The 279914-nt window shown below is 35.9% G+C and overlaps 1 protein-coding gene across 1 annotated transcript; it reads left to right on the plus strand.

Annotated features, from left to right (window-relative positions):
* The first annotated feature begins 71687 nt into the window (after positions 1-71687).
* LUZP2 (leucine zipper protein 2) lies at positions 71688-243120 on the plus strand. Its single transcript, XM_062000202.1, has 12 exons — positions 71688-71851; positions 146459-146576; positions 147932-148002; positions 150982-151063; positions 156437-156499; positions 182829-182891; positions 186271-186333; positions 196939-197013; positions 200556-200720; positions 230891-230977; positions 242182-242259; positions 242940-243120. The coding sequence occupies exons 1-12, from the start codon at positions 71790-71792 to the stop codon at positions 243045-243047; spliced, it is 1035 nt and encodes a 344-aa protein (XP_061856186.1). The 5' UTR covers positions 71688-71789; the 3' UTR covers positions 243048-243120.
* The last annotated feature ends 36794 nt before the right edge of the window (positions 243121-279914 follow it).

A 279914-nucleotide genomic window follows, 5' to 3' on the forward strand; every position in this document is an offset into this window, starting at 1 on the left:
GTTGCCTCTTGAAGGCAGGAATAGCAGCTTACACTTTCCTGAGGGGAATCAACAGAAATTTTCTAATAGGAACTGAAAGAATATACTGTGTAATTGAAGACAGACCTACTACAACTTCCTACTGTCAAGAAATTGGTTTTGCTTTTCCCCATCCTGAGTTATTTCCAGATGACCTATTCCTGTAGCTTAAGCAAGAAGCTGATATGCAAGGCAAACCCAGGGGAATGAGAGTGGAAGGGAAAAGGTGCATTTTTATAGTGCTATTTCTATAATGCTAGGGGTAGTGTAGGATACTTTCACAGTTGTCATTGGAACCTGTGAAATTTCCCACTGGAAATGACTAGTCCCTAATTTAGTGGGAAGAGGCTTGCATCGAAGCCAAGAGTAAAGGCCGTGAGATCTCATGAAAGAATTACTGTTTCACAGTTTCAATTGATTCAATCTACAACTCTATCATTTTGAACACATGTGCTCAGATACATTACATATGTTAATCACAAGTATGAAGTAATTTGGGGTCATTTTTTGATTAATTCCTAATTTTTTATTTCAGGACCTTTGAGACCAGGTACTTCTGTAAGAGCTCCTCTCTATTGAATAGTGCATGAAGGAAATCAATCTCCATTCTTCTTAGATTCTTGCTTTCATAAGCAATACTTAATCATGTTAAAGTACTGATATAAAAGTAGATGATGTGTAAAATAATTTCTTAATTTCCCAATAGACCCGTCTCTGCTTTTCATGGAATTTAACTTAATTTTCTGTTAGGGGAAATTTGCTCTATAAACTGATGTCGTCATTTCCCCCACAACAACATCTCAGAGATTTTGAATAATTTAATAGTTTTTGCTGAGCACCCTCTCTTGTGAAGTACTTGCAGCCTTTTATTCCTTCAGCGATCTACTCAGTCTATTGTAAGGCCCAATCTCTTCCTTCTCAGTGATGCAGATTGTCCACATAAGTACGGATTTTAGGATTCATCTCACCCAGATCTTCAGGTTATGTTCTCCACCACAGTGGAGTTTCAAATGTTGCTGCTCTTTTAATTTAGAGTTTAACCCAGTGTTAAATAAGATGCCTCTTCATAATTTAGATTCATAATCACCGTCTTTAATCATACTCAGAACTGGATATTTTGGTCTCTGATCACCTGATTGGACGATGTTTTTTCACAATGATTTTTTTATGACTGGATGAGACTGTATTACTTATGGGCACATGCTTCATGAGTGTGAAATTTCTTCTCATTTTAATGTTATTGACTCATACTGAAACACCTTTTTAGTATTCCATAGCAAGTGATAAAAGGATCGCTCAAAGAATAACTCCCTCTTTTCACAAGCTGTATATTGCTGAATGATTCCAGGAAATCCATAATCTCTTTTAATTTTCCCTCATTTACATTTCTATGAAGGACTGATGAGCAGCCACAAGTCAATTGTTATCCTAGTCAGATTATTAAGTTGGCAGAGAAGTGTTTTCTGCAGTTATTACCAGTTGTTATCAATACCCTGAAGTGGTAGGACTGAAAGGCATTGCCACCACCCAAAGTGGTACTACAAACCTAGTAAGACAATGACTTCTACCAGATGTTACTTTTCTGTTTGTCCAGTATACAGACAACATCTACGTTTCTTACATATATGTATACACACACACACACACACACACACACACACACACCCCCCCCCCCCACATACTTACACAGATGTGTCCACACACAGGGACAAGCATTATAAGCTTCATGTAACATTTGGTTTCAGATTCTTTTCACCATTTATAACTGTCTTGGAGTCTATCTATGATACTATGATATTGGACAGAGATTTCTTTTAGTGCATATATCAGTCAGCCCAGGAATTCTCTCCCTTTTTTTTGTTTTGGCTTTGAGGATGGGGTGCAGTGTTTTCCGTTGTTTGGGGTTTGTTTGGTTTTTTACTTTCTGAGAATTATGACAGCTTATTAGGCTATAACATATTTTTATGAAAATTCTTTTATATCTCTTGGTCATTACAGATGTGTAACACACTTATGTTGCAGTCACATCTTTTCTGTCATATTTATATTGTAAATGTAAGATGAAGTCTGGAGTAGATCTATCCTTCTTATAGTGTGGCTTTGACCATGCTCATTTTCTGCAGGTCAAATCACTATTTTTCCATTGTTATATTTACAAGTTGTATCTTTTCCTAACATCAGAAATATTTCATCTAAAAACTGTTACCATTTTCTACTTGTTGTTTATGCAGGGTGGTTTTGTTCACTGATACTATGACGTTATAAACTAAGTGGTAGGACAGTTATGCTGAATTAAGGACTAATAGTTTTTGCTTATCTCATTTGTTGAAATGATGTCATCAATATAGGTGGGGGTTTTTTTGTGGTGTTAATAGCAGTAACTCTGTGCTCTATGGCATGTACTGAAATAATACCATTTCAGTTACTTGTTTCATTATCTACATAAAAATCAACATTATTCATTACAAAATGAAATGCTGAAATACCAAATCATAATAATATTCTATTTCATAAATAATACTAAGTTAGGGCTGCACCAAGATTTTCTTAAAGGAAATTATAGGAATTTGTGTTTCTCTTCTGTGTTTTCAGCTTCACAAGGACCAGATAGAAATATGATTTTCAATACTGAAATACTGAGGACTTTGAGTTACAACAGGAAAAGGTTTCATGGGAGTTACTTCCAGATCACAACAAACTCCTGTAGCTAAGGAGCACAGCCTAACTTGAGCCCACTCTTCCATTTCCTGTGGTGCATGGCAGTTCCCCTGGTTCCCTTCTACTACTGCATTCTGTCAGAAGTTACTAAATGGCTTCTACCATGTAGTATCTGACAAGACAGAAGACGTACATAATTCATCAAGTCATCCCTTCTGAAAATGAATAAAACATGCATATCCAAGTATGCATCAGAAAGCTGCTTATTCTCTTCTAAAGCCAACAATTACTACTCTGAAGAGGTCTGTGTACCAGTATTGGATGGTGAAATTCCCATTTTGTACATTTTTTCAGCTAAAGGACTCTCTTCTTCCACCTCTTATTAAGATATAAAAGAATTCCATCAAACAGAACCTTTTTTTTTTCTGTGGAGGCTGTTTACAGAACAGCAAGATAGAAAATACAGAGTACTCTGCAAAAATGCATTACAACTACATTTGGTATGACAGATGAACACTGTTGGTTTTCCTACAGTGCCTGTCATAAAGAGAACCCATATATAGAAGGAGTCAATTAAATGAGGAAGACAATAGAAAGGTTTAAAGCTGTTACTTAAATTGGCATATTTCAGACGAAACACACTGAGAAAGCAACTCAGGATTAACTGCATCCCTTCCCATCTAAAAAGACTGTTGTAGAAGTTTTAAAAATAGGAGAAATGTAAAGAATTATAACAAGGATCAAACAGTCAAGAGAGCTGATTGATAAGAAGTCAGCAATTGAAACTCTGAAGCCCCCAGGGTCTGAAAAAGCTCAGGGCCATTTTATTCAAGTTCAATAACAGGGAAGAAGTTCAAAGGAACAGAGAAATATTGAGTAATATTCCTTTGTGAAACTTTGAGAGGATGTTTTAACCTTTTCAGTTGCAAAGAGATGGGAAAAATGATGGTAAGCAACATGAGTTTACTCATATAATTCTGTTAAATAAATACATTTTCAGCCTATTACAACAAACTATCACAGATAGAAACAACAGAGATTAAGAACCTTTATATACTGTTGCTACTATAGTTCTTCTAAATGAATACTTTATAAGAACGTATTCCAGAACTGAAAAGTACTTATTAATTTAATGAAATGGATTCTACAGTGACTATCAGAAATACAGCACTATCATTTTCTCAATGAGCAAGGAGTGCACCTCTTTTTAGGGAGTGAAGTCTTCAGGTATTGCTTTATGCTGAGTCACAGTGACTAAGCCATTTAAGAGCTTTCATTATATTTCCAGAAATAGCTTAGATGCTTTGAAGTTTAGGATTCATTTCTACTTAGGATTTTGCTTATGTTATTTGGAAAGTGAAGCACAGGTTAATATTAACCTTATCTGTCTTCAACTAGTCTAATCTTGCTTTTAAGACTCTTCTGTAATGAAGATAGACATACAGAGAGGGATCTTTTTATCTCACTTGTTATAAGCCACTTCCATCATTGAGATCTCCTTTTTTTCTGCCCATCTAGAGTAATACTTTATAATAGGGTTATTATTTCTGTCATGTTTTATAGTGATTGTATAATAATGCTTTATGTGTCAGTCCAACAGCGTGCACTGTGTGGTTTGGATTTTATGGGGACATGAAGACTCTGAAATCATATAGATTTGCAAATGGTTTCAACATCCAGTCTCTGATGGACTCTGGTGAAAATTAGAGACCTTTTCAGTATTTTATATCTTTGAACTACTACATTTAGAAAATGAGAGTGAAGTATGTTCCTGCTTCTGTACTTACATTAACTTCAGTAAATACATATAATTTCAGAAGGAATAGAAATCAAGCACTAAGTGATATGACTTAGTAAAAAGCTTATCCAAGGGAGAAAAACTTCCAATATTCATCTTTTTTGGTACATTCACCTCAGAAGAGACTTTCATCTGACTTGGTATATATGGCAATGACTATATCTCCTGCAATAATTTGATGGTAATCACCAGGGTTTTCATGTACATTAAATAACCTTCTTTTGATAATTAGGAGGGGATCTCATAAATATTCCTAACCTATTCATGAATTATTCCATTTTTCTCCCTTCCTATTAGCATACAATGTTTCAAAATTTTCAGGTATCTAGTTAGTTAAGTGCTAATGCTCTGATTCAAGTTTTCTAGGAGGTACTTTGTAAATTTAATGTTTTTTCTTCCATATCCTTATAATCTTACATACAAATATTAACATATATTAAGTCTCTAGAATCAATTGGTTTTTGTAGTAGAAGGTAAAGTTTTCATTTACGTTGCTTTCTGATTGTAAACAACCTCTGGAAGTCTGAGTACTGTTATACATATCATCCAATTATTTTTTCATGTAGCTTAAGAAAAGAAAGGTGCTGTGTCCAATTCTGGGCCTGTCATGGTTTAGCAAGGAGCAGCTTTTACTTGGTAACAGGGGGAGGGGGTTGCAGTGAAGACCCGGTAAAGAGTTTGGCTTCTGGGTTCAGACCTACCTCCGGCCTGGCTCTGTCAATCTGGTGCCTCTGTGATCACTATTTAGGGATGGGAATTTGAAGTGCTGGCAGGAGGTGTCTGAGTGATACAAGATGGGGGCAACCACGCGGACCCTTCAGCCAGAGAAGGAGGAAGGAGCAGCAGACCAGAGACCCCTCTGCAAGCCATGACGAGAATGCAGGCTGTACCCCTGCAACCCATGCAGGGCCATGGCAGGACGGAGAGCCACCAGCAGCTCCATGTGAGTACACTTGGACGGGTGAGAGACTGTGTGGGGAGATGGCCATGGCGCAGGCTGTGCTGGAGCCTGCACACTGCAGAATACCCCCACACGAGAGGCAGAGAGGAGCTGCAACCTTTGGGATAAATGCGCGTTGGAGCAGCCTGTGTAGGGCTGCCGTGTGTGTGAGGTACTACATGGACCTGCAGAGAGGACTGGTGTGGAGTCTATCTGCCCTGAGGAGAGACAAATGGTAGAAGCTATCAGGAATAGACTGACTGAAACCCCCACTCCCTGCCCCACTGAGCTGTTCAGAGGAGGAGGAGGTAAAGACACTGGAATCAGGACTCTGAGCCCAGGAAGAGGGGAGGAGTGGGGAGAAAGAAGTCTTAAAGGGCTAGTTGGACTCTTCATTGTTGTACCACTCTGTGTTGTTCTATTTTGGTTATGTTTTGGGCTTTGGGGGTATGTTTTAGTTGATATTGCATTAATTCTTTTCTGTTTCCTTCCCCAAGCCCAGTAGCCTGGTCTGTTTTTTCCAGATCCTAAGGGACAATTAAACTCTCCCTGCCCTTTGGCAATCCTCAGGTCTTTGGTACTTGAGACTAATCCTGGTCTTTTGTTCCCTGATGGACCTAAACCAGGACAGGGCCTCTCAGTTCAAGAAGGACAGGGAGTTGCTGGAGACAGTTCCATACAGAGTCACAAAGATGATGGAGTGGAGCATCTCCCTTATGATGAAAGGCTGAGGGAGCTGGAGCTCTTTAGCTTGGAGAAGAGGAGGCTGAGGGGTGACCTCATTAATGTTTACAAATACTTAAAAGGTTGGGTGTCAGAAACAGGCTGCTTAGATGGGTTGTGGAGTCTCCTTCTCTGTGGTCATTCAAAACCCACCTGGATGAGTTCCAGTGGGACTTACTCTAGGTAGTCCTGCTCTAGCAGAGGAGGTGGACTAGATGATCTTTCAAGTTCTCTTTAAACCCTTAATGTGCTGTGATTCTGTGATTTAATTCTTACTAAGAGAATCACAGATAATAGCCATAGATTACCAAGAAGTAACTTGCAGTTAATGATTGATGGAATAAATTCACTGACATGGAAATGAGAAATTCAGGTATAACCCTGTCACAAACTTCACGTCCACTATATCTTCAAAATCTGCAGCTTATAACACAGTACAATTCTTACATTTCACTTCAACTTTGGAATAGTATTGGCTAGGATGTTTTATGGCAAAACTTTTTCAATAATGGCACTTGTAAGACTTTCCAATTTGATTGGGATATTTGCTGTTTCTCTATAAGCAGGCATAACTTAATAGCAGTATAACCTTGGTTGTCAATATTTTGTAATCATTCAGCATTCAAATACTAAAATTAAAAGAAAGCAATGATAAAAAAAAACCACATACCAACTTCCATATTCTTTTCATCTTAGCTCCCTGCTGAGAGTAGATGTTGCACTAATGGCAGCATTTTTTTACGTGATCAGAAGAATAGTAACTCATAATGAGATAACTGCTATTGCACAGAGCTGTCATTTAATTTTTTTCCTCAATCATTTAACTTATTCTTAGTCAGTGATGCAGTTTGGCCAGACTTAGAGCTTATTTGAGCAGCTGAGGTGATGTATCTGCCCAGTCTCTCTCCTTTAATACAACCAGACTTCATGTGCATGCTCAGTACAGTCGGTTATCAAATATCCAGTGCTTTCTGAGAAGTGTTGGGTGTATTGTGCAGGCAGACACTCTATTGTATGAGGTGCCATACGCAGAAAGGATGTGGCTGTCATGTCCTGTACTGCCCTGGGGAAAGTAAACAACTTGAAAATGGTCTAAAACTACCAGGTGAGCTTCTGTCAGAACAAGTTATTATGGCTTATGCCAAGCAATTCTACAGTAGTCACAGAAGTCTTCTAGACATGATTGCTTGTTCTGGCAGTAGCAACTTTTCCAGCTGTCATCATTCCTTGACATTCAGAGTTATGTTTCTGTTCTGTGGCTGGGTATACTTGGGCAAATATTAATGTGGATCAGAGAAACTGGTCTCAGATGGAAACTGCAGGAAAAAAAGCTTCCAGAAATAGTCTCTAGGGAAGGGTTCTCATGGGCTGAGAATCTCTACTTAAGAGACTTTTTGGAAAAGAAGATGGGGATAGCTTCTCTGCCATATACATTATCGCAGTAGGAGTTCATACTGTAGAGCATTTGAAATGAGGTGAACTTCAAACAAAGCCTCAGGACTGTACTCTTCAAAAGATGTACTTTTCTACATTATTAGATGGTTTACCAAGCTGGAAAATGTAAAAGGTCAGTTGCCTTGTCTGATAACTTTCTGGTATTACTTTTTTCTCATCAAATAAAAAGGGATATTAACTTTATTCATTTTAAGCATCAGATTTCCAGATCTGACTACAATCTGAAAAGACAATATTTATTGATGATTATTTTGCTTCTTAAAGTTGGTGAAAGGGACATTTACAAGTGCTTGGGATTATTTTCTTTAAATTTTTTCCAGGGTGTTCTCATTCATCCTGTTATAAAACTTTTTTTTGGTGCGAACATCTTGTAATTCATAAAATTTTATCTACTCTCTATTCTATATTAAAAAAAGATTCCTTTATCAAATCACTCATTTTTCAGCTGGAGTGACATTCAAGAATTTTTATTTCAAATGCTAACAGATTTTTTAATAAAATCTGAGGTTGCATGGCCTCTTTTTCTATTGTTTGAATACCAGAGTTGCAATAGATTTTACCCTTTGTATACCCCCCATTTTGCCAAGCAAACCATAGTTTCCATAATCTCATTTACCTAATTAAGTTTTCCTTGCTTTTTTCCATCATGATGCAATCATAAAGAGGAAAGAGTTAACAAAAATCTTTCTTTCCTTCCACTTAGCCCAGAAGCCTAAGCTCAGTTATAGCACTTTTTACTGTGTTGTATTCTGCAAGATCTGAACTTCTTAGTCTTTCTTTCTTTGAAATTCATAGAATCATAGAATACTAGGGGTTGGAAGGGACCTTTAGAGTTCATCTAGTCCAACCCCCCTGCAGAAGCATCTAGATCAGGTCACATAGGAACATGTCCAGGTGGGTCTTGAAGACCTCCGAGGAAGGAGACTTCACAACCCCTCTGGGCAGCCTGTGCCACTGCTCCCTCACCCTCACAGTGAAATAATTACTGCATGGAAGACTGCAGAAATCAAGATCCTAATAATGCAACCAGGACTTAATCATAATTGGATTGGTATTTAAAATCTAGACCCTATGGCACTCATATGTATACTTTAAATGTATAAGTTGTGTTCGTAACATCTAGCCAAAATATATGGTATTTCCATTTACAAGCTATTCTGTTAATAACAGTTGAGTATCTGTGCCTTCTATATTCAGCTATCATTGACAGTAATCAATACTTACAGTAGAGCAATTTCAATAGGATCATAGCTCTGCTGAACAATGGCACTGTGACTTGGTGTTGCACTTTATTGGAAGCAGATAGCTATGGGTTAATAACATTAAGAATAAATATGAAGGCTAGTAGCTTATTCAATTGTGTGCTTGTTTGCTGTTCAATGGGAAAAGATGACACTTAAAATCTTAGTTGAAAGCAAATGCTGGGTTTATTTTCCTTCCTGGGAAAAAAGTGCATCTATTTCTTCATACTATCAGTTTACAATTGTTTGTTCACAGTGATCATATCTGTATTATGTGTGCTGTGTTGGTAAGGTTCAGAAAATATTAAGAGTTCACAGATCATATGATGATATTTGGAGGAACATGATCTTTCTTCCTATGCTGATACCTTAGGTAGAAGTTTACTCTAGAAGCAGTAATAAGATGTACTTTTAAGTAGTGCTATTGCAATTCTCAGTGGATCCTGTTGTACATGATAGCAATTTAGCTGCACATTCTAGTTAGTTTTACCAGATACAGAGTTACCAGAGATGTCAGAGAAATGGTATGCATGATGGCATCTCAAAACATCTGGAAACTGCTCTGTCTGCTCAGATCCCTCACCAGGGAGTGAGATTCTGTATGGATACTGTTTTCAAAGCCTGCTTTCTGTCTCTCTCTCTCTCTCTCTCTCTCTCTATATATATATATATAAAATTTCCCTTACCTCTTTCACATATTTAAATGTATTGTGAACAACAACTTTTTATAACTTCCCATCACAAACATAGTTTGTTTATTTCTTTTAAACATCAAGGACATGACTAGTTTCAAAAGTCTTCAGTCTTGTCCATTGGGAACAATATCACTGTTCTCTTAAATTTTCTAAATTAGCCAGCAAAACTAATCTTGAGGGCAAGGGATCAGTCCTGTGAAGACACAACACCCTTTTGTTTCTAAAATCTACACTACATTTTCATAGAATCATAGAATGGTAGGGCTTGGAAGAGACTTTTAGAGATCATCTAGTCCAACTCCCCTGCAGAAGCAGGTTCACCTGGATCAGGTCACATAGGAACATGCTCAGGTGGGTCTTGAAGACCTCCAAAGAAGGAGACTTCACAACCCCTCTGGGCATCGTGTTCTGCTGCTCCCTCACCCTCACAGTGAAATAGTTTTCTCTTATGTTTAAGTGGAATGTTTTGTGTTCCAGCTTCATCCCATTACCCCTTGTCCTGTTGCTAGCTACTATAGAAAAAAGAGATGTCCCAACCTCCTGACACCCACCTTTTAGATATTTGTAAATGTTACTTTTGATACCAGAAGAACACAAAAAATATTACAAAGACCTATAAAATATAATTGTAGAATTCTTAGAGAGGAAAAAACATACATTCATTAACAGAATCCAAAAATTCTTTATAAATTTGTATCAAGAAAACTTTATTTACATTTTGTGATATCAGAGCAGTTTATGTAAATTATATCTTTCAAGGACGTTGTTATATTCTTACAAAAAATGTATACCATTTTCTTCTTTCAAATGCAGTCTGTGTAGTCAGGCAAGGAATTAAATTAGTCTGTAAATGTAGACTGAATTTTTTTTCTTCCATTAGACTGATTTTTTTATTATCATTGAATTCACTTTTCTAATATTTATTTAAATGAAGACTAAAACTGGCCAAGATAAATAACATAAGTTGACAACTGCATCTTCAAAAGGATATCTAAGAAAGAAAACATGTTAGTAGTGCCTGTTTTATAATTTATTAATTATTTAAATATATTTAAGATTTTTTTCAGCAGTATCTTCCTTCTAGAGATCAATGGCTTCTCTTTTCTTAAGAAATGTTTAAAAATTTCCATTTTCATGGATACAAATTCATGCCATTTTAAATTAGGGGCAGTTTGAGATGTCTGTGCAGTTTTAATGAGAATCCACCAGATGGCATAGGAAAAGGAACCTTTGTGAATAGTGGTATTTTTGCCTTGCTGGTTTATTTAGCCAAAAGGCCTTGTTGTAAGGCAAAAAAATTTCTTCCTTCTGATATTAAAATCTTTAGAAATCAATTAAATATTTTCTCCATTCTTAGAGAGGAAAGGGGGCAGAGACAGGAAAACATAAAATATGTAATATCCAAAAATGTATTTCTCTTCCTTTGTCCTTTTTCAAAATGTCTCCCTTTTTCTTTTCTCACTATAAGAATTTAAAGGAATTTCTCATCACCACAAAATCCTGACCAAACAAAGCATTTAAACATGTTCCTAACTTTAAGTAATGAGTGCCTCCAGCATGAAGATTATGCTTAAGAGCACTGTTGAACTATGGACCCAAAATGACAGGTTCTTTAGGAAGCCAGTAAATATTGTCTTAGATGATGGTCAGAAAAGGGTTGTGGTGTGCTCTGCATGTCATTAACATTTGAGATTATCGTATTAACTTCAAGACAGATGTAGAGGATTAATATTGAGCTGACATCCTTCCAATATAAGTACAGAAAAATCTCGACAAAATTCTCTCTAGAAACACTCCTGTTGAACTCCCATCACTGTATTCAGTAAGTGCAGAAAGAAGTGCAAGTGAATAAAATCCCTACTCTTTTTTTTTATTCATTTTTAATAACTTTTTTAACAAGTTGGTGGTTTGGGGTTTTTTGGCTGGAGCTAAGAAAGGCTTATGAAATTGAACTGCAGTGAGCTAAATAGTACAGTAGCCTGAGGATCATATTAATTTTTAATATATAAATTTATCCTTATAGAGGTAAAATTTAATTGTTCCCAAGTTCAGTCTGCATCATTTTATTGAAGATAAAATAAGGTCAAGATTTAAATGCATCACTTCAGGTTCATCTGTAATTAACCCTGAATATTATTAGTCATGACCACATCTTGGAGTTGTTACTCAAAGCTTCATCTTCCTAACCTAAAGTCTTAAAAAACTCCTTCTGAGTTGACATGAAATACTATCCAATGTCAATGCTTAGACAAAATATCTTGGAATTCAATGAGACAAAATTGACTGTTCAGGCCATGTCTACATTAGCAAATATAGAAGCACAATGGCAGGATATCTGCAGAGCAAAACAATTAATGCTGATGTTAGGTGAATGCTATGTTCTCTGGATGATTTCTGAGTCTGAAATAAGTCGCTGGGTTCAAACAGGGCACTCATCTGATTTCTTCTGCTTGCTTCTACACTTGCTGAGTACCAGCATACTTGAAAATCCCATTAATCATTTCATAATTCTCTGTTTCTTTTGTTTTCAATCTTTTAGGAGCAGCAGTTATCAGCATGTGCTCACTAAAGTGTCCTCAAGAATTCTCTCTTTTCCATATAAAGGAAGCAAAACTTCAGTTTGAAGAATAACTTGTCTTGTAAATGAATGACTTTTGTTTGAGTAAATGTCATCTTAATTCTAGTTTTATTCTAGCTTAAATGCTTCTTGCAGCATTAGAATTTTCAGCTTTCTACTGTAGTTGTCAGTAGTCTTTCATTTCTGAGGTTTTACTGTATTATATTACAATTGTATTTGTAAAATATTTGTATACATATAAGAAGGGTGTTCTGAATACTTAGTTATAAACATGAAAACTTTTCTAGAAACAGAGTTGACAGGAGCATAAGAAACTGTGAACATGAAAAGTAGGGACATACATGAAACATTAGAAGTACTTCTAAGATGTCTCCAAGATCGGTTACCACTTTGTAACCTGAAGAAGTAAACAGGGGTATCACTGGATCTGGAGACCTCAGCACATTCCAGAGAGCCTTGGCACCAAAGCATGGTGTATTTTCTTTGCTAATACTCCTGTACAGCGTAGGTTACACACAGATAGCCAACAATGTATCATGCAGAGCCAGTTAGTTTAAGAAACATCATGTTATCAAGACTATATTTTGATTATATGCTCTAAATTGATTAAAATACTACTTTTCCTGAAGTCTATAGTAAGGTCCCACTGACTTCACAAGATCACTTTTCTTCCTTCCTTGTACTGCAAAGCCTAGCACAAAATCAATAGCATCAGGACGCAGCAGTAGAGGATTGTGCTCTTGTAAGTAGAGATCTACCTGCATCCCTATGGTGTTTTGAAGGTTGGTTTGCTTTTTTTTTTTTCCACTCTGATCAATGGCAGCACTGAGTTCATGTCAAAAGTAGTAAGAATTATTGTTTGCATTTGACAACAACTGTTTTATTATTAAATAAAGAACTCTGTGACTGCCTATGTTACCATAGTTTTCAGTAACTACTGGGAAAAAAAAAATCTATACTCTTAATGTGTTGCATCATGTAATCAGATGATCCTGGGTAATTATTTTAATGATCCAGTGGTTTAATTTTTATGGTGACATCCACTTTCAACAATGACAAATAATTCTTCTAATAAATGCAGAGAATTTCTGAAGGATTTAGTCCGAGATCTCAGTTTTGGTAGAATGCAAAACTGCAAGGCACTAATGACCCTAGTCATCACTCTGTGTAGACAATTTCTTAATTTCTATAGATGCATACCTCTGGCAATTTGCCTCTGACTTCCAAAAAACATACTTTAGGTTTAAAGGTAAAAATATTGTCTTTTAAAAGAGCTCTTTTATTTATGAGGTTAAGTAATATGTAAATGTTAAAATTAAAAATGTAAGTCTGTTATGTATAAACAGATCTGGTACCTAACGAGAACAAGCGCTTCTCTGTGATATTCTCATTTGCCATAAGAGCTCATAAAAAGAATACAATTACCTACTAATAGATAAAAACATACATCCACACATTTGAAGCATACCTGGCCTCTTTCTCTGACAAACATTCCTCTTACAACAATCTGTAGACATGATGTCTCCAGCATCAGTTCAGTTTTTGGCACAGTCCCCAGAGAGAGAAAGATATTGAGAGATGCTATATGCTTGGAATTCATTCATTTTGTATCATTTGAGCAGTGCAAAGTAGGCAGATAGAACAATTCATCCTTTCCTTAACACACACAAAAAAGGACAGCAACTGTTAAAGAACATACTATATTTCTTACAGTTTGAATACTGTGCTCTGACACCCTGATAGCTAATAACTTACATTAAAAGTCAGCGTTGATTCTCTGTTTAGTTTGTTGTTAATGAACTAATAGAAATATAATTTCGACAGAAATCAATAGAGATTGTATAACTGTGCCTCAGTAACAGTTGGATGGTATGCCTGGCTGTTCCAGTAAAAAGAATCATTGCTTGCTTATGAAAACCACAGCATTCTCTCAAAATAAAAAAAACAAAATGCCACAATTCAAGATGATGGAGTGTAAGAGAACCTTTTCTTGAATGAGAAATTCATAAACATTAGCTGGATGCAAAATCTTTGTGCTGTCATGCTGCAGAATATATAAATTTTGGTATCAGTTTCATAATGAAAGTACTGCACAGCTTATGATTGAGATGAATTATGAACTCCATTTCTTTTATTATTTTAGCATGTTATTTAAGAAAAGGATAAGAAAATAAAATGAGGATGAAGATAGTTATTTTGAATAGAAAATATGAAGTGTGATATCATGGGAAACATGATACTAAATATATTACTCGAAATTTCAACATCAAGGTCAACTTCCAGTTTTCAAGGTCAATAAGATAAAACTATACTTCCTCAAATCCCTGCTTATATTCATTCTTTTTCTTAGTTAATTATTCAAGAATATTTTTGCAATAATTAATGGTTTGGTTTTGGCAAACAGTTGTTTTTGAATACATAGAGTTTTTGTAAATTGCTTATTTTTGAATTACTATCAAAATCCTCACCCACAGAATTATTAAACTGTTAATTGGGGTTATGTTTATTCTCTATATCGTTGTCCATCAGATAAAAAGAAAACCCAAATGGATCAACATGTTGTTCATCTAATCCATTAGTTAGTCTCCAGCAGTGGAAATAGGAGATGCTCTCTAGACAGAGGATATTTAACATGCAAGCTAGGTCACCTTGTGTGATCCATTCTCCTCATGCTTTCACAGCATTCCCAGTTTCTACATGTTCCCTCAAAAATCCATACTCAGGTTTCTTTTTAACATCTATTTTGGAAGCCATTGCCCAAGAATTTGTTTAATCTGTTTTTACAATTCCTTGACACTATCTGTTTCTGCGTCCTCCCATGATAGCAAGATCCAGATATATCGTACTTGCTGGTAAAATAATCATGCTTTTATCTTAAACCAAAATATCTAATGAAGCACACGTGAGCGTGAGCACAGTGTGCTCTATATTTTTCATCAAAGTGGCTCATGCTGCTATTGAGAACCAAAGCTTTTTAATCAATCTGGTCCACTGTGCCCCACCAATGGTCACTATTTTCTTCTCATCATTATAGAGATAACCACAGGCTCAAAACCAATATGTGCTGAGGGGAAAGATTTATTGTACCTCTGTAATATGGGAGAAGTCTGCATATGTCATCCTGTTATTCCCACACCTTTAGTAATGAGCATATAGCTAGAAGTGCCCCTTTCAGTCCACACTGCCTCTGAATTCCCAGACATGGCACAGTTTCACATTGTTTATGCAGCAAATCCTGCAGACTTGGCATTTATAATAATATGCTAAGTGGTCTTGAGAAGCTTCTTTTGCTCTATTAACTTCTCCATTTACTTTCAAGTTAGGGAAATCAGAGTTGTGCTTTGACTCTTTGACTCTTTGTCTCACTTTAGGTCCCTACATTCTTAAATCTTAGGACCTTAAATTCTTCTTAGGTCCTTCAATTCTTAAAATTTTAGCCTCTCGGCTTTTAAGAAAGTCATGAGACTGGGAGTTGACCTTATAATGCATTGATTCTTTCTGGTTTAGTTATTGCAGCAGTAGTAGCAATGCTGGATCAGAAATCATATTACAGAAACTCTGCAGAGGTGGTATTTGAGCTCAGGGTGATATCATTGTATTTATGGCTGGGGAAAAAAAGAAAAGGAAGAAAAAATGGCAGCATTCATTTAAGTTGCTATATAATCAAGCATATCTAATTACATTTACACAACTACATTTTCATTAGGAAATATATACCTGAGTTCTGTAGAATCAAATCCAAGTACTGATGAAATTAAGAATACTTTTGCTTTTGAACAGGAAGTGCATTTACTTCAAAACATGTTCACTTCATGAGATAACTAAGCTCTTGAAATTGGTTTACTGTAAGACATCTTTTGTGTTCCATAGAAGCGTTTGTTCCTCACGTTTTTTTCGCCCATATTCTCATAGAGATGCACAAGAGGACAACTGTTGCTGCAGTAGTGCTGAATTTGGTTCCAAGAAAGTAAATATTTTAACCTGACAGTACATTCTCATAGAGAAAGTGCTAGTGAATATCTATTAAATATCTAAAAGACTTTCTTTGCTTTCTTCTAAGTGAGGTCATAACTGTAATAGCTTCACTGGGTTAAGCTGGGTCTTTTAGCTTTTACTTGAGTACATATTATAGTTTATATTTATTCAGAATGCACTTTAGCAATCTTCTTATCCTGAGTCACTCTGTACTTATGCACTGTGTGAACATTACTGTAGGTCAATTTGTTTCTTATTTTGTACATAAACCATGACATTTACCTCCCTTATGGGAAGAAGTACTTTGCTACAGACAGCACAGCACGGCAGTGATGCAAACTGCACCTCTCCCATTTTTGAGAGCTCTGAAATCCTCCAGAGATTGTTTGAGAAGCCTAATTCCATCAGGAGCAGAAGAGTTCAGCTCTGGGTGACACAGGGTGCTTAAGCATGTCATTAGCTTATTTCATTTCTGTACATTTGAATAAGCTAGTGTGACTCTTCAAGTGTTTAAAGTTAAACATGTGTGAAGTACTTTGCTGCATCAGGACTAAAGTGTTAATAAAAGCCCTAATCCTTCTGGAAATGCTGTGTGCTTGAAAGGATGCACCCAAGCATGGAGATTTAAATGATACAACAGTCAGTCAACAGATTTTCCCTCCTTCCATTCACTTAAACGTTGTTCTTAGTTTCAGTATAATAATGCATCAAACTGTCTTCTCAGGAAGAGGGAATGTGTCTGCTACAGCCTGACCTGATGCAGCGAATGCTCTTATTAGAGAAAGGCAGCCAAGAAAGAGAGTGAGTAGAGAATCCCCTGCACTCAGCTGCTGTGTGAACTGCTTCTCAGATGACCATTTCTGCTGCTGCTTTGCTGATCCTATTCACCTCCACTATGTCTGCTGCCCTGGAAGCAGCATTTTCTGTTCTTGGTGACAGGAGGCATCCCCTCTGAGAGGCCAGTGCCAGAAAACCAGCTCCAAGCATGCAGCAGGGATGATTAGGGCTGAGTGACAGGCAAAAGGGGCATTTGCTGAGGGGGCAGCTGTAGGCAATAGTTTTGAGCTCTCTCCTAGGCCAAGGCCCTCAGCTGCAGGTGAGGTCTTTCCAGCCAGCAGCCCACCTGCAGCACATTTTCCCCTCAGCTTTGAATGACAGACAGGAGATTACTTGCTGTTTGCTCTCCTGAATCTAGGAGGTTTTTTGTGAGCTACTGTGTGGCTTAGGGCTGTTATTCTTCACATCAACTCCTATCCCCATTGTGACTGAGGAAGAGCATGAGCTGGTAGTGGTTTGAAGGTGTCTACAAAGTTTTACTGGGTTTCTGAAATAAGACTGGGAAGGGGAGAAATGAGGGACAGAGAAGGTGTTTTATAACAAATAAAGCGTGGGAGCCAGTCTCCTTAAGAGTAAACACCAAGGTCCCCAAAGTGCTTTCTGAGACTGAGCATCGTGAAGAGCCACGGTGCCTATTGCATGGCAGTTCTGCCTTCTCAAGTGAGTTCTCTGTCCTCTTGAGGACAAAAAGTGTTTTCCTGAGGTGTTGCTTTCATATATGGTCTAGGAAAACTGTCTGCCTCCTAGAGCTTGTCAAAAGCTGTGTAAAAGGTACGTGTATGGCTTAGAACTATTTTTGTTGAGTGGGTGAGTGGAGTCAACAAGTCTTGGCAGTGAGAAGATAGGTATTAAAACTCTTCTTAAAACTTTAAATGAAGGGATAAGGACCAGTCACAAGACATGATTTGTACTCTCCTCCAAATCTGTTATTGGCTTAGAAAACAAAGGATTTTTCATGAAAGTACTACATGGCTGCTGTTGTCTCAGACCTGCAACTATGTTGTGTTGGGAATGAGCCAGTTGTGCTTTCTCTTGAAGGTTATGTGCTTGTGTTTTTCTTCAAGAAACAACCATTCTACTAGTCCTACAAGTGGAGAGAGAAGTGTTAGTTTATTTCTTCAGAATACTGAAAATTTTCATGGAAAAGTAATTTTCATGTAATTTCACTCAAAACCATCTATACTTAACTATGTTAGAACATAAAAACATTAATATAGTTGGATGTAGATAAAGAACAGTCTTGAATGGAAGAAAAGTGCTTGTGACTAGGGTAATATACAGACATTTATGCTGACTTTCTTTCTACTTGTATGGTTATAATTCCAGATCAGGTTGGTGGAATTAAGGTGTTGCTTAAATGTCAGGAGAGTTTCATATGCTTATAGCAAAAGCAATGAGTGTTTGAGCTATGTGATGAAGCTTCATTTATAAATAGCATATGCTTTTCCATCAGCAGCTGTCTTCAGTGTCAACAACATCAGCAAGACTCGAACAATAACAATGGCATTTGAACTGTGTCAGAATAACTGGTGTTTAATTGATTTTTCAGATCTGAACATCTTCAGTATTGGGTGAGAACTGGAGGGCTCCTGTGGTATGTTCCTAGTGAAAGGAAGCTGAATTTAGCTCTGTGTGTCAGATGGTCAGATTTTACACTACGCGGGGGGAAGACTAGGAATCATAGTTAATGCAGAGGTAAATGTGGAGGGAAATTGGCCACTGTAATCACTGTTACCAGATTACAGAAACCAAACTACAAAAATGTTTGGATGTTTTCAAAGAAAGAATGCCCCAGGAACTAGACTAAGAGTAGACCCACTCCTATAGTTAGGTATCAGGCGAAAAGAGTTAGCAAGCATAGAAATTTGGGCTAATGTGTAATACCTTGCTTAATTCCACCTAAGATTAAGGAACTCCCTTTATTTGTATGACTTGCAACAGTGAACTCTTCAAGTTTTGCTGAAGGACTTGCTGAAGTTTTTCCACAGATTTTTCTTGTGCTTTGCAGCACATGTCATTACATTGTACTACAGGCAGTCCTGACTGTAGACGGAGTAAATGAAGTAGATGGTTCCAGTTTGCAGGCTTTTTTAAAAAGACAAAACCATTTTTTTGCCTCACCCTCCAAAAAACCCTCACATAACTGTAATGGAGAATGCAGAGCTTTATGCTGTGTTGTCACAAATTATTGCAGTTTCTTGTTAGTGTCCAGTGTTCAAATATTGCTCTGACATGGTAATAGCTAACACCGAGACACAAACCAAAATGCACATCAAACACCACACTTAATTTATATGAAGTAGCAAGGAAGTAAAACTGTAGTTTTGAACCAACATTTACACTGTAAACTGTAACAGTTTTGCTTAAATAAATTGAATTGTTATGGTTTTTTAACTTTTAATTGCAGAATCTTTCTAATCAAGTAAATGATGGTGTATTTTGCTAGAACGCTCCTAAAGTTGTTCTGTTGTCCCATCTTTAACCTCTGCGTGTCACATTTGGAGAACTGTTTTAGTTTCTTTCCAGGGTTCTAACTGGCTCTGTCACTCTCCATTGGTCCTGTCAGCAAGCAGGCTGCAATGCAGAACACGAAGGTTTGTTGCAGTAAAAGAAAGAAATAACTTTTTTTTTTTTAAAGTGTGAATTTATGCTCTGGGGCTTCCTGGTATTGAAATAATTGCTTTGCATTTGTGTTGTACTTGCACCTAAATTGCAGTAGTCTAATAACTAAAGAAATAACACCAATGAAGAAATTCTTTTATCAACCACTCCTACACACAGTAAATAAAGGCTTTGAAAACAAAGAATGGAGTAAAGCAGTCCTAGTTGAAGGGGCCACTGCCTCTCTCAAAGAGACCCTACAGAGAAAGCTGCTTTTACAGTATGCCTTAAGTAAAGTTTAATTGCCTCTGTTACAGTTTGCTTCTCCTTAAAATGACAAACACCTGATGTGCCTATTCCTAGTCTGGATGAATTATTAGCTGGATGGATGTTTGAAAAGGGAAGAAGCAGTTTGCCTCTTTTACTAAGCTGTTCTAGTGCCTGTTGTTTTCTTCTCTACTCTTAATGTACATTATTAAAAGAAAACCTGTCTGTAGAAGAGTGCCTGCAGGCTTCTTGCATCTTTTTATGTATTTCAAGTTAGATTTTTTTTTCCCCCCACTCTTTTTAGATTTGTCAGCAATACTGGAAATCTTGAGCCAACAAAGAGCAGGAGCTGGGGCAGGGGACGTTAAAATAATTGCTACTTCGAATGTCTACATGAGGGCATCAGAAAGACTGTTGTTATTTTTGCCTCCCAATGGGGAAAGAAATAGTTTAAATAGATTTTTCTTTTAAAGTTTGGGCATAACATGGTTAGTGTTTGTAACTGTGGTGGCCTAAAGCAATATGAGGAAGGCAATATTCAGTGGTTTACATGAATATTTTAGTCCTTTGTTTTAGTATGGTTATCTTTTTTCAAAAGGCACAGGTTGCAGAATGTGGCAAGCACGAAACAGCCCCAGGAGTTGTCCCAGCTGGCTTTAAATGTAACTCACATCTGAACATGTGAAGATTATCTACCAGTGGCCTTGAGTAGAAGATGTTGCAGTGGTATAACCTAGAGGTCACAAGTAAGGAAGTTCCAAAGTGAAGCTGTGTCACAAAATATGTTCGGAAAGACAGTCCTGAAGACTTAAATCTAGTACTTGACTGTAAAAGTGACCTCTGAAAGGAGCTGTGTGATAATACCATGGTAGATGGCTGTAGTCATTCACTGAAGCACTTCTGCATCTATGACAAAGAACATCAAAGAGCTTCTTGCTGCTTTCAAGGTCTTTGTAGAGCAGATGTGAATATTCAGACAGTCTGTTTACTTTAATAAGCCCATCTTTCACCTAATCATTCCTTGACTGGCTTTTAGCTCCACTCCGCTAAGTTAAACTGCTACAGTTTAAGGGCACAGCCTTGTAGCCTCCATTAAATAAGGCGGCTGCTAGCTGAGGATCTGGAGCTAGCAGATACATTTTCCTAATTAGTAAGTGAGTACATTTATAGAATCTAATCAACTCCATTGCATTTGCTTTTGCAGATGATCAACTCTCTATAAACAAAGAAGATATTGGCAGTTGCTGGTGGCAGAAAAGTTATCAGTGTGTGTGGAGTGTGTGCATATATAGGTAAATAACATTGGGAGGGGATTAGAAGTAAACTGTGTGCTCATTCCACTTACACTCTGGCCAAGTAGTTGATAATTATATTGCACCTTGTAGTACCTTTTTTGTTAAAAAAAAAAACCAGCTGATTTTTGAGCCATTATTTCACAGAATCTTAAGAGTTGGACAGTTCATAAGGTAACTTGCACATGAAACACAGTCATGAATGTAACTGCATCTTTTACTGGAATTGGACAGCTTCATAGTGTTGGGTCATTCATTTGGCTGCTTCTCACCAAACGTACCATATTTACTGATCATCTAGTGTGATTTTGTTTGGTTTTAATCTTGACAAAGAAAAACTCCTCCTGAGAGTAGTTGAATGTGAAATCTTAAAATCTTCTTAAATCAAATATGTTCTGGATTTTCTAGAGGTCATGCTGCTTCTGTACAGTTGCAGATGATTTTGAAGCATTTTTTTCTGTTCAAAATGTCAGAGAAGTTTTCCTAATACATGACAATTCTTTTACCCAGCCCTCAAGAACAGTAATAAGCAGAATACATGAGACAAATAAAACAAGGTCATATTCACTGGATATCTTTTTGAATATAGCTTTGGGAAGATAAAAACAGTATTACTTTAGCTCCTCTGTGAAGAGGAGCTAAAAATCTGCAGAGTAAACTTTCATTTTGGAGAAGAGCGAACAAGAGCAAGTGTGTGATTTCATTAAGGAGTGAACTCCTGTGTACATAGAATGGGATATATCAAATATTATCACAACAAATTCTGTTTGAACTGGTCCACTAATGTGGGATTTAGGTCAGTAATGTTATGGTCACAATGCAGACAGTGACAAGATCTATAGACCACTGCTGCTGTGTCCTTGAAGGTACAAGGCTTTTTTTTTTTTAGCAAGCTAAACCACAAGTTTGAAACTACAACTTAAAACATAAAGAACACCATTAGTTTATCTCATAACCAGGAGTAACAGATATATCCTGCTGCAAAGGCAGACATGCTTTAGCATTCCATAATGAATGTGTAGATCACAGAATGGTAGGGCTTGGAACGGACCTTTAGAGATCATCTAGTCCAACCCCCTGCAGAAGCAGATTCACCTAGATCAGGTCACATAGGAACATGTCCAGATGAGTCTTGAAGACCTCCAAGGCAGAAGAATCCACAACCCCTCTGGGCAGCCTGTGCCACTGCTCCCTCACCCTCACAGTGAAATAGCTTTTTCTTATGTTTAAATGGAACTTTTTGTGTTCCAGCTTCATCCTATTACCCCTTGTCCTGTTGCTAGCTACAACAGAAAAAAAAAGGATGTCCCAATCTCCTGACACCCATCAATTAGATATTTGTAAATGTTAATAAGATCTCCCCTCAGATGATATAAGTTTTCTAATATATATAATATATATTCCGATATAATTTAAAAGCTGTTGAATGATTTTATTGCTGGTGCAGGAACACTGCTAAAATACTGTTTTTAGAAGTGAGTTTTCAGTTCACAAGAGAAGTGTCTAGAGTTGACCTTTGAGCCAGCCAACCTCTCAGCTGTGATAATGCAATTTTTCACTGGTTGAGTATATAACTTCAACCTTCAATCTTTATTCAATATAATTTTTTCTTGTGTCAGACTTCTTCAAAAGAATTAACCTACAGTGATTTACACTTGAGATTACAGCTGAGGTTCTAGCCTTTGCCTTTTGACATATTCTAGGTTCTTATTAACTTATAAGGAAAAAAGTGGCTTCTGAACAGACTTACAAAGGACTATGGAATATTGTTTACTTTTTAAAAACAACAATGGAAAATATTACATATACTACCTCTGGTTTAAATATTAAAATAAAAGTCAATCAATGATTGAGGAATATTTATTGGTTTAGTATTTAAATGCTCTGTTTCAATACCATGGATAGTTTTTACAAGCCAGCATCACTGGTGACTAAATTACTCACCACATATAGGTAGTCAAAATATCCAAGAGGGAAATATTTTCTTAATTACTTTGTGTGTTTTCTTCATGGGATTTAATTTTTTTTAGCCATGTGTTAATTGCTGTTCATATCCTCTCCTTTGTGTTCAAAGTTTATCTTCAGATATGAAGTTGTGTTCCTTCAAATTGCCTGTTTTAAATGAATAATAAATGTCTCTTGTTATTGTTATGCTTAATGTACATCTTGGATTAGATTTAGTTTAATAATAGCAAATAATAAAGTAAGCAAAGTTTAGGAACTCTATTGCTGAATCGTAAAAAAGCACCACAAAACTCTGAGCTATATGGTCAAACCTTACAGCTAAATCCATTTGTGCTAGTGAAAGGTCCTGATCCTTACTTCAACAGTGATGGGAAGAGAGTTGTATTTCCTTTGTCTCATGCTTATGCCAGTACAGTTAAAAAATAATGATTAATGTTTGCATGTGTGTACATTCATTGACCAGATAATTCATGGTTCTAATTGACCCCTGCTTTGATTGGACCTCGGCAAAACAATGCCAGTTCAGCTGTATGAATCCCTTTCACATCACATAGGCCAGTTTTAGTGTGACCATGGAAGTGTATTAGCCTTACATTGTTTTCTCTTCCATCAGAGTGACTTACATTCTTGTACCATTCAAATTATAAAGGGACAGAAGCTCAACCAGTGATATTTAACTGTTAAAATTTGATCAAAGACTTGAGAAAAGTGTACTGCTCTTCCAGCTCTGTTGAGATAAAAAAACCCCAGGGCTGCTGCTGAATTGTGTTTTGCATCAAGTCTTTTGAAGTTTTTTTGCAAACGCTGGGGCTGCTGTGATAGCCAGCCCTCTATTTCTCAGCTCTCCAGACTCCTGAGCAGATGGCACCTGGGAGGAAACCTGCTAATAGAGCAGGGCTGGGACTCTAAAGGGATACCAGTGAGCTCTTACCCTTCTCCTCCTCCTTTTGAGAGCGTATCTAAACCATGATGTTTGCTTAAATCTGAGTTACTTCAGAAAAAGGTTTCTTAAATGTCAAAATACCAGCATATAAAATCAAAATGGGGATGAAAATCTTTGTACTACTTCTAATCAGGTTAGGAAATGGAACAAATACCATTTGTGGGATCTTCCTTATGATTAAGTTTCAAAATAGTTTCAGAGACATAATGTTACTTCAGTAAGAAAAAGATAATTTTGAAGATCACTATGTTTAGAAACTTTTCTTTGTAAACTCCTATAAGAAGAAAACACAAACAACAACAAACACCATCATCAGGAGGCAGTTTCTTACTTGATGTAAATCAGTAAGATGCTTTTGACATGGGAAGTCATACTGTTTCATGCCAGCAAAGAAGGCAGCTCAAGATACATTCAAATTACAGATCTATTTCATTTTAGCACCTAAATGAAATTTGCTAGGTATAGCATGCTTATAAAGATAAGTGTCTTCTGTAGTTTACAGCTTTTGCACGTATCTTCAGGTTTTTATGTCTGAAAGTTGTGTTTGCCTGTGGCATGTTTGGCAAGAAAAGATGTTCCTATGTTCCTCTGAAGCTTTAACTGTGTATAGAGTTCTTCCTCATTTCTTTTCCTGTAGGCATTTAGCAGTACAGGACAGCACTACTGGTGTCTATGTAAAAGAAACTGCTGGGACTCATTGCTGTAATTTCCATATAAATAAGATTAAGCTGTTTCTGTGGTATTTTAGTACTAAACATGTTTTGCAAGTTGTGAGGATTTTTATCTAAAGCAGAACTTAACAGAGAATGATGACATGAGACTCAGGATGGTGCTAAGCAGAGTTCTGCATATATTATGGTTTTATTTGTTGAACAATTTCTTTCTGATCATGGAAAGGAGTTAACAGGATGATTGTCATAAAGACTATATCTTTACTAGGATCTCCTCTTTTGTACTTGTTTGCAGGATGTTTGATCTGTAGCTTCTCCTTGCTCTGTAGTTGCTTGAGTAGGTAGTTTGTTATGGTCAGTAGAATAAATTGATATAATGAGAATGCTAAAGGTCATAGACTGTGATGTGATTTAAGCAGTAAAATCTTTGCTTGCATTTTTATATCTCCAATTTTAATTGTTCTTGTCCCTAAACAAAATTATAGCATCATTTTTCATTCAATAGGTGCAGTGCAATAATATTGGCAAAAAAATAAGTTTGGAGTAATCAGAAATGAGCTACACAACTTTAATATTTTTTTCTGTGCACCTCTTACACAGGTACATTACTGTAGAAACAAAGATGTTGAGTCTGAAAGGAAAGAGCACATAATCAGATAAGCTCATATCATCCACAAAGTTTATCATAAAGTTCATGTGACCACATATCCATACTGGATGGATGATGATGACTAGAGTTGTTCATATCAAGGAATAACTGAGGTCTGGAGCATTCAGGAAGGAAAGTAGAGACTGTGAGAAAAGTGGAGGAAAACCTACTGCAGTTGGAGAAGGAGTGCTAAAGAAAGTCCCAATTTTTCCTTGAGCTATGATCCTAATAGTGTTTATGAACAAAACACACCTCTTAAGTGTTGTTTTCCTTTTTTAGGAGTGGGGGTGCTGAAGGAATATATGAAATTCGCTTTGCAAGAAATTGAAGTAGCGTTTTTCTAGCTGGTGCGTTTTCACCTTGCTTTTTGTTCATATGAAAGTCCTGATGTAGGACTAGGGAGTACTCTCTGATACTGGAGAAAGCCTATGATTATACTTAATCAGAGACAAGATGTTTTCCATTCTCGTTTTCCATTGATTGAGTTATGTACAAATACTTGAATTACTTCGAGACCTGCAATTCATAAATAAAAAGAGGAGCTCTTCAGTGGCAAAAATAGGTGCTTAGGCTGGAACAGCAGGCAGCTGAATGAAAATTGCAACATGCTAATTGGACAAACTGGAAATTCCTGGGATTTTCAAGTGGACCGTTTGAGAATGCATGGGATAATAGTTGAAGGCAAATTAACAATTTGGACTCCAAATGTTCTGAAATTGATTTACAAAGGAGCAGAGATAAACATGTCTGTTCAGAAAAAAAATAGTTGGAAGTGTCAGACTACAAAATTAACACAGGTGAAAGTTACTTGTGAGGTCTTAGTCTAGAAAATTGACTCACTGTATAGAATAGTACCTGATGTTTGTCTTCTAATGGTGGTTCTAGAAGGTTTTTTATTGTTAAACTTTAGTGATAGTTGCATCTGTAGATACTATATTCTTGACCAACCTGCATATAAACTGGTTTTGATTTTAGACTATCTACTGAAGAGCTGCAAACTAGTGTGCTTTTGTCTCATCATCTAATTACATGGCTGTATACAAGGGTTGGTATGAAAGAACCTACCGAGTTATTTTTTTGCACAAAATTTCTTTCTTACTCTGATATACTTGTGTTTGAAATTTGACTCTATACTAGATGCTTCAATATCATTAGTTGTGTTTTAGTTCTAATCATTTTGATGTTCTAATCATAATCAATCTTTGACATAGCTAAAATGTTGAATTTCTTTCTGATCAAGTTCTCAAATCCTAAGATTTAACAGTCCAATTACATTTCATTTTGTATGATTCTAAACACTACTTCAGATGTTTGGGAGGAATATAAGTTTGAATAATAAAAATACTTTGTTTTTCTTGAAATGTTTGTATTTCATTCATTTCATTTTGATCTGTATAGAAGTGAAATAAAGCCAGTAGTTGTCACAAGTCTGATGGCTCCTATTTGAAGACTTCTGGTTAACTGTTTAGATGAAAAACTAAAACATACTGTTGGTTTTCCACTATTTCATAATAAGTCAGATGATTCCTGTAGCATGAAGAGTAACTGTGAGTTAGGACAAAGCATACATCTGCTAATGTGCATTGCATCACCAAAATATGTCTGGATATATACTCTGTAACGTTCATGTGATGGTGCTCACTGAATGTAAATAAAAGACAAGGAAGATGATCATCACGTGCAGCTCCTCTGGTTCTGGTGAAGCTAAAATCTTGTTTATGACAGTGACTGTCTGTCCTTTGTCTGGTTCAGTGCTCAGACTTCCACTGTTCCGTTGTTCTAATATTTATTGGTGGCATTCCATTATCACAAACCTAATGATTGACCCAGGCTGGTTTCACAGCCTGACTCTATAAATCACACACAGTTCGACTTCTTTTAAGTATCTTAACATTTTTCTCAGATTATCTATGTTAAGTGGGAACATCAATCAAGGAATGCACATTAGTATGGAATTGGCATTATCACTGAGTGTTCTTTAAAAGAAATACTTCACAGCTGAGTGTGTTTCTGAGCCATTTGTTAAATAAATTGTAAAACTAGCTCATGAGTAGGAGCCCACTTCTTTGATCAGCATAGGTACTGCTTGTTTTTGCCTGCACACTAAATTTTGGCAATTTGAAAATTTATTCAAACGTTTAAGAACACCCAAGGCAAGTCAGTTGGCAAGTCTTAAAATGATTTGAAAGCTGAGAAACAGAATCATTGATTTACTGAAATCTTTCTGGCTTTAATCTCTCTTCTTGTTTTTAAATTGGTTGTTTAGATAGATTTTTTTGGTGACATCCAGTTACTTTGTGATGAGGATCTCGTGCTTACAGCTCTTTCTCTCCCTTGCGAACTTCCAGTTTGTATTTTGGACCTGAACACCTCTTGGTTAAATCATAGGATCATAGAATGGTAGGGGATGGAAGGGACCTTTAGAGATCATCTAGTCCAACTCCCCTGCAGAAGCAGGTTCACATAGATCACGTCGTATAGGAACATGTGAAGGCGGGTCTTGAAGACCTCCAAGGAAGGAGACTCCACAACTCCTCTGAGCAGCCTGTGCCAGGACTCCCTCTCCTGAACAGTGAAATAGATTTTTCTTATGTTTAAGAGGAACTTTTTGTGTTCCAGCTTCATCCCATTACCCCTTGTCCTGTTGCTAACTACTATAGAAAAAAGGGATGTCCCAACTTCCTGACACCCACCCTTTAGATATTTGTAAATGTTAATAAGATCTCCCCTCAGTCTCCCCTTCTCCAGACTAAACAGCCCCAGTTCCCGCAGCCTTTCCTCGTATGAAAGATGTTCCAGTCCCCTGATCATCTTGGTGGCCCTGTGCTGGACTCTCTCCAGCACTTCCCTGTCCCTCTTGAGCTGAGGAGCCTAGAACTGGACACAGTACTCCAGGTAGCTCAGCTTCCAGCTTGGTCAGGAGTGACTGAAAAAATTATACAAATTGGGCATAGAGCTTCATTGCTCACAAGGAATTGCAGATTATAAAGCATGCTCTGCAGAATAGCCTAACATACTTTTAGTATAGAATAACTTATTCTATTGCAAAGGACCCTTTCCATTGAAGCCTTGGAATACTACCAACCTATTAGGAATCTCTGTGTGAGAGAAGTGGCTCAGGGATGAACAATAGAAGAATTGAAGCATATCAGGCCCAGACTTGAAGATAATTGAGAGAGTTCATTGTTTAGATGAGAGCTGGGTCTCTTCACTAAACAAAAATATTCTGGCCCTTCTGATAGTACCACATCTATACCTCTTAGTATCTGTAAAGAGATATTGCTAGAATGTGGTCATTCTATCTCAGGATACCACTTCCATATAATTTTATTCAGGTTCATTGTTAATTTTGGTCCTTTCCAGACTTCAGTATTCCAATTTTCTTTTGACTTCTAATCCTTTTTATTTTTTTTGTCCTTTAATATATCCCTTTTTTAATGTCTGTCCTCTGAGAAGTGTGGTCTCTAGTTTCCTAAGCCCAGCAATGCTCTTTCAGACAGTGCTATGTTTCTATGGATCGCTTTACACATCTTTATGCCATGTGCATCCTGTTCATCTCATGAATGCATCTTTATAACCCTTCTTTAACAGGATTTATTTCTTTAGTTCCTAGAAGTTTCACTAAACATTGTCTGTTGTTTTCTTGTCTTCAAGCTATATTTCACATTAGGCAAGCACTTCTGACTGGAAACTATGACTTAGGCAAAACTGGTCACTTTTGGATACTTTTGAGGCTTCTCTACTGTTCCATGGTCATAATAGCTGTACCCATTTGCCCATTTGTTTAGAGTAACAGATAGTTCATGGATTTGAATTATGCATTCAAGTTATTGTACATTTTTAATAGTAATTTTCATAATGTCTAAAAATTAAACTCAAAGCAACTCACTTCATTTTTAGCAGTGCTTAAAGCTGTTATGAATGAGATGCAGCTGATTTCCATGGATAATAAATAATAATAGGAGGGAAAATTAATTTGGTATTTTAATATTTCAAAGATAAATGGAGGCAAATAGGCTTCCTTCAGATGAAAAGATTGATGTGAATTGTTACTGATTTTTTTCTGTTTGATTTTTTTTACCTTTTGACTTTCTAGTATATTAGAATTAAGTCCTTTACCTGATTTTTGCATTGTTTTTTCCCAAGATCATAACTTTGCTACAGTTGTGTCATGAGGTAATATAGAGATGCTGAGAGACATGTAGAGCCTGGAGGTAATTATTTCTGAGACTCAGCATGCATTGGGGCACTAATTGGTTCTTACGTTCACAGCATGCTGAAAACTTGCTAGACTGAAACAGATATTCCTTGTTATTTCTGCTTGATTTCCAGCAGGCATTTGGCTTCTAGAGATAGAAGGGAGAGGAAAGAGACAAGGAGAAGACATGGCATAGTGGGAACTGGATTTTCACCTGCTCTAAAAACTTGTTACTAGGGGGATGATGAAGATATGGTGCAGAGAAAGTAACCCAGCTGTATAGACTGCTACAATTATTCATAGAATAAAATAAATATGTTCTGACCTATTCTTCAACTGTTACTTTAGCCTATTGTTACTGGAGTACATAATCATTTGGTTGACCTTTGTTAGAGCATCGGTCTGAAGGTGCAAATTTATCCTGTTTTCTTCAGCAAGTTTGTTTATTGTAGGCCATTAGGGATACTGTCTTTCAATTCCTCAGTTTTCTAGCCTATGATTACTTAGTATTGGAACTAGTTCTGTATAAACTGAACCAGTGATAGTGTGATGAAGAAACTGTGTCAATTAGGAAGAAGTTAGAAGCCTCTCAATAATAACCTAGAGAGAACTTTTAATGTGAACATCCATACTGTTAGGGAGTCTAAGAATGCAAACATTCTAACTCTGGCTGTGTTTTCAACCGGTTAGTTATGTGGGCATTCATGAAAGAAGGTCAAACTTTGTCCTTTCTGTTTTGAAGTCTGCATAGATCTAATTGAACAAGGCAGAATAGTATAGCATAATTTTGTCTGAGGCGTTTCAATTACAGTTTTTTCACTTTTCATCTAGCCTAAAGTTTATGTACATTTGTCTCAAAATTTTCCAGCCAGCTTTCCTTTCTGAGATCAAATATTGATGTCTTTAGCAAAGAATTTCAGGAAAAGGCATTAAATATTGCCCAGATAGCTATAGGGATTTATAAGGGAAACTTACTATGTCAAGTAATAGAGTTGGACACAAATATTCTACTACGCAACAAGGAATTGTGCATGCAAGTCTGTAAATATTGAAGTTCAATTTAAATAGCATATTTAATCTTGGGAAACTTCTTTAAGTATCTTCAACACTTATGTAATAAGTGCTTCCAAAAATGGAAACATGTTGAAATGGTCAGTTTTGCTTAGTTTGCATATTTTTCATTAGTCATAGTTAATGTGATTGAGGCATATTGGCATGTTCTCTTATTATTTTGAATTGCTTGATCTGTTTTGAGGGCCTTTAAACAAATAAAACTTTTACTTTTTGTAACAGAAATACTTATCTTCTAATGCATAAAGAATTTACCTGTCTGAAATATGTTCACCTTTGTGATTAGAGGCTTATATTTTGAAGTATCTTCATAGTGAACTTTTGATAAGTGCTCCTAACTACTGAAGTCAGCCATTTTTCTGCAGCATTGATATCATTTGCATGGAAAGTTAGCATTTTGGATCATAAAAACATATTTAAATTTTTTATCATGCCTTTAAGTTGATGAATTCTCCAACAATTTTTCAAATAATAAAAGAAATCCAGTATATAGATATTCTGAGCTCCTTGTAGCTGCAAATCATTTTTGCAGCCCAAGAAGGTGTGCTCTGTGTTTTTATCAGGTATGAGTGTCAGAGGAATCTAGCCTGCTAGCTCTGTGTATTGAGAAACTGCAGCGTTGTACTGAAGGAATTGGCTGAGTGTTGGTTTGAGTGCTGATCCATTTTGTTCTATTTAAAACACAACCCTACTCCCCAATCCTAACATCATAAACAGTAAAGCTTAGTAATAAGGTTCAGCAGCAGAGGATTGAGCTGGTTATAAAAGCAGAATGCAACATAAAACCTTTTTGTTTTAAAGGCCACACATGATTCCAGCTTGTGTAGCAGTGAAACTGTTTTGAATTCCTGCTCCTCTAGCCTGTGGTCTATCCTCTTAGGTATCATGTTACAGTTGTTTGTGCACTTGACCATATTCACCAAAATGAACTTGATTTTCCAGGATTTCTCTAAAGTGCTTTGGCTGAACTGACATAACTAATTTCTTCAAGTGCTCTATAGCTGTAACCTGTTGATTAGGGAAAGAAAGAGTTTTCTCCAGCTTTGTCAAAAAAATGATGTCATAGATCTGCTGGTGTCTGTACCTCTTAGTAATTTACAAACTATTTCCACATCATCACTAGACTGGGTAGTTCATTGGTATCCATGCCCAGTTCCAGAACAAATTGGATATATCTGACATTTTTCTCATTGTCAGATTACACTAATTTCACACGAATGGATTATCTTTGATTGCTGTATGAAGGGAAATGTTTTTGTCCCTGGATGACAACTGGGTTAACAGATGCAATTTAAATGTCATTTGCAGCCTCTAATGAGATCATTTAAATTGCGCTTGTATATATAAATTGCTCCTGTGTCTATGAGGAGAGTGGGCAAATCATGGGTGAAGCTGACTAAAAGGTTTTTTTTTTCTTAAGAAACTAACTCTTCAGTCTCTCTTCACAAGTTGGGGTAAGAAGCTACCATCTTATAGCCAAATGATGAGAAATGTAAAGTATCACACAAAAAGCCTGTTTACAGGGGAAGAAGGAAGAGTTAGAAGTGTCAAATTATTGTAAGAAATATTGTAACTGCAGAACGGCCTGGCGTATTCAGACAAGGGCCTAAAATCTAAAATCATAGAATCATAGAATGGTAGGGATTGGAAGGAACCTTTAGAGATCATGTAGTCCAATTCCCCTGGAGAAGCAGGTTCACCCAGATCAGGTCACATAGGAACATGTCCAGGCAGGTCTTGAAGACCTTCAAGGAAGGAGACTACACAAACCCCTCTGGGCAGCCTGTGCCAGGGCTCCCTCACCTGAACAGGGAAATAAGGGTTTTTTTTTTTTATATTTAAATGGAACTTTTAATCTTCCAGCTTCATCCCATTACTCCTTGTCCTGTTGTTATATACAATTAAAAAAAGGGATGCCCCAACTTCCTGACATCCACCATTTAGATATTTGTAAATATTAATAAGATCCTCCCTCAATCTTCTAATTTCTAGACTAAAGTCTCCTCTTTTCTAGATTAAAATTTCTTTTTGCTGTTTTCACTTTCCCAGAGCTATTCTGTGAAATGGGGCTTTCTGTTCTGCAGAGGAAAAGTCTCTCCTCCTTTCCCTACTCTCCAGCCTTTTTATTGTAGGAGGGGAAAGAAGGAATAGCACACTCTAAGGTACCAACTTATTGCTCTGAAAGCATACTTCAGATAAGAAACATTAAAAATAATTTATTAATACTTAGAATGTTTGGATTTACAGTATTTCATCATACTACAAATCCACCAGAAGGTGTTCTGGCTGATTAGCAATTAATCCTATGTTTATACTATTAAAATGGTTTGGTTTTCTTTTCCATTAAGTTTCTGTTGTGGGGATCACAGAAATCCATGGTCAAGATCTAGTCAAGAGTGACTAGACTCTTGATCTAGTCAAGAGTGTTTCCCAAATGGACTTGAAGTAGTATCAGTTCAGCTAGGTTTAAGTTTTACATCCATCCTGTTCTTTATAGATGACTGAGCACCTGTGACTCGCTTCTCAAAGGAGTAAAAGAATGAAGAACAAATTTCTCTGTAGTCACAGTTAAGGAGAATACTATTATGGAGACTACATGGTAAATTTGACTTCTCCTTCTGTGATTTGATTACAATTTGCCATTGTAGAATAAACATATCTTTGAGAATCAGTTGAATCTGAAGTAACATTTAAACATTTTAAAAGTGCAAGTTCCCAGTTTGAAAGAGAAGAGGTGCTGTATATATGAACTTTTAGAGTCTATTTGTACTGTGACTTATCAAGCTAACAGTTAGGCATCTGCTCAATTAGCCAGCAGACCCAGCCATGTTGTACCTAAATATATCATGTAAAATTTCAACACAGCAACGAAAGATGTCTACTATCTGCAGCCTCTTACCAAGAGTAATTTGCCAGAAAATGTAGAAACACTGCTCTATATTGTAAGTTTGTATAAATAGTTTTAAATTTTTTTATGTATTCAGTTGTAGTGCTGTGCCAAAATCTGCTTTCACTGAATAACAAATATGCTCTTCCTATATCTAGAAATATAAACATGCAGTTAGAAGCCTAGTTCTACATGCCTGCTTAAGTTGCCTTATATCATAAATTTTGTAGCTTCTTAATCTCTTTTGTTTTACAAATGATTCTGGGATTGTCCTAGGATATCTGCTTGCTTTTAAAACTTGAGTGTTTTCAGCATGTACATCAAAAATGATGCCTTGTCCACTCCTGTCTAAGTGTGGGTTTGACTGTTTTGAAGCTATGGTTAAATCCAAGCCAGAAGTTTCAACTGCTCCTGAATCAAGATGGATATCAATAACTACCCAAAGAACCTCACATTCTATTGCTGGCCTTAAGATAGAAAGCTGCTAAATGACTTCAGAGCTGTCACATATCCCCAGTAAGAAGTGATATAATAAACTTACAGTGAGTGAAGACTCCTGTGTATGCACACGGAGAATTGTGGCTCTATTAAACACAAACAAAAGCATACACATTTTTTTTCTGAAGAAGCTGTGAGCCTCTAGCTGAAGAAACATCAAGATACAGGATTCACCTGTGAGAACTTTTGAGTTTGTTAGGAGGAGTACTAAGGTAAAATGAAGTGCCCGAGTTAATTACTGGCCTGAGCTACTCATGCAGTGAGGAGTTTCACACAAAGTTAATTAAATTTTTAATAGATGTTCATTATTTTAGGAGGAATATAAAGTACATACATTGAATAGTCTCAAGACCTGGTAGATTTGAATGACGTGGAGTTCAAGAAAACTTCATCTATTTGCTGTAATTTTGAATATAATAGGCTTTTGTTATTTAACACCTGCTTAGAAAAAAAAATTACTTGCAGTGTTGATTAGATGAAGTGCAAGAAAAAGAAACTACACATGGAACATCCAATCCCATTTTTAGTGTCTTGTATAGGATCAAGAATTTGGAATAGGTGATCTTTACAGCTCTCTTGCAAGCTAAATTACTCTTTGAGACTCTTTTGGCAAATATTGAAAGTATTACTTAAAAAACCTGAGTAATTGTGGCAGCAACATTTTCTTTGCTGTTTAGGTGATTTGCAAATGCCTGTATCTGTCTTTGTGAGAAATTCCTGTAACGTTCACTGCATGTGTATTGTGCAATATGAAGTTTGCATAATTGCTTGGCTAATTTACTCATTTTTCTAATCTAATTTGGACTAGATTGCTTTGTGGTCTATTAATCTTTTTTAATTTGCTTTAAAAGACCTGAAGATACAAACATACTGGGGCAGTTTCAGAAAGCAACTCACATTGCTTGCACAAAGATATAAAGGTGGGGGTGTGCTGTGGTAATTCTTTTGGTACCTAGCTCAGAAGCAAGAGTAAACAAATAAGGACTCTGCATTGGGAGAGGAGGAGAAGCAGAGCATCCTTAGGTTTGAGGATATGACATATCCTGTTTTTAAGTCTTAATTGTTTATTTAAGGTGGGTTTTTCTGCAAGCCTTGTTAAGCAGCATTTGCATCTGACCAATGAATAGTGAATTATCATTGAATTTAATGCATGAAGCTCTTGTGCCCACTCTTGAAATTCAGTTTGTGAAGAACACTGTAAGCCTGATTTGTGCCTGTGACACTGAGTGCTCATGTATCCTAAGATTTCTACCTTTTGATTTTGTAATACTATTTAGCACTATTTGGCCATTTCTCCTTGAGTACCTGACATGAGTAGAGGAAGATGTGTGTTTCTTCCTTTTGCTTAGTTTGTGAAATGCTTCATGGTTAAAAGTTTAGCTCTTGGCTGTTGCATTTTATGTTGCCAGTAAGAAATTGCTGTTGTGGCTGAACAGCAATGCAGATTTCCTTGATAGTCGATGAGCTAATTAAGTTGGCTACTTGCATATTGACTCACCTTTCAAATATAATGTAAAGAAAGAATGGTGGTGCAGGATCTATTCAGAAATCCATGAAATTGACAGGAGTTATTGTAGTGACCAAACCTCTCCCTCTTCAAAAATAAAAGGCCTCCTCTGACTATACTTATATATTACAGCATCACTTCTTTTCATCAAGGAAGTGTTTCTGGCTTTCCTCAGCATTTGGCTTGCTTTTTGTTCAATCCATTAATTACTCAGCACTCTGCACTGGTGATTAGAGCTGCAACGACAGAGTAATGGACTATGTTTCAATAACTCTGACCTCTGATCATGGGATATCTTTTTTCATATTCCAGGTTAAAAAAATTGATGAGGTAATACAATACCAGAAAAAGTGGTATGATTAGTACTTGGTTATTCTCCCAATCAACAAAAAAAACCCCACACCCCCACACAAAACCAACAAAAACCCTGATGCAAAACAAACAAAAAACGCTGTAGTTGTGACAGGACATTTTGAGTTGTTTTCATTCCAATGCTTGAATTTTGAGTGAAGTGGGATGAAATTAAAGGTAGCAAGGGATATGCTGTTAAATCCTTTAAAAAGAATATTTCATTTAAAGTGGCTGGCTAGTTTGCTATCAAACTCACACAGTTGTAGAGATGGTGAGCTGTATTTCAGCTTTGACCCTCAACTTTACCTTCAGTGCACAAGGGGAGGATTTTAGGCTGGCAAAGCTTTCCAAAGCTCTGTGATGCAAATGGAAAAATGGGTGGAGAGCAGGTAGCAGGCTTCTCAGAAACTGTAATTAGAGGGGAGGCATATGAAATAAGATGCCCTTAGCACAGTTGGGTCTTATTTTGTTGCAACCCTTTCACTGTGTACAAGGAGAACTGCTTAACTTTCTTTTTATTCAGCAGGTTTATTCTGAGCCCTTGTAAAGGGTTCCTGGGCTCTCTCACATACTTCCTGCGTAACCATATCGAAGGTTTTCCAATTGGATGGAACTTAATGAAACGTCTAGAGTGGAGAACAACAGGGAAGAGGGTGTTTGGATTAGTACATGCTGTGTAACAGGAAATAATTGAAGACAGAGGAATGTTATGGAAGTGAATTCAGTGTGAAAACAACACTACTTTTCAGTGTTACTGAGCCCTCCTGATAAATAGGGGATTTATTTGGGGAATTATAAATAATACTAAACAGCCAATAGAATGTATTGTTTCAAGAGATGTTGGAAATGATCATCATTTGAGTATTTCCTTTGGTAATTCTTGGATTGTTTTTTGTTTTTTGGGGTTTTTTTAATTGCACTTCATTTTGACAGTTATAATTAAATTGTACTGTTGGTTTGTATACATTTAGGAAAAATGCTTACCATGGATCTCAGTAGTGCCTAATAATTAACCAGAGGGGTTATTTTGATTGGATATGTCTGATTAATATACTTGAAGTATCTGAATAATTTTTGCTGGATGGTAATTAACGTGATTAATGTACAAGGATGAATCCTGTTACATGTCTGATGCAGATCTGGTTTACCAGACCTGTAAACATACAACATATGCATAGTTATTGTGAGACATGCTCAAAGTAGACTCCTCATAAAAAGTATCATTGTTAACTTAAAGAAAGGTATGGTCTCAAGCCACACAAGATCAGTGGCATTTCAGAGATTTTAGTGAAGCTGAGGTGTAGAGAAAGATGAGCATTTTCCTCTTGACTCTGAATCCTAAGCTTTAACTCCTGTCAAGCCCTAATTCAATATGAATCAAGGAATTGGTCTTTAGCAGGCAAATAAAACCTGACTCTTTATTTCTCTGCAAACTTCTGTGAACCACAACCATGTTTACTATTGTTTTCTTGGTTTTTCAAATTCCATTATTTTCCTAGTAACTGTTCTTTTACATGACTTAAGATCTTCAAGTTAATGAAAAGAACCCAGTAAATTGATACGTGGTTGGAAAAACAAAATGAAACCCAGTAGCTTTTTAACCTTGATCAGCTCCCTTTTTTATCAGCTATCTTCATCATAGCTTTACATTTTCTGTATAAATGATGTTTATTGTGCTCTCGGTAAGCATAAGAAGTACGTAGAGCTGTGCATTTTGTTACATTATGCAAGCCCTAGTATCATCATATTAGCAAAAAATCACTTAATATGCATGAGGATTACATATTATCCCAAAGTATATACTGTAGTATAAAAAGAAAGAAATGAAAAATTCCCAGTTAAATAGTTTTTCAGTTGTTCAAACAGTCATTCTCTCTGTAGTAGCTGAATATATGTTGTTGGAATAGCTGATTCTTGACAGGGCAGCTGCCTGAGGCATGAAGGAAAAGAAAAGGAATAGTGGTTTTGGTGGGGGTGTTGGAGGAGTAGCTATTTTATTTCAATTTAAAACTAGTTTTACTGCCATTATGCTAATACACAGAGCAATGCTAAATTACAGCTTTATGCAGTTTATCTGACATATTGTGGTGTTACTCAAGTTGTTAACAAATACACACAAACAAGATTGTCTAAAATATCAGCACTGATTCATGAGATCTTGATGTAGGGTTTTATGTCTATTTGTATGAGATGTAGAAATGACTTATACTACTTGTTCTAGGTATCTGAGATTGTAATCAGGTCAGTTGCTGACTGAATTCACAGTATGGAGTTCACAGTACTGAACTCAAAGTGTATGTGCAGCAAATCAAGAGGTGGAGATTCTATTACAAAGCTTTTGTATCCGTCCCAGAATCTTCACACAGTGGGCAGCTCCTATTCAGGTGGATTGTATAAACTTATATCTACATAAATCATGAAGTTTAATGTAGTTGTTACTATCTGATTGTATGATTGTTGGGGTCTTTTTTGCTGTGAAAACACAAAACGCGCTAAGCTTCTAAACAGGCATAAAACAGGTGTTCTTTCCCTTATGGCTTAGTCAAATGTTATTTTTTTGACTATTCAATACTTTTCTCTTTATGACCACAACTATGAAAGCTATGGAGTCAGTCACTGCTTACAACCTGCACCATCTGTGAATGGAGTTTTGATTTTTATATTAAGAGTGGTGATGATGACAACCCCTTTAAGAAAAGGAAGGGGACAGGGTTGGTAAGCATGAGGTAAGACCTTTCTGTCTTTCAAGAGCTGATACTGGAAAAATTCTGATGCTTAGAATCTCTTCCCTGTATAGATAATCAGTGATTTGTATGCAAGACTAGTCTGGACTATAACAGAGCCTGAATTAAAAAATAATAATAAAAAGCAACAGTGGAACTAGCATGTGCAATCAGCACTGAGAGAAGTATGTGTCAGTAAAATGGGACTATAAGAGTAGATTTATGAGACTTACATTGTGTAGAAGATTAAATAGAACATAAAGATACATTGATAGGAAAGAAGGAATAACTGTGGAAGAAAATAATCTTGCAGAGTCATATTTTTATGACAAAAATGCATCCAAATAACACAAGACATAAACATTTACCAATGAATGAGAGAAGAGCTATGTTTTGTAAAAGTAGGTGAGTGATTGTTGCTGTAGATCTACACAACTCGGGATCAGTCTGGCTGTGGTGGCTGTCTTTTTATTTTCTTTTCCATATTTTTTAGCATGTTTTGGTCAAACATCTTACCACTACCTATGTCCAAAGGGAAATTACTTGTGTTTATTTCTGAAAAGTTAAAAGAGCTGAAAATGCCGTATTTTAAATTGTAGTGGCAGTCGCAGCCTTTGATTTAATTGAATGCACTTTGCTTGTGTAGGGAGGATGTTTAAGATGGCTAGATGGTTTTATGGATCTTTCTGAAACTTCTGGCAAGTACACAGTTGACAGAAACTGTGAGAGATTCAATGCAGTTGTAACTCAGGCCATTCTAGTTTTGTGCTTCTGTTTTTTTCTAGGTGACTACCAGTTTACAAATGGTGCTAACAGCTGTCAAGAGAAACAGTAGGCTTAGTTATCAACATCAGAACTGATATTTATTTGGAAGGCTAGTTCTGCTCTCACACTATTTCTACATTAGGACATATTTAAAATAATACTATAGTTCCTATTCCTCAGATTGTCATAAAATTTCAACTTACATATAAAACACCAATATTTATTCTTTTTTGATCATAGTTTCTGACACTAAATAATCTAGAGTTTGTTGTGTTAGGATACAACAGATTTATTGAATGTAAAAGCTCTTTTGATCAGAAACAAATTTCAGTTATGATTAAAACATATTTTGTCCTTTACTTTTGATCAGTGTGGTGCCTTGCACTGAGGTTTCAAGTTGAGCAGAGCAAGTAAAATTATATACGTGTGGCTATATATTAAAAGAAAAAAAAAGACCAAGTCAAGGGAATCAAATGGATGGTATAAAAGAGAAACTAAAGGAGACTAAAAAATGCTGCAGACTGGGAAGACTCAAATGGAGTATAAAAATACAGAAAGCAAAGGTGAAAGATGATATGAAGGTTGCAGAAAAGGTTATGGTAAATAACGAGAAATTTATAAGCAACAAAAGGTCAGTGAAGGAGACAGCCAGGCCTCTGCTCGATAGCAGTAGTAATTTATTGACAAAAGAAAGTAGACTGCTAAGAAATTAAATGAATTCTATTTCATTCCTTGCAAAGGAGGATCGGAGTGAGATGCCAGAACCAGTCATAAATTCCCCCAGAGTAAAGAGTAGTAAATAAGATAGGGGTTGTGCCAAAACAAGTGCTCTAGAAATTAGAGGGTCTGAACCAGAGAGCTGAGTAGATTGCACAGCTAATGCTCAGAGCTCTGCTTAGCACAACTAAAAGAACCTTTGTCTGTTTCTCGATTATTTATTTTTCTCTCCGCTGAAGGCATCATCACTCTGGTACTGCAGAGACCTCTCTGCTCCTTTGAGTAGGGTAGTAGGAAGGAACACTGAGCCCAGGTTACATTCAAATGCTGGTTTGCAATGCTTTTCCCTGGGTTACTAGTTATAAGTGACCGGAAAACAGAACAAGCCAAGTGCTATCAGAAAGACTAAGGGTAGTTATAGAGACAGTGATGGAAAAGGGATTATGTGGGGAAAATCTTGGCAAATGGAAAACTGAGGATGAGTCAGCATTAAGGAAAGATATCTTGAGAGAAAATTGAACAAAATTTAGGAGGTATGCTACAGCCTTTTGGGGTAAGGATGTTGAAGGATAGTCATGGGCACCGTCTGTATCCTTAGTGTTTTGCCTGGGCTTAGTTGTGACAGGAGAATATCAAATGGATTGTGGGAGTCCATTTTGCAGAAAAAAAAATAATGGTGAGTAGAGCCCTGGATTTGAAGGCAGGATGTGCAAGTCACTCTTTTAAGCAATTATTCTTAATAATGACTACATACTGGATTTGGAGAGCTTCGCAGCTGAGGGAAGGATACTTTTAGTCTATGTAGTCATTTATTCTGAGACAGAATATCTATAGTTGTAGTCTCCGCACTACTGAACAGAAAGGCTCCAATACAAGGTATTTTAGAGAAAGTTGATCATGGGTTTTGACTTGTGTGCCATGAAAGAAGATGCTGAGCAGACCATGGATACTGTTGCAATTGCTGTTTAATAAATGTAATTGTGTGCCACTCACAAATTCTTTGATTTCCTTATGGGCATCAAGAGGAGGAGTTCATTGTTCAGTATTTCCTTCCCCAAGAACAGCTGGAAGATTGCAATAATCTATTAATTTTCCCAGAACAGATGCCTAAAAGCTCCTATATTTGTGTCATTTTGGACACTATTTTCTATGTAAAAAAAAAATATTTATTCCATCTCTATTTACTGATATGTTTCTTAGTTCTGGCAACTGAGCTTGTAGCTTCAGTTTTCTTTTCACAGCATTGATTGGGAAGCTGCTGCCCCTACCACATACTAATGTCTGTCAAACACTTGATTCATTCTGCAGTCTGAAAAAGTTTGAGCTCCAGAGTCTGCCAGTGTTACCAGAGTGCCCAGGGCTCCAGTTCCAAGGAACTGTCATGCTGTGTATCACTCAGCTCTCGTACATCCAGCTGCTTCCCATGTGATCCTCTTGTATAGAAAGAGCTTCCAGTTGGCAACACCTGGTCCTTAGCACCAGAGACTCCACTGAGAGAAAGCTGGCAGGGAAACATTTGCCAAAAGTTTAAAATAAGGAAACCTTAACTGAATTGAACAGTAAAGTTATACTTGGGCATAAACTGTTTTATTCAAATGTTTTACTCCATCTGTTAATGAAAGTGATGGGTGCTACTAAACTCATTTGAAATGAAGTATGGACATGTCAGCTAAAGTAGAAGAAAGGACAGTATGGCCGGAATTTTACAGTGTTCTAAGTGATATATATTGTCTGGTACACAACCATGGTATATACTTGAGAGAGCTGAGCAATAGGAAATAAGGAATATCTTCAACAGCATCCAAAATCTGTGATATTGTGATATAAACTCTTTATCACTGGAAAAAAGAAATTGTCCATGCTGAGGTTCCTAATGTTAATATATTTAAAACCATCATAGCATAGAGAATTGTTCACATATTACATAGTTTCTGTGTTGCCAACCTCTTTCACAGGTTGTTGCATTCTCTGGTAAACAGAGTAATCCCTCTACCATTTTAATCTTTAAAGCATTTTTGTGAATTATATTAAGGCTTGATCCCTTTCACTAATTACTATTTTGCTGATTCAGGTATTGAGCATATTAGTGGATAACTTACTTAGCCTTAGAAAAGACTATCTTAATATTCTTCTCTGTAAAAACACCTCTGAAGTGTTAAAAATGTTGTTGCATAATAATGTAAATCCTAAAATTTAATCCTACATTTGAAGTATTCAGTAGTGATATTTTCTACCTATATAATAAGGGACTTCAAGTCCATTTATCTCTAAAGTTTGCATTTTAATGGCAGTAGGCAGAAGGGCAAGGAAGGAATATTAAAGAAACATCCCAACTTGGGATGACATATCCAATAAAAGAGTCTTTTAAAGCTATTGATAGCTACTCCTTTTGTTCAACGGTGCCAAACAAGAAAATTGAGGTACTGATTAACAATTTGGCAAGGTTGAACTGAGTAAGGCACTCTGCTGGAACTCTGTATGTGTGCCAGCTTATTTTTGGATCTGGTTAAAGAGCAAACCTTGATTAATGAACACTTTTCTTTTTTTCCTAATTAATTTAATAAATGGTCCTTCCCCTCTGCCCCCGTTTTCTTTAGCAGTTGTTGGCCTCAGCTCTTCTTTGATTGGCATGTTGTGAGCTAATAACGTTGACTGGCTATAGAAGAGAACTTTGCAGAAACCATACATCAAAACTGTCAACACTTTCTGTATAGTCCTTAGCTGGACTCTTTTTCCAAATTACTTCCAGTGACAAAGAGTGGTATTTTTTGTTTCCCACAATTTATTTTGCTACTATATAACTTCAGCTACAAAATTCAAAATATATAGGGCCAGGCTGTCTGGTTGTGAATATCTTTTAAAGGACTTGAAATAGGACATGTCTATTTTGCTTGACATCTTGAATAAAATAGGTCTAAAAATAGTACTTATGCTGCCAGATAATGTCTGGAAGGACATGATTTGATTTAAAAAAAAAAGTTTGCAAGGCTGTACCTGTGGTGTGGTAAATTCACTATGAGCAGAGTCAGGGAAGAATTTATGAGGTGACCTGATCTAAGAGAACGTGCTTCTGCATCTGGACTAGATGATCTTTAAAGGACCCTTCCAACCCCTAAAATTCTATGATTGATTCTATGAAATTCAAACATTTCAATGTCACTATGACAGTGCCTCTAAAGATTATCTCTTGGGAGTCGATTTGAGCTTAGGCTTTACTTAGCTTCTAAACATGGATGTGTCAAAAAGTCCATCTTCAGTTGTTATAGAACATGAGGTTCTAAATATTAATATAATAAATATCAAGTTCTGATGATTCAGAAGTAGTCCTAGATTTAAGTGGCCTAATTTTAATCTAAATCTTGCTGTTGGCATTTCTTTCTAACTAAATCTGCCTTCCCCCTATCAGACAACTACATATAATAATTGGAATTAGGCCTGTTGATTTGTTTCTTTAAATACATTTTTAATTACCTCAAGCAACTCTACAAACATCAGTTAGAGAGCTTGGTTTGATTGTCATTTGTGTTAATACTATTATTCACACTAACTGTATCAATGTGCAGCTGTCTGGTTGAGAGGCTTGTTAGCTGTATGTCTCAAACTCTTCCTCTGTCAGTAAATTCTGGGAACTGTACAATAGAGAAGTATTGGATAGTTGTTCATATTTTGTGACACAATCATTTATCAGCAGATTTATCCTAAATGGACTAGGAATACCAGTAGACATCATTTGATAAACAAACAGCTATTCCAAGTTATGCATTAGACTTCCTGCCTTTGAGACTTTCTTAATTAGCTAAATGCAAAGTTTCTCCTACCAGTGCACAGACAGATTGTGATATTTTAAAAACAAAAATATGATAAAATGGATGTTAATCATGTTCAAATAGCTTGCAAAAGGATGGCAGATTGTTCAGGGTGTTATTCCCTGAGGACTTTTTGTTCCCTACAGCTCTGCTTTTCCACATAGCTTATGTGTAAGAGGGGTTACACATGGTAGAGTGTTTGATGTACTCAAAGCATGCCCTAGAAGCCTGGTAGAAAAAATAAGGTGTACTTGAAATGCACGAGAGTGTCACAAAGATGGGACCAAATCTTAAAGCCTAAGGACAGAGAGGTGAACTTGATACTGAGTACTTAATATTATCGTGTTTTTCAATGTTGTCAATAGGGTGAAGGGAATTATAATCCACTCTAGCTGGTAGCAGCTTTTTGGGAATGATCAGGGCTTCTTTGGCAGTAGACAATTTCATTTGCTAGCTTAGTTGCATTATAAATGTCATTTCTAGTTCTTGTGAATAGAGAAAAGTAAAGTGACTTTCATTTATCTTAACTGCTCTCTGCACTTTTCACATTGAGCTTGAAAGTTAGTTCTCTTTCCATAGAAGCAAAAATCTGCAGAAATTTTTAACTGTCTCAGCATTTCTAGATTAATCTTACAGAATTCTGGTGGTAAACCAGGAGTATGTGAATAATCTATGCCAAACTGGTTTCCAGGTATTCACAAGAATGTGTGCATCTTTATGTATGTCTTTATCTGCTGGAAAAACTGTTTACCAACTCTTGTGGTTTCATATTATGAAAAGTTTTTGTTTTGAAGAATCTTTAGTTCACTGCAGCTCATATATTGCTCACTGTTCCCCTATTCCCTCTGTCACATTTCATTTTTCTAATATATCAGTTTTGAGCTCCATCAATCATCAAAGTGACATGGAAATTTCAAACATGTCCAGTATTTTAGTAGTTTCTAAAATTGATGCAAAATATGAATATTCCTCTTTAGTCAAATTAGTTTTCTGTTGTGGATGTAAGTATGCATGCCAGAAACATGAATAATGCTTCTGGTAAGCTTACCATTTATAACTGCAGTTATAAATGCTTTTCTGAAATCAAAGGCTTTGAAATCATTATCCTCAGATTTGAGAGGGAGGCATTTGCTGCTTTGCTCTTCATTAGACTGTTAATGACTTGTCACCTTGGTTTGATCTCTATTTCAAGCTGGAAGAAAGCTAAGTTGCTAGACCGTTGAGGTGTTATCCATTGCCATTCTACCAGTAATGTTGCAAACATTGTTTACATTGTAAAACATTGTTTATTCTAACAGTAAAGTTTGGCTCTTGGCATGGTTAGAAGAGGAGCAGGGAATTTCCATTTCAATTTTTTATACTACTTACATTGAAGAATATATATTCTAGAAATATTTTAACAGTCTCTAGAACAGCCGAGCAGCAGCAGAGTGAAAGAAAAGCTGGGAGGCATTCAAAATCAACCTTCAGTTTTCCATTACGAATAATAAAGAAGCCTATTGAAAGCAGCTTTAATCTGGATTAATAAAATATTACAACTGTTCAAAGTGTGTTGATAGTCGTAAACATATACTGACAAGGTTTTGCATTGTCAGCATTGGGGTTTTGGCTCCAACATATTCCTAATAAAACCAGCAGCATTGAATTTAGAGAGATTTCTGATTCAATATTTCTATTTTTATAGAGTAAGTAGTGAGATCTTTCAGCCCATGAGTGTCTATTCAAAGTATGTTCAAACTTGAATTCCTCAACTGCTTCTTAATCAGAGAGTGCCTGTTTGCTTGTTTCATAACTTTTAGATTAGGTGCTAAAAGCCTTGTCTCAGTGTATGCTCTCTGCATTTCAATACGCTGTTGATGTCTAAACTCCAAAAGGATCAAGAAACTCATGTTATGCCTTCAAATGAGGGAATAAGAGTGCACCGTTAGCAAGTTTGCCGAGGCAAACTCGAAGGATACACCAGAAGGCTGTGCTGCTCTCCAGCTACACCTGGACAGGCTGGAGGATTGGGCAGAGAGAAATGAAATTCAACAAGGGCAAGCGTAGAGTCTTGCATCTGGGAAAGAATAACCCCATGTACCAGTACAGGTTGGGAAATGATTTGTTAGAGAGTTGTACAGGGGAAAGGGACCTGGAAGTCCTCGTAGGCAGAAGGATGACCATGAGCCACAGCGTGCCCTCATGCCTAGGAAGGCCAATGGCATCCTGTGCTGTATTAGAAGGGGTGCGGGCAGTAGGCAGAGGGGTGTTCCTCCCCCTCTACTCTGCCCTTGTGAGACTGCATCTGGAATATTAGGTCCAGTTCTGGGCCCCTCAGTTCAAGAAGGACAGGGAGCTGCTGGAGAGAGTTCAGCGTAGGGCCACCAAGATGGACTGAAGCATCTCCCTTATGATGAGAGGCTGAGGGACTTGATGCTCTTCAGCTAGGAGGAGATGAGACTGAGGGGTGACCTCATTAATGTTTACAAATATGTAAAGGGTGGGTGTCAGGAGGATGGAGCCAGGCTGTTCTCAGTGATGTCCAATGATAGGAAAAGGGGCAATGGCTATGAGCTGGAACATAAGAGTTTCCAAAGAAATGTAAGGAATGACTGTTGAGTCTCCCCTGGAGATATTCAAAACCCATCTGAAGAAGTTCCTGTGTAACCTTCTCTAGGAGGCCCTGCTCTGGCAAGGGAGTTGTACGAGATGGTCTTTCCAAACCATAAGATTCTGTAATTCTGTGAAAGTGTTGGCCTGCTTTGTCTTGTATTGTATAAGAGCACTCCAACAGTGTTCAGCCTCCTATAAACTGGAGGGTGCCAAGTTGTGGAAAATATGCTTCTGAGGTGAGGAAGAACTGAACTAGAGTAATCAGCTGCCTGGTCAAGGGCTCTGACCTTTAACTTGCTTCACAGGGAGGGGGTGAAGGGGAAGCATCTACATCACTGTATCATTAAGAAAAGTTTAAGCCTGTTTGACTCCTTTAAAAAGCCCATTTCCTTAGCCAATTTGCAGTCTTTCTTGAGTGAATAGTGATGTGTCTTTTCAGGCTGAGGAAGTAGGAAGCATTTTATACCTTTCTGGTGTCTGTTGCTTTCAAAGACTGTACATTTTTTTACTTCACGAGTTTCCTTGTGTACAATGGGTACCTTTTTTAGGACTATGGAAAATACAGAATCGTACTACATTGATTGATGTACTTACCCACATGTAAAGCATCATGGAATAAATATAGTCCAGGCTTGCCTATCAGAATTTAAAGTATTGCCTATACTGGATTTTAGGGTTATTTAAATAAAAATAATATTCTTATAATAAAAAATAATAAAAATATTCTTATAATAACCAGTGAGCCTTTACCTTGGTGTTCAATCAGTCCTGAACAAAAAAAAAACCCCAAACCCAACTGTAACCTCAGAACTCTTTAGAATAAATTGTTAATTCTTATCACTATGATAATGCTAAATATGTGGTGCTGAGAGCTGCCCTTGGTGACCACTGTAACTGTCAGACAGGCTGATCAACCTGGTCTCTGGGTCTCTCTCTGTGTGAGGAAAGATGGCATGGACAACGAACTGAATTGCACCTTTCCTCTCTTGCATCATAGTATGGGTTTTGATCTGCTGTAGTTAAGAGTGTAAAGAATCTGTGTCATGTTAACCCAGAAATTCAGGAATACTTCAGGTAAATAACAGTACAACTCTCAAACATTTTTTGGTGTGTGCCCTATTTTAATAGAGAACATATGCAAAACATTTTAAATTTTTATGCCATTATGACATAATAGGGAAAGAAATGTTTAGGATGGATATTGAACTAATTTCCTACTAAAACTCTTGATTCTGATTACATGTTCCAGCTGGTAGAGAAATGAAAGAAAATCTTCCTTTTCCCAGTTTCATGCTGTATTTGCCATCTCAGTTAATAATTTCTCAGTGTTCTTAACACTATGCTGAGTAACATGACAGTTGCTCACGAGTCCTCATAAATTTTACACTGTAATGGGTACGTTACCCTCAAGTATTAAATTACCTTCAGAAACATGACAACATCTTATTTTCATTTTCCTTTGATGCAATACATTGCTAATGAATATCAGATCAGTAGTTGGATTTATAGTCCAACAGCTTTATCTCTTTAGGCCAGAAATAATTCTTTTCACTTGCTCTTCTGAAACTAGTTCTCTTTGAGCAATTTGACTATACTCAACTAACAGTAGCAGTGGAGATTTCTGGTCATCAAGCTTCTGGTTTAATTTTGGAGACTGTTAGTGAAGTAATTAAAACAGATTGATGTCAGAGAAAGCATTTCAGTGTTCCATTGCTAATAAAGCAGTTAAGTAAAATTTCTTGGTGGCATCTTTCTATAAATGTCTGACTCCTACATCTATATTTATTTTAAATGAGTTGATGATCTTGTCCAAAGCACAAAAAAAAGTTTTAGAAAATGAAGCTTCTTTTCCCCATATGTAGTTAGTCCTTAGCACATCATGAGTGACAGACCAAAATTAGTTACTGTAGCTAAATAAGTGAAGATACATGTGTTTAGGAAGACTAGATTCTGAACATGAACCCTTTAAATTCTCCATATGAAGAATCTTAGAAGAAAAAAAAAATCCTCTTACCCACTTACATATATTTGTCAGTGGAAAAGCTGAGAGTAGAGCCTCTAAGGAGTTCTACATTACTGTTCTGTGTTAGATCATTTTGGTGGGATGTTATTGAAAAGCTGCTTGTTTTAGAGGTTGTCAACAACACAAGCTAGACCAAAGTTGGTGCAATTCTGAATGAATAGCTGCATAAATTAGGCACTGATCTAGCTATGGGAAAGGATACCAGTGACATATTTTCATTGTGGATACTGATCCATGGACATCCTGGATTCATGTGCAATTATTAATGAATTTCAAGCTAGGATTTTCTTAAGTTCTCCAGCATTCAGATTAAGTTTTATATTTCTTGAAATATCACAGATATGCATGCCAAAATAAACTGTACTTAGAAATTATAGAGGAAAAGCAGGATTGAAATTAAATATATTTCACTATATAGTAATCAACGACAGTGGTTTGTGGCTTAAGTTGAGGCACTGAATTCACAACTGGATTGTTAACCCCCGTGCAGCAGGACCATGGTAATACTTTTGAAATATTGCCTTTACTACTAGTAACATATATTGCTAAAGTCTTCCACAGTCATGTATAGATAGGTTTGTGTGTTGTTAGCCATACACAGATTGAAAAAGTACCTGGTTTCCTTAATTCTGAGGAGAGTAACAACTGTTATCTAGGCTGTATGAAAGTTAAGCAGCTGGGGTTAGCTATCTGCTTTTTGCTTAACAATACATTTAAAGAAGTAAGAGCAAAATGAAGACAATTGGATGGCATGGCAATGATATTCATACAGACACATGACAAATCAGAACGTTAAGTGAATAATATAGACCTGATATGATCTCATCTGGTAAGCAGATTGCTGACTCTTTGAACACTATTCTGATCCTAATATGACTTATTATTCGCAATATATCCATAGTAATAATTCTATCCTCACCTTAAAAGTTATATAATGACCATCACAGCTGTTTAGGTTTGGTTTATTCCTACATTCTCAAAGTTATGGAATCTTAAAATGTTCATTTATTTCAAAATGCAGCTAAATTGAAAAGATATTCTAACCATCAGCATAAGGCACGTTAATGGACTCATATAATCCCATTTCTGTAAGGAAGGAAAATATTCAGCATGTTATCAGACAGAATCAAATATTAATGATAGAATTACTCTGTTAAAACTACTGCTTCTATCTAGAAAGACTCTGTATCTGAATAAAGCAAATGACTGACACTAACATCATAAGAATTCTATATCTAATCAAACATAGAACAACATGAAACCTGGATATGCCAATTTTTGCATGTAGAAGACAATGGCTTTTGTAAAAGGATTGTTACAGGATCTGAGAAAAGGTATTAAATTGCATTCTGAATGTTAAAAGTCTATTCTCTATGTGTTAAGTTATAATATCATACAATAAAGTAGCCCTACGCCTTATTCTGTCCTTTGACTCTTTATGTAATACACCAGCAAGCATTCTGGTGCTTCTTGCAAAACAATCCATGCTAAATATAGGTGCAAATTTAGGAAATAGAGCTTATTGGGTTAATTTAAGATATATAGCATTTCCTTTTATTTTAGAAGTGAAATGCTTTTTATTAGTAAATAATAAAAAATGCACAGCCCAAACACTTGAAAGGAGTTTGTGAGAACCACCATTTCACAGTGCATCTTTAATGCATGAATGTTATAAGCCAGATTAATGATGTGGTGACTAACAACAGATGACAAAGATGCTTTAGAGCACAAGGTAGAGTGATATTCCAAGCAATATCAAGTCTCGAGTTCTTCAAAAACAGTTTCATTGTTCCTCCAGTACATAAATAACTATGAACCGGAAAGGTTGAGGGAGGAAAGCAGAACTAAGTGATGTATCCACTTCACAGATGGATAGGCAGAGCACTAAAGAGGAAGTGATGTACTGGAGAACCCTGAACAAGCTGGTACCCAGACAAAGTTGGTATACTTGGATTGCCAAACATGCTGCATCTCGGAACTACTTGTTCCCAGCATAGAGTGTGGGTTGGTTCTTTACATGTTTTTTTGGTTTAAAAAGGGTATGATCTTCCATTCTAGTTGTAGCAGGATTATACCCTTTAATGTTACTTCACAGTGACTTAGTATTTGTGCTTTTCATTATAGCTAGCTGTCAGTAGACTACATCTGGAATACCACAGGAGCTCTAGATATTTTTATTTATATGCCAATACAAGATTGAACTAAAAAAAAGTTCAATAAAACCTAGCCATCTAAAAATTCCTCCTTCCTCACTGCAATACTTATCTATAAGAGAAATAAGTATTATCCTCTTGTTACATCAGCTTGTAGTGAGGTAGAACGGATTAAAACTGGAAACATCTGTGAGTGGTTTTGTCGGCTCATTTGCTGTGATGGTAGCTACTGCACTCGGTGCAAGGTACTAGAAAGAAGCAGTAAGAAATGTACTATACATTGCTATATAAGTTTGCTGTCTAAAGCACCTTGTTGCTTCGTGGGAATGGCACAACAAAAGTGGTTTCTGCCAAGAGAAATGAAGCAAAGCTGAGGAACAAAGATGGACCCAAGTAGCATGACACCAAGGTCCTGGCTATAGCTGAAAGTAGCCTAAGCTGGGCCTTCTGTCTAACTGCTGTGCTTTTGTGTAGCTAGCAGCTCCTCTTTTTCAATGGAAGGGAACTGGTATTTTTTTTTAATTATAACAAACAGTGTAATGAAGTGATTTGTAACAACTTTGCAAGAATTAATAGTTGTCATCTACTGTAATGTACATCAAAGTGTTTACTTTGTGTTTGTCCTCTATACAGTTCTTTGATGGACACAACTTAAGTTCTGGTTTTAAATGACACCATGAGCAAATCAGGCATTTCATATAGCAAAGAGCAATTTGGCTTTTATTAAGGTTGGAAAAAAACCCCTTTGTTACGAATTACAGAAGTCATAGTTAATGTATTTGTGCACTACAGAATCATCTAAAAGCACAAATTTGATCTATGTTCCCTCAGATCAACTGGCAGTGCGTGACAGGAGTTGATGAACAATACAAAGATTGATTTTTTGAGGGGTAGGGTTTTGAACTTCTTTCTTTTCTTAATATAGAATATATATGTTTCCCCATTTAACTAAATATATTTCAATTAGCTTTGAATAAAAGATACGAGTAAAACATTCACACTTTTTGAAAAACTGTCAATGGGAATTTACAAGCTGTTTCTGGTTTAGTGGAATTTTTTGTCATGGAGTGAAATGGTGAAGGAAAGACACTTAAATTCTTACTGTCATATTAGGGATGGGAAATTTGTTTCCCTGCCAGCTGTAGTGAAGTATGCCATAATAATATTTCTCAGAAGTGTGAGTAAAAGAGGATGACTGAAGTGGCAAAATTATAGCATTTTTAATGCATAGATCTCAATGTTCTTGAAAGAAATCTGTTTTGAAAGACATTAAATGTAAAGCAAGGCTTATTCAAAGATGTACAGGAAGGAAATTATCTGCTATTCTTGGTCTCAAGAAATCGTATCTAGAGTCTCTGTTAAGTCTCTAAAGGACTTGAATCCACACAGAGACTCCAACCATGGCAAGATACTGCCCAATAATTGGAATGAAGCCTGATCCTCATTCGATGCAAGTTTGCCACTTATACATCTGATGATTTATCTTCACAACATGGAGTGATGCATGTGATGATGATGCATCTGATGACTTACATCACTTGAGTGTTTCCATTACGCACTAGTAGGCTTTATGTGAATGCCTCTAGCTGTAGGATTTGGGAGCTGCAAATTCCCTTAGCATCCTAATGATGATTCATGCAGTTAATATTTGCACTCTCTTATAAGACATCATTTCTAGTGTCCAGATGACTAATGTCTATCACCAGGGGGAGGAGATAAAATTGAGATACCTTCTTTCAAGTCAAGTCTTCAAACATAAAGAACAGGTTTTTTTTCTGAAAACTGGATGTATGTGTAAGAAAAGTTTTAGAATTTTTTTATCAGCCTTGGTTGTCTCAAGGTAAACTCACCCTTGTTTTATTTATGGATTAGTCAGCAGGGATTTTTATTCAAGACTTGCCATCTACCTACATGAAATGAGATGCAAAGTGCCATGACTGAAGAAAAGGGCTACTTTTCCTTTCCTTCTCTGTGGAAATACACTGTTGAAATAATCAAGGGATTAAGACTGTGAGTTAAAGAGAACATACAGAAACTAGCAATTCCCCACCCTCTTTTTTTCTCTTGTGAAAAAGCTGATTGTGGCACCATTAAATTGTAATTTGCAGTTGTAGAAAACTCGTGAGATTTGGACAGAAATTTTGCTTTGTCACACATGGATTATACTGTTGTAAATTAGACCTCAAGTTTGTAGTCATCAATTAGTTGATCTAGTTCTCAAGGCAGGTGAAGTTCATGAGCTGAGCTTCAAAGCATTTTTGTTGTTGCTACTTCTATCTGATTCTGAATGATAACTTTACCGATAAATAAGATACCGAAACAAAAAAAACCCTTAGGAAATACCAGTTTGGAGCTAGTGCTTCCATAAGTATAGAGGCTCTTTTGAACAATTCCCTATGGCCCCCACCCTTTAAAAAACAAAATGCCATGGTAAATTTCAAAACATCTAAACTAACATTTAAGCTTCAGGTTATCTCCTGCTTTTAAAATATGAGTATTCAGAGTAACTATTGCTTCTGCAAGTCTCTAACTGCTGGTGATTTTTATTAGGCTGATTACAGCTCAATTATATTTATTTATTTTTTTTTTACCTGATGATTAGAATTGCTTCTCAGAAGACAGATGTGTAGATGGAGAAAGAGGAAAATCTTACCTGAAGCAAAGAAATTACTCTGTGGTGTTTTAGTGATAATTGAACCAGGGGTGTGTGTTTATTTTCGGGATAGTAATTCAAGTGTAATTGATCTTCCAAATATCCATCATGAATATTGGAGAACAATTCAAAGTCTGCAGTTCTCTCTGGTGACTTATTCAGCTTTTGTGTTAGCTGTTTGCAAGAGACTGATAACCACTGGAGCTTCCAAGAGCCTGTTTCTTAATTGCTCTAGACTGCACATTAGAAAAATTCATCACTAACTAGAACAAACTGCTTTTGGAAGGGAAGCTGCTTATCATGTCTCATGCAACAACATGGCTGTACTAAGAGTAATCAATAGTGAAATACACTGTTAAATAAAGACATTTAGAACCCATTAAAATATCATTTTACAAGGAAAATCCTATCAGTATTTAAGTGACAATTGGAGCTTTCTTTCTTAACTGGAGCACTATTATTCAGAAGGAACAGAAATGTATGAACATAGGTCCCCATAAAGCCTTCAACATATGCACATGCAAGAAATTCACCTCTACTGAAATGGAGGTGTAGAGTTTTATGCATTAATGTACTAAACTTTTCTATTGTACAGATATACAATAGTATCACACAAATGAACATGTAAATTAATTGACCTTCAAAGTCTTGTAGAGAACTTGAATTCTGCTGAGTGTTCAGGCTGTGTGACTTTCACTGGAGCTACACGCTGCCTGGAGATTCAGATGTCAACTAGGGGCAGTAGTTATGTTTCAGTATGGCAGATGAATACTTCATGCAGTTTGATGCAAAATAAGGAATCTACCTTAGAGACATGTGTTTCTAAGAGTGATATGTGCTCCTACAGCAAGACAGATACCTTATTGGAATCACAGTTCTCTTACACAGACTGGCCTGCAGGTGGATCTGGATAGAATCGATATTGAATTTGGGTAAAGGTGAAGCCTTTGGAGGCTGTGCAACATGTAAATTGATATGTCAGTGTATGTTCTACAAGTCAAACTTCTCACAGGCATTTGAAAAATCTCAGGCTTGAAGTGGAGTGTCTCTCCTGTGATCTGAACCTAAATGGTCTTGTCTATCAGCTCCTCAACAATTTATCACTGAGAATCTTCCATTTGCAGACAATGTGTTACCTCTTTTCTCATTGAGTTGTCTTGCAAAAATGACTCAAGGATAAAATGTACTTTAGATATTCATCCTAATACTATGATGAGACTCCAGATGGACTTGCTTACAAGCAGAGTATAAGGTCATTCTGTTCCTTAACAATCCACAAACAATAAGCAATACATGTTCTGTCACCCTTCCATGCAATCAAGCATTTTGGTATATGCAAACACTTCTATCAATAGATAAAAATGTAGACACATTAAGGAAAAATTTGGAGATATTACCCAACTATTTTTTCAAAAATAATTCCATTTTCTTAGGGTTAATAAGCAAACACTGCAACATCTCAAAGCAAAATACAAGCTAGAAAATTGTTTTAAATACCTATAACATAACGCATCAGTAAGGTTTTGAATTAAATTATCATTGCAGCATAACATACTTCAATAATCAGAGCAATTGTTATTGTTGATTAATCTTTTAATCATTGCTCCACAAAAACATTTGGTATGTTATGAATCAGCTTCAGGAGACCAGATAGATTTTTTTTTAATCTCAATTCAAGAATTTTGAAATGATAAACATTTTGCACACAAGATGCCTGAGCCCAATAAAAGTAAAAAGAAAAAAATATCTATCTGTAGAATCATAGAATCGCAATGATTGGAAATGACCTTTAAGGTCAAGTCCAACCACTAACCTCACACTGCCAAACCCATCACTAAACAAAAACATATCCCTCAGCACCTCATCTATGTGTCTTTAGGCATCTCTAGGGATGGTGACTCCACCCACCTCCCTAGGCATCAAAGTACAGAAGTTATAATGTACAGAAACTGAGACATGACAGCAAACCAGTTTATGTAGCTGTGAAAGAAATCTGGTGGCTGATAGAATCTATATTAGGATAAAAATGTGGTATGAAATATCACTACGAAGTCTGGAGTTTCTTTCTGTCTACCTTTGTGTAATCTACTTGATTTCCATATAGGAATTTAGAGGGAAAGATAACTCAGCTGTCTCAGAGGTTTTTTCTTTGTTTGACACTGTAATATTTTCCTCTATAGAAAACATGTTGGGTTCCTGAATTCTTTTTAGTTGTGTAGGTGAGTAAGGCAGACTAAGTCAATATTAATATTTACATTTGCTATGATTCTAGCTTACAACAGTTTTTCATCATTGAGTATCGGAGAAGCCAATGCAATACATCTACAGGCCACTTCAATCCTGAAAGAAAAACTGAATCAAGGATGAAGTAAATTGATGGAGTAGTATTGACAAAATGAATCTCTGCAGTGTACCAGTCTCTGCTTGAAAAACACATACCTAATCATTAAATCTAATAAAATGAATAATGGTTAGGTTTGTATTGTGTGACACAGATCAAACTAGCCTGTGAATGTGTGAGCCTTGACAGAAATAATGACCAATTAAACTCTCCATAACACCTTGTAAATGAAGCATGTTGAACTAATAATAAAAGAAAGTTAATAAAAGAAGCTTGCCTGCCTAGTTAAAAAATGTTGGGTATCGATAAGCATAAATCATTAACCTTGTAATTCCCATACCATGATTAAATGATCTTTTGTCCCTAAGAATGGGAAAATTATTGTTGTGGTTGAGAGTTACTAGAAAAATAAAGAATATACCTTTTCCCATCTCTTGATGACTTAGGGTTGACCAAGAATTAAGGTTATAGAAATGTCAGGGACATGAACACAGATGTGACTTGTATTACTGGAATCTCCTATCATGTGAAGCCAAACATCCAACACTGCTGCTAGTCACTGCAGCTTTGTCAAATCCTGATGAATGCTTTTACAAAGAAGAATGCCTTTAAACCCAAAAGCTATGTTTTGAAATAATTTTCAGGATTTTTCAGTATTAGAAAGCTAGGGATGTTTTATAATTAGGAGGTTTTGTCTTGCATTTGTAGGGAGGCATTTGCAAGTGCTGATATGATAATACATCCAGGATTCAAGGGTGAAAATTTGCATGGTGGTCAGTCTAGGGGTATTAAGTTTTATGTCACCTTTTGGGGTCTATTTTTCATGTGACTTCAGGACTCAGATTCTTGAAGGTCATCTAATAGAAAGAATAATCATCTCCAGAAGCAGCACTTTGAAGACAGGCAGATTTCTTTCTTCCTGCCAGCCCTTCTTGCAGAAGATGTGGAAAGTGTAGCCATGAGAGCCTAACTCAACCCTAGCTCTTGAATTCCATTATATTATATTCAGGATAAGTAGGTGAAGAATCCATCTTGGTGTTTTACCCCTCTCCTGGGCCATTCTGTATATTCCTCAGCCACAGCACTAAGCAAGAGTCTCTATTTAAAAAAAAGATGGAAAAGAAAGACAAATTATATCTCAATTTCTTAAAAGCATTTGGCAAAATCTCTCCAAATACCTTTAAATGGTGAAAAAAAAGGTTGCTTTTGTGTGAGTGCTAGGTAGCTTTCATGAATTCAAAACAAGCTTAAGAGAAAAAGAAATTAAGGACTCAAGCAGTTTGTTACAGCATGGGGAAAAAATGTTTTGGAATATAATTTAGAGTATAAACTAAATAATGATTTAGGAAGGTGTATTACTTGGTGGTAGAAAAATCATCATAGTAGGTGACAAACCAGCTAGAAATAAGAGGGAAGTTGTTCCACAAGAACTCAACGGATGCAGATGTTTGGCAGACTTTGGATTGGCAAATGAAGACTAAAATCTGTATGGTAAAACTTTATAAACTCATGACTGGTAGGTCTGAAACTAACTACAGGAAAAGGACTTACTGCTACTGTATCTTACCAATGCCCTCAGAAAACAAGGAACAGATACAAATGAAAAATAAATTAAAATAATTTAAATTACTTTAAAAGAATTACAGTTGGAGTACAGTTATGCTACTTCTTGACATTCTTATGAATAATAAATCAAATAAATTGAAAATTCATGACTAGGGAATGAGTTTTAATTCTTACTTAATGAGATTTTTTTTTCCTATACAACCTCTTTTAACAGAACCGATATCTGCAGAATGTTGAATTTTAAGGAATTGATTTGAAAAAAAAGTAAAGGATTTGAGCATGAATGAAGGAAGCTCTTGTTAGATTAGGCTAAAACAAAACAAATAAATAGAGGTTTTCAAGTTTGTTTTGCTTGGAGGTAACCAGAAAACCTTAGAAAGGAAATTTACTGTTAACTGAAATTAACCTGCCTAGAAATCCTGTGTGGAGATTTCTGAATATTCTTCTAAAATGATTCCAACAAATAGCTATTCTATACCAGTCTTAGCTAAATAATGTTTTTGTGTTCCTATATTAGGAACTATTGTCTTCTGCTTTCTGGCCTTGAGAACACATGTGAAAGACGAAGTTCTGCAGTGTATTGCCTCTGAGACTAGTCCATTATTTGAGGCCTAGCATGTTCTTAAATATATGCTGCAGTGATACCTACGTTTTAAAGCTCTACTATGATAGGTTATGCTCTCAACATTAGGCTTGCAACATTCTGGAATATTTGGTTCCATTTGATTTTCATTCTGCATGTGTTTATGTCTGGCCACTGTAAATTGCTGAAGTTAAGATGATATATAGCATCAGAGCATTTATATTTATATATAAATATATATATGTGGAAGTCTCATTAATGGTTACTTTTTGCTTTTTATTAAAGTAATAAGTGCTTGTTGTGCATGTTCTGAAATTATCATGGAAATGTGTTCTTTGCAAAAATCCTCCTGGCAATTATTTATCTACTGGGGAAGGGGTCAGGGATGGAATGGGATCCCCACAGACAGAATGCATGGAGGAGGAGAGAAGAATTGACAAGCAATTACATTGACATCTATCTGATGGAGCTGTATTTGTGTTAGTACAGCCTAAAAAAACTAAATCAGAGTGAAGGAGGATAAAACCTTTGTGCTATCATAATAGTCCAGTTACACTAAAACATCTGTTGCTTGCTTCAGTGCTATTTACAATGAGATTTTTGTGCAGATGACTAATTCAGAGCTACCCTCTTCTGAGGAAGTTACGTAGTACTGTTTATTCATCACCACCTGCTGTTTTGTGAGCAGCAAGACACATATCTGGTATGTGGCTGAGGAGAATAAATGTCAAAAACAGAGAATGACTAAAGAGGAAAAGGGGAAAAAAACCAAAAAGCATAAATTACATGCAGAGAATTACTTTCTGTCATCAGTAACACATCAGATGGATTTGGAAAGTCTGAGGCAAGGCTGCATGGAAAATATTAGCAGCATCACCTTCTTCACAATTAAGTTATATTAACTTCTGCAATCTGCATTTCTATAAAGAGTTGAATAAATTAAGGCAAAAAGTGCCAAGGTTTTAGTATATAATGTAACAATAGTTGCATATGGAAATAACTGGGCTTCTCCACAGGTTCTTTGGCCTTTTTGTTTCTTTAAGGCCTTACTTGAAAATTTATCCCATTCTTTAAGTCTTTTGAGCTCTTGCTTCTCCTCCCACTCCCTCAACTAGATACTTTCAGATCTTTGGAAAAGTTGATACACTCTTATTGCAAGAAAGATATCGTTAAAATTGTTCATGAGTCCGTTATGTGGCATAATCCTGCTAACAGTATGCTTGGGATTGGGACTGCTTGTTCAATGGACATCATATACTATTGTTTTTCTAAGTAAAGAACATGTAGGTATGCAACATCTAAAGCAGATGTTAGACTTTGCTCAGCCCTGTTTGCTTCCGGCAAGAGCCGTAGAGAAATGCAAATGATTGCTAGTACAGGGTACTAATCTGCATGTGATGGGAAAATAGCATTTAGATAACCTCTATTTGTAGAAGCTTGAGCAATGTGGATAGGTGATTTCAGAAAGCATTTTCAAGCTGGATAAAAGTATGAAGGGATATCAAAACTAAATTACAGCCTTCTTTACCAAGGGGCTGGGTCACTTGTCACCGCAGCTAGGCTTCAAAGTTACAGCCAAACTACTCAGGAGATCAAAAAGCTGCCTATTGGAGCTTAGTTTATTGCATTTTAACATTAGTTTATTTTTTTTCACTTACTATATAAGCAAAATTGTGAGTTTAATGTACAAAATGTCACTTTTTTGTTGGAATGGAATTAAGTGCTTCTCTAAAGTAGAAAAACATAATAGCAGGGTTGAACCATTTTGTTTGTAAGACATTGTAATTATCCTTAGAATGAGTATATTTAAACAGATAGACTGGAAAAATGAATGTGTACACTACTACTCTCTCCTGTTATATAAAAGCCACCATAGTTATCTAAGCTATCTAATTAATTTACTTGCCTTGGAGTATTTCTACAATCAGACTCAGTCAAGCCTATTGAAATTATGATTCACCCAAGGTTGGGGACAAACAATAAGACAGTATTGCATAGTGAAGGTAATCATTAACTGTAAAAATATGGTTTAAAGACTTTTGTGTTCAGTGTTATTAATGATTCTAAAACAGAGTAGTTCCTGCGAATGGGGAGCAGTATATAGTGGCTTCAAAGAGTTTAAAGGTCACTAAAGTGGTATTTGGAAGATTTAGTTAGAGGAAACCATCTTCTCCAGAGGACAGCAAACAACAAAACAGATCCTAACTACCCAAAATACTATATATTATGGGTCTCACTCATGTAGTCTGTTATCAAATTAACTTTTTGGTGAACTTCACCTTGTCACTTCCAATGCTATATCAGATCATGCAATTAGCATTTTTGTGTGACAGGCAGTTGCCAGGTAGCCGCTGGTTGTAGGAAAAGACAGGTAATTATATACCTGCTTTGTGACCTGCAAAACCTCTTTTTTTTTTTTTTCCTGTTAAAATGTGACAGAATCAAGCCCAAATTAAGGGGCTACCATAGGAAAGTCTTGAACTATCAAATATTAAGGGTCAAAAAAGTAGTACAATAGTCAGAGAAAATACAGCAAAGTTGGTTGGAGAGGCTTTAAATACTTAATGTGGAATATTATCAGCTGTGTGTTTCTGTAGGGGAATGACAAAACTAAAGAGGAACGTAAAGTGTTAATTTGCATTTTGTAGGTACCATTTTTTAAAGTTGTTCCCAGTATTTATGGAACTTTCTACAGTTAAATATTGTTTTTTTTAAAAAATAGCACATTTATACATTAGCTTTCAGTAGCTAATGAAAAGTGATTAGCTGAAGGATTGTATTAAAAAATTATTCATACACTCACATGTAATTTAATAGATTTCACAGAGCAGCCAGGGTGAAGATTTAAAATGTCATGGTTTGTTCTAGATTAATAACAAATCTCAGTAGAAATGCTCAAATAATATATTGAGTTAATCTTTCAGTCATGCCTGTTCTGTTATGGGTAAAAATCACCAAGCAAGAAAGTCTCTGTACAGTATGAATTACATGCTGGTAATTCTTTTATACTTCAGAAATGGTAAACAAACCCTTTCATCACTTCCTCTCCCTTATTGGATGAGATCAAATGCTAATATATTGCTGTATTCTTTGATTTACATGAGCTTGATAATAGACTTACTCTTTGAAGAGTCACAAACCAAAAATCAGTGTTGGTGACAACTTAGCTATAAGCTTGATATTTAAGAAGGAATACAAAGATTATACTGTTTAATTTTAACACTGTAGTAACATGATACTTCAACTTTACTCTCCAAGAATCTCAGCCATCTCCTTTTCTAACTGCTGCTTGTTTACGAATAATAATAATAAAAATCTGCAAAACATGCCCCCTGCAAAAACTAACAAAGTGCTTTATTATACATTCCAGCATAGATGGAATACAAGACTAGATGATGAGTAGAAACATGCCACAATTGGTTTGCAGACAATGTGATAGTCTACTTAAAAATGTTATTTAAAGAACCAAAAAATATGTTATTGGAATTTTTTCCTACTTTCCTTAATTTTCCAGTTCAATCTTCTTTATACAGGTCAGCCTTATGATGAGTACCATAGCTAAAAAAAAAAAAAAAACAAGCATCATTTGAAGCATGGTTCTTGCTTAACTAGTCTCTCAGCAGCTTGTGTAAAAATAAAAAACAACATGCCACCTTAAATTCAGAGGCATCTGCCTTCTGAGAGAGACACAGAATACAACTTTAGAAAGATGAAACTTGAAATGTCAGAAGAACAGTTGGTTCTTTCGATTTCTTTTTATTGAAGGTGATGGTAAAGTGAATGCAACCACACATTCAGGTGAAAATGTAGGAGCAGATGGTTCTGAATATATGATTTCATAATTATATATTATAGAGTGAGAGATTGTATATTATTTAACATGTGCAGAAGCTGAAATGCATCATTAAGTAGATCTTCAGGATGCTGAGCATCAGTGGGTTTAGCAATGTATTGAACCTTTGAAGTTCTATCTGAAAGCATTCAGTCTATTTTAGACAGAGGTTGCTTCAATGTCTAAAATGCCCTTAATGTATAGTAATCTATATCATGATAGGTACTCAGTGTTTTTTCTCAGCTTACACAGAATGAAGACTTCTCTTTTTTTCTACGGAATTAGACTGTAGAGTGCTTTTTTTCTTGAAGATTTTATTGAAATGACAGTGTACTTAGGGACAAATCATCCTACCTCATGCAGAGCTCAAATAATTGACTTTTCCACAGAACCTATTGTGGTTAAAGAATGGGATGTGAAAGCTGAATAGTTACATGTGTACATGCCATGTTGCATGCTGTGCTTGAATGCTGACCTTCTTTGCATGAGCTTTTTGTGACCCTGTTCATTGCTGTGACCAAAAAAAAAAATCATACCCCTTTTCCAACCTTCTAGCCAGTGGTTATTCAAGAAGACTGTTAGATGTATTCCCCATTGAAAGAATCTACATTTCTTGAAAGAAAAGCAGTAATGCAGTCAGCCATAAGGTGACTGAATAGACTGACTCATAGCTCTGTGTCCTGTCAGTCTCTTGTGTCATTCTTTGTTTCTCCTGTTGAATTTTCTGGCCATTAGTACCTCTATGTCTTCCTCTTACTTCTGCAGGTAGAAAACTAGACTAGTGGGGAGAGATGGGAATGAACAAAAGAGCTATAGAGATGAGTGTTGTTCCTGTACTACTGTTCAGTGATTCACTGGTGAGTGTTTCAATCGATATTAGTCTTAAAATTTCAAAAGATACCTCATGAATCAGTGGAAGCTCATATTTATGGATGGAAATTACAATTCAAAAAGTTAGTTCATGTAGAAAGAAAAGATATCTATCTAGATGACAAAAGTCGTCTATATATCTGGTTAGTTATCACAGGGTTTACATTGATGTTATTTTTGCATCGATTTAAACACAGGAATAAATTCTAACTGGAATTAATGGGATAGGGCCTTTCACAATTCAAAGTGTTTCCCTTCTGTCCTGCAGCAGTCTCCACGAGACAAGAGAGGGCTCTTCACCTTTTTCAGTATGTTTCCATGTCAGTGATACAGGTTTTTTAGCCAGTTTAAAAGCAGACTTATTAAATGACCTTTTTAATAACAGGTTTTGTATTTATGTGCATGTAATTTTGAATTCTACTCCACTTAGAAAATAATTAGGAAACATGGTTTGAAAACATGTTCAAAACTCCCATATCACTTTGGTGGCAAAGTGAGCTGGAAAAGCAGAGAGCTTAACAGTTGCAGTTTTAATCCCTGGGCTCTGTTGAAATCCTTTCATTGAGTCAAGGTCTATTTGATACTAGATCTCACAGATTATGTACTTGACCAGATTCCTAAGAATGGAGATAATGAAATGCTACATTCTATGAAATCTAGCTATGACCTGAAAAGGTTAACAGCACTAGAAATTTTATGCAACTGCTTCCAAATCCTGGTTGGTTGATTTATTTTGTTTAACGATCATAAAATCACAGAATGGTAGGGGTTGGAAGGGAAAGATGGAGAAGAAATTCTTGTAAGTTAAATAACCACACTATAACTACTGTGATTTTTTTTGATTTTGCTGCTCTTGGTAGCCAAGAACATTGGAGTAAACATCAACATTTTGTGATTATTCAAGACAATTTTAAAACTATGTTTCCTCCCCTTTGAAACAGCCTTTTGGGGTTTTTTTGGTGGTTGTGAAACATTGCACCAGTGAAAGATTCTTAAACAATATTAATAGGATTTGAAACAAAAAATAAACCCAACAACCTATTAAATAATGAAGACTGTTCTGTTTTTTACTAGTACTTTAAAAAATATGGCCAGTGTTTGTCACTTAAGTGTCTAATTTGATACACATTTTGGCTGGAATTTGAAACTTTAGAACAGTGAAGAAAATATGAGAAGTACTATGAAATATTTTAGGCCATATTTTGAGAGAATATAAAACAGTTGTTTCTCTCTGAATTCAGTGGAATCATAAGGGTCTTCATGAGCTCAGTATCTCAGCTCTCAGCTTAATTTTTTTACCATGCATTTTAGTCTTCACTATAGATAGGAGGATCACAGATGGCTGTGGAGAAGTGCAGATGCTGTCTTTGCTACTGTCCTTCCCAGCACTGTAAGAGAAGACAGAAGTAATGGGTTAACATTGAAGTGTCCCAGGAAAATGGCAAAAAAGTGTCCTGCTCCTACTTGTTTCATCTGCTTGACTGATACTGTGTTGATTACCGTGCTTTTTTGTCAACTGTGTGTTTAAGACCATTAATGAAGCATTCAATGAAAATAATTATGATTAATATTAAAAATAAGTGCAGTGACACAATTGCTTTAGAGTAGTTTTTTCTAACTACAATTATTCCCTTATAATGCAGAGATCTGCAAGATTTTTTAACTATGCAATTATAACATGCTATTAGTGTGACGATCCCACTGTTGATATAATATAGCAAATTTCACTGAGTTCCCATTAATTCTATATTAATGACATTTTGATATGATCTTGACAATATAATCCTAATGCATGTCATAGCTAAGAATTTTGAATTAGAGCTGCAGCTCTGCTAGCTTTTCAAAAATCAGATTTTTAATAGAGTATAACAGAAAACAGCTCAAAATACTAGGAAATTCTCATTATTTCATCAAGAAAATGCAATTATCAGTTAAAGCCTTACATTCCTACTTTATTAAAAAAAGTTATGAAGACTTAGTTATGAATATATATATATATTACTGATGTGAATAAGAGCACACAACATGTTCTTTTGTGGCTTTGTAAAGAAACCATGGAACACTCTCCTTTGCTTGTAATCTCTTACTGTAACCTCTATTTGTCCATAAAAACATTATTACAACTTGTATATTATAAAACAACACAATAAAGCAAACCAAATATAGAATGAAGTGGAAAACATTTTTATGGCTGTCATAAATAGCTATAGCAGTTTCAGAATGACATGATATAGGTAAGGTTTATGTGTGTATCTTCTACACTATTAGTCATTATGTTGCATGACGTTTGACTATTTTGAGGGACTATTCCTGTTGTTATTTAACATACAGGCAGAAATACTTACCATTAATGCAATATTCCTTATGAGAAGCTTATCAACAGTAGCTTGTGCGATTTCCATGCCACCTTGCCCCTCAAATGTCTCAAAGTATTTCACACTATGGGTTTTCAACAGATAAATGATGACAAATTATGTGCAGATGAATCAAAATATATAAAAAGATTTACCAAAAGGATGTATAGCAGTTCTGATATTTAGATCGTCTGGATTGGGATGTTTGTAAAGTTCAAGACTGAAATATCCTAATGACTTCATTGCACTAATTCTCTCTTGGATGGCATTCAATCTCATTATAGCTGTAGAAGACCAAATGCTTGAGAAATGATTTAATCGGATTTGATTTGTTTCTACACATGGTTCTTGTTTGTTGTGGTCAGTTTGGATCCAAATGTACTGGGAGAGATCATCAGCTCTACATTTAAGCACAAGTACCTGCCTACCTCTACTGTTTTAAATTAAGGAGGGAGGAAGAGAAGCATGATACAAAATTTAAAATTACTATTCAAACCTATTTTAAAATAAAAAATTACATAATTTTAAATGGAAACAAGTCCTTAAAGAGATTTTGAGCATACTCTGAAGTCTATTGATCACAGTACCTAGAAAAACTGTGAAGCCAAGAATGGTTACCAGATGTAACTGAGTTTTGTTGTTATTTTCTTGCTCTGTTAGAAATTTAATTAAAATACTGTTGTGGAGCCTTTTAAGTTTTGAAACCAATGAGCCACACAGAAATGGAAAAGAAATGTTTTCTGAGACTTCTAAGATTTTTCTTTGACCTGGATGTGTTATCAAGTAGCCTTTGTTTTATAGAAGTCAAACTTATCCAAATTCCACAATATTTATTAAATGATAACATTGTTTCAGAGTTAAACAATAAATAATTCTTTAATGGACCTGTATGTTGATTGTCAGCTCACTTTGGTATGCACATTGTTTTTGGCCTTCAGTTTTAAATGAATGCTGACTTCAACTGAGCTAAATTTTGGTGTGAGAAGGTAGACTTGCCCTCAGCTGTCTTCTGGCCATAAGCAAACATCAGCTCAGAAATGCTACAGAAGTAGTTTTGATGTCAATAATTGCAGACTGAAACAGTATTTCCGTGACCATAGTGAACCTGGTGGCCTGTTTGATTTAAATCCCAGTTCCTGTAGCTACAAAATGAAAGGTCTCTCTGAAACTTTGGACACAAAGTGCTTGTTACAGTGTCATCTAAACACTCCCTCATCTAACAGCATCTACAAGTTATCTGTGAGGACTTGTTTTAGACCTACAAGGAGAGACATTTGTAACAGCTGCTTATGCAGAAGCTTCTACCAAAAAAAAACTGTTTCAAGTTTCCTAATGCTAAGTAATATATCACAGGTCACTTGTAGACATTGAGATCTGATGTAGTTCTTGTACTTATGAAACCTAGGCAGTAAGAAACAGAGGATCAGATTTCCCTTGTTCTGTTTTCTTCTCTCCCCTCCTTCCATCTACCACATTCAAATTGAAATGTAAATTTATAGTTGGAGAGATTCAACACTACTGGTTCTGTGATAAATATAGAGAATTTCAGAAATTTCAAATTTACTTAGTTTTCATAGCATCACAGGATGAAAACCAACCCACTTGGGAATTTTCTGAGCTCTTAAAACTGCTTCCTATCATGTATGTATTGGTTGGATCAAGTCTTGTCACTACCAGAACTACTGCAGCTCTAACATACAAAATGTAGGTCTTAGCTTGGAGTGAGGGTCGGCAGCCCAGATATGTTACATATTAAATACTGGTTTAGACAGTGGGAAAAAAAGGTGTTTTGTAGAGTGAATAAGACTTTATTTTTTCCTGTAATCACTTGTTCATGAAATTGCTCACTTCACTGTACTTTAACAGCAAACCAATATGGGCTGCATTATATTTGCTGAAGGTTCAAATGATAAATTGAATTGCAAGTCTAGCCTGCTATAAGCAGTGTTATCATGAGGTTAAATTTACCTTTTTATTATTTTAATGAACTTGCTTCTGAAATGTCTGGTTCTTAGATTTAAAGGGGAATATCTTAAAAAATTTAAATGACCTTCAAAAGGATCTTTGCAGCAGCTTTTACTCAACTCTAATGTTCGATATAAATCCAGTATTGTGGTAGCCAGGATGGGATTTTTTAATGTTTTTTCTTGGTCTTTTAGTTATTTAGGCACCATTCTTGGGCAGTTGCTTTACTTTTTTGGCTGAATGCAAATGAAGAAGATGCACCAATGTCTTGTGAACTAGTATCCTAATGGTACTTTGTTGTGTGATATGGTATTTAAACTTACTGCTAGATATTTATTTCTAATCTTTCAAAAAGTTGAGATAATGACATATCAGACTTTCTCTGCTATGCTGTGAGGGGTACATTAGCTAACTGATTCTGAATTTTCCTATGTGCATGTTTGTAAGAGTTAATAATGCCCTGTCTCACCTAAAATATACACTTCTAAATGAATGTGAAATATACACTGCAGAAGAAGAAACTGCTAGAAACTCATCCATGCTTTTTAGACACTTCTGTCACTCAAGGATCTTTTGCCATGCAAGCAAGTCTCCGGGGCTTCATCATCTAGACCATGGGAATTCCTGCAGTGTTTATAAAAGCCTGTGTGTTGAAGACTGAGTTGGGATCTGTCACTCCAAAACCTATTATTTCAGAAAGTAGTATTGTTAATGTGTCAGATTTCAGTCAAGAGCAGTAGTAAGCTTCATGCATTAATTCTATGTATGTTTTTGTGCCGATAGTGTTTGTATAGTGCTGATGGTGTTTGTTTATGTGGATATGAAACATTGGGCCTAATATTGAAATACCTCACCCTGAGACTTATACTTTGTCTTCCTATTTTGGTAAGAACATTTTTGCCCTTCGGTAACTTAACAAATTTGTTAAGAGTTTACTTAAGGAGCATTTCCAAAGGTAGAGAAATACTTCACCAAGGAGGAGAAGGAATGAGAAGATGGAGTGGGAAAAGCAGGAGGAAAAATTGGGAAAAGAAATGCTGAATCTATGATCAAAGCTCAAGTGAAGCCTGTCTTTAAGGGAGAGAAAAATGTCAATAAGAGATGAAGTGTCTCTGTGAGTCACTTGTTCCTTCTGCTCCTGCACAACCAAAACTCTTGTCTAAGAACTCTGCTTGCATTCATCTTGCATCACTGTGGTCTACAGTGCAAACTGTCTCACAACAATTATTTTAAAGAAGAGAGTGCTGATGTCTCTGGTTTTGTACTCCCTCTGTTATTCAAGATACTATTTCTAATACTGTATTGCAGAGATTACATTATTACTTGGAACCTCAGTATATCTAGCTAGTCTTTTTAAGACATAGAAATGCAGTATGTGGTATAGAGTACAAAAATGTATCAAGTTACTGTTCTAGTTATCTAAAACGATGCTTCAGTTCAACAAAAATATACATGCATGTGCATTTGTACATGTGTAAGCACACATAAAAAATACATTCAAAACCTCACATTTTCTACACTGCAGTGGTGACACAACTACTATATAATAATGTATTCCACTTTACACAGCACTGGACATGAAATTGAGATACTTATGTTGTATCCATAGCTTTACCTCAGTTGCATTTTTCTAATCAAATAACAATGTGCCAGTTGCATTTGTAAAGAATCCTGAAATAAATTGTATTATATTTATTTCTGTTCTTCTAAAAGTCTTTTGTGCAACGTCTCATGAAGACTTCAATGTTTTAAATTTATAGCATGGTCTACTTTCAGTATATTTATAGAGATTTCTCTGTATTTTAACACTTATGCATTCAGAATAAGTGAATATAATATATGCCATCATTTCATGATTCCTTTTTTTTTTATTACTATTATTTCCAAAGAATGAAAATAAAACTAGGACCCCTGTTATAGGAGTTACTACATAAATAGATACATAAATGGCTGTCTTTCTGCTCTGGCAAGCATAAGCTTGTTTTATATTTTGTAAAGGGAGGCAGTTGATTTGTTTTCTTCTCTAAGGTAGGCAATGCCATTCTTATATGATAAGTATATTTTGACAAAGTTGCAAGAAACTGTGTGACTAGTGTTTGAAATGCCTTGGAATTTTGTAGTATTATTTCCGTTGTTTTCTCCTTATATTTTCTGTGTATGGTTATTTGTAAAGGAGTATATGTAATCACCTTCTGCTTGCTAAGCTAGGACTAATTATTTATTTAGCGAGACTGCAAATAAATTGGAGTCAAGAAATAGAGTGTCTTTAATTATAAGAGTGAAAAATAACATATTTTGTAAGAATTCCTCATGCCTAAAGTGTCTATATGCAATATTTCTATCTGAGGTCTTTGAAGTTACACATTAATATTTGATCTCGCTTTAAGTGTACACAGCACTAAACAAATGGACTATACAGTCTAAGTCTAGGAAAACCTGCAAACAATTCTCTTCCTTTATTGGTATAAATATATTGTTCTTAAGATGCATGTTACACTGTTAAAATACATCTCCTAAAAAATGCAAGAAAAAAACCCAAACCCTTCAAAACAACAGAAAGCTCCAGATCAAAGTCAGTTGGTTGAATATAAGGGGGAAAAAGGATTTTTTTTCCCCTTATGTCTTCCGGCAAACAGCTTGAGCACCATTAAGTCCTTCAATGGTAGCATTTGAGATTAAATGTCCAGTCTTTAATTATAGAAGCTTGCCCCTAAAAATGCAGGTTTTCCTTTTGTCCTACTTGTATAACTACTGCTAAGCATTTACCTTCACAGTAATACAATTTTATCTGTGTGTATCTCAGTCTTTAGGATTGCAATTGCTGCAATCCCTGCTTAGCGAATGCTGCTCTAACTGCCTGGTTCCACATTGTGTCCCACAGTGGACTGAGGGGCTCACACTCCCTTGTCCTGACCTCAGATGGGAAAGCTTGCTGCTACAAATCCATTACACTGAGCCCATGAGATGTTCACAGGCTGAAACTGAGCTATGATAGTCTGGATAGGATATTTACATCAGAGCAGGACTAAAGCAGCAGTGTGGGTAAGCATGAAAGCTTCCTATTGTTCAATCAATTCTGATCAGGATGGAGAAATTATGCAAACAATAATAATGTGATGTCTAGGTGATGGGGTATGACACTGCAGACAACCTGTGCTGAAGCCACTAAATGATTTTTGGGGATATTCTGTGCAAGCATGGTAAAACTGTTGAGATGAAACGAAGTCTTAGCAGTAGGCTTCTCTATTCCACCTCCTGCCCTCCAAAAAAAAAAAAAAAAAAAGGTCAGGGCAGTAACAGAATTAAAAAATAATTCCTCAGGTTGAAAAATTTCCCAAGCTTTCTTAAGCTCACTCAGCATCACCAGGCAAGATTTACTCTCTTGATGCACTACAAGTACCTTCCCCTCCATTCCACCTCATACGTGTGCACATAAAAAGAAGACAGAAGTATTAGCTGCTGCTAAATGACTGAGGTGTCTGGTAGCCTGAGAATGTTGGCTCTTTCTGGAAGAGAAAAATGACAGGCTGACTGCACTTTTTATGACCTTTTTACAGTTTTATCATAAGTATCCATGGTAACATGACTGTTTCTTTCATGCTGGTATGTAGCATCAAAATAACAATGATGATTTAAATTAATGTGGTTGAATAGAACCAGGTGTGCTGAAAAAAAACCCCAAACTACTAGAGTTGAGACACAAGGAAGAGGAGCCAGAACTACGTTATTCCTTTTTGGCTATGTACGTTGCCTTTTCTTTTCTCCTTTCTCTCTCTGTCCTCTTACTTTGTTACTGAAGAATGTAGTAACTAATTATTAATTTTGTTTGTATGTCATGTGAATGTCTATTAAGAGTTAATGTTAACTTCAAAAAAGTTTCCATTTATTTCAAAAGGTGAACTTCTATTTGTACTGGTAGATTGCAAAATTATTCCTGAATAAACAGTTGACTACAATGGCCCATCAGCTTTAAACTATGGAAACTTTTATATATGTGATGAACAATGTGGTTTCTGATGCCTTTCATTTGACCAGAAAAGCACATAGGTGACCAAAACTCCTTTTTGTAGTGATCACGCTTCATTCACTTGTAGACAAGTTTGGTTTTAGCTTTGGTATTGTATAGAATGGTGATGCTTGTTTAAATGTTGCACTTCCATATGATTTACCATCAGATCCATCAGATGAGCTTCACTTGTGGCAAGGTAAGCAATACTTAGATTCTGCAAACATCTATAACCAAGGGCTGATTTCAATCAAGATGAAGATCAGGTGAAATACAAACACAGAAGCAAGTAAACAGTCTTAATGTCTTTGAAGGTCTTATCAGTTGTTTGAGGTGATAAAGGGTTTCTAGAGATTACATCAGTGTTTCAAAATACCATTTTGGAAGCTATTCCTGCTCTTACCTTCAACTTGATGTGGTACTAGGGTGAAAGAATACCTAACTGCTAAACAGTAGCTGGTGAATTCTTGCTTTGCAGATATGATACCTTTCCATGTGTAGTGGCAGACTGAGCTGTGACTTGACATCTACTGGAAGCAATTCCTGCCTCTATATCGTTTTGTCTTGACTAGATATTCGCTTCATTAAAAGGTACGGATTGCAAAATATCGGTGGCGTTTTCATTATCATCTTTTTTCTTTTTGTCTTCCAGGAAGAATTTCTCTGCTATGTTCCGCCGTGCCCTCCGGGAGAAGCGCCAGGCACCGTGCGCCCATCCCTCCCGGTCCACCGCGTAGTTCGGCGGCTACCGGTGCGGCCCCGGGAGAGGGCGGGGGGCGGAGGACGCAGCCCCCGGGCCGGGAGGGGGGCTGGCACCAGCAGCTCGCCGTGAATGTGACATCACTCCCGGAGCTTCCATCCCACTCGGAGCTCCCTTCCGCGCTCGGTCTGTTGGTCAGGCAGCTCCGGCGGAGCAGGGCGAGCAGCTCTCCGGGCGAGGCGGGTCTCGGGAGCCACCGGAGCGGGGAAAAGCCTCGCTGCGAAGAGGAGAGTGAGGAACGGAACGGAACAGGCGCTCCACTATGAAATTCATCTCTGCTTATTACTTGCTGCCTCTTTTTCCTGCACTGGTCTTCAGCATTAGGTGAGTACCGAGAGCTATTTTGCTTGGAGTTCTCCTGGGTTTGTTTGCACCATTTTTTATTCAGTGCTCTCAAGAGAAATAATAGATTTCGGCTATGACTGGGGTAAGAAGTTTAGAGCAGATATCTTCTTTGATTCTTATCTTCTCCCCTCCTCCACCTGGTCCTCTGAAAGATACTGAGCCTTTTCTTGGTGTTTCTGGGCTTTTTTTAAAAGGTGTGAAAGTTGACCCACACCTTATGTGATGTAACGAGACAGTAACAAATATCAGCTTTATACATATAGCAGTAAAAACAGGTAGGCTCTATTTCATCACAAATAAGAAAGCCAAACAGCTGGAACTGAGAACATGCTAACATCTTCATTTACAGAATGCAAGAAATATCAACACTTGACCAATCTCATCTCAATGTAGGTTTCTGTATCTGAATGTAGACTTAAGGCTTACCTTTTTTTTTTTTTTTTTCTTTTTTTAACTGTGAAATGCAGGTGGGATGTTGCAGTGTTACCTCAAAGCCAGGAAACCTGTTAAAAAGTTGCTGCATTTCTTTCTTTGCAAGTATAATAAATCCCTCAGAGAATATAAACAGCTGCTTAAAAATATAACCTGTTCTCACCATGCAGTTTTCTGAGAAGATAATGTATAGTGCTGAGTTGCTCAGACAAAGTGTATTCTTTATGCTGTAGACATAACATGTTCATCAAAGAAAAGATAAAGCTGAGAGACACTATCCCATTGTCTTGATGTACACAGATGGAAAGTTAATGCTGGGTACAGAGCAGATCTGTTATAATGACACCACTCTCAGTTCAGGCTTCTTAACTTCCAGTTCCTTATTGGCAAATCAAGCCTGAATTTGACTGTGGCATTTTTCTGCTGCATTAGAAGTTTATAGGGTGCTCATTATTAATGTCTGTGAAGCATGTTATTAGGGGATATATGTGTGTACATTTACCAGGGGAATGTGTCTTTTCACTTATTTTCCATCTCTTTTAAAATCAGTATGGAAGCAGCATTTTTCAGAAGCGCTGCATGTTTTAAGCTTTAATTGTTCACTGAGAATTAAAATAATAAGTAAAGAAAAAAGAGGAAGGTGTGCCCCTGCTAAGTACTCAATGTCAGATGCAGCAGGAGCACATATCTGTGTATACTCTCACACAGGTAAATAATAACTCTGAAAATCTCTGAGTAGGAGTGATTTCTCCCCAGTGCAGGGAGAAATTAGGAATGTCAAAATATTTCAAGTACTCATTTACTTCACTCCTTTGGAGGGAGTTGTTACTGATAGGGGAGAGATACTTATTTTGTGTAACACCTCTGACTTAGGGACTTTACAGTACCAGTCCGTATGAGCCACTACTATGCTCTTTGAAATATAACACTTGGAAGAAAATTGTAATATATTGTGATTCAATAATTATCTCTCCTGGCTTCATAAGTGGTCTAAGGAAACAGTTACTAGCAGTCATGTGTGAAACTTCTTGTCAATTTGGATTAATAATTTCACACTTCTTAAAGAATGATATGGTCTTTGCTGAATTATACCAGAGTTAAAACGGGGAGAAAGAATGAAGACAGCTTTTGCAGAAGAGGGCTTGTATCTTACATGAGCTTGTGCAGATTAAACTGTAGTGAAAAGGAGTGTGAGAAACTCTTCCAAATTTTCATATTTTATTGGTTTTATGAAGTGCCTTACAAAGTATTGGAACATTCAGGAAACTAAACTGGGACAAGGTATATAATGCAAAGCTCTAAAATTTAGCAGGTTCTTGTCATCTTGAGAAAATATTGCCTGTGTGAAAAATGAACTGTAGCTTATTCTTGATAATTGTGAAAAAAATTCAGCCCTCCCTACTTTTCAAAAAGATAGTTGGAAATAACATGAAGTAGAAGTTGGCATGTGAATGCTAATTATGAACAGTATGACTCTGAGGAGTAGATGTACTTTAATAAGAGTATAATTTTGTGGCAAAAGATGACATGCTTTTAAGTAATTGAGGGATGAAAATTATCAGAGACAAATTCCAGTTAAAATTCTACCCAAGTACAGTACGTGTTGCAAAGTGAAGTTTTCCTTTTGGTAGGAGATTGGTACGAGGTGCTTAATGGTTGGCTTGACAGTATGAGGTTAGCAGTTGGACTCAATATTCTTAGAGGTCTTTTTCTAACTAAAATGATTCTCTGATTCTGTGAACCTGTTAAAAATGAGGCTGAAATTCTCTTGTAGAGTTGGAGATTTATGGAAGTCTTGGACTACTCTGCTCAGCAGTTTCTTTCAGTCACTTGATTTTTAACTAGCTGTGTAGAAGGTAGAGTAACTTTTCAATACAGAGTAATTCTTCAACAGGAAGTTTAAAAAATGATACAGTGCTATCAATATGCCATCTACTGGAAAGAGATTATGCTTTAATCTCCTTCAGCAGAAGGCAATTCTGCCTGTGACAGTTATTATTTCTTGTAAACATATGGTTAATTCATTGGTTGGGCCCAAATAGAGCAGGTATGCAGGAGTAGTGTTTGCAAAAAAAGGTAAGTTCTAATATCCTGCTGTGTGAAATTGCTTAGATAAGGCAAAGTATCAGCCTTGCAGGGCCCAAAGTTTCCCATCATGAGGATTTATGGTTTTTTAAAGTGTGTGCAGAAGTACAGTATCTCCATTTCATAGGTTTGTGGTGAAATCGGTGAGCTCAGCACTTGCTGCAGAGGTGGAGAGCTGCTGCATTTTGTTCCTTGTCATGCAGCGATGCCATCTTCCATGTATTGTGTCATGGTAATAGTTTTAGAAGACTTCAGCATGTCTTTAAGCCTAATTGTAAGCAAATATGAATTGATGAGTTAAACTGTGTTAATATATCATATCATCTTATAGTACTGTCAAAAAGAGAAAAATACAAAGCTACCACTTTTAAGGTTTTGTTCATTATTACCTTTAGATTTTCAGACCTGTGACTAACTTCTCATCATGGTCTAAAATCACATACATGAATCAAATGACTACCAAATTACACAAAAATCACATGTTTGAAACAATCTTTTCTGTATTACCCAAGATCAATTTTAGTTTGGCTTTGAGACACAATGGTGACTATTACATTTCCAGTTGGTTGTAGTCCCAAGGAGGTAACAAGGTCAAAGTGTATTTGCCTGTCCAGTTAATTTACATATATTTTGATGGAATAAGTAAAAAATATTGCTCTAATATCAGTCTCCTAAGAAGTTAAGAAGAACATTTTGAAGGTGAATTTAACTTGATAGAACTATTCTGAAGTTTGTGTTTTCCAATCCACTTTAATTTCCTTGGGCATCTTGATTTTGACAGATCTAATGTGATGGTTGTGTACATGTCATGCTTTTCATCCTCTGCTGCAGACAGCATAGGTTTCTCAGATTACTGAGTGATCAGTTAGTGCACGTATAAAAGGAGCAGAGTCTGATTCTATAGCCCCATGTGTGTTTTTGTGGCCACAGACTCCTAAACATCCTGATTGGAAAACTCTTGAGGAGGGAATGCTTGTATTAAAAGCAGAAATTGCATTATTTTAGTGGCAAAGAAGTGATTGTTGGCTTTTTTTTCCCTAAAACTGCAGTTCACTGATAACCTTACTACAGTGACGTTAAAAAACAATCTGTAATTCATTGGCTTCAGAAGAATGCCACCTTTGTAGTTAGTAGCAGGATCAAGTAGAGTGTTCATTTCTTAATGACAATATGGGTGTTGATCTGGTGTATATCTGCTGGTGGCAGTGAAAGAAGTCTAATGAATTCATGTACCTTATTAAACATGAGAACCTGACTTAAATGCTTGCTTTTTCCCTGGACATATTTTCAAAGTTGACTATTTTCTTTGTATTTGTTGGTATTAGTAGTTACTTTTTTAAGGAATATGAAAACAACAATATCTTTCTCTCCTCTCATATAAAAGTGTGTGAGGGACTCAGTGTGATGCTTGAGGAAAGATAAAGGGGAATATATTTGATGTTATATCAGGGTGGGATGGGGAGAATGTTGAAAATCCTTGTTTCTAGTTCTCGAGTGCTTTCGCATCTTAGAAACACTGTTTGTGCTATAATCAGATGTTGAAGTAACTGTTTTTTGTTTCAACTGATATGAGAACATAAGGAACTCTGCTTCTTTCTAGATTTTGAGGTGGAAGAATAAGGCTTACTGTGCACTAATGCCCTCTGCTGTAGCCACACCATTGCAAATGCTCCAGCAGGTAGCCAAAAGCTGTTCTAACTTTAGAGATCTTGAGCTGAGGTCCAGCAGCATTCTTCCTTTTCCCCACGATTGAAGGTGAACTCTTCAGGGTTACAGTAGGTTACTGCTTTAGTGGAAAAGATGACGCAATTTTGCTGTAGGTTTGAGGGATAATAGAGACTGTCTTAATATTGTGCTTTCTGGATTCTTCCAGAAATGCAGGGACATTAACTCTTCTCCTTTGTCTCCTGCTTAAAATTCCCTTCACACTTACTTTTGCTATCTGAGCTTTCTGGGCCGTGAAAGCTTTCTGATTTCTGTCAATGTGGATGATGACGCATGTTTGGTTAATGACTTGTTAAGGACTTATGTTTGAGGTACTGAAGTGGCATTTAACATACGGCTTGCAACCTTACCATACTCGAAGCACCATGTGCTTTAGTGTGGACTGTGTTTAAACATAATGGGACAGATTTACCAGTGGCACAATTCCATTATTTCAAGGAATGTGTTTAGCTTGATGGCTTTATTTTGATGATTTATAAGCAAGTGCCTCATACAGCAAGCTAAGCCTTGCAGTGAAACAAAGCCCTGCTTCTGGGAGAACAGTTTTGAGATCCAGTGATGTGTTTTAAAAAACGCAAAGCAAACAAATCCCAACTATAAAAAACCTCAAACAAAACCAAACCCAAACAAAAAAAGCCCCAACAAACAAACATACCAATGCCCCAAATCACCCAATGTGTGGGCAGGAGGAGCTACTTCTCACTTTTTTTTTTTCTAGCTGCATCTTGCACTTGTCGAGGCAGGGAATGTTTTTATTCTTAAGTTTTAAATTTCATGGGGTTTTCTGCTGTTAACGATAGGGCAAATCTTTAGTTCAGAGTGATGCCCTCGCAAGCGGTATGGTTGCTATATTACCTTATTAGCTGGGCTAAACCACTTAAAAATGCTCCTCAAATATAAACTCACCAAGCTAAATTAGAAATCCAGAATAAAAGTCTTACTCAGTGTGGCCAGAAATATTAAAAGTAGATTCTTTTGTGATGTTTTGTCATTTTATGTTTCTCATTTCTGCAATGTGAAAGGAAGAAGAAAAAAATCAAGGGAGGAGAATAAAGGATGCTGCTAAAAACTTTTGTAACAAAATCAAAGACTTATTTTACATTTGATCTGATTTACAGTTAAAACATTCTTAAATTCCTTGTGATCTCTGGTAAATCCTGAGGATCTCTAGAATTCAGCCTTAATGTAATGGAACAGTTGAAATTCTGCTTGTTATGGTATATATAATGTATTTCTGCCCAGGAGACATGCCATGGAGTTACTTTTGACATTTTAATGTATTTGTGTTTAGAGAAATTACAATGCTGACACTTTCTCAATTCTTTCTCATTTATTAATTTATAGCTTGGACAGGATGGAAGGATATCTTAACTTAAACTTGCAATCTCTCTTTCTGTGCGATTGTGTGTTCAATATTGTTTTCTATATTTAACAGAAACCTCTTCAGAGCTAGTAATTTTTGTGATGTACCATTCTTCAGACAAATAAATCTTATTTAGACAACTTGTCAAAAAACAACGTTTCTCTTTATTGTCTAGTTTTGCACAATGCTTGCACCAGCTGTCTTGTAAGGGTCAGATCTGTAAATGTTCTCTGTATGGAAGATAAGTTATGTTTTAGTCAGAAAGAAGAAAGATATTTTATGCCATCCCTCAATCTTAATGTTGAGAGAGGTTTAAGATATATATTGTTATATTTGCTATTTCAATCACACCAGAGGGGCAAGAACCTTTTGAAAATGCTGAAGAATAAATATGACATTGCATCAAGTGGCAGGTTTTGTGTGCTACGGTAGATTTTTCTCCCTTTCCTTCTTATGCTATTACATACTCATCTTAGCTCTTACCTCATATCACTCCCGTGTTTATTCACCTTACTTTTAGAGTGCATTATCTTAGCAATGCTTTTTGTAGTGTTCCTTCTGAAGTCTCTACTATATTTGTTGAAATGAATAATACTTCTGTGAATCATGAGAGAAATCAATGTGGATGACACTTAAAAGCTGAAGAAAGAAGTGTGCATGGAATTTCTCAATATCTTACTTGTCGATATTGATTGATGGCTTCTATGGAAAGGAGTAAAGTGTCAGAAGACTCTGCTGTGTTTTATCTCCACGTGCTCTCTTAGGAAGATAAGGCTAGTGTGCTGTCAGAGATTGTATTTTATCCAAATTGTTTTGAGTTTTTTTCCCAGTCATTTACATATTGTTATTATTTATGGATGGTCATATTTGGTTGATCTCAGTTCATTATTTCCTTCTAAGACATAGATAGGTTTCCTTTCATTTGCTGATTATGCAAGTGGAAGCTGGTTGAAAATCAGATTTAGCCACCATTGCACAAATTGCAGAAAACTGAGGGCATATATTGGCTGAATCCCATCTAATCACAGAATGAACTAACACCTTTCTTTTTTAGTTGGAAATGGAACTGCAACAAAACATCCTTCTAAGTTTTTCCATCTAAGCTTCTTCCGGATAACTACACTTTTATCCAATGACATGTGTTATCACTGGCTTTGCTACTGTGCTGTTGCTTAGAGAGTATCAAAACACCTTCTATGAAAAGACAAGTAAATGGATGTTTATGATGGGATACAGTCTCTGTAATTTCACAGTAGTACACATATGATGCTTAATTTCAGTAGCTGTTACGGGTCTTTACAAAACTTGGTGTGGTAGCAGAAGGGAAGACAAATTATCTGGTTCTGTAAGTGGTAAACAAAATTACTTGTTTACTAGTCCTGTTTAGTGGTTAGATTATCAGTATTTGACTGTTTTTAGGTGTTTCTGTGACAGCTCCTAGTTCTGTATTCAGTGACTTTTGTATCTCAGGATTGCGGAGTGAGACAGGCAATGATATGTGTCCAGCTTAATGTTTCATTGTCCTCATTACATCTGAATGATCTTGCAGTCATGTGTTTGTTTCAGGCTAGCCTGTGGCAATAAACAAGAGGAAAAAAAGAGAAATTTTACTGAAATGTGGAAAAGAAAAAACAAACGTGGAAAATTGAACTGACAAGACTGAACAGCAGTTGTGCTCTGGGTGCCATTAGATTGTCTGATGAGGAAGTTTTTACCTCCTGATGCAGTGTAATGAAATGTATGCTCACTGTGCAAAGAGAGAATGTCTGTCTCTTTTGAAAATGAAGAAATAAAATCAATTTTGCTACTGCCTTGCTTACAGCTTTTCTATGAAGAAATATTCGGGATGGGGAGAAGCTCAGCCAGGGTGCAAATCAAACAACTGTGTTTAGTAGGTAGCTGAACTCACTTTGAGCTGCTTTGCTGAAACCAATCAGTTGATGATTAATTCTTATTTTCTGTGCCAAAATATAGAACATGGCCATTGTACCCTTAATACTTATTAGTGACTGGCAGAGTCCATCAGTCCCATTGCAGATCTATCCCTCTATTCTACAGAGAGTACAGAAGTTCCTGGCATGTGCGTTCATGGCGTTCCTCTGAAAATAGGCACTGTGGCTTTTTTTGTTGGTTTGGTTTTGTTTTCTTCTTCCTTCTGTGAAGGAAGCCAAGGTTTGCCAAGGGATCAGACATTTTAGAAAGGCTTAATACCTATAATATGCAGTGGATTTTCTTTAAGTGAGCTGAATGAGTCTAATCTGATGCCTTTTGAATTTCAAAAAGGGACAGCATGTTGGCTGCCTAACCTTGTGAAAATCTGAACATAAGTGAGGGCTATATGCTTTGAAAATTAGACTGTTATAGCTGCTGATGCATATGGGGGATACCAAATAGCTGTGATTGTTAGTAATCCATCCTGATCTCTTTTAGAAAATCTAGCCTTGCAGCTTGCTTTGTTTCACTCTCAGTTGAGGAATAAGGTTATTTGGCTTAATGTAGTTGGTAAGGCTTGGGAAATGAATCTGTAACCATGGTGCCTAGATGACAATGGGGCAAGGGAGGTCAGAACCCACTGCAGTGTCGCTACTTCCTTTCTTTTTCCTTCATTAAGAATCTCTAACTTTGCAATCAGTGCAGCCTGTGCTATTGAATTTGGTGAAAAATAAGACTCAAATACTGCTTTCTGTGAAATCTCTGCATTCATGCACGAATGATGCACAGAAAAAAACTCCACTCCTCAAGTGCATAGATAGTGAATAGAGACTTCCCTGTAGTTGTTTTTTTTTTTTTTATTTACTTGTAAAACAACTATTTGTGGTTCAGTATACACAGATGTGCTGTATTTGGCTTGGGAAATCTTATGAAAGCATTCATTTAATTTAATATTTTTCTTTAACTTATACCTCTCTCTTTGTCCCTAGTTCCTTCCCTCATTTCTACTCAGCTGGATCTGTTTTGGCTCAAGGGAAGACTGTTATCTGTTCCTGGGAGCAGAAAGAATTAAATTGCTATAAAAACTAAATAGTAAAATCTGTTTTAAAGACTAGTCAGTTATTCAAATGGACTTGCATTTCTATCTGTTTTAATGTGGTAGTATGTGGTATTGCCTGTTTCATATGGACCTAGACTGCTGAAATAGTTAGGAAGAAATACAGAACATAGATACCAGAACTAAGTGTTTAACGAAAATATGTTGCTTTTATTCGAGATGAATCCACCATCACTGGCTTACAGAATGTAATCTGAAAGGCTTAACCTATTTCCACTAAATAGGTGATGTACAGAAGTTGATACTGCAGTCAAGGTTAAATATAGCATTCACTCTATTGTAGAGACATCATGTGTTTCTTTGCTACTTAATCTAGATGGTTGTATCACATGTTAAAATGGTACTTTTATGCCTAATGGAAAACCTTTCTGAATAATATTTAGGCATTACAGGAACATAAAGTACATACTACACTATATTAAACCTGTAGAATATTGACAAGAGTGGTTTCTACTAGGGGAAAGTGAAAAAACCTTGGAAGACACATTATGGAATAATTTCACTTGCCTTAAATATTTCTTCTTTCTAAGGAATTAAATGATCCTCAAAGTAGCTTGAGCAATATCTGTAGAAAAATATTCAGACAGAATCTGCTCTTGTGAGTATTTACAGGGACCTTTCTGGAGAAATAAATAGATATATTTTCTGTTGGTCAGTAGGTTGTAAACAAACCTACATATCTAAGCAACTCCCACAACCATCTGATTTGCAGGGTAACTGTTGGGAAGTTTCACTACGTGAAGTCAGAAGTGCAAAATTGCCATTGCCATTCCGGGACCTAATAGCACAAGGTAAGGTATCAAAGGGAAGTGATGGGAAAACAGAGTGATTTTTATATTTATTAGAAGGAGGTAGATAAAAAAAGACATACTGATATTGATACTGTTCTAGAGGTATTCTGTTTACCTGTATCTTACCAGAGGCTAGCTAAATCCAAGTGCTACTCTGTCTATGTAAAGAGGAAAAAACAACTGCTATGTGTGTAGAGTATGAGCAAATATTGGAGGGAAGAAGATTTTTCTGCTTGTTACTGCCCATGACTTAGAAGTTATGATATTGGTGTAGGCTTAATTGTTTAAAATAAAAGCTTTAAAATTTAAGGATACCTCTTAAAAGTCTCCTAATAAGAAAGCAGTAAAAAGCTAGCACTTGCATCTTAATTCTAGGGCAATGGAACAGATTACATATGTGCTGCAGATACTTATGCTCCATATACTTTAAACCTCATAAATGATGTACACCTAATGGTAACATAAAGATAAGTCTTTTAGTGTTCTACAGATAACATTGTTTTACAGGTAATGTGTATGTGAAAAGGAGAAATCTCTTTACCGTGCATTACTTACCACACATTGATGAGGATAGAGAGAATTCTTACTGGTTTCTGCTTAATTGAATGAAAAAGTGACAGTGAGGAAAATCTTGTTTGGAGTAGATGCCAAAACATCATTGTAGGTGCTGATAAAAAGAAACTATAGACTACAAAATTGTATCCAATTCCATTAGTGTATTTTTTGGATGTAAAAAGATCTCTTTTGCTCAAGGAAAAATAAATAAATATATACAGTGTATGCCTCTGTGTAAAGGATTTCTAGTTGTAGACACATAATGAAGTATGAAAAATTGATTTTTGGCTATTTTTTCTCAGTGGGTTGAATAGCTATGTTATACTTCTGCCTGTGTAGAATTAAATGCTTCAAAGCAGCAAATCCTTTTTCAACAGCTAAGGCATCAAATTTGGATATACTCTTTTCAGATGAAAATATCGAATTATTTCCACAGATAACATTGGGCTTTATTTTTTTAATATGCTGCAACTTCTGTCAAATGCAAGAAACCATACTGAAGAATTTGCATTATATCTGGTAAATCTGTTAATCTGGAATTACAGTCTTCCAACTGGACAGTCTTGTACCTCAGTGTAAAAGCAAGAACCTTGCTGTAGATTCCTGTATTTCACAGAAATATTTATGTTGATATTGCCCATTTGTGCTGCTCTTATGGCATAGGTCTAACACTACTGAAGAAGTACCTTGAGAAACAGGTGTTTTATAAATACTCACTCAGCCATCTGTTATGTTGGTGGGTTTTTCCTAGCTAGGCTGAATTTATCAGTGTCATCACCTGTTGCAACAGCATCTGAGACATTTCAGAGTTAATATATTTCAGCTTTAAATGAACCCATTTAAAGACCTTCACATTGCACCATTCCTTTGCCCAATTCTTGCTTGAATTATTATTTTTGAGATACTGTGTAAAATACTTCCTTTTGTATACAGTCACCATTTTGAACAACTAGAGCCTGAATTTATAGCATACGTAAAGCTGAGTTTGGTACCTGGTTTAAAATACTAGTGGAACAAACAATGTGGAACTTGCTCTGTTATAAGAAATAGCAACAGATTTTTACATGCCTCTTACCAATGAGGGAGGACCATGGGCTTTTAAAAAAAAAAAAGCCCTTCAACACTAAAACTTTATTGTTTTGCAGTCTCTGTGGGTAAAGGTCACAGAAGTTTGTCACGTTCAGCAGATATGTAGCCCTGGGAATATTAACTGTCTTGGCAGGATTCCACTGGAGTAAAACTCATAACAGGCTGTAGCTTTAAATCAATTATTTGATCACCTTCAGTAAGTACTAACAAAAACACCCATTTGACACCTTTCAAGTCAGTGTACTATCCATTGAGTTCAGTGAGTCACAGTAACTCTCAGAGTACTCCAAAGCTCCCTGGGGCATCTTCCTTGCACACGTGGAAAGACAGTAAGAAAGGGAATAAGAAATTGACACTCCATTCAGCAATAACAGAACCAAGACATTACTCAGATTTTTTTGGGGTGGAGGATTCTTCTCTCATTTATAAAGGGGATGGTTACAGATTATTTTTTTAATTTGTCCTTTGATATTTAGCTCTAATTTCTCTAAAATAATAAAATTCACTGGTTAAAGCTGGCTTTTTAATTCTTCTTATTTTCAATTATCTCTCGCTAGAAGAACAGAAGTATGAGAGCTTCACTTAAACTTGCTTCATGATTTAGATCCTTGAAATACTGCCATGCAGTGAATTCTAGGTTTTATTTCTTTCTTTAAAGCCTTTTGGGTTTTCTTTTGCTAATGCACACCTGAATGCTAATACTCACTTGAAAGTTTATGGAACCACAGTAAAGGTGGGAAATGTAGTATACAGTTCTGTCTCCTTTGTTCAACAAGTTTCTCATTTTACAACTTGCTAGCATATTTACTCTGCTGTTCTTGGTTGAGGACCTCTGTAAAAAGTTCATGCATCTTTTTTACTTGATTCTGTGACTATGAGGAAAAAAGGCAGACTCGATACAAATTACAGTGACTATCACTTGAGTTATGGGAGTAATCTTTTAGACTTTGCCCAATTCCTCTTTCACTTTTCATATGTTTGATATCCTGAAAGATACTATTCTTCAGCAGTTTTATAACTTTGTATTTGAATAAGAAGTACAGAAATTAATTGTGTGTCCCAACATTATGGCATCCTGCTGCCACACACACAAGAGTACTCAGGTACACTGAGCAGTTTGACTTAACTTCCTTTTATGTTTTTCTGAGACCTATCCCATTCTGTGAAATAAGGAATTTTACTTTCATGTTTGTTGGGATTTCTTATTTCCTGAACGATATTTATGACTATCTGAAATGTTTGCCCTTAATGTGTATTGAATGGGTATTATAGTAGTTGAGACATGTATGAAATCTACAGCGACCCAGATACATCTTTAACAACTCTGTTTCTTGTATATTTCAAGCCTTTAATGCTTTAAAAGTTGGTTTCCTTTTGTTTTTCTTAATATTTTATACTGAGAGTAGTTTACTGTATATTTCTAGTTCTCTGCATAACACAGGTAGTGAAAATGATGATTGAGAGAATGTTCCCCCATTAATCAAATAAATACCAATCAACTTAATGTGCCTTCTAAAGTGCAAAAGTGAAGAATACAGCCATGGCAAGGCTCTATTTAAATTCATCTTAGAATTCGACAGACAAGGGAATAAATTGTGTATCTAACCAAGTAGTTGGACATTACACATCAACAGGAAAAGTTGTGTGTGTCATAGCTGAAGGATGGCTCTGTTGAAAACTGAATCTGGACGTTTTAATATTTGAACTATGGCTGGATCTGTACCACTCAGAAGAAAACAATGCTCCCCATTTAAGAGCCGCTGAGGTCAGTGACTAGACTGCAGTGTTAAGAATCACTGTAGTTAGTCCCTTGCAATGTATAAGAAAGAAATGCAGTACTGTGTTTCAGAGAGGAATTGGCTCAGATCATCATCAGCTGGCATCTGCAATTTTATTCCAGCTATGGATCTGGCCACTAACCAGATGGAGACATCTTTTAATTGTGAGCATTGTATCTTTGCCAGTTCAGTTAGCACTTTCAACATTTTGATCCAAATCGGTATTTAAGACTCGAATCTCAGGCTGAGCTGTGTAAGAGCAGCCAATGTTTAACATCAACTATGAAAAATAATAATATGACCTCATGTTTCCAAAACGAAACTAGCCCCTTTGAGATAACTTCAGTATATAAAATGGATCTCCCTTCAGACTCCTCATGAAGGAATATATTCTCACCTGTGTGCAGTTTCCCACCCTTCCAGACTATTCACTTTGTATGATACTTATCAGTCTAGTGCCTTCCTCCCTCCTTTCTTAGTTACTTACACAGCTACTTCCAAAATGGTCCATATTTCTTCTGCAGCAGACATGGAGATGGAGAAAAGTAAGTGTTTATGTGAGATATAATGATATCCATTGCATCACTTTCTAGTTGCTCATTGTCCTTCACTAATAGAGAAAATTTGTGCTAGGGATAGGCTGTTAAACTCTAGTAGCCGAGTCCGCTTTTGTGAGTGATGCTTTTTGCTTTTCCTTTTAGCTGTTTTAAGTATTTGCAAAATCTGGAAACATGATTAGGCTGTCAGTATTATTCCCAGATGCCAAACTAGCAGTGAAGATGATGGGCAGCGCTACTTGACAACTTTAAGGTCATTGGTTGGAAAGTCATTTCTGTTTATTCCAGCAAATGGAATGAAGTTGCTGAAATTACTGTATAATCTCTTATTGCTCTTGCTATTTTTAATATATTGAGCACTAAAACATAGTCTTAAATGTGTTCTAAACTTTACATGTATGGAATGCTTAATGTTTGCTGCTAACAAAACAGTGACTAAACCAGCAGAGCTGTAGAGCTGAATTGAACACAGTTTGAAGCTAGAAGAGAGGCTCTGTTTTACCTCATACTACTCTACCCCAATTCTTTGTGTTTCTTTTCTTAAAGTGAATTCTGCATGCTTAAACTAATAGGTATTGCTATACTGGACAGAGCCATCTTTTTGTCTTTTATTTTTTGGTAATGTTGTCACTGATATTGTGCTAGTTTTCAGTCTGATGTACTTGCTAATTGTTGCCATGCCTGCCTTTTAAGTGCCAGGAAAAGGAGTGTACTCTTCTAAATAAAAACATGGCTTTGTGTTACCATGTGACAGTCTCAATTCTAATTTCCTCTAGCAGTGTCAGAATGTACACAGGTGTATCAGGGACAGTGGAATGTAGATATAAGATGCAGCGTTTGAGGTGAAATAGCAGGTAGGGTGGAGGTAGTAAGAATGCTACAGTGCAGCAGTACTGCAGTACTACATTTATGCTACCTTGCAGTCCTTGCCTATCTCTGTTCTATATTGCTCAATTCCATATGCATGCTGTTTCCTTCAGACCTAGATTTTGCTGAGAGGAAAGAGGTTTTTTAAACTCTTTTTTGTTGTCCCCCACACCTCCCTGCCATGCAGTAGGCAATATTATACACTGAAGTCTATCGTGCTTGGAAAGAACTGCGTCATTAAAGTCTCTAACATTCAGGGAACTGAGTTGAAAATATTTCTAGTTTAGCTTTCATTAGAAGATGAAAGGAATAGGGATAAAAAAATCAGTTCAGCTTCATGAAAGAGGATGAGAGAAGGCAGGTAATGGAGTGAGAGAGAGCAAGATTGAAATTCCATTTATTTCTCTAACAGTGTTAGGAGACTCAGTGATGTCATATGTATTAAGTACTAGTGTCAGGAAAGATTCACATGGTTTCACTAGCTGACTAACATATGTTAGACACACTACAGTGAGAGAGAAAAAGATGTTTTTCTATGAAGGCAAGACTGTAAATGGATTTCAATTTCTGCATGAGCAGAAGCGTGAATTGTTGAAGAACTAGGTAAACGAAGCACAACTGCAATAATAGGGATGCAAAGGAATGTGTCCTGTTTATTACTCTCTCATTTTTTAAGCTCTGAAAAGAAGCAGCACGTCTAGGACCCGTTTTGGAGATAGTCACAGTGAGTGTGAAAGATCTGTTCAAATGATGCCTGGAGAAGGAAGCAGTGCTGAAAATGTAACTTGCAGAAATACGACCGTCATCGTACAGTGGAATTGTTTCCAACACGTAACAGAGACAAAGTGCAGTAGCACTTCTGGAGGAACTGATAAGTAGTGAAGGATGAAAAGGGACATAGCTTGACAGAAGAACAGACCTGGAAACAATTGACTTTGTAAAAAGACTGAGTTGTAGTATTGGAGTTTCCTTTGAGACTGACCATAAAATTTATAGGAAGACCTGCAGAAATCAGAGGAAGAATGGAAACACCAAATAGCATGCATGTGTTTCTCCAATTCAAACAGTAAAGGAATATAAACACTTTGAGTTTTCCAGGAAATGGCAGATGAGCCAGTTTGCTGCTCTTTTTTTATACTTTACCTTACTACTATAGAAATATCAGGTCAGAAATGTACTTCTCTTAGATACAGAGCACTGTCTCGATGGATTTCAACCCAGGATCAGAGTCATGAAAATACAACTGATCCAAGGGAACAGCATCTTATACCTATGCATTTGTTTTGCTGTGTTCTAACTTGTCAAAAAGTGTAGAGATTCTCTGTCTGCCCTAGAATTCTTGTTGTCTTTATGGCATTTAATGCCATGCTGCTATTTTTCCTTCTAAAGGAATATACAGAAAAAGGTTGGAGTAGTAAGGTTTTTGATGAGCAAAGATGTGATTTAAATGATGGACTCTATCATAAAAATGCTGAGAGGGACATGCTGATGAAAAACAATCCTTATTTTTCTATTGGATTATTCTGCTGGCCTTAGGAAATGACCTTTCTAAATGTTTTTTGATAAATGCTGACAGAATCATCTGAGCAGTTTCATAAGATCTGTGCTTTGAAGAATAATGAGCAAAACTTGTAGAGTGCAAGGCATCAAAAGTTATGCTACTTAGAAGCAGACAAAAAAGAGAATTATGCCCTTGTCTTTTGAGATAAAAATGTTAGGCAGATATGACCTGCAGAAATGAACCGAGAAGCAGTGAGATGTTGCACTTTGAATCAAACCTACACAAAATAGCATTTTGGTGTAGTTGTTACTCCATGACTTCTTCAACAATTGGCAGTAATGTCCAAGCAATACTGGCCCAGGTGAAACCAGGAAGAAGCTATTTGCTTTGTTAAAGAATGTCACTCTGCATTTGCCTGTCTATTGTGTTTCTTAACATTATGCTAAAGCCAAAACCCAGAGCTTACTGTTTGTTGTAAATTACTTTCTTCTTTCATAGTAACGAAGTCAGGAGGTGCAACTATCAAACTTACATGCATATAACCTGGAAGTTTTTCAATAACGGTATAGATTTAGGCCTGTGAAACTGCTACAAGGTCAAGGTGAGAAAAGAAAGAAGTATTGCAGATCCAGTTGAACTACTACTTGTGCTGTGTGTTTAATCTGCACAAAATCCATACAGGAAGGAGGATGGGGATAAGTCTTTTCACACTAGGGAAAAATGTGCCTTTTAAACCAGGAATCCAACAGTTTTTAAATCACCTGCTCTCTTGTTTCTTAAATGCAGATATGCCCCAGCAAATTAGCCAGCAGTCAGAAAAGCTGTATTTTCAACTTCAATTACTGTTAATATTGCATACACAACAGCATGCAGCAGTGGTTTAAACCACTTCTGCTTCAACAGGTAAATAAGAAAACTGAGTGACAAAAGCAGAAATTGTGCTCTCTGAATTTTCGAGCTGCAATCATACAGAAAAGTAGCTCAGATCTGCCTTCTCAGGTTTTTGGCATTAATTAGGAGCCCTTTGGTTTTGGATTTGATGTATGGTTGCTAATCTTTGATGTTGGTAAATTAGCTGTGTATTTACTATATGTAGTATAAGTAATTAGGAATTTGTTTTAATGAGTGAAATAATTCCAGTTGTTATGATTTTAAAACCATGACGTAGGTGTCCAATGCAAATAAAAGAATGACTAAATATGAGTCATTTGTTCCCTTGTTATTTTCTAATGTTACATTAAAGTTATTTTTCATCTCTCTCTTTCAAAACGTGTCAGATTTGTATTTAAATTCAGCTTGAAAAGACCATTAAGGAAAATGTATTTGTATTTTATTGAGTAATATGCCATTAGATCAATAAGTTGTATTTATTCAGTAGAAATGTACCTTTGCTATTTAAAGGACTGTGTGAATCTTGCTGATTTTCGTCTCAGTGCAAGCATAAATGATATTGTATGATATCATACAAGTTCAAGACAAACCTATTTGGTCAGAAAGATATCCATCTGATGATTGGGCAGAGATTTGGCCATAAAATTGAGGTAAAACTCAGATAAGACTTCAGGCTAAAAGTTCTTGGCAAGGAAAATTGCTTGATTGTTGTTTCAACTTTATTTCTTGATAAAATATACACAGTATGGCAGAATATTTTGCTTTTTTTCCTTGTAGTTTTAGAAGTGTGTGCCTAAATCTAGTGTATCCACCTATGAATAGCCTAATGTGAGTGTCTAGTAAATTAGGAAATATATGACAATTAAAACTCGTATAGTTTGTTGCTATATCTTAAAAATGTATACTGTTCTTTTTAAAGAGTCTGTTGGATATAAGTACACCAGGTGACTGTTCTAAAAGGATTGTTCTTCATTGATTGCCAGGAATACTAGAAAGTAAAACAAATAGTAAGCCAAATTTCATTGTCTTTCAAACTTCTATGAAACCCTAAACTTGTAGCTTTAGAAAACAGAGAGTATGGTAACATACCCATGACATTTTGGTTGGTTTTACCTGCTAAAAAACCACTAACTTCAAAGATGACTGCTTTTAGGGAGTGATAAATGACCTTAAAAATAAACTTTCTGCTTGGGATCTAACCACAGTCTTCTGTGTCTGCTCTTTAGGAATGTAAGAGCTCATGTAAGCCTTTAATGTAAGAGCTTTAATGCCTCACACAGTTAAAGAAGAGAGGATTGCATTCTCTTTCTTTCAGTGCATTATTCTCTGTGGCCTCTTCCACTGACAGCTGAAGCATTTGAAGGTACTTTTTCTTAACTGCAATTGCAAAGTCACATGTATTGTGATCAAAGGTGTTCAAATCATGTCACCAAGACTGATTTGGCCTCACACGTTTCTGGGTGAGATTCATAACAGGCTTTGGTGAACAGTGTGAGGAAGCTCTAACTTGATTTCAGCTCCCAGTAGGAGGGCTTTCAGTGGCGCTTGTAATATATTACTAAGAATACTTCTCCTTCACATGGGTAAGAAATTCTAAATACAGATATTTGCAATATGATTTTTACTCCCTGTAGTTTCATGTATAGATGGACATAGACCCAAAAACACACACATTGTTCTGTGAATTATTAATTTATTGTTTTGGTTACAATTATTGATAATTTCCTTTGGTCACAAATATTGTGGCACTCTTGATGTTCTTCCTTGTGGCTTTTTTTTAGTATTATTTTGTAGAACTATTTTTATTAGTATTGTTGCATATGTAAAGCAAAATTCACAGAGGTAGTAACAATAAAATGCATTCTCTGTGAGCATTTGCAGCAGAAAATGAGAATTATTCTATTGTGATCAGAAGAAAAGAAGCCCTAACATGAATGGTTTTCTCTTGTCAGAACTGTAAATGCACTTGTGCATTTACTGCATGCAGACAAGTGGAATGATGTTGATGTGTTAAATAAAATGAGCCTTTCTGACCTGAGAAATAAATGGAGTTAGTGGAAACAAGGTTTCAACTCTCCCTGAGGGCCTTCTCATATGGCTGTGACTATGAAGGAGAAGGTAATAGTGAGAGTTGGAGTGTACAGGACTGTGGGAGCTCTGGACAGCGCTGGAGGAGGTTCTTACTGTGAAAGTGTGTGTTATTGGGGATCCTAAGAGATCTGAGTTAGGCTGGAAACTCCACTAGTTCATGGAAGAGGTCTAATTAGGGACAGCAGGAGTCTTTCAAATAATTTATGTGGGTAAACCCCTGTTACACTTCAGTATCAGGAATCAAATTTTATATTGCAGTCTTCAGAGTGTATACAAGCATAGAACAAAGCAAACTTTTATTGGCAACAAGAATGGTGATAATCATAAAAATTGTTGCTCTTTCAGCACCACAGTGGCTGATGCTTTCAATAATCAGTTCTGATGGGAAGTCTTCTACTTTGGAATAAAAATTTATCTTTAATTCTGCCTATGAAGGTGAAAATTTCCATATTGAAACACTTAGATTACTGTCTCCCATGAAAGGGGTTTTTTTTAATGCTGTAACATCTGTAGTGGGAGTAGGGATATTGACCTGAAAGTGAAGATACATATGAGGAAGTTTTGCATGCATTGGAAAGCATTTTTATGAATCATATTAATAAATATTAACTTTCTTTGTGTGCTTTTTTACCACAAGTAGTTAATGCAGAATATGGTTGCCATGGTGTAGAAATGTATTGGTGCTGCTTTCCTTCATTGCAAAAATGGGTCAGCTCTAATCCTTTTCCTGACAATGTTGTAGAACAGATTGACTCTTGCAAATAATGTGCATAACATTCTTCTGTTGCTCTGTTTCTTAAATAAGGAGGAAAGAGATCAAGAAAAAGGACTAGATTATCAAATTAGCTGTTTCCAGATATATGCTGTGAAGGTAATAAATGTTTAAATGAGAAGTCTGACTTAGCACAAGAGAGGCATGATGTAGATAAACAGCTTTTTTTCCAAGAAGCCTTTATCCTTTGCACTTAGTGTTTAGTCATTTGGTTGAATAAGTCTTGCTTCCTTTCACAGAAGAGTTTCCTAGTTACTTTTAAGATTTTTTTTTCTAAACCAGAGGGGAATTTTTGCTGGGTTAATGAACTTTCTTGGGATGCAAATATATTCACTTCAGAATAAACAAAACCCCAAACTTGGCAGAAGTTTATTCTCTAGTGAGTGAGTGGTGTTTTTTGGTGGGTTTGTTAATGATCAGGTTATGGGGTTTTTTTGGTTGGCTTTATCTTCTTTGGAGGAGATTGTGTTGTTTCTGGCTTTTTTGGGTTCATTTAGATGGAGCTATTTTGCTGTGTAGAGGGAGGGCTTGTTATCTGGAGGATTTTTGTTGTTAAGGAATTCTTACATAAGGTATAGCTAATAAAGATAATGATCCTTGACAGTTGCCCTTTTTTATATATCTTTCCTTTTCTTTAAAGGTATTAAGTTATTTCTGGAAGTAATATATTTATCTGAAAATATGTTAATGAGTTAGTATAAGGCCAACTACATTCAGGATGTTCACTGAAAACTTAAGTAACGCTTTTCTCAAAAAGATGAAATTATGCTAAAAATTTGAATTGAATCAGTTCAGGTACTTGTGGTGTTTTGGTACATTGGAAGTGTTCAGCAGTACATCTACTGTGAGTCTCTGGTGGCACCTGCTGTTTCTTTGGCTTTCCATTTGTCATTTTGACTTGCTTATGCCTTTCACATTAGCTTTAATTTTATTGTAAGAATACTCTATCAATGCAAAATGCACTTAGGCTTTCAAATTAATATATACGAAATAATAGAAGGCAGGCCAGGAAGCTTTGTCTTCCTCTGTTTCATTTGCTATACTCTTCTCCTGTCCTTCCTTTCAGAAAACCACCCTGGATAAAATTAACTGCATAAAGAACTGCAGGCATTTGTAATCTCTTGAGAGAATAATACAGTGCAGAAGAAAATATCACATAGTACACAAACCAAGAATTTAAACAGTGCAGGATTTATTGCAGATTCTGCCTTGTTTTCTCTTTCTGTGATCTTGGTAATGTCACTTTTGGGATTTTTTTGGTGGTATTTCTACTCTCTTCAATCCTTAGGTCTATGTTTCTGAAAAATGCTTGAGGGTTCAACAATATTAATAAACTAGCCAAAGTGCCTCACAGAGGAGAGGACATCTGTGGTAGAGAGAAAATATGAGCTTAGCAGAACTGTTGAAAATGAAGCTATAAAACTTTCTGAAAGACAGTAGGCTAATTGCAGAACTAGGATCAAGGTGCTCCTTTGGTTCAGGGTTAATCTGAAATCTCTATATTCTGCTGCAGAAAAACAGTAGGTTTTGGTTCAGAAGCCATCCCTATTTCCAAATCCATTTGGATTGAAATAATAGTGAGAACATAGTGCACTTGAACATAATGGTCAGTTGTTCCCTTCATGCAGGATTGAAGACAGAACAGTTATCACTCGCCATAAAGTTTGCAATTATGCAAGCAGTTAGATTGCAAAATAAGACCTATATTTTTTTTTGTATAGAAATATGTTTTAGAGACCTTCATAAAAATAGTTTGCTGAGTAGGTGGAATGTTATTGCTCAACATTATGTTAAGACTTAAAATTTGGACCTTATTTTATACTCAACAAACTGTTCAAAATTTAGTTTTGGAACCCAAAGTGATTTTGGTTAAACCTGAAAAGTGATTTTCTACTTCATTTTTACAATTAGTATCAGTAGAGAATTAAAGTATTTATGCTCTCTTAAGTAAGTATTCAACATCCTGAAACAGGGATTTTCCTTTGTATACGTGTTTCTGTGTGTATATATATAATGTGATGAATGTCTCCAGAAACTTACTTCATTTTACCTATAACAGCAGGGGCAATGTTTTACATTGATAGAAATATGTGGAAAATCCAAATTTAAAACCTGAAATTAGAAAGACATTGGATTTTGTTTGTTTATTTGTTTGAAAAGTGATATATTAAATACAAATTTGATAGTGGAAGCCAGTGAAGTGTTGAGTCTGGGGATAGGGGAAGGCAAGCTCTTATGCTTTACCATTATCTTAGAAGAAATCTCTTTGTCAAACTAAAAGTGTTACCAAATTGGTCATAGTTGGTGTGTGTTTGCAAGGATTTATCTCGGCACTGTCCACCTGTGTACTTGGTCAAAAAATTTGAGGCAGAATGAAGAGACATGAAGAACATCAATGCAAGTAGGAGAAGAGTAATAACTAGGTCCTAAGTCTCAAGATGAAGCATGCATTACTTTGAGCAGTAAAAAGCTATTTTGAAGCAATAAGCCAATTCTATGTCCTGGTGTCAACTTGTTGAAACTACATTGAGAAACAGTAAGAAATATTTAAAGCAGTACTGCTGTTAAAACCAATAGATACTACCAAACCATTCCATGAAATAAACACTTAGCAAGATTTCTTCTACAGTTCAACCAGCTGAAGGATATTTAGGTAGTTGATATGTTATATGAATAATGTATATTATCCATGTGCTAGAATGTATAATGTATAATGTATATTTCCGTGTGCTAGAAAAAAAAATACTACCGCATTGCAAAGCCAGTTAATTCTAAGAGACAATGCAGCAATCAAAGTGGAAGAAACTTCTTACACAGTTGTTACTGTTGACAGCAGGAAGCCTTGAAATAGAGCAGAGTGCTTTCTAAACTCTTCTTGAATAGTGTAAATTTTGTATTAGAGAGTCAAATAAGTATGTTGGAATATATAAGGTGACATATGTGGCAATATTTGGCAGTTACTCTCGATGAAGTACAAAAAACATGAAGTGTAAAGTTATGACATTGACAGTTTCAGGGAGAAGAAAGTCATCAACTATCTAAAAATCAATAATGTAATAGAATTTTTTCATTTATTAATGAGCACATCAAGCCAGATGACATGAGTAATGACTACAAATGTAAATGTATTGGTCAGAGACATGCTAAATTAGAGACATTCACCTTGAATATTTTGTTTGATTATGATTTCAAAAGATGGAAAACCAGCGGTGTTTAAAATTCAGTGTGCACTTGGGATTTTGACAAATCGACAAATGAAGCTGTAAAGTACTTAGTAAGATTAAAAATGTTGAGAACTCATACTATAGAACATAGTAATTTGTTGAATGTTTATACTTAGAAAAGTGATTAATGCAGGGGAAAAAAAAAAAACAAACCGTAGTCTTCCCAGCTTCCCAATCAATTACTTGGTTTTAATTGTTGAATTCCTACTTAGTGTTAAATTGCATCCAGAAATCTTCGTGAAACCTCTGCTAGTGCAAAGAGCTAGTTAGAAATCAGGTTCATGTAAGTGTGCAAAACCTCCTCATAACTCTGATTGTTGCTCTTTGTGCAGAAATTTTGTACCTGTATATTTCATGAACTTTTAGTGTAGCTAAAAGATTCAATTTTTACGTTCTGTAGCTAGATGCAAATTGAAAATAATTTTGAAAGCTCATTTTGACAGGTTAATCAGTGTATGTGTAAGAACTAAAAAGAATTTTGTTAGAAATATAGAGATTTGGTAAAAATTAGATTCTATATGTGGAATTGCCTGGATTTGCTCTGGTTTAAGTGCATGTGATAATGGGACCCGTAGCATTGTAAAGTGGATTTCTTTTGGCTCTTAAATAACTAAATTTAAAGCATGTTATGCACTCTAACAGTGTACTTCTACAGTGACATTGGGGCTTCAATATACATATGGATTACATTCTAAAAAATTTCCTGAAAGGCAGAAACCACTCAGTTGTTTGCTGCATGATAGCCATCTGTGGTGAACACCACTTTTTCCAGTCTCTCAAATCAGAAAATATACTTACTTGATAAACACTTTCTGTCTCTTTTTTTTTCTTTTCCTCCTTTCTTCTCAATCAGTGATTTAAAAAAGTGTATTTGTAGGTTAGATGGAGCAAGTTTCTTAGAGGAGCATGCTCTGGGTCTCAGGTCCGTTTGCCACAGAAAACATTTATTCTAGCCATTCAGTCATTTTATCTAGAAGCTGCAGACAGCCTGGAATCTGGAAAATAGCCAGGATTTTGTGATTTAGGTTGAGGTGAAACAGTAACTTTTCTTTTTTGTTGTTTTTTTTTGTTGTTGTCTAGCACAGCTTTCAGTTTGAAGTTCTGAAAAGTACAAGTTCCTTTCTGATATAGAGATGTACAGGGAGGGCATGTTTGACCCTTGAGTGATTGCTGTTTATAAACTATTGAGGATGGGGAACAGCACATGATTCAACACAACAATAACTAAGCAAAACCACACAAAAACTAGCTTATTCCCCCCTGAAATCAAGTAGAAAAATTAATTAAAATGAGATTTTTCTGTCCTGGAATACTTTGAGATGCCAACTGAACTTGTTAATTTTAAAAGATAAACTTGCTTTTCAAGCACAGTGTTAAAATAACATAGACTGACTAATGATTTAAACTATCTCATCTTTTATCTACCTTACTAAGCGTTAATTTTTAATTTTTCTTTTCCACCCAGAAGCTGTCAGATTAGCATACTGAGCAGTTACTACGTAGTTTTTTCATTATATGTACTTGTATTGGTTTCCAGCTCTCCATGGCTTCTATGGTTCATTTCACTAGTAAATTATATTGTTTGGCCAGTAAGAAGGGTTTTTATTGTGTTAAAACTTTTTCTGACAATAGAAAGTTTGCAAATAAGGATGTACTGATGGGGGAAATTGATAGAGAAATGGCACCAAGCCTGACCTACTTGTAGAATTTCCTGTTCTCATGCTTTTGCTTCCTATATGAGGGCGGAAGAGATTAGTGAATAGTGAAGATTTCAAAGTAAATGATGTGCAAATGCTTGCCTGGTGAGCCATTTTATGCCTATTTTGGGGACCAAAACGCTCAAATTGTATGACCCTGCAGAACTAAATATGGACACACAAAGTATGCACCTATGGCAGATCTTTTAGCAGAGTTATTTTATGTCTATGAAGTAGCTGTGCAGGTTTTCTCTGTCTACTGTTGTGAGTAGACATTTAAACTAAGCTGAGCACAACTTGTCAGGAAAGAAGTGGGTGTGGATGGCCTGCCACATGACTGACCAAGAAAAGCCCCACACTATCTATTTCTACAGGGAGGTAGAGGAGTACAAATAATCTTGTAACTATGCAGCTATAAAAAATTGTCTATTACAAACATGCACAAAAATCCCAGCCTGCTTGTCCACTAGCACATCTCAAATGTTCCTTTTTTTTCTTCATGCTGACAGAGGCTACTAGGGGTTACAGGAATTGTACTCTGTGTTTTAATAAAATTGCATCCTGATTCCAATGATGTTACATAGAGAAATGAAAGTGCTTTGCATTCAAATGACTCCCTAGCACTCAGGAAAGTATCACTGAAATGGGCAAGCAAATGGTAGAAGAATCCCCACAAGCAGTCTGCCTATTCAGTGCTGCTCTGTAGGAAGGAATGAATAACTCTAGTCTTTGGAATAATTGAGGAGGTTCCTAAACAGTGCTATTTGGGAAAGCAGACAAAACAAGATCTGTAGAAGAAACATATAAATTTCAACAAGAACACTAGTTGTGTGAGTCGATACCACGGGTTTTCTTTCTTTTTCTTTTTACTTTAAAGAAGTCTGCATTGGATTTGTGTGCCATTTAGTGTTCTGAAATGTGTTATTCCTTGGCAGACATTCTCAAGTAAAAGATAGTCTGTTATTTCATCAGTTGTAATGAGAAGTCTGTGTGTTGTCATTAACAAAAATGAACCTGTAATTAAATAGAAGAGACAATACTTTTCATGGTAGAATAAAGTAGGAGATTAAAAATGGTTTAACTCTACTTTTCCTTTGCTCAAGTTTGCTCTTACTGATGGCAGTAGAATTGTCCTCATCTGCAGGGTATCTGTATATCTAGTTCCTCCAATATAGACAAGAAGAACCGAATGAAGAATCATTATATTAGGACTTGGAATATTTTTATTCCAGGCTCAGTGAAGCAGGGAGAGGAATGCCTTTACAAGTACAAATCATAGCTAAGGGAATGTAATGTAAAACCCTATATATAATGTTTGCCCATCCATTTTTCATTTTGTGTTTTAACCTTTGTAGGGGGAATAGATTCACCAAGCTATACAGGTAGGTAGTGCTACAAATCAAACAACTTCTGGGAAAGAGCGTTCTCAGAAACATTTAAAATTTCACAATTTGTTTTGAGATGACTCTAAAGCAGTTGTCAGGATATCCATTACTCCTAGATTACATAGACACTACCCATAAAAGCCTCAAACCATGGTCTGCGCATTTAAATATCTGTATAGTTGAATCACACAATCTCTTTCTGGGTAGACTGAGATTTGTAAAGCTACAGCTTGCCCTAGGATAGAAATGTGTCCTTTTAAATATGAAGTTGGCTGTGTCATGCAGAAAGTACAGTTTTATGTTAATGTAGAAGATTTCTCTACCTTATATCAGTAAAACTATACTGAGAAAGCAGCTGTGCTGGCTGAGGCAAATGCCCAATTTCACCTGAATACCTTCTAATAGAAAAGCAATATAGGTAATCCAAGCTTCCAGAAAGCTTGCCCAGATTATTTTTGTCTCATTTCCCCTTATTTGTCTCAACTTTCCTGTCTCAGATAAACGTTCAGTAACTATTCATATGGATGTCAGCTTTCAGGTAGGTAGCACAACTGTGGAACTGAGGTAATTTCTTCTTCTGTTTAGCTTGTGATCTCAGTGGAGTCGCAATATTCTTAGGTACTAGCACAGCATCTGGAGAAGCCTTAATCCTGGATATAATGGCATGCCAGATTTCCATAGTAGTGTTAGTAATACACAGGATTGAGAGAAAAAAAATAGCTGCATACGAAACTTGGCTTTTATAGGCAATACATTTTTGTTCATAATTGACATGCACTCGAAAAGGACAATTTTACTTCCCTCTTTATCACTAAGATCTAGTTCATACAAACAGCAAATAAAAAAGTTGATACCCAATGGAATATTTGTTTTCCTAGCAAAACACTTTCTTTGAAGAATACTGGTAGAGAAGAGACCACTTGACGTTTTCATCACTCCCGATATTACTTCAGGATGGAACTTCAGTTGTAGCTATATGTTATGTATATTGCATAAGAAAGTATAAAGTATTTTGTAGGTTCAGATCCTCTAAGCAATTAGGTTCAACCTTTGTATAACAGGAGGGAAGTGTAAGGATGCTCTCTTTTGAGGGTGGAATATTCTCTACACTGCTGTGATGAAACCATAGCAAAATGTATACTTAGCTATAATGCAAATAAAAAATTCCAGATGTGGCTGTAAACTTGGAAGTCTCTTTAGAATCTGTCTGGTCTGATAATTTTAAATGAAAATATCCCAGTTTCTTTACATTTCATAATTTCTGACTGAGGTTTCTCGGTGGTTTCTCATGGCTGTAGTTTACAAGGATTTGGCTTATATGTTGTTGCTGGTTTGGGCATTTAGGGTTGGGTTTTGTTTTTTTAAAATAACAATAAAAATGATGGCACATTTTATGTTTTGAGTTGCTATTACAATCAGATAATATAATCTATTGAAAAGTACTAGACATGTTAGTTTACTAAAGCAGTGTGCCTTATAATACTAGCATACAGGAGGATAGAAAGCCTGAGAATTCACAGTGCCATTCACTAAGAACAAGGCATGATTTTTTTTTAGCCAGGGTTACAAAGTAGTAATCTTCCTCAATGAAACTATTTTAGAAGCCAATAACTTTTCGTATCCAAGGGAACTGTAATTTATGTACGTACTTCATGAAAGAGAAGACTTCTTATCTCGTGGAGCTGTTGTACCGTCAGCTTTCAAAGAATGGTTACTAATTGTACTGCTGAAATGTCTATCTACCTACTGATGATTTCACTGCAAAAATGACATATCCTTTTCATCACACTTGATATCAGCAGGAATAACTTGTTTATTAAAATAAACTAATCAATTCCTGTTCTTGGCTCTCCTATGGACCAACTGTCCGACCTTAAGCAAGTTATTAAACTTGTGTACGTCTCTTACCGCATTTACGATTTGTCTCTTAAGCAATATAGGACAGAAATAGTTACTTTCATAGTATTTGGAATTGTGCCTCTCACTGACCAGTGCCAGTGTTTCAGTCCTGCTGTGCTACTGTTGTACAAGTAAATAATATTCTTTAATAATAATTGAATTTTAGATGTTAAAGTAGAAAGAATATCTGAGCTATTAGTTTTTAGCATTGAATGATAATGGAGCCTTTATCTTGCTTTAACTGTGTGTATTAGAAGTAGATCTCTTCTTCCTGTTTATCTGCAAACCTTGATTACAGAAAAAAACAAAATCAAAAAATTAATAGTTTTAATCTCTAAGGCTTGGAAATAATAATGCATTTATCAGGGACACCTTATTCCATTGATGATTGTGCTACATTTGTCCAAGTAGATTCAGCTTATCTTTTGATACAATATAAACTTTGCTTATCTGAAATCATAGACCAGGCAAACTCAGCTGTAGTTATTACTGCTCTTTTTTCTCAGCTTTATGCAACATAAACTCATTAAAAGAGATTAAAACTCAGAATATGTTTTCAGTGTACACTGAATCTTTTCTTGTGATGTATGTCTGCATCAGAATGTCTTGAAAACTCTTTGACTTCTAGCAAGTTCTTGCTTTAAATGCCAACTATTTGGTTGGTAAGACCAACACAATACAGAGAAGCAGCTAACTTTGGTATTTCCTTTGTAGCTTCATTGTTTCCAAATTCTTCTTTTTGGATTTGTCCTGATAAAATCCCACTCTTATTTTCCCAGATCTAAATGTTTGAGTGTTAGTACAGCTAATGTTGTTTCTGAAATAGTAAAATAACATTCAGTCTCAGTTCTAAAATCCTATTTAGTACTACAGCTATACAATAATGTAGAATTATGTTATAAACTCCTCTTAAACTCAAGGTCTGCCTTATGGGAAAAAAAAATCAATCAGTGATTGACAGAAAGTTCTTGTCTACTCCAATATGCTGTCTGATGTGTACTGTCTCTCTCTGCAGGTTATCATTAGATACCGTCTACATGAGCACACCAAGACTGCCAGTTCTTTAGTCACTTTCTTCATAGTGTCTTCTGAGTGAGAGTAGAGGGAAACAACATGAGTAAACTGCATATAACATGGCGGTGAAGAGTCAAAGTCCACACTACCTGTCATTTGAGTGTCAGAAAACTTCAGGTAAATCCAGTTGAAGCGCAAAACATACACAACACAAAGAAACGGTTTTGTCATTCCTGGACAAGATGTTCTTAATAGATAGCTGAGACTGCTGTGTGCTATTTCTTATCCAGCATGAATTTTAAAAGGAAACAACAAATCGCAGAAAAAATTAGTGTGACATGAAAGATGTCTTTTCAAAAACCCCACATAACTAGCTCATGTTGCTGAATCATTAGTGATGCATTGTGAGTGAGATTATCTGAAACAGCAATTGTTTGCTGACACAAATAAAAGTTAGGCAACTGCGTCTGAGTGTCAGTCCTGGAATGCTCAAAACTTCAGTAACGACTGGAAGTTAAGACAAATGCTCTAAGTAGCAGAGGTGAAGAGTGAATAGAACAGATGCAGATGAGAGCTCAGGACATGCTGTTTTGATGAGCAGTGAGGAATTAATGAGCATAACACAATGATGCATCCACAACTGGACATTGCCAAAGTGACAAATGCAGGAATTTAATCTCATTAGCCATCTGAAAAAAGTGTCTAGAGATAAATTAAAACTCTTAAAATATGCCATCAACCTACTATGGAAGAGTCATGGTGTCAGTTTATTACTATAAAAGGATTAAGAAGTAAAATTCAACAATCTGATTTTAAAAGAAGATTGATTTCTATTTTTTTTTAGGTTTGACCAAAAGTTAGTTACATTAACATTATCGGTGTCTTCATTATCTCTGTTTAAAACAATTTAAAGTTAATAACATGAGGAGAGGGAAAAACAAAGTGAAAGGAGAGGTCTGTCCTGCTAATAATCACAACCTTCTGTTAACAAGGATTAGGAAAATTGATATGGAAAGAAAGAAATAAAACTGTGAGCACAAATGTGTGGCACTGTACGACTATGAGAAGCATAAATATGGCTAGCTAATTTATACCAAACTACTAAGTGTTGCAGTGAGTCTTCCTTTCATTCTGAAGACAAGGTATGTGTGGTTTTGTGGTGAGTTTTTTTTGTTGCTCTTTTGCCCTTGTGGGTTACATTCCCCTACATGGCATTTTGTCAAATTCCAAACCCTTGTGTATGTGTATACTTCTTAGTCTTTAGTGATTATTTATTACCTGATAAACTTTTAGGATTACTTCAAAGGAGAATTTTTCTCTGAATTCCCAGTAGAAGAATGATGTGTAGACAAAGTGTCAATTTTAGCTCACTTTGAAAAAGCATCAACTCATCATTTTTGCTTGAATGTTTATTAGTCCTTGAAAACCATCACTTATTGGGTGAAATCCAACAATAACATTGTAATAACTTCTGCTAATTTTAATGGTTTGTCTTATTTCTTGAAAGTGCAGCTTACAGCGAGTAAGCAAGTCAGAACTTGTGGACTATCTCTAGAAACGCTGTATCTCTTCCAAAGGTCCATTTTATGTAATTGCAAGGTACGTTTGAGGATCTCTTCTTACAGGAATGCCTTAGCATCCTCTAAAAGCTATTCTAAGAAAAGAGTTGGACACCCTGCCCAACTGTCTATGATACAAGAATTTTTTTTTTCTGTAGGTAGTAAAAAAAGATGAATAAGCTGTTTTCCTTAGTGAGGATGGCCCTAAAGTGTTGTCCAGCTGATAGCAATATTAATGAATAATTAATGCAAAGTAAATCAATTAACCAAGACAACAGTTGTAGGTATTTATAAGCCTGAAAACTAAGCCAGCAGCAGTTCATCCCTGAGTATAACAGTTTCACGAAGCTTAAATTCTCAAGTTTAGTACAATAATGTATTTTGGTTTTAATTGCAAGTCTGGTGTTCAAAAAGTCTCTGACCTTTCTTGGAAATCTATAGGGTTTTTGCTTTTGAGCTCAGCAAAGAGGGACCTGGTAGTTCTGGTTGACAGCAAACTAAACATGAGCCAGCAATGTGCCCTCATGGCCAAGAGGGCCAATGGCATCCTGGGATGCATCACTTAAAAAATAGGTGACCAGCAGGTTGAGGGCGGTTCTCCTCCCCCTCTACTCTGCCCTAGTGAGGGCAGAACTGTGTACAATTCTGGGCTCCCCAGCTGAAGAGGGACAAGGAACTGCTGGACAGAGCCCAGCACAGGGCCACCAAGATGATCAGGGGTCTTGGAGCATCTTTCTTATGAGGAAAGGCTGTGGGAACTAGGGCTATTTAGTCTAGAAAAGAGGAGATTGTGAGAGAATCTCATTAGTATTTTCTAATAGCTAAAATGGTGGATGTCAGGACGTTGGGGCATCCCCTTTTTCTGTTGTATCTAGTTGTATCTTTAAGTGTGGAACTTTATAATTGAGAATTTTGCAGGCTTTCTGTATTGGATACATATATAGATGAATAAGAACCATGAGATGACATTTGGCATTAGAATCATAAAATATAGGCAAATTTTAATGGTTCAATATCATTCATTTCAGATACATTTAGTCTTAGCTATATGATATTAATATGCTTACTAACCTTTACTGGTAACCCAAGATCACTATTGGGCTTTTACTCTCCTTTTTCTTCCAGTTATTTGGAAGGAGGGTGAGGAGAAAAAGAGATTTAATTGTAACTTAAGCATTTTTCATATAATCTAAACTGGTGGTTCTTGTTTTATCTGATTCTTGCAGTTTTTTGTTTTCTGTTTTAGTTGTGTGGTTGCTTTATTTTGGTTTGGTTGTTTTTGTTAAGAGGAAGATTTCATTTCTCAAGGGAAAAGACACCTTTCACTAGTAGCAGTTCTGTTCGAGTCAGCAATTTTGTGAGCAGCTGGCACAGTCTGCCAGCAAACCAATATTGCTGTTCTCTTGTTTTCAGATGTGCATTTGCTTACATATGCATTAGTATACTTGCTTAGGAAGTGTATCAAGGAAGTGATCTTGCTGCAACTTTATCCAAACCCTGATCCTCTCTATATGACTGACTGTACGTGATGACTGGTGCTGGCCTGAACAAGGAGAGAGGGTCATGTGGTGACAGTCTGTCTTAACTTACTACAAGGTAATAAAAAATAAAGGAGAAGATGCTGCTTGGTGTGATCTTTAATGCACTAAGTTAACCAAACCAATTTGATTTAAAGACTGTGTATGGACCTGGCAAATCCATTTGAAATATATTTCTAGTGCTGCATGTGGTGTATTTTATCTGAAGTAAAACACTTCAAGATATATTTAGCATGTTGTAGCTACTTACATTACTTTTGTGTACTATTACAGTTCTTCTTTCTGTACCTGCTGTTGTGTTTGTATGTGGGATCTCTGTGCACAGCAGCATCATGCCTGATGGTGGCTGAGTCTTACATCTGGGCAAGTGTGACTTCGATCTAAACTAGGTCTGTGCTGTTGTGGCCATAGCTGAAGGATACTGTTGGAATGATTTCCTGACGGTCAGACATTCATGAGCTTCTCTGTCTGGTGGCTCTGCTTAATTACAATAAAGGGTGTTGGCACAGATAAAGCAGTTTTACTGTCCCGGATATATCTTTACTTGAGATTTGGAGCTCCAGTGGAGAAATCTAAGTAGAATTTCTAGACCTGTATTATTAATGGACTTGATAGCTTTTCTTATTGATAACTTTGAGAGCAGAATAGTATAGGCATTTGTCAGTTCCCATAAACTATGAAAAGTTCTTTTTTAATCACTTTACACTAACTGAATACCACCATCTAGATGATGATGCCCAGATAATAACAAATCATTTACAGATAATATTTTGTTTCGATATTATAGAGCCAATTTCTTTAGCATTATTACTACTTCTCAGTCAAACATTTCTGAGTTTAAATGGATTTTACTAAGATTTCTTACTAACAGTCAGCCTATCAACACTGAAATATGTGCAGATATTTAGTACTGATATTCACATAAGCAAAGCATTAGTGAGGGATTTCATTCTTATTTCAAACTGAAAGCAACATTATTAAAATCCTTTCTTACTGTTCTGAAACCTGTAAAGCTGCAATTAGTAGTAAAAGAGCTGTGTGTCTATTACACACAATAATGTAAAGATTCATTTTTCTCCTCCATTATCTGTCAGCTCAAATTAACAGCCTGTTAGTTTATCTGTGATAAATGCACTATATTTAATGCAATGGGACAGACCCTTAATTTGAGCACCTAGCATGGTGTCAGCCTAAATCTCCTTCAGCTGATTTAATTAGCAAAACTGCATGTTAATCAATTTGCAATTAAACTTTCAGACTTGTGCTCAGGAAAAAAAGAAGAATCCCTTCACAAAACAAAAAATTAGAATGAGGCCACTGATAAAAAAAATGTAAATTACTTTTTTAGTAAATGTGCTAAACAGCTGATGAATTATTCAGCACTAGGTGTCTGTAACAGATTTACAGATTTTAATGAGCTTTCTTAATTTGACTTCCCATACTAAATTGTACTATTTCTTACATATTTATTAATTGAAAAGAGTTCATTAGGAAAATATATTAATTGATATATTATCTCTTACAAATAAGGGAACTATTTTTTTCCATATTCAATGATTTATTATCTCAGTGATGCAAGAAAACATTTTTCCCCCTATCGACTAAAATTATTTAACTGTTTGCTCATTTTGTTGTGAGAAATACAAATGGGATTATTTTGACTCCATTTTCAAAGTTTTCATCTGGATATGCCAGTTGTAAGTACTTCCTCTTGGTTGCTGCACTTCCAGCTTGAAGACATCAAGTCTTTCCTGTTGCTGCAGTGAATGATAAATTTATGAGGGGACTTGAGTCCTTTCCCAATGCAGCAGAAGCACCATAGTTTCCAAATCTGCCTTGACTTTCCAGTGGGACACTCTGGGTCCTTGTTGTAGTATGTAACATCTACGGGCTATGAAGTGTGTGTTAAGGGATGGATTTATATTCTTGAACAACTTTCAGTAGTGTTGGTGCTTTACTGTGCCCCAGGACAATTCCCTGGCAGACTGGAAATGCTATTTGGTGGCTTATCAGCTTTTTTTCCCTCTTCATTCCTATTTCTAAAGGTGAGGGTTTGTTGTTTTGGGGGATTAGTTTTTTTGGCTACCTTCAGTGACTTGAATGTCTTGGCTGAAGTGTGCAAAGGAAACTCTGATCCATGTTTTCCTACGGATTTTTTCTTTTACCTTTCAGGCATATGGTGAATAAGGCATGTATGTTCACATGCATTTCATATTAGAAAACATTCATTTAAGAATGTGAATTGTATATAATGTTGGAAAGGTTACTGTCACTTAAAATGTAAAGTAGATGTGTACTTTTAAGCTGTCAGTTACAATAGAACTAATCTGAGAAATGTGCGCCCATGACTACCTCTGAGAGAAAAGAATCTGCAAAGTCCTTGTGTTGCATGCAATTGCATTTGCTGATGGAAAAATGAATTCTCAAACTTATTTTAATACCATAGTATAGCTTTTCCAAGTCACACTTTGATGGTCCAATTTAAGTAAACATCTGAACTAAAACAGTCCATATATTTCTCACTAATTTAGATATTGTGAACACTCCAGATGTTTGTAAGTGGTGAGAAAGGAGATAAAGAAAAGAAAATAATAAAGAGACAGAAACAGAACCAGATTTCTTCCAATTGTGATAGTTACATGTCCTCTATCTGTTGTAGCCTATCTTTTTCCAGCATATGTTTTGCCAACACTAGGGAAATCATAATTACTAGGACGTGCTGTATGGGAGGTGGGAATTAAAGCAGTCTTGTTACATGTAAAGAGCCCTGATATTTGGAAAGAGCACAACTAATGATGTGCTAAACTGGGATGTTCCAACAGATTAACCATATGCTTATTATTTTGCTGAGCAGAGATTTAGTTTCACGTCTTTAATTGGGGATTTGAACATAATGTAGTTTACAGTAAAAATAAATCCAACGTAGTGTTAAAACTGCATGCACACATGTAACAGAAGAGGTCCTTTTCTTTCCATAAGGGATGACTGGATTTATCTGAAATGTGAAGAAATAGGCTAAATGTATACAGGTGTGAAGAAATAAGATAATTAGTGTAGTTCATATAGCTGTACTTTCTCAGATTTCTTTGTTTTCATTTGGTGTATGCAAAACAAAGTAGGGGATTGCTTGGGAATCTACAGTGACAATCAAAATCAAATTAAGTACTGCTCCTAAGATTTTCTGTCATCTCCCATTTTACTGCATCTGTCAGATAAACATAAGATTTATTCATTTAGGATATGTTTCTCTAGTTTGTGGTTGTTCTAAACCCAGAGTTCCCTATATGGTGAGTGATGTTTCCTCATGAGAGTTTTCTATGATCTTTGTCCCCTTCCATAGATATTTTCTTTTTAGAAATTTTTCTGTTTGGCAGGGCAGTGGAACAATAGCTCCTAGACGTATGAATATGCCGGTAATATTAAGCAATGCCTTCAAAACAACTTATTCTGTTTAAGCTTACTCTGTTAAGCTTATGAATTCAGGGAAAAAGAACAGAAGCTTAATGTTTTCTGAAGAGTAAATAGGCTCTGTTTAGAAACTCTTTTCTAGCCTTTTACAGCCAAATGGGTGTTTCAGGGCTATCTTTCCTCTCTCTGCATCACCTTCCCTTCTTTCTGCCGACTTTCATATCTTTTTATCGAGACTATAGATTTTAAAGATATGCAAACAACTTAAGATTCTTTATTTTTCTGGAACTTAATGGTTTTCCCAATAGCATGTGTAGATCGGGAAGAGAAATGGTGAGCTAAATGATGGCTTTTATTAACTGAAGTGCTGTAGGTGCAAGTTCTTTAAACACTCAATCGTGTATTCTTCCTGTATTGATTTTAATCATTATCTGAAGTTATTGTTTCTTCTTATAAATATCTTAATGCTATCAGGGCTGTTGAAATTCTTGATCTCATTTGTATGGCATAAGATTAGATGTCATCTTCATTGAACAACTTGCTTCAAGCTTTATTGTAAAATCTAATGATTTCCTGTCTCTTTTTTTTTTTTTTAATTAAAAGGTCCAAATATTTTCTGTAATACTCTCATCAGTGTAGCTTGCTTCATTCTCTTCCTAGTATCATGCCTGAAGCTCAAGAGGAGTTTTGTTCATCATAATTACAGACACTTCTGAAATACTCCCAAACCAATCCTGAATCTTGTCAGTGAAAAGATGTTATGTATTCCCCAAATTATTCACATATTTTTTTTAATATGTGAAAGTCATATTGAAATGTGAAATCATGGTCCCTGTGCTACATTTACAGTGCTCAAACTGTAATGTCTTATTAATCTGAGCACTTATGTTTTTAGGAAGTGCATCTACCTACACATTCTAAAAGGTCCTGGAAAGTTAGGACTTTGTATTTTCTTTTTGTCTTGTCCATCTTTTGCTATTTCTGTGACATTATTTAACCTGTGTGGGTTTTGTTCCCATTTTATATGGTATCTTCAAGATAAAGATTCAAATAATTAACTGTGACTAATGAATGATGCAATTTTATATATAAATTTTTGAGATAAGTGATGTTCTGTTTCAATGGCTCATTTCAGAAAACTTTAAACTTCGTTCTTCAAAAATATTTGTATCAGAAGAGGAAGTGATACAAGCTTGATGAAGAGATTAAATGTAATATCTTGAAGCAGAGTGTTAACAAAATCCTTCAAACTGTCATAGAACAGAACAGTCAAAACATATTTTGCCTTTCTTCAGCCAAATATACCCTAGTTTTCCTTTGGTTAAAATTAACTACCTCAAATGTCAAGAGCTCGGAGTCCTTATTCACAAAATAGTTACACTCTTCAAGGTCACATTTTATGATGTGATATAATATATTTTTAGACAATTTAAGCCTGTTATCCAAAGCTCAGCATGTACCAAAATATATGGTTTTTTTAAACTAATAGACAAATGAGATACTCTAACAAAAAACCTCTTTCTACAACTCAGTGAGTCCAGAAAGGAGATGGACACTCAAGCATGCTGTAGAGGAACTGCTTTCACCTTTCTTTTGGAAGTTATTGAACAATCAACTTCACAAAAGGATACAAAAGTCAATATTAAGGAGAAGACATACTTTTCCCCTTGGAATTAACTACTTGCAATAGATGAAATCCAAGCTGAATATAAAGCAGTGTCTATTTCAGCAAAACTTGAAGTTCTACTGGGTATTCTGGAACTGTAGTCATAGACTATCTCAGGCACTTTGAGATGAATACATTGAGTCAAAGTGTTGAGTGAAAATACCTCATCAGAGTTCTCTGAAATGTAAAACCATTGTCCTGTTCAGAAGGTACCATTATTGCCTTTTTCTCCTCAAATTCACACTGACTTTTTCTACATTTCACTCACTTGCGTAGCATCAGACAAACAAATGAAAGCAAAATTCGGAAACCAAGACTCCCAGAATAATGGCACTGTCCTGAGATGACACTAACTTCTGAGTAAACTTGCTCTTCTGTAAGAAAGAGGAAAAAAAAAAGAAAAAGAAAATATTAAAAATAAATACTTGTGCATCGGAACATAACTAATAATGAAAATGAGTCCTGCTCAGTTCTGAGCATGGCAGTTGTCCAGTTCTGAGCCCCTCAGTTCCAGAAGGACAGGGAGCTGCTGGAAAGAGTTCAATGGAGAGCCACCAAGATGATGGAGTGGAGCATCTCCCTTATGATGAAAGGCTGAGGGAGCTGGGGCTCTTTACACAAGAGATTCCAGAGAAACACAAGAAAGATTTTTTTTCACTGTGAGGGTAATGAAGCACTGGAACAGGCTGCCCAGATGGCTTGTGGAGTCTCCTTCTCTGGAGACATTTCAGACCCATCTGGATGAGTTCCTGTGTGACCACTTATTCTAGGTGGTTCTGCTCTGGCAGGAGGGTGATTCTGTGACTGTACAGAATTTGCATTGAGTGCAGGCAGGACACAGGGAACCTCCAGTCCTGTCTTTGTTCTCTTCAGATTTCAGAGCACATGCTGAGGCATCTCTTATTTCTAACACTCTTTAGATAGTAAGTGTATAGGAGAAGCCTGTGGATTTGCTTCAAGTCATCACAGTTTGCTGGTTAAATTTTTTTTTTTTTGCCTACATTGTGTATTACTGAAATGAGAAAATGGACAATTTAGTCATCAATGCCAGTTTTACCTTTACTTTTTTTTTTTCCCCCACACAGTTCAGATTTCTCAGGTTTTCAGAAAGGCTCACACAGAGCACTCTCTTTGTTCAGTCATGCTTAGTATGCAGCAGCTGTAGTTATGCAGGAGGAAAGCTATTGGATGCTTACAACTAAATTGGGGGGTTGGGGGGAAGTCCTAAATATTGATTCTCAAGACTCATCTTGTGGTGAGTAGGAAGGTGTGCTTTTGCCTGTGGTAGGCATGGATGCTAAACTAAAAGCATTTGACCATATTCTGTTGTTTATTCAGTTAATAACAATGGCAGTGTTTAAGTTTTCTCTCAGAACAATTTGTTGCTTGCTAATTTTTAGCTGAGATTCACTCTTAGACAGTTTCTTTTCTAATTTCAAAAAAAAAAGAAGCTCATCTAGTGTAATATATAGAACACATTACTGAAATTGCTGAAACTTTGTACTAGAGTTATCACCAAACCCAGAAGATAATGGCTGGAAGAACCATAAAAGTCTTTTTGGATCATTATCTATCATGCTTATAGTGCAGACAAGAAAGGGAAATGATGAACTAGGAAGCTCTGGTGCCATCCTTTTTTCACTGAATTGGTGATGACAGCTGGGTTGTTGTGCATACACTGACAAGTGTTAGTTACTATTAGAGTAGTTTCATAGGGTATGCTTCTATATGCAGAAACAACATTTATATCTTAGTAATAATGTTTTTACCTGCTTCCTATAATAACGATGAGAGCAAAGTTAGAATAAGGTCTTTGTGTGACCTACTGTGCAAACACAGTACCTTCATTTGTCTGTCCTAAAGAAGGAAAAGAGGCATAGCAGCTAGCAAGGTGCTAATATCATGCCCCAACAATTTTGCTGTTTTCTTGTAGCAGGGGAGCTGATTTCCTTAAGTGGTATTAGAATCCAAGTAGGCAGCGTACCACAGAAGCTGGGAGGCAGAAATGATGTTAGAAATCCAAGAATGTTTTATTTGTTCTTTTACAAATGGTTCTGGGTAACAGCAAAGGCTTCCCAGAATTGTTTATGCAAAAGAAAGTCATCACAGTTTTCATAATCAGGAAGTGGTTAACAATTTTTAGTAGGTCCAGAAAAAATTATGACATTGCTGGCATATCTTTCTGGTATGATTTTTTTTTATTTGTATTCAGTTAACAGAAAAGCGATTGGAAGTCATAACTTTGCTACTTGTGTTTAAAATAAAACCCCAAACAAACAACAAAAACTCACAAACCACAATCCATAACAGCAGACAAGAAGGGAGGAATGATAATCAACCGTTTCTCTCACTTGTCTTGCATACAATTTTCTTCTTAGATGTTTGAACTAAGGAGAAGGAAACTGAAAAACTGGTTCTGAATCAAGTTGATGCTATACGTAAGAAGCTGTAAGGAGGCAGTAAGAATATCCTGTAAAAAGCAGCTTAGGTATGCTTAGGTGTTGATTTTCAAGAGTGTGGAGAGTAATACAATCTTTCTGATCATGTTTGTATCTGGTAGATAGGACCAAATTTCAGCTACCAACTGTGTTCACATAGCTGGGCACTTACCAAATAGAAAGTTTTGACTTGACTGTTACTGTTGTAATCTGAAAAGGTTTTGATGAGACAGAAAATAGTTTTTACTGTCTGGAACTGCACCTCTGTAACATCACTGCCATTCTTTTTCTCATTTCCTAAAGCTGTAGTTTTTGAGAACTAGAATATATCCATAAAACAAGATCCACTGCAGTGTCAAAAGAAAAGACCCAAAAGGAGATATGAGGAGATCCTGAGAGAGAGTTAATGCATGAACCTGACATGTTTTTGCTATGTAATGAAACAGTGATGAGTTTTCTAGGGGAACTTTGAACTTGTTTGAGGGGCAGGGCTGCTGATGACAGTGGAGTGCTTTAGCAACCACAGTCCTTATAGCTGCATGGTGTTGCACACTGTTGCATGAGGTCTTTAATCAGACATTATTTGGCTGTAAGAATCTAGGCAAATACACACAAAAAAAGTCTTGTATATTGCATGTTACTTGCTTTGCTCCTCCCTCTAGGGACTAGTAGTCTGTTGTCTTCTCAATGGAGGACAAGTGAGTTTGTGCTGTCATTGTAGAAATATTGGCTTTGAAGGATCTCTCTCTGGGTGCCAGAGTCTAATATTCTGACCAGGTTTCTTTAGATACTCATGTGCAGAGAGTATTCTGTATTGTATCAACTTTACTTATGTGAAGATATTTGTTGTTATATAGGATCTTTGATTTGGCAGTGTGATGAAGCAATATAGAGAAATCACAAGAACAAGTTGTACTTACCAAAACACACAGGGTAATCACAATATTGATCTAGGGTCTCTTACTGCTCTCTCTGATATTCTCTATCAGAAAAACAAACTTCTGCTTTCATTTATACGGTTGACAAGAGAGGTAAGGTTGAGCTCTGTTGGTAAAATTTGGTCTGAAATTTCCTTAGACTGTAACTTCTCATTTAAATGAATCAAGTCATGAAAAGGACAACCCTTTGTTCCTCTAAATTATGTTAATGTAACTGACAAAAAGACATTAATTTGTACTTTTATTAATTCCTTTGTACTTTATGCACAATGTATTTGTTAATTATTCACATGATTTAAATTCACTTATAATTTTCAAAATTACCTAGATATTGTTTAATTATGTTATTTTTCCATCTCTTTGAAGAAGGTTATACTTGGATGATAATACAATTTTTCCTCTCTTCAGGAAAAAAAAAAATCCTTATCTTTCACTGAAATGTAGGTTAGAGTTTAAAGTTAACTTTACAACACAGTATTCAAGTTTTTCTTCTTATAGTACATGGCACTGGGGAAATATTGAAGGAGATGCATGAAGTTGTAGCCTTCATGGTGCAAAGTGTTTTAGGGACATTTTTGTGCAGAGGGAAGTAGATGTATTCCATCCAAATGGCTTCTGCAGATAAGAAGACTCTGGATCTCCTGGAGTTTCATGTATTTGGGGGAAGTTTTCTAGTAGTATCTAGAGACCAAGTACATCAAGTGAGCCAACACTACTGAGCACGTATTCCTGTTCTTATTCCCTTGTGTGCTGGTGATTGGCTTTATATGATATCATAATTAATCAGATTTTTATTATCTACACTTTTACATCAGAAACTTGGAAATGTTAATGGAAAGACATCATATTGGAGAATATGGTGGAAGTGATTGCCAGTGATAAAGCAGTTGCTATAGAACAGCAAGTTATGAAAGCAGTATAACAATAGACACACTTCTTCAGGCTTTGATCGACCTCTTTTTCTCTGTCTTCATTTTAAACCATTTTACATGAAAATTTGGGGTTTTTAAAAATAATTCTTCCATTCCTGTTTGTTTGTTTTTTTTTTTCCTGTTCCATTTGGGGTCAGTTATATTTGTACCATCATAATCTGTTTTGATAGCCAACAAAATAAAATGGCATGTGATTAGCAAGAGAGCATTGCTGCATATTCCTGACAGGAATAAAGAATAACCTTCAGTATTTTCAGGCTGCTCTGGACCTTTTTCTGAGCTACTTTTCTTCTGTGCTTCTCCTCCTTTACAGTTTTGGGGTTTTTTTTCCCCCTCACATGCTGTAGTATCTGTGACAGAAATTTGGCAACTAAAAGGTCTGCTCTTCATGCATATTTCCACTATAATTATCTAGGTAAAAGTATGAATAACTTTGCATTTGTTTTGGCTTATGCAGTAGTTTTCTTCTTCCATTCTCTTTGTAGTCTTCCTACTGTTTCATTATCTTTCAGTCTTTTCTCCAGGGACATAGAGGCCATGTTACCATTCAATACCATACTCTGTATTCTTGGCACCAGGGCTGCGTTCTAACCCAAGTACCACGTGTTCTGTGTCCAGGGAGTCCTGAGAATGTCATTACCAGTTTACAGACAGGTACCTAATCAAGCACACAGCTCATAGGTCAAAACGCTTGGACCATATGATTCTAGAGCAATATAATGAAAGTACTGTTTCTTTTATAAAGTAGTTAATAACAGGCATGTATATATTTGCATATTGATGCTTACAGGAACCATTATTATTGGTGGAGATACCCTGTCTGAGTTAAAGGACAACACTTCAATCTGAAAATGTCAGAACCTGCACATAAGAGAGATTAGGTGTGAGAGCACGAAAGAATTCAAACCTAACTTGCTTATTTTATTCATTTGACTTTAGAACATATGAACATTCATCATTCATGTATATCAAAAAGTATATTTAAAGCCCAGGGTTTGCATATACTGGGCAGCTCAGTATTTCTCTTTTATCTTTGCTACCATATCTGGAATAAAACATTAAATCAGACTAAACTAAATGAACTAAGAAGTGTCATAAAATGCTGAATCAGAAATGTCAAAACATACATCAGTATTTTTGATTAAAATGAAAAGCTGCATTCAGGTGAGATTAATATTTAATATATGTGGCTTTGATACCTTTAGGAAATGAGATTTTGTTGGTTTGTTTCTTGTAAGTTCTGTTCTCCTGTTAGTTCATTTAACTACTGAACCAGAGCTATTAATTCAGGGACAGTTGAGAGCAGCAGAGTGAATGAGATGTCTCATCTTATCTGTTGACACTGGTGTTACACTTCAGCTGTTTTTTTCTGGAAGAGACTGCAGTTATTGTTTTACTTTTAAACAAATCAGAGAAAAATGTCTGTCATCAATATCAACTCTGCTGTGTGTTGCTCCAAGGTCCTGCTTGAATTAATTAATTCTATATGAAAAGCAGAAGAACAAGAAAAGAGAACAACAAAAACTACTCCATAGGTCATGTGTGAGGTTGGTAGTTCATACATTGGAAGAAAAGCAATGTTGGTATGCTTGGACAAATGCTATTCCTTCTGTTTCTAGTCTGAGATAAAACACTAGTTAAGAGCTGTTCAGTTAAGAAATTTGAGCTGAAGATCTTATTTAGATGATAGATTATTGTAATAATGTAGATTTGGTTTGCCATTTTGTTACGCTGATGTGTGGAAGGAGTAATGCTACACACAGGTCTGTAGAAAAAGTACCAGTACTTCAGGAAAGAGTTTTTTCACGTATACAATGAAATGAGGGAAGAACACCATGAAAAGGAAACAGTTATATCTTGAGTTACTTGGATCTTTGACTTTATGCTGAATGTTTTTAGGTTTGGATTTTTTTGTGGGAGTCTGAGAGTGGTGTTTATTTTCATTGAATTCCCTTGATTAAAATGAAGGATTCAAGACAAAGTGAACCTGTGGAAGAGGGAAAGACTTAGTGGCATCTGTAACTAATGGGTTTTATATATAACAATATTGGCCACAGCTCTTGGGTTTTCTATCTGGTCAAAGGAAGTATAAATCTAGGCTGATTATAAAGCATGGAAATTCTCCTTACAAAAGTGTATAACTGATTGCCCAAAGTAGAGAACACTGGAGATTGTCTTCCTTCTCATTTATTTCATAGCAATTTGCTATGACCTTTTTAATAACCTTTTCTGTTTCCAATACAACATCCCAGTTTGATGGAAAAGATATCTATCTGCAAAAGACACTTAAGCTATTTCAGACCCACATGGAACGAGCTTTTCCCCAAGTCTCCTCAGAAAATAAAATGCACAGTGCTGTGCATTCCTACCATTTGCTTTGAAAATTATGAGCAAATGTGCCTTCTGTTAAAGTTCATGATTAGGCTATGTACATATAGAGTGAGAAAAATTATTATAAACCAAAAAACCTTTGGTGAAGCATTTAAGCAAACTTAAAATGTCTACCAATATTCAATGATACGTGCAAACAAATTCATTATGAGTGTTTACTTCTAGTATTCTGTTTTCTCTTCTTGTTCTGTGGAAAAGTTTCTCAGATGCCAGCTCAGAGATGTGACTGTTCACTGAGGGTGGAAATAAAAGTACAGCACTATGGAATATTTTCAAAGCTTTCCATTTAAATTATAAACATTGTTTCTTGAATTATTTTCTTATCGTGTTTTTCTATTTTGTGTATTTTCTGGAATGATGAAATACTAGACAGTTATTTCTGAGACAAATTCCTTTTTGTAGTCATAAAACCAAAGCTTTTAAAGTTCCAAGATATTTAATGATTAAAATCTGTTGAAGTGACTTGCAGTTCTTTTCCACTCTAGTTGATCTGTTAAGTGTTTCTCATTTCTTCTCCAAAGTCTTGTTGATCAGCATTTCCAAGCAAAACAGGAGAGCAAATTAAATATTTGTGTCATGAGGCATTACCTTCAAATATATACATCAATGAGATATATGTGCTTGCCTAGGAAAGCAGATTTCAAAGCTCCAAAAACCACAAGAACAGCTCAAACTTGTCCTCTACAATAGAGCACAATGTCTGTGTCTCTTACTCCAGCACTCTTTGACATTGCTGCACTGGTCAAGCCATGTTACCATATTGTATTAACTCACTGGCTATATTTTAAATGGCAGTCCTAATCATATAAGAGGTTGAATTTTTACAGTTTTCCAAAAGTAAAGATGTCTGGCTTTATGGAGGTGATTTCTATACTTATTTATAGACTCACCATCCTTTATACTTTATGTTTTAGTTATGGAGTCGTCAAGTGTATTAGAGCATTTAACTTCTACTTATCTGTGTGTCAAACATTCAGTACTTTACAACTCTGACCTAAATTTTTGATACTGTGTCATGGATTGTTGCTGCAGCTATGCAGCTCATGCATATGTATGATCTAAGAATAGGTGCAAGGTATTATCAATGATGTCTTTTTCTTGCACTGGAAAGAATGGCATTTCCTATATATTATTGTTGTTTATTAACTTGGATGTACAAGGTCTTTATCTGACAGATGAAGAAAGTCAAAGTTCTCTTCCCCAGGTGATAATTTGACAAGGTTTTTGTTTTCCTATATGTATATTAATTTTAAGAGGAATTTTATAAATATTGTTGTGAAGTTCTGAGATTATTATTAAAAAGTTTACCAATTAAAACCCAAGAAACCCAGGAAGCTTTTTTTTTCCTTTTTAAAAAATTAAAGCTAATCCTACTGCATAAAGATAATATTACTGCATATAAGAAGAGTAATGATGTTTTCAGTATAGTCCTAAAATGAAAAAAGACAGTATTGTTTCTGTTCTATTTATTTATTATAACCATAGATATTCTGCATCTGGTTGTTCAAAAAATACATTATTTGAACACCACTTACTACTTTATATTGCAGATGCTTCTGATGGTGCTATTGTTTTTATTATGATTAATCATATAATATATAAAAATATACTTTAATTATTTAAAAATAATATGAAAACATACAACCATCATCGTTGACTGAAGGGCATTGGTATATGTCTATCTTCATACTACAAAGTTTAATATCCAGCTTTTAATTTAAAAAGCCTTAAGAGCTCTTCACATACTGGGGTTTTCATTATTCTGCGCAAATAGCATGCAGGCACATTCCTCCTTTTGCCAATAGACTTAATTTTGTTAAGAGTAACTTCCAATTAATATTTGATATAGACATGTCACTAGAGTTGAAAACAAACAGTCTTCTGGAAGATATTCTTTTGCCCTAGTGTTCCTGAAGTTCTGTCAGGAGCAACACAAGAAGACTACGATGAGAGTAACTTGATTGTATTAATACTTCCGAAACCATATTTTGTATGATTTGACATAAATCTGTCATGACTAGATACAGAATTAGACCTAAAGTTACAGATATTCAGAGGTGTAGCCATTAATCTCAATAATTTTCTGGTACTATCACTGAGCAGCTCCCTGCAGATATTCACTGAAATGATGAGGGTAATTCCATACAGACATCTGTTGCATGTCTAGAAGTAGCAAACATATTCAGTTCATGGGATTTCATAGTAACCAAAATTTAATGTTAGCTTTTAAATAGATGCTGAGTTTGAAAATAAGGAAAACTTAAATGGAAAAAAAATTGCAATGCTTGTGGTACTCAATGATATTTTATTAAAAACTGTGCTGTTGGGAAGCTGCAGCACAATACTGTTGTGATAGCATTATCCATGTACATGAGTAAAACATCTACCTTAAGATATTTATTACTTTAGGCTGTTAAGTGTTTTAAGTTAGTAGCAGGGACACGTTCTTTTATGTGCAGTCATTTTTAGTCACTTGTTACATATAACTTTTTTTTACAACAAAGTATTAAGTAAAATCCAGAATCATTGAATTATTACTCAAGTCAGAAACTTGGAAAAATTGCATTTTGTTATCACTGAAAATCATATTAGGTATTGAGAATATATATTTGTAACTTGATGCTTTATTTCTTCATATATGATTTCTTTGCTACAATTTGTTTTTAAAGTGCTGGCAAATATGGTCTAATGATGATATTTCTGTAGTGTATATGGGACAGGTCATGTACTTTATAATCACACAAGTCCACAGCAGTGTAATCGAGGTGTTTGTGGCTTACTGGGAATGCCATTATGAAACACAAGGATTTAATTCTATTCTTCAAGTTTTGTCTGTGCCATTACTTCCATCTTTGCTCTTCCACTGACCCATTTAACTTTTATTAAAATGAGAAGAACACAATTTCAGTTGTAACACAGCCTACAGAGTCACTATTTGCTTATGCTTCTAACAGCTTTTGATGGAAATTCATCAGAGCATAACTTTATTTCCTGACAGTGTAAAATGCTTTCACTCCTCTTGTATAGTACAAATAATAGCTTGATGCCTCTCTTGAAAATAGAAGGAAATTTGGTTTTAACATTTTTGTTCTTATATAGCACTTACTGTCCTTCTTAATGACATGTCACTGTCACAGCTCTTTAAGACATGGAAAATAGGAGTCACAAGTTACAACTGCTTAGTGCTACTTTTCCAGTAGGAATTTGCTTCTTTCAACTACTAAGGAGAAGTGTTAGTTTTTCAGAAGTTTTTCATTTCCATGAATTTGTGATAGGTGAATGCACCTAACCTAAAGGGATAATGTCACAGATGTAAAAGAACCATTTTAACTATGGGGTTGTTACACAGTAATTTGATATTTTGAGGAGCAGTTTGCATGATATTCTCAAGCATTGTGACATATCCTTAACCAATAGTGTTACAAATATGTTGTACACAGAGTGGTATGTCCCAGACAGTCATAAGCTTACAAAGGTCAAAGTCTGAATGCCTGCTAAATTCAGAAAAGTAACCCACTGAGCACTGAAACTGGTTAGTCTGTTGTGTGACTTGAAGCATCATCATCATTTACAAAGACTACAGCTTAAACTCTTCTTGAGTGTTAATAGAAAAACTATCAAATCATTCTTTCTTCTGGAGATTATTTTTGCATTTGTTTTATCCAGCATGTGTACAAAAATATGTATTGCTGATTTCAGAATCATTAGGAAATGAATAATTCCAAACAGTAAATGGTGCAACTGATTTTCTGCTGTGGCAGTTCATAGTGTAGGAGTGAGGATAGGACCCAAAATGTACCGACTGCATTTGTGTAATGTAAGTAATGAATTTGCTGACTAATGGGTAAAATAGCTGCATTTTAAACAAAGTGTTAAATACAGGAAGAAATATGTCTACCTTTGACATCTATATTGCTGGAAGAATATGGATTTGTGCCTAATACACAGTACTTGTTTTCTGAATCGATGTAAAGGTGGATGTTATGATCTTTTATCTAGGAAAAATAAAAAATACTAAAATGGAAGAGTAGCAAGGTTTAAGCACTTGTTAGCAGTCCTTGCAGATGTGAAAACCACAGGGACTTGAGAAGCTCTAAAATTTACCAGCTTTATGGGCATTCAGTGTGATTCTCTTTGGAAATGTTTGTTTAAAAGCAGAAAAAAATCTTAGGTCCTTAAGACAAAAAAGGAAGTTGATGAAACTTCCGTTCTGAAGATATTCTGCTACATCTCTTCTGCATTTCTGTATTATAGTGGAAGTAGTTTAATTCTGTAGAGGAGTTAGTTATGAAAGGAATGTCATTAAGACATTGACAACCATCTGTCAGTTGACAAAAAATAGCAGAACTTTCTTGAGGAATCATCTGCGTCATATTTTTAGTGAGAGGCTATTTTTCAGAGTGAGTGGGGTAAGATTAGGAAACTAGAAACAAGCTTCCAGACTGTAGGATCTATATGTGGAAATGCATGTGTTTAGATACATACAAGCTCTAAGATAATCAGATGACTTTATCTCCGAGCCATTTAGATATTTTGTGAAATAATTGAAAGTATCCTGTCTTTGCTTGTAATATGGTTGCAGTAAGTGTTTGCCTGAATTTATACAACTCCTTAATTTGTCAGACCACACTAGATGTTTATTTGCTTTAAATCGATCATTGACTTCTAAGGTGTCAAGATGTTCTGGTTGACTTCTGTCATTTGCTGGGTAAGGAGCACCAACCAGCTCAAGTATAACCTTGGTACAATACTTGAGAGTATGGTACAGCTCACTAGTGTGCTTGATAAGCAGCTTAGGAAAGGATCATGGTTTATAAATAGCTCCAGATATAATTGGCACACCTTTGCTTCCTTGAGAGGAGGGAGTAGTAACAGCATAATGTCACTGGTTGTGTGGTGTAAGTCTTAGTCTGCTGAGGTTATCACTGGCCAAAGAAAAAATAATGGGATCAGTTAAAAGTTGTCCTATGTATTCTATCTTTTGAGACTTGTAGGGAGCATTAGGTTGGATAACTGTGTGAAGAAGTTATCTCTATTATCTCTATACCTCTAGGAAAAAAATATTTAGAGATAGTTATGTGAAGTCTTGTACACTCCCTCTTATTTAAGACCCGGTTTAAGTCTTTTGGATTAATCTCTTTATTGTTTTTCTCTCATTTCTATGTCTCTCTTGGAAAGAATTTTGTTACTCGAAAACTTAGCTTGGCTGAACCATAGTAATGTTTTTAAAAGTAATCCATAGACACTTCTCTTTGAATTGCCTTTAGTGAATCCTCCAAAACTAAGATATTAATTCCCCTCTCTGATCAAATCTGAAATGTCAAGTACATCTTCATAAATCACACTGCTAAATGACTAAAAAGGGGAGAGAAACTCGAAATGAAAGCCAATAACTCTGGTTATGTGTATCTGCAATTTTTTCTCCCTGCATACATGTTAGAATTGTTTGACGATTTATGAGACTATTATGAACAGTTGTAAATGCTCTTTGCAAGAAAATATTTCTCCCTCATAGCCACATTAGGTTTTAATTTCTATTCAAGAGAATAAGGTGTAGTATGTATCTGGAGAAAGATTGGGTCAAGCACAAAACGTCTTACTCAGAAGCAGTTATAACTTTACTGAGTTTGCTTGAAAGGTTTGAAGTGAGGACATCTTCAATGAACAACATGATTTCCTCAGTCCATTTTTCTAAGAGGCATACTGAACCAAAGCAGACCTCTATCAAAGTTGCCTTAAAGTGCTTTTATCTGGGGAGTGAGCAGTCAATTAAAACATACATGAAATATCTGACTTCTTAAAGGTCAACGATCCATTTAAATAGGTGAAAATGTAGTGCTCTAAGACATTTTTTTCTGGAGAAATCTGTAATTACAGTACTTATAGTGACTCTATTATGAAGGAAGAAAAGATATTGTCATTATTGTTTGAATAATTTGGAATAAATTTGTATATTAATTTAAAACACAGTGTGTGTGTTATAGGTGATAACTGCAGGCAATTATGTGAATACGGTTGGCTCATATTTTCAGTAAAGGCAGTCACTGATGTAAAATCACTTTCTAATGACCAAGGACTGGCATTTCTGTATATTTTTCCTTCTGCTAAATGTTTCAGGAAGACTAATGCACCCTCTAATTAACGAAAAATGTCTTATTGAAGAATGTGTTAATTTTTTTTTCTTCTCCAAATTAAGAAAATTGCCAAGGAATTTTTTGGCTCTTTCTGCAAAATTACTTTTTTTCATGTAACATCTTTGGTTGATTTTTTTTTTTTTCCAAACCTTCCTTAAGCATCTAATTACTTTCTCTGTCTGTATTTTGTGTTTCATATCCTAGTTCTTGGTGTGATTTTTTTTTTTTTTTTTTAATACAAGTAACAAAATCAAGAAATCAAGTGCAAACCTTATGTCAATAAATTCCATCAAAGTGGAAGAAACTTGTTCCCTACTGCAATGGAAGTAACATTTTAATAAAGTGTCTTAAGCCTCTTGCACTTTTCTTTTTGTGAAAGTGTATTTGTATTTGCTTAGTGAATCAGTGCATAAAAATGAAAGGAGTGTGGGATCTCTCAAAGTAAGCTTCTGGGAATTGAAATTTATGAAAGAAACCTTTTATGTGAACACTACCCTAAATTCTGCGTGTGTGCGGGGGAAAAAAAACAAAGGTGTATGGCAGTAGAAATTTCCATCAATTTGTCTGATGAGATGCTATGATGAATTCTATAAAAATCTTACAGATGCTGATGAAATCTTGTTATCTTCCTGAGAATGTTTACAGGATCACAGAGTAGATGTGTTGGTCTGTTGGTCTAGTTATGACCTCGGTCCAACCTCTTGTTCAAAGTAATGTGAGCAGAAGCAGATTTCTCAGGTCTGATTTTAATATGTTCATGGATGGAGACTTCACAATCTCTCTGGCAATCAGAACTCTACCAGTTAAAAAGCTTTTCTTTATATTCAGTTACAATTTCTTATAATTTCATCTGTTCTTTGAAAAAATAGCTGAGTGTGTTTTATAAGTTCTTGGCCTCTTCTGCACTTGCTGCAGCTGCTGCTAGGTTGTGACTGCAGTGACATTGATAATGTCTTGTGTATTGACATGTTAGGAAATGTTAATTGCTAATTTTTAATTGTCGTTTTGATTTTTAATCAGTGGAATAATTATACCTCAATCTAGAGCTTATATCATTAAATTAATATATATGTAGGAAATAAAGAACAATTATGGATCTGAACATCTGCTCAAGTGTCCCCTTGCAATGTCTTCCAAAGTTCTGGTCTGACATCCCAGATGCTTCTGAACTTATATTAATGTGAGAACATATCCTGTAGTGATACAGAGAAGAATCTTGATCTACATTGTTGTTGGTGGTTATTTCAGAGGAAATGGTGTCTGTAAAGAAAAGTGGAATAAAATAATGATAATCATCACTAATATTTTTAATTCAGGTCTTCCAATCCATTTAGCTGCATTTTTGTTATCCACTAACATTGCCACTGACTTTTAGAAGCATAAAATGAGAGAGTGGATGTGATGAAAATGAAATTTCACAAAGTTCTGAGAAAATCATCACTTTTCCACTCTGTAAAGCATTACACAGGGTTTTGAGTTTTTTTTTTTTTTATTAAAACATTCAGAACCAGCCTAAAAAGTGCTATTTTTTCAAGCTTTCATTTTAAAGTGAAATATGTAGATAAAACTGTCATTTACATGTTGTAACTATAGTAAATAAGTGAGTCAAAGATGATCTGGCAGACATGTGCTGGTGGAAAAAATAGGGGGAAGGGGTAAGGAGGAATCTTAATTTCCTTCTAAATCTAGAAGGATTTTGTCTTTTGTTGAACCTCTTCCTACCATTCTCCATGCTTCTGTCAAAAGAAGGGGAAAGAACTAGACGATTTGGGGAATTGGACTAGGTGATCTCTAGAGATGCCTTCCAACCCCTACTTCTGTGTTTCTGTGAAGGAGGAAAAAGAATGAAATAGGGAATACATATTTGATTTCGGGAGTCTCAGTCCAAGATGGACATTGAGGTGCTGGAGCTTGTCCATTGAAATGCAACAGAGCTAGTGAAGGGTCCACAGATTGAATCTGATGAGGAGTGACTGTGAGAACTGGGGTTGTTTAATCTTCACATAAGGAAAGATGAGGGGAGATATGATGAAAAGACAGTGTTTGGTGTATGATGAGTGTGGGGAAGAACAGGAAAGATTATTTACCGAAGTAGTTGTTACATATTTTTTTAATGCCTTCTTCTTTTCCCAGTACCTAAATCGGTGATCAGAAGTTGGTATTTCTTAATAATAAATTAAGTAAAAATTTTCCATGCTGAAACAGTTTTGTTCATGACAACCCCTAGCAAAAGAAACAGCAATTCTTTGATTAAGTTAATTCAGAAATGGAATTCTCAATTTGTCTGCTGAACAACCATACAGATGTTCCTGACTTATGCTTATATCTAAGCAAGAAAATTATTGATATTATGGTACCATTGAGAGCTGTAGAAATGAAAAGCTGACTTCAAGGTCAAGCTTTAAATTCAATTTCTGATTCAATTTATTTATTTAACCTGAGGAAAGCTCATGAGATGTAAACCATTTGACTTTTAATTCATTTGAATCTTGAAAGAGGGGATACATTTCTACTTGTACAAAAACATTTGATGTAAAGGGCAGCTGTCAAAAAAGTATTATATAATGAAACCAAATTTAAAAGGAAAAGTTCAATTCCAAGATCCCAGTCCAATTAAATAACTGACAAATGCCCCGAAAATCAATGGCTTTTGGGTCAGTTTACCTTTCTGAAAGTTCTTAATTTCCATGATGAAACACAAATGTGTGAAGTGTTGCTCAAAAGAACAAAAACCTTTGTAGTTTAATTTTTTTCCATTAAGTATATGCAATATTTTTACGTAATGCATGCATTTTTTTATTCTTGTTAGTGTCCTTTCAATAATGGTGGATCAATAAAAATACTGGATTGTTTTCCAAATGTTGGTTTTTAATTGAAAAGGAGGCTGTCTTCGGAATTTGTCTTTCATTTTGTAATTGCAAAGTGAACAGCTGGAAGAAGTATTTGTAGATAAAGTCAGTGAGATTCGGGTTTCAAAATATTTATTCTTTTAAAGTAAACTTTAATTGGATATATTCCATCTAGGTTCTTGTTTGATGTTTACCAGAGCTTTTATTGCAAATGTTAAGAAACGGATTTCATTGAAATAGGTAACATTGGTTGAAAAATCTGAACCATTGCTGGATTCCTTCTTCCTAGAAATTCCATCAATATGGCAATGTTTTACAAATTGTGATTTTAAGGAAGGAGGTAGTCATCAGACTTTGTTAGAGCACTTTCCCTGTGCATTAGGAGGTTCATATACGTCTGAAAAGGGAAATAGATGCACAGAAAGGACTGTTTAATGTAAGCAAATGCCAAATGGTTTATTGTCTGAAGCTGTCAATATGGTAACTTCTCTCTCTATTTTTTAAACTGTAAATATTTATAAAGGAATAATAGGATTATAGAAGCACCATTTAGCAGTACCTGATCTTCTCTGGCAGAAGGCAGGGAGCAATTTTTTCACATCTCTTCAAGCACACAGCTAAAATGTTTCCATTTTGAATTGGTTCTAGATTTGTGGTGTGCTTCTTCAAATACCGCAACATTTTTCTTCTTTTCTAAAGGCATCATTAATGTTTAAAAGCCAAGTTTTGTATTCACATCAGTAAAGTATGAACTGAGAATACTCATGTGAAGAACAGGTTAGTAACTGAAACCATCAGAACTTAAAAAAATCCTAATTTAGTAAAAATGCAAAAAACTGTGAGAAATTCTATGAAATATTAGAACAAAAATCTATCTGTTTCCTCTAAAGATTCTAGAGCAGTGCTGAGTGTGACATTTTAGTGGTGCTTGCCATTATCTTTCTGGGATCTTGCTTCATTTTGGTTTGGAAACAAATAGTTTATAACTTTGTTTTTATATTCTTGAAATAACACTGCCTACATTTCTTCCTGCTGTCACTCCAGTTTTCAAAGTTTAAAAATAAAAAGAGAGGTTGAGAGTAGTATGAATTTATATTTCATACCTCTCTCCCCGCTATAATTGTTGGATCTTAAAGCAGTCTTATAGATTAATAATTTGTATATTAGACTTCTTGATTGTGTTTCATAGGTCTCTGAAGGTATGATTCATTACCATGGAAATGACAACATAGTCTGTTTTCAAGTTCCTCAAGGTTTAAATTGCACATACAATTCATATCTGTTGTCAATCTATGTTTGCCTAGAGTACCCAGGATACTAATCATAATGGGAATAAAAATGGTTCATTCATATCTCAGGAGGCAACCAGCTTGACTACTAGGAACATTCAGACTGAGAATATCTGGAGTAGGTTTATGTACAAAATATTAAACAACTAGAGTCTGAATTAAGTGACAGATTACAGCATCAAAAATCAGCTTTTGCACCTTTTAGTATGAAGCTAATGGTAATAAATTCCTAGGTCCTTGGTAGGGTGTGCTTGTATCATCTGTTCAGCTGCTGAAACCCTGAGAACAACTAATTTCTATATGCATTCCTCGAATTCCTTGGTAGCAGGACCTACCTTCCTCAGTGGACTGTGGACAGCAGAGTGTGTGTGTGTGTGTGAACTGAGCGAGACAAAAATAAAGTGCAGAAAACCTGCTTAGCATAATACTAGATCATTTATCAGTCTTTAAATGTATCTTTGGGATTGACAGCAGTGTTGCACTCTGGGGGTGATAAAAGTAAAATAGACCATGTTTGCTAAAAAGAGAAAAGCATTGCATTGTTTTTAAAATGAGGGTTCATTTTCCTGTTTCTTCTGTGGTGTTTACATCAGGGATTTGCCTGGGTACTCACAGTTCTGCTCCACTGGTGTGTGAAGAGAGGAGCTGCAAAAAAGGTCCCCAGGCCCTAGGATTTCACTTTCTGTGTATACTGTCCTTCTGTGTACTTCAAATATGATGTCTTTCCTACCTTTTGGCAGTTTTCAGCCTTCAGAGAAAGTGTTTGAAAAGAGGAGGGTAGGAAAGCACTTATTTGGACTTATTGGCACAGGCTACTTCATTGGACCTGGAGAAATGTGGAGGGGATGTGAGTTAAATTTTGTAGGAAAAATTATTGCAAGCTTAATGAGAAGACTGCAGGACCAAGAATGAGTTCTGCCTTGAACTGGATATCTTTGTGTGACAGAGGAAGCTTGTTTTTCCAGTTAGTTTCATTACACAAAACCAATTTCTATGAAAGATACTCCATGTTAAGATTTTATCATTAAAGCCATCTGATCCAGATGCTTCTTTTTTTTTCCACTTAGCCTTGTTTGTTTAATGTAAATATTTTTCATGCTGTTCTAATTAAAAACCTACACTCTATAAGGTAAATAGACAGCTTTGCCAAAGATAGCTTAAGCATACGTTGTAAACAGGCTTCACAGAGCAAAGCTTAAATATGTAGAGGAGGGTATTGCATTTCCCAGGAATGCTTTCAGTAAACTACACAACTAGATTAGGTTTTGCTAGGTGGTAGCTCCTCACCTCCTCCCACTGTATCAGTACCATTTTTTCCTTTTCTTTCTTTCCTCTGAACTGTATTTGCTGAAGAGCCTTAGCTTTACGAATTATTTCAGACTATGCACTAGGAAATGAAGCGTGAATGATAAATTAGATATCAGTTTTTGAACACCTAGGGTCCAGTGATCACAATTTCTTCAGTTTGGCTACATTAAAAATAGTGGCATAAAAATACTTAAACTAGGCTATGTGAACTTAATACTAGACTTCAAAAATCAGGCTCCAGTTTGATAATGGATGAGAATTTAATATATCCTTGGAAACTGTCAGTAGGGAACTATTCAAAGGTCTCTCAGGGAAGTGTGTAAGCTTTCTGAATACAGCACTAAAGCAAAGGTTACAAGACTTGGAAAAAAATACATCTGAAGCTAAAATAGAGATTAATCCCTTATGACTGTCTTCCTCTTAAAAATGAAACACTCTCCCACACCCCATCTCTAATCCTTGGATGTGTGATACAAGTCAAAAGTACCTTGAAAGTATTAAGCTGGGAAAATTTGATAAAATTTTATAGTGAATCCATTTTATCTAGCTTTTATTTTAAAATGCTAACATATTGCTGAGAGCAGAGTGCTTATGACAATCACTGTCAGCCTTTCCTTCCCCAAAGAAATCAATATGCTGTATAAATTATGTTGGAGGAGCTATCTAAGAAAACACATGTTGAGGGACTTCTTCAGAAACTTTGTTAAAAAGGTGAAGATTACTATTTGAAGGTTATTATTTTTTGGAAGGTTACCATTAACACTTATAAGTATTTAAAAGATGTATGTCAAGAGGATGGGGCAACACTTTTTTCAGTTGTCTCCAGTGACAAGACTAGTGGTAGCAGGCATAAGCTGGAACATAAAAAGTTCCACTTAAATATAAGGGAAAACTCTTCTACTGTAAGGATGAGGGAGCCCTGGCACAGGCTGCCCAGGGGTGTTGTGGAATCTCCTCTGGAGGTTTCAAACCTGTTCAGATGTGTTATGGACCTAGATGATCTAGGTCCAGCTTTATCAGGGGAATTGGAATAGATGACCTCTAAAGGTCTTTTCCAACTTCTACCATTCTATTATTTTACGATTTTATGACTAATTTTCAATTATATCAAAATCCAGATTGCAGATTTTATGACAAATATCAGTTTCAAATACTGCACTTATGTAGCTGTTAATGACATAGAGCAATTTGCAGATCTGAGTATAGAATAGTGCCTTTTGAGCCTAAACACTTTCTTTCCTAATGTAGGGAGAACTATATTTCCCTAAGAAACTTAGCAGAAGCTGGAGGTACTCCACAATTGAATTCCATACATAAAGAATACTGTTTTGAATTTGGTTCATTCTTAGAATCTTTTTATCTGTTAGGGGTAAAAATGTGCCTGGAACATCTTCAGCATTGAGCTTCTTAGTGCCTCCTAAAGTTGGAAATAAAATAGTAATTAAAGAAAATTGGACAGAAAAAGAAATTTTATCAAGTTTAAATTTCCTTTTAAATTTATTATCAGTATTTGATTGTTTGACAAACATTTGTCTTAGTAACGATGGGTAGTAAGAAAGCTTTGCAAGTGACTGCATGGAAGCAGCATGGACCAAGAAATAAACTTCAGTTAAGGAAGAATTCTTGCTTCAGGCTCATGAGGAAGGACAGACATTAGTCTGGAAATAAAATAATTGACTGCTTCTGGTCCAACTGTCCTTTCTCCTGCTTAGTCTTCAACAAAGAACATTTTGTCTACTTAAGATGTGACTGTGGACTAGCAGATGAGCCGAGCACAGAACTGTGCCCTCTGATGCTTGTGGATAGCCTAGCCTTAGGGCTGATGTAAAACACCAGAACAAAATGCCAAAACTATCATTCTCCCAGCTGATATACCTGCTGAAGGTCCTGAGGAGGAATTGGTGTGACTATTAAGTGGTGTAAGCAGAGGCCCATGTACCAATATCAACTGTCATTTTAACAGATGCTCTTTTAGGGAGCTAAGGCATCTTTCTCCTTTTCTCAGAAGTATTGTGAAGGATCTTTTGTGGGTTGATTATTGATTTCATAAAACTTTTTTCCTAGTCACTTGTCTAAAGAGAGAAAGGAAATGGAGCCCAATTATTTATCAACCAACCAGTGTCATTCTTTTTCTTACCTTAAAGGGACAATGAACTCTGTCTTATCACATAGAATGAAACAAACGTATCAAAACAAAGCAAACAATCTCAAGAGCTGGAAAGGAAACTGCCTCTTCTTTAGGACTAGTATTTTTTTACAACTAGTGGTTAAATTAACATTTAGCATTTCATATTTTTAAATATAACTTTAGAATGTGAGTGAAAACTACTGAGATAGAATGTAATATTTTCTGTTCAGTTGCAAAACAACAGTAATATTTCTTTTTTTCCTAACCTCACTTTCTCCAATGTTACAAAATCCTTGAAGTGTTATCTGTGTTATACATGCTGGAGATTTGTAGAACCTATCAAGTTTAATATAGAAAATATGAAGCTTGTTCATTGCTCTGAAAGGTGAGATGAAGTACCCATCAATTACATTTATTTACAGCTCTTTCAGTTTTTATAAAATAGAGTGATACATTGATGATGGTTTTCTTTTTTTGCAATAATTATTCATAGAAGAGATGGGATGCTTGTACTTGTATCATGCCAAATACGTAATTTTATGTAAAGTGTGAACAATGTCAGCACAAACCTCCGTGTCACCTCTAAGTGCTTCAAAACTTGGTTGCTTTATGTTGTTGTCAGAGGTAAGGGCTAAAGTAATTGAAAATAAGAACTAAGCTCTCCTACATATTAGGCTGCTGGCTATGGGGGATATAGACCTTCTTCCTTTGCTTTTGTAGATTTGTTGATCACTTTTCATTCCAGCAAAAGCCACTTTGTGAATCAAATCAAATTAAAACAATTTTGAAATTACTAAAGCTGCTTTGTATGGTGCTGTCCCTCCTCTCTCATGTTTTTCCTGCTTGAAATAAAGATCTAGGTAGCTTTTGAGCCGAACCTGTAGCTGTCTTTGGAGAATTTCCAGTGGTCTGACATGACAGAATATTGCATCAGTCCCTGGTTTTGTATGCATAGGCAGCATTAATAACAACACAAATGGCTTTAGTAACAATACACATACACAATGCTTAGAAATTAATAGTTGGTTCTTTAGGAAAGGGCACTGTCGTTTAGAATAGCATGCATTAGTTTAATAGCCCGTATGAGGAAAGCAAGTGAAATGCCCTTATATTTCAAGTTCATAAAGTCAAACCTGAGTAGCTGATGAGGAAGACACATTTCTCATGACTGGTTCAGGTCATGAAGTGCCGTGAGGAAAAAAAGTGAATGATTATTAAAATTGCTACTGCTTTCTCTTCCTTTTATAAAATTCGTCACAAAAGAAGTTTTAACATAATTCCAATGTTTTGTTTGTAATATAAACAAAGATAGTAAGATAAACAGCAATCACAGAGCTGTGTGATGTCTGTGTAAACCTTGGTGAGTTTGCTACTAGGTTGATAAAGAAAACACTAAACGTTATGTTATCAAACATTTGGATCTGTTTTACTGAAGTGGATTTCAAAAGGTACTGTCTTTACAAGTCTACAGCATATGGATATCAAATTCTGTGTGTCCAATTTTGGAAGTGGAGAGTTTGTTACTGGTAAAATACAGGGGTTTATACGTAGCATAATTTGTGTAGAACTCCATTAAATGCTCTTAACAGGCCGAGAATGTCCATTGCAATGATTACCACAAAATGTTTATTGTGAGGGTGTTGTGCCCAACCAACTTTGACTTGAAAGCCTGATTTTTAGTAGAAATTAATAACCACTTTTAATATTAAGCGAGTACAAATTACTGACATGTAAGTATTCATCCAAACAAGAAGTCGTACATCTTTATATAACTCCTCATGTAGCTTCCACTGAGGTCAATGTTAACCACTCTGTTGATATAATAGCCAAGTTCACCTCTTTGCTGTAATTAGTCTGCTGCAACTCCCTGTCTCTATTTTTCACGTTTACACAGTCTTTGAAAAACTGACATATGGGTAAGGATGTGCTGTATCCAAATAATAATCATCTCTATTTGTCCAGAGAATAGTCCTGCTGGTCTTGGATGGGCTGCCACCTCTTTCTGCTACTTTTGTGCTTCAGTTGTTTGATCTTAGTAGCAGTCTCAGTAATTGAACTGCATGCCATAAATAAGCTGCTACAGACATGCACAATGATTGCTTCCTGAAAAATGTGGATATCAACCAAGTCTTTCAACAAGAACAGGGAACAAAAAATACAGGTGAAAGACTTGTTGAGCTTTGAGCAAGCCTGTAAGAACTGGATTCTTCAAGTTTTGATCTTAATAATGCTTTAGAGTTCATGCCTCCTAACTGGCATTTGTGCACATATATGAGGGCACAACTGGGCTGGGTGTTGCTTGAGGTGTAAATGAATGTGTGAAGCATGAGAGTTTGACATGTGACTCTTCCAAGTCTTTTATCAACAACATCACTTTTGATTTCTGAGGTACATAGGAATGTGTGATTTTTGGATGTACAGGCATTACTTTTTCTAAATTATCCCAACCGAGAGTGTGTAAATATATCATCAAGGCTCTGCATCAGCTCTGCTTCTCTGATGTTATAAGTATAGGAGTCGTCCTATGATAGTGAATAGTACATAAAACTAGAAAAGTGTGTTTCAGTAAGATTTCAAATGTTTTAAATTTGGTCCTCAAAAAGAAATGTAGAGTAAAATACATTCTGGTTTGGATTGGTGTATTTTTAGATATAAAAATGTACACAGGCTTTTTTTCCCTTGTGTACCGTTCCTTTCTTGCTTTCATATAAGAAATTGAACCAGGTGGAAGGAGCAATTGGTCTGAAAATGCAGGTGTTACTTTCTGAGGTGGAATTTTTTTTCAGAATAGTGAACCATACACTGGGAGAGGGAGCAAATGATACCCTGAATTTTATAGTAAACCCATATTATGAAAAGGATATGTTAAATACAACTTTCACACTGATAGCAACTAATCTTTTCTCATATCTAGTAATACCATAATTCATTATGGTTAAAATCCTTCATGCATATTTGCTTTAGTGAAACATCTGTGTATAAATAGTTCAAAAGGCAAAACACATCACTCTGAAAAAGAGTGGACTTGTCCTTGATAAGTGATCTCATATTGTAATTCCCCTTGAGAAAACCATTCTACAGTTCAGGTACAAGTGAAATCAATAAACCTTTTAAATTGCTGTTGGGTTATATAGGTTATACTCGTTTTCTAACCTTCTTGGAATGTGTAGTGGTAAATAGAAGTGTCTCTTTTACAGCCTTCTGTAAGACTGACTACTGTTCGCTTTGATTGTGGGAATTCGTAACTAATCTCTCCTAAAGCTCGGATAGTTTCTCACAGTCAGACTGCTCTTCAACACTTCCAAGTGAAATAGGAAAGGTTTTTCAAACCATGTATTTAGTCTGGGGAAATAAGATCTTCTCCAAGACTTTCTGCACTATTTGTGGTTCGGTAACAGCAAAAAAAAAAAAAAAAAACCCAAACAAAACTCGATGTTCTCAGCATTTCCAGAAAAGCAATTAACATTTTCAACTTTCTCAAGTCTAAGGCATTATTAGAGAGAAGTTGAATATAGGTTCAAACTGGTAAGATATTTAATTGACAAGAAGTATTCAAGTGCAGTTTGACCGTCAGCTATTTTCTTAATGTAGGCAAATCCTTGTACCTTTACTGCACAGGAGTATAGTTCACAGAGCAATAAGAAGACATACTTTTCAGAGAGATAAGAATAAGTTCCATAGTCTTCATTTTTCTTGAACGGTGAATTAGGAGGATTTTTAAGTGGTGGCTAGATTTGTTAAAATTTTAATTCAATTCCTAAACTTTTGCATGGTGCTCTTGAATTATTTATTGATTGTATATGTGAAAACAAAAAATCATGTAAATGGAATGAACAAATATGATACTTTGAGCAATTAGGAAAAACTAAATGATGAAGAAACATTCATGGACTGACTGTCGGACAACATACATGTATGAGTATGTTGTTAACCTGTGAAATCTGTCCAGCAGCAGATGTATGAATTTGAATGACCACAGAATTGTTACAGCCCATTCTTTCCAATTTTAATATAGCCGTTTTGGGTATTACTTGAGTGAGGATCACAAAAGGTAATGCAAAGCTTAGAAAAGTGTATGACAGTCATGCTTAGAAAAATTACAAGTGTAGACAATTTCATGAAGCTATGTCTGTCTCAGCTCTGATTTAGTAAAAATGGGCAGAAAACAGAACGAAGGAAGTTCTTTGTCAGGAGAGAGATGATACCAAATACATTAAACCATCTCCCTTGATTTTGCATGTATGGCGAATTTCAGGCATATTGATGCATCATTCTGGGAACTAAACTTCTGCTCTCACAACGTGTATTGATGGAGTTAGCTATATAGCATTTACTGTTGAATCTGTAATGAAAGTGTCATTCCAAGTAGATATGAAATGAGAGGAAGAAATGGGTATATGGGCACAGCTGTTACATATCTATTCCATATTCTCTGAGCAGATTTGGTTCACAGATTTCTTGATGCAGCTGAAGAAGTGCTTATATCACCAGGAACCTGATGAAAATTAAAACTCGTTGCATCTATAGCAGGTGCTGCCTACTGACAGAGGCATATGTTTAGCAAAGATAGTCTCTGAGAAAAGGAGTCTGTAGGAAGTTAGATGGGCATTTGTTTTCAGCATTTCCTTTCTATATCTGCTTCTTAACATAGGTGCATTTAAGCAATTCTCAACAGCAAAAACAAATTTGCATGAAACTTGATAACAGTGTTGTTCTTTAGCACTTGATTTGCATTCTATATGTGATAAATTCAGTTGTTTCTTCCCTCCTCCTGTAGTTCTCATTATGAAATATTCAGAAAATAAGTATTTTCAATGAATTAAAAAGGGATAGAAACACTTTATTCAGCCTGATAATGCTTTCTGTTATACATTATACTGTGGCCTTTGAAAATCCTTTTGGATATCTGTAGTTCTCACAGAGTCTTTAAAAAGCAAAGGGAAAAGTGGTGAGGTTAGTGATATTTTTTAGCTGTTTCAAACATTTGAAAGATGAAGCTGCTATAGAATCAGTATCCAAATAAAAGTATGGCACACACCTGTAGTTTGTCTTTTAGTTTTTCTTTCCCCTTTGTCACAGGAGCATTGTGACTTTGTCTTGATCAAGAGTTGAGTCATTGAAATACAGATGTTAACTGAAACAACTTAAGATTTCATTAAGATTCGATCCAAATCTCCCCAAAGTCCTACATACTAGTAAGATAAGTTTATGAATGGATGGATGACATAGGAGTTAATAAGTGTAATTCCTACTAACTTAAAATTTCTATTGTAAACCTAAAATTTTATACCCAAGTTTTTAGAAATACAGATTTGTCTTAGAAGAAAACATGTCATTAAACCTGATATAATAAAGGATGACTCTTCTACTGATCTCTTGTGTAACCCATTGGAGCCTAGCCATTCACAGATTACTCTGTTTTTTCAGATCTATTACTGATGAATTGTCAAGCTATAAATATCACAGATATTTTTTATTAGACAGTTTCATTTTATTACGCTTAATTGTATGAAGACTAACTTCACATAGACTTTATAAAGAGAAAAATCAATGTGGTTTTCGGCATTGGGCCAACCGGAATAGCAGCTGTTACTTATAATGTATCACTTTTTTTAACTTTTAACTTGAATTTCAGTACATTTTTTAGGGAAACAGAAAGAAACATTTCGCAAGTGTTGAAATAATATATGTATAGCTCTATATCATGGGCTGAAAGGAGACACATGGTAGATATTGTGATATGTTGCAACATTTTCTTCACAGAGTAATGTCTGGATAATTTTCTGTGTTTATATTGAGAGGTTTACATCTCTCATATGAATTTGCAACATTTTGGCAAGTGTTAGAGAAATAATTTTGCTTTTCTGTCCCTTTCATTTACTTTGCATTTCTTGTTCTTAATCTACCCAATTTTCTATTTTGTTTTCAATATTTCTCTTTAATGTTTCAGAAGTCAATGTCTTTTTGAAACTTCCAGGTCTCTTGTTTCCCAGGAACTTGCATCTGTTCCTTTTAGTTTCTATTTGTTACTCAAATTTTCCTGATGTAGATTGTGCTGAAAGCAGTATTCTATCATGATGGAGTCAGAAACACAGCAGTGGACTTCAAGTTCTTTATTTAGCCCTCTTCATCACTTACCAAGTACTTGGCAATACTTTTGTGCTCTTCAGATATTCTGAACTCTTTATTTAGATTCCTGTTTTCTCTTTAGAACTTCATATTTATTTTCTGCTGCTGGTATATCTTCTTTTCCACTTGATAATTTTTGTTCTGTTCTTATCTTTCTACACTCCACATCCTCTCTTATGGGGCCATACCTTGATCCTTAGAAGACATAGCTGCATTATTCTCTTCAACTTGCATATCTTTTCTCTAGACTTTCTTTTTTTTACTTGATGATCCTATCACATTAAGAAATATAAGTGACAGTATGACTAAAATAAAGATAACATTTTTGGTTGGTTGATCAATGTATGACCCTAACAAGCAATGCATTTTGGGGCCACTATTTAATTGAATTTAAAATAGAAACTTGGTACATCTGTACAGTTCAAGAGAAATGTCTAATTTGGTAGCAACAAAACTGAACTCAAATGTTCTCAATGGCCTGTCTGTATAAGTATAGCTTATAAGAACATAGATTTTTATTCAGAACAACACTTAAACTTATTTGGCTCCATGAGTATTTTGAGCAAGTGCTTGAAGTTCAGTGAAGACAAAGTTCATGGTGTGGAGAAAAAATTTTATGAGTGGTATAATCAGAAGTGACATCCTGAATATGCCAGAGGAGAACAGTCTCTTTATTGTGCCAATACAAACAAAAAATACCAAGGAATTACTTCAATTATATCTGAATTTATTAAAGATCCTAAAGAAACATGTTAAAGCATGCATAGTCCTGCATTTTATACAAGAGGATAATAGCATCTTCAGATAATGTATTTTCACAGTGGAGTGAGCAAAGTTAAAGGTGGTTTGATGCCATAAAGACAAATTTAATGGTAAATTGTTCAAAGTTGCCCTTTGTAATAGAAAATGAACTATACTATTGTTTCTGTCTATTCTGCTTACTGTTCTAATGCCATTATAAAGGGGTGAAGAGCAGGTGCAAGGACAGACCTGCTAACAAAATTGCTGAGCAGGTGACATGTATTATAAGGACCTTAGATTTCATTTTTCTCATTTTGTGACTGAGTAAAACAAGCATCCAGAAATCTTTCTGCTAGTTAGAACAGAATATTTCTACTGTATCTTTTAAAAAGCCTACTAGCAGGATTTGCGAGATTTTTCTTTCTTATAATTGTCTAGCAGATGGATTTAAAAAAGAAAAAGGGGAAGTTTTCTGCAGGTGAGTTACCCCTGGATAGTTTTGAGTTCACCAAGAATCCAAGACAGAGTCTGGTATTTCTTTGGATGAGACTTTAATATTCTAACACTGAGAATGCATTGTCAAAAGAATCAACTAAAACTGACAAATCTCTGTCTGGGGCCTAGGATAAGAATTTTCATATATTTCTTAAATTGTGTGGGTTTTGTAACAATATCTGTACATAAAATAAAGTTGGTTTTATTAGGTTATCGATATTGTGTCTTTCAGGCAGACACATGCTTGCTCTGCTACCACTCTAAGCTAGTCAGAAGATAATTTAATACAGTGCTGACTGTCAGGTAACGAGGTACAGTTTTCAAAAGAGCTTGAGCTCAATGGTGTGATCTTTTGATTTGGGGTTTTTTTTAATTTGCCAAAGTGTTGATAATATCTATGCTGGTGTTTTATCCCTTATTTTATCATTTTCATTTAGCAGCACTGATTACATGACTAGTTCACCTCATGCTTTTCATCTCTTTACTCTTTTTTAATTTCCTTTTTCTTTAGAGTTGCAGGGTATCCACATGATATTTTAGAGATGGTACTGATTGATTTGAGTATTGAATGAAAATTAAGGTATATTCATCTTCATAGAAAAAGATAACCAGACTTACTATTCTCTGAGTATAACCAAATACAATCAGTCATTCCACGTCAGCCAGGTTCAGTAGCAGATAGGACTCTGGTGGTGGTGATATTTCTTTAATCTCATATGGCAAAGTGCATAAACAAAAATCTAAGTATTAAATTAACCATATGACTTGTCTCAAAAACACAGTAAGAAAATAAGTTGTTTACATTCGATGCCTTTGCAGCCTTGAGGTTGTCCTTGCTATTTATGTGCCCAGCATATTTTCATCCATAGCACTGTGAAGGAGAAAAAGGAGACAGCAAAATTGAATGCGACAAATTTGTTGGCAAGTGTTTCCATGATTCCAGGGGAAAAAAATGTAAATAAGGAAAATACAGAATTTAAAGTCAGGAAATTTTACAATTTTTTTAGTATTCCAATTCAGGTAGATTATGGATATACTTACCAGAGAACAGTAAGGTCTCTGCAGGAGAAGACAATGGAACATTCAATACACTTTTTCTTCTTGACTTTCTAAATATCTGTAAGAATGTCTAGACACTTTTAATCACATGGAGGGGTTTTTTTCAATTTCTTTTTCTGTTTCTTGAAAAATAGACTTTAATGAAAAATTGACTTGAAAAATTAACTTTAAATAGCAAGGATATTTCTTTCTTCCAAGACTTAAGATATATATCTCTGTTCCTAGTAACTCATGTTGTTTATACTTGCTATCTCAGTGGTTTGGGACAAATGGATTAGAAATGGAGGTGTAGATATATCTTCTCTAAATTCTAAGATTTTGCAAATCTCCAAAGTTCTGTTAAAAAGTGATGCCTTTCTAACGAGTCACTAGGCTTTGGCAGTGGAGATGGCTCGATGTGAGTGAGCCCATGTTGGCAGCCCAGGTGTGAGTGGGCAGCCTAGCAATGTTTCTCAGGACCACTACTTTCAGTAAGGCAGCTGTGTTGGTTTATGGTTGCGATCCAAGTGTTTGTGCAATTACTACTGTACCAGCTGAACTCAGATTTTTATATTCAGCAGCTTTGTTTTGTCTTCAGACTCTCACAGAAAACATTATCCTAATAATGCTTATTGCTAGGCTTCTTCTATAGTCAGTGGTAGAGAGAACGCTTTCTACAGAGCGATTCAGTCATAAGCGTGTTCCCTCTCTGAAGGGGTTGTTCCTCTCCTTGAAATATCACAGAATGTAAGAGGATTGCTCCTTGTCAGACTGGAGTTAACTGTGGAAACGAGATGCATTGGTGTTAAAAGAGTGCAGTGGCAGGCAGTCTGGGCTGCCATGCTTGGGAATCTTTGTGGCATTCACTTAAGAAATCACAATCACTTTCTTAAAACCATTTATATTATCAATACAACTTCCAGGCCATCTCAAGTCTCTAAGTGCAGCAGAATGCTGATTCTCATGCTGCTCGTTGTTTTGGCTTTTATCCCTGCCCTAAGAAATACAAGATCAGCACTTGGATTACCCGTAACTCACATACATGCCTGATCACCAGACAATAGATTTGAGGACTCCTTGTTCTTTTCTCTGAGTGGTTTAGCCGTGGCCAGGATTTAATTTCTAGTAACACAGAAGATGCTTAGGTGCTTGTGATGCTTTGCAGCAACTGGTAAGGAATTAGGGATCCTGGTGGTAAATGGTTAGTCAAGCACATAAGTCTTAACTACCAATGTCACCCTTACCCTGACTTCTTAAGATGCTAATTTGAAAAATGATTTAGTTAGATCTATTTTAAAAATCATGATATGGCTTGTTAATGCAGCAAATCTGACTTAGTGATATTAGATTTTTGAGAAATGACACGACACAAGATGGGAAGCTTATCATCAGGACAAGTCACCATTATTTTTAAAAAATATGATAGGGGAAGTTAATTTAATATGATCTTATCATGATTATAAGATTCCAGATTGGATTTAAGAATAGCCCTGTGGCATGTATCTGTCCAGATATGCGTTAGCTGTAGGTTTATACATCTCATTTGTGTGCATGTTTATGTATGTATATATTATGTGTTTATCTGTATACACATGGTTGTGTATACAGAATCAAGTGATCTGTGACTAATTTCTCATCTTGTTGCCTCTGGCTTAATTACAAAAAGTTTTACACGTTCTGTTTCTACAACTTGATTATAGCTGATCAGTGAACTATACTAAACTATGTTAGTGAAATAGACTTGCAGAGGTTATTCATTGACAGTTTTGTCAGGCAAAGCAGAAGCATTTCAATTTTACATCAACTGAGATAATAGCTTAGAAAGAGTGAAATTTCTTATAGCTATCATGGTGTTGCTAGGTTCTTTTTCATTAAACAGCAGAATTCAATGTAAAATTCCAATCCAAGAGATTCAATTATAGAGCTAGCTGAGACAGAAGTTTTAACCTGATTGTATTGTAAGGGATGTTGGGAAAAAGCATTGCTACTTAACTAAGGAGACTAGTATAACAGTACTGTATTTCAAGGTATTAATGTTGAGTTGAACACTGCGGTCATAGTCAAAACTTTTTAAATGTGCAGTAGAAAATCAGACCAAAGGCACTATTATGAACAGAAATGATGAAGAAAATCAGAACTGAAAGGCATAATAGTAGCTGCCAGAAAAAGAATGATTTTGGTGTGAATGGATTTCCTATTAAAGACTGAATCTTTTAGAACTGATGTGAAAAGTGAACTCAACATGCAGAAGGCAAGTCCATTATTATGCAGTCTGTATCTGAATAGTTGTTTAATAACTTCCTTTTCAAACGATATCTGTTCCATATTACAACTGTATAAATCCAGTAAGGATTCATTGCTCTTTGTAAAGTGATGATACCTTCAAGTAGAAAAGACTCAATACACCTGTATGTGTGTCTAACCCAGCCAAAACCAGCACAGGGGAGGGCTTTTTGTGAGCTCCACCACAGGATTTTGTCCAGCCCTTTCTCATGATGTTAGCTCCATTTTTGTGGCCTGTGCACTTTTCAGTGGACCAATACAAGCTGTTTTCTATTTGGGATCGTTATTTTCAGTGTCACGTTATTCATGATGATTCAACTTGCTGTTTCATTTCTTGGAGCCAGGTATCTATGCCAGCTGCAAGTTTTCAGAAATCTCCTTTTGTGCTTTGACTCATAGATAGGAACTGACAGTTGCATCTTTTCCCTGATGAGTCATTGATTCTACACAGCCAAGAGTCTGTCAAAAAGATGCTAGATTGTTTCAGTTTATTTACAGTGAGTGCATTAAAAAATAAGAAGAAATAAGTGCAAAGGGCCTGATTTTCTAGCTGCTAGCTGTGTAGAAACCAAATAAAATGCTAATAAAGTTAGAACAGGTCAAGCATTTAAGTCTACTTAAGCAGTCAATCTGCTATAGTCTTAGATGTACTGACTATGTGATTTTTACTTGAGCTGTTAATAAATCATGCCTGAACCAAAATGTCATGTTATTTTCTGTAGATAGGGATGAAATATTCCAAACAAGTATTTTGAATAAATTAAGAATGTCAGGTTAATAAATTTTTTCCTTGTCTCAACCCAAATCCCCAAGTTTTCTGTTTATTTTTTTCCTCTCTGTCCCTCTTCCCAGTGTGAAACACAGTGTTTAGATAATGCCCAAATACAAAGCATAAATGTCATTTGAGTATGCAGAATGTCTCTGACAAAATCTCTTACTGAAATCCAGAGTATCTGCTGATCAATTTAATACTTATGTGATTTTGTCTAAATTGTATTATTAATGAAGAGATGACTAAAATTAGATAAAAGTAGTTGAAACTCAGATTGGATAGTATTCTACTATATTCTATATGTACACACACTATAATTATATATACTATGTATTGCATACTTCATTTAGATAACCTGATCATTCTGATGATTAATATATTACTTCCCTCCCACTGAATTTCTAGGTAAAACATGCTCATATTTAGAGAGAAAACAGAGTATTATAGTGATCTACTGTCATTATAAGTTATTTTCATCTCATTTCCTTAGCTTAATGTTTTAAAGATTCTTATGTTCAGTTTCAAAATATGTTGATTTAGAATTGTGATGATTTTTTGTCATTACACTATAAACTATGTTCATGTATACACATCTGCCACCAAGATTTTCTTCAAAATATTGCTTTAGAAACACCCTAGGCAGTCATGCACTTAGCAAGTGTACTCTGTAAGCAACATCTACTGCTTAGGAAAAAGAATACAGTATAGTTTTATCTTCACTATTGCTGCTTTAAAAAAGTAGCCAAACCCATGAGACTGTGAGCTGGTCATGATTTACAGCAGAATCCCCTAAACTGTCAATTCCAATTAAAGCAGAAAGGTTTTTGTACAAAGCATCACTTAAAGAACATAACTGGTTACAGATTTGTTGGAAGAGACATCTATTTAAGTTTGTCTGAAACTGCAGATTGTATTCCAATTTGCTCTTTTAAGGGTTATTTTTTTTTTTTTTCAGTGAAGGACATTTATGTGCCATAAATAATTGAAGTCTTTATAAAAGTTTTATTTTAAAGACAGGCTTTGTAAACCTAATGGGAAAACAAAATCAATTTTACTTTGCCCTGACACAGAGCATATTATTCAGTGAGAAATAAACTCAGTCATTATTTTGAAGACTAAAAGCTTAACTTCTAACATTTAAGGAAATAAGTCAGATGTCAACTGATCTCTGGGGTGCACATCTTTCTAGTTACCAGATGTTTGTGTCTGTTGCATACTGAAAATTAGAATCTGTTGAAATGTTTACTATGATCTTTTAAATCATGTCAGTAAGAAAAACAGAATAGTCAAAACAGCTGACTAAGCTTAAAACTATAAGTGAACATCATTCCCTTGGAAACAAACGGTACTGGAATTCACACAGTCCACCAATACATTGGTGGTGAAAGCAGAGCAACTTGCAATTAGAGTACTACAGATGATTTTTAACGTGCAGAGTATTACTAAATTGCTCTATTTCATAATGAACATTTTAAAATCACAGGCATGTGCTAAAATGATAAATATTCATTTCAATCCCAGGTGGATATACTGATAATGACACTTTATTTGGCAGCATGGTCTAACTGGTCTAACCTAATCTTCAGATTTAATCTGTGTATAATTACATAGTACGTTTCCTGCAAGTGAATTTAACTTATGCTGGCTACATATAATTATACTGCAAAATGAGTAGAGAATCTTGCCAGTTTCTATGGATCACGGGTGTTACCGTGTTTATGGCAGGGTACAGCAGTGACACATCATATTGACCAAACTGACTTCTTCCAGAATTGTCCTGTAGTAGAAAACTGTCATCAAAGTTCAGCATCAGCAAACTGTTCATTTCAGACCTTATTTTTCTGGCTGTAAGAATCCACCCTCCCTCCACACCGACACAATTTGTTATTGAGTTTAACACCTCACTGTTTTCTTACTAAAGTTTCTTCTCTTACTTTCTCCTATATGGTGAAGGATATGATTTCATCCTTCTTAAAGACTCATGAGTTTCATTCAGGCAGGTACCTATATATAGATCAGATGTTCTTTCAAATTAAGTCTTCTCTGATTTCAGAGAAATTATGCTGATTAGATTTTGTTGATATCTGGTCCAATTGCTTTATGTCTTGCAGTTTTTTTCTTAATTAGACAAATAATTTTCATGTTGATTAATCAAATTCAGAGCAGTCTGCTGATACTCATCAGGACAGAATTCTGTATATGTGATTATATATTCTGTAATCATGTTTTCAAATATGAAAAAAATGCTACTGTGTCATGGTGGATTTTTAAAAAGCTAACGTTATCTTCATAAAATACACTATATTCTACTAAATATTTCATATGATAAGAAGCTGCAGAATATAGATACGTTGATATGGAAGTTACTACTACTTCTGGAATGGATTGCCTATCCATACTTGCAATTATATTGCATATATATGTCTGAGACTTTCCAAAGAGTGCTTCTCAAATACATGGGAGACTAAAATTTGGTTATTTAGAATTCAAGAAGGAAATAGTAAGAAAACCAATTGACTGTCAATCTTTCCTTAATCCTGGTCCTGAGAATCCTGTTAATACTAAGGAAGCATAACAGTGAAGATACATTCAGTTTTGTGGGAGAATATGAGAGTTCTTTAAATGATTCATTATTAGACCGTCATGTTTGTGAATTCATCTTTTTTTACTTGGATTGTCCTTTGTTGCCCAAGATGGTGCAATTTCACAACATAGAAATTGAGGTGACTAAAACAGATGAGTTACTCTGAGGGTTTGTTGGCTATCACATGGATGCGGTGTCAAGTTTTACTGTCTTCAAATACACAGGCACCGTTCTTGAACACAATGCTAAGAGTCAAAGTTTGATATCAGAGATAATATTGTCCAGAATTAAAAAACTTTGTGGACTTAATAGATCTAATAAGTATTTCTTGTAACTTCATTCTTATTTCCCTTTTAAATAAATATGTTTATGAGGGTTTGTTTTGCTTTGTGTCTCCCTGTGGTAAGTTGGTTGTTGGCTTTTTGTCTCCTCCTGCCTGCCCAATGTGTCATAAAAAGTAATACAAAGGAAAACACAGGCACGTGCATAGTTTATATTGAATTTAATTTAAAAAATTGAGAAATGTCCTAGTTTATGCAAATTGGTACGTATCAGTATTTACAAGATAGAGTGAAACCTGTGCCAACTAAAACTCAAGGGGCGGCTTAATTGGCTGTTTGGGACTTGATGGCCTTTAAATACTCAAGCTAAACTAGAATTGGAGAGGGAGTGTTATTTTTAAGTGATCATTAAAAGAGTGTTACCATTTGCAGATCATTTTTTTTTTTAAAATGTAGGGCTTAACTTTAAACAAAAACACTACAGTTTAATGGCAAAAGGCACCATCAAGCCTAAAGTAATTTTTGTGGTGCTTAAAGAGGAACTGAAGTGATAACCTGATTACTTTAACAGGAGGAAATTCCTCCTTGACCTCTGTCCATCAGCTAATTAAAATGGGAGTATTCTCTGAAGCTTGTCAGGCTGATTACACATAATGTGGTTACTGCCAGGTGAGCCAGCTCTTCTACAATGATCTATATCTTGTTTAAAATCAAAACTAGCTGGAATAGTAAAAAAAATTAAAAGCCCCACCCTATAAGTGTTTCTATATAAAACAAAGCTAGAGATTTTATTCAAGTTCCATATAATGACCAGAATGCTAATAATTATCAGGTACTCTACCACCTCACCTGAACAGTGAAATAGTTTTTTCTTATGTTTAAGTGGAACTTTTTGTGTTCCAGCTTCATCCCACTACCCTTTGCTCTGTTGCTAGCTACAATAGAAAAAAATGGGATGTCCCAACCTCCTGACACCTACCATTTAGATATTTGCAAATATTAATGAGATCCCTTCTCAGTCTCCTCTTCTCCAGACTAAACAGCCTCACTTCCCACAGCCTTTCCTCGTAAGGAAGATACTTCAGTCAAACCATGTTGAGTTTGGCTCTAGTTATCTCAAATAAAGGTCACAATGTTACCAAAGAGAAATTATCCATATCAAGGGTAACCAGATTACTTATGAATGCTGTTTAGCTATTGGTAAGTAAGTGTAGCTGAGTCCTGGCATTATCACCCTACACTGACTTTCCCTTCACCCTGTGTCTTCTTACAATTGTCTCAGAGGTACTCGTTTTCCCACAAGATCCATGGTTTTTCCTTTCCTCTGACGGGTGAAAATAATAGAACTGGTCTGAAACCACAGTATCTTGTGATAAAGTTCATCCATATACTGAAAGAAAAAGCAAAACTTATCAGGAGAATTAAATATTTCACTGAAGTTGAGCTCTTTTATCTACCAGCTACAAGAGCATATTAGAAAGACTGTGGTTTTTATTTTACCATCCCAGAAAATCAATTTAGTTTATTTTGGGGGGTATGCTGGTGAGTGCATATGTAATGGAATCTCTCTCCTTTTTTGCCTTTAAACTTTACTCTAAAAGATATTTCTGTGAAACAATTGTGAAACAATTCACCTAGCAATTGTGCTGAAAATCTTCACTGAAAATGTTGAGTGCTACAAAATAAGAACATCTCAGTTCTTATTTTACTGCAGTAAGCAGAAAACGAGGGTGTTTTGTGTTCCATTAGAGATGCAAAATCAAAGAACTCTAAGCTTTTTAATTTGCAACGTGCCAAATATAATTATTGCTGAAACTTCAGTATAACATTAATATTCTTTGTCTAATGTGTTGATAAAAGAGGTGTTTTAACCACTTTCTTCTAAGCATCCAAAGCATCTTTTAACACAGAAGAGTTTTCTATTTTTGTGAATCTATCATATTCAGTGAACTGTCTATTGCTGATAGTAGAGAGCATATTTAATTTGCTTTAGTCATTTTCTTTGCCCAAATGTGTATTCAAAATCCATTAAAGGAGCACTGAGATTCCCGTTCAAGGTCTTGGATTGATTTAGAAAACAATTCTGATGTGTTGCAAAGTTGAGATTCCTTCCTCTTAAAATCAGAGTTACATCAAGGCTGGGGGAGGGGGAGGGAAATTAAGTTGTGGAAGGAATGGATGTTCTAATTCACTATTCAGTCTTCCTCAAAACAACAATTTAAAATGACAAAGTACAGAATTAACTGTAATGCTTGCTTTTTTTTCTGAAATTGAATATGAGAGTCAGATTTTGTTCAATCTAAGTCAATATAAGACAGTGTATTTATTTTATTGTGGATTTTGTAAAAACTTTAAAATGTGTAGTTACAGTCCAGGTTAAAATTACCATTTTCAAAAGGATAGAATATTTTGACTTATCCATTAATTAACAATTAGGTTTGATTTCTCTTAGCATATTTGTCAGATCTGCTTTATAAAGTAAGAAGGCTTCAGTGAGGAGAAATTGTGGAATGAAACAAATTTTACCAAGTTAAAATAGATCTGAATCATCCTTCACTCAAATTACTGGGTGTCACAAAACTTCATAAAGTTTCGTTCAGTTTCTTGCACAGAATATCTTTCAAAACAAGAAAAATCAGGTGCTATGTACCATTACTCATGTTAAATGCAGCCTTTCCGTCTCTTGTTCATTGCAGAACATATACCATTTGCAGTGTTTCTCTGACAATTTGCATACTCAAACACAGCACATAATTTTGACATATAAGACATCAAATAGTCTACATTAGGAGCAATTGTTTTGTAGGTGAACAGGGACACACACTCCAATTTGGAATCTATAAAGGGTGTTGGAACTTATTAAATTTGGGTGAAGACTGTTTTTAAATGCATTGAGTAATGCTTTTATTTTCTGTGTTAGACAGGGTTATGAAGAACTGGAAAGACAGTTGAAAGAAGTCTTTAAGGAAAGGAGCAATATCCTTCGTCAACTGTCGAAGACTTCTAAAGAACTTGAAGGAATTAAAGTAAACCTTCAGGTTAGGTTCTGTCTCAGTTTCTGTAAGGTTACATGTCTTGATTTTTTTTTCATGATGGTGTCTAAAAATGTGTACTTTTTTTCTTTTAATATGTGAAAAATTATTAAAGTTGTTGCTCTTGTTATTAACATAAATGTGTTATTATGGAAAACACAATCGTAATGATTTGGACCTTTGTCTACTTACACAAAAATATTAAAGAAGATCAGAGTAGAACAAGAAAAAAAAGAAAAAAGAAAATAAGCTTAGTAGAGTTAACACACGTCTGTCCTAGCAGCTGCTATAAAGGATTTCCTCTGCTCTTGCAGGTTGCACCTTTGCTGATGTGTTACATTTACCCAGCCTAGTTCAGCTGCTTACTTTACCTATCTGACATGCTATCTACACAGACTGACTCGATTTACCATAGAGTTTAGCTGATGCTAAATGAGGCTGCAGCTAGATCTGAGACATCTCTGGGTTTAACTTCTAGGTATCGCAGGCAATAGTTTAACTCTGGAGTCACATCAGGTCCTCAGAGTGGAAAGCAGATAAAGTATCCTGTTCTGGATTTGAGGTCCTGAAATCACCAGATGTTCACTTAAGACCATGCCAGTCTGTTGGTCTGGTGGAAACATTTAGACTCATGATCAATTGAGATTTGTGTGACTATTTCATGCCATTTTAAAGAACAGCATTTTTCTGACTTAACATTTTTATTTTCATGTTGATGTAAGCTAGATGGGAAAAAATATAAGGAGTAGAATCCCTGTATCTGTTCACAGAAGAATACTGTTATTGTATAATATCACTACTGTGCTATGTTATTATTTCATATTGTCTTATATTCCAGACTTCTCTGGTTCTAAATAATGTGAACTTTTGAATATTTCTTTCAATGTTTAACCATTCTTTATTATTACAGGGCTTTTCTTCTTTCTGTTTAGAGAAATGTGCTGTTGCTTGTAACAAATTATTTTAGAATGGGTTTTCTTATGCAGCACAGTTGAAGGTAGTATTTGACAAAATTATACTATGAGATATTTTAGACTCAACACTTCAGATATCGAAATATAGACAAAGAGCTATAGTATTATCTTCTGTATAGACACATTTGTTTTTGTCATAAAGTTGTAATGCTTTTAGCAATTTGTTTCTAAATCTACTGGTTTTATTTGACTAGTTCTCATTTAATATTTGAAAAACAGCTGTGTATTTAGTTGTGCTGAGCTACAGTAAAAGTCAGACTATTCCTCTGTTTCTCACAAATTAGATCTGTAATTCACCAGGAGCATTTTATGAGATGATAAAATTAATCATTTAATAGATTAATATTAAAGATTTCTCTAGTAATAGAGCTCTTCCTTTGCCTTCAGTCTTTGAAAAACGATGAAGCATCGGCCAAAAATGATGTGCAGAAACTTCTGGAACTGGGCCAAAAGCAAAGGTTAGACCCCACTGCCTCTCTTCTCTTTCCATTTCCAGACTGAAAATTGACAGACTGGAAAATTCTCTCCTTTTACTTCAACCTATAAACACTACTTTATTCCAGAGTTTGCTGATTCTAACAGTAAAGTAAGTGAGAAGATGCTATTTTGGGAAGTTTTTGAAAGAAGTGATGTATTTGCTGATATTTGATATATATTAGGAAAAGATATTAAGGTGCTATAGTGGAATCTCTGCTCAAGAAATGTATTCTGAATTTCTCAGGAAGGTTTAGTCATGATTTTTTTTTCTTAAAAATAAAACTAGAATGTTTAGAATGTTACTAGTGGATTGTAGTTAATGAAATTATTACTGTATCTCAGTCTCAGAATTTGGGGATGATGATATGTATTCTTCATTAAAAATTCATGCATGTAGACATTTAGAATCACTAGTCATTCAGTGCAACTGTAGGAACACTTGCACTGAATATCTCTGAAGAAGGCAGTTAGGAGAAGAGAGAAGTAAGCACTTGAAATTACTCACCTAGAAAATAATATTTCCACGGCAAAGAATGCAAGTTCCCAGTTCCCTAGTGCTTCATCACAAGTAACTCATTGTTCTACTTCTCTTAAGTTTTGGAATTCAGACCAGTAAATAATGACATCCAATATGATTTTAATGACATGCAAACACAAGTAGTATAAGGATCACTTTTGCAGAAACAATATTATATAAAGAATGTATTTATACACCATATTTTCCTTTAAAGAAACAATTGAAAACTTTAAGAAGTTTCAATTTTCTTTTTAGAAATGCAAAACCTAAATCCCACTTCCTATTGCTGATACTGTGTTTAGCAGAACTACGTATAAATTGCATTGCTATAGAGAGGGCTTATCATAATAAAACAACCTTCAATTCTTCAGTACACAACGAGTAAGATCCGTAATGCAGTACTCATGGAAGTTCTCATTTTTACTGTGACAAAGAAGGGTCAGATACATAAGGATCTTTTAGGTATTCCGGACTAACTCATAAAACAATGAAAGCAAGACTTCAGCTAATGTCTTATTTAAACACTTAATGTGTTATGGCTTGGGTGCAGCTGAAGAAATACTTCTCAACATCATAGCTGCCCTTGTCACAGACTCCATCTTTTATCCATGAACCTGGTTTTGCAATGGTTTGATTGTTATGCAGCTTTTGTGCAATAGAGAGATGAACAAAATATCAATGGCCGTTTAGTAAATAGATCTTAACTGCAGATAGGAAAATTAAACCTACTAAGGGAAAATTTTGCTTCGTCGTACAAGTGTTCTTCCTAATGTCCTCCTTAAATTACCCCTTAAAATCTTTCGAAGTCTACCCAAAAGTACATGTTGACTTCTGCTTCGATTTGGCTATTGAATATACTGTACAACAGCAGTTCCCAGAGATAGATCTTGGATCAGTGCAATGTGCTGCTGAGCAGCCCTCACTCTCCTTTAGAAAATAAAAGCCAACTGCAAAGTAATAATAAAAAAAAAAGCCTTGGACCTACTGTATATACTTGATGGCTATTTACAGGCTTACAGAATTTCTCTTCTACAGTGGCATGGAAGTTCAGTGTAAGAGGGTGGCTTTAGAAATGTGCAGGGGAATCTCTTTCATAAGGAAAGGTTGCAGTTTATATGATAAGACCCTCAGCCTGTGCTTACCTGGAGTAAGTGATGAACAGTGAACACAGTGTCATGCTTAACCCTATTGTATTTGAACCAAAATTCAAATTATGTCCCAGTATTAATCTTATGATCTTTCCTTGGACCAGGATGAACTATGTTTGGTCTGTGAGGACTGCTTTGATTATTCCCTGCAATATGGATGATACAGTAAAGTCTAGAGTGATAGAATTTTAGCTAGTGTAACTAGATGTAGTTCTGCTGACTTCAGATTGGATTTTTTTTTCCTTTTGTGTGAGTTCTTCAGTGGCAAGTAAAACTTGGTCACCTGCTACGATGTCTCAAGTTTTATTCTTGTGCACCATCAGTACTTTGAAATGGTTGCATCTGTTTGTACAATAATAGAGCTGTATTGTGCTGATGGTGCATTGGTTTCATGCTGCTCAATCACTGTTTCAATTAAATCTGTTCATTACTAGTGTTGCTGAAATTGCTAAAAGTTGTAGAGCTATTGACTAACAAGAAAGATGATCCAGCAGCTCTCAAGCTCTCTTGTTGTATGACCTAGATAGTTTCTACCCCAGTTTGGTTTTTACTATCTGTGTCAACCCAGTTCAGTGTTATTCTTCTTGAGGGTGTACCCATGTAAAGCACAATCCTGAAAAAGCTCTGCAGTAGCTCTGAAATATGTCACTCTTTGCCACAGCTTCCAAGTGTGTCATATCTGTGGGTACAAAGAGGTGGCCAACAGAGGATCTCAGCCTACCACAGTTTTTGCATTTTGCAGAACTTTTCTGACAGCATCAGTAATGCAAAGGATTCTTTTTGATTCAAATAAAGACTAATCCAAGCAATTATCCTCTTGGTTTTTTTATCTTGTATGCTGGGATCTTCTACTGAATGTCATATTACTTGTCTCTCTCTCCAGGTGAAGGTTGCATTTTATTAGAGTATTGTTTATTTATTTATTTTAAAGCAAATAGAAACTAGTTCTCATTGACAATAGTATGGTTCCATTGTGGTGCATTTTCACTAGCCCACTTCCCTCATTTTTTTTTTGTGCCAATGCTTTTTTTTGCCAGCAATTGTAAACTAGCAGATGTTTTGCACAGCAGGCTATTCAGTAGATGTAAGAGGTGGCCTACTTCCATCATAGATAATTTTTCTCCTGTGTTGACACTATAGTTCATGGGGTTGTTATGATTTTATTAGCAAGACTCATTGACACTACATCTGTCTGTTACTCTGAATAATTAAAACTGCCTTTTCTTGAATCTGAGGAATTATTTCTTAATGAACACTTGTCATGAGGTTTGTGTTCTGTGTTTTCAACAAACTAGGGAAGAAATGAAATCTCTCCAGGAGGCCTTTCAGAAGCAGCTTAATGAGGCAGCTGAGAAAGCAGAAAAGCAGCAGGCTACTGTGAGTGATTCCCTGTCCCTCTTTCATTATTTTTGACTGTTTCTTCTGTGTTTTTTAAGTCCTTATGCCTTGAGACTTCATCCATAGCTCAAATAACTTTGCATATAAAAGTCAGGGATTTCAGGTACATGTTAGTACTCCACAGGCTTCAGCAGCAAGGAGCCAAGATCCCCGTCTTCACAAATTTCTGTAGGATTTAGGTGTACGTTTGCAGTTTTTTGAGATTTGGGCCTGAAGACTTGTGTTTAAGTTCTTTCCCTGATCTTTATGGACCTTCATGTCTCATCTATATAAATATAGTCACACATCCATTGACTCCTTTGGAATCCCTACTGATTTTCAGCAACAGAATAATGTGTCCAATTTTGACTGTCATGGATCTAATGATCACCATAAGAAGGTATTAAGTCTCATTATAATCTAATGAAATTCTATTCCTGTATGAATGTGAGTTGTATGTGGCTTTATGTCCTTGGTGAACAAGACGTGAGAGTGTATTTTTTACATGCTGTCTTCTGATTAGAAACAATGCAGATTTTGGTCTAAAGTATTGCTTTTGCAGGTTTCTTTCATGTAATATGATTTTTGAAAACATTTTTTTTCTCTTTATTTATCAGAAATCTAAAGGGTAAAGATACTGTTTTACTTATTCTTGTATCATGACATAAGTAGTGGATTTTTTGGTAGTTAGAATTTTGTCTAGAGAACAAAAATCTTGAGAGGAGAAAAGAATACTGGATTGAACTCGAAAAAAGATAACATATTTTGAGGGTCTTTCTCAACAGCCAGAGAAGCACATATCTAGAGAAGTAAAAATCCACACTCGTTTGAAGTTGATTTTGTACTGAGGCAAGGTGCATAGTCCTAGGAACATGCTGGTTGAAAGTTGACTTTTTTCAGGCACAGGGGCACATTCCCAGTAGCTTTATCAGCACAATAAATTCTAGTCTTACAATTATATTGCATTATTTAATCTCCGTATTAGATTTTGATAGTCAAGACTAATTGAACTGTGCGTTAAATCTCAGATGTAGCGAATGGATTATTGACTCTGTTGTTCTTTGGGATATAGCACTTTTTTTTTTTTTTAAACTTGAACAACAGTGCATTGTGTAAATTCAGTCCACACCATGACACTGAGAAAGTGCACAAGATTTTTTTCTACACGAGTCAAACAAGATCTACCATTAATTGTAAGCGAAAATACTACCTAGTGCAGAAACTCTCTGAGTTGATACTAGAACTTGGCTTGGAGTGTTGTCAGCTGGTTAGAGAAATTGAATTCTTGAGCTATATTCTGAAACTTGCCAATAATAGAATATTAAATTTACCACTGATTTTAAGGAAAGCAGAGCTGTGTCCTTGGTTTGTGACATTTATTTCTTTATGCCTCAGGGCATAATGTATATAATGAAGCTCACCAATGTAGTGAGACTGAATGAATATTCAAAAAGTGCTTCAGGATCCTCAGATGAAAGCTGTAATAGGAATGGAAATAAATATTGTTACTGTTACACAGTGTTACTTTACACTTGGCTTCTCCGTGTGTTTCATGTTTTTTTTGAAAGCAGTATGAGTGCTGTGAAAGCAGGTACAGGTACTTTGAAGCAAGCCTAGCTAGAGGATGGGTGCTTGAATTTAATTCTAATTTAATGAATTGAGAGTTGTTTTTCTAATCCCATTTAAACACATTTTATTCTACAATATTTGGTGAAGTAAATCTTGATTTTTGTCAGAGTAAATAAGAATAAAATTACATGTCGCAAAATAATTAATCGAACACTGGAGGAGGGCTGGAAATACCTATTTCTTTTCTGCACTTGTCAAAAAAGCATAGTACAATGCTTACTGTATGTTAGTTGACTGTATATACTCAGCAGGGAATACCTGAAGGTGTTCTTTATTAGGCAAATGTAAAAGTGTAAGAAAGAATTTCCAAGAAGTAAGTCAAATTACAAGAAAAATAACCTGGAAAGGATTTAAGGACTCTGACCAAACCAAAAGAACAAAGGAGACACCACAGCATACGATTACACTTGTGCAGTGAAGGGCAAGACTCCTCACTGTCAGTTGCACAAATGATTTATCAGAAACAATGTTATGTTATTTAGAGTAGTTCCATGTTGCAATGTTCAAGGTCAAATACAGTCTTCCAGAAAGCCTTGGGTTGTGAGGTAGTTTATCTACAGACCATCTCACAGTAGAACTATGGTTTATTTGTATATCAAAAGCCATTTCTTAATTAGATGAAGCTTGTTAGTCAGAAGCACCATGCTAGGTTTAGTTAAGCAGCATTTGTATAAAATGCATAAGACATAATTCCAAATAACTTATTGTCCTCTTTAAAAATTGATAAATGTTGGCAGAGCAACGTGGGGAGTTTAATTCTGAGATATTCACTGACAAGAAACTTAAAAACCATCACAAACTCATGCCTGCAATATTTTTAATAAAAGGATCAGATGTTCCTCTTGATTGAAAAATGTTTATTTCGTTTAGCAACAACCCCTTATGACAGGTCCTAAAGTCCTACATGTGTGTAACAGAAATCTGGTTTATGAACTAAAATATATTTTACAGCTGAAAAGTTATGTTGATCTAAGGGATCCTGGTAGGTAAAAAAAATATTAAGCTTTGCTTTTAAAAGTATATACACTTTCTAGAACTTTTTTTTCCCAATGGACAGAATATTTCCTACTCTTAATCAGTTCTTTCTGGCTTTTGGAATCCATTCCTACACTATAACTTGAAAATTAGAGCATGAAAATGAATGTTTGTTAGGATTTCCAACATATTACTGCCAGTGTAGTTAGATATTAATGAATGTATTCCAATCCCATCTTAATTGCTCATGTCTTAGTCCTGAGCAAGATACGAGAAGTCTGGTGATAAGCAAATAAATGCACAGCTGAGCTTTGCGTCGTAATGATGTTATATTGGTATTCTTCCATCCTTCATTTGTATTGAATAACTATTGTCTGACTCTTAGAATTAGATCACTGCCATCTGCTAAAGCATTCTGTATTTTGATGGGGGAAAATTTAATTTGAACATTTCAAGGTCATAAACTGCTGTGAGTAAAGGCCACTGGATGGAAGCTGTTGCCTTTAATAAACGTAATGAGCTCTGAAACACACGAAGCTGTGAGTACCTTGTACGTCTCTGTCTCCAGGAGACAGAAGCAGTGTCCTTGGTTAACATTGCCAAGTTCAACCTTAGAACAATATATTTTCATTATGTATTTTCAGAATTACAGCTAGATAGTAATTAAAGGCAGCCAACATGTGGAAAGAGATGAATGTCAAACAAGAGAAAAGAGTGGGTAGAAAGGAGGAAGAGATGTCAAAATTGGTTTTGTTTCCTTACCTTTTAATTTACATCTGGGTATAAATGTACATTCTTGTTTACTTTGCTATCAGGATTTGGTGACTGAAAGTAGAATTTTTATGTCTCTTCTGGAAAATAGTATTATGCCTTGTCCTTAGGACTGACTAAAGTCATCGTGCAAATGGTCTAATCTAGACTCACCTGCTTTATAGCCTGAAATTATAGACATAGATGCACATGAATTGATAGATAGGGTTATCTCTATACTGGTTCCAGTAGCCAAGCCACGTAAATCTCTCCTATGTAGCTCTATAGCTGTAATTTGTGACTAAGTGCATATTTGGTTATTAGGGATTTAGTAGAAGAGCTTTTAAAATGGTGTTACACTATGAAAGAAAAAAATTAATGACATAATATTGGCATTACTTTTAAAAAAGATGGGGATGTACATTTTTTTTTGTTGTTGTTATTTGGGTAAACTAAAACCATAAGTTTTCATTATTTAAGATCTCCATATCAGAAATATCAGATGCATATGAATATGAACAGTAATTAACAAAGTTTACTGTTATTAACAAAGTTTATGTCTGACATAAATAGCTCGTTAAACCAGCACAGTCGTTTCTTAAATGTCTCTCCCCTAGAAGATCCAATCTGATACTGACGAGCTATGTGTAGAGAGCACACAGGTAATAGTTTTGGTATCATATCTTCTTAATTATTTCACATATAGTCAGACTTAGCAATTAAGTGTTTGGGAGGAATATTAATAGTCTTTGAAGGGTTAGGACTAAGAAAGGGAACACTAATGGATGTCAGTATATTGTTAGTATTTAACAGTAGCTGGTGAATCTTCTGAACAGCTGAAAACCACATAAAGCCACATGCAAATAGTTGCATTAGTTTTTTTCCTTTGTTAATCCTGATCTAATATTTAGATTATGACCTTTATTTTTTTATTGTGCAGAATTTTATTATATTATTATTTTTATTATACAGTGTGTATGGACTGCATTTCAGTATTTGTGCATGTGATTTGTAGGCAAGTGCTGAATACATTCATCTTCTGTTAAAGCATCATCCTCAGTGGCAGCTGGATGTGGAGGTAGTATTTCCACAACCAGTCTACTTAGACAAAATTTTGGAGGAGTTTGCAGAAGTAGTTCCGTTTATATATGTCAGGTGGCATTAGTCAAGAGCCTTAGCCTACTTACTTCTTGTATTCTCTGACTCCTCTTTTGATACAAGTGAGAGTGATGTCAAGTTCAGTGATAGTTTCTGAATTATTGACATATGTCTACTTGAGTATAGACATGATTCGAAGAACAGCTGTCATATCATGCAAATTCACTGTCATATTTTATCTACTCGACATCAAAGTCATTAATCTCTAGTCAATGTCTCTATGATCTAAATCTTTTTTCTTAAAGAAGTTTTGTTTCTCTTAAATCTGCTGCAATGTCAGAACAACTGTAGCTTCCCATGAATGTAGGTAGACTCTAGAATCAATGGAGGATTAGATATATAGGGTTAAATATTTTGCTAATTAAGGTATCCAAGAATATTTTCCTTCAAAGTGAAGGATTTGTGTTCTTTTAATGCTAGTTGTTAGAACTACATGCTCCTTTCTCCCATTATGTTCCATAAGCGAGGAGAAAAGCTCGGTCATTAAACAGATTTATAAAAACAATATTTTAAACTGTATTTGACTAAGCCTTAAAACTAAGTTTGGAATTTCTACTTTACAAGGCAAGCCATTGATTTAAATAGGAACTAAAGACCAGTTTTTAATGCTTTTAATTAGAATATATTTTATTCCACAAAATCAAGGGATTTTATCTCATTAGGGTCAGTGCAATAGCATTTAAATAAAATAAAATAAGTGTTAGAAACCTGCTTATATATGTGTTCTTAGAGGATATATCAGTTTGATATGTAAGAGATCCGGGATTTTGTTCCCAAAGCTGCAAGAAGAGTTAAAAATAGTTGAAGTGATGTTTATGTATATTTCTACAGCTCACATGCAACTTTTCTTTAAACTTGTAGATTAACTTTTTGAAGACTGAAATGGAAAGGAAGAGCAAAATGATACGTGACCTCCAAAATGAGGTAAGAGGAATACTTGATTGTCAACTCCACTCAGAGTTGACACTGCAAGAGATTATGATTTGGCTTATATTTAAAACATGTGTTGTTGTAGTAGAAAGATAAAACTTCAGAGAAATACTCTAGACATAAAGCAAACAAAAATGATGGTGTGCATTTAGAAATAGTATTTTATTGAATGTCACTGCTGACTTCTTTCTGCTGGTGCATAGCTCTGAAGCACATCTCTGTAGCTAAACCTGCCTTGAGAGAAATAAGACTTGAGAGCATTGATTAATCTTGTCCATCAGCTACTCTGTAGAAAAAGAACCAACGGCTTTACCTACCTAACAGCTTTCTATTAAGCTTTTGTAGTATATTGCACACTTCCCTAAAAGTAAGTCAATTAATATCAGTTTTTCTGGAACTTAAGTAATTGTGTCTGAGGTTTTCAGTAAGGAATTTGTATGTTGACAGACTTGACTAAATTTTCATGGTGTGATTTTGAAGAAACATTATATTATTTACGTCCTGCCTCCAAACACTGACTACACAATAAGCTTTTAAAATCTTGTTTCTAAGAGTGAGTTTAATAATTGACAGCCTTCTATAGGTATTTTCTAAAAGAGCTGTCTGCATGCAGATAGAGACAGATAATAAAAACTGATTTCCTTTAATAACTACTTTTGTCCTTTCAAATATTATATTCACCCTCAGTTTGTACGGGCAAATTGTGAATTTTTCAATCCCAAACTCTTCTGTGACAGTAAAAATAATTCCCTATTTAGTTCCATTCTTTCAGCATGTGACCTACTGCTATTCAGCTTTACAATTTGGAGATAGGAATAGACAACAACAGCCTTCCAACTGAATGCAGCAGCTGTGATGTAGCGAATGAGGAGAGGACGTGGTACAGAAAGGCAATTTTCTGGCTATTCAAGGCTTTGGGAAAAAACAGTTAACAACAAAAATAGTTGCTGGCATGGAGGAAAAAATCCATCAGATAGAGCACATAAGGATTATTTGTCCTAAAAATGTTTTTTTAAGAGTTCTCCGAGTGCTCCCTGCAATAGCAGAAGAAAATTATCAGACCCAGGCATAGCATCATGTGGATTGTGTTGACACGCTAATAAAGCATTGACATGTAAAACAGATAAACTCACATTTTGAGAATTTTCTCTTATTGATAAAGAAACCAAGTGGTCTGGAAATTCAGAAGCTAAGAAACATGTGAAAAATGGAGTGTGAAATAGAGTATGTATAAAATACTTGGAAAATTTTTAGTTTTGGGGATACCCTAATACAGAGCGAGTGACTCACTGCTGTCGTGTCAGTCATGTATCAATTCTGGAAAATCATGCCAAAACTGCTCTAGAAATGAAGTTAAACAGGATGCTGTGTTAACCCTTGTTTATACCAGAATGAGTCTTAACAATTGCTATTTGGCAGTCAGAACAGTCATTTTTATGCAACTCCGAATATGCACATCCATAATGGGTTCATTTCTTCCATGAATGTCTTTTCTGCTTTGGTGTGTGGAGTACATTTTTCTTAGTTTGTCATTTGTTTCCTACTAGTACACCTATAAAAGCTATTTTTAGTCTAAGGTAAGTGTCCTAGCTGATGTACACACCTGTGTAAAATTCCCTTCAGGAGTTTTCCCTACAAGTCAGGAATTTGATTGGATCAGGAATGACAGTCTAGATTACCATATTACCATTGGGCAAAGCGTTTTACAATACATCTCTATGTATATCTACATTAAGGTATGTTAAAATTTTTACAGATTTACAACAATTCCATGTTTTGATGAAGTTGATCCAGACGTTTATATCAGGCAGTATGTTTAGACTGTGGCAGAACTTTGAAAAACATGAATTACATAAAAGATATATTGTAATAAAGGCAATACAAAATAAACCAGGAGTGGAAAATGTAGCTCTGAGTAACTTGTATTCTTTCTGCTAAGAAGCACAGTTTTAAATAACTACCTTGTAAACAGTACTTTTTCTCTTTTCATGTATAAAATGTGGTTATAGGTTTAGTGTCGAGTAAATCATCCTAAAACAGAATTTTCTCCGATGGCTCTGTGCTTAGCTGCACTAATAAAAGGTAAAGTCACAGCAGTTTAAAGTGTCACCTGATCTATTGGGAATTTCATGCCCTGCAGGGTGAATTCAATCGAATAGCATTGAATTATGGTGGGGCAAAAATCCAAGAAACCTTCCTTAGTGAAGCAGAAATGAAATTTTTAACTTTGAGACTGTATACTGACACTGCTCTATAGAGGAAGACACTAGTTCTTCACTATCCATACTCTGTGGATAAAACTAATTTTTCTAAGTATAAAAGCTTGTCCCTTGAGAAGAAAAATGAGTAAAGTCCTCTTCCCTCCCTGGATACTACACTGGTTCTACAATTCAGAAAGCATCTACAAGTGTCAGAAGCAGGGGCACTGTTCAGGGAAAAGTCAGGGAGCAGGAAGTGTACAGGAGCAACTCCAGATACTATAATTTGCTGAAGGGCTTTGAATTTGGTATTGTTTCTTTATTGATAACTCCTTCTTTTGAAGGAAAATAAAGTCCTATTTAAAAAAATAATTTGCTTTAAACTGTTCTATGAGGTTTTTTACTGACTATGATAAGGAAAATGTGGAGATGAAGTTTAATAATTATGGGACAATGTATTAGATCACACAGAAAATAAATCCTACTGCATTAAGATTGTCAGTGAGACATATTTATAGTGATCTAGCAACAACTGCAGTAAATGCTAGAATAAGCTTTTAGAAGTTTTTTGTTCTCCTGACCTTGTAGATCCAAGAGTGTAGGACACATTTTGTCAGTTGCTGTTGAGTGATGATGAGAATCAGAGCATCAGTTAAGGGAATGTAATGGAGCAGCTATCTCTGGACCCCTCTCTCCTGGGGACTGCCGTATTTTTAGATTCTTCATTCACTCTTTACACTCAGATTCAGGGTTTAAAGAATCGCAGTTATGAACTACCACAAAGAGAAGATGTTCAAGTAAAAATGTTTAGGTAAAATGTATCTTAACAAATGAGAACACAAAAAGTGATGGCTAAACCTATCAGGACTCTCTTCATCTTGTATTTATCCACAATGTGTAGAAAACTATCTGTCTGGATTTTGCCCAATACTCTATATTTCATCTTTTCAATTAACTGCAGTGTTGAAAATCTTAGCAGTGTTATTTTGCAGCCTTGCCAAACTCAGAATTCGGATGTCTTTACTCAGTTTTCCTACACTACTCAGGGTACTTTATTAAAGTCTTACTTCTGACATCCTCTTTCATTAAGTGCAAAATTAAAAAATAGGTCCAAATTTATCTTACTCCTCTACTCTCATATCTATAACAGGCTTTTTACCCTTGAAGCTTAGTCTTTTTCAATAGCAAAATACCATCCATGGTGAAAAATTTCCAATCTATGCCCATATTTCCTTTCATAGAAGATTGCTTCTGGAAATTACTGTTCCTGGATAATGATGATGATACATAATGTGGTAGTTTCTAAGGTAAACTTCTATAAACATTTCAAAGAGCATATTGTATAGGTCTTTGGGATAAGGAAGTTGCAAGAGTTCTCTGATGATCCATTTTGGTTCATTTTTCTGCAAGTATAACCAGTATGTTTGAAACTAAGCTTTAAGACTTGAAAGTTCAAGTAGTTCCTTCACCACATCTTACTTCAAATAAGACAGCAAAACATGAAATATAATAGCTTATCTTTAATAGTAAAGTTTAAAAGAGCTGTGTTCTGTCCTTTACATACACAACTTTCAATGACATCTGTTGCAGCTTCACAAGGCAACAGGGGCAGCATGAATCCTAATTAAAATCTTTGAACTTATACAGAGAGTTTTGTGAATCTTAGTGTTATGCACATCAGTGCTTGCCAGCATTACAGATCTCAAGGGCAAGGTGACTCAGAACCAAGCTCCAGAGAACTTTAAGCATGGATGTAATTTTATAATTAATGTAAAACTTTCCCTGAAGCTAGTCTAAATTTTACCAAACGGGAAAAGTGCTGAACTTGTTTATTTGTGTTATGTAGACAAGTGGAAAAGCTTGCTTTTAGTACAAAGATGTTAAAATGGAGTTCCACAGGGATCTGTTCTGGGACCAGTCTTGTTCAACATTTTCATCAACGACCTGGATGAGGAGACAGAGTGTACCCTTAACAAGTTCACTGATGACACCAAACTGGGAGGACTGGCTGATTCCCCAGAGGCTGTGCTGCCATTCAGTGCGATCTCAACCGGCTTGACAGTGGGCAGAGAGGAACCTCATGAGGTTCAACAAGGACAAGTGCAGAGTCCTGCATCTGGGAAGGAACCACCCCATGCACCAGTACAGGCTGGGGGTCGAACTGCTGAGAGAGACCTGGAAGCCCTGATTGATAATAAGCTATATAGAAAGAAAGCTACATAAGAAAAAACTATTTCACTGTAAGGCTGAGGGAGCCCTGGGCCAGGCTGCCCAGAGGGGTTGTGGAGTCTCCTTCCTTGGAGGTCTTCAAGACCCATCTGGACATGTTCTTATGTGACCTGATCTAGGTGACCCTGCTTCTGCAAGGGGGTTGGACTAGATGATCTCTAAAAGTCCCTTCCAACCCTACCATTCTGTGATTCATTCTGTGATTCTATAAAAAAAAAAAATTACCTAACTGAAAGACTGCTTAAAAAGCAGTATCAGTGGTTCATGTGATTAAAATAAAAAAGTAAGGTGGTACTTCAAAATCTTGAGTAGACATTACTGATTTTTATCCTTAGATGAAATAACAAAAGACTATTTAATAATTTAATTTTCATGGTTCATAAAGAAAGAGAAGGCAAGCTGTTGATTTTGTCCTTACAAGTAGTACCGTCAATTACTGATGTTTATCACTTAGGGTACAAAAAGAGGGATCATTCTTGAGCAGTTCTGAGTTGTCCAAATTCAGTATCAGGATATACTTTCAGAGTTTATAAAGTTTATAAATAAACTGTATTAAAAATAATACTGTTGTTTATCAATTTTAAAAGTTGTTGGATAAGGTTATGTTACATTTGCAATGCTCTTGTCCTTAGCTGAGAGCTGTCCAGTGACTATGAAGCACAGACTACTAGATTACATGTCAGGGTAGTTATAACGAGATTTCAATGAAAGATAAGAATTTTGAGAAATAAAACATCAGCAAACTCCAAATTGATAGTATTATGATGCACCATACAACGTTTCCATTGCTTCCAAGGGAGAAGGCTTGGAGTGTTTGCATTTTCTTTAGGATCATACTGTTTAATATGGATGTTTACTTGTTCAATGAGAGCAGAAAGGGATTTTTTTTATAATAGTTTTTACTATTCAGAGGTTTAAATTAAACTAAACTGCTGATGCTTTGTACTTTTTAATCAAGAAGAGTTGTTATATAGCAAAGTATTTTTTGACTGATTGTTGATGGCCTGTGACTTTATAAAGATCATAGTCCTCTTAGACTCATTATCCTCTAGTTATAATTTGATCAAACTAAATACAGATTTGGAATGAGAATTCCAATTATGTATGGATATTCAAAGAGGATAAAAAGATAACAAAATACTTAATTGAAATTCTTAGAATTATTGCAGAAAAAAGCCTCTCATAATATTCCTAAATTGTTGGTTGCTACCTAAACTAAGGTGTCTGTACAAGCTCTTCAGCTGTAATGTGATCTCACTATGTTGCTCTAAAAGAAGACTATGAGACTGTATTTTCCTGACAACAAAAATAATTGATTCTCATCTACTTTGTATGTGTTTCAGTCTGAAACCCTGGAATATTTTCAAATGCAGACATTTTTGTCCTTGAAAAAAAATTCAGCAGCCTTAGGAGGGGTGTTAAAATTTATCCAACTCAAATACATATGTATCACTCTTAATTAATATATCAACCTTGCTAGGGAATTACTTGCCTTAAAAATGTAAAAACATTGATTATACTGTGCAGTGGGAACAGAACACTCTCAAATATGACTGGCATCTTCCTATAAAATCACAGTAGCAATTCACAATATAATACTGCAGTAACAGGAACTAGTTCAACCTCAGTGTCCAGTCAATCTCATGTTGAGTTTTAAACATAGAAATTGTTCTCTCCTGGGACAAAATTGCCAATTTTCTGTTATTCAGAAACATTTTAAATTACTTGGTTCTGGAGTCTTCTGTCCCAAAACTTTCTGCACACTATCCAAGTGTATTCAATGCTGCAGATGGCATTGGAGAAGGAAATAGTAAATAGAACAATCAATTTATTACTAATTTTAGGTATAATAACTCGAGAGAGTTGCATTGATTATACTTCCTTGTTGTTTAAGTACTGTATTGATCTTCAGGATGCTGCCTATATAGCTAATCTTATAATTTAAAAATACAGTTTTCATTAAACTGCTTCAAAGTGACTTTGCTGTATCTGTCATAATAATTTTGCCCACTTGTCAAGTTCACCTATAGAAGCCTTCCCATGGAATGACTCTTCTGTCCTTCAGAATTTGATTTCACAGTTTTTGTAACAGAAAAAGTTTAAAACAACAATCACAATAATGCTTGAATTACTCCATTTCTTAATGATCTCTGTCTTGTAAACAATTTAAAACATGCAGAGTTTAATAGATGTACTCATTTTTCTTAAATGAAATTATGAGGATTTAATCAGGCAGGTGCTACTAGAAGTGTTCTCGAAGGTGATAACTCAGTTTTCCTTTGTGAATAAGAATTGGAGTACTATTTTATCAAAGAACTACATGAATTTGGGAAAGGTCTGCATAGATTTAAAAATATATTGTAAAAATGTCAGGTTCTTATGGTTTATCCATAAGCTGTGCTGTCTTATGATGTATCTTAATTACTTTCTTCAAATATAAATACAATATGATGTTATTATATGTTATATACAGAATAGTTCTTCTATCTCAGACTATAAATGTAATCCTACATGTGTCAGCCATCCACCTCCTGATTGTCTGCATGTGTATTTGTGCATGTGTTTGTATGCATTTTTGTATACATTTAATTCAAATCCTTTCTTTAGATATAGATATATATTTATTTAATGTATGAGACTACAGTGTAGTTTTAAAAAATAGCTTAAAAGTGCCTAAATGACAGCAGTTGATTCACTAAAAACTGTAATGGCTCAATTTCTCTGGATATGCCCAGGAAAACTTTTGATCCTTATGTAAGGTTATTTCTCAGTTGATTTCAGTGGAGTTTTGTTCATTTACTGAAGGAGATAGTTTAATCTTCAAGTACTGCAGGATATCACTGAGCTAGAAAACCCACATTTTCTAAATTAGACTCAGCAGATGTCTCAAGGACTAATTTATGGAATTGTATCCATTTCATTTTTCTCAAAATACTATCAGCCTGGCATCCTTAATCTTGACAATGGATAGCTGGTATTCTGCAAGAACACTACCTTTTAACAGGAAGGACTGGAGCACTTCTCCCATGAAGACAGTCAGAGAATTGGTTATGTTCAGCTTGAAGAAGAGAAGGCTTCAGGGAGAGCTTATAGCAGTACCTATAGGGGCCAGTAAGAAGGCTGGAGGGGGACTTTTTACCTTGTGATAGGATAAGGGGTAACCTCTTTAACCTGAAAGAAGAGAGGCATAGGTGAGATGTTAGGAGTGAGTTCTTCCCTGTGAGAGTGGTGAGCTACTGGAACACATTGCACAGAGAAGTTTTGGCTCCCTCATCCCTGGAAGCATTCAAGGCCACTGTGGATGGGGTTTGAGCAACGTGATCTAGTTGAATATTTTTTCCCCATGGCAGGGGGGCTGGAACTAGATGATCTTTACTGTTCTGGTTTAGCAAGGAGCAGCTTTTGGCTTAGTAACAGGGGGAGCGGGTTGCAGTGAAGCCCCGGTAAAGAGTTTGTGGATTCTTCCCCAGCTCCTGGGTTCACACCCACCTCTGGCCCAGCTGGGCCAATCTGGCACCTCTGCCAGCACTATTTGGGGACAGGAATTTGAAGTGCTGGCAGGCGGTGTATGAGTGATAGAAGATGGAGGCGGCCACGCGGACCCTTCAGCCAGAGAATCAGGAATGAAGGAGAAGCAATAGACCGGAGACTCCTCTGCAAGCCGTGGCGAGAATGCAAGCTGTGCCCATGCAACCTATGGAGATCCATGGCAGGACTGAGAGTTACCAGCAGCTCCATGTGAGTGAGCCCGGACGGGCGAGGGACTGTGTGGGGAGACGGCCATGGCCCAGGCCGTGTTGGAGAGCCTGCACGCCGCAGAGCAGCCCCACACGAGAGGCAGAGAGGAGCTGCAGCCTTTGGAATAAGTGCGCGTCGGAGCAGCCCGTGCAGGTCTGCCATGCGTGTGAGTTACCCCACGGACTTGCAGGGAGGACGGGTGCAGAGCCCACCTGTCCTGAGGAGTGACAAATGGCAGAAGCTATCGGGAACAGACTAACTGAAATCCACACTCCCCCCCCGCCCCCCTGAACCGTTGGGGGTGGGGGGGGGGCAAGGTAAAAACACCGGGATCAGGGCTCTGAGCCCGGGAAGAGGGGAGGTGTGGCAAGAAGGTGTTCTTAAAAAGGCTGGTCGGACTCTTCATTGTTGTATTACTCTTATTTTATCTTGGTTATGTTTTGGGGGTATGTTTTAGTTGATGTTGCATTAAATTATTTTCTGTTTTCTTCCCCAAGCCCAGTAGCCTGGTCTGTTTTGTGTTGAACCTTAAGCGGCAATTAAGCTCTCCTTGCCCTTGAGCAATTCTCAGCCTCTTCGGTACTCGAGGCTAATTGTGGTCTTTGTTCCCTGATGGGCCTAAACCATGACATTTACCTAAACCATTCTATGAATCCGTGAAGAGTTTTATGCTTGGGCCTGTATTGAGTAGCAGGTTACCAGGACAGGTCTCCTTTGACAGTAGAATGTTTCAATGGAAGACTCATAGGATGTACTGGGCATGATATACTTCAGCTGTGTGGCTTTGAGTGCTGTGCCTACTGGGAGCCAAGGAAAAAGAGTTGAGGAGCTTTTTCTATGAAGAAAAATCCCTAAACACCATAAAAAGGCAAAAAATGAAGCTTCTTTGTGGTGATGCCTTGTTTGATGGCTAGCTGTGGCCTAAATGAACACGTAGTAGTAGACGAATAGTCAGTCTCTCTGCTTGCACTCTGCTGCATCACCTCGGTAGTCACAGAGGCCAGATGAACCCCATTAAGTTTCTGAGGTAATTCCTATGTATTGTCAGTATTAAATGCCTGTTGTGCTGTAAATTTCCCTTTTTTTTCTGCTGCATAGAGTCTGTAGGCAGATTAAACTTAATGGATTTTTTATTTTTCTCCCTGAATTCCCAATAGCATAATTTGTGCTTTTTAAAAACCTTTCTCTTGCTGTGCATTTGTGTGTTGCAGCCGTGAGCCTTTTTGTATTTCATTTGGCCACTGCTAGGCACTCAGCATCTAAACTGTAGATTTGATGTTGATGAACTTCAAGTCTCAGAAGAAAAGAAGTCAAAATCTGTAACTTGGCAGTTAGTATCTCCTCCTTCATCGGCCAAAAAATAGGCCTAACTGGGAAATAATAGCACCTAGGCATGAAATTCATATCCTATAGCTGGTCAATGCACAGTGATTCATTTTGGGTAAAGGTGTAACCTGCTATTTACCAATGTTTCCTTCTTGTTGTGGTGTCTGTCTTGTTGAATGGGGATTCGTTAAGGTACCTTATGGAGCAGCAATTAACTGTTGTTATGAAATCCATTTTTAAAAAAAAATCTTTCTTACATTGCTGTCACATTTCAATTTTACCAGAAGATAAAATGTAGCATGGCAATTCATTGTGAAGAGCACATGATTTTTAGCAAAAAGGTAAATATGATGTAAAGAACCAGTAAAACCCAGAGCAAGACAAGTATAAGGATGCAGCAATTCAACATTCTTCATGAGCTACTTCTGCAAAATCCCCTTACTTATATAACATACCTCCATGGAGCACTCTTCTGAATCTGAATGTTCTATTTTTTTAAGCTTCATGCTGCTCCTTTAAGCACTGTTTCAACAATACACAAGAATTGGCTCACTAAATTGGCTCACGTGACTATAGTTAATTGCATCTTTTCCTGTCAGACAGTGACTATTTTTCTGTGACTGCAAAAGGAGAAGAAAAATAAATATCTTGAACATTCTATTGTTGCAACAAGCAAAAGCAGATCTAGTTTGGATTGCTAAAATATGCACAGATAGTTAGAGGCTGTATTGTGGCATTGTATTTCACCAAAACTCTTGCTTAGGCGGAAATCACGTTGTAAATGTTTTTCTCTTCATTGATGCAGATTTCCAGCGACTGTTGCCAACTCTTGTTTTTATCATTTGATTAGTTGCATTTGAAAGATACAAGTGGGGATGTGCAGTTCGTAGTAACCTTATTTGCACTGTATTGCTTACTACGACTTGCATTCTCTGCACAGCGAGTACAGTGTACAAACTTAGTTGGGTGGCACTTTGTGTGCTACAGATTGCTGTGCATTCTTTAAAATGGTTGTAAAATAATAAGCAATTGTTATGGTGGTTTAAGCCCAATGAACAATGTAGAGATTAGTAATTGTAAGTCAATTATTTTTGATCATTAAACAGCCCCCTTTTTTTTTCCTTTGGAAAATGTTTGATTTCCCTGTAGTTATTTTGGTTTTTTCTAATGTAATTAGAAGTAGTTTTGCAAGTGTTTAAGGAAATGAAAATGTAACTTTGCCCTAACCTTTGGGGTTCTTCTATTGTTGTTAATGATACTTTAGAGTGTATATTTGTAGATTTAATTCAGTTTTCTTTTAAGGTTTGATTTCACATACTTTTAATACAGCCCAAGTGATATTGCTTTGTTCCATTCAATTAAGGTTGACTTTAAAATAGTTTTTCACACTGTAACTCTCCTACTTGCAAAGGTGAGTGGAGGAACCAGATAGGACACTCATTACTGTATTGTGAAGTACTGTCAGTCTTTGCAAGCTTATAAGCAGAAGTGTATATTTATAGAGAGAACTCAAGACCATTTACTTAAAAGAAAGAGACTACTGCTGTTTTTTACATGGCTTAGAGTTAAAAATGTGTGTCTTTTATAAGGTCTACAGCCTTCATTTTTGGTAGAAATCTTAAAAGAAAGCTCTTTAAGCATGTGAATACATTCATTTAGTGATCCCTAAAGTAAACGTTTAGCTTTTGCTGTCTTTGGTTAGTTTGGGTTGTGATTTGGTGTTTTTTGTGTTTCTGTTTTTTCCAACTAATCTCAGGAACTGGACTTCTTAGTTTACAAATACCAATGTAGAAACAGTATTTGTATCTGCTAATTTTAATAAATCGCTAATCATATCTGCAACTGTATAACACTTCTACTTTCAGGCCTCAGAGGAGGCAATTCAGCCTTCTTATAGTCCCAATAGAATTGTGTGAACTATTTGGACTGTGAGACTGATTCAGTTCCATCTGTTGAGTTTTGCATCAGGATTGCTGTCGTGGTTTAGGCCCATCAGGGAACAAAGACCACGATTAGCCTCGAGTACCGAAGAGGCTGAGAATTGCTCGAGGGCAGGGAGGGCTTAATTGCCGCTTAAGGTTCAGGACAAAACAGACCAGGCTACTGGGCTTGGGGAAGAAAACAGAAAATAATTTAATGCAACATCAACTAAAACATACCCCCAAAAACCCAAAACATAACCAAAATGAAACAACCCAGAGTAATACATCAATGAAGAGTCCAACCAGCCTTTTTAAGAACACCTTCTTGCCACACCTCCCCTCTTCCCGGGCTCAGAGCCCTGATCCCGGTGTTTTTACCTTGCCCCCCCCTGAACGGTTCGGGGGGGCAGGCAGTGAGGGTTTCAGTTAGTCTGTTCCCGATAGCTTCTGCTGTTTGTCCCTCCTCAGGACGGGTGAACTCCACACCAGTCCTCCCTGCAAGTCCATGAGGTAACTCACACGCATGGCAGACCTGCACGGGCTGCTCCGACACCCACTTATTCCAAAGGCTGCAGCTCCTCCCTGCCTCTCGTGTGGGGCTGCTCTGCAGCGTGCAGGCTCTCCAACACGGCCTGGGCCATGGCCGTCTCCCCACACAGTCCCTCGCCCATCCGGGCTCACTCACATGGAGCTGCTGGTAACTCTCAGTCCTGCCATGGATCTCCATAGGTTGCAGGGGCACACTTTGCATTCCCGCCACGGCTTGCAGAGGAGTCTCTGGTCTATTGCTTCTCCTTCCTTCTTCCTTCTCTGGCTGAAGGGTCCGCGTGGCCGCCTCCATCTTGTATCACTCTTACACCTCCTGACTCGCATTCCAAATTCCCGTCCCCTAGTGATCGCAGAGGCGCCAGATTGGCCCAGCCGGGCCAGAGGTGGGTGTGAACCCAGGAGCTGGGGAGGGTCCGCAAACTCTTTACCGGGTCTTCACTGCAACCCGCTTCCCCTGTTACTAAGCCAAAAGCTGCTCCTTGCTAAACCAGAACAATTGCTAAAGTACACAGTTGTTTACTGGTTCTCTTATCTGGTAAAGCCATGGTACCTTCATCCCTTCTGAGCTGTATGCCTTTGCTACAGTGTGGGTCATCTTATCAAGCCTCTAATCAAGATGCTGATTGTTCTGTACCTTTTTTTCCTCTTTCTATGCTTGGCAAATATCTCTTGGTTAGGGATTGGAAGGGACCTTTAGAGATCATGTAGTCCAACCCCCCTGCTAAAACAGGTCCTTCTAGATCAGGTCGCATAGAAACATGTTAATCAATTATACTGAAGAACAATCACTAGGATTAATTTCTTAAAAGTAAAATGAAATACTATCAATTGTGTATAGTATGTATCATTTGGAAATAGGAATATATATTTACCTGGCTTGGCAGATTTAATGCCTACATCATGATTTTGTCATGTCTTGATTGCTAGTATTTGGTCACTCATATTTACCAGAAATATGAGCCTATGAATCTATGAATTTAAATCCTGCAGTTATGGGAATTAGAAATGAAACAGCTTTCTCATCAAAGTGGGATTTGAATTCTGAGAAAGAATTTTTGGGTTCCAAGACACACAGCTGTTGAGCAGTAAGTTCATTAAAAGATTACTCCTCTGAAAATCCAACCAAATCCATCCAGAAATATTGAAATATATTTTGTAGTGAAAAACAGCATTTTTAAGGAGTGTGAGTAGTCAGCTGGAACTTTAACAAGCATTCATGAGATGCACACCTTCTGTGACCCAGACTCAGATCTCAAAGATAGTTCTGAAAAGTATATGAGCATAAAAGTTATTAAATTTGTCAGGCAGATGCATTACTTAGATTGCCTGACTATGACTGACAGACTAATATTCTATTTCATAGTATCAGATTGGGTAAATTACATTTTTACATCCTTTCTTTTCCAAGACAAGTATTAATGTGAAATCTACTAACTGTCAAACTTGTTTTCCTGTCCAAACCTATTAACACTTAGCTTCAACTAAAATAAAATAGAAAAAAATAAATAGGTGTTGAAATATAAAGTATGGTTGATTTAATCTAATTTTTTTTAAAAAGTAAACTCTTGCACAGATTTTTGTGTGTACTGGCTGAGAAATAAGTGTCCTGAATGCTTATATATTTTGTGCAAAGCAGAAAGTCTGTTATAGAGTGGATTAAAATTTCTATACTTCTCCTTTCGTGACCTCAAAATGCTAATAATTCCAGGACTAGAGCACCTCTTTGAAAAGATGGCTATGTGGGTATTGGATCTGCACTCATTAAGAAAGAAGCCAAGCTTTGATCTTCCACCATCTCAGTGGGATGCAGCACTACAGCTTTCATTTTCAGAGTCTGTGGGGTAAAGGTGAGCTGCTGAACTGCCAAATGCTGGCAAGGCTGAGAATCTGCCCAGAAGCACCCTGTTAGTCATAGGAGGTTTTAATACTGAAGGACTGAAGGACTGGAGAGCAGAGAGAGATTAGATGAGCAAGCATGCAGATATGTATTTTAAGTATTTACCTGTGTGGTTATGAATTTTTGTGTGTGATTTGTTTGCAACTTGAATTTTATACAACATTGGAAAACACAGGCCCCAATAAGACCTCTTGTCTGACACTTGCTTGGCAGTAAATCAGTGTAATTCAGTGAAGTCATTTCAGTTAAGCTACCTGACTTTACAGCAGCTGTTTGGATCCATAGTGAAGAAAACACAGATCTCTTGCACTGGTCCTGTGCTTATCGTTTCTTCTTGACTCTTGCTTACTTTGCTGTTTTCATGTCACTTCAGAATTGTTTTGTTTTATACATAGCCTTATCATCATTTATTGTGTCAGTGTGTACTTGATGTGGTTAACTGTCACTGCTAACTTATGTCTGGGGGCAGTGGATGTGTTCACCTCACAAGTGACATTGTGTAGACTCATGCAGTCCTCTAAGGATAAGCTATCTGGGTTTGGTTTTCCCCTTTCCTCTCCTTTAGTTTTCCTAATTTTTGTAGATTTACCTTCCTCTTCTGATTTTGGGATTTGCAAAAATTTAATCCCAAACCAGATGATATTTTTAAACCATTTGTTATAGTTCTCTAGATGAATTGTTTTTCTTCAGTTTTTCCAGTCCATCAGCATGTAGTGTTTTCCCATCTTAGTTCTGAATCTAGGAGCAATTTGGAGAAAGTGCAGCTAGGCATTAAATCCAGATGTAATTTTATGCATCAGTTACACACTCAGCAATGTATTTTACAATGATAATCTCAAACAGGAACATAAGCATTCATAGTCCTCTGAATGTCTTAGTGGCTTTGCTGTTATATGGGAGAAGTGGAGAGCCCTCTCTTTTTTACTTCACAGATATTTTTGGTTTTATTTTTAGCATGAAAGGTCTTGTGAAGGTTTAGTTGAATCAATACAAAATCATTGTTATTACTAACATGCCTAAATTCTATCCAGCAATATAACAAAGATCATAAATCTCGAAAATGACAAGCCTCTGTTTCTCATAAAGCATGTTTCCAGTCCTAAAACCACCTGGCCAAGTTACTTAATCTAAACTGCACTTAATCTACAGAGGATACATTCAAATTAATTTTGTAAATTATTTGTTAAACTAATGAGTTAAATACAATTTTGAGTGATAACATATTGACAGTTGATACTGATTATTTTTGCAATGAGTAAAATAAGGAAAAGCAGACTTAAAGAAAATTTCCATCTGGAAACCACTGTCTTGTACTTAAAAGACAGAGCAGCCTCTAGCCCAGAAGGCATAAGCATAGCATCGTTTTACTGGCTCTATTTTTTTTCCCAAAGTATACTTTGGGAGCTAAGTATTTTAACCTGTGATGCCATTCGAGAACAAATGTAAAATCATACAGTTCCTTCCAAACTTCTCCAGAGAACATTTTAAGTACCTTACTAACAGAACTTTTAAAGACAGGCTTTGAAAGCAAGTTTTTTTCATTGCTACCTGATGTAGAAGGAATAATTCCTTAGTCCTACTTCATAAATACTGTTGTCAGGATGTGAATGCTCAGTAAGTTCTACAAATTCCATTGATATATATGTTCTGTTCCTGTTATTAGGTCTTCCCACACTTTCCAAATGACTTTCACTTAGATATCTGAATCAAAAGGGAAAAAAAACCCCAGTACTCTCAGTGGATAATTTGGACTCCTTTTCATGGCCACCATGAGCAGCTGCATATATCATTGACAGATAAAGTATCTGGAAATGTTCAACAGTCCATTAGACTAAGTGGTGGGTCCCATCTCAATATCTAAGTCTTCTGTTGTTTAAATTCTGGTTTGGAGACAATGTGTGATTTATATCATTGGTACAACATAACCACATAATTGCAAGGTTGCAGATTCAACTTCAGTTTATTTATGGCTGTGTTTGCTTTCTATTTAAAAACTTGTTTTGCCTTGACACGTTTTAACTGTACAGATCTTTGCATCTCTCAGATGGCTGACGTGGTCTGCAGGTTAAAGTAGGCAAATCTTTTCCCACCTAGCCTCTCCTGTGTGTGCATGGAGTTGAACCCATACAGCTTGCTGATATCACAAGCCCGCTTGTCTTTCTAATTAATCATTTGTCTTTATTACATCATTTGCAGTGTAACTATATTTATTACTACTTAAAAGTTGACACCAAGGTAATGGTAGACTAATAGACTGGCTCAAACATTTTGATTTCCTTTTGGAAATTTCCCTAAAAATTTAAGGTTTCTAGTCTTACCAAAGGCTTGGTAAAGGTGATCAAAGGACAGATAAAATAGATCACAACTAAAGATATTGTGCCCTTTCTCCTCTGCTTGGGAAGATGAAAGTATGGTAAAGAAGTAGCACGGCTGAATTTCTGACATATAATGCCAATAGTAACTTGAACGGAATGGATTATGACTTAATTTAGGAAAATAAGTTTAGAGGAAGTTTTTGTGTCAATCAATCTAAACCTCGTTGTCTTGCAGAAACAGTATGGAACAAAATGTGAAGATAATGAAGAGTTATAGAATCATTTATTTCATTTTTTACATTTAAATACAGTAATTTGTCCCAGTATTTTGAGGACAACTGCTTTTTGTAGCTTACACATCAATGCAGCTGTTCAGAGAACATTATCAATAATAAACAACACTTGGAATAAGCACAAAAGCAGGATGCCAGGAGACAATAGTAAAGACTAACAGTCTGATTAGAGAGGAGAAGACTTCTTCTGAATACTACTTTAGTTTTTCAGTGCATATTGAAAGTCATAGCAAAGTACTAATAGAACATTTCTCTAAAGAAGGAAATGTGCTTTTCTTTGCAGTTCACTGCCAAATTTTGGAGGTATGTCCTGCCAAATGTAATAGCCTGTTGGACACAGACTCAGAGTGGGAAACATCTGGGCTTTAATACTTTAAATATTAGGATCTTTGTCCTTTTCAATATAATTCAGAACCTTGGTCTGTGCAATTTCACAGTTACGTGGTATAGTCTCTCACGTAGTTATATATTGTCTGAAGTAAATAAGCAATAAATTTTGTCCTTTGCTGAACATCAATACTGAATCAACTTCAAAAAACGTGATAGTGTATCTACAGAGAAATACGTTTTGTGGGAATAATTTCAAAGATAAATGCCTTATCATATCAAATACTTCTAAACATGACTAAGAAAATGATTAATTTTTAACATTAAATTGGTACCATTTTAAGGCATGAACTGAAACCCTTCTGAAACCCTTACTGAAACCTTTCCTTGACTTAAAGATAGTCACTCAAGTCCATACTTATGGCAGTATTAATGAAAAGGAGACATCCCTGTCACAAACAGGAACTGATTAACAGATGACCAGGTAGGTCACTTTCTAGTCAAGATCTTCTTAGAAGAAATATGTTCCTCTTAAAAGTACTAAGAAATACTGTCTTCAACTTTTTTATGATGGTCTTTAACTTTTTCAGGTTTTCACTGAAATATTATTTGGTTTGGGTTTTTTTTCTCAGAGTAGTTTAGTTTATAGAAATGTTGAAATTGACAAAGTTTAAGCTGTAGTCAGCCTTTTAAAAAAGTTTTAATGAGAACCCTTAGGAGCCCAGTATTAAGTATTTCAATCTTACATTGCTATACTCAGCTCAAATGGGGGAAACTGTTCAATAACATGGAAAAAGAGCTCAATTTACATTAGAATATACTCCCTTCCACCTCCCTTCCTGAGAGGAGGGATTCGGACATAAAAAGATAAGCTCAAAAAAATCAATCAAGTTGTCTGAATTACATCCTACTCCTCACTTCTCTTCATCTTGATGAATGACTTACCAGGAAAGAGTTAAAGATTAATGATGATTGGATTAGAGTTCCATGCCAGCAGAGTAAAAATACCCCTAATTGTCCATGCAAAGTATTCTGTGTTTGTATTTGCACTAAGTAAGCCATTTACTGGTTTACTCCATGCCACTTGCAGATGACACATTCTCCCTGCTCATGCAACCAGGTCACTACAGGGCTAAAGATATCTCTTCTTCTGATAGCTTCAAACATAGGTAGAAGCGTGTTGCTGTCTGCACCTAATATAATAGTCCAGTGAATTGTGTTTAGGTTACACTCCTGATGTTTTGAAGATATGTGAATATGGCTGATGGTTTCTCTACATATATGCTTACTGTGGTAAATTGGTACTGTGATTGGCTTATCAAGATACAAGAGAATATGAACTCATTTCTGCTTCACTAGTTTGAAAGGTGGAGCCTGCACTGCATTGCCTTCTGATATGAACTCTGCCCATACAGAAGTCTCACCTTTCAAACTTCACAGCACTGGTGATAGTGCCTGCATGGAATTTGGGAGTTACAAATAATGATTTAGAAAGTGCTGAAATATCCTAACATGAAAATTATTGTTCTGGAAATGACTTTATATTCTATAAGTAGGGATACACTATATTGGGACAGAAGCAAGAAGAAGGTATTATCTAGTACCTATTATGTAGGTACTTATCTCTCAGTATATTGAATGAGCACAGCATGATAAAAATATGTTTAATATATGAATCAATCCAGTAAAACTGCCTCAGGGATTTCTGTTTCATTACTGAAAGATGTTGTAGTAGTTTCTTCAAAACAGCTGATGCATATTTTAGATGTCTGTAGATTGTACTTGCAAACTTCCTTTTAAAAATTAAATATATTGGCCAAAAAGTTCTGAAAGAACAAATACTCAGGGCACTGCTACTGAGAGAATTCAAGAGACAGAGTCTGTTAATATTAAAGCAAACCTGAGTGATATGATTCCACAGAGAGTGGTATAAATGTATTCCTTAGTCATTTCCTGCCCTTCTCCTTTCATAACTATGCCATTTATGTTCTAAAACAGATGTTGACAATTCTGGATCTAAAATATGTTTAATGCAGCATTTCATACCCAGCTGCTGGTGCAGCAGAAGTGAGGTCATAGAACAAAATGTAACCAGTATGACTCTTCACTCTCCCAGTGATAGAGGAGCTTGGATTTTTGAAGTCAGAAATGCAGTTTATATTTAGATTATTTATATTTACATTTGATCACATTCAGAGTGCTCTTTTCATTCTTTCCATTTCTTTACTGTCACCCTGCTTTAACAGAGCTCTCACTGAGCTTTTTCCCTTTTTTTGAGCCTAACTTGCAGCATGCAGCAGCACCAGCTCCTTTTCACCATTCTGTTCACAAACATCAAACAAATGAAAAGAAGGAGCTTCAGGCTAACATCTACCTAACTAGGTGTTCTGCTTTATTGATCCCACAAACCATCCCCAGTGTACTCAGCCACCTGTACCAAAGGGAAAGATCAAAGAATTGTCAGGTTTCTTCTCTAGATAATCCTATGTGGCATAGGCAATTACCCTTCATTTCAGACACAGAATGCCATTTTACAGAATTTATATTTAATATGCTGCTATGTTTTTAATTAGAATATCTGACAGAGAAAGAATTAGAAATGACATTTGCTTTGCCCTAACAATGTCCTGCTGAAACAACTGGAAAGGTTTAATTGAAAGGTAAATCAGTCCAATATTTTTGTATATCATTTTGCCATCATGAGTTATCTTTATGAAGAGATAAGGAAAATAAATGGCCGCAACCCCTTGAAATCCAAAAGAAAAACACTGTGGTAAAAACCTTGGTTCAATAACACCGATTCATTGCTGTAACAAAAAAAAATCCACTTTTTCTAAGAGATGAGAGAAAGTTTTCTCCCTGCTGGACTATTTAAAATGTGCACAGAAAAAAAATTGCATGTACCAAAATTTGGTATTTCATCCTGACCCTATAAACACTTTATTTCCTATTTGGTGGATACATATTTGCAACATCTGACAGAACATAGTGTGCAGATGGGTGTGTGAAAGTTCAGGTGCAAGTGTGAGAACTGGCTAAATTTCAGTTATTAAAGATAAAGTCTTTGAATTCAGAAAGACTGATGCAAGTTCCCAGGCACCAGAGAAGTGTCAGTGTACTTTAATCTTTCTGATATAGTGTAGATCTGTTTACAGTGCTTTTTTTAAAGCAAGCATTTTATAGCTATACAGAAGATGCTTACAGGTCATGGTGAAGACTAAACTCCACCTGTCTCCAAATGACTGCTCTCCATTAATTAATTGTGGTGGTATGGGTTAACATTGTTCTTTAACTGATTCTAATTGTGAGGACTAGACAGGGCAGAAATCTCACCTTAGGTGAGAGCTGTAGAACAAAAAACATTGTGACTTAGAGACACACAATTCAAAATACAGGCTAAAAGAGATGAAAGGTAAACCACACATCTTTGAATGTAGTGCAAATAGAAGTTTAAATATAGTAGTAATTACTAAAATTAATGTCTTTAAGGATTTGAAAGATATTTTCAGACACTTTTTTTTAACTTAAGAAGAGCTAGTCCCAAAGACTACCAGATAACTGATGACTTGCATAACTGCATTATGAATCTCTCTTGAATTCAGGACACCAGTATTTCTAATAACAGTCATGAACAATTGAGCCCCAAAGTGACTTAGTCCCTTAGATCTCATCACACATTTTTAATATGAAAGACAGAAAATCAGCGTCTTAATCCACTCTGTAAAAATGTTCAAGTTTTCAAACACAGCAGCGGTTTTCTAATTCTGCTCAGAATGCTGATGGTTTGTTAGTGACAAGCAAAGGTGGAAGACATCTTCTATCCTATTGCCTTTGAGGTGTACTTAAACACTTCATCTTGGGTAAGGGGGAATAGTCTCACACTAGTCTGTTACTCCTGTGCTTACCTGTGCTCTGAATGGAGTCTCAGACACAAGAAGAGCTACACATCTATCAATGACTGGGGTTTGATCAATTCACTGATGCAATTACTAATACTGATGGTAACTAGCCTGTGAATCAAATCTCCCTGTAAATCATTAAACACTGACATAAAACATTTCCAATGCAAGCTGCCGATGACTTGTTCCTTAGAGACACAAATCCTACTTAAACCATTAGGATTTGTAAGGCTGGACTCTCTGTTTGGACTTTCTGTGTGAAAACATTAAAAAGTTTCAGTATCTGAAAAAATTCTGAGAAAACAGTGTGTGTGTGAGAGGAAGACTCCATCAAGGATGAATTACTTTGTATTTGAAATGAAAATATTGTTATGGAATGGTTAAATGCATTTTTTAGCCATGGAAAGATTTCTGACTGCCTTTAAAGCTCTGGTTTCACTTGGAGTGGTACACAGGCACACATTTACACCTCAATTTGTTCCATAGTTAGGATGGAATAAAATCTCAGCATGTGCTACAGGTTTTTTCTGTATTATACGTTCAAGTATTTTGCATGATTGGGTGAGAATGTGACAAACAAATGTACTGTCTATAACAGATCCAGTCCAACATTCTGCAATGTCTTAGCTTGTTATGATATATATATTTATATATTATATTTCTAATTATGTATATAGATATTTACCTTCTCACAGAGAACAAGATAGATTGGAAAAAAATCACCAAATACCCTATATATATATATATTTAATTATTATTATTCTTTATCTCCTTACTCTGGTTCATTTGACATTGTGTTGTCATTGTTATAGCAGATATTTTATGATACAGAAAGCCCATGGTTTTAACCTTGGTAAGAGATGTCTTCAGATAGCCTCAAGCCATTTCACTAGTGCAACACAATCCAAACTTCCTTAATGAAGAGATTTGGAGGTGATGCATGGCAACAGTAGAGGCCACCCATAACAAGCTTCACATAAAGCAGGACTTGAGTATCAGTGGTGCAAATGGAAGCAGGTGCCTGGATTCAGTGTTGTCATCTTGCAAATGTTAAAAAAGCTGATGAAGTACAGATAGATGATAGTGGCATTACATTTCAGTTTTACATAATGGAGTTATATGGGGCAGGTTATTCTTACTATGCCTGAGACATAAAGACTTGCTTATTTACTAGAGTGGAGACTTTTGTGTAAGGTAAAAATTATCACTGTGCCTAATTGCCATCTTGTGACAAAGATGAAGGGATATCAGCAAAAACTGGTTTTCTCAGGAAAATCCCTATGTTCCTAGATATATTCTGACTCTTCCCTTCCTTTTCTCTGTGGGCTTTCCTTATTGTACAAATTGTCCCAGATAAATGTTATAAAGAAGTTGTGGACACAGTGTTCCTCATCTAAACAACAAAAGTCTCTACTCAGTTTGTTAGAAGACTGCATTGTTGCTTCCCCTATGTGCCTGGGGATTCATGGAAATAATCTTCTTCTAAATGGTTGTACTTACGCTAAAAGCTCAAATAGAAGATTTTTCATGTTGTTATCAACTCCTTGAGCTCAGCTGGGCTACCTGAAATTCAGGAGAAAAAAATATCAGTCTTTATTATTACAAGGGATGGATATGAAGAAGAAACGTGTACCGTTTGTTGAGGGAAGCTTACTCTTACGTGCCTTTATCTGTAAGCTAAGAGTGTAGGCAAAGAGATAAGTTACAGAAAAAAGCCCAAACCAACAAAACAGGACATTAAAAGTCTGAATATGTGTAAGCTTACAGCAGCAGCAACATGAAGTTCACTTGCCTGCTTCTGGGTGTTGCATTTACCTCCTAAATACAGCACAGGCAGAAGTTCTGGAAGGCATTTCTCAACAGAGGCTGAAACCTTACCATGATGAATGTAGGTTTTTCCCAGGATTTCAGAGCTAGGACAGTGGTGCTTTTAAAGTTTATCTCCAGACAGATCTGAGCAGTGTGCAGTTTGTACATGCATTGTCAGTACTAAAATACACTGATGGGAGTCCTTCAGCTGTTTGGCAGACTTGACCACTGAAAAAACTGAAAAGAGACTTCAACATCCTCAAGAATAATAAGGCAAACTCCTCTTACAAAAAGTCACAGTGTCTTCACTGAACAGAAAGGTTAGGTAGAGCTGCAGTTCTGAAGTCTTAACAGTCTTATCTGAAAAAACTCTCATAGTAGAGCACAGGAAAAACAATTTCTCTGTCTGAGAAAGATAAAGGGCTGAGCCAACCCTGCTGGGATTAAAACAGTTGCACCATTTCATACTATATAACTACTATTTTCCATCATTGTGAAATACAAAGCTAATATCCAAAGCAAAATGGATACCAAGACATTGTGATATCAGCAAAGCCCAGATACTTGATTTTGGTCTGTTGCTGCCTTTTGATTTCCCTCCTCAGGGCACAGTGAACCACATTGGCTTAAAAGGAGATGGAAAACAGTTCATCTTGGCAATTGACCTTGACACTCCTCCTGAGCATAATCCAGGGCTTTTGTTGTTCTTGGGTATGGTACTTAGTTTTAGTGGGGTTTTTTAATAATATGATGCCCATAAGAGAGCAATGTTCCAGTGATGAGCAGGGGCTTAGCATGGTTTGATTTGTGCTATTCATCAAGGGGAGGCAGAGCAAAATTTATCTTCTGTACAACAAACAATCGCTGTCAGACCTCAGATAAAATGTATGAATTGAAGTTGAAATAATTTGCTGAGAGAGAAAGTGATTTTCTTTCCTGGAACATATTTCTATGTCCTTGTGTTTTCAAAGGCTAGTAGGGAAACTAAATTGTTCTGTACTGATGATGTCTACGTTGTATAGGTTTTTCATCCTGTGTTGAGATCCAGATGTTCTTTCAAAGAGGCAATAATGGTGTTTCAAATCACAAAACATAAATATAAATAATAAAGCACTCATCTGTGTGGCCTCAGGTCAAAGTAACCTAACTTGAAGAAATAAGATTGGAAAATTTGTGAATTTTACATCACTGGAATAATTTTTAGTAGAAGATATGATACATCAGATGTGTTAATCCATATAACATCAGATTTTCAGTGATGTTAAACACCTTTCAACTGGATCTGAGGGTAATTTCTTTCATTTAACAACATCTATAAACTATAGCTCTTGTCTTATGAGGTGTTTATTATATATGCTAAGTGAAGAGAGGATATTATAAAAAGTACAACATTTAGTTATATAATTAATGATTTTAATAAAAGTTTTCAGGAAAGGAGGGATCTAAAACTGCAACTGTGAAAGTCCTTCTATGGAGCTTTCAAGTGTATAGTTTGTGCTTTGTCCATGTTTTCTAATACAGAAACGGGAATTAACAAATTGCTAACAAACACTGATACATCTTTCAGCCGTTATGCATTGATATTGTAGGGAGAAAGAGATAGGAGAGGGAGAGCGACCTAAATTTTGTTGAGCTAAAAGACAGTAAAATACGTTATCATTTGAAAAGAGAGGAGTATTGTCATCACAGTCCTCTTTGGAGAGTTGACAAGCTCAGGCTTTCACAATAACATGTGTGTATCTCTTCAGATGTTTTGTGATTATTTTGGCTGGCTACTGAATAAATGATGAAAGTGAAGGGATTGTTTTCCAAAGTTAGGAATAGAAATGAATATATACTCCTCTAGCCAGTAAGCAAGGGTTTTTTCATTTGCAGATTCCAAAGATGTGCTGGCAAAGCAACTGTGACACTACAGCTTTTAATGTGCTTTTATCAGTGGGAGATCAATGAGACAGGTCTCATTGAAAATAATATCAGAACCCAAACTAAATAGGTGAATGTTATGTCAGTATAAGAGGAAAGGAGGAAAAAAAAATACTCGGGGACACACTGACAAATCTATTTAGGAATGAGGTAGAAATCTTTATATTTTCAGTGTGAAAGTTCTGGGAAGAATATGCTAACAAATCTGTCAAGTTGTCATTGAGAGTTTTGCTGGTTTTGGAGGACACAGAATAGACACTGCACTCACGTGTGGTACTACTCCTTGAGTTTCGGTACCATGACAGTAAGAATTGACTGACAGCAACCACTGACAGCAGTTTTCTGCACCTGAATTTAGGGATGCACTGAAACTACTGGTGCAAATGAGCTAAAAGAGGTAGTAAATTAAGAGTTAAATGCCTAGTGACTTCATATTATGTTGACATGCAAATACTCCAGCTAACAGTTTGTGCTATAAACACTCTAAGATGTTAAAAAATATATTAAAATACCTATTTAATTTGAATACAATGATATACTTCTTTAAATCTAAAAGTTCATATCTAATTAAAATAATGATTCTATGTCATTTCCACAGACTATTAAATATATATTTACAGATACCTAATTCCTTAAGTTTTTATTGGTTTTTAAACTTGACATGTCTAATAGCTTTTCCATTAAAGTATTGCATAACAAATGAAGTATTTGAAATAAAAACTAAGTAAAATTGTGTTTAGTCTAACTTATTTTTGTTCTTTGAAGGATGCTTAACAGCAAAATAAGAAACATCATCTTGAATCTTTATCTATGACTTAGAACTCAGAACTTCTGTCCTGACTCAATAAGTATTTCTAACCTAAAATTGTTTAATTAATCAGATTAATTAATCTGATTTTGAATAGCTCTTTTCTAGCAAACTTGAAGAATATGCACCTCATCAGACCCTTCATTTTGCAACATATAAATCAGAAACCAGTCTCTGTTATACTTCATATGTTTTTATTGGTATACTTCACATTCTACTACAGAAAATTATCGTTATTAGTCAAGATACAAAGCTGTTTTTCACAGTGAAATGTGATTTACTATTTAGTGTAAAGTCACTCAAATTGTAAGCAAGCAGTTGTCTTCTGCCTCTGACAGGCCCCTGCTTATTATGTTCTTGATAACTGTAACCTTTAATGCTTGCTCTCTTTTCTAAAAACATCATTAAGTGCAGATTAAATCATGAGAATTTTGCCTGCATTCTGGTAACCCTGGTTTTTGTTTTGTTGCTAATAGACTGAAAAATTAAACAGGGCTGGTAAATCGTGTTAAACCCATCTAAATCTCCACAACAGAGTCAATCTCCTAACATAAAATGGTTTTGGTTTTGAACAAATTCTTTTAACTATGTTCTTTTGCCAGGCTTCTCTGACACAAAATATTTAAAATCTAATACAATGTGTGTCCTGTCAAGGTGATAGACATTCAGTTCTTCACATTCTGGGTTACTGTTACTGCAGGGTCTTCTTAAAACAGTAACAGAAGTTACTCGCAAACTGTTAATAAATCAGAAGTATTTTTATAGTAGCTTGTGCATAAAAAAGGAAGATAAATGAGTAAAAATGTAAGCATTACAGGTCATTCTTACTTGTGTTCTGAAATATGGGTACAATCTGTTACCTAAACCAACCATGGCCATGTTATAGGGAGACTGCAGGATAATGAAGCTAGTTGATCATGTCAAAGTAATGAGCTGAATCCCTGGGTTAAGTATCATTTCCTAATGAAGTAATGTCTTTGGTACATCTGTTTGTCCGTCACCATGGACAAACATGATCAAATATTTAAAGCATCCCTTGATATTTCAGTAATTCTCAGTAATGAAACTGTATTTTTTTTCCCCTTTTCAGAACAAAAGCCTCAAAAACAAGCTCTTGTCAGGAAACAAGCTTTGTGGTATTCATGCAGAAGAGGTGAGTAAGGTTCTGCTCTTTTCTAAATCTAACATATCCAAAAGAAGCTTTCATCAAAATCTTTTGTGTTGAGGTTCTGGTATAGATTATCTCTTATATGTGTATAGTGAGTGTCCCTAGAACACTCTCATCTCAACTCATTTCTTTGACTTCATTAAAATCAACTCAAATGCATTAGAAAGAAAGCTGCAAACTCAAGTTTTAGACAAGTAAAATGAAGTTAGGGTATGCTTATGAAAAGTATAGATAGCTCTGTAGGTATATATTATATATTTGTAACATATATAGAATTGATATTTTCCCATGATGTCCATGCCTAGACTAAGATAATAATAGTTAAATGCCTTTTTTTTTAAATTGAGACAGGAAAGTTTTATGATTTGATTCATAGAATGTTTCATTACTTGAAGGAAAAAAAGGTCACTTCATGAAATCATAGAATCATAGAATGGTAGGGGTTGGAAGGGACCTTTAGAGATCACCTAGTCCAACCCCCCTGCAGAAGCAGGTTCACCTAGATCAGGTCGCACAGGAACATGTCCAGGCGGGTCTTGAAGAAAATAGAGGGAAAGAAATCTCTCCTGTATTGAAGAACAAGCTAGCAAAGATAGTTAAGTGGTACAAAAGCCATACATTTTTGTAAATGCAAAAATGTACAAGTAACTTGTACATTCATGTGAGCATGAAAGAGATTATTACTAGATATGAATCAGGTTTACTCATTTACAGTACTTTATTAATTTTTGGCATCTTTAATTTCTCTGAAAGCCATTGCACCTTGACAAAATGAAACAAGTGTAACAGTTTTCATCTTGAGTAAAGTTTTCATAATTATAGCTACAAGTTTTCTTCGTTAAAGACTCTGACTTTTAACTTAGAGGTCAGAACTCCTGAGGTCAAAGTAGTGATTTCTAATTACACTAACTATTCAGCCAAAGCGAAGATCTGGAATCACTGTTTCAGAGAAATCCTCAATGGTAGGAAATTAATAGAGTTTTAGGGTATTATTTTTCTAGCTTGTCAATGTCTCTGTTATCTTCCTATATCACCACTGTTGCTTTCAAACATGCCACAGTATATGAAGGCAAATATATTTTTCCCCTTCTTTACTGCTTAAAACATTGGCAATGTATGCAACACAGCTTTCTGTTTTCCCCTCTTTTTCAGCTTTATTTTTCCTAGCTACATAACATTCTACATGTTTGGTGATTGACTTGAATATCTTTATCTTGATCATGTCTCCTTTAATATCTGAAACATAAATGTCTTTAAATTAAATGTATTGTAGTGTGATAAATCTGTCTGATAGAAAACTAAACTTAAGGTAACTAACACTCAAGACAACAGATTGTGAGTATATTTTAAACATCAAGAGTCTCAGGCTTTCTGAATCGTCCTATCAAATTTGTGGAGTTAATGCTATTAGAACAAGAAAAGATGCTACAGGAGCATAGTCTTGTTGTCACTGTTTTTCCACTTAAATAGTGTCAGACAGAGAACTGCAGTATATTTTGTGCTCTTTAATTAAATACTATACTCAGCAAACATAACAGCTATGTGAAATCAGTAACCTTTTAGTTATTAGATCAAATAATCTTTGTGGATAGAGATGCCTACCGGGAAGCTCCTGCTTCATTCTGCTCTCACAGGCTGCATGCAAATAGTTTTAGTGAGCCCTATTTTTCTTTGTTGTCCCAGTGCATAGATTGGAGCATTCCTGTGATCCTACACAGTTTACATGGCTGGGTTTTCTTCTCTGAGAATTAAAAGCTATGGAGAGAGAATGGCAGGGTAGTGCAAACCTCAGGCTTCCTAGGGCACGGCAAGAGGCCTGTGCCAAGGAAATAGTCCTAGATGGTATGGTTTAGAGATGGCTTTCTACCTGTCTCTCATAGAGTTTCAGTTCTGTAAGTCCTCTCCCTAGAAGCACAGGAAAATTCAGACAACAACCAAGTTTAATCACAAAGAATTACAGATCATAAATATACTTTTGCATCACTTATATTACACACAATACATTTAGCTCTATAACTCTCAATTTCATCACAGGTTTGTGATTTAGCAAATGAGTGACACTTCAATTGTAACTCATTTGCTAAATCACAAACCTGTGATGAAATTGAGAGTTATAGAGCTAAATGTAACGATTGTAACAAGCAATTGTGCTTGTATGTTACGGAGACTGTGTTTTCTTAATCACAACTCATAGAACAATTGAAGTTGGTTAAGGTTTTCTCATTGGTCTAGTTGAATGCAATATATTCCATAGCTCTACTCATTGCATTGTCCAGATCAGAGGACACTGTTATTGGCTCTTTCTGATGTGTAGATGAAATAACAGAGGTACCGTTATGGAAGAAAGAATTGAACTGAACTGATCTTGGCTATTGTTTTCAGATGTTATGGAATACAATAACCAAAGTTACCTTACTTCTTAAATGGTTTTAAAATTTTATCTTTAGATTCATTCATCCTTTCCAAAAGTTTTTCACTGAATTTCACTGCACCAATTGGAAAGGCTTCAATTCTTTCTAAAATCTCTAATTTGTGAAAATGCTACCATCTGCATGCAATATATATTTCTGGATGTGCTGTTTCAGTAAATGTGGAATAGACTTCTAATCTATTCCAAGGAATTCTAAGCATTTGGCATTAACTAACGTGAGAGAACTTAATGAGTGTAAGTTGAGACTGTGGATTTTACTAAAAAGAAATTATTTTGACAGGATTTTTAGATAAAGTGAAATAATGCTCCTTGGATAGTTGGATGTAGTATTAAAAACCCTCTATTTCTGATATATTTTGTGTAAATAAAGGAAAGAATTATAGAACATCCCTCAAAATTAAGGATATATTTAACAATATTTAAAACAATTATAATGTTAAGCTGATATAAATCAACTATTCGGAGAACACATCTATTGTGTGTTCACATGGTCACAAACTGAGAACCTAGTTCATTTGGATGACACCTGGAACTCCCAGGTCATTAGGAAGAGCCTATGTTTGGTATGGTACCTTTTTCTCTCTAAGAAAATTGGTTACTTTGAAGGTGATGTCTTTGACTATACTTCATGAAGAGTATTAACATCTCATGTCTAAGCCAAACAGCTATTCACAATAGAACTAACTCATTATGTGCATTAGATAAGTAATTTTTTACATTTTCCATGATACTTTTGCCTGGTTTACATATGCTACTATGGAAAAGTCATTGACATAGATTTTGGTTATTTCTCAGCATTTTAAATCTGATCCAGTCCTCCTGTTATCAGAACCTGCTACTTGTTTTTTCCCCATCTTAAAATCAAATATTTAAAATTAAAAACAAAAAAACCAAACCAAACCAAAGCCCTGATTTTGTTATCTTCACTTTTAGTCAAAAAAGATTCAAGCCCAGCTGAAAGAACTACGTTATGGGAAAAAGGATTTGATTTTTAAGGTAAGTTTTCTTTCACTGTACTTAACTAAAATATTAGAGTTAATATAGGATTGAAGTAATCTAGGAGGACAATAGGTGCTTGTGTTACTGTAGTTCTAAGGAATAATTTCTTTCTTGCCATGCTGAAAAGAGTTCAAAGCAACAGACAGACATAATATCATAATGCTATCTGATAAATCTCAGCTGTTTTTGTCTCTTTTTGCTTCTGAAAACCACTATAACAGGGAGAATGATTTTTATTAAATTGCTTTCTCTGGGGCAAGGAGGAGAAGATTCAAAGCTTTAAAATTAGTCTGATGTCTTTGCTTCTAAATAGACAAAAGCAGTGGCAAGTATTTAGTTTAGAAACATCTGTATTTATGTGCTCAGATGGTATTCTAGTTTCCTGCTGATGACCAAAACCTGATGCTTTATTCCATACATTCTTTTTTTCATCCTTCTAACTGAACAATAGAGTGTTTTACAGCTGGCTCTTGTTTTCCTTTGATTAGAAATCCTCCATGCCAGTGTCAGTTATTGTTAACATTTAAAGCAAATCTTTTTCTGTGTGATAAGCTTGAACCATGGAATGTTTGTTCCTTGGGTCCTGGGATGCAAATTCCTGCAGTAGACTGAAACATCTTTACAAGAACTAAAGTTACTAGAATAAAAATGAAAAGTTTCTGACTTATACAATCCAAATGAATAGCCTGTCTAGATAGCATATATTAAAAAAACCCTCAAAACTCAAAAAAACCTTCTGAGAAGGGTGGGAGGGAAGAGGACAAAACACACAGACATTTTGCTGAAGGACATCAAGTCCTTCTTACACAGGGAAAAGTTAATCCTTGTTAAAGAAGGAAGAGTGAGATTCAGATGACCTGACTGTAGGCTGCTAATTGAGTAATGCTTTTACTGCTGGCATAAAGAATGAAAATAACTAGTCATCTTCAAAGTGGATAGAGCTAGAATTGCTTACAAAGTAATTCATCGCAATGTGAGGTCCAAATTGCCTTCTGGAAGTATTTAACTCTGTCTACTGTCTCTCTATTGTATGCATAGTGCTGTAAAGATGGAATAATGTTACGCCATGTCAAATATAGAGTGTGATTTGGGGGAATTATTGTTTTCTTCCTTTTTTTTCTCCTATACCAGTTGATTTCAAGTTTTTTCAGGACTGTCATAAAACTCAAACCAGAGGAATAGATTTAGAGATAAAAAACTAGGCATATTGTACATGTGGGCAGTTTAATTTTAATTCCAGTTAGCATTAAGAAAAGAGACATATTTTTCTTCAAATTCAGTTTAGGTGTAATTGAGTTTGAATGGAAGAAAAAGATTATAATTTCTAATCTTGCCTCAATATGAAAGTGTTTTCTTTGACTGAAGCAGAGGATTGTTCATTACTACTATCTACTTATTGTTTTCATCATGCTAATGTGCAGAGATCTCAAAAATGGATCTGAATTATGCCACTTCGTGTAGCAGTGCTTTGCAAGGGAATGCTTGCAAAGCACTGCCCACCCAAAACTAGCTTACAGAAGAAGAGGAGGAAAACACAAACACAAAGAAGTGAATAAGTGGGGCGGGCTGTCTGGCAAGTCATTGACATATATAAAGTGAGACCCACTTCCTCCTGATCCTAGTTCAGTAAACTATGACAATGTGGTGGTTAAGGTACAGATGTAAAGATCAGGGGTTTGTCATGGAGGCGGAGGGAGTTGCTTGTGGTACAATACAGGCAATGCATCTGGTGTCAATGTGAAGAGAAGCAGTTCTCATCTGACTGGATAGGGATGTCTACACCATAGGTTCCACTTCTAATCCTTGGAGACTTATTTAGTACTGCTATGGGAGTCTAGGAAATATATCTTCTCCTAAACACTATGTTTACATTTAACCACATGAATTATGCCTTAAGCTCCTTAACCTACATTGAATAGACATAGCTCTTGAGTATCAAAGAATACCAGGGCTACCAGCTCAGAGGTAGGTCTCAAGTCATTCTGGTAGGATTAATTCTACTCTGAATGCATTTACTTGCAAAATAGGGAAAATGTTACTTGCCTTATATGGAAATTCTGAAATAATGTAATTTAAAACACTTTGAGAACCTTGGATAGACAATATTGATGAACAGTGAAATGGACTCCTAAGTCCTGTGTACTGAGAACTGCATGTGGAGACACTCGGAACATCTCTTGACCACGTGCAGTTCTGTACGAGGTTGACCACCTTATTTGCTGATTAGATGTAGCCAGCAATATTTTCATCAGGTTTATTTGTTGATCTTTTTCCTAAGAAAATTTCATTTATGAAAAAAGGATAACAACAAAGTTGTGCTATCTTCCTAAACAATCCTGTGAGATGTGGGGAAGATTAAACTCAGTGTGCTGTTTTGTGTGAGTTTCAGGTCTGAAGGCAAACACACTGAACAGAGTACAAGCAATTTGATATAGAGCAGAAAGCTTTGTAAATATGAGTGGCCTCTCTGACCAGAGAGAGACCACTAGGTTAGGGCAAGAACAGGTGGTATTTCATTTCTAGTTGCTTTGATACTAGAAACCAGACAGATTTCATGATTATAATTGATGTTGGGGTTGTTTTGTGGAGCTTTGATTCTAATGAAAGGTATGTGTGATATCTCCTGGCTGCTAGTTACTCTCATGTTAGAGGACTTCTGCCCTTCCCCCCCTGCCCCAAAACATGTTACCACAACATTAAATATTACCTTTACTCTTTGTCTTACTGAGGATAGGGAATTCTCTTCTGTGTTCAGTACTGAGTGTTGCAAGCTTTCCATAGCAGTTCATCAGAAAGATGTATACTTCAGGCTCTTAGATTTCTAAAGGACTTGAGGGAGTACTTCAATTTGGGCCCATTACACTATTGCTTTCTGTGGTGAAACTAATTGTGCAGATAGTATGTGAAGTAACGAGGGGTTGTTTGCTTTTTGTTTTTCTTAATCAACACCAAGAAACTAGTTCTTAAGTTCTATGTTAGCAATGACTCTGTTCTGGCTGGAGCTCTGGAGATTGTGGGAGACAAAGGGGGAAAAAATAGCTTTCTCCTTTAATACTACAGTGAATTGATAGAAGAATCTACTTTTAACAGTGTGTGACAGTAACTTAACAATTGGTGGTAAATGTAACATGAGTTCATCATATTTGGCATGTATTTACTCTTCTTATATTTTCAAAGTGTGTTTTGATCTGGTTGATTACTTGTGGCATGTGTGTATATGTATTTATATTTTTCTCTCTCTCTGTAATATAATGTCATACAACAAATAACAAGTGAGAGTCACAGAAATTGTGATGCACTCAAGGCTACAGAGGTTGTCAGTATCTCTACTGAGATTAGAATTTGAATTCCTGTCCCTTTTGTCAGAGTTCAGTCCTTTAAACTGTGCAGTTTGTTGTCTATGAAGAGTTATCAACATTTGAATTTTTCTTTGTATTTTAATGAGAAAAATTAGGACTTTTTAACAAAAATTTTCACTCAGGTTTTTCATTTTATAGCTATCTTTGCAGGCAGGTACTTACTAGTTCTGAATGTGACCAGTCTTGGTTGCAAAAATTTAAAGATAGTCCTAAAACTCAGATTCCCTGAAGTACTCTTTAAGTACTTTATGAAATCATGGTCTAGATTTGTTTCAGGCATTCAAAACCACTTCTTTTTAAGTTATTCCTCCTTCATTAACGGTCTTCCCATCATTTGTCTGTGCTGTCCTAGAAGTAATCATGTGGTTTACTGAAGTAGAAAAGAATTTTAAATAATTTGTGGGGATTTTTTTCATGAAATTCAAACATATATTTGTGTCTGTTAGGAACATGAGATGAAAAGTAGATCTAGCAATAACTTTCACTCTCAGTTTTTACAAGGATCTTGTATAGAATTTCTTTTTAAATGTACGAGATGAGAATGAGTCTCCTGTTATGGCTTCAGTATATCTTTGTTTACTTTTTCTGGTGATGAATTTCTAAGGATTCTGCTGCAGAGTTTCAGTAGTATGAATTTCATCTAATGCTTCATCTGTCTTGCCTTTTGTTATTTAAATTTGGAGGCTAAATATATTCTTAGACAGTCCTAAAAAAAAGCAAGAAAAATATCCAAATGTGAGCAACATCTGAGTATGCTTAGCCTACCCATGTGCCCAATGTTTTCCATAGCAGAATTTAAATTTAAATAAGCAAGCGAATGGCATCTGCCTTACAACAAATCAGGTAATTGTTAATAGATATTGTGTACATGCTTTTACCATGAGCAGGATGGATTATAATTGTACACTCCACAATTGTCAATGTAGAGATTTACAGACTAACCATGTGCCTGTGTTCCTTGAGAACTTTCCTTAGAACTTTCCATGTGGTTAGAGCCATCAGATGCTCAGATAAGAGCAACAATGTCATTTATCTTCAGTTCTCTTTTATTCTCTGGAATAGTATTTAAGGTACTGTGCACTCAGTATCTCTAAAGAATTAAGCAGAACCATATCAACATTTCAGATTAAGGCTTGTCTTATAACTGCTTACCCAGACAAGAAAGAGAAAGCAGATTAAAAATAATGTGGATTTTCTTTCAAGAACTTGTTTCAAGAAGTAATTTCTATCAGGGAGTTCCTGAATTAACTTTATATATAAGAGGCAGAATTTTAAAGTCTTAACTACTTAAGCTGACTTTTATAGTTAAAACTAATTTGCAAGTTCTTTGAAACACATAGTGGTACAAGAATCAATTCCTTATTTGGATGTGTTAAAAGTGATTTTAAACCATATATTTGCTATAACAAATAGAGTCAAAGAATAGCAAAACTATGTAAAATGGTTTTCACATAATACTGGAAAGTCTGAAAATATTCTTACAGATTTTTCCTTTTAAATACATAAGCCAGAAAAATTACTTTGTATTTACTGAGATCAAAAAACCTCATACACATGTGGCAACCTCATCGGCAATGATTTAGTTTTGGCAAAAGCTGTTTCTTAGGAGGCTATGGAAAATAGAAAGGGTGTTCTATATTCTCTGACTCCAAAAAGTTTAAATTATATGCACATGATTCTTTCACAACACTTAACTAAGTATTTAAAAAACAGAAAACTCTACAGTAGTACAAACTATGTATTTCCTCTGTATTGATCTATTCTAGTCTATTAGCCTTAGTAGTAGAAAAAGTTCTCTCATATGTCTTCAATCTCCCTTACTGAAATTGTAGCTTATTAATTATCGTGCTATGTCTCATAGACTCAGAGAGTAGATTGTTTTTCTTTAAAACCCCTGCCTTTAAAGCAATATTTTGCATATTTTGAGATTATCCTGTATCTCTCCCTTTGTACTTCTTTTTTAGAATAACATGCATAGATTTTTTTTTTTTCCAGTCTTGCTTCTCAGTTTGCACAACATTAATGCTTCATGTTAGTTGCATCTGAACTTGTTTTCTTTTGATCTCTGTCCATTTGCAGTGCCCTATAATGGACACCGAAAAGGATTTTTGTACCCACAGTGTTCTTTTCCACAAAAACATTGCATATTCGGCAGTGATTTCATCTTGAGTCATTCATCCCTACTTTTCTAAATTCTATATTTGTTTTATTGATTATTCCTGCCTGTATTTAGCATCTCATCCTTGTCTTTAGTAAAAGTCATCCTATTTTTTCCACTTTGTCAGGGTAAATTTAGATAAATTCAATCTTCTGTGTCACACAGAGTTCTGGTTTGATGCCACTGGAATGTTTAACGAGTATATGTTGAGTCCACTCTTCAGCTCATGAATGATGTAGATACCAAATAAAATTCTGTTCCCTACAGAGGTAGCCTGATTATTCTAAGTACTTTTCCAAAAAGGAATGTTGAATTAGTGGATCTATAAGTGGACCTCTTCAATTTCTCTCTTTCTGAAGATGGATATCGTACACGTTGTTTTCCAATCTTCAGGTTCCACATCCACTCTGCTGAGTCTGAACAATTAATTGAAGCAATTAATTGAAACAATTAACTGAAAACTCTTATCAATCTCTAATTGGATTCTATTAGAAAGAAAAATTCATTTCAAATCCCATATTTAAACATTTTCTATGTTGTTGCTATGATGTTATAATCACGAGTAACGTGTTAATGTTAACCCATGATGTTAGCAGCACATGAGGTGCCTAAAGATCCAGACAGAATTGGCTACTGAAATACACTTACAGTCTATTTACAGGCATGAGAATTTTTTAATATAAAGAGATAAGTGACATACAAGCAAGTTTAAAGATATTATTGTATATATTTCCCAGTAAGGACATTGGATTATATATTAACATAATTCTTTTATGTTCTTATTGACACAACTCTCCTATTCTGTATTTTTAGTGATTTCATGCAGTTTTAGAAATGACAGATTTGTGAATACCATTTCACTACTTAGTAATTCAGGTCTGTTAGTTTATTGTCAGAACGTTTCCACAACACAGTTTTGAGCATGAAAAAAAAATGTTGTAGCTTTTAAAATTCACTGAAAAATGCAGTTTAAAAAGTTTCTATATGGCCCTGAGAACGTTACCTGAAGAATATGGACTTGCATTAGACAGTAATGCAGTCTTAGATAGATGATCTGAGTTACTGTGTGGGCAAGACTACTTAATAGCTAGCATGGGACAAGGCTTCTTAAATCAGCAGTAGCTCCGTGTTTACCTGGCAGTGTATAGCTATTTCCATCAACTTACAGACCTGGTCCAACTCCCACAAAATGAGGAGAGGCTTACTATTGATATCAAATTGAAATTGACTGGGACATTGACTGACATTTTCTTCACGTTTTAATTTTAATAATGATTTTGAGTGTGCCCAGTAGGGTTGAAAAATTTAAAAACTCTGTCACATAAAGTACTGAAAAATTCCAAACTATTTAAGTGGTTAAACACCAACCAACCTGCCAAAACTCAACAGAAAACCCACCACCACTATCAGCAAAAGCCATCAGTAGATAATTTATATTCCACTTTATCGTGCTGTCTGTGAAATAAATGCTAACAAGCCTGTTAAAAAAACATTTTTTGGCTGCAGTAACAAGCATGTAGTGTTTGTAATAGCTGTACAGCTGTGCAACCACATCACCCACCAGACCTGAACTGTAACCCTTAATTATTCTGGGAGTGGAATTCGTATCCTGCTATTAACATGGAGTAGACCAGGAATCAAATAAGACTGAAATGTTAAGGTGGGCAGTACTCCTTCTGTCCTCCCTCAGACCATCGAGGACAGAGGGAGTAAGCTGTATTATGGTTACTGCAGCATACCCAGTGTTTGGTTGTACTAAGGGGTCCTGTTTCTGGCACTTCTCAGGGGGGAAATCGAGTTTTCTGTCCATTTAAAATCAGACTAGTCTTTTCTTTTTGCTTTACATATTTACACCTGGAAGAATTTAAATATGGGCAATTTGTGTAATGTGATTCACAATGAGTAAAAGGTAAGGACATTAATTTCAGTGAGTTAGAAAAGTGTATTTTGCTGACAGTAATTGCTCAGTGCGGTCTTTCAGAGAATGAAAAAAGTATTTATCTCACTGTTTCCTCTGTAAGACCTAATTCAATGAGCAAGCCTGAGAGGAACTGAATATTTTAAAGTTTTCCTAGGCTATGGTTTTTAATGGCACTTTACTTCTTATCAGAATTGGCCTTGTATAGTCCTGCTGGTATATTGTTCTTTTTCTTTATTCAATATTCAAGCCACATTAGTTGAATTAGACTCCCTAAAAATCTTCTAAAAAAAACCAGCAGTGAACCTATTGCAATATTAATTCAGCCCTAATCATAGAATCATAAAAGACAAGAATTTTCAAAAAGAAACTTGGTTGTTCTGCACTTTTGAGACTAAGGTGTAAATAAACATCAGTACTTTCATCTAAAATGAGTGGTTCATCTAAAATGCGTTTTTAATGGCAGTGTTTCATTTTCACTTGATATCAGTTGGATTGATATCACTGGCCTACTGGCTCAGTAATATGTGAAATCAAATAAATGTTAATGAAAGTTACAGAAAGAGTCCATCAAAATATGACATTACCAAAAATAAGACTAAAGCTTGATAAATAATGCATTCACAAAGACTTTATTTATATCTACAAGCCCATCCTTTAGAAGAGTATCTTTTCACCATATGCTGAAAATGTTTTTCTTCATGTGAGTAGTGTTATTACAATATGTTAGATGAACTAATTGTTTCTAATGGCAGGCAGCAATTAAAGGAATTAAACACTTTTTCTCCAACTTGATTTTTCATATATCTGTGGTTTTGTTGAGTACAATGTGTAATATAGCACCAGATATTCCCTACATAGAAGCAGCAGTCACTGCTTCCTGTCAACTACCCAGATTTTCAGATGCCTGTGTAATGCATGTGTTGAAGGAAACAGGACACTGAAATTTGTAACTTGGATCACTGGAATATCAGAGCTAAAACTGTAGCACAGATGGTGATGAACAGAGACGTTGCTTCCTTGTCTGGCCCAAACCGTGTGGCAATCCATCATCTTCCTTGTTATTCTAATCCTTTAACAATGCCATATCACCAGAGATGCCATCCTGGCCTCTCATTTATCATGTAAACGATGTTTTGTGTAATTTCCTTTCTAATGGCAGTGCTATTTATTTATTTATATAGATACACTGTTTTTCAGATCTTGGTTTTCATTGATTGAAAATGAATTAATTTTTATAAGTGTACTGTAAAAATAGTTTAGTCAGTAGCAATAATTGAAATGTTAATGAAGTGAGAAATTACTTAGTCTAGTTCAAATGTCTAATGAGAACTGTTTCTGCATCGGCTAGAGCCAAGCTTAGTGTTCTCTTTCAAACATTGACTGGGACCAGGTTTATGGTGAGTGATATTATGTACCGTATGTAGTAACAAATGCTAATTTTACTGAATTCTATTAAAATACTGACAGATATCAGGTGTGAGAAATGGGATGGAGTGGAAATTGGAGACTGTGTTCATAAGACGCTTCCCTACCTCTGGGCAAGCGTTTTGACTTCTGCTCTAAAGTGAGGTTGCCTAATCATACATGGCTTTGATGAATGAAACTGGCTGCTCTGATAAATCTGCCGATAAATGCCTAATCCTGTTTTAAAATGTGACTAAGTAGTTCTTTACATAAGCAGGGAACTGAAAATTCCATACTTTTGTTATTTCATCAGCCCATAAAGCCTCTGCCTAATGCTATTAAACATCCCCTGTGGTATCTGCTGAGGGCTACAGGCTTGCAATACACATCAGCCATGCCATGCTGGAATTACAGTCATTGCCCTAACACAGAGACCAAGTTAACCACATTTTCTAGATTTTATGCTAAACAGCATCTAGCATTGAGTGGCTCTACGTTAAGCTATGCTGCAGTCTGCACAGTGAGTATGAACTTGAAAAGCCTTTCAAGAAAATAAAAAAAAAGTCTGACAAGTTTCTGGCTGGAAATGAACCTCAGAAACCTGCTGAGCATGAGGTGATGCTGAGGAGAAAGAGAATGCTTGCAAATATTTGGCCAAAATTAAAATATGTTACTTCAACTGAGAAATAAGAGCTTTATCCCATTATTCTGTATGTACAAAATGTGCACTGCCTATTCAGAATTTCAGAGAGAAAATAGAATGTGTTAGTCCAGTGTCCTGCTCAATGGTTCCCTGCATAAACAGGGAAAACAACTAATGGGCTGTTTTTGCAAATACAGCAGTAAACCTGTACCATATTCCTTTTGGCAGCATAACAATGTGCTATTAATGACAGGGCTGAGAACTGCAGGAATCTGTGAGCTTCTGCTTTCCTAAAGTGGAAAGTCCTTGCAGAGAATGTATTTCCCAAAAGCATGCAGTGTGTTTGAGAGTATCTAGATCCTAGGGAAGGGGAGAGAAAATCACTTTATTTACTGAGTATTTAAAAGCATCTGCTGAACTCCTGAACTGAATACACTGCATATACATTACTAAAACCTCAGATCTCCTCCTGAAGGGCTATACAGGAAAATAGTGTTCTGTCATAACATTCTGCTTGTCTGGCCCCGACTTTGACTGCACATTTCCCAAAACACTTTCTCACTATGTAGTTGCATAACTAGTTATTCTTGTGAATTATCCTTTCATGTTTCCAGGGAAGGAGATGGAGAAGGAAATCAAGAGTTAACCATTTGTATATCAACAGATAGTAACATTTCATAAAGTGTCTATGTGCATGAAGGATTGGGTGTTTTATAATTCCTCAGTTTGTGTTATATTATGTTAAAGTTAGCATCTCAGTGTGTAAAACTTAGGTGTTTCAGAGTACAAACAGGGGTCACATAAATAAACAAAATCATGTAAACTGTTTGGATACTTAGAATTTTCTGACTGGACATTATGACATAATTCTAAATACTTTATAGCATGGAATTACTGTTGCTATTGACATTGAAATTAGAGTTCCTACATAAAAATGCACTTTTTTTCTCACAAAAGAAAAATCCCTTGAGATCTGGTCTTTTTGCAAGCAATTCTGTCCCACTTCATATATATTACTTGTAAAGTTTATATACTTTTCTCTCTCCTAAGCACTGCAGGAAAACATGGGAAAAATGCATTGTAGATTACATCAGCTTTTTCTTCTTTATTCCCACAGGCACAACAGCTAACAGATCTGGAGCAAAAACTAGCAGTTGCAAAAGATGAGTTGGAAAAGGCAGCCCTCGATAAAGTAAGTGTAACGTAATGTAAACATCAGCTGAGAATGTTTCAGTGTAATTTGACAAAAATAAATGAAAGTTCTGCAATGATTTAGATGCATACTTAATTGCATGGACCTGGGTGTAATGCTACTGAAACCAGTGGAACTAATTATGATGCATGAAGTTAAGTACAGGTGGAAAGTTATTTAGGAGGAAGGCAATCAAATTAGAAATAAATTTATCAGAAATTCATAGAAAGCCAAAATGCTCTAATTCTTCATATGCAAAAGTACACTAACGAGAAGGTGCCTGCAAGTAATGTGAGCTTTTATCTGAAAATTAGTCACAGTTCCAAAGAGGATGCAGTGCAGAAATGGATCAGTCTCTTGTTGGGGTGGTACTGATATGGCAGAGCTAACTCTTCTGTGGGCTGAGGTGCCCACTTATGTCAGGGAGACCATGGGGAATCCCAGGAAAGCTACAAAGCAGGACACATCCACTCCTGTCAGCTCTGCAACTGGGGAACTTTTTTCTAGGCTTGTGGAAAGAAAATGTCATGCGATAGTCAAGTAGTTTATCAGAGAGGAAAAAACTTCAATGCATTATCAAGGACTACTCTTTTGGTTTGGTTTTCTAGTATTTTCAGATTCCATTAGACATTTTAAAAAGCACACCCCTTGCATTGGAAGACTTTTTCTTTAATTTTCAATATTGCAATAATCCTCTTGAGTGAGGATTTGCATCCAGTATTGCAAAATATAATCTATTCCAGCGATGCTCACAGTAGCATTATTCAGACCTCTGTGTGATCATGTTATGTCATATCATTTGTTTCTTGTTAGTACATCAAATTACTCCATATATTTAAAAATTACAGATGTTCCTTCTTTGCTCAAATAACTCTCACAGACATGGTATCTCACTAGTGTCAATACACTGTCTATGGCAATAGCATGGAACTTAGAGTACTATTAAAAGATACTGTCTGAAAATTAAAAGATTTGCAGCTCACTCAAATGACTTCTCTGACACTATGTTTATTTATTGTTAAATATTGTAGAATTTTAATTTAGGGCTCAGTTATGATTCTGTAGGCTTACCAGAAGCTCAGTATCATCTTCTTTTAAATTATCAAGAGGGTCTTTGTATGGCATCATTACTTACATGCTGAAAAAGTGCAGTGGAAGTGACAAGCAAGAGGAGAAAAAGCAGGAAAAAAGGAAAAAGTCAAAGTTCATGCCAATGAGCACTGTGAGGTGGTTTTATCAGACTAGAAATACATATTTTTAACTAGTTTAAAGTGCAGAGTACTAAGACCATTTAAGCTGTAGGTGTCTTTTCCTCCTTAAGAACTTTTCTGTATGAACTATGAACTGAAAAGGGTTAGAGACTGCCAATGGTTCATCCACAGCCCAAACTAGTATGTTTTGAATCCAATCAGATGACAAGAGTATAAACAGATCTTGGAAATCTGAAGACATGCATCATATATTGGCAGCACTTTGACCAGCAAACAGCCTATTTTAACCACAATCACATCTATGCAAGGTTATTGAGAACCTTACCAAATGACGTCTCAGTACTGTTTCTTTCAGTCATTCTCCCATACTGTCTATTTATACATTTTCTCTCAGGAAAGTCAAAGTTGAATTATGCTACCCACAGAATGAAAACAAAATAAACTAGTCCGCTTTTACCTTTAGAATGGCAAAGTGTCTGGCCATAACCAATGCAGAACAAGTGCTGGATGGCAGGTGTGGGAGATGAGGAGATAAGAAATTATCCAGAGGGATTTCTGGATTGGAGGAGTGTGGTTTCAGATCAGGGTGATTTGCAGGGAGCACTAGGGTCATATAGTGCTATAATATCTTCAAGCAAAATTAGTCTGCTACCTTTGCCAGTTTGGTGTCTGAACTTATTTTAACTGTGTCAAATGGTGATTTATGTTCTCTGTGCAGTTATTTCTTGAAAAAGTAGGGGAAAAGGCATATTACATGAAAAGAAGCCTGCTAAGATCTTCTGTTGTCAATTAGAAATTGAAAGATCCCTGAGTCAGATGGACAGAGTAATCCTTTCCCTTTCTACACTGATATTAGGTCAGGGACATATCAGTCTGACTCAAGGTTCATACATTTTAATAAGTAATTCTTATGAAGTGCCATCCTCTTTGATGATAATCCAGCATTCTTCCTCACTGCATACATCTTAAGGGAAAGCCATTCAGTTTTTCCCATTTGCAAACAAACCAAAATCCATTCCATCTCACATTTCTTTGATTTGCCTTACACTGAGTATTAGTAGTCTTTTTTATGATTGTCTTTGATCCTATCCTTGAAATGTACCCTAATAACTGGTTTTGTTAATTTACTTTTTAAAGATACACTCAGATTTTGCCAGTTATGAGATACATTCAGGGGAAGTTTATCTGATGTAAGGCATGGAATATTTGTTGAGTAAATAAACTAAAACAAGGTGATGTACAGTGAATGCCGCTGCTTAGGGTTTATGTAGCTGTGAAACATTTTTTACACTGTACATGGCAATATTTCACATAGTATGTAGTGTATAATATTATTCATACATACATGTCCTGTCAAATTTTGCCATGACATATCTTGATTTATATACCTTTAAAAAGTCTTTTGAAGATTGAAGTACACTGATGTAGCCTGTGTCTATAGGTACATTCTCAATTAAAAGAATAAGAGCAAGGCTTTTTTTTTAAGACCAAATGCTGCCTAACTCCCCCTGAAATGGGTGGAAGGAAGTTACCTCAGTATCTAACATTTGACTCGTAAGTATTTTTCTGTGATGGAGCAAAGATTTAACATGAGATTTCCTCAGTGGTGTAGTTACCTCACTTTTTTTTACTGTCTTGGCTTATTTCAGTGACAGACTACTGGTTTCACTGATACATCTGTCTACATTCCTGTGAGTGAACTAGCAATGTTCTAACATGATTTGCAAATACTTTACCACCTAAAAGTTTTGGTTCAGCTTGATGGACACTAGCAGATCTAGACAATCATATTCTTAGCAAATAAAAACACCTATGATTTACTTACCATACACTGAAACAGCCCAATATGGTCGTGAGAGAAGTCATCTTTGTTGGATTAAAATCAATCTTTATAACCTGTGGAAAAATACCAATTATTATAGACTCTACAAACAAGACTCTATGCAAGGTCTGTGTCTGTAATACTTGTGAACATTCACTTCTTTTTAACTATTGTGTGCAAACTTCTGGGAAGTGTATGGTATGGGGTAGATTGTATTTTTGTTTATTTTCAGAAAGTATAATATTTAATAATTATTTGCAATAATCTATGTGAATAAAACTGCATGGAGGAAAGGGAAGAGAGCAATGACTTTCTAGACAGTTTGGTGTGTAATGCACAGTAACCTAATCATATAAAAACCCTGCTTTAAACAGCCTTAATTTCTTCTGTTAATATGAAAAAGCAGCATGTGCTTATAAATGTTTGGTTTAACACAGAGAGAGATAAAGCAAGCAATTCTGTTCATAAGAACACATCTTAGAGAACTGATGGTGTCTTATTTTGCCCAGGAGTCACAGCTGAAAGCTCTGAAGGAGACCGTGCAGCTTTGCCTGTCTTCTGTTCTGCACAATCAGCCTCCCACTACGAATCTAATCCCTTCAAAACCAGCTGAGAAGTTGACATCCCCAGTTACAAAGGGCTCAAAAGTTCCATTTCAAGTGACAAGCACCAAGGTATGGTTTCTCTCTTTTTTTTTTTTTTTTTTTTTAAATAAACATGTCTTTGAAAGTTTGTCCTGCAAGAGCGTCAAACTGGAACTAAGGAGGATTTTAAATTCATTGAAAGATTAGGATGAATTTTGAAGATAATTCTAAGCCTGTTTCTGATGTCAATAAACTTTTTTTAAAGTTGGGAAACGGCTACTTTTTTCTGTTGAAGAAGGAAAGTCTGTCTATCATTTGCTAAATGGACCATGTCTGTATTGCAAATCTACAAGGAAGATGGATTTGCATCTAAAGTAAGTGAGGATGCAAATTTGTAGGATTATTTACCTGTCAGGCACTGATAGTGAGTCTGTGGTAATATAGCATTAAACAGTAAGATAGCTTCTGCTTATCACATTTGTGGGGAGGTTTTTGTTTTTTCTTGTGAAAAAGGCTGATATAAAACCATAAAACAGTCTGGGAGGGACACTCAAATCAAATATGCTAGAAAGGATCTATGAAATTGATAATTGGCTGTAGGGAATATCCCAATCATGCAAGATGGGAAGGGCAGTTGAGGAGAAAACAGGAGGAAAAAAAAATAATGAAAAGCATTTTGATTCAATAGATTAAACCATTTTAATACAGACAAGATTTACAGTGATTAACACCTGTCCTAATAATTTTCATCTCCAGGATTGCGTTTTGCTCATGTGTTCAACTGATTCAATAGATCTAGAAGATATCTGTGATTCCAATTAAGAAGGAAGTTTCATAGAAGAATGACTGAAGGACACTTTAATGTCCTCTTTAAATTACAAAACTCTTTCCTAACATATAAACAAGAATTGCTAACTCATAGTCAATTTGTAATTTTTATATGGCAGCTGATGATATTCACTGTTAGTGCAGAGGCTGAAGCAAAGTATTACTAGTCTTTCTGTATGTAATTAAAATTGAAGTGTAATTTCAGAAAGCAGAATCTAATTACAAAACTGGATCTCACATTGCTATTATTAAAATAATGATTGTCAATTCCTTAGTAATTTTTATGAGAAGGAATCATCATTTCCCAAAATTACTGCCTCTGGAAAGAAAGCATTGCATTAATTAATAGCAACACATGGGGATATTAGTGATCATTTAGATTAAGATCACTGGTTCCATGTTCTTCAAGGGAGTGGACTTGTCTCCTGTAGGTCATGTAGACTGAGCTTTACTCTGGGATCTCAGGAGAACATTTTTCCATATTAATGTTCTATCTTGTCCTTATTGGCCTTCTCTTCAGGTTGGAAATGCTTGTGCCTCTTTTGTGAAAGCATGGGTGTACTGAAACATAAGGGCTCACCAGGCACTATGCTTGTGTTTTAGATAGGTAAAGGGTCAGAGCCTTTGAGGCATTTGAGCTCTCTTTGGCTTTACAGGTATTACTGTAGGGCAACAAAGAAAAATGGAATACAGTGTAGAGATTAGAATTAGACTTTTGATATTTGTCTAAAACACAGTATAGAATAATAGAGTCATAGAGTGGTTTGGGCTGGAAAGGATATTAAAGGTCATGTAGTTTCACCTCTCTGCCATGGGCAGGAACACTTCACTCGAACAGGTTGCTCCAAACTCCATCCAACCTGGCCTTGAACACTTTAAGGGATGGGGCAGCCACTTCTCTGGACAACCGGTTCCCATGCCTCACCATCCTCAAAGGGAACAACTTCTTCATATGTAATTGAAACCTACTCTCTTTCAGTTTAAAGCCATTTCCCCTTGTCTGATTTTTTTTCTGTGACAATATAGATTTTGTGTTTAATGTTCCTTTGTGTAAAATGTATCAGTATTTCCATGCTCCAGCCTTTTGATAACCAACATTTAGTCCTCTGTATCCAAAAGCGCTTAAATAAGTCAGACTGCCTCTTTAATAGACATTGTTCACATTTCTCTGCACTTGGCAGATGCCATGAAAATGTCTGAGAAAGTAATGGTCTGCAATGCTCTTCTTCCACACATTGACACTTCATTATTATAAATCTTTGCATTATCTATGATTATAAAACCACTGAAACCTGCTACTGTGAAATAGGTTGTCAGAGAACTAGAGTCAATCCAGAATTATGCCTTCTGTACTTGAGCTACTTGGTTTTATGATGACTTTCCTTCCTATATATCTTTTCCTTGGCTTTTTCTTCCTCTTACCAACTAACTAACTTTAACTACAGATGTATAGCTTTTCTCTTTTTTTTAATTAGATTTGCATAAATATTTTGATAAATCAAGCTACTATTTTTAGGTGAATGTGTCTGTAATTACTTAAATATATTTTCATATGTAGAAATAGGAACTTCAGATGAGCAGCACTTATGCATCTTGTTGTTTCTGTTAAGCATCAGTTTCCCCTGCAAGAAAGAAATTATGTTTTGTCTGGTAAATATCTTACTTCAAAGATATCCTCATCCAGCCTAATTATTGCTTTCTAAAAATGCATTTAAAATCCATTTAAGGATACATAATATGGTGTAGGATACCTGTTTAATTTGGGGACAATCATCCCTAGGATTGGGGTGATTCCTCCTCAAAAAGAAAAGAAAAGAAAACAAATTATTAGGTTGTATATTAATATTCATAACTGGTAACCATAATACCTGAGTGCATATTTAACATGGGAACATGGTGTAGCAAGGATAATTAGGAAAACAAATTCTGAAATTTCTCGGGAAGAATCTTTTAAAATTCCATTTCCTAGGGAGGCATTCTGGTCATTCTAGAGAGTATGATATAAGAAGCATAAATTAGATTTATCAAATGAGTGCAAATCGGTGCATTGAAGTTCCTTAATCAGTGCAAAAGAGTTGTTGTTCTGGATAACTCGGTAATTTGGAAGAATGGATATTGATGGGAAGTTCTTATCTTTATATCCCTTAATTCCCTTAAAACAGTATCAGTCTGAGGTGTGTTTTGTGACCCGTCTCAAACAAGTTAATATTTACAATGTCCAAGAATGTAAAGTACAGAATTTATCGTTTCAACAGGCACAAATATTTTAGGCCAAAATTGTTTTACCTGTCATGTACCTGTCATAACACCAATCCTGGTGCTGAAAGTATTGACCATTACAAATGGATTTAGGGCTTTGTACATAACATGTTCAATGACTTCAAACTTAAACCACACGTAATCAGAAGACTGATCGCTATTCCTGAACTTGGAGAGCTTTCACTTTCTGAGTTGTTGACATTATGGCAATTATATAGTTTCTTTTGCTCTGTACTGTTGCAGCAATAGCCATTCTTTGTTCTGCCAGTGGAAAATGCTTGCAAACTAGTTGTAAGTTGTTGGATCTGGCTTTTGTTGTAGCAGTTCCCTTGCCTCCTGGTAAGGAAAGAGAAAAAATGAGGAGAAAGGAGGAGAACTGAGACTCAGCTTTCCTTTTTATATCTCCAGATGAGTGCTTATGGACATGACTACTTAAAGAGTGGTGTTAATAGATGGAAACTAACATTTACCAAGGTACCTACAGTAGGAAATGTGGGTTGGGATAATCCATGAATGAGAGCCCTGGTACCAACCTCCTACTGAGGCATTTTGTGCACTTGCTATATCTCGGCATAACAAACAACTCTGTGAATTTATATAGAGTTAGGAGATGGAGTACATTCTTACTCCTTGTTTTAATTCCTCTCTCTGAAAAAAGGTTCACATTATACCTTACAAAATAAATTATAAGTTGTAATAATAGTTATCATTCAGTATCTTTGACTGTGCAGTTTTAAGGTACCCATGATCCAAATGCAACAAAATGAGCTTTAGTACTGTGGAATATTAATGGCAAAACAAAATCAGAAGTGAAATAGAAAAACAGTCGATTTCCAGTAGCAAGGTTGAATACACAGATGGTGAGGAATACAATGACACAGGTAGTAGAACAACAGTAACTACTTTACAGTGTTTTTGTCTAATGCAAAAAACATTGTTTCATGTGTTCCCCTAAAGAATTGTGCACTTATAAATGCCCTGTGGTTTTTGTGTATTCTGTGAGCTGCACTATTTTAAGAGTGGCAATACACATGAATTTCAAACTGTGAAGAATAACACTCCCTCCCATATTGTACACAGCACAGGTGGAAAGACCACCTGTGAATACTGTTTCAGTGTCCTAGTCTTGATGAAGGAAGTACAGGCTGAATAAGAATGAGATCAATCCTTCTGTAAAAAGGTATAGTGTGGATTGAAAGGAGAACTACCACTTTATTTTTAAAAGATTTAAAGATCTCACAAGAAAATATATCACTTCCATGGTAAAATCTGCCTCAAGGGGCTCTTGCCTCTGCCTCACATATACAGTGAATATTGTGGACTTCAGCATACACTGATCAGTGTAAAAAATTGGAAAAGTTGAAGTGCTGTGGAGCACTCCCCTTTTATCTGGAAAAAAGTACTTCATTCATTCCTCATCAAAGTAAACTTTGTATTTTTATGAAGCCTAAAAAAGGGTTCTTTTTGGCACAGGAATGAGTAGAGATTGGGAAACTGTTTAAAAAAGTACAAATCTGGAAAGCTGGTCAAGAACAAAGTAGGTTCTGGAAAGCATTTTGAAATAACTGTATATGAAATGAAGAGGCTGAGTTTTCTGGTTTTGTACAGAACAAATGTATTTGGGTTAAATTTAAGCTCACAGTCATTCTGAATGCATAGATACTGAGCATCTAATACAGACACAAAACAAGGCTGCTGGAGAAATAAGATGATCATAGGGTCAAGAGTTTTAACTTCTTCACTAATTTAAGGATGAGTGTTGTTTTGGGTTTTTGTTTCAACCTATTTTTGAAAGATCCATGATTTGTCTAGAATCTTTTTTAGGCTCTAGACTTTCCTTATCCATTTCCTTCTACTAAAGTAGAAATTATTTATATAAATATGTCTATAAAATAATAATACAGTAGTCAATTACTGATAATTCTGTAGGATATAATTATGTAATTGACTGGGAAAATTGAAAAAGAAGTAGAGTTATACATGTACATTTCTTCCAAACATAGCAATGCATTTTGAAGGAATGAAGAAATGTCTGTGTCACAGTTTGACATGACAACCTTTTCTGGTAAGGGGGAAGAGACTGTAAAGATGGCTCCAGTAAGTAGTTGTTTGAAACTCTCCCCAGGTCTGGGCCAGACCCACTTCTTGGGCTGAGCCAATTAGACACCTCCATGATCACTTTTTAAGAAGAAGCCAGAAGAGGAGGTTTCTTCCTCCTTCTTCTTCCTGTTTCTTCCTTCTTCCTGCCCCTTCTTCTTCTTCTGGTTGGTGGTGGTGCAAGGAGTAGGAAGAGTGAGAGAAGTAACCATGCAGACTCCAAGGTCAGTGATGAAAGAGCGGAGGAGGTATGCTGGAGCAGAGAGTCCCTTGCATTCTATGGAGAGAACTGGTGATGCTGAGATTTATTTTCATTTCTTTAAAGACCCCGCATCGGCAGTAGAGACTCATTTTGATAATGAGCCCGTATCAGGGGTGGAGACTCATGCTGCTAAAGCTGACCCTGGACCGGGGACAGTGACTGACTTCATTAAAGGCCCCGAGTCAGGGACAGTGATTCTTTAAAACTATGGCTGGAGCAGGCTGTGTCCCGAGGGAGGGACCCAATATCCACAGCTGTAACTGTGGGAAGGAACACACGACAAAGCAGCTCATTAAACTTATGCCCAGAAGTGGCCAAGTTCCAAGAGAGGGACCCTGTAACTACCGAAGCCGCAGCTGGTGAGAGCAACCCACACCAGAGAAGTTTAAGAACTGTGTCCAGAGGGAGGGACCCTGTGTTGGAGCAGGGAAAGAATGCCAGGAGTCGTCTTCATCTCAGAAGACAGAAGCGGCAGAGCCCGTCTGTGAGAGACTGACCACATCCCCCATTCCCTGCCCCCCTGAGCCTTTGAGGGGGGAGGAGGTAGAGATACTGGGAGCAGTGAGCTGGGCCTAGGAAGAAAGGAGGGATGGGGGGAGGGAGATCTTAAAGTGCTGGTTGTAATTTTCTCATCATCCCACTCCCTTTTTGCTTTTATTCCATTCTTTCTTGTAGAATTTCTTGTAGTTTCTTGTAGAATAAACTTTCCTAATTTTCTCTCTAATGTCAAGTACTGGAGTCTATTTTGCCTGTAACTGGCAGTGAGCCCTCCCTGCCCTTGTCTCAATCCACAACAACCTTGCTTATCTTGTTACTCCCATTTCGCTGGGGCCTCTACCATCGTAATGAGGGTGGAGGTGAATGGGGACAGTGAGTGAGAGACTGTCATGGTGCTGCTGTGCTAGCTGGGCCAAACCACAACAGTCTTGGAAGGTGTAGGTTGGACCCAATCCATGTTTATGAAAACTGAACAAAGGTTTTTGAAATTATCTTTTCAGAGTGTTTTTGTAGATCCTTTATAACTAGCAGAATAGTTCCACATTCATGGAAAATTAACCATCTGAATGTAGCACTGTAACGTCGTCCCTTTCCCTTTGTAGGTCAAGAAGGAAACCTAGGTCAGAACAAATTACTTAAGGAAATAATTTCTGTTTTCTAAAATCAGAGGTATTATAATTCCTATAATTGATCATAATGTTCCAGTGTCAATGGAGGTTCTGACCCTTTTAACAAAGCGATTGAAAATTCTTTGCTCAGGAATGCTATGAAACAACACAAATATAGTTATGGACTTATTTTTGTCCTTATGGGGAGGATTAAGACACTGGAAGCTTTTCTAACATATCTGATGATTTTTACTCAGGGTAATCTCTGTATAGCATGCTAAAAACATAACTTGGAAGCTGCTTCTTTTTAGGCAATACTTTGATGTTGGATTATGTCAGGAAGCACCCCAAATCTTGTGTCCAACATTCACACCCCAGAGGCAGAAAGATGGAAAAAACCACGAAATATAAAAGATGATAGTGTGATTTTTAGAAAATGTAGTGAAATCAGATATCTCAAATTCACATTATATATATTCTTTTTGCTGGCATCATCTCTGTTTTGTGGATTTGGAAAGAACAAAGCTTTAAAATGAGAAATATTTCTGGCTGTTCTTTTCCAATTTTTCATTGATCTTTGCTGTGTACGTCCTTGCTGATGTCTGGATCATTTTTTTGCATCTGGTGTTTCAAACCATGAGGGCAGAGAAGGGCTTTATAAATCAGGATTTTTTCCTCTGTTTTCCTGCTTGATTTTGTTCTCCTGTTCTTTGTTGCTAAATACTCCTATTTTTTTCCCAATATACTACTTATCAATGTTATTTTCTCATTCTATCAAAGTATTCTCTTTTGAAATCTATTCCTTCCTTAAACTTGAGGAATAAACCTCATTATACTATTTGTTTTCCTATAAAATAAGCATCCAGAGAGCAAAGGGTCCAGTCATGTCTGAGGTAGGTTTTATAAAAGGTCTGTTTCAAAAAGATCACAAAAGATAAGATTTGACCTGGAAGAACTCTGGGTTTTAAACAAAGATTAAGGCTGTAATATTGGCTGCTGTGGTACATGAAAGTTCTATGTAATTGGGAAAAATACACAGAGCAAAACTGCTAATTTAATTGAGCTCCAGGATAATATAAACCAATGCAGATATAGCATGTCATGCTTGGATTTGTTTGGAAATTAATTGTATGCTCACAGTTGAGGACCAAAAAATAGTGTCTATCCTTATAAGTTTATCAGAGAAAACAGAAACTGAACCTAAGGGCTCAAAATATAATATCTGTGGTCAGCTATAAGTAAACAACAGGAGCGTTGAAGGCAGTGAATAGATTTGTGCTCCATTAAAGCTTTGAGAAGTCAGCCTCTGTGGTAACCTCCATGCTTTACTGCTTTTGTTGCCTCAAACTTTGCTTCTGCCAGAGGTAATGAGTTACACCTGCAGTTCCAGTGACCTGTAGATCCTTGCATTCAGCACTAAGGGCTAAAATAACTAAATGCAGCCAGCCACATTCTGTAATATGCAGTAAGGACAGACAATCATATGACTTTTACCTAATGTGTAAACAGTATGAGAATAAAGTAGAAAATGACACTATCCATTATTTTAGAATTCCATTTCAAAGAGAATAAGGCATACGTGTCTCCTGCTGAGGTTCTTACCATAAAAAATCTCAGGTACTATGAGTATCTGTTTTTAAGAAAAGAAAAGATTTTTTTTACTGACGAGTGACTGGCATGACCTTTATGTAAGTTTCTCTCTTTGTATTTTTCACGGCTCTGAGGTTATAGACTTTTATTCTCATTACGATCAACTGTATACCAACCATAGACTTATATTGATGTTGTTGATGATTCATAAGAGTATGTGAATTCTTCCTCATATTTTTTCTTTCTAGAATTTGCTTCAGACTGTGTATGTTTTGCAGTTGCCTCAGAAAGCTTTCCCAGAATCTTTTCTACAGCCCTTTTTCTTCAGTGACTAATTTTTAATAAATTTTTATTACATGCTGGAAAAAAGTTTAGCACCAGAGATCATTAAATTGAAAGCTGAAGCTCTTTGCTTTTATTACTTACTTTAAAGAAGTCTTCATTATTAGCACATTATCTTGATAGTAAATTAGTTTTAGAGGTTGGGTTTTTTTTCCCAACTGAGTACAATCAAGGGAAATTGGAAAAAAAGCACCTGGCAGCTCTTATTTAGTCCATAACCCAACACAATATAACTCTCCTTCAAGTTTTAGTGGCATGATATTTATAATTATCTTTATTTCATTAAGTATTTGACCTCACTCCTCTTTGTTACAGAGTATAAGTAGCTAGACTGGCCCATTACTCCAGGATTCAGATCTGAAATTAGCAATGAGATAATGGGCTGAAGAGGTAGATGGTAACTATTTATTACTGCACTTTTTGTGGATGTTAACTGCAGATCAGTTTGTTTGTGTGTGAAAAATCCTCTAAAGTCTCTCTCCAAATATCCTCCTTTTCAATTAATCTCTTTACTTATTTGGGGTTTCTATAAATGCTCCCACGATCTAGTACATACTATGTCTCAAAATTTACGTGGATTTGCTGCTTGACAGTGGTTGAAAAGGGATACAGGTATGTCAAATGGAAATTTCTTAAGGGATATTTTAAATAACACTGAAAAAACCAGAGTATTAGGTATGCCTAATGGTCTCATGTGGACCTAGGAATTAACACAGACAGCCTACGTCCATCTTCTCAAACTCTGCTTCTCTCTAAAAGCAGACCCCTGTGCTCAAACAGCCTCAGGCTTGCCGTTACATTCTGCCGCTTTCAGCTCAAGTTTACTTGTTGTTTTTCTTTATCAAAAGATAGAAAGGCAAGATCTCTTAATTAATTTTCAGATGTTATTATTTTAGAGATACCTTTCCTCACCTAATCATAACAAATGATTTCTTTTTAAACATTTTTCTCTCTTTTCCTCCTTGGTCCCAGCAGAGATGATTTGGGACAGTGTTTTAATTTCAGCTGAAGTTGCATTTGGCAGAAAAATGGTAATGCATTGTTTTACCTTGTGAATTTTCTAGCTGATGTTTGTTACATGTTAAAAAACATAATGTGAGAAATGAAAGTTAATTTATCTGCCTTTGCAGTTACACATGACTAAATCTACTTTAACATTTGTTGGTGTTAGCATTTCTACCGATGTTAAGTGTAAAAGAAGACAAAAAGTGAGCAAAGGATCTACTTATTCGTTTTAAGGGGCTTGCAAAATTGATTGTAATTGTGAATGTACTCCCAAGAGAATTTTACCACCTAAGGATTTGTAAAAGATTTGTTTCAAAATTATTAATGCTGGTATCCTGTACACAATATGTATTATTAATCTACTCTTACACAGTTTCACTTGATATGGGTATATGAAGCCAACTGGGAAACATTAGATGTAATTAAGTGATCTTTTTCTTTTATTAGAGCAAAGATGTTATTTGGAAAATATTCACAAAGGAAATACTGATTGACTGTGGGCTTTTCTGGCCTTTAATATAAATTTTCTACCAGTTTGATTACAAATGTTGCATTGGATCAGAAAGCATAAGGAATGCAGAGTGGAATGCTGATAAACTCAAGGCATTTGAGTTGAATTTAGCCTTGACCAATTTAAGAAATCACCTACTGGTCTCATCACTTTCCAGATTTGTTAGGTCCCCTTTATTTTTTTAATTTTATATATTGATGCATTATTGTTTTATAATAAAGTGTTAATAACATTTTAATAATGTAAAATAAAACAGTAAGAAAAGTATATTTTATTGACAATAAGAAGGTAACATAGTCTGAAGGAATGTGCTCTCATACAATCAAAAAGCAGGCATTCAATTAAAAGAAGAAAATATATCAAAGCTATATGTGTTCAGTTCCTTAACAGTTAAATGAATGATGCTTAAATTGAATGTTTGAAACAATGAAAAAATGGAGTCAGGTAATGAATGACTGTGAACCTTTTATATTAGTAAATATTTTAAGGTTGTTTACAGATGATTTGTGGAATCCTATTTTCTCATATCTTTTGAAAAATAGTAGACTGTTGATGGAACTCTGGTCATGATGGTAATCTTATTTTATGGGGTTTTTTGTAAGAACAACTGTCTTTATAAAAGGAGACTTAAAGAAACAGACAAGTGGAAGCAAATAGTTTATTTCAGCAAAGCTTCCTCCAGTAGGATTCCTACCTTTTCTTAAATCAATAAGAAAACCTCTTTTAGGGCATCATTGGGGAAAAAAAAATCCAAGTCTCAAAGGAAAAGCATTTCTCCAAGTGATTTCATTTATGAAACTCAACTCAGGCTTCATAATGGTTCCAGCTTCACTGAATTGGTCCTCTTGGGGTCTATAACTCTTCTGGGGTTGTGCACCCTTGTCTTCATGAAAATACAGATGTACGTGACTGTGACTGTAACTTCAGTAGCTGTTTTGTTCATCTGGGAAAGCTGTAATTGCCTATAAAGCATATTCTGATGGTGCATATTATTGCTGCTCTGAAGTGTAAGGAGTGTTATACAGCAGTCATTATCCCACAGCTAATTGCTTTTCCTTTGTGATAGCCATAGAAAATCAAAACTGTTACTGGAAGAATGTGTTTATTTGGTTGTTTCATTGTATTAATTATGAAAAAACCAAAACACCTTAAGATGCAGAAGTATCATTTGTTATTTTCTCCTTTTCACTGGATAACCTGTTTAAAACTTCAGAAATGGTGGAAAAATTAAGAGAAGTAGAAGGTGTGTTTATACATGAAGCATACGTTGTATTTATACAGCAAGTAGAAGGTATATTTATACATATTTAAACATATTAACTAATAACAATTATTACATGTATGGTGAGCTAACAAAAGCTTCTGTTTTTCAAACCTCATTCTATTTCCTTTTCTTGTTTTAGCTAGTTATATATACAATAGACATATAAAGTCACTGCTAAACAAATGCTTATTAGAAGAAATATGAAGGGAAATGATCCATATTAAGTGAGCTAATTGAGTTCTGGCGTTAGACATAAATGTTCATGAGTAACTAGGCCACTCACAAGACTTCTACTGCCTACCTCCAGTCTCTGATATCATGTTGGAGGGATATTTTGGTATCAGTGAAAGTTACTTTACACTTATCATATTGTTATATGCACTCAGGACAGGGCAAGCTCTTGTGGACCTCTAATCTCATCTGCAATAATATTTACCACAAAGATTTTCTGTAATCATTTTGATACATACCTTGAAAATTTTAATCTACCAGTTTACCACTTGTCTATAAACTCCTTAATAATGTTTTCATTTGTGTCCTTAGTACCAGAAATTCAGTAAAATGAAATTATAAAGACATAATTCAGAGCTTTGTGATCCAGTGTAACTGAAGTCCAGGTTCTTGCACAGCTGTGCATTACATTCCTTAGAAGGAAAAAGATGAGTAACTCTCCCTCTTCCTCTGTAATCCAGAGCTCAACTAGGCAGAATTATAACCACTTCTTATTCCATATTACCCTTGAGTATATTTTGGGTTTTAGATATTAGATACTAAGAGCTGAACAGACAAAATCTAGACGAGGACAGTATATTTCATTGGACACTAATTTAGCATCTGACATATTGTATCATCATTGTAGAGTGCTCCTAGAAACGTTCTACTGCGGTGAGGAAAATGCCACCTGAGGCTCTAGGACTTTACTGTCCAGCTCATTATTATTTATTATTTAAATTGGACTAAAGAGAGTTAAGCTCTTTCCAAACACATGGAATGATGTATTTTGTACTTTTAAAAGCCTGCATGAAAATGTCTTTCCCTGTCAAGCCAATATATCATGACTGATTCCAGTGCAGCCCTGGTAAATTACATACTGGCATTTAATCCAGGCAGCAGCCCAAAGTGATGAAGAAAAAGGGCACAGATAAGCATGTGACATGCTACCAAGTCAAAAGTTACTGAGGAAAAATGTGATTAAAGAAATGATATGGAAACAAATTAATGCATTAGTAAACACTATGTCCAATGGCTGCCTCTTTCACTTGTAAATTCTGGATTCTCTCTACTATGAAGCTTACCACTACCTCAATGAAATTTGGATTTAGACTACATTTCTTTCTTCTAAATTATTTGCTACAGGATTCATTAGGCATAGGATAAAGAAATCTGGAAAACTTTGAAAGGCAGAAATGTCAAACCATAATATCTTCTAATTATAGTCCAACTATTTTTTTAATTCAAGTTTTATAATGAAAACTACCTGCTTCACATTTCACTAACCACCCTCTGCAAAGGGTCCTAGGAGTACCAAGTGATTATGTGTATTCTGTAGAATGGATTTTAAAAACACTTAGTAATCATGAGAATGCAAACAGTAACCACATCTGTCTTTTACTCAACTGTCCTGAGCATCCAGAGAAGTCCCGCTTCAGCTGATAGAAATGACAGCAGAGATGGCTGGAGAAGTAAGAACTAGCTAGCCTAGCTGGTTTGAATCAAGCATTCTCTAGGCTCAGCAACATGCCACTCTGTATTTTCTGATTCTTCTTGGTTCCTAGACAGATTCTGCAGCCTTTTCTGCCTTTTGTTTTTTTTTAAGGACTGTTTTAGATTTTCCTAGTAGTTGATTACTCCATTAGAAAAAGTCAACAGGAATGGAGATGAATGTTTGTAATATCAGCAGACCTGTGAGGAACACACAGGAGTATACACTTTCCAGGAGTGGATGATAAACTGTGCTTGTAAGTACAACCAATAGGGATTAGTTGTTTTTAGTTAGGAAAGCTCCCTTATACTTTAATTAAACAATGCAATAAAAAACTTTGTGCATTGCTGAAATGCACTCTTTGATAGAAGCACATATGTATCAAGCAGAGCTGGGAGTTATAAAACAACAGTATAGCATCTTTTTCCTCCATTTCTCTTATCTGCAGTGTTTCCAATATTGTTATTAGTGTCTCTAGTTTCTTTAGAAAACTCAAAATTACATCTGAAAAGTACATGTGCAACCTCTTCACTACCTCCTGCCCATAATCTCTCTCAACCTCTGTGGATTACTTAAAAGGTTTTAGCTAATATCTTTAGATCCTGATATAAAGTCCAGAAGTACATCATATTTATTTCCTGTTTCTTCTTGAAAATATAGGATTGCTACTTCAGTTTCTTCTCACAAATTCTGCCATGAAGGAATGTCTGTAAATAAAATATCAACAACTAGGTTAAACTGAGATTATTTGGGTTTTGAGCAGCCTGGTGATTCTCTGTTTTTGTGTTGCAGGGTCATAATCTTGGTCCAAACTAAAGATCTATTGTCTATTTGTTGAGTTACCTAGGTCTCTCACCAATCAAATACAATAGAATGAAAATATCAATGGCTATACTTGTCTTTATACAGAGATAAGAATTATGATATGCATTTAACTGTCGGGATTTTATACTATTTTCTCTCTTCTGATCAAATACTCTACCTTCCAGTAACCACTAGAAATCCACAATCTGTTCCTCTTTGCTTGTATGCAGCAGTTTCCTTTCTGCCTACACAGAAAATAACACCAGTGACTCACACACAAGAGGAAAATCTGTCCCACTGCCAACAGCAAACTTGTAATGAGTTTTGATTGTAGCTTATCTGCTAGAAAGATAATAAGAGGAAAATTTATTCAGTCTCTGTCACTAATATTTATATTGGGAAACTTTTTATCAATGAATGTTAGAGATGGCTCATCTCAGGGTCAGAATCACATTAGCTGCTCATTGAATCCAACACAGAAAGCAAGAAATTTTATGTGCAGGTGGGATAGTGAAATGGGCAATTGCTCAATTTTCTTCAGTTGCCTGAAGAAAGTCTGCATTCATATTTAGCAGATGGTCTAGTTGCAACCAAAAAAAAAGTGGTAAAAAGATGAGTGGATTGTATTCCATCTGACATATCTCCAAATCTAGACTTTATTTAATTTTTGTTTACAGTGTAAAGCCTCTGCTGAATGAAAAAATGACGAATGATTCAGGGAACTGAGAAAAAAAAAAGCCTAAAAGCTTATGTAGAAGTAAGGAAAGAAGTGAAATAATCTTGATGATTTAACACTGGGAGAGAAACCTTTTGGATTTTTTAGGTCATATTTTAATTCAGGTAGCTAAGAATTGTGTGTAATTCAGAAGAAAGCTTATATGAATGCTTGGGTTTATTCTGTGTAAATTGTGGAACATGAAATGATCAGCTATGGAATGCCTTATCACTAAAGAAATGTGAATCGGGTGAGGAATAAATCCTTCATGATTGTAAGGCTGTGTACTTGTATTAGTTGATATATTGGCCTCAGTTGTCATTGATTCAATGTGGATGTATTTTCTGTAGAGAGAAAAGAGCTGATCTCTCTTTGTGCTTTGTACTGTAAGTTCTCTCCTTGCTCCTGCCATTTTGTTTTTCCAAGGAAGGGCCAATAATGAAAGAAAATGTGCTTCCTTCTCTTCTTACAAGGGTAGGAAAATAGTAGCTGATGGTAGTTCTTTCTTACATTTAGCAGGTTTATTCTGTCAAATATTGACAAAGTAGTCATGGAGAAACATTGAAGTAGACGTGTGTTGAATGTTCTATCTTTAGCCAGTGCATCTCTGTAATTTGTCCCTTAGAGTGTATGGCATCAGTATGATGAAATAACAAAACCTTTTGGGTTAAATTTAGTTACACAGCATAGGATTCTGATGTTTTGCATCACATGCACATACATCTATAGATGCTTTCCCTGCTATAAGTGTAACCAAAATCTGCTGTATCTATTCTTAAATTGAGAATGTTTTGCTTTACCCCTAAGTTTTCCAATGGAAAATGGATATATATGACTATTATATGTTTTTACAACTCAAAGTCTTGACCTTAGTCTCATTATTTACCAAGGAAACCTGTTAAAAAATTATTACAGCCCTCAAGATTTTTTTCTTGCTGAGAATATAATTTCTAATGCTTCTTTTCCATGTATTTCACAGACCTTTGAATGTACACTAAAACCAGAAATAGTTTGACAGCATTTGTGGACATCTTATATGCAATCAGAGCTACAGGTATCTTTTATCAACAGGGAAATTTTACCTTTCTGACATTTAATTTCTTTATTTTAAAAATTCAGTGATGATTCTAGTTGTTTTGGAATTGTTTTGCTCTTGATTGAGTCTCATATTGTGGCTTTAGATAGTTTTCTGGCTTTAGATTCAATGTGAAGGTGCATTAGAACTGCCTAGTCCTTGAACATAGTACAACTTACAGAAACACAGTCCAGCCTCTCAGCAGATTGGTTTAAATATCTTTACTGATTTACTTTAGTATTGCTTTATTCAGGTGACTGGTTATTTCTCTATTAAGAATCCAAGACAGAATCACACATGATTCTTCCAACTCTTGAGTAATTGTTCAGGTTCAGGTCTCGCTGGGAATAGAGTGGAAAAACTATTACATTTCTGATACTGATCAGCCGAAAATGTGTGTGGGTAAACGAAGCAATACTTGATTTGTCTGTAAGATGACTTTATACTTGCCGTTGTCTTCCTTTGAGAGTTTGAAAGGAGACATTTAATATCTTGAGTAGTATGTCACACTAACCAGTTTTTGCAGAGTTTAGCCAGTTGTTTTCTATTGTTTATTCATTTTAAATTTATATGCAACTGAATGGACACCAAAGGCACACAAGATGTTACAGTCATTATAGAGCACCTCACAAAATATTTAACTATTAGCATTGTCTGCTATCCAATAAATAACAGATGCCAGAGTACAGAGAAGAACTCTGAGCTCAGTACTTGGGCTGGAACCTGAGCTCAGTTCTGCAAATGTTAACCTTGGGGGACCCAATTGCTTTCCTCTCAACTTACAGCTTTGAATGTAAAATCATAGTTTTAACTATCATGAAGTCTAGCACAGCTGTAGTACCAAATGATGAGGCATTATAAATAAATAAATGTGATTTGGTGATTCTGTGGTTCATCATCCTTTGTGTTTCTGTTAAGACGTCACAGGCCTAGAGAACTGCAAAGATAGCAATGTCTAACTTCCACTGCAAATCAGGTAAGAGAACAAAATCCAGCCCTTATGATTCTGTGATACCTGAAATGCAGGATTTTAAAGATTAGGCTAGCCTCAGTAGAGTTGCATTAAATTGTTTCAATGTGAATTTAGATCCAAAAATAGTAGAAGCACATCAGCCAGCTTTTGTTTGAAGTAATCTACAAAACAAAGTTACTGACTTGCATAAAAATTCTTCTGAAAGGCAATACATCGGCTACATGAGTGCTAAAAGCAATTAAACTTGGTCAAGGTGACTCTTCATATTTACAGTGTAGTCGGTGTACTATATCACACATGCTGATCTGATAGCTCCAATCACAGCAAGCAAGCCTAGATCTCTCCTAGAAAGACATTGAAAAACCACCAGCTTATCTCCAGATACATCATTTAAAGATTAAAATAAATACACTATTTCTTGAAGAAGTTTTGGTTGCTATTTTTTTCTTGGGAGTTTTTTTTTTGCCCTCAAAGTGCCAATAGCTCTAGAGAATTGTTGAAATACTGATGTGGTAGACAGCACATAATACAAATGAAGGTCCAGATCTATCTTGCCATGCAGTATACTACTTACACAAATGATGTACAACCTATGCTCTGCAGATATTTGTACCTTTTTCTAATATAGCCTATTTCTGAAGTTTTTATTACTATGCAGAATGGAAACGGCAGTTTACTTACTGTCCTGATTTATACCTGTTCCTATCTTTATATTTTAAATGCATGTGAAGTCTCAGGAAACCTAAAATGTATTGACTCCTCTCACGTGGTTAGAGCCTGAAAGAGTATTTTTATTTGTTTGGAAGTGGAATTCTTTCTGTGTTTTACCACAGTATTCTTAATTTTGAAGCACTGCTCTTTCCCTTACTGTCCCTGTGCGGGGTAAGCCATGTAAAATGCAGAATGAGCACTAAATAAAGCAGATTTCACTCCTATTATTTCTTCTAATTAAGTGATCCTGCATTTTGCCATGCAGTAATTGTGTTTTCTCATCTATGAAATAAGGAGCACTGTCTACTGCAAAACATGATAAGAGAGCGATTTTGAGCATGCTGTTTGTTACTAGGTCCACACTTTTTTTCATTGTTCCAAGTAAGTTTCAATTCATGATGTGACAAGTAAGAATTAGAAAATAAGGAGATGAGATGAGGACAACCTTGTGTGAATAACTGTGCTGTTTTTGGTGACATGCAGATGCATTGTAAAAATATACTACATTTGCTCTTTTTTACTCATCAGTTGTCTCTAAGGCCTTTTTTCCTTTTCTCTCTCCTTTTTTATTTCCTTAAGTACTACACTGACTGCTTTTCTCCTCATATGCTTTCTGACATCTTGTCCTTAACTTCCAGGGTGAGAAGGAGGCAGTTTGGGTTTTTGGGGTGGAATTTTTGTTTTGATTTGGTTTTTAATGGGCAATATTATTTAGATGTTGAATTTTCAGTTACTGTAAGGCTCTGATTTGCACAGGTCAGTTAGTGTTCTGTATCTCTCTGTAATCCTTCAGGTACTCTGCCTGTTAAAATCTCTATGAATTTGGCTTGATCTTTGAAAACACATTACAAGCAGGTAGGAAGTCTAATATCCAGAAACAGAAAGAGTGTTCTGGTGGTACTGAGAGAGGCTGTAGGGGATTCAGCACTGTCATGTACTCAGGACTATTGTCTTCAAGGTGCACTGGGAAAAATAATTTAAAATCTGTGGTTTATACGTGGAAACAGCTCCTGGAGATAAAGTTCATATAATACATTGCCAGACAGTCATATAAAACCCTGAAAGTCATGCTGAAATTTACTCTCTCTTGGAGTTTGGAAATGTCCTCAGCATTAAGATTTGAAGGACGCTTTTGTTAATGAAAGGCAGCAAAACATAGCAGAGCTAATCCTGCCTTTTAAGAAATTATTGGAAAAATAATGATATCTAAGTGCTTTATATGAGGTCTGTAGCACAGATAATATTCCATAGAACTGATCCTTTGAAAAATTATGAAATATGAAAAGTAGATGTAGTTCTAAACCTAGTTATTTCTCAAGTTGCCTCCAATCCTTTTGCTTGATTTAGAGAAACAACAAATTAAATCTTTATAATTGAAATACAAATGATTAATGGTACAGATGCCAGAAGTCTATTACTAAGTCCTTTAACAGCACAATAATTCAAGAAAGTCTTGATGTGCTATGTGCCAAATCTAGTCATATTTCTAGGCCAACTACATGGAGCCTTCAGGAATAAATGCAATTCTTTCCTTGGCCGTTTTAGAGGTTATTCTACATATCCTTTTATCTATGTAATACAAGTTGTGGTGTATTGGGTGCAATAAAATGCCTTGAAAGCAGTTTAGAAATGATATTTTTATGCTCTTAAATATACCCATGGCATATACATGCCTATATGATATAAATAAAGGATTTAGAATCCAGTTCTCTTGAGATATTTATGCAAAAGCTGTCTGTGGACCTCAACAACACAGTATGAGATGAATTGTAAAAATGTCTGCGGCATAACTTTATGGTAACCCAGTGACCTAACTGTAGTGCCATGAGATCTAAAATCAGAACTGAAATCCTGTAGGTATACTAGATAAACATGGCAGAATAGGAGATTAATCTAAGGGAAATCTCAGAGCAGAAAGGTCATAGGAAAAGGCTGGTTTTGGGAATTAAAAAGAATATGGGCAAAAGATGCCTTATAGAAATCTCACCCTTTTTTATAAGGCAGTGAACCTGCTCAACTTCCACTGAAATTGCTAAGATGGTGTCTAGGATTTTGCAGGACCAAACACCTAAATGTTATATCAACAGCTTTTCCACAGCAGTCAGTTGTCTTCAAAATATATAATAAGTATGCAGCTCACACTCCACTACATCATTAGAGGCAGCACCAGCCTTCAGAAAAAGTTTACATCATTAGCCTGGTCAACTTCAAAGAAAGCAAATTGTACAGTAACAGAGCATTTTTCTCACCTGTAAAAGATAGGATTAACAAAATTATGCCTGTAAATGGAGTAGAAAAGATCTAGTAGGACTTGTTAAATATCCTAACCTGGATTATGAGAAGTGTAATTTAGTTTTTGTTCTTAAGGCTAAAAACTTTCACATACTGACATACACTCATAAAATAAGGAATGTCTTTCAAAAGATAGTTTTCTTCTCTTTACATATCTGCCAAATGATTAAAGCAAGACAGAATTTGTAGACAGATGTGGGAACACCTACCTGGTTACAAACTCAATCCCAACAGATAATCATGTAAAGCAATTATTTTACCAGTAGCTCTGGCTTATCTGGTGCAATGCGTTGTCACTTGCTGACGGTAAAACTGAAATCTTGCATGATTTTTTACTCCCATGACATGATTTCCATTTCCATGGGCTCATTTTACAGATTCTTAGATGTACACAAATTTTAGCCTGGTATTTATGTTAGCGTTCCCTAAGTTTGCTATATGAATAATAAAACTGGATATTTTTAGCAAAAATCTGTTTGATTTTAGCAGAATATAAGACAAGCGTCCTTTAAATTCACTTTTCAGTTATGTCCTCTACTAAAACAGAGTGGGTAAAAAATAAGATAAATTATTATAAGTAATAAATAAGAAACATGTATACTCATGATGCTAAATATGTTGCATTTTTCATTGGATTAACACAAAATTGCTGTGCACAGGTGCTTTTGTAATTGGGACTCATTTGGTAAGTGAGTCAGTGACCCTCAAAGTTGAGTAGCTGGGTTTTGTGGTGTTACTATGATGCAGTGCCACTTCCAGGATTGTCAGAATGCCATCTGTGCTCACAATTCAATAGTTTTTCTTAAATTACAGAAGACTTCTGTGTATACTTAGCTGCAGAGCTCAGTTCTGTTCTCAGCAGAAAATTACTAATTTCTCTATTAAGGACCTTTCTTGTCTCATGACAAGAATGACATGGTCTCATCATCCAGAAGTTTATGGTGGTAGAATTGCCCTCCACACAGAACACACTTGACTGTCCTTCATAGTAAACTATTAATAGATGTGAGACTTGTACAAGTTAGGTCTCTTATCACTGGAATCAAGCTGCACTTCAAATGTTGGGGGTTTTTTGTTGTGGTTAAGTTTTGTTTTAATTCATAATGCAGTACACCTAAAAAAATACAAGCAAGAAAAATCTGATAGCTAGAATGATGTTAAAGAGCAAGTTTAGCTTGTGAGATTGTAGCCAAACTGGAATTTTGTGGGGTTATTATTCGATCTTATATAGATCTGAGTGTTTTCCATAGGTGTAACAGCCTTAAAGAAATGCTTTCTGATTAGTTCTAGGCTTCTGGTTGTTCTTAGTCCAGTTGTGAATTTCTCCATTCTATTATTGTGAAAGAGAAGTAAAGTTAGTCTAAGTGTAAGCTGTTTAAGGCCAACAGTTTGAGGGGGGCGGAAGACAGGTGGTATATAGAGGTGTTCACAGCTTTAGAGATAACAGATGTAAACTGCAATATAGTACTTTATTGAAGATTAAAATACCTGATTTTTTTAGCTTTCTATTTTTTTTCATACAAAAGATTCTAGTAACAGAAGAGTGAGGCATAAAAGAAGAGAATTGTTACAGAGAACCAGTGAAGACTAAGAAAGCTGGGGGTAATTTAATAGCTATTAGTGCTCTGCTCTCAGATTATTACACATTTATACAAATTCAAAAAGTATTGGTATCACTCCTATTGTTCCATCCTCTGCAAAGTGGGGACTAGTATTGTTATTCTCTTCTCTGCTTTATTTCTGTTTCAAGCACTTGATGGCCTGGACATAAACATTGACTTTGGAAATTACTGCACAGGCTGTTCAAGACATGTACAACTCTAGAACAGAACAAAAAAACCCAACAGAAGTTTCTTCTTTACTGTCCTTTATGCAAGTGAACGTCTACTCTTTTAACTACAGAGTTTTTGAAAATATAAAATGATTATTAAGGAAAAACAACCCTCACAAACCAACACAAAAGAATAAGGCATGCTCTAGGGAACATAGAATGACTTTCAGATTTGAATGTTGGCAAGTGTAATAGCAGTTTATTCAACATTAACTGTGTCTTCTGGAATAAAATAGAAGAAAAAACATACAAAAAAGAACAAATATCCCTTCCTCTAACTCATGAGATTCTCACCTTGTGGAACTTACAGAGTGATCAGATTGGTTTTTTTCTTAAATATTGGACCTGCTTCTGCAGGAGGGTTGGACTAGATGATCTCTAAAGGTCCCTTCCAACCCCTACCATTCTATGATTCTATGAAATGTAATTTTAAATGTCATATATAACTGTATTTTCTTTTTATCTTGTCGCTTAGGGAGAATAAGAACAAGGACATTAGCATGACCTGATGAAAAAGTACTTTTTTAATTAGATTGGTGATATTTAATCTCAATGTTGGACTCTTTTGTCTCTCACACTCATGCTCAGACATCCACACACATGCAATTATATGTACATTAATATATTATTTATATAAAGATTATTTATCATGCTTTATATTGGAGATTATAAATGATATATACACGTATCTGGAGTATGTGTGCTGTAAGGACTACTTAAAACTCCTTAGATTCTTTTATAGTGATCATTATGGATTAAGGTACAGTTTAGACTGTAGATGTTTAGCCTCTCTAGGTTCCAAAGTTGTATGATATAAGTGGTTCTAGTTAGCATGTAATTTTCCAGAACAGTCTACTTAACAACTGACCCATAATTTCAGTTTTTCATTTTCTCATATGTTTCATACAAATCTGCTGTGTGACAAGGAAATGGTCATGTTTTGTCCTCAGTTCAATGTAGATTATGGGTTTCACAAGGTCAGTACAAGGAAAAGCATTTCTAATTTTTTTCTTTTCAGTTAGTTTAGGTAATTTTAGCTCTCTCTTCTATAATCTCACCAGAATTTTGGTTTGTTTACTTTTATACAACCTCAAAACATGAGACTTCAATATCCTCTATCTTATTTGCAGTTAAATATAAGTAAATACATTATTTTGACTCTGTGTTGAAAACTGAGGTACAATTAATCATCAGAGAGCTCTTCTTATTGATCCTGAGAAAACTGATTGCATACATTTTCATGAGGGTTTTTTCCCCCTCGACTGAATGGAAATCTAAACAAGAAACTGCACTTGTTACAAGGAATTGAGGCAACTTAAACACTGTACTAAGAAACACATATTTAAAGGATCTGAAATAAGCAACACTTTCAAAATAATAATAGCACTTTCAATTTTTTTCCCTGTGTTAGGGGAAAAATGGAAGAATTCAGAGCACAGTGATAAACAGATGTGATTTCTTGTTGGTTGTACATAGCTAGATATTTGGGAAGTGCTTTAAATTAATACCCATTGCCTATTTAGATGCCCTAGAATAGCTCTACAGCTATTTCTGTGGGAGGGCACTGCTCACTTCCAGCCCCTTGCAGATGTCGTGAAGGCATTTGGGTACTGAAACACCAGATGCCTGAGTGTAGTTAATGGGGTTGCACTGTAAACGCAAATACATTTTGTATATTACAGGAAGGTGACCTGTTATTATTTGCATCTTCTGTTTCGGTGCTTCTTTCTTATCTTTTACATTTGCGAATTTTACTACACATCATGCTGGACTCCACAGGAGAGGATGATTTGTTCTGGTCTCTCAAAGTAGACTATCATCTTCTAGCTCTCTGAAGCTCACGGACACAATCCTGACTTTCATGCAGAAAGAATGTTCAGTTAGAGAAGAGTTCTGCTGGTTTGAGTTGATTAGTTTTTATCCAAAGGAGACTGATCTGATTTTAACTGGAAGGATTATGTAGTAGGAAATACTACAAATGGTGCTTGAAAACTTCAAGATAGTCTTGACAAATGAGAGTTTTTGAATACATTTTTGAGTTTGCTTTTTTTTTTCTTTAAGGGTAGATTTTTCAGAACCTCAGAACACTTAAAGAAAAACATAAATCAATAATGTACATGTTGTGTCCAACATAATACACTGCCAGGAGATAGCTGCATAGAATAATAGAAGCACAGAATGGTAGGGGTTGGAAGGAACCTTTAGAGATCATCTAGTTCAAACCCCCTGCAGAAGCAGGTTTACCTAGATGAGGTTGCATAGGAGTGTGTCCAGGTGGGTCTTGAAGACCTCCAAGCAAGGAGACTCCACAACCCCTCTGAGTAGCCTGTGCCACTGCTATTTCACCCTCACAGTGAAATAGTTTTTTTCTTATGTTTAAGTGGAACTTTCTGTGTTCTAGCTTTATCTCATTACCCCTTGTCCTGTTACTAGCTACTATAAAAAAAATGGATGTCCCAACCTCCTGACACTCACTCTTTGGGTATTTATAAATGTTAATAAGATCTCCCCTCAATCTCCTCTTCTCCAGACTAAACAGCCCCAGTTCTCGCAGTCTTTCCTCATATGAAAGATGTTCCATTCCCCTGATCATCTTGGTGGCCCTGTGCTGGACTCTCTCCAGAAGTTCTCTGTCCCTCTTGGCCCAGAGCTGGACACAGGACTCCAGATGAGGCCTCACCAGGGCAGAGTAGAGAGGGAGAAGAACCTCAACCTGCTGGCCACACTCTTCTTGATGCGTTCCAGGGTGCCATTGGCCTTCTTGGCCACGAGGGCACATTGCTGGCTCATATTTAGCTTATTATCAATCAGGACTCCCAGGTCTCTGCAGAGCTGCTCTTCAGCAGTTCGACCCCCGGCCTATACTGGTGCGTGGGGTTGTTCCTTCCCAGATGCAGGACTCTGCACTTGTCCTTGTTGAACCTCATGAGGTTCCTCTCTACCCAACTCTCAAGCTGGTCGAGATCCCGCTGAATGGCAGCACAGCCTCTGGGGAATCAGCCAGTCCTCCCAGTTTGGTGTCATCAGGCAACTTGCTGAGGGTACACTCTGTCCCCTCATCCAGGTCATTAATGAAGATGTTGAACAAGCCTGGCCCCAGAACCGATCCCTGTGGAACTCCACTGGCCACAGGCCTCCAACTCGATTCTGTGCCATTGATCACCGCCCTCTGGGCTCTGTCATTCAGCCAGCTCTCAATCCACCTCACTGTCCACTCATCCAAGCCACACTGCTTGAGCTTTCTGATGAGGATGTTATGGGAGAGAGTGTCAAAAGCCTTGCTGAAGTCAAGGTAGATGACATCCACTGCTCTCCCCTCATCTAGCCAGTCGGTTATACACTCATAGAAGGCTATCAGGTTGGTCAAACAGGATTTCCCCTTGGTGAAACCATGTTGACTCCCCCTGATAACTATCTTATCCTTCATATGTTCAATGATAGCATTCAGAGTGAGTTGTTCCATCACCTTTCCAGGGATGGAAGTGAAGCTGACCGGCCTGTAGTTTCCTGGGTCGTCCTTCTTGCCCTTTTGGAAGACTGGTGTGACATTGGCCTTTCTCCAGTCCGCAGGCACTTCGTCTGTCCTCCATGATTGTTCAAAAATAATGGAGAGAAGCTTAGCAATCACATCAGCCAGCTCCCTCAGCACTCTAGGATGCATCCCATTAGGACCCATTGACTTATGAGCCTTAAGCTTGGCCAACAAGTCTTTATCCTCTTCCTCTTCCACCCAGGGCAAGTCCTCTGCTGTCCTTGCCGGACAGGGCTTCCTGAGAGTCGGCTTTGGCCATAAAGACGGAAGCAAAGAAGGCATTCAGTACTTTGGCCTTCTCTGCATCCTCAGACACTGTTACTTTAAAATATCTGAAATTTGTAGGGCTAGGAGATCAAGTCAAAAGTCCACCACACAATCTAAAACACCTCTGTGAACTTCTGCAATTGCAAATGGTGTTACTCAAAAATAAGTGAGGAAGGAAAAGGTGTTAAGATCAACACCTTCTTCTTGATTGAATGTTGTGTTTTAATCCCATCCAGCAATTAAGCACCACACAGCTGCTCACTCACTTCCCACCTGCAGTGGGATGGGGTAGAGAGACACAAGAAATATAAACTAAAACTTTTGGGTTGAGATAAAAAGAGATTAACAGGACACAAAAGGAAAGGAAGATAATAATAACAATAGTGATGGAATGCACAAAGCAGCTGATGCACAGTGTAGATGATCACTATCTGCTGACTCACACCCAATCAGTCTCTGAGCTGTGATGCCCCTTGGCTTTCTGCTCCCAGTTTCTGTACTGCACATGATGCCCTATGCTATGAAATGCTAGTTTGAATCAGTTGTCCTGCCTGAGTCTTCTTGTGCACTCCCAGGCTCCACTGGCAGGGCAGTAGGGGAAGCTGAAAAGTCCTTGACTTAGTATAAATGTTGCTTGGCAACAGTTAAAGCATCAGTATATCAACATTATTCTAATGCTAAACAAAAAATACAGCACTGTACCAGCTACAGGGAAGAAAAATTAACTTTATTCCATCTGGTACTAGTACATCAAAATAAATATGTGAGCCACTATGTGGCAGTTGGCCTGTTTGCTCCTGTCATATACAAAGTCCCTGGTTTCCAGGAGCAGCCAGACATAACTGACTTTGGAAAGGAGATGGTTCTGGCTTCTGCACTGTGCACCTTGCCCAGATAAGCTCTGACAACTTCATCCACTTGCTACAGACAAAACTGCTCTAGTTTTTCACAGTAAGTGCTACCAAATCCTTGAACAATTACGGGTTTCCTAGTCATAACAGTAAGTCATTTCCATCCCAAAGGAATTAGACATCTCCTAGAAGACTATAAATTATTAGACTTTGCAGAGAAGTGGGAATGACTCAGGCCTGGGTTGTTTCCTATTTGTAGCCCCTTTGCAGATCACCTGTTTAGTAACCTCAGTGGAGGCTGGAAGCAATGCCCAGCCTAAAGTCTCTGAGATTGGCCTCACTCATGGTGTCAGCTGGGAGTCAGGCAGTGCAGCCAGGGGCAGCAGGCATGCCAAAGACAGGATAGAATGTTTTTGCTGTAGATAGTTTGTGAATATTTGTGAATTGGGCCATTGAAGACCTCAATAGTAAAAAATGTGTTTCAGGACAAACACCATCTATTGCTGTATTTAAAACAGGCTATGGATATGCATATTAAAGTGTTGCTCATCATTACAGAAAAATCATCATTCCTGGCATAGAAATTGTGTGAGATTTTCACCCTTAAGTGCCATAAACTTGCACTCTGCCAGAAACTGCTTAGTTTGGTTGCTTATATTCAAAACACTGTGCAATCTTGTTAGAGCAGTATGAATTCTTATTCTTTTTTTTAAATGTGGAAATTAAATATCACTAGAAACCCTTAGTGTAGAAGACAGTAATCTCTGAGAGTCTAAATAACAGACAGTGAATGCATTGAACCCATATTTATGTTGGCCGGTCATGTTATGAGCAGTCCTATCAATAGCTGTCTGGCATCTCATGTGAACAAAAGCTGACTGGAGAGTAAGAGTGGTGCAGTCATGCCAAAAAGCCATGCAGGAAGAAGAAAGATCCAGTAAGACTTGCTTATAATACAGGAAAGAATTGAACTACATATCAAAGTCAAAAAATCTTTTGAAAGATGGGAGTTTATTTGACCCAACTTTGCAGTTTTATTTAGCAGTTAAGGTGAGGCTATTAAAATAACAATGCACGCTTTGAGAGGAAAATTTGTTTCATATTAGAAATGAGAAATACATAAAGCATAACCAAAGGCTATTTCAAAGGCATGAGGCAGAATTGGACTCTGTCATTTATCCAGTGCAGGCTTTGGAAGAGAAGTCAAAGAAATAAAGAGTTGCTTCTGTATCATAAGTATTCTGCAAGTCTCGCTGCAAGCAAAGTGCACACCCATGGAGTGTAGTTTCATCTGCAAGCGTATACGTTAAATGCATTGTAAAGCATTTTGCTTATTTCAAGTATTTGAAATGCAAAGCTTGGTTTTTAGTCAAGCGTGTAAGGTCTCACCAGGAAGATGCTGTAATCTTTTAAATGATTTCAGAAAAAAAAAGATAAAAGGGTTGATGATCCTTGAAAAAAATATTTGTGTGCAAAATGCTGTGTTGAAGAGCTTTGAGGAGGGTTCAGAAAGCTTTAAGCAAATTGGGAAGGAGTTCAGAAACTGTTTCCAAACCGTTTCACTCTGGAATACTTGATGGCATTTTTATTAGGTAAGCTGTCAGTCTAGTAAATAGGCTTCATTCAGATAAATAATAGCATAGTCATTTTTGATTAGGAGATACTATATTTAATAATAAAGGATTTTATTTGCAAAGTCTGTCTCAAAGACTCCCAAAATATCAGCAAACAGATAAACCTTCAAAATGTTATAGATTAAAAATATCTACATAAGGACCAAGAAAGCTCTGTGGCCTTCTGACTATGAGGCTAGAACTTAAAGAGGTCCCAGCCAGAGCCTGACAAGACACCTTCCTACTCTCTATTCTACTATTCTTTCAGAGTAAAAGACAGGATATGCAGATCAGTGTCAGCTTAAGGTAACAATATGAAAAATAGTGAGAGATGATGATTATGCAATAGCTGAAGGGATGAGATGTTTATGAATTTAAAACCAGACAAGGAGTGAAGCAGACTTGTTGCTGCTTCCAAGCTTGACCAGCATCTGAGAGTACAGCTGTGATAAGTGATTTTTAAAGGCTGTTACCGAATCTGGACATAATGATTAAAGTGACCACGTGAAAACTGAAACACCTCACAAAATGCTATGTTTTGTTTCAGGAGAGAAAAAAAAAGAGGGGGTAGACTTCTAGGATATAATGTTATACTTGACTATTTTGAATAGTAACGAGAATGAGAATTGAAAATTTTCCTGATTTCCACTTTTCTGATTTTCACAGAGGTAGGAAAAGTTGTAAACCTTTAAAAGTGTGACACTGGGAAGCTGCCTTCTTGATGACAGCCTCACCTAAATATCCCAAACTTCCCCTTATTCTGTAGGAATGACTGTGATATGCTGAGAAATCAGGTATATATGCTGCATGTATAATTTGCTAAGATACATTCTTCAGCAGGAAACAAATTCTGAAACAAGCAGCACTATGCACAGGCATTTATTCTCCTGAGTTAATAAGGCTTCAAGCTGTCTGGTTTTTTTGGCTTCCCATGTGAATTTACTGTCTCAAGTAGTCAAGAAATCAGATAAATGTGTGCATGTATGCCTCTGTTATTCAATGAGAAGAAATGAGAAGTTTGCAGAACTGTAACAATTCCTTCAGTCCAAACAGGCAGATTACTCGATACAGGTATGAAATGACATTCATTGTTTAACAAAGCAGTTATTTAGATTAATCTTTTTTAATCCATTCACCTCCTTGATGCTATTTCTAGTAGTCAATTGCTCTATAAAACTAGTAGTTCCTCTTTGGAGAGTTGTTAGAGAATAAATTGCAAAACAGATAGGTTTTTGAAAACTTTATATTCATCAGTAATTCAGTAAGTGACACAAAGAAAGAATGGTTCAAACTTTAAAAACATGTCTGAAGTTTTAACTTTTCTTCACAGAGAAATTAGTTTGATTTGTTCTCTATCCCTGTTCCCCTGAACAGTTTCAAGAGATCTTGTAGACAGTTTGATGGAAGCCAGATCCCTAAGGGTAGTTAGAAACTCTTTGTGATCTGAAAATTCTAACAAAAATGGAGTCTCCTCAATGCTATTTAAAATATATAGATATATTATTTTCTGGGAATATACTGTTTTGACTTGTATTTGGTTTAGATTTTTTAGCAAAGATATATTTTGAAAACACTTATAAATCTTGTCATTTGCATTCCTTCCATGAATTTCAATGGACTTCAAATTTGACACTGAATGATAAATGCTTTTTAAACAAATAATTCTGCAGAACTAAGAAGGACAAGGTGTTGCTCGTGATGATCATCTTGTGATTATCATCAAATTATGATGCATCGAGCTGTTTTAGTTACTTCATATCTCATCCGAGTATGTAGTTGTGATGTACAAGCAATGACATTATCAGGATATCTGGTTAATTTAGCAATGTATCTTCTTTTTGAAATAATACTTTTTTGGTCTTATGTCATCATCTAGTATTAAAGGCTGCAAAATTGTGAAGCTATCAAAATAAGTTAAAAGATACTGAGGTGTAAATACAATGCAAACTCTATATAAAAAAAGAAAAGTGGTGTATATTCTTCCTGTTTGTGTTCCTTTGATTCTTAAAAGTTGCATGATATATGGATAAACATGCCTCAAATGACCGGTATTTCAGTGGAAGGAATTTCTCTGCTTATGTAAAGTGATAGCCTGGATTTTAGAATAACTGCCCCATATAGCAATCCAATTTGAGTGTGAGGAGGTAAATGAAAGACATGAAATTAATCATGTTTTGCCAGCTAGCAATGACATGAGGTCCCTACAGGGAAATACTGTAGACAGCTGAAGTAAGCTAAAGCAGTTCATAAATGGCTTCAACTCAAGGCCTAAATCTGTCCCAGAATCCACAAGAGTTGTAAGAGTATGAGTTCTGAAAATGTGTAGATTTTCCTCTTTTACACCCTCATACAAAACACAAAAAAGAAAATGTAATTTAACTTGTACTTTAGTAACATACAAAACAACCAACAAAGTTACTTTGGTGTGGTCAATTTTCATATAGAAATAAAGTCCTTTAATAAGGACAAATATTAAAACATTCCCATTCTAAAATTTGTTGAAAATGCAGGATGTAGTGCAGATTGCAGTGTCTGATCTCTTTAGGTTGTTGTTATCCTCATTTTTCAAATGTGACTTGTTTGAAGATGTTAATTATTTAATGTTTTTTCTCTCTGTTTCCCTTGTCCAGCGAAATGCCTCAGCAGAGAAAGATAATTTACATGTGACCTCAAGAAAGGAAGAAAATCAGAGCATCCAGGAGTGCGATTCTCAAGATGTAAGTTTAGCTCACCTAGAAATCAGGGTCTAATCTAGATTCTATGATAACTTTAATGCCTTAGGCGATTATCCATGTGGCTTTACTTGTCCTAGCCAAGCTGGTACATATATTTTGTAAGCCAGATATATTCTGCATTAAAGTGCTGAAGAGTAAATGCTCTTCGCTGTCAATCCCTGCAGTATACTCTCTGGATTTCTTATAAAGACTACTTAATACAACTTGTAAAGCCATTGCAGGAAGAGAAGAAGTAGAAAAGATGTGATTTGATGTTTAACCATTTCAGACATTGGCTTGAACCTGACTGAAGTGTCGCTGCATTACAGCGAGATGCAGAACTTTATTTGCATATAGCTTCCACTAATAATCAGGCACAACTGTCACAGATGTTTCATCTGATGAAACAGAGCCTTCAGGGAGAAGTAAGAGGTGACAGCATAATAGCCGAAAGTATGTAATCTTGTCCACTGCCATTCTAGGAAAGCTGCAAGCTGTGTTTTTCTTATGATGTGTCTGACAGAAAGCTAAATCTGCTGCTTTTACTGAGGCAAAACTCATGCAAACATCATGGTGGGAGCTGTTAACAGAAACCCCAAATGCAAGTATTGTAGCTGCAATTATAACAATACAAATAAAACAGGAAAAAAAAAAAACAGAAAAAAATGAGAGATTAAATCTAAGAAAATATATTATCTGCTCAGTAGTTCAAAAAGTTGAATGCTACCTTGAATAATTTGAAAGTGAAAAATAGAAGAGAGCAAGGGATAGTCTGTCACAATGGCTTTTGAATGAACTACTCAATACGTTACTTACCTAACAAAACTCCTGTGGAGGTAACTGGGTAGCTTGCTGGTATCGAGCATAACAACATGTGGCAACATGTAGAAATGTTTAGAAAATAAGTCTTAGATAATTCAGTATACAACAAATAGTAAAAAAACCCTATATATATTATTCACTTATTGCAAATACACTAAGAGTTTACTCAGTTATGTCGCTTTCCCTCTGCCATGTGCTCTAGAGGTGAGCAGAGACAAGGAGAAATGGTGGATCCAGAAGAGTCCATATTTTGCTGTTGCACCTTTCTTCATCTCTTAAGATGATGAAAACTTATTCTCTTACTAATAAAAGATGAAGGAGAATAAAGAATAAGGTGTGAGATTCTGAAGTCAGAGTGAACTCCATTTGTTTCTGTATCAAGCAATGCAATGAAAGACACCTAAAACTTTTCCATAAAAATCAAGGACTTAGTTGTTTTGAGTGTGATGGTGTCTGTGTTTCTTGCAACTAGCATTTTTAGCTATGTAGTCAGTATGGTAAACTGTCTGGTATGAAAAGTTTGTCTGAGAAAGAAGATGCCAACTGGAGTGAGGAGTCTAGAGAAGTCAAGCACTTGAGTTTCATGACTCGAGTTAAATTAAAATCTAGCCTTATTCCATCCCTAAGTAGCATTTAGACTATATATTTTAATTTGAGTAATAGGATTAAGTTTTATATAATTTAATCTCTCAATGTTAAGACCAATTCTATGCCCTATGAGACTCACATTTCCTTTACATTTAAAATCTTTAACGTTCGTTAAATTTGCATTTGACAAAACCTTCTTGTATGGAGGAAAAAGTAGTAAAATTAGGGAAAGCATAGCATAATGTTATTCACTGTGCCTTGCTAGATAATGCTCCTTCCTGGAAAATTAAGCAGGTAATAGTTTTAGCAATCTTAACTTACTTCTAATCATGTTGTTGCTAGAAATTAATTTTCCAACTGAAAAATGTGTATATTATGGGGTATTCACAGCTGCATTCTGTTCACATTGAAGTACAAAATGTTGTCTATGGAACATCATTGTGCTATGCTTGCAGTGCCTGTTGAAGGAATAGCTTTGAATGCCAAGTTAAAAAAGAGACAGGACAACCCCACCTGCAATCAAGGAAACCATAGTGTGTAGTTTATCTCAATCAGAAAATATTCTTTTTACTTTGTGTTAATATAAACTAATAGGCATAATATTGTAGAGAAATACTTCTTTTCAAATTGTGACTGCACTCAAGCACCGAATTTTCTTGCCAGAGGGATGTTAAATAATTATTTCCTCAGAGATTTTTGTGTTACCATCCCTACACTGACCCATGAAGTTTTATGACTGTGGTTCTTTGGAGCTTGTCTTGGGAGAATAAAACATTCCAGTTTGTCAGAATCCCCTGATCTCACTTTAATTACCTCATAAACTTCAGTTGTGAAAAGGGGATATTTTTCTTGTAAACCCGAAGACTGGTTAAAAGCAGGCAGTAAATTTTTCAAAGACAATGAAGGCATTAAAATATATTTTTCAAAAACTATTCCAACTATTTTACAAGTCTAAAGACCTACTTTGACCACTTTTTATCCTGTGGATTGCTCACTGTGATGAGTAAGGTAGTTTTCCTGGTTGTTGTTTAAGTTGAAACTTGTTGAAACTTCTCTTACACGTACCATCCATCTGAACATGAACTGCAGAGGAAAAGGTAGCAGTGCAGATTATGACATTGGACTAACAAGCTCTTCCCACCTTTTGTTGTTATTTTCAAAATATCTCATGTTTACAGATCTATACATATCTTTTTAGAGCTAAGGAGTATTCGAATTAATTCATTTTGAGAAATGAAATAAAAATATCACTTTTCACAATTAACTCTTATATTATGGCATCAGAGATACTGTCTTGAATCCTGAAAGATCAGATTTATGTTCCTACAGGTTCATATTGCTTTAATAGCACAAAACTGTAGTTCATATCTGGGAGTACTATCACTTGGAGAAAATTCCTAACTTCAGAATACATTTTGGAGCATTTCTCCTAACTTCATTATTATTTGGTGTTGTGTGTTTGTGTGTGTTGTTACCAGAAGATTTTACAGCTGCTAAACTGCCAACGAGAGAAGTCTAGGCTAGATGACAGGTACCATTTGTTTAAGAAAAATTAATAAAAGTCAACATCAAGATAAAAGACCAGAACTCTAATGCAAATGCTTATAACAAAGATACAACTTAGAAACCTAGTACTTCAGCAATGCTTTCTCAGATCTTTGCAAAGATCCTCTGATTGTCTCTCTGGTAAACAAAATGTTATTTATGTTTTGGGAGAATTACTGTAGTAAAGACTGACTAGAGAAGAATATGCAAATTTTCCATTTTTAAGGCAAGAAACAAAGAGAAATTGCTAGTTGCTAGTCTCAGTCAATTTTTCTTTTAGTCTATATGGCTAAGTATCCCTCTCAAGTTCGTATTCCCACTGCATTTTTTTTAATGGTTTTAGGCATGTTCATAATATTTAATGTAGTTTACATTGGAATGAATACAAATGAAGATTTGTTTACAAATGGGATACAGGCAAGCCAAATTATAGTGTCTGATTTTGACATCAGATATTGCTGACAATTTTGTTGTCATAAAATTTGATGTGGGAAGTGTGACAGCCAGAATTGGTAGAATATCCTCTAATACAACATCTTGATTGTTTCAAATCATCTAAAGTCATTGTCAAAGGAAAAAAAACTTTCCTTCAGATTCCTTTTAAAATTTTCTGTTATTTAGACTATTATTATTCTATTAGAGGAATGTTGTGAGTACTATTTTTTGTCAGTCGTGTCTGGAGAATGTTTCCCTGTTTGGCTTCTCAAAGTCTCTGTGCAGGACCAGAGTTCTGCAGAGATATTTTCCCTATATAGTTTCTTTTTTTCTCTCTTCCCAAAACCTTTTGGGAGCTTTTTTACTATAATGTACTTTTCCCCTTTTTCATAACAAATGATTCCTATGTAAGTAACATTGTCATTTAAAACCACCTATTTGTTAGTGCTAAAACATCAAACAAATTATAAAATGTTACTTTGTTCTCTGTTCTCAGCTTAGATTATTTTACTCTTTGTCCTTAATAGAGTCTTCTCTGATAAATAAAAGTGATAGTGCTTTTATTTACTGCCTTAATTTCCTGCAATAAACAAACGCTGCATGTTCATTAATCATTCAGTGACAACGGACATTGAGTATTGAAGCAAAACTTATACGTGTTTCTAAGCAACCACAGCATTTTGCTTCATTTTTCTCTATCAATTTCGATTGCAGAGCTTTGATCACATTGTACTCTCCTAGTGCTTTCCCAAAGGAATAATGAGAGAAAAAAGGAATTGTCATTATAACAAAATTACAATCTGATAAAATTTTTAAAGTGAATTCAGTAATTCAGTTCCCTAAATGTGGACTATGAAGGTCATGAGGAGTTACATGAACTTAGTTTAACCATCCACTTAATACACTGTGCTCTAAAATAGGAGAAGGATATGAAAAACTGAAGAGAAGTCAGGAAAACTTAAATGCACACTTCACATACATCTTGCTCCACATCTTTCTTCTAAACAAAAGGATATTGAAATACAGCTCTGTAATAAACTCATGAGCAAATCTGATTAAACATGTCTTTGAATAAACCGTGGACTTAACTTGGCTAAAGATGATCATGATATCTAGCTTGTCATTTGACCTAGCTGTACCATTCTTTTGTCCAACACCTGGTTTAGTTTCTTCAGAACTAGCTCAGTGCTTTCTCCTCCATGGTACTCTACAAAAATCCTACATATCTGCCTAAGTACCTGCTGAAGCCAAAAGGTCTGTAATGAAATGAAAGGATGCTGAAGCTGCAATGTTTGGTCTACTAAATCTGTGTGATGCCCTTTAGCTGCAGCAGAATTGTTTTCTGTAAAAGCTGGATATAATACCACTTATTTAAACTTTGTGATTTCCTGTCCACTTGTGATATGTTGGATGGTTATTTGAACAAGAAAGCCTGTTCTTATTTGCTGTGTTGATGCAGTGGAATGCTCTTCTACTTACATTGTTCAGCAGTTTGCAGATGAAATTGCATAGTTTAATAGCCAAGGGACATGCTGAATTTTAACTGTCTTTTTGAAAATTCTTTTTAAATGAAGATGCACACTTGGCTGATTCACCATTGTAAGGTATACATCCAACTGTGAGCATCTCCAGCTCTGCTGTATAATTCACTAGATGAACTGAATAGCATAACTTCTGAAATGTGTCCTTTACCGATCAAGCTGCATGTTTGATAACTAGAATTTCTCACATAGATACTTTGTTAATCAAACTACACACTAAACTGATAAAAGCAGCACAGTATTTCAAGACGCATGCCTCAATTTTCCTATCTCGTCAAATTTCTCAGTTTCAGTTCCTGATATTTTTTCTTCTCTTTATATGAAATGTAATGCTTAAGGGAAAAATTGCAATTGCATGAAAACTTGATTTTACTGACACAAGCAGATCATTAATGTGTTTATGTAGAGCAACTAACAAGCATTCAACTAAATTCACTCAATTTGGTCCGTTTCTCTGCCATATAGGAGAAAATCATAAGACATGTGTTGTACTTAGTCATAAAAATTGTTAATGTTGACCTAATTAAATTTTAAGGACAAGGTAAGAAGACACTGCATTTTGAAAAGAGTTAATAACAGTAAAATGGCAACTATCAAACATACTCAACAGTTTTCAAAATTTCTTTTTCCTTAAGTCTTTTCCTTACGAAAGATTTATCTTTCAGTGCTTGGAATTCTCAGTGCTACGTGTTGCAGCTTTTAGTTAAAATGTTAGATGCTTTTTGACATTTTGTGATAAAAATACAGTATATGCAGTGTGTTGAATATAATGTTGGTCTTAGAAATATACATATAATTACAAAATCTATTGCGGACATATTGGAAATACATCAGAAAAAAAATAATGGTAAAGAATGCTTCCACACATAAAATATAGGGATTATTCTGTAAAATTGATTTGTTCCTGGGTGAAATTCTGAATTCTGTTGCCAACAGCTAGATACAATGTCTGAAATTTTAGAAGGCAGGACACTAAGTTTCAGAGGAATTCCTCTTTCTGTCTTATTTCATGCTCCAACTCATAAAACCATTTCAATGATTAGTCATCATTTAATTAATAACTGTGTACTTGAATAAAGACTGTCAGTGATTATAAGCATTGAAAGCTTACTTCCTGAATCTAGAAAAAGAAGCTTGCTTCTGTGAGTGATTGCTAATGAAGCGAGGACAAAATCTACTTGATTGAGATGTCTCTAAGAACTGAAGAGAATACCTACAGCAGAATGCCTCTTCATCTCTGATGAACCTATAAATGTGGCAATTGTAGTTAATTAGCTTAACTCAGATGAGGAAAACAACAGACTAGTCCAAATGCTCCTTCCAGCATGATGAGGTGAGCATTGTTTGTGGCCAATGAATAGAGAAAATACTAATTGAATGTCCAAAACATCAGGGATTCTGCTTCTAAATGGAACTGGGGTTTATTCTGCTTTCCCTGTTCCCTTTGAAACTGCCAGTCTCAGCCTCCTTAGAGGAAAGCAGGAGGATGCACAGAATGTTGCTAAGGATAAACTACCCTTTTTGTTCTAAATGCCAATGTCAGGAAATAGACTTCAGCAGTGAAGTTAGAATTTGAGTCTGTTAGATTTTTTTGCTGTTATAAATGCAAAAGAGTACACTGTTTTCCATTTGCGTATTGTAATCTTGTATGGAAAGTTCATTATAAGACAGCTTTTCACTATGCAAGCAATAATTAGCGCTTTTTATAGTGTTGCAAGGCTTTAATCATCCCGTGTTCTTCAGCTAGACATGTGTGTTGAATTATCTCCTCTTTATAGCTTCCCAGGCGTTTAGTCTTCTTCACCTTTGCCACATCCTCTGCCTTCTTGATCTGCATTCTTTATACACCTGTCACTTCAGGGGAACAAGAAAATAGCCAACGTATTTCACTGTATTATTATGTTGGCCCTAGATCCACATGCCACCGTTCTGGATCCCTGGAAAGACACTAGCTAAGGGACAAAGGGCAATCACCTAGTCAAGGTGTCTTCATTTTCCTCTGGGTATTAGATATTTTTCTTTCTTTAAAATTCTTAGTATGAAGCTTAAGAACTTTGATGAGGTTCTCTGGAAGTACTAAGGTGGTAGATGCTCCCACTCCTCTCCACGCAGCTTTCTGTACAGCAGTGGGGGAAACAGTCTGTATTGTAAAACATGTTACAGTCAGCACAAAAACCAGAGCATCCTCAAAGTATTGCTGACAAGCTCTTAAATTACAATCTGCTTTGTTATGATGGTGTGGGAGGATTCAATGCAGTTGCATTAAACTAGCAGGACTGAGTTGAGACCTTTTATTTTCCTGGGAATTAGTGCCTTTTTTGAATTTTTAACTTTCTAAGTATTTTTTCTACTTATATATTTTTGTGACAGAAATGCTCAAGTATAATTTTGCCCTGGTGTTCCCAATATGCTGAAATCTTGATTCCGAGCTTGGCAAAATATTACTATGTTATCTAACAGACACTTCTAAAATCAAGTCTTCATAAAATTAAAAACAAAATGTGTTGACAATATTTCAACTCCTTGATTTTCCAAAAGCAGCTCTTTTTGATTTTTATTAGTTTCCACCATGTCAAGCTATCCTTCTCTCACTTTTTGTAATTAGTGTACCTCTCACAGGAGCAAGTCTGATAGAGACTCACACAGAAGAGCAAACAAAGCACTCTTTCCACTGCTTGGCAGTAAATTAATATTTGACCTTTTTTGTCTGTATATCACTCATGAGTGTGAAAGCTATCCTAGTGTCTTGATTTATGTTTCTCCACTTGTCTGAGGGGGCCTTTAGCTGAGGGAACGGGGAGGGGGGTGGTTTTATATTTATGTGTTTACTTCTACATATACCTGCACATATATACCCACACACCTCTGTGTGTAGCTGTATATGTAAACACATAAATATGCACACAGGGAGGTATGAATACATATACATGCATTGCTTGTGTCCATGTGTGAGGTTGTCTATGTATGTACTAAGTACTCACTTTAGGTTGTGTTAAACCCAGTTTAGAGTTAGAGCTGTTATGCTCATCTGTCTCAGCTTTCGAACTGAGCTGACTTGAAGCTGTAAGCCCATGGAAACATCCAGCTCATCCACAGTGATGGGTTACAGTGGCTATTTCACAGCTGCTGATTGATCGTGTATTGAAAGTCATTGCTGCTCTTCGATCTGTAATTTATTTGTTAATGATATACAGGGTTTCACTGTGGCAAGGAATCAATAATGAATGCTTTATGCTTTGACAACATAAAGACATAGGAATTGGTTTGCTTAGAAAAATGTCCCATTCTGCTATCTTTTTCCAACAGCAATCCATATGGTGTGTTACTAAATGAAAACAACTTTGAAATGTGATAGACATTACTTTACTGCTGTTTTCCTACCAAGATGGCCTTTGTTATCTACTCTATTAATCACTTATAAAGCATTGTTTTCATCATTAGCTTTCATTTTCTTTAAGGCAACCTTTTTTTTTTTTACTTCTTTTATATATGTCTTAGAAGATTGACCTATAATTTCATTAATTTCAATGAATATGTTTGGAACTCGTGAGTTTGGTTGCCTGAATTTGGTTTAGTATATACAGTTAGAGTAAATTATGGATTTGTAAATGCTCTTTAGGGTTATTTCTGCCCTCTTCATTACACAACCTGAAATGCTGATCCTTTTTTTAACTATAACATCTGTTGTCCTAAAGCTGATCACCTAGAAGTCTCTAAAAGAGTATCTTTTTTTCTAAATGACATAATATTTTTTCTAGTCTAGCTCTCTAGTAAAATTATTATATATAAGTTCTTCCAAGATCATACTTTTAAGCTTTTGAAGTATTAAAATTGTGTTAAACATTTCTTCTCCTTGTCAGGACATAAATCCCTTTTATAATTTGATTTTTTTGGTAAAAGGATGAATAAGTGCTTTATCAATAGATTATTTTTTAATCAATCCTACTCTAATTACTCCCTATAATGTAATATTTATCCAACTTTTATCAGCTAATATATATGGTGAGAAAATTTTGAAAGTGTCGCCACCAACAGTTACTTCAGTTGCACCATCACAGAAACTCATTTCAGTAGCTTAGACGTGACTAAAGCCCCCTGAAGTACTGTAAAATCCTTGGCAGTACTGGTGTTTCTCTAGAAGCTTTCAGGAGGGAGGCAGCCATCTCCTCTCCAAGTAGTTTTCTTAATAACGTTTCATTTTCATATTCACACCTGTTCATACTTCAACTTTGTTACTGGCAAGGGACTGTCAAAATTTGTCAAGTGCAAAATCTTAATGACTTTTCTTCCCCGTTGTCAATGTCTTACTTTTTAATTAACTCCAGTCTCGTGTCATTTCTGCTGGAATGATATTTATAAAAGTTCCTGCTATTTAATTTGTATGTTGGGGTGTTTATATTCAGTGTTCTCTGCTGAGTGAGGTAATTTTATCGAGTCACATTTTAAGCTGTTTGTAGGATGAATTCAAGTTTATTTTCTATTTTCTTAAGAAAGTCTGTCCAAAAAAGTTTCAAAAGGTACCATTTTGAGATTTTTTTCTCTTTTTGTTCATGATTCCTTTGCTCTCCTGAGCACAAATAGTTTATTCTATCCTAGACCAATTTGCCAACTATAATATATATATAAAAAAGGAAAGTTGCAAAAATGCCAGCAAACCTTGTAGTAGGTATTCTTATTGAAGATATGTTTGCATTCCTAATCCTATGAGCAAATCTCATGTCCATATACTATTTTTTCACCTTTTCTTTCATTATTCCGTTGTATTACGTCTAATATGTAAGAAAATATACTGTTTAGGCTTGACTTGGCATTAAAAATCTTCCAGGGCATATGCTAAAAAGGAAACATTTCAGAGAAAGAGTTATGTGAAAATTTAAAATAAAAATACTTTAATGTTGGAAATAGTCTTGATGACTTAAAAACACTCCTCTTTTATTTTCAGTCCTCTTTTATTTTCTCTCCATTTAGATGGATCAGTTTTAATAGCAAAACAAGTAGAGAAATTCTAGCATGAACACATAGTAATGACAAAGATTAGCACTATTTTCCTGGAGTGTGTCCAAAGAAGGGCAGAGAAGCTTGGGAAGGATCTCGAGCACAAGTCTTACATGGAGTGGCTGGGGGAGCTGGGAATGTTTAATCTGGAGAAGAGGAGGCTGAGGAGAGACATGATCCCTCTCTACAGCTCCCTGAAAGGACTGTAACAAGTGACAGGACAAAAGGAAACAGCCTCAAGTTGTGTCATTGAGGTTTAGATGGCAGATGAGGATTTCTTCACTGAAAGGGTTGTCAAGCATTGGAACATGCTGCCCAGGGAAGCGACTGGGTCATCATCCCTGAAGATACTTTAAAGATTTGCTGGTGTGACACTGAGGGACATGGTTTAGTGGTGAACTTGGCAGTGCTGGATTGCACTTGACGATCTTGAAGGTCTTTTCCAACCGAAACAATTGTATGATTCATATTTTAATTTCTTCGCCTATGGCACCATTAGTCCTACTCCTGAAGGGACTTTAATTTAATTACAGCAGAAATTTCAGTGCTGGGTAAATCTCTGCATAAGACTCAAGATGAGATCTCTTTGGTTCAAAAATCTACTCTGTAATTAATTTTATTTATGCTGTTCAACTTTGTTTTAAATGATATTAAAAAGCATATTGACAAAGAAAATGACAATATTGCTGGAGAATAAAATGTCATCAGTGAATCTAACAAGCTTTTCTGTACCTTGAGAATCATCTGACTTCCCCATTCAGGGAGTTAATAAAATGTCATCAGTGACTCTAACAAGCTTTTCTGTACCTTGAGAATCATCTGACTTCCCCATTCAGGGAGTTATTATACATATCCTCACTGTGGGATTATTGTCTCTAAGAGACCTAGTACTCTAGACAAGAGAATAGTAATAACAAAGTCCTGACTGTAATGCTAGTTTTCAGCTGTTTGTTGCTACTTCCTCACCCATAACAGACAATTATAATTACCTTTCTGTTCCATGGGACAACTGTGGGAATAAACTTCACTATTTGAGATTTAAACGTGAGGGAAAAAAGCTAGATAGGCATTAAGTTGTTAAATTTGCAACCACATTAGACTGTTAGAGGGCTGATGGGAGTATGGGATTCACTTAGCTACAAAAACTTTGTTTTGTTCCATTTCATCAACTAGGCTAAGAAAACACTATGATTTTTAATTTTTATTAGGCTTTTTTTAGGAAAACCATGACTATTTTGGGAAAAAATACAAAGTAGTTATCTCTGACATTTGTATTGACAGGTTGGCAAGACATGTTTGGGGAATCGCAACAATTCGACATCTCGTTTGAAGACAGCAGAAACAGAGACAAGCTTTCAGGTACTCTGTTTCTGAGTGATTCTTGGATTTATATTAAAAGGTCTTGTAAAGTATGTCATTACTTCAAGTGTATTTAAGCATTCTACACTAATGCTTTTGAAATAGGACTGCCTACTCAGTTCAGACTTTGACTGCACCTGATTACAATTCATCTGTTCAAAATGGTTTCTATTTGATAACAATTTGCAAAACTATTTAATGCTTGAAGAATTGAATTACCCTAGTAGTCAGATTACTTAATTTAAAAATGTGATGTCTGTAGCCCTCAGAAAGGGAGAAGAGAGAGGCTTCCAAATACTTACATGTCTGCAGATATGTGAAGCTATATGCAGCCATGCTACCAATGGGAAAGTCTTCAGTGAGTTGTACACCTGAGCATTTGATAAGCCAGGAGAAAAAGTTAAAAATCACCATGATTACAAAGCAGCATCAGCCTTGTATGATTTTGTACTGTCAAAGATTGTGAAATCTGCTTCCTTTAATACAGATTAGAATCTTTTTCTAGACACAGATGGCAAATATCATATTCTGTTATAGTAGTTCAAGACTGGTTCATCAGTTTAACACAAAGGCAGCTTTGTGTCTACTGTTGTCATAAATTTTTAACATTCTTTTTAATTTGCTTATGTGTGTGTATATTGAGTATTCAGTGCTTATACCGATGCTATTTTCATCTTCAGCAGAAGTTACGCAGCCCTCCGTGGTCTAAACCTGAAGAGAAACAGTCACCTGAAAGAAATGAGAAAAAAATTGAAGAGTCTGTTAGTACAAAAGAGAAAAAACTCTAAGCATTCTAAAACTCCCATCACTTGCTTCCATCTTCATCTTTTTAGTCCAGAGGCATGAAATGTACCAGGTTTCTAAAGCATGCATTTTTCACTATTTTATGAATGTTTGTAAATTAGTCTAGAATAGACCAATTAGTACCTTTCAGCAATAATCCAAAATGGATGTTTGAAGAAATGCTTTGTAATACCATCCAGTTTTCGAACTCTTGCTCTATCTGATCAGTAACTGCATATGAATTAGTTTCTTTGTAAACAACCTGTATTCTTAAGTACTTTTTCAGTCTGTTCTATTTCATGTACCTTTATGGCAGATTAGGTTTTAAATCAAGAATTAAGATAAAATTAAGTGGGGAAAAAAGATATCTGTATAAACATAGTTGAAGTACAGTATAACTCATAAGTGCAACTGTAACAATGGAAAAGTAGATTCCATTACCTTTCAGTAATACCATTTAAAATCTCCATACATAAACAATAAAAGATATTTCATTGGTTTGATTTTTTTCTAACTGCTGTCACAACTAGTCCATTTTTTAGCACCAAAGCATTGACAGAAATGCAAAGTCAAAGGTATGGACATTGCTATGGCTTTTAGGATCTGAGCAAAATTTTTTGCAGGTGGAACTGAGGTGAGATGTTATAGCTTGGGTACCACTCATGGGAAGTCAGTTCCTTCCCTTATAGTTGTGTTGATGTCAACAGGATAAAAATACTTTAAATGGTAAAAGCCCATTTTGTCCACTGCAGGTGGCCCTTGGTCACTGCAGCAGAGAGGAGAACTTTGGTTGGTGTAATGTCTGTGACTTCTAGGATTTTTTCAGTTTCTCATGGGTCACATAACCTATAACAAGACAGCAGAAAGGACGTGAGGAAAAGGAAGACAGAATGTTTTTGTTGCTTTGCTTGTCTGTCATTATTGGTCTAATTTAGGAATTCATATACCTCATCTTGTTGAGATGCATATCTTTCAAGAACTAGTGCCTTAGGAACAGTTGATTGTAGGATGTGATGTTTTTGTGATTTTGTCTTGCATTAAGTGTTTAAAGTAGTTGTAACTTTTAAACTTAACCTTTCTCTTAGTACAGACTGTAGAACATTGGAACTTTTGCTAGGTTGTAATTTAGTTGTGTTAGTTTACTTTTTCTTAATTTGCTTTTCCTCACTTTTGAAACAGTTTAAAAAGCAAATAGACAAACATTGTATTTTGTGTTGCTCTCTGCTCCAATTTTAACTTTTAAGATTTCACCTATCCTTCTGCAGTCTCATTCAATTGCTGTCTGCTCCTTCCTGGTCAATATTTAACCATGATGTCTTGTATATGCTCCTCTACTCAAAAGTAGATATTGCAGAATGGTAGGAAATTGGAGAAATAGCTGCTGCCTGGAGAAACTTCAATAATTGTAAAAACTCGTGAACTGACTAAACAATGACAAAGTAGTACTCAGCAAAGTCACATTACTTTCAGACAACAGACGTTAAGTGTCAAAATAAGTGAAATCTGACCACAAAAATAATCAGGAGAGAGAGATTTGATCCTAAAATCAGTCATTGTCAAATCATGCTTATCAAATATAAATCAATTTGTTTCAGGCAAATGTGGGCCATGTTTTCAGTAAGAAACTTGTGATCCTCTCATATCTACAGCTGACACTAATTTCTAGTTATGTCAAAACCACCATTTCTTTGCATATTACACACCTGAACTGAAATATCCAAGGTATGGGCTGAAAAGGTCATTGAAACTATTTCAGTCATCTGTGTGGAAAAGACACGGATCTTCACGTACCTGTCCCAGAGGAATGAGGTAAGCTGTGCTGCCTGGCATTTGTTTCACCTGTCTAAAGAATTCATCAGTGCTGACAGCAGAGCTACTATTGTTACAACTGCTTATTACTGCTGTGTCAAGCAATGGCTTGGGGTTGGTGCCTACAGCATGAAAAAACTGTATCATATAAATCAGCAGCAATATAACTTACTGCTTTTTGGAAACACATATTAAACCAGTGAATAGTTTAGCAGCCCTCTGCTTTCTGGGAATGTTTAATTAGTGTTTCACCTCCACATAACTAATGTAATAGATCTGTTTACCATCAGAAAAACAATGCTAAATATCAGGGTGGGAAAAGTGTTTTTAAGTTATTTTTTATTTGTTTCCAAAAGATATATTATTAGAAGCTTTGCTGTAGCTATGGGTTTATGATCTGGGATATGCTTGGTTTTGCTTTTGTATGTCTGTTTTCCAAACTGATAATGGAGACCGGGTGAGGCAGAATTCAGTAATGCCATATTGGTGAGGAGGATTAATCCTCTTGCTATGATTAAAGCTATAGAAATCACTTATATCTAGTCTGATGATACCTTGACTCGCTTCAGATGGGCCATTGGTTGTTTGTTTTCAATGTGATTAACAGTTTCACTTCTCAAAGATGATGGGAGAATTCCTGCTTATCTTCATACCTTCTGTTTTTAGAATAATGCACAAAATAATATAGATTTACTGATATACATTTTTAGGTATGGCTTAACAAATATTGTGCTATTCTGAATATTCTAGTCTTGTATTGAGCAGTTGGAATACATCTGAATTGAAATCTATCCTCGTTGGTTGTATTTTGGAGGGCTACAGTTTAAAAGCATGTTAAAACATTTTCAGGTTGGGAGGAAACTTGTTTTTAATTTATATATGGAAAAAGTGAAAAATAATATTTTACAGACAACATTGGAATGAATAAGAGTTTGTGTGATAAAAGTCAAGGATTTTGAGATGGAAAGGAAAAAAATCCCCTTACAATATTGCTTTCAAGCATCAACATTACTTATCCCTAGCAAAAGTGTGTGTAACTTCCCTCAGTGGATCAATGAGCATTCTTTTATTCCAGCCGTACGAGTGAGTAGTTCGACATCCCAGCACTGGGATGAAGCTGAACAGACCTGTTTCCTCTGATTTGTAGTTACTCAACATTACAAAGAATATGGTCGTAAAGGAACTTCAGTTTATACAGTTTAAGCCACAGTCGCACTTACTCGGTCTGTAGAAGACTCTAAAACTGTTTTATGATCAGGTTCAGAGAGAACCATGTCACTGGGTCTGTTTCCCTGTGCAGACTTACCATTCCACAGGGCAGCACTTCTTGAGAAAATGTTTTGTAATTCCAGGCAGTTGCCTGGCAACCAGGTCATGGACCATATCCTCCTCTTGCAAACAAGGATTATGCATAAGGGGAAAAAGTGTTTTTCTGTTAGATATCACAAAGTTTAGCAGTTAAAAGCATTTTCATTTCCAGGTTAAAAGTATGCCAGACACACTCTCTTACATGTAAGAGTATGAGATGGATGTTAGCTTTCCTCAAACTTCAGACTTCTGTTTCAACTTTTCTTTTGCATAATAGACTTCTCTGAATTAGACTGTCTTTCTGTCCATCTGTATCTGTGTTCATATGTATTGGTAAGCATGTGTGCATGTTATATATAGGTACTACATAAATTTAAGTGTAAATATGCATCTATACATATATGAGTGTGTACATAAAAATTCTAGAGCAAAGTTTCATCCTTGATAATCAAATATTAGTCTGCATTACACAGTTTGTATCTAAGAGGTATTCAATTGACGAAAATTATGACAATGTTTGTGTATAAAAACAGAACACTAAATTCCTCTAGTTCTTTTGTTGGAAAGCTATAAAAAATGTTCAAGCCTACTTGTGTTTCAAATGAGTCATTTTCTGCAGAACATAGTAGATTATTTTGCTATATATATTTTATATATTTAATGAAATTTTATTTGTTTTAATCACCAGGATGCATAAAAATGAACCTCAGTGCATCTCTGTTTAATTAAGGTAGTGAAATCCAGACTGTGCTTAACCTCTCATACTGAATTTTACATACAGAGGGCTTTTTTAATTTATTTATACAACAACCTGTGAAGTTTATGGTTTTTTTCAGAAATAATGGGCTATGAAAAGCCAAAAATTACAGTGTCAGTCCCATTCAGATGCATGCATTTCAAAGTGGTCAGAAGGACTGACTTTTCTGTTTAAACAAGAATTTATTTCTATACGAACAGGAGGAAGCTCTCCCTAACTCTTAGAACATTAAATTTAAGATACACTGAATTCTGTATCTCAATCTGAACTTAGGGCTTTTGGGAAACTGTCTCATTTCTGTAAATACTTCAGTACAACTGATATAATACACCACTTTCTGTAATGTGAATATACCAACATGAGTTAAGATAGTTTATTTTTATAAATCAGATATTCAGGATTAAATAGTGTTAAAGAAGCATTGGAAAAAAAACCTTCAAATTTGTTTTCTTAAAGGGAAGCTCTAGAAAGGAGTGGATTTCTGGAAAAATCTCAAAGCAGTCAATAACAGCTAAAAAGACTTTTTTGTTTGTCTGTCTTCAATTTTATGTATTTTGAGCATTCTTTCTAATATGTATATATATGTCTAGAAGAGGAAAATCCCTCTAACTCCATTCTAAAGCACAGAAGAAAATTATTTCATGATGAAAATAAATAGCTAAGTCTTTGTTTGCAATCCTGCTTGGAAGTTGCAGTTGGCACACTTGTATTGAAATATGTATTAGAATGCACTGCCATGCTATGATTATCGATTTATCCAAATGAATAGTTTGAAAACTCCAAACAAACCTTAAATATTAGCCATACTCAGAGACCACTAACTTTTTCTTACAGATTATTCTTAATAGTGTTGTGAGTCAAGACTATATAAATTAATGATCTATAAAACACTAACTTGATTTTACTGCAATATCTGGACTTTATTTGGCCTTAATTCAACACATGAAACAACTCATGCCTAGAATAAATCACGTATGTAAATTATCAGACCAACAGAACCTTCTTAACAGTCATTAACTGTGTTGTCTAACTGAAAATATTTTTTCTTAAATTCTTCTATTTTCAAATACGGTAGTATTAGAGAATGAATTCAGTGCTTTCACCTTGATCTACACAATGAAAACAAGTGTCCCAAAATTCTTTATACACTGATGCAGAAAAAGTAAGAAAGATAACAAGAATTTTATTTTTCTGCAGCATGTTCAGCCTTTTACTACAGCAGTGATGCAGAGATCTCTTATTACTTTATGGTGAGAAGTAGTTCCCTTTTATAAATTTGTTTCCTATAATTAGTGCTAACTGCAAGACATTAGAATTATGTATTTGTACCTAGTGACCAAACTATGCTGGACTAAATGAAAGCAAACAAAAGTAACTGTTCATTTGAAATCATCCAGAAATAGTTGTAGTGGTTGGGTGAGGTGCAGAAAAGATTTCTGATTACCATACAGTCAGAGAATGGTTTGGGTTGGGAGGGACTTTAAAGATTGTCCCATTCCAACTCTCTAGCATGTGCAGGGGCACCTGCCACTAGAACGGGTTGCTCATAGCCCCATCTAACCCAGTCTTGAATGCTTTCAGGGATGGCGCAGCCACAGGCTCTCTGGGAAACCAGCTCCAGTCCTAATATCCAGTTTAAATCTGCCCTCTTTCAGTTTGAAGCCATTACCCTTTGTTCCACTACTATATGTATCTCCTAAGTGCATACATTTACATCAACCCTGCTCAGATAGGAGCTTAAGATATATCTGCCTATCTCCTTTCCTTAACAGTATAGCCCAAAATCTAGGTTTTATTACAAGAAGCTTTTGGAGTAGAGAAAGTCATCTCTCCTGCATAAGACATAATGAGAAAGAGTTTGAAAACAGTTTTTTCCTGCTGCTGTGTGCACTTTACACTTGTCCTCAACCCATCAGTTTTTCCACTGATATCTGGGCAACATCAAAATCTGGACAGCTGTCTTCTGCAGCTTGCTAGCTCTCTCTCTTGTCTTGCTTCTCCCCAGCTGGCAATACCGAAGCTTCACCAGACTCCCTTCTCCTCCAGGGAAATGAAGGCAGCCTTTATTTCAGTAAATTATTTTAACTCTGCATAATCTATAGTAGCATCACAAATGCAGACAAACCATACTTTGATGGAGTTTGATCCCACAAGCTACAGATTGCTAAATATGAATTTTCTGGTCTTGCAGATAGAGCAAAAAAAGCCCCAACAACAAGCATGACATATTTACAGTTGTTACTAAGGTACAGAACTGAAAGGTCATTAGGGTTTTTTGTTTGTTTGTTTTTAAGTCTGGGATTAAAAAAAGAAAAGAAAGATCTATTATTCCTAAGCTTACATTGGACATGAGTTAAATTGTTTTGGCTGAAACTAAAGGAGAGGTTGTACCTAGGGTAGAAGTCCAAAATGGAAATGATAATTCAGGTATTGAAAGCTAAGAGCTTCTGCAAAGAGAGCCTTACCATTGCAAGTGTTGCATGCTCCTAAAGCAGGCAGGTTTACTACTCCCAAGGACTGAAGATGATGCTAATATTTGGTCTACTGCTTTATTCATGCAGTCCTGCCAGTTAACCAGTGAACCTGAGAACAGATGAGCAGTGTTATAGATATAATGCTGCACATGGATTTGTATGCATGTATGTTGCAATCATATTGCCTTGCTCTAGACAGTGCTCAATTGGAGAGTGTGTAATTAAAACTATATAATTGTCAGTAAATACATGGAAACGTGGATATTTCTCACTTTGTAACTCTGCCTTAATGGGAGTACTTTTGACAAGCAAATAGTGTCTTGGCATATCAAGAAACACTCGGTTAAACATGTATCTGTGTCAAATATTGACCTGTAGTTTGAAGTGATGTAATGTTCAGGAGGATTTCATTTTATGCATCAGATAATATCCTCTCACTTTCTTCTTCCCATCTCTCTTCTATACTGTCAACCTGTCTGCTGAAGTGTCAGTTTCAAGGATTATGTTGCTATTAAGTCCTGCTACAGTGGGTGCTAACACAATGCCATGGTCACGTCCCATTGACAAAAGACATTTTCTGCATGTACATTTATTCATATTCCTCAGGCCACTGAACTTGGACAAATGATTTGGCACAGATGGTGCTGGATGAATGTAGGAAATCCTGGCTGAGGTACTATGTCAGAAACTATTAGGTGTCAGAATCTGTTAGTGCTGAACTGTCAACCCAGACACTGTGAGAGGCATACTTCTCGGGGACTACTGCTATGATAATTGTTGTGTAATTGAAGACAATGTTAAATGGAACTGGATTTGGTAAGCAGTAGTTTACATGTTGTTCTTTTCTATGAAGGCTTTTAAAATTACCCCAAGCATAACTGCCTGTTTCAGAACTGTAGGCCATGGCAAAGTTAAGAAAAAGTGTTCGTCACACTTACTTTAGTGCATATTAAACAAGAACTTATTTGCATCTTTTTGTTTAAAAAGTGTTACTGACTTACTTTTGGTTTTATTGGTTCATAATTCATCACCGCCTCAGCTGGCATTCAAGCTGGTGAATTTTTGAGAAATGCAATGAAAGATAAAGTCTAGAAGAGTAAAAATGTTTAAATCATCCAAAATTAAACAAAGCAAAAAATACCCCAAACAAAATCTATACTTGTTGATGTCAAAGGGTTAATCACGGATTGAAATAGGACCCACATAAAGTAGTTTTTAACATTCAAGATTGATTTAAGGTTCTTGGGCCAGATGATTTCTTAACCATGTAATTTCAGCGAAGCTTCTGGGAGCAAACATTCTGCAATCACTTGAAGGGAGCTACAAGCATTAGAATTAGCAAGACATACACATATTGTCTTTATATACCAAACAATCTATATTAATACATTTATATTAGTATATGGTAATATAACATATATACTACAAGACATAGTATTTCTGTAACATCTGTAATCTAGATTATATATAAAGTTATATACTTATAATAAAAGATACCCACTACTAATTTATATTATAGGCAGTGTATTTTGTTATATATAACATATAAGGTGTAGCATTAAGAGTTCTCTTCTTGATATATTTGTGTCTATATATATATCTAATGATTGATATGTAGATATGTACATAGATATAGAGATGCAAAAAATAGTTTAAATGTAGCTTTTAAATAAAACAGTAAAATCTGTATACATGAGTTAATCCTTATTTGGGAAAACTAAGACTGGCTCAGAACTATTTTGAAGCTTCTAATTATGAGGTAACCAACATTGGGTACATGAAGTTGTTTGATGATTATTTGTTTCATTTACTTGAGTGAATGAGTAAATACATCTTGCTTGCACATTACATTCAAACTCTATGTGGTCAAAATAAACAGACTAGGACACAAACTAGGAATTTATTTCCAAGCATCCTATGAAAAAATACTGTTTTCACTATGAAAGGGAATTTTAAATGCCAGATCACTGTTGTAGCTATTGCAGAACCCTGGGGAAGAACGAATGTGCAATGTTTCCACTCCTTTGAAATTCACCACTGAGATTTTGATTTTATATACAATGAATTAAGGTTCACCTAATCATTGCTAATTAAGTACTAGGCAGAGTAATGTTTTTTCCAACTGAAAGATAGTTTGCAAATGTTTGGATGTTTTTAGTCATACCCAGAATAAACTGGTAGCAGGTTTTCAAAGTTGTAATGAATGTGAAGAAAGCTTACATTTCAGATCAAGGAGTACCTTTAAAGCAAATAGTATTCATAATGACAATTGTCCTGGATTTGGTGTTGTGATGTTTGTTTGTTTGTTTTTTCCCAAAGAAATGATTTCCAATTCACTGATTTCAGTAGAAACCTTAGGAGACTTTGGTTAATTGGGAAGGGCGCGTTCTTCACTCAGTCTAGAGAGGAGTCCACAAGAAAGCTGCCACTTTTCAAAAAATCTTTAAAAAACAAATTCCTTTCTTGTATATATGTGTATATGAATACTACATTTCAAAAAGAAGTATCTTGTCTCACAAACATTCATATTAGATTTATTCATGTGTTACAAGTGGGTGAAACTGAGCAAAACTGGATGATGCAAATGGAATATCAGATTAAAACCAAACAGTGCATATTAATGTGAAACATTTAAAATTGAGGATTTTATTGTTACAGATAGGGGTTTACAGACTTAAAAATCCCCTAGATATCCTAGATGTTTATATCCCTGAGTAAAACAGATCTTTGATTCCAGAGGTCTGTATATACTTGGAACACTTCCTCATTTATTTTTCTCCATTGTGGGTCAAGCGAGACAGAGTATAATATCCTGGGTGGTTATCTTTCTATATCTTACCAATATGAGTGGCAGAAATTAAAATCTGAACACCAGTTAACTAAAAAATTCAATGTGAATTTGGCAGGTAGAAATTACCCCCTGCTAATCAGGTTTCTTAATTCAGTTTCTTAAATTTAAAACCAAACAAATATGAGATTCTCCCTTTGGCTGTAATTCTCTATTAACTATCATTTCCAAGACCAAATTTGTTAAGTAATGTTGACTAATAGAATTAATTGCTACTCACAAAATAATCCCCAACCTGACTCCTTTTCATCTTAATTCTGTCACTAATGAAGGAGACCAGAATTTTGGTTGTCTTAATTAAAAGTACTTCTCAATCAATGAAAACTGCTAAGCTACATAATGGTTTTATGGCTCTGATAACTGATTGTTAATAGCGAAACATCCATTACTTCTACAGTTAACACACTCAAGTATATGGGCTTTAGCTGCTGATAAACTAGCCCCTTTCTTAGGTTATTCACATGCAGAGTGAAGCCATTACATGGTTTTTGAGCAAACTGTAACACTTAAAAAAAATCTCGTGGTGTCCTTGCTCTGCGGATGTGACAGGCAAAGGCTCACTGCAAGTAATGAAATTATATTGCTTTTACCTTTTTGCAGTGCAGATGAGCTGACTGCCATCTGTAAGAAATTCCCACATGTTCAGCTATATTTAGTGGTGCCAGCTGGGCTTTGTTCTATGGGTATAATAACCTTAATATCATAGGGTTGTCTTGGATGAGGCAAATAGTACTGCATCAGAAATGAATTTTGCCTTTCCAGCCTTTGGTGCACATATGACAACTCTATATAGACTGTTGAAGTAAGCCTGATTTCTTAGTTTGTGTGTTGCTGTGCATTTTTATCCTGTAGTGTGCTTTCTTATGGCTTTCTACCCTTCTCATCTCCCAATGGACTTCAGCAATCAAAAGGAGATTGAAGCTGGATTTATTTCATGCATAATACGTAAGACCTAATTTCTCATTATTCCTGAATGATGAGATAATGTATTTGGTGGAAATAATGCAGTTGGTGCTCTTTAAAAGTGTTCAGTGATTGATACATCTGCTTCACTCCTTTCCTCATTTCCTTCTCTCTTTCAAATGCCATTTTAGCTGGGAAAGAAATGTGCTTAAAAGTAGAAATTAACGTCTCTGCGAAACATTGGTTTGAATTATTATGTAGACAAAATAAAAATCACTGACTCAGAAAAGACTGACAGAACAAAACTAAAATAACAGCTGAGATGATATTTTTATTTCCCTAGGTTTTCGAAATGTCATGGATCCTAATTTCAGTTGCTAAAAGAACAGTAAAGGAGACCAACCCCTAATCCTTCCCCCTCAGTAGGGAGAATCCAAGTAGTGTAATAACACAGATTTTAACAGGCAATCATAGACTAAGTGATAAGATTGTTATCCCTCAAAAAAACAGTTTTTATACATGATAATCATATCTTAGTGAACTTGGAGGAAAACAGCTAACCAACCAGACACCACAGTAGAAAACAGTCTTGCCAGGCTGCAAACATTTACAAGAGTACTTGAAGGTTTTTCTCTAGTCATATTTCCTTTCTACTGATGATATTCCCCTTTGCACATTCTTGTACAGTGAAATATTCTTACCCAATCTTTAATCTTTGAAAACATCACTGTGCTGGGCTCTGATATTTATCAGAAGTATCCTGGCCTTAGATTTTGCAGGCTTGGACCTCTCATGTTGGCTGCACCTCCTATCAGTAAGAGCTCTTGGACTCACTTCAAAACTTAAGCATTTTCTTCCTCCAAAAAGGTAAAGCTCAAGTACACCAAAACTCATGGGATGTGTGTGCTTTTACTCTCCCTCCTTTTTCTGAGAGCTGAGCTGAAATCAAGAGAACCAATCTTAAAACCCCCTAAGTGCTACTCATCCAAGAATAGGAGCATGTTGCTATGGGTGTGTGTATATACTGGTAGGCTGATAGGTAGTTCACTTCTTTGTCAAATATTTCTTATTTCCCACTGTAGGACACAGGAGCCTTAGCCATACACTGGGGATTTATTTTGCTGCAGGTAGTACCAAAATAAAATATAAAAGAGCTTTTCCCAACACAGTCTGTGAAACATATTTTGCAAGATGGTGTTTACACCATGTGTGCTGCAAAATCTATAGGCAAAATCAGTAGTTTTGTGAAGTCCAAATAGAAAAGAAAAAGGATGATGTTTTAGTTGTGTTTGGGGTTTCTTTCATGATATTGTTTTCTTAAGTCTTTAAAGAAGGGGAGGTGGGGGGGGGGACTCTAACCCCAAAATAACATCCAAAACCCCACAGTGTGATGGATTAAGAAAGGAATCAGCTTGCGTGTTTCTTTGGGGTTTTATTCCAGGGAGTTTCACTATTTTCAACTATGAGAGTTGGCAGCCTTGTAAAAAGTCTTTAGTGGCTTACACTTAGGATATGTTAACCAGGAAGCAGTAGATTTGACCTACCACAGTAATAGAGTTATTGTTTGTTGCACAACAAAAAGGTAAGTCTCGGGGAGCATGTTGTGCAAGGGGGGAATATAGAGAAAAAAAAATGCCAAAACAAAAATCCCATTTCCATATAGTAAATAGAAATGTCCTGCTTTTCTAATCTGTTCAATGAGAGATTAAAACCATATGTCAAAGCACAGCCAGTGCCTCTCTTCATATTCATTCTGCATGTTTGAAGAATGAATCTACTGTACTGTTTTTTCATATTTCTTAATCTGCAGAAGAACCTCAAGGTGAGCCCCATTGTCATGTCCCAGTACATACATACATCAGAAGCAGCTCCCCTGCCTTTTTTGAAGGTGATTTTAGGCACACCTTGATTCCCTCTTTAGGTTTCATCATCTGTTGTAGTTGGGAAGAGCTGTTGTAAATTGGTTTCTGTCCTAACATGTATCTCTCCAAATTAAAGGATGGCTCAGCTGTCCAGATGCTCCTGCCCTGCACACACAGCACATTGAATTTCTTCTACTTTCCACCAACCCCACGCTGGGCAAAAGGGCAGAGTACCTTTGAAACCAGCTAGATGTTTGGAGGGGAGGGAACAGGGAAGATGGGTTAGATGGTGGTATTGAAGGCAGCTTGGGTCTGATGTTACAATGAAAATTATTAAAAAAGCATATCTGGTGATTTGGAGTGCTGACTCTCTCCTGTCACCTCCAATTGCATTGCTGGACAAACATTCCAGCAGGATTCAAACAGGAGTCATCTTGAGCAGAGAAAGGAAAAAAACCACAAAATCAGAGGGAATAAAAGGAAAGCTTTCCTCTCCACTCAATCTGTTTCTTTTAATTAAAAATGAGTTTAATGTAAGCAAGACAAAGCAGACATTGTCTCCCTGCTATTGTTCTAGCTGGCAAGGTTGAACGGCTCTAATCCATAATATCTGTACTATCTCATTAATTTAGGACTCATATTTCTTGTTTTTCTCCTTTCTTGCAGTCTTGTTAATTACAGTCTCGTCTAGAAAAGCAAAGAATATTCTCAAATAATAGAAAGGACCATCTTTTTCATGTAAATGAAGCAAAAGACTGGGTAAAGAATGGGAAATTGCCATGTATTTCACATAGCAGAGAGAGGAAATCATGTAGTTGCAGAATATACAGACTGAGTGGTAATTTGTTCCCTCTTTCCTTTTGATGCCACAACTTTCACGTTTTGTGGCAGCTAAAGGACTTGAAATTTGCTCTTTCCTCAAAATGACATGTTAGGAGGGCTGAGCTTGTCTTGGTCTACACGGTATTTATGCAACATTTATAATGAAGTTTTATCCTGTCATCACTTCAGAGTCTGTAGTGCTTGGGACTGAACATGAAATGCTTTTGAAAAAAAACTGTGACAATTATAATAACAACCCATCCTGATTATATACTGGGAAATGAGTGTTACATCTGTTATTCACCCCTGTTTTCCTCTGAGCTCTAGATATAAAAATAGCTGCATTTCTGCAGTACAAATGTTAACAAAAGGACGACAGCACGTTATCAGACAGAACATGCACAGCTGTGGAGATACTCTATAGAGTTTCCCAATGCACATATCAAACATTTTGCAACAATTAATCTCTGGGCCAGACTGGCTGAGCCAGCAGCTCTGGCAGGGTGACAACTTCTGTTAAGATACCTTCGATTTTTTTCAAGGTTACACTTACTGGACCTGCTATAGGGAGGGAAATGAAATTTGAAGGAAGAGAGAGCTACTATAGATTATGTTTTCAACAACCTTTATCAGAAACTACTGTTGCTGACAAAAGGTCATAATCAGATGCTTCTAAGAGCAAGGCAACAGATTTTTTAAGATAGTATTTCTCTGTGGCAATTCCTGCTTTTTTAGATAAGACTCTGGTACCAGATGTCAAAGATTTGCTTAAACCTTGAAATAGGAGTTAATATTATCTCCAAAGCTCTTGGTTGCCTAGTATGAACAGAAATTTTAATGTTGAAATAAGTTCTATGAGGAAAAGAGGATTTTCTAGTATAACTATGAGTATTTTGATTTTTATTTAGCAGTTAAATTGAATGCAAAAGAATATCTGATTTTAAACACCAGAGCAAATCTTGGTTCAATTCCATGAGATAGTTTTTCAACACAGATTGTCTATAAACTTGAAATATCCTGAATTTGTTTGTTTTAAATTTTAAATCGTCTGTGTTTCTATTTCATTAAACATTTGTGCTCCTGTTTTATGAGACAGGTAGTGCAGTGCTGTTTCTTTATGTTTATTACTTGATAGTTTCTTGATTCAGAAATAAGGAAAGTGAAGAAATCAGAGGGTTTTTTGAACAATCTTTCTTTTCAGCATTTAAGAGCATTAAAGTATTTCTTTTTCTTATTTAAAAAAAAAAAAAAGAAGATTTTAAGCAAGATAAACAAGGTATTCAGCTGGTTCTAGTGAAATATTTTTTTCATCTCTGTATGTATGAAGAAATTTTGGTCCTGTTGGCCCACTTCAGCCAAATATATTGGAGCAGTCAAGGACTGAAATATTCAAAACTTCTATAAGTGTTAGGAAGATAATCAGCTGTTATAGCAGAGAAAATCTAAAACTGTTCAGAGGGTGTTCATGTGTCTCTCTCGAAGTATCTGCAGAATTGTTCTAAGTGCCTCAAAAGAAGCAGCAGTTAAATGGGAATTTGCACTTTCCTGTACTCAGAAGTCAACTGGATTTCAAATTCAGACCCCAAAGCAACAAGGATTTGATGGGTTTGATGCTGTAATGAACAATTTATTGCTTTGAGATAAGTTCTAAGGATGGAAAGGAAAAGGAACATACAGAAGAGGGGTGAAAAGGCACGTGGAAATCTAAAATTTACAGATAAGAAGCAGAAATGTTTTCTTTTTGCTAACCCAAAACCACATAGCCAGACTTGAAGTCTTGCAATAGCAAGTGATTTCTTACAGAAAGGGAAAAATTTTGCTGCATTATTTCAGAACTACTGCCTCTGTTGTTTGGATGCTTCCTCTACAGGTAAACATCGCTGAATATTCTGACAACGTGGTCATAATTTCTTTGAATATTTCTTTATATGTTTAGTTGTGACCTGAAATAAAATTTTGGAGTTTCTCTTGCCTGGGTGAAATTAAGTTGGAAATAGGAAGGCAATATTTTGTTTCCATTTTACATTTCTAGGAAAAGCAAAGAGGGTGAGATCTGGGAATCAGTTGCGTCGTGGTTTGTTTTTACTTCAGTGGCCAGGTGTTTTAGTTCAAATTATTCATCTCCAACTTGCTGTTCTTACCATCTTGACCCTAATCATTCTGTCACCTTTTAAACAGTCTTTTCTTTGCTAATGTAGATGTGGACATCAAGCAGTTTGCTGGAGATCAAAATTCATAACCATAGGAGAGTCCTAAGGAAAGGATTTCAGGGAACAGCCTATCACTGTACTGTCAAATCAATTACAAGTTAAATGTTGATAGTGTAGTTCAAATAACAATTAAGTCTCTTCCAGCAATTAGAGGGTTTTTTTATTTTTATTAAATTGCATTTTACAACCAGAGGATGTACATTTACTTGGCAGCTACCATGTTATTACAGATTTTTATTCACGACATAGCTTTATTTTTTAGGTCTGAGCAAATTTATAGTCAGCAGTGAATAAAGGAAGAGGATTCATTTATTCTATGCTGTATTTCACTGGCTTGTTATCAATTTTTTATGGTCTACTAATGACTTGGTGCTTATGGGTAAAAAAAGCACTGTATATTTCACATTTATGCAGATGTCTTGGTATTCACAGTCAGCTTTTGCAAGAAGTTAATAATAAAAGGAAAATAATGAATGTTTACATTACCTCACAAATTCTTCCCAATTTCCAAGCTTTGTTGTACTTTCTAATCATCTTGTTCTAAATTATAAGTTCTTTGCTTCAGACTTGTCTAATTACACCTCCCACAGTCAACTCTTGTCTGACAGACTGTGCATTATGGATTGCAGTACATTCAGCTGAGAAGCATACAACTCATTCACTGCTTATCCTCTGTAACTATGAGCTCCTACAGACACTTTTCTTTGAGATAGAGAGTGGGTAAAAGTTGGAAGAAATGTTTCTCATTTTTCCCTGCATAATTTTTACCCATTTGACACAGAATGGTGGGGTATACTAATGCTCTGCCATGTCCATTAATAGGTCCAGTGCACTTAGGGGGAGAAATCCTCTCTAGGGAACTTCACAATCACAGGCAGGTCCTTATCTATGATAAGACACTTTGGGTGCATGATTCCTGAGGTGCAGTGTGAAATTCCTCATGCACCTTCTGAAGCTTTGGTACAAGCAGCTGTCAAAGGCAAGAATACAGGCTAAGTGAACATTGGTATGACTTCATCCACACTGGAAACCTTTCAGAGATTCTTCTTTAAAAATTGTCTTTATGTGGTCCTATGGAGTGAATTCCCATCAGCAGTTGGGGCACAGTAGGTACCACCTTTGTAGCAATATCATAATGTAGTTTTATCCAAAATGAATCCAGCTGTTGTGTTTGGAGATGACATTGCTATATAAGGCACACGGTGTGGGGGAAGGGGATTCAGAGCTTCGCATAAACAGTATAGCCCTAATGTGAACCAAAATGTTGATATAGGTGTGCCTAATGAGACACATAATTTGGTTCCCACAGTAGGAGGCTCTCTGTGTTCTTCAGAAAGCAATGGAGGACAAAAACATAAATGGTGAAACATAAATCAGACTGAAAATATGCTGGGAGTTTACAATCCAAGGAACTTTCCTTCATCCACTGAAGTAAATCTTTCCGTTTAATGAGAAAGTTAAACTTTGGACATTCTGTCAGCTGGATGTAGGTTATGTTATTAAGATTTGCATCTGGAATTAAGTGATATCTGTGGTGATTAAAAAGAAAGGTGTTTATGTCTTCGACAACACTTTTTGACAGCCAACGAAAGTAGTTTATGAGTAAGTTCAATCCTGGCAAATCTATCATGTCATCAGTGCTTTAGTACCCAGCTTTAGACCTTTAAAGAAACTTAAAATAACACTTCCTGGTTTTTTGAAATTGAATGAAAAGGTCTTGAACAAGAACTATTTTTGGTTCAAATGCTCTGTTTAGGAATGTAAAACGAGAGTTTGAATTGTATGAAAAACATTGTGCAAAGTTTAAGGGCTGCTTGCATAGCTAGCATCTATATTTATAGCTGCTTTCTTTTTAATGCTCTACATTTTTATATTCCACACCCAATTACATGAAGGTTTATGCTTTATTAAAACAATTAGCACAGCTCTGGCCCTTATCACCTTCTGGATGAATTCAAATTTGTCAGATGTGCTTAGTGAAAATGATTTTGCAACCTGCTGCACAGGAAAGAATGCAGACAGGTAGCATTAGGTTATTTTTATTGAATGTTTATTTTAAGAAATCTAAACTTGAAAGTTTTAGTAAAGGTGATCAATATTTCTTTTATTATGGAGCTATTTCCTTTTGACTTGTATGTTTTAAAAAGCAACACACAATTGGCTGTAAAATTAAGTATCATTCACTGTGCCTTCAAAACAGAACAGACGGGTCTTTTGATTTGACGAACAATGGTGCAGAACAAGTAGTCTAACCTGAGTAATAAAGAAATGATCCAGCTTCAGGTCTTACTCAATAGAGATTTCCACTGAAACAGCTGCAGCTGTTACCATGAGAATCTGCAATAAATAACCTACCTTCTGTTGCTGCTCAATAGCATACAAAGTAAAGCTTCTGGTAAGTCAGAACCAGGATTTTAACCTAAGAATCACGTAGCTAAACTAATGGACAATGTCTGTTACAGTAAGTTGTATCCCCATGTGTGAAAGCAAGTGAGAATTATACAACTGAAAATGATTCAGAGAAGCAGAAAATGTCACAGATGATAAAAACTGACCCAAAACACAATAGACCAATTTTGATATAATCATGATCAAAAGGAACTTAATAGATTTAAATTATTCTTCAGAGCAGTCCCAAATATATTCTGCATGTCTTCACAGACACCTGAGTTAAGCTCTCATCCAGCCTTTGTGTGGTCTGTGTGTTTCAGTTCTAGGTCTGGGTAATCCTTGCAGTCTCTCACAGACAAAGTATGAGAGAAAGGAAAGAGGTGGACTGAGCCAGGAGCTTAAATGGTCCGTGAAGCTTCTGTGCAAAGCCAAACAGCATTCTACCAGGACCTGATGAGCTGTATGTGACTAAGGATTATTATGTCTTGCAGAACACTGTAATAAACATAAAAAATGTTGTGAAATGCTAAATGAGGAATAGAAGAAAGTGTTTTCAGAGGGAATTTTTCCTCAAGATAGCCCGGCCTTGTGTGAGTACCAGATATAGACTCGCAAATCAGTGTGAAGGGATGATACAGTTAGGTCTCTATATAGTGTAGGGCTCACTCCAGGGCAATGACCAAACCCCAAACCATTGCTGTGTGAACTACTCCCATTTACTTAGCTGTGTTGCATATTCATGACCCATGGTAATTATTAAGAAGTTGGACAGTACCTTCAGACAAGGTAATGGAAGTGAGATGATGAGTGCTGAAAATAGTTTCTTTTCACAGGAAAAGACGAACAGGAGGCAGGGAGGAGATGTGCTGAAACTCCTGAAGCCTTGTATGAACCTCATTTCTTATAAAGGGAATCCTTCATCTAAAAGAGTGAGACTCCAATTGGAGTTACCCTTTCAGCAGACAACATGTGTTTTCAAGTTTGCAGAACATCCTATTTTAATGAGATATGATGGCATCTAAATCCATCGGGCCAGTATTAACAGCTTTTAGGTACAAATATCTCCTGTCAGTCCAGTCCCCCTTTCACTCCTACATTCCCAGATGTCCCCCACCTCTCTGTGCCCCTGGTAGGTCTCTCATCACAGTTAATTGAGTTTGCACATCTCTTATTTCAAACTCAGGCTCTGAATGTTCTGCTAGCTTAAAGATTTTTGTTTGTCTGATGGTTTGGTTTTTTTGTCATGTACTCTCTCCAAATAATCCAAGACTACATATATAAACAACTTTTGGCAGTTAAAAGTCCTAGAAATCAAGCCAGAATTCTCTAGTAACCTACATGAAATGTCCTAGCTTCTTACTAGGACATAAATCTCTGGAATACTGTTAATCCAAACAGACCACCTGTGTCAAGTAATCTGCTTTTCCTTTAAAAATACCACAGGTGTTTCTTACATTCTCCACATGTGGCAAAACTGTTTAGTTTCATTATAATCACATCCCTATCCCTCACCACTGATTTCAGTGTAATTTATGTCTTACCTTAGTGCAAAGCAGAAATTGGTTTTGATGGTTCTATCTTTAGGTTGATGGGAATTAGCAGAAATTTATATAAATTGCAGGGGATGTTGTACAAAGTTCTTTTGAAGTCAAACATTGAATATGATTATATACAGCAAATTATAAACTGATTTTGGACTGCAAAGGTGATGTGAAAAGTGTGCTGTTTGAAACAAAGTAGTAACTAGTCTTTTAGTGTTTTCATTTAGAGTTATATCTCAGGGGGAAAGTCTTAAAAACCAGTTGGAAAAAATATGGGGTGCTTTCAAAATGCGGATGTGGACAGCATGAAGAGATACAAAGACCAAATGCTACAAAAGTGTGTTCATGCATCATACACACGCATGAGGCTTCTCTGAACTTAAATCTGCATAGACACTGTTTCTTTTCAAAATAGTTGCATATCGTGCAGTTGAATTCTAATTTAAAACTGAGTAATTAAATATTAACTCATTTTTTTAAACTTGGAGGTTATTTTCTTGGTTTTTAATGAACCAGGAACTCTACTTTTAATCATGTTATGCTCTGTAATGAACGTTCAATGCTTATAACCGTGTCACAACTGCATCAAGAAACATTTACAGAAAGTCATGTTTCTTGCTCAGAAATTTTTATGCATATACTTTGAGAAGGGAAAAGCCATTTTTCTAGCAACAATTTTTTTTTGTGACTGAAACAATTTCCATCAGAGTTTATACTACATTACAATTCTATTTAACTACTTAAATATGGAAACATACCTCTTCGAGTATGTTTTAAACATTTATTTTCAATAGCTGATTTGGGTGGGCCATACCCAGTTTACTGTATCAATATTCTGAAGAATGCTAGTGTTATCTGCAGAGATCAACACTCCCTGGGCCAGCCTCCACCCTCAGCCTGAGGGTCCCAGCACTGCTGGGGGTAGTTGCTGGTAGCCCTGGGATTTAGAGCATGTGTGCCAGCATCATCTCTCAGATGGGGAGTTGAAGGTACTGAGAAACTGGCAGGTGCACAGAAGCTTTTTATAAAAGTCTGACATCATGGATTGTCTGTTCCACCACCAAGAGGAATTGCAAATGTTTTGTTTCTTGGTTGCTGGTGAATTATGTCATCCATAAACTGCTTCACTACTGAGCCAGTTCAAACTGCACATTTTATCTGTGATATAAATCCATACATCAGTCTTTCACTTTTGAGGTACAAGACACCATAAGAAATTGTTTGCAAGTACCACCAAACATGCTAAGGTGGGTGACAAGAACTTCCTTAAATTATTATTTCTTTTTACAGATGAATGGAAACTAATTCAAAGCCTGAAGGAAGGAGGGGGGGGGGAAAGATGTTCAATAGGTTCTGAGAAAAAAAATCTCATCTCACATCCCAACTGAGACTATGAACATCAGCCTGCCCTTCTGTGTGACCAGGGGAAGACCATCCAAATTCTAGAAAAAACTCCTGATAATTTTTGTTAGAGAATTTGGGTTGACCTATATGAAAACACAATTGTGTGTTGGGGTACAGAAGGCAATGAATATTGCTGGTGAATGTACACTAAATGGGAAAAAGCACCCATCCTCTCTAATAAGCTACTGCACTGTAACTTCTGCAGAATCCCACAGCTCTCAGTTTATGAATGGAAGGGCTTGCTGACATTTGCACACAGAACCACAGGTCCAGCAGGAGGCAAAATGTGCCATGCTGAATGTCTGATCCTGACCCTAGGAAGACTTTAAATCAAATGTTTCAGATATTTGCTCTGCTTTTGTTGAGAAGTAAATTGGTTTTTTGTATTTTAACTGAGTGGTACACAAGGCCGAGGGACATGAGGAAGTTTAGCCTTTGGAGGAACAATGGGATCTTGCCACTCTTTCTCATGTTGAATCAGACTGTCCTAGAGAAGGGAAGTCACTCTGGCCTTCATCTGAAAGGTAATGTATGGATAGAGAATTTACTTAGATCGTGTGAGAGATCACATGCTGCAGAGAGGTTAAAATCATGAGAAAGCCATTAGATCAGAAAGAGTAAACACAGAAATTTGATAAATGGTGTAAACCTGTAAGAAAATCAATTGCAAACTGCTTCAAACAAGGAACAAAATGATGCTCATGCTGTTTTTAATGAATTTCCTCTTTTCTTAATGTGATGCCTGTGCACTGCCATGGAGGTTGGGAAATCCCAGCGACAGGTTGTGTCTCTGCTTTCCTTTTACCTACTCAACAATTGCTCACTGAAAGGCAGCTTTTCAGATATCAAGAGGAAAGTCCTGGATTCAAATGACACTCCAGTATCAACACAGTTTAGGGGAAAAAACAACACCTCTGTACCTCATATCTGATTAACAAGCAGAAAACCACCATAATCGTTGATAATGACTATTGTACTTCTATTTTATTCCCCTGTGATGTGTTCTGTCAGTTATCTCAGAGATGAAATTACAGAAAATTGGGGGTGCAGCATATGCAGTTTGCCATGTGTGCCATCATTGCTTTCAAGGGCTGCATTTCAAGTGAAAGCTGCAGTGTTGGCTCTCCCCAGAAAACTGGAACAACTGTCGGTTGTTACGCTCTAATCTCAGCGTGTAGAGATTCAACCATTAAGCTCCTATCAAGGTTAATTAAAGTTTGGAAAGCAAAGGTTTGAAATGCATACCTGCTAGAGAGAAACACATTTCGTCTAAGGATTAAATACAAAGCAGTGGCTGGAGCTCTTTTCAGCTCCCTGTTTGTCCAGGTGATTTTTACTCTCTACAATAAGACCTGAAGGGCTCAGGACACACATTTGGTGAGCTGGGACCCTAACTCTTAGCTGAAACCCCATAAATTAACCAGGAGCTGTCAGATAGCAGAACATGATCAAAAAAAACCATAACAATAAACTGTTTAACAATTCTGAGATACACAGCAAGGAGAAGTGAGTCAGATAAAAATATGTACTATGATCAGAGGGCTTTTGCTTAATCTTAAAAACAAGCTAAGCACTTCTCCATTCTTCCCTTTATTTTTTCCTAATAGGATGAATACTCATAAAAATCCATTTTTAACAGACCTATTGCACCAGCATGAGCTTTCTAAAAAGAAACAAAAGATTCAATATTTGAAATACCACAGAAAAAGAGTATTAGCAAACTGGATGGTAACAATTTCATACAAATGTCTGCTTATCATCCAAATAGTTTATTTAGATGCAAAGACACATTAGTCTCCACTGATCATAAAGTGAAAAATTGTAGTAGCTTCATGATGTTCCAGTGTATGTGATCAGAATGTTAGTGTGTTTTCTCTAGTACATCAGATAGCAGCACTGAAATAAGCAACAAAAACAAAGGACACACAAACTGTGTATACAAAGGGGGCTTGGTTTCTAATATAGTGAGTATTAGCAGTACATGATGGGCTACAGAAGAACAGATGCCTTTAAATCAGCAGCCCGTTATGAAAACAGCTGTTAATAAGACAAAGCATCTAATTTCACCTACAGTACTCTTAATTTTACTCCTACCATGCTGATCACATGTAGTTTTCAGTATAACATTTAAAAGGAGGTCTCAGTTGGTTTATATAGTACTTTATAACCCCTGAATTGCAAAAGGCCAACTGACTGTTGATAATTTTGAGTTCCAGAAAATAGTACAACCTGTAGCTTTCTGTGGAACATGAATGGGTTTTCATTACATCTTAAACCTAAACTGCTTCTTGACCTTTCCCCAATATCACACTTATTATTTTTCTCTCTAAATAATGCTCAAATCCTAAATGTTGGTACATCACTATTATCTATTACTGCCGCTGAGGATGACTTTGTCATCTTTATATCTAGTGTAAAGGTCTCGCTTTTACAGAGAGTTGTTGATAAGATGCATAATGAAGGTCCTTCGTTTAAAGATGGGTCAGACAAGTGAGTGTCTAAGCATGTATCCCACAGCAGAGAATTGTTCTCTGTGTGCTAAACAGACCACAAAATGTTTCATCTCCTGGAAAACACATCATTTATTCATACCAGAGCAAGTTATTTCTGAAGGCAGCAGATGAAAACAGAAGTCTTTTCCTTGACAAAGATGGGTTTTTGACTGGTGCAACTATCTGCAACTGGGCAAAAGAAAGCAAATTAGAAAGGCTTTTCTGATATTGCTCAGGGATTTTGTGTTGAAGGGAACCACTCTGCATGTCAAACTGAAGTCTGTTGTTCACCATATTTAGTATAAGTACCCAATTTTGTTTTCTCTTCCTCCCTCATTGTCCCTTATCAAAGCTTATCATGCTGCCACTGAGGGGGTGGACAGATGTTCTCATTCACAGAAGCCTGTGACCATGCAGGAGGCAACTGCTTTTGACTGCCCATCACCAATGGTCACTGTTTGGGCAGCTGTACTTCTCAGAAAGGATAGTAGCATCAGAGAGTGCTCATGGCCATGTCCCAGCACTGCACTGCGACACAAACTGAGGGCTTGCTTTGTGTGTCATGTGTCCATGTGCAACTCTGCCATGTTAAGAGACACATAATGCAAGAGTGTAATTGTATGCTCTCTACTAAGTTACTGTTGAAAGTCTGAATATATGGCTGATCTGCTTTGTATTTCAATGATGTCAAAAGGACAAGAACAGAAGATGACAATTCATCCTCTCTGTAAACGGACTCTTGGGGCTGAGCAGCAGAAAGATACCTCAGATAAAAGATTTGTGTGATCAGTGATATTTTTTCTGCTTTTCAGAGTCGTTTTGCAGAGTCTTGGGCAGTTGCTTAGGCCTTAAGGTATTAACATTTATATGTCACTACTGCAATTTTTTCTCCTTGAGAGTGGAAACTAACAAGCAGGAAAAAGAGAAAAAGTAAAAGAATTGTTCAATGTGCTCAGGGTACTTTGTATGAATCCCTGTTGTTTATTGTGTAGTGTACACCCGATATCAGCTACTGTAATCACAGTGGAAACTGTGAATCCATCAGAGAGAGAGTCTATAAAGGTGATAAAGTGATGGCACATTGTCCTCACCATCAGTTTATCTCTTTGTTTTTTTCCTTTTTCTCTCTCATAGGTGACAGTAGTGATAAAAAAGCCATCCAAGGTAGCGTGTTGTCCAAATACCAGTTGTTCTTACAACATATTTATGTGTTTAAGAAGTCAATGATGTCATCAAAGGGATGACTGACTGAAAACCAAGACAATTTATTAAGGTAGAATAGAAGGCTGTAAATTTTTATCTGATTTTTGTGTTCTTCCACCTTATTAATGAATAAAAAAGCATTTAACAGACTTAAAATAAAAATATGTTTATCCAAAGAGTTGTTTTATGTTGCTTTATGTCTGTTTATGTGCATGCTTGAATGTATAAACTCATCAGCATAAAAGATTTGCCTTGTTAGTTTAACCCTCCAAACCAGCTATTTTAGATATATATTTTACACATATTTACTCTCAGCTTATGTTTGTTGATTTATGTCCACTGAAAATCTCACAGATGTAGGATTATACTCAGAAAGTGTCGCTGTAACACCTGTTATTCATAAGCGTATGAACCACGTTCCTCCTCCAGTGTCTCTGACAGCACCAACACAGACAGAAATGTTTTTCAGAGGAAACAGATATTGTTCTCTTGACACAATCTCAACCTGTGCATGAGTATAAATAATTTTCTCCATACTCTTCCTGAGGAAGATCAGTACCTGTGACATGATGGAATAGTTTTGCCCTGGTGAGACTGTCTGCATGCAGAAGAGAAATAACAGCAGGAGGAGCTGACTGGAGAGACGATTGCCTCAGAATCATCCCCAAAATGTTAAAGTCACCGTTTCTGTCTTTACTTTAGCATTATTTACGTTTTCTGTTTCTATCTAGCTATGATTAGCCTGGCACTGTGCACACTGTGACTGATACTGTCTCAGTGAAGTGCCAGCGTTTGCTAGGCTGGGTGTGAAAATTGTGTCCACGGGATGCTCAGTTGATTTACGCAAAATTGTCTGGGATGCAAGACACAAGCCAGCATCAGACCTGAGACACACTCTGTGTGCGTGTCTGAACCTTGAAGATCCTATCCTGAAAGCTGTGCAAAAACAGTGAATATTTAAAAGAGCATAGCAACCCCAGCCAGATTTTCAGTATGTGCTGTTAAATATATAAAAGGGTGTCAACTGATGAGTGTTTGGGGACACAGGATCAAAGAATGAATACCCTTGGAAAGAGAAAGTTTCTCTCTTGTCCTTTCTCCTACCACTAGTAGTATATTTCATATTATACTATACCTGCTGCTCCAGTGACATTTATGTGTTTGGAATTAGGACCCATCTTCCTGACCCAGAAAACTTAGGTTTAATTGAAATAATGCAAAGAGTCAATAAGCAAAAGGCCAGAGACAGGTTTTACAACAAAGAGAATCAGACCAGCGGAGAGGTGGTGAAGTGTGACATCCTTCTGCTCTCAACATTGCTGGTCTTTGGTAAACACTTTTCTCTAGCAGAGACTTTTACTGTGTCATCCAGACTTATGATTGGGTTCAGTGCATTGGAAGCCTGAATGCTGTAAATCACTACAATTTTAGTCAGTTTCACAATTTACATCAGATGTGTATTTGCTTACTATCTGATCCAACCAGCTCATAAAGAACCACCTTTGTCCCAAATGACTTGATTAGGAGAAGGGAAAGTGTCAGTAGAGACCAACAAAGAGCTCATATTGGGGAGGTTTCTCATCAGCGCTTGATATGAATCATGAGCAAATTACTGGAAGTCCTGCTTTGAAGCAAAACAAAAATGACTTGGGTCTTTGCTGAGATGGCTCCCCAGGACTGGAGAATGTACATTAAATAATGGAGTTAGCAGTATTTATTTAATATTTACTTAGAAAAGTTGGAAATTGTTAGACAGTTAAGCAGCAGAAACGATTGCTTAGTAATTTGTCTTCCAATGATGGACTGGAGGGAAGGAAAAAAGATTAAAACAGAAGAAAAACCCCTGCAAGAGGGACATAGTTGCTGTACTGAAGATAAGGGAGAGAAAGCTGAAGTAGCTAATAGAGAGGGGTTCAGGCACTTTTTTGCTGCTAGAGCACTAACTCCCTCCACAGGCAACAGGAAAGTTTTGGAACTTGTGGGATTCAGTAGCTTTGTATCCTGGTTTGACATGACAAATACAGTATTCTGTAGTCAAGGCTGTGCTATGTCTGTGCTTTTTTCAGTCCCCTTCTCCTCTGCAAATGGCTGAAGCTCATACAGGCGGGTGCATCACCTCCACTGGCTGAATAAGAAAATCCTTGAGGAGCTGCTTTTGGTAAAAGCACATGGTTGCATGCTCCCAATGGACAGGGAGAGGGAGATACAGCCCTGCCTCCCTTCAAAGGTCATTTGCCCCACAACAGATTTGGAACTGTATGAATTGAAGTAATAGGCAAAACAATGTCACCAAGAATGTGATCATTTCTGGAGGATGAAGCCTTTACTAAACTGAAGTGAGGACAGCAAGATTAGGTACTGCCAGAGCAGACAAATATAAAAACTAATTTCTAAAGATCTCATGCTTGAGAGTATAATGGCCTAAAATCTCCTTAAATCACACTAGATGTAGTTGTTCTGTGTCTCACTGGGCATCTGGGACCATTTCTTTTACCAGTTGAACCTCCCACAGATTCATTTTCCATGTAAAGAATTTGCATTTCAATGCAGGGATTAAAAAGAAGTTTTCATACTAATCATGGAAAATACAGTCCTATAAATGAATGTTTTTGTCCTTGAGGAACACTGGGAGGAAAAAAAATCATTTCTTAATGAAAAATTACTTACTGAACTCTAGCCCTGGGAAGTTTGCTCCTGTCAGCACAGGCTGTGTGCTGCATGAAGGATAACCCTGGGACTGTACATAGGCCAGCTAGTCGTATGTCTCATGAGCAAAACTTCTGTCCTGAGAACTGTCATTGTCCACAACATGCTGGTCTCAAGTGCTGCTGAGGGCACAGGGCAAGGATTGGGATCGGGATGGATGCAGCATTGCGCTCCTGCACATTGCTCTCCTGGGCTCAGCTCTACTGTCAGCAGCCTCCAGTCACAGCTCCAGCTTCAGGTGGAGGAGTAATTCTGGGGTGAAGAAGACACTAGTAGCACCCTCCAAAACCATATTTCAAAGACGTGACTCTAATTTCCAAAATATCCGAGTGTTCACCTTAAATATCCAAAACAACCAAGACTTCAAAGCATAGTCACAACATCCTGACATCTCTACACTGCTGTACAGGCAGGCACAGCAAACAGAAATTAGGCATAGAAGTACATTCTTTTACTGATACGTATCTTATTTTACATGGAGAGCACGAGATTCTCAACTCCTTGTAGCAGGACATGTCCCTTGAGAAATGTGAGCCTGTTCATGACTCCCCTGCTACCTCTGGTAGTACAGAACAAAAGCACTCATGGTATATCCTCCCTCCTACAGCTTTTATTTCTCCTGGACATAATAAAAATAAGGCTATAAAGGAAATGGATTGTGTTCTAGCCACTCTATGTATAAACACACAATTTCTGCAGGGGTTTTGCTTTGGTATCCATCACACTAAGCATACAGTGAAGGGGCAAAATGCATGAAAAAGTAACAAAACCAGTGAGAAAGTATGGTGGCTCGTTTATTAAATTAAGAAATAAAATGTAAGATTTTTTTTGCTCCTGTGAAGTATGAAGCAGTGTTGGCTTCTCAAACTTCTTGTTGGCACTAGCTCAGCAAGTGCCAACAGAGTACAGAAAAACCAAGCTGAGAACAAAATGTTTACATCAGTGCTTCTTTACATGAAGAAGTAATATCAACTGCAGTCTACAATGTGTTTATAATTCACTCGTGCTTAAACAAGGCACACCAACCAGGGCTTAATACATCTAATGCAACACTAAACTCCAATTTTCTATATAATAGGATATTTAATAAAATATTTCTATTCCATCTCCAGCCTCAATTAAAGTTCCAGTCAACAGGAGATGGGAAGCAATTTTGTTCCTGACACATAAATAAGTTTTAAAGTGATTTGATATGCTGATTAAGTTATGCATAACAAAAGAAATGCATCTATTTCTCATTAAATTTATCTTGAAGCACTGAAGCACATCCACTTGTGAATATATAGTATTTTGGTTTTATTTATTGGTATTTTAAGGCAGTGCTATGAGTGCAACAGCTTTGGTATGAGCCATAAAACTCATCAGTAATAATGAAATTGCAAACAGCTGTGGATGTAGTTTAAACAGAGGAACATACCTTTTAATTATGTACATTATCTTCTTTGGTAATTCATGCTGGATCTAATATATGTAGATAGTTTTTTAAGAACTTTAAGAATTTAATATAGAGGCACAAGTGACTTTAAATATGTGAGCAGTAGTCCTGCATATTTTCAAGAAATCTTGGAGAATTTAGGCTTGAAGGGCCTGTTGGAAGTTATCTGGTCCTGCCTCATTTGCAAAGCTGGGCCAACATGAAAGCTGCTCAGGTTGTTCTAGGCATTGCCCCCTTCAATTTTGAGTTTTGAAAATGGAGATTGCTGCAGCTTCTAAGCATTGTCTCCCATCTCTTTTTCCAGACATTTTTAATGTGTGATATATTATATATATTATACAATATATATTGTGTATGACATAGAACATTTTATAACATGTAACATTTTGTGTTTTCCCAGTGTCATGTCAAAAGAAAACTTCAGTCAACCAGTTGCCATTCTGCCAGCAACAGCATGGAGTACTGGTTTCAGACTAGTACAGAAATTAGGTCTATGAAGCTCTCACACCCATTTGCTTGGCATAACTGGAGCCACATGACTTTTTGTTCTTTCTGGACTAGATTCACAATGCTGTTGGATTATCATAGAATCATAGAATAGTAGAGTTGGAATGGATCTTTAGCGATCATCCAGTCCAACCTCTTTGCAGAAGCAGGGTCACCTAGATCAGGTCACATAGGAACATGTCCAGGTGGGTCTTGAAGACCTCCAAGGAAGGAGACTCCACAACTCCCCTGTGCAGCCTGTGCCACTGCTCCCTCACCTAACAGTGAAATAGGTTTTTCTTATGTTTAAATGGAACTTTTTGTGTTCCAGCTTCATCCCATTACCCCTTAACCTGTTGCTAGCTACTATAGAAAAAAGGGATGTCCCAACTTCCTGACACCCACCATTTAGATATTCATAAATATTAATGAGATCTCCCCCCAGTCTCTTCTTTTCTAGACTAAACAACACCAGTTCCCACAGCCTTTCCTCATATGAAAGGTGTTCCAGTTCCCTGACTAGTTAATTTTGATGCACTCAGATGTTCTCTGATTTCCAAATCCACTGTTCTGGATTCTGAAGAATTTTTTGCTGTGAATCTTTCACATAAAATCCTACTGTACCCTGTACTCATAAATAAAATGAAATTCAGACATAATGTGTAGGCCAAAACAAGTTTTCTGGCTAAAATCAGTTTACTGATGTTTTAGTTCTGTTAGAAGTTATTTTTCACAATTTGCCATGCATGGGGGTGAGTAGATTCATTGCTGTGGAAGGAAAGTATGACCATGGCAATGGATCATGAATCATCTTGGGACAGATTTGGACTTGGAGCACATCCCAGGGTGTTGGTCCACGGCTGTAGGTACCGCTAGGAGGGAACAGCGTCCTCATTGGTGCTCATATTCATCCCGCTGCAACTCCTTAGCGTACTACCAGCCTGTGATCAAGGCAGCTGCTAAGGATGGAGAAGAAGGAAGGAGTGAAGAAGAGATTTCTCTTTTTATTGGAAAAGAAAATAGTATTGTGTGAGAGGGAACAGCTGGCAGGAGGTTACAGCGATGGTGAGGTGCAGCCAGATTTACGGTTATGGCTCAGTTACAGATGTACTGTGAATTTTTATTCTGCAGACAAGCTTTTATTCCTCTGATAAGAACTCATGTACTCTTCTGTGGAGCATTATTGTAATGTTAGTTAATAAAAATGACACTGGTGATTCTTGCTTTTGCCTCGTGGTCTGACTATAGTATTTTTCTCTAGTTTAGCCGTACACTAAGGTTGATGTTTGCAAGCCTGTTGCATTTCAGAGAAGAAATCTCTTCTGAAGAGCCCAGCTCATTACCCTTGGAACACAGCAAAATGAATAATGTTTTGTCAGCAAAATGAATATTGTTTTGGTTTTTGTCTTGAGGCTATTTGTATCTTAATTCTGTGAATGGCTTAGATACCACAGTTGTATAAAATAAGCCATGCATGATACACATATATAAATGGTTACAGCTACTTCTTTTAAACTATTTGCTTACACATGTCCTTCAGAAAACCTGGAAGAATGTATGCTAACTTTACATGAACTTGGTTTATTTAAAAATATGGATGCTTATGAAACTACAGAGAAAAAATAATCCAGAGAGAGGAGTACAGTTTAAGAACCTGGTAAAAGAGGAGAAAGAACTGAAATGCAATCTAACCTAAGCCAGAAAATAGACACAAGAACAGTGAAGGAAACCTATTAAACAGAAAATCTGGAAATCCATCTGGTTATTTTAGTAACACAATAAATTTCAGCACTTCTGTCTGAGAGTTTATTATGATTTAATATATCTGCATTACCACATTTACAATCTAATTTGACAATGTAGCATCAGTTTCTACGAATCATATGTGTTCTAAACTGAATATTCCAAGAATTGGAACACTTGACCAATTAATGTCTTAAGGTTATGGTTGTATTTTTCTTTTCATAGATTCTTTTCCTGAGATTTTTAAGCTTATAGAAGAACTTTATACCTTTATTTTTCACTCTATTTAAAAATTATGAGCTTCTTTTTAAAAATGTAATAAGAGTTGTGACAAGCAGTATCTTTTTTTTTCCTTAGTGAAGGTGTATCTCATAATATTTATCTTCCAAATTGTGGCTTTTACACATCCTAAAACCAGGCCACAAGATAGAAAAGCATAATGAATCTCTATTTATTTATGAGCATGTATTTTCAGTCAGTGACCCCTGAACTTAGGGGAAGTTTATTTACATTTCCTTTAATGGTGTTTTTACTAGCAATCTCTTCCATAACCATGCTAGTTTATCTACTATTTTTTTCACAGAATCACAGAACAGTAGATGTTGGAAGGGACCTCAAGAGATCAACTAGTCCAACCCACCTGTTAATGCAAGTCCACCTAGATCAGGTCACACAGGAAGATTTTCCTTGGAAAGTATCATCTTGGCAGAACTTGAATCTACAGTGACCAAAAAAACAGTGATTCCACAGAATGAATGATGATTTCATTGCATGAAAACTGCAGGAATTGTTATACATTCATTACACAGGGACAAATGTTCCTTCAAGAATATTTTAGTAAAAGAACTTATATGTATACAAAAGTATTAGAATAGGAAACACTTGATTTACTGCAATGTGAGGTTAATGTGGAGGAACTAGACAGGTGTTACTATCAGTTTTTGGAGGCAGTTATATGTAAATGGATTTCTTAGGGTATGTCAGGGATTACCTGTTCTATTTTGACTAAATTTTGTCCACTGTGGCCATCCCAGAAAGGACAAACTTTACTCTTAAACTATTTAAGAATTCCTCCACTTTTCACTTACCACTTTAAATTTGTCAAAAAATTCAGTTGCATTTGATTGTCGTTATCTGTGAGTTTTTATACAGCAATAACTCTTAAGTAAGAGAGATGCTGAAAACAAACATCAGAAAAAAAGATTTATCAGAATGAGAAGCCTGCTCTAGGCAGGAAAAGCAGATCCGTATCTCTTTTTTTCTTCTTTATTTCACAATATTTGATTAAAAAAACACACCACTTTTCAGTGAAAAAGCCAGGCTGGGTTATGGCACAATTTTACACAATCTATCATTAAGTTTAATTGTGATTTCATTGCCATTTGTAGCTACTTCCAGAATCTGTCCCTTCAGGCCTTACTGCTGATAATCACATCATTTTAAGAATATTGTCATCTTAACAGACAAAAGAAATTAAACTGTGTTTTCCTGTTTTTTAGGCAGAAGGAGCTGAGAAGGCATCAAGGTCCAAGCAAAGTTCTACTATGAAAAATTCATCATAGATCTCCTCTCTAAAGCTTGTTTCTGCTCTAATTATCTTTACCGCTTGGTGAATCAGAATAAACTCTTGATAAGAAGGGGGAGAAGTAAAACACATCATAGTATTGCACTTGTCAAACCAATAAATCCCTGAAAAGTAACAAAGTTCTTCCTGCGAGTTTTGTAGCTTAATATTAAATTATTGTCTTTGCCTTGCAACTGTTATTTAAAAGACTAAAAAGCCTCTACCTCTGTGCAGTTTATTTATTAGAAGATATCATTGCAACTTTAGGATGCAAAGATTCTCTTTTAGGAGTAGGAAGTTCAAAGGTATAGCTAAGATCAAACAGGACAGGTGGTTTTAAAAATACATATGCTATCATGATATGAAGACTCCCTGTTCCTAGAGACTACAAAATACAAGCTCTGGGAAAATGTAGAGAAGCCAAGTAATGACTTGGTGTTTGGACTGTGAGATGTTGAGCTCATAGAAAGCTGAAAGGCTGACATCCTGAAAGACTGCCAGGAAACCTTAACCAGAGGATCTTTTTTCTTAGCCTCAGTATGCTTAAAAGCAATACATATTGTATCAGGCCCAGTACAGCCATCTGATAGATATTTAGCTGGGGATATCACCACCAGAAATGATATCATACAATTACTTTTGTCATAAGTGGCTAGCTTATGAAAATGGACTCACTACATCTTCCTGATGTTTTTCCTGCTGGTATCAGACTTTAAAATCCTATTCAAATAAATGGACTTATTGACAGGTAGAAAAACATTGAAAAATAAACATACAAATGCACGCCAAAGGAAAATAAGAAAAGAATAAATAGAAAGAACCACCTCTCTGTTTATTTTAAATTATATTATGGACTAGTCTTACATGAGAGGTGAAAAAGAGAAGACTTTTTGATATTACATCAAAGGAATGAATGTGCAGTGTGAATGCGTCAGGAAGCACACATTGCAGCGGGACTGGGAGTTTTGGTGTGTTCTGTCAGGCTGGAAAAGGGCATTCTGTAAGTGGCTGCTCCCTCAAACCATATGGGAATGTGAACCAACATATTCATTTCTTTGCAAGTAAACAGTAAATACTTGTTATTAGTTAGCAAAGCCTTTCTATTCCTTTTAAGTATTTTGGTTTAGCTACTTTATTGCTTGGGGTCTGATGCATCTGAGGCTCTGTACCTCACCCTGACAATTCTTTATGACAACTTGAATTTTCCTGGGAAGTTTCAGGGTTGTTGTACTATATGGAGATATGGAACATATGACCTCTGATTTAAAGAAAGATGCCTGTTATGGCCCAAATATATGAGAGCTCTGGGATTGAGATAAGACCATCTGGATTCAGTCTGCCATTCCTACCACGACAGACTATTGCCTTAAATGGTTTCTTTCCTGCCTCAGAGGAATGCTCTGCTATGCCAGGCTGAACTGGCTCTCCGGCTGTGTCTTCAGTTTTGCTCTTCAAATAGTTAGAAGCTTCTGTCATGTGTAGTCTTATTTTGGAAATTACTTAGGATTTAAGTTCGTATTAAAAATTACAGGATTGATGTTAGCAGGTTGACATGCAGGAAAAAAATACCTCTAATCTTTTGTGGTAACAGAAATTTGTCTTATAAACCAGTAAAGCAGCACCTGAATACTTTTATGCTGCACAGCACTGGACAGTCAGTCACGTTGCATGTGAAGGATCAGAGCAGAATGACATGCAAACAATGCATTTCCAGTCAAAATCCAAGAAATATTGACTGTCCCACAGCCAGAAGACAATATTTTGTTAGATATTTTCCTTATCAAGGTGATGGATACCAGCAGAAAGACAATGAAAAGTGAGAAAGATATTTTTCCTGTAGTAGAAATCCTTGGTGTGCTCAGAACTTGGACACAGTGAATACCTGGACTCTGCTCTTCTCACCTCAGGATGGTCCCCATGGAGCCAAAAAAGAGAGAGTGATGTGATTTCAGGGACAGAACAGTTGCCTTGGGAAGAGAGTCTGGAAGATCAGTATTCCTGGTGAGGAGTAGGGAAGATTGAGAGGGAGTGACCAGAATGGTAGGGGTTGGAAGGGACCTTCAGAGATTATCTAGTCCAACTCCCCTGCAGAAGCAGGTTCACCTAGATCAGGTCACATAGGAACATGTCCAGGTGGGTCTTGAAGACCTCCAAGGAAGGAGACTCCACAACCTCTCTGGGCAGCCTGTGCCAGGGCTCCCTCACCTGAACAGTGAAGTAGTTTTTTCTTATGTTTAAGTGGAACTTTTTGTGTTCCGGCTTCATCCCATTACCCCTTCTCTTGTTACTATCTACTATAGAAAAAAGGGATGTCCCAAGCTCCTGACACCCACCCTTCAGATATTATAAATGTTAATAAGATCTCCCCTCAATCTCCTCTTCTCCAGACTAAACAGCCCCAGTTATGGCAATGAAGATGGTGAACATGGCTTCAACGATCATCAGGTCCCATTGGTTCTGTTTAAAACAAGTGAACAGAAGTACAAAGTGTTGAACAAACCTGAGTAATTGTTTGCCCTGGGAGGCCACTGTGGAGACATAATGTCAGCAGTGTCAAAAAGGGGATTATTCAGGAATACTGGAGAGGGACATTGGGGTGCATTTTGTACAGCAGCTATGGACTGTGAAGGTACAGGGTGAAAAGGGACAGCAAAGGGGCCATATTCGTGTGTGCTGCAAAAACACTTGAGCAACAGCCGTTAGCTCCTGTCCTGGAATAAAGCAAAAGCCTAAATGGACTTGAGGAACACTTCTTAAATTCTTATATTTTTACATTTCTATTTTCTTAGGCAGAGCAAACCCAGGTGAAGACACACTGATGATTATCCAGGTGGATGAAATGGTCCGTCTGCTGCTCTCCTGATTGCAATTTGCCATCACCTATGTTGTCCTCTACTCCTGAAAGCTGGAGGCTGGGAAAGGGCTTCTACTTAGTTGGGGAGCAGGATGTGTTAGGGTCTCTGGGAGTTTGTAGGTTTCGCTTTGTTTTCAGAAATGCTTCTTAGAGATCAAGATTTTCAGGCTTTCTTGGTACTGGACTGTTGGGGAGTGTGCTTTTGCAAAGGCTTGCTTTGATGGTTCTTCTGGGAACAGGTAAGTTCTACTTAGCCTGGTGATGATAATGGAGTTGTTTCTAGCATTTCTGCTGTTTTAAGAGAAGTTGTTTTTTCTCTTTTTCTGGGTGTCTTTGCTATTAGATCGGTTGTGTTCAGTTCCTCTCTACTTATTGTCCAGAGCCTGGCTTGGCTTGTTCTTAATATCTCTGGTACTTGACTTCGCCTGTCCTCTTTTTCATGTTTCTCTGCTGTCTTCTGTCATATCTTTCTTATTGGTAAGCGTCACTTGTTTTGGGAAAGAAAGCATTCAAGTCAATATATAAGTAGGTAGTTAAAAATACCTAGAGGGTGAAAAAAGACATATTACAAAGGCTGGAAAATCAGGGTGTTCTCTGTTTGTATTAATTGATGTGGATTTTGTCCTCGGTAGTATCTAAAATGCAGATGTAGAAGTGGTGATAAACTGATGACAATTTATCTCATATGTCTCTGGTGAGAGTGCTTTCTAATACTCAAAAGCAGGCTGTGCTGCAACACCTCTCCTACATATGCATGGTTTTTTAACTGGTGGTTGTAACAGCAGAGATAATTAAATTTGATTATTATGAAGAGCAAAACATGGATGAATATTACAGTTGTGTAATTTTGTGCAAAGAAGTTATGTTTTGAATCTAGACACTGTATAGATGCAGACATAGATATGTACCTTATTCTCCAACATTTCATGTGGGTAGATTTTTACATTCATGATCTTCCAAGAATGGAAAATAATTGTATTTTATTTGCATTCATTTAACAAATGCCTTTTTTTAAAATTTTTGTCATTAAAATAGTTTTGCCTCATCCTCTGTTAACTTGAAAATTTATGTGGATTTCCACTAATGATTACTGCATAAATTTAGCTGTGCTTCTCTGCTAGTGCCTGCCAATCAAGGTGTTACACTTAAAAAATACCTCAGCTAGTATCTTGTGATGGGCAGCAGAATTTTATATACAATAGCAGAACCCAGAAGCTTTTTTTTTTTTGCATTTATTAAGTGTTGCACTTAAAATTGTAATAGCATGAAATGCTTTTGGGACAGAAGATGCTATGTATACTGGATTAGAACTGAGTATCATCCCAGACAGGTGGCCTATAGTATTTTATTGCATGACTGGATACATGACTGACAAACTATCTAAACGACAAGTGGAAAAGGTAGCATTCATCTAAACAAGTATGTGTTTCTAGCTACAAGCACGCTCCTAGTTCAGAGTGAATTTTTAGCAGTTATGACTCCTATTTAGTAAATATCAGAATATTTTCTTTATCTTATTTAAAAAAAAATCCAAACCAACAAACCCCAAAACAAATCTTGCTTTGATCAGCTCCAATTTTACTCTTACTCCAGGGGAGTATTTGCCTTTACTGGCAAATGCAAGCTTTTCTGTGCAAAGTTTTACTTTTAGAGCCTTAAGTGTTCTGTGTGCCAGGTCTCTGTCATTATGGCCCCCAGAAGCTTTAAACACACCTGTTAGCACATTTTGCAGCTCCTGTGCTATTGGAGTGTTTTCCTTATTTTGTGTAAACTGACTAGCTGAAATCGCCAAATAAACACTGTTTCCAGTGTTTTTCTGTTTTTTCATGTTCAGAGGGGGAAGATAACAGAAATTTCATTATAGCTCTTAAAGAATGCATTTTCACTATAATTTGCAAAGTATCTGGAGAGGAAGCATCAGTCTGGGCCTGCACACAGGAGGGAGGAAGCCATTTCAGATTTATATCTTAATAAGAAATAGGAATTAGTGGATGTCTTATGAGATAGCTGGTTTTTTTAACCTTGGTATTTTTAAAATCCCTTTTATTATATCAGAGATA

The sequence above is a fragment of the Colius striatus genome, chromosome 7, assembly GCF_028858725.1.
Source record: "Colius striatus isolate bColStr4 chromosome 7, bColStr4.1.hap1, whole genome shotgun sequence".
NCBI lineage: Eukaryota > Metazoa > Chordata > Aves > Coliiformes > Coliidae > Colius > Colius striatus.

Coding starts and splice junctions, on each gene's coding strand:
- LUZP2 (XM_062000202.1), top strand. CDS start 71,790: ATGAAATTCATCTCTGCTTATTACTTGCTGCCTCTTTTTCCTGCACTG. Junction 156,500..182,828: donor TACGTGACCTCCAAAATGAG/GTAAGAGGAATA, acceptor TCCCCTTTTCAG/AACAAAAGCCTCAAAAACAA. Junction 186,334..196,938: donor AAAAGGATTTGATTTTTAAG/GTAAGTTTTCTT, acceptor TTATTCCCACAG/GCACAACAGCTAACAGATCT.